The 261,690-nt window shown below is 44.2% G+C and overlaps 1 protein-coding gene across 1 annotated transcript; it reads right to left on the reverse strand.

Annotated features, from left to right (window-relative positions):
* Positions 1-131,851: 131,851 nt before the first annotated feature.
* On the reverse strand, positions 131,852-241,235 carry IDS (iduronate 2-sulfatase). Its single transcript, XM_085608003.1, has 9 exons — positions 240,981-241,235; positions 214,687-214,823; positions 211,312-211,489; positions 201,708-201,796; positions 180,791-180,991; positions 165,300-165,470; positions 152,535-152,661; positions 134,546-134,716; positions 131,852-132,394 (listed from the first exon to the last, which is right to left on the reverse strand). The coding sequence occupies exons 1-9, from the start codon at positions 241,102-241,104 to the stop codon at positions 131,925-131,927; spliced, it is 1,668 nt and encodes a 555-aa protein (XP_085464129.1). The 5' UTR covers positions 241,105-241,235; the 3' UTR covers positions 131,852-131,924.
* Positions 241,236-261,690: the final 20,455 nt, after the last annotated feature.

The following is a 261,690-nucleotide window of genomic DNA, read 5'->3' on the forward strand; positions in this document are numbered from 1 at the left end:
CGAAAATGCTAAAAATCTCCGCAAACACGCCGGAAATATCGCGAAGACGCAGAAGTTTTTTCCCGCCTGTTCGCGGTATTTTTTGCGTGATCGCGGGTCGCAAACTTACCCATGCGGTTGCTCAAGGGTGCGGCCATCTTGTTTTCACTTGTCCCGCCCTCTCGCGATGCTTACTTCCTGTTCCGGGTCGCGCAATGCATGTTCGCGCCCGTTCGCGGTCAAAATTTCCTGTTCGCGACCGCTTTTACTTGATCGCGTTGCTTTTTGCTTGCTCGGGGAGAAAATATCGCGCGAACTTGCCCACGTGGTCGCAATGGGCGCGGCCATCTTGTTTTTCACTCTATTACATGGTTCTGGGGCCTGATTTTCAATCCTCCCAAAATCCTTTCAATCCTTTGTTTATAGCCACTTTTTTTGGATCTTTATTACTTATTATTTGTCTAACTATTTTCCTGCTTCTATATTTTTGTTTTTGGTCTACTTTTTTTTGTTTTTTAGCTACTTTTTCTCTTTCTATTGCCTGCTATTTATTTCCTTTACTACTTTATTTATTTTACCTTTTCTTTCCCGCCCCGTCCCAGAACCATGTCCAAGGGTAGGGCTGTTCGCCGGCGCAGCCAGAGCCGCGACCGCCTTCCTTGCGGAAGGCGGCACCCACAAGGGGTGCAGGCACGGGCCTTATTTGGGGAGGAGGAGTTGGCTGCACTAATTTTCTTTGTGCAGCGCCACTTCCCCTCAACACTGGCAGCAGGTGGCAGGCCTGGGTCCGGGTACGGCCTCCGGGAGCGTCGGCAGCAGTGGGGGATGGTGCACCGGGCAGTGTTGCGCATCTTTGGGGTCCGGCGCACCCAGGCACAGATGACGCACCGGTGGTCCAACATCCTGGACCGTGAGCAGGACCTGCTAGGAGTGGAGGTCCCGGGGCTTGGTGAGTACATATTTAATTATTACAACTTTGTGTGTTCTTCTGCTCTGTGTTATATATTGCGAATATTTTTTTTCCTTCCAACCAGCTAGAATGTTGCTGCTTACAATACATTCCAGGTTAATAACGTTTAAAAGTCTTCTGTGATTATGGTGCTCTTCTGCGCTACTACTAATCTTACTTGTTTGCAGCTTTGCGTTTGCGCTTGCTTAGCGTGATTCTTTACGAGTTTATTTTAGAGAAATTAAGTTACGTAATGCTACAGTGACTCTAGTCCACTCCTTACTTTGTCCCGTCACTAATAGATAGGGGCGGATTGATGTTTAGGTACACTACTTTGTATGAGCTTCTAATTTGTTAGTGGTATGTGTGATGCCCCCTCACTCAGTTACGTGACGTGCTGCTAGTACGGCAGTCTTTAGAACCTTTTCTAGTTTGTTCAATGAGTGGTGGTAGGCTTAGCAGTTACTTAGCAGTAGCAGATCAGCATCAATCAAACCAAAATTTGGTGTATACAAAAAATTTAGTCATGTTCATGTGTCCTCCATGATTTGACCATACGCATTGTTGAGGAATACAGCGGAAATGCATACTTAATGTACAATTGGCATGCCTGGAATAGGTGGGCTAGGTTGGGTGGTACGTTGTACTTAGGCTTAGTTGCAACTTAGTTTTCTGGAATCAGAATGGAAGACTGGATTACTGTTGATAAATAGTAACTTAAGTAGTCGAAATGCGAATCCCCCGATATTACATGTTGACCAGATGAGATCGGTCAATGTAGTTATTGCAATTGTTGTTTACATAAGTGTTTTTTGACCGTTGTTGAAAAATATTGTATTTGTTTGATACCATCCATCAATGTTTGTCTCTTTCTTATATCTTTCCTGTTCATCAGCACCCAGGGGCAGACCGACAGGGACTGGGCAGTCGGCGGGACAGGAACAACACCACCAGGAGGACACCGCTGAGGGCTCCTCTGCTGGCCCCAGTAAGTCTTCTTGTTTTTAATAATATTTCTTATTCCATAACTTTTACTGCCCCATATTTTTCCTGAACTATTGTTGGTTTCCAAATGCTATGTTTTTACCACCAATTATCCTTCGATCTGTACGGTTTCAAAAATCTTATCCCTGCCTCCGCTATGATGACTCTGAGTACTACTACTACTACATACTATCAGTCTGTCTGTACTGTAGTAGCTAGTCTTGCCCAGTTGGCCAGTTCCACACTTGGTGAAAGGTTGTAATATAAAACTCATATTCACCAGTAGCTCGAGCCATTGAGTCCAATCCGTTGGGTCGTCGTCTTGTACTACTTTTACTCTTATTGATCTTGAGGCTTTGAAAATTCACAGCAACAACAGCCCTACCAGATTTATTACTATTTTGATATGATACCCTATAGGACATACTACTGTTGTAGGGATCTTGCACATACATTTGCACCAGAAAATAGGATGTTGGTGATGGTAGGTTGGACCTTCCTTGCACACCTCAGTCAGAAATTCCGCACCCACCTTAATTCCACTGCTTGACTATAGTACTGTCTTGTCATAACTATTAGGTCTCGGAACCCTCCCCCCAAGATACCCAACACGTAGACAACCCAGAACATAACACACCCAACCTCTCAGTCGTGGAAGCAATTCACATGCACACCCTTACTTTAATTTGCTCACTCGTGTAAGTTAGTCCACACCAAAATACCACCAAGTCTATGTAAGTTCAAAATGTTTATTTCAATTTGAGAAGGTCTGTACACTGTTTTCTTAGCAGCACCAACCGGAAAATCAATAACATTAAAACAATATACATTGTTGTTACACTTATACAGTTGGGAATTAAATCATGATAACTGAACAGTGGTGGAAGGCAGCACCACCATCCCATAGCAATTTAGTTTATATAAATTTATAAAAGATGTGAGTGAAGGGACCCCAAACCTAAGAAGAACCTAGTACTGGTAGTTGTTGCATCATTCAGAAGCTCTGGTTCGTAGAAGGGAATCTTGCGTCCAATGCGAAAAAAGAAATGGTGTGCGTTAGTATATTGCAACTTGCAAGCATTTCTCAGCCGTGCCAAAAAGTGTAGCATCTATGGATAAGCAATATGGACTAACAGTAACAGTAGTACACCAGTACTTCCTAAAAAAGTGGCTTTTTATTGTTTGTGGACCGCTTGTACGCAGCACGTAGACTAGACAGTAGCAGTGTGAGGCAGGTCATGTGGGCTCAAAGGTGTCTTAAGAAGCTGCAAGGTAAAGGTAACGTCACATGTGCAAAAATAAAAGCCACAAAGGTAAAATGGTAGCATGGCTAGGGCTAATTAAGCAAAGGCTACAATGATCATATATAACTATTAGTGTCTATTCTACTACTACCTGATTTGTACTAGTGATGTATGTTAGTATTAACTCATTTTTCAACCTTGCAACTGATCAATAGGGGGGATGTGTATATGACGCCTAATAAATGTGTAATGTTTTCTAGGCGCACTACCGACCACCAGCGCCGGGGCCAGTGAACCAGGCGACGCGGAGGGAGAGGATGCGGCAGTTGCTGCAGATACCGACGATGGAGCGGTAGGGGGAGTGGCAGCACCAGTGGCAGGCGGTGGTAAGTTAGATTCATAATCCTTAACTATTGTTGAACTTGACAGCACACTCACTGCAAGGGTGTACTGTATGTATATGTATACTGTACAGTTGTGACTTATGGCTCCATTAGGATGGTGGGCGTATTGCCCCCGCCGGGCCGGCTGGAATTCACTGTCGACACCGCAGGGGCAAACCTCTCACCATCCCTGTAGAAAATATTCAGACATGTCGACCAGGCGGAAAAGGGTTCAATATGGCGGTGGTGTCTCTCTCACCACACCGCCAGCCATATAATCTGCATTTTGGAATGCCTTTGCGTGGCGACATTGCCGTCCGCCACGGAAAGGCATGCAGACATTGCAGAGTATGCTTGGGGGCCCCCATGGAGGGTACCTACCTATGCTATGGTACCCCCCCACCTTTCAAAGCAAAACGTGACAGGCTCCGTGCGGGGCCCGTCATGTTGTGCTTGGAAAAGCAGCACAACATTTTAGCATTGCTTTCAGCAAAGCCAACCAGAATGTAAAAAAAAAAAAAAACAGGGCGCCCACCACTGTGCCGGGCGCTTCATCCTAATTAATTGTCCCCACGGGACCCCCACCCTTTTTAGCAGTCAGATGGCGGGCGGACAAAGTCCGCCCGCTATCCGATGTCGTAAGTAAGTATGAGTTGTTGGGGACGTTTGAAGAGTGAAATAGAAGACTAGAATTCCGTTTAATTGGTATAGGACTAGGAGCCGGAGTATTGAGTAACCAATGGCCTCATCTATCTGATTTCAACTCCGCTTTGAAAGTTTTATGGAGAAGATCACCTGGTGCACTGTTCAATTAAAAAGTGTAAGACAGGTGGAAGGAAGAAGGACGGGCGACATTTAAAATGTTATGCACTACTGTGCTTTATTTTATAGTGCTACTCTACCATGCCACTATGTGTATAAATATTTACCTTGTCCTACTGTTTTATTAAGACTATATTTTACAATTGTCTTGTTTTTTTCTTTTTGATACACAGCTTCTCCGAAACTCAACCGGAAGGAGTTGGCCGCCAAGGCACGGCGCCGGAAGCTGGAGGCAAGCCAGCGGGAATACCTGCGGCTGGTGGTCCTAGCCGAGGAGGAGGAGGAGGAGACTGCGGCAGCAATTGTTCAAGCCTCCTCCAGTGCCCCGGGCCCCAGCCACTGCCCTCCAGAGGTACGGCGCCACCGTCTGGCGGCTGCCCGCCACCACCGTGCCATCTCCATGCCCCCCCCCACTGTGGCTGCAACTGCCGCGGCCTTAGACGCCGCATCGCCCGTTTAGAGGACGAGATGCGCCAGATGCGTGTCCTCCTCCAGTCCCGCCCCACCAGTTAGTCCCCGTCACTGCCCCTTTTTTAATTCTTGTTCTTAACTCGTTTGGGCGTTACAGACTTTTTTCTACTATGGACAGTGGTTGGGGTTAGGGAGGGGGGTGGGTCAGCTTTTGTGGGTTTAGTTTATTTTTGTTAGGGTAAATTAAATATATTTTTCTATGTTACATGCAATGTTGTTAATGTTTTGTAGGTGGGGTAACTGTTTTACATCACACTGTTTCCTTGCTGGTGCATGGCCGCCCATAGCCTGTGTTTGATTTCAATAATTTGCTGACTGTATAAGATACATACAGATAGATGCGACACACCTCAACTCATTGACTGGTCCTTCTAGTACTTTCAGTCTGTCCTCTAGTCTATGCATTCTTTGGAGTGGTGTGTGAAAATGAAATCATTGACAACATGTCCATTATTAATTCTGCCTCCCCCAAACTTCACTCTTACCGGTGCTTGATGTGTATGTCCAACTGTGGCACAGCACTGGCTGCATGGTGAAAATGGTTTCCTTTTTCATACATGCCATGATTAGGGTGGTGGTGGTGGTATAGTAGTAGTAGTAGTAGTAGTAGTAGACACTGGCAGGGCGGCAGCATTTCCAAAAAAAGAAAAGGAGACAGTCAATCGCCTTTAAGAGACTGTTAGAGGAGTAGTTGAATGAAGTACAGTACAGAACTTACCGAGCAACAATTATATGCTCAAATATTTGACAAAAAAACTGAATGGTGGTTAGGAGGATAGCCTACTAGACAGAGTTACAAACTATAGTTGTGTCGAGTCACTTGACTATGCCTACAGTCTAACAGTTAGTGCTGTATATGAGGAATGAGATTTAATGAGGGTCAAACCCAATATACCCTTGAGGGCTTGGGCAGATAAATGCGGAAGGGTAAATATGCCAACAAGGGATTTTGTTTAGAATGAATATATTATTTAGAAATTTCAGTGAACTAAATCAATAAACATGTTAAGATGAAATAACACCACTGTGAAATCAATCCACTGATCTGAACAACAATAATATATAATAACAACAACGCACAGGGGGGTTCTTTTTGTGATTTAAGCACAATGATTTTTATATTTTCATCAAAAGTAAAAGGAGTACAGAAGAGACATAAATTGGAGCAATATATCATGAAAACAGGGGACGAGATTAAGTCCTCATTTCATCAAACAAACACATCTATTCCTAATTGGTTTGAACAGAGACAGAACTCTTTGTTGAGCATATGGTCTACTGTACATAACAAATAAACTGGAAGTAGATGGTAAAGTCGACGTTTCGGTCTTGGGTGGTGTCAATCCGTCAGACCATCTTCAGGACAATAATTGCGTAAAAAAGACTCCTAAACAAACACAATGCAAATAGTTACATAGATGTAGACATATTTTGCGCTAAGAAACTAATGTACATGATCTAAAACATAAAATCCAACCCGTGTGCGAGAAATGGAACTGTCAATATTGTTATCAAACGAATCTGAGCTATATCCATCATCTGTTGTTGAACAAGCTGTTGCCAATAGTTTATATCAAAAAATTGCTTTTTTTAGAAACAAATAATTTAGGTAGGAGAACGTGCTTACTTTGAAGTCTCAATGGTGTTCTCACATGACTTTGATTAAAATCGTGAAGGTATTTATACTGCAAATGAAAAAAGACGGAAACTTAGCATTTATTTAAAAAGTTGTATTATTATATCAAGGAGATAGCGAATTCATATCCTACCAGGAAGTGCTTAGCACCTGCAACTGCCAATTCGTATTTATATGGGAGCCAATCCTGCAGTAATTTCACAGCTGTGTAATAAAGTAAACCGGAGGATATTATGTATTCATTAACCTGTATGTTTTATACATCATTCTTACTTTGTTTATAAATCAAAATCGCAGCAATAGTTCATTTGTTTTATCTCTCATAATAGGAACCTGATTAACTGCTAAGCGATATCAGGTTAGCAATGTATGTTATTATTTTAAAAAAATAGATTGCTGGATCCAGCATGGAATTGGATAAGCATAGGTGAGCTTTAATCATTAGACATACAGCGCAAAGATGTTGATGCTGCAATTTGAAGATTGGTTTAGGCATGAATGCATTGCTGGTCTACATCTAAATGGGACATTGGAAATTAAGACTAGTGAATCATGTCTGAAAGTAATCTACAATCCCAGGAATAGTTTACCGCATTGGTCGTTGGTGTATAAAGAACCTCGATTTAGATAAACGTGATGTGACTTATTAAATCGATTGGACTAAAAGGCCATATAAATACTTATTGTTTAAACGTGTACTACCAACAATGCGCGTCGCAGACTAGCCTGTGAGCAGTGCGTGGATTACATTCTACTTACATTTCTGACGTTAGTCTCCAGAATACAAATGGGGGTCCGCCTGAGTCGAAACAGCCTAATTTTACACTCGGCTATCATGTGCTTTTAAAGGCTGGCCGTAGCTACAATTCGGCACAGCTGAGAACTCAGGAAATAGACAAAGTCTGTGTTGAACTACGGCGGCCATCTTAGAGTATCCTGTATACACTAGATTACTGTATTATTGCTATGGCGTGCCGTTTAGTGTAACAATTCTAGATGTTAAAGTTAGATAACTGATAGTTGTGCATTTACTAAGAGAAAAAGTTCTCAAAGGCTGACCGATGTTGTAATTCGGCACAGCTGAAAGCTGAGACGCAGTGGGAGTCTCGGCATTGAACTGCGGCGGCCATCTTAGAGTGTCCAAAATACAACAGATAACTGTGTTATTACTACATCGTTATTCCTATTGCGTACCAGCTATTAAGACAATTCCTAAAGTTGGAACTGGATAAATAATAGTTGTGTATCACTATGAAAAAAGGGGGGCAGCAAATATAGAGATGGTATTTTCTATTTAACGCCTGCTGATGTTATTTTGAATTGCTATACATCTAAATGGTGACATTCGACATGATATATGCTTACACAATAAAAATTAAAGAATACTGAATGTATGTCAACATTTCCAGGAGACATTTGTCAACAAACGTATTAATCAAATCATATGTGCATTCCAAACAGATCGTGTATTTACATCAGTGAATAATGAACGAAGTTTCTTAAGCATTGCTTTAAATATCCTGCCTATATACATTCTATTTGTACAAGAATACTTAAACAACAAGTAGCTGTCTAGGTTTTTGATATAATGTACATTAAACATTGATATCAACATTTTAAAGAAAGTCTTTCTCGATCAAACATTAGTGCATCAGGCTAATATTGGTTGTACATCGCCATCATATGAAGGTCAAATCATGAGCAATATATATGTGAAGGAAAGGCCACATTGATATTATCTTCCTAAAACACATAATCAAATGAACATAGCCGACTTAATGCATATTACAACAGCACGGGTCTGTGAAATGTAAAACTAAAGAAACGTGTTTGAAACTTCACTAAACCGTACGAACCTAGATCAGAGGTCCTACAGATGAGAGAACATAGATGGACAACTACTCTTAAGTTAAGTATCTACAACGCAGTCTCAGTGTTATTCGGATATCAACGGCTAATACAAGCCAGAGAATGCCACTCAGTGGCTGAGTTCAGACCTTGTTTAATGTTGTCAGTGCGACAAATCCAACGGTTCTCCCTCAATGTCAGTATGTGCTCAACATTGGTCTGTCGTATCGTGGGTTTGACCACTTCGATGACCCACCAGAGCATTTCCTTCTCAGTATGTTTCAATTTAATATAGTGCTCCACTAGTGGTGCAGTCTCCACTTTGCATCTGATTCTAGATTGGTGTTGTAGGATCCGTTTTTTTACCATTTGTGTGGTCTTACCTATATACTTTAAGTTGCATGGACATTGTATACAGTAGACCACGTTACTGGTGTTGCAATTTGAGAAGGATTTGGCCGTATGATTCTCACCAAGGAATTCAAAAGATTTAGTAGTCCTTGTAGTGGGACATGCTGCACACTTGCCGCACTTGTAGTGACCAATTACTGGTGCTAGTTGACGCATGTCATTGACTATATTTTGATCTGCCGTATTGTAAGCATGTACAAGTCGGTCTTTGAGGTTAGTGCCTCTCTTGAATGCAAACAGTGGTTCCTTAGTGAACTCAGGTAGTGCGGCCAGGAGTGACCAATGTTTTTTTACGATTTTCTTAATTCTGTTAGTGGCCGTGCCAAATGTAGTGACACAGACGAGTTCAGGTTCGTTATTTTTGGCTTTCACTTCAAGCAAAGCGTTACGGTCATTGTACCATGCCCTCTTTAGTGATTTTTTCAGTAGTTTGTTCGGATAACCACGTTGGTGTAATTTTTCTTTGAGCTTCTTAGCCTCCAGAAAGTAGTCGTCTCTCCTGGAACAATTCCTCCGAAGACGGAGAAATTGACCAAAAGGTAAGCCATCCTTAAGTGACTGAGGGTGATGGCTTTCATACTTCAAAAGAGTGTTACGGGCTGTTGGTTTCGTAAATAGAGTGGTATAAAGTGTGTTTTCTGTGCCTACTTTGATCGAGATATCGAGAAAGTTCATCTGTTGATTATTGTAGTCAATAGTGAATTTCAAATTAGGGTTTTGAGAATTAATCCAAATATGGAACTCAAGCAGTAGTTCTACGGTGCCTTTCCAAATGAAGAACACGTCATCTATATACCGTAACCAGCATGAGATGTTCGCTGTGTACGGATTGGTAGAGTTTTGGACATGTTTTTTCTCAAAGTCGGATACATAGATGTTGGCTATATCCGGTGCGTAAACAGCACCCATTGCGACTCCCTTAAGTTGTTGAAAGAAAGTTTTTTCAAAAAGGAAAATTTTTTCGCATAGGGATATCCTGATGCATTCCACGATAAAATCTGTTGGTACCACATGTGGTCTGGGTCTACTTTCGAGTAGATGTTCAATGATCTCCAGAACTTCTATTTGTGGGATGTTAGTGTATAAACTCTCTATGTCCATAGAGACTAGAAGTTGTGTGAGTGGGTCGAATGAGTAGTTGTCAACCACATTGATAACTGCTGTGGTGTCTCTAATATAGGTGGGTGTTTCTGTAGCGAAAGGTCGAATGAAAAAGTCTGCATATTGAGCCAAAGGTTTCAAAATGGAATTGCAACCGGAGACTATTGGTCTCCCGGGAGGCATCTCAACATTCTTATGTACCTTGGGTAAAATATATATTACCGGTACTGTGGGAGATTTGTTGATAAGGAAAGATGCTTCTTTAGCGCTGAGCCAGCCACCATCAAAGCCTTGCTTGCTGAGCTCACTAATGGATTTCTCAATACGTGAAGTAGGATTCTGATTTAGCTTCTTGTAATGTGTCAGTACAGAGAGCTGTCTGGTCATTTCAGTATTGTAAGCTGTCAAATCCCAAAGAACGATACCCCCGCCTTTATCGGCTGGTTTGATGATTGTTTCTGATAGAGATTGAAGATTCCTTAGAGCCTGATGTTCCTCATGCGTGAGATTAAATCTTGTGTGTGTAGGTTTCTGGAACAAGTTGTCTATCTCTGTCAGGATAGCATTTTCAAAGGTGATAACCTCTTTTGCTATCATTGTATTAGCCGGAAAAAAGGTCGACGGTTGATGTAAACCTGTAGTATCAGACTCATGTGCAGTGTTTTTGTTTGCAAAAAAATTTCTTAGTCTGACGGAACGAAAGAACTTGTACAATTCCAATTTCGTTTGGAACAAATCGTTTCTATTGGTCGGCACAAAAGACAGCCCTGTAGAAAGCACCGATATCTCAGCTTCAGAAAGGTTGTGTTTGGATAAGTTAAAAATAGGAATGGTCTCATTGAGATTTACCATTCGTAATACTGGTTCCGGGTTTGTCGAAAACCCGGTGTGTAATGGTTGCGGGACCACCCTCTCCTTCAAAAGCACATGATAGCCGAGTGTAAAATTAGGCTGTTTCGACTCAGGCGGACCCCCATTTGTATTCTGGAGACTAACGTCAGAAATGTAAGTAGATTGTAATCCACGCACTGCTCACAGGCTAGTCTGCGACGTGCATTGTTGGTAGTACACGTTTAAACAATAAGTATTTATATGGCCTTTTAGTCCAATCGATTTAATAAGTCACATCACGTTTATCTAAATCGAGGTTCTTTATACACCAACGACCAATGCGGTAAACTATTCCTGGGATTGTAGATTACTTTCAGACATGATTCACTAGTCTTAATTTCCAATGTCCCATTTAGATGTAGACCAGCAATGCATTCACGCCTAAACCAATCTTCAAATTGCAGCATCAACATCTTTGCGCTGTATGTCTAATGATTAAAGCTCACCTATGCTTATCCAATTCCATGCTGGATCCAGCAATCTATTTTTTTAAACTAATAACATACATTGCTAACCTGATATCGCTTAGCAGTTAATCAGGTTCCTATGATGAGAGATAAAACAAATGAACTATTGCTGCGATTTTGATTTATAAACGAAGTAAGAATGATGTATAAAACATACAGGTTAATGAATACATAATATCCTCCGGTTTACTTTATTACACAGCTGTGAAATTACGGCAGTATTGGCTCCCATATAAATACGAATTGGCAGTTGCAGGTGCTAAGCACTTCCTGGTAGGATATGAATTCGCTATCTCCTTGATATAATAATACAACTTTTTAAATAAATGCTAAGTTTCCGTCTTTTTTCGTTTGCAGTATAAATACCTTCACGATTTTAATCAAAGTCACGTGAGAACACCATTGAGACTTCAAAGTAAGCACGTTCTCCTACCTAAATTATTTGTTTCTAAAAAAAGCAATTTTTTGATATAAACTATTGGCAACAGCTTGTTCAACAACAGATGATGGATATAGCTCAGATTCGTTTGATAACAATATTGACAGTTCCATTTCTCGCACACGGGTTGGATTTTATGTTTTAGATCATGTACATTAGTTTCTTAGCGCAAAATATGTCTACATCTATGTAACTATTTGCATTGTGTTTGTTTAGGAGTCTTTTTTACGCAATTATTGTCCTGAAGATGGTCTGACGGATTGACACCACCCAAGACCGAAACGTCGACTTTACCATCTACTTCCAGTTTATTTGTTATGTACAGTAGACCATATGCTCAACAAAGAGTTCTGTCTCTGTTCAAACCAATTAGGAATAGATGTGTTTGTTTGATGAAATGAGGACTTAATCTCGTCCCCTGTTTTCATGATATATTGCTCCAATTTATGTCTCTTCTGTACTCCTTTTACTTTTGATGAAAATATAAAAATCATTGTGCTTAAATCACAAAAAAAACCCTGTGTGCGTTGTTGTTATTATATATTATTGTTGTTCAGATCAGTGGATTGATTTCACAGTGGTGTTATTTCATCTTAACATGTTTATTGATTTAGTTCACTGAAATTTCTAAATAATATATTCATTCTAAACAAAATCCCTTGTTGGCATATTTACCCTTCCGTATATGAGGAATGACAACAAACAAATACAATCAATGCCGGCAATTCATGCTGAGGTATATGTTCCTTTGTTAAATAAAATAACCTCTGAAATATCCTACTCATGGGTGGCCAAGCAGAAGAAGAACATCGCTCTGCCTTCAAATTGAAGTAGTGTTGCTTACACCACATCCGCCCCAGCAAGTGTGTGATTAAGTATTGGTGTACATTTAATTTAGTTACACCTCGACAGTAAGTCACACAGCCCGGGGGAAGAGGGTTAGGGTTTGTTGAATGGATGGGAAGGGGGTTTTTGGGAAAGGTTTGACATAGAAAAACAGTATGCATACATAGACAAACAAACGACAATCATTGAAGACTACCATATCCATATGTTAAGGGAGAAAAAGGCAATGCATGCATGATGATGAGAGACCCGGATTACATACACTTCTATTTCTTGTTCTGTTGTTCCGGCCTTAATACTTTAACAGATAGCAAATAGAAATTTTAAATATTGGTAGGGAAGAATCGTAAACACAGAGCAAACATAATGATGATTGATAATAACAACTCCAAGAACACACTGTTGTAAAGATTGTATACAAGATATTAATCAAATTATTTAAATCAAATTATTTAAAAGAAGTTAAGTGGATACTGTTACTGTCTTATCCTGGTCAAAAATGTGGACTGGATTTTTGCATCTCGGCAGTCCTCTTGCTCCTCTCGTCTCGTCCATCAATCTTGGGTGTGTCGCCTCGCCACTCGCCACAACCCGGCTGGAAAAAAGAAGGTGATGGATTGGTAAGGTAATTTAATATGCATTGTAATGTTTTACAAAGTTTTGGGCAAGGCCCGGCCTGTAATTTTAGATGGAAAAGCAAAGGGTATATTGAGAAAGAAAGTGAAAACAAATGCACAAGTGATGGTGTAGTGCAACAAGAACACTTTCCGAGGTGGCATGTATGCATATGCATCATATCTACTCTAGTTTTTTTCCAAGCATTGACCTTCAACAGTAACAGGCGAGAGCAGGCCCACAGTGCTTAGCATTAGCACATCCTACGTTAACACTTTAGAGTCCTTTTTTTTTTCTCTCAAAGAGTTGGACAAACGCAAAGCACATTATCCATTCCAAACATAGCATTTTACAGTTTAAGTTAGTAAAATCAATGCACTGCAGTCATCCCACCGCTACACTCTACTCAACTTCTACACAGACATTTGGGTCTGCTGTGGTTGTTGACGTGTTTACCTCTAGGCTTTTCCGTTTTATGCCACTCCTGAAACATCCTCCTGACTTCATCATCATCTCTGATACTTTTACTGACTGACTGAAGATCGGCCTGCAGTAGAAGTATAATTTTTATGACACAGCAAGAGTAGAAATATAAATATTACTGACTTGAGTCATTCTTTATTGTGTACAGAAAGATAGATCACTACTAGTACACTTTGACATCACTTTGTGCACAACAAACAACGCAAACACAAAGACCAATAGCTCAGAGTCAGGTGTCCAATGCATGCCATTAATTGTCATAATTCATTACCTGTTCCTTCTCATCTTAAGTTAACGGGCCATCTCTTTCGCCATCATCATGATGGACGGTGCTGTTGTGTCACAGTCATTTGCATTGCGCAGATTGAGTGAGTCCCCTTCTTGTATTGAATTAAAAGCAATGTATCACCAAGATGCAGGAGAAGTACACATTTCTTATTTGCAAGAAGGGGAAAATTAGTGTGTTCTGTAGAAAGTTGATTAGTGGCAGTGCACAATTACATAAATTCATGCGCAACAAACACAACAAAATCTAAATCATTCAGTCTGCGACTCTGCGTCCAATGCATGGCATCAATCATTACCTGTTCCTTCTTATTTTCAGTTCATGGTCAGTCTCTCTCGGGTCTGAAAGGAGGATAGCTATAGTAGTCATCTGATTCATGGTCCACTTCTTTTGGAAGGACGAGGAAAGTTTGAATTTGTTGTTACCATCATCCAATCATCATTCAAGAGGGAAATGGAATTGAGCAGGAGATTCAGTATGATCGAGCGGAGGAGCTGGATTCGGAGGACTGTACTGTCAAATGGCAGACACCTGAAACTTGTATATTAAATTAGAAGAGTAGAAGACGGTGATAATGGATTTGTGGCGATTCACAAGTTTATAACCGGAACGACAGTCACATAAACAAAGGGGGAAAAAAGGGAGGAAGACAGTAAGTGCGAGCCTAATTGTCAGGGAAGTATAGCTCGTCCTCAAACTCTGGGGGTTCTTCCAGTAGTAGGTAATCATCTGACACAATACTTCTGTCACCTGAGCCGCTGTCCTCATCTTCCTCTGTTGATTCATGTATTGTGTAATTCGGTGGTATGGAGTGCAGATTCATTTTGATCATTGTTAACCTCTCCACGTTTTTTGGAGATAGACTGGTCCTTCTCAATGTTACAATGGAACCAGCAGCACTGAAAACACGTTCGGAAGAGACACTTGCGACAGGGCAAGCCAGATAGCTTATCGCCAGCCTGCTGAGCTGTGGCCATTCAGACCTTTTCCTATACCAATACTGCAATGGGTTTTGATCAACGTACACCTCTGTTGGGTCGTCCAGATAGGCCTGGACCATCCGCTCAATGTTCAGGGTTGCTGATGGTAAGCTTTTGTGCTGTTTTTTCTGTGCATCAGCACTGTGCTTACAATAGCCCATCTTTATATACCAATCCTGTAATGATGATGATTGTGCTCGGCCTAAATGATCCAGTTTTTGTTTCTGTAGTCGATAGTGATGGTGAGTGTTGTGATTGTGAGCCAACCGCACTGCCCTCAGCCGACGAAGTTGCACTTGATACTGCATGGCCTGCTTCAGTATCAGTACTTGTTGTGGGTTGATGTCGCGGGCTTTTAATTAGCAGCCCTTCGTTTTCAAACTTAATGGCTGCTTCAGCTATACAACTTTTGTACCGGGCAACATCATTGTCGGAAAAGCAAGGAATAGTCCTAATTTTGCACGTGGATCCAGAATTGTGGCACAAATGTAATGCTCTTGTGACAAAATTTTATTTTGTATCCTTACATTTTCAGATAAGCGCCTGGATAAGCTCCCCATCAAGTCATGGGCTTGCCTTCTGTCCTCTACACCTTTGTAGGATTCAGACACATTATTCAGCTCATGCTCTAGCATTTGCAACAATGGGATAGCTTGGCCCATTGTACAGTCCTCCTTGCTGACTTCACGTGTGAAGAACTCAAAAGGAGACAGCATCTCAGTCAGGCATTTAATTAGGGTCCATTGCTCCCTCTGAATGGTCATGCCTTTAACACTAGCATCACTGCTTCTGTACCAGACATATTCATGGAGGGACCTGTGCTGTTCGTACAGACGATCAAGCATGTAATACGTGGAGTTCCAACGTATTGCCACCTCCTGGATGAGTGCCTTGACTGGCATCCTAAATTCACGTTGGATGATCCTCAGCTGCTTCCGAGCTTTAAAAGAATGGCTGAAATGAGTGCATATTCTTCGGCAGATGGCCAGTAAATTACTGACTATGGGTTCTCTTTTCAGAAAGTCTTGCACTATAATGTTTATGCAGTGTGCCAAACACGGAACCCTGAAACACGGAACCCTGAAATAGGAACCAAGTTCCATGGCCTTAAGTACATTACTGCCATTGTCTGTGGCAACAAAACCAATACCAAGCCCTCTGGGCCGCAGCCATTCCAAAACCTTGGTGCAAAACTCTTCTAAAATGTTTTCAGCCGTATGAGATTTCTCCATGGCGAACATGGCTACAGTTGAATGTTTCCGAGTACCTTCAAAAATCGCAGCTGTGTCAACAACACCTCGTGCAGATAGTTTATCTCTAACCCCCACAAAAGAGATCCAGTGTGCAGTGATGCACATGTAATCTGTGGCTTGGCAACTGCTCCACATGTCTGTTGTCAGGTGGATATTGTGCACAGCACTCTGCTGCAAAGCTTGTCCAACCAATTCCAGCACATCATGATGTAGTGCCGGAACAGTAATTCTTGCGAAATAGGACCGGCTGGGAACTTTCCATTTCGGGCAGATGGCATACACAAATTCAAGGAAACCCACCCTTCCACAAATGAAAAAGGAAGAAGGTCCAGCGCCAACATTTTAGCCAGCTTCGCATTGTACAATCGTGCCGTTGGGTGGTTGCGTTGGAACTGCCCCTCCAACCTAAACATGCTCTCAATGGTAGGCTGGCTTACTTTCCTTAGTGGTGCTGTTTTCATTAACCCACTAAGGCTCAATGACACAGATTGTCTCATTGAGGTACTCGCCGGTCGCCTTGGTGTCTCACCCACACTCTGAGTATGGCTCTTACTGCGGTGCCACTCTGATGTTACTGAGGAGGATGTGGGCGTTACCACTGCAGTGACTGCACTACTGGAGACAGGGCTAGAAATGCCTCCCTGTTCTTCACCTGCCACCACAATAAAATCGCTCCCTGATTCTGAATCCTGAGCAACTTCAATGGGTTTAGTTTTTCTACTTTCTTTTAACTTAAGTAGGTGATCCTCCCACACGATAGTGTGGTGTACTCTGAGATGACTTGCTTGTCCTCCGGTACCATAGTTTGTACCAAGCTTACCACGCGAACACCTTGCCGACAAATTGAGCAAATAGCAACGTTCTCCTCCTTGGCGCTAACATAAAAGAAGTCCCAAACTGGGGAGGAGAACTTTCTGGCACTGCTGGATGTGCCACTTTCAACACCAGATGAACTTGAGGGGGTGCTTGAAAATATGTGACCCTGTCCACCTACACTGACTTTTACTACCACTTCCTACTGAGATGGTTGAGCTGGATGTAGGTCCCTGCCGGGACTTGGAAAATATGGCAGCTGGAGGTAGTGGTGGTGTAACCTGTGTTGGTGAGATCCGTGCTACATCCCGCTCAGTAGCAGCCTTTCTGGATAGAGTGAGCATGTCGGTCTCCAATCCCTTTGGGGCGGGAGTAATGTGCGTGATGACTGGCTCGTCTTCATCAACATCATCACCACCCTCTTCTACATCTACCTCCATAACTAAGTTTTTCTGGGACCTTCCTTTTCAGAAGCATTGTCTTGTGGCGTATATCACTCTCAGACCGAGCTGGTGGGACCCAAGTGTCATCACGATCATCAGAAGCGAGGCTTGAAGAAGATGGACTAAGCCTCCTTTTCCTTGCTGGTGGTCTGAAAAACAATAGATCTTCTGAAACAGTGGTTTGACTTTGCTCCACTTTGTCTGCAGGAAGCTCGATTTCCTGAAATGCCCCTACGTCAGGAGCAACAACTACTATGGTGGGCTGTTGCGGCGGCTGCTGCTGTTCTTGTTGCGGCGGCTGCTGCTGTTCTTGTTGCGGCGGCTGCTGCTGTTCTTGTTGCGGCGGCGGCTGCTACTGCTGTTCTTGTTGCGGCGGCTGCTGCTGCTGTTCTTGTTGCAGCGGCTGCTGCTGCTGTTCTTGTTGCGGCAGCTGCACACTGATCTGCTGAGTTTGCGCCTGCGTTGAACTTGATTGTGTACTACTTTGCGGTAATGACATTTCTTCAACATCGCTGCTAGTTAGTAGACTGGCTACCTCTGCGACACTAAAGCCCTTGGGCCTAGGTTGGTGGGGTTGGACTGCTGTGCTGCTCCCAGCTTGGTTCCCGGACAACGCTTTGGTGCCAAAAAAAACATTGGCCGGCACACCACCAGTCGTGGTTAATGGCACTTCCATTTTCTGTTCCTTCTTCTCACCGCCAACTTTCTTGGTACTGGACCTGGTACCTTTCTTTGGGGCCATCTTCTTCAGACGTCAGGCAGGATGCAGATGCACAACAAGTTCTGGTCACACGTGGACCTGATGCGCAGCAGGACTTCTGTCTGGCTGGCAGTACAACAGGTAGCCGGGTGATGCTGAGGACACCTCCTACTCTGTCTTTTGTGCACCTAAAAGCAAATAAGACAGGAGAAGAACATCAGTGAAATGTTGCAGTTGTTGTTGTGGTTCAGTTACTTAGTACTGTACTAGTGCAAACAAAAGATAGTCTAGCCATTTATGACTTTTTTTTTTTTAACTAGAGCTATGTTATACTACTGTGTACAGCCACACACTACACTCTCAGGAAGGATAGGAAAGTTAATAATAATAACCACCAAAATAAAAATGTAATGAAAGTGGGGTGGACTATTAAATTATTTGAGCATCTTAGCATCCATGGAGCTGCTGCTGGCAAAGGCGGAGGATGGATGGAAGCAGTAAGCCAAATAGCCAATAGGAAAACCATGCAGGCCTATGGCAAAAGCAGGACACTAATAACTCACAGTCCAAACACCAAAAAAGGCCACCACCCACATGGACACACAAATCACAAACAAGCCGGGGGCCTGGGAAACACCAGGAGCTGACAAAAGGCCTATAAAAGCCAGGTAAAGGATGCCTGCTAAAGCACACTGCTCTACCTTTTTAATGCAACAAAATGTAAATAGGAACATTCACAGGCCCCAAAAAGCTCTGCAGGGTGCATGCATTGCACACCAACACACCAGACACATACAACAAAAGCATGTCTTTAAGACAACCAACATCAGAAAGGCCGCCCCAAAAAACACACTTCCTCAACTCGATCCAATGCCATCCATGCCCTAAATGATGTCTAAATTCAGCAGATCACACAGAAAACACTTGATTAATAAAGCTGTGGCTACCTGCTCTGATCCTAGTGGATGAAAAAGCAGGCCTGTTGGCAGACAAGGCCAGGCAACCTTGCAGGCCTTGGTTTCAAAATGGCCACCAGCCACATGGTCAGGCCCAACAACATCACAAAGACCACCCCAAAAAACACACTTCCCCCAACTCAATCCAATGCCATCCGTGCCCTAAATGTGCTTGAAAATGAAATACATTCAAAAAACAACAAAAGGAACAGTTGCTTCATCATGCACACACACACCCATGAGGCCATGCCCATGGCTAGCTCGGGCCTACTACTACTACCCACAAAATAAAAAAAATAAAAAAAGGAATGATGATAATTATCAAAAATAAATTGTAGTTACAACAACTGCAATGCCCACAATCAAACAAACACAACAACCACTTACTTGTAAAATATCCTATTCCAAAAATCCTGAAATCCAATTGCAATGATGCAGCAGACAAAAAGAGTGATCTTTCCAGCTCCAAATCCAAAGGCAGAATGAGCAGGAGATGGACAAAGCACTGGGAGGAGCCTGCTAGACAGGAACAGGAAGTTGGAGATTCTGTGTCACTTCCTCCCTCTCTCCACCTTTTAAAAAAATGACTCCTTCCACAAAAAAGGAAAGCCAAATGTCAATGTAAGGAGTTCTTTTCATCCAAAATCAGCATTTGCAGATGGTTTCATGCTGCTAGAGCCGATATTCCTCTCCAAATTGAAAATTTTACGTTGTTGAGTTCTCGAGCTTCACATTACGACCGCCGGCGTGTCGAAAACGACATGATCGCGTTCTCTTCTTTGTCCCTGTCGCGTTGGATATGACGTGTTCGGGGTCTTTTTCTCCTGTTCGCGTTCGATTAGACGTGCCCGGGTCCTCATCCTCTGGCTCGCGATGTAGAATGACATGTTCGAGATCTCAATCTTCTCATACTCGCGCGGTGCATGATCGCGAGAAGAAAGACGTGATCGCGCGAAGAAAGACGTGATCGCGTGACAAATGACATTAATGCGGCCGCGAACTGTCGCGAGACAGCGCAAAATGGCTACCAAAATCCAACATCTCGTGGAGAACGCGACCGGGTCAAGAAAACTTGTCGGCGAACGCGGGGTTTCAGGTAAGGCGATCGCGAGAATGTATTTTTTTACAGCGCGAGCAAAAACAAATTATCGCTAAGCTGCGGAATGTTGAAATTGACATTTTCGCGCTTTCCGCGGAACGTGAAAATGCCAAAATATCGCAATTTCCGCAAACGGAACGGAATTTTGGCCCAGGCCTACTGTAGGGCATCCTTCTGTAGTATCTACAGGTCCAGTGGTGTACGAAAGAGTAGGTCTGAGGATCCCCTTTTTAGGTCTCGCGTTAGCAGTGCATGCACTGCATGCGCTGTCTCAGCGAGACTAAAGTAATCTGTATGTTGGCTGAAAGTCTGTGGAATTTGTCCTGCCCCTTGCGATTTGTCTAAGTCTGGGATTGCTGTTGTTATCTTTGTTTCTGTTGGCTGTTGAACCGATGCATCACTTCCGTTTTTATCGGAAGCAGCACCGACCAACTACTGTTTTATTGCGCTGTCTGGCTTTCTTAGATTGGTTTAGGGACTACTTGATTTTTAAATTACTTGCTAGGGCGCCTGCTTCACGTACATCATGTGTTTCATCATGTGTTTATGCAATGCTTTTTTTCCTTTTGATGCCTCGCGTCCGCTTTACTGGGACGCGTTTTACGAGCATGAGAGGCATGCAAGTGACTCACCGCCATCCCCCACTCCTGCCAGGCTCGAGAACAACAAGACTCACCCATACCGTGTCCAGGCAGGGGGCGGGTGAGCAACGATCCACTCCCTGGCGCACGTCAGGAACAACCCTCAATCTCCGGCTTCTCTACTCTGTTCCTCTGCACCAGTCTCTTCGTGCCCCTGCTCCTCGCTGCTGTGGACATCGTCCGTCTGTGTTTGGACTGTCACTGGGGTGCCCCAGCTGGGTCACCGCTTGTTTTTAGAAGTGAACGGCTATTGGCAGATTTATGTGTGTGGTTATGTAGATGCATGAGTGGGTGAATGCGATAATAAATCATTGGTTGAATAAATAGCATAGGAAGGCACAGTGAAAACCAAAGGTATGGGGTTGGCAAGGCAGGATACGGACAGTTGTAACGAAGCGAATGGGCACAGAATGCCATCGAGAACATACCCTCGCGCACAGCTTTGAATTGTAGACCACGGTGTGCACGTTCAGCAGCTCGGGTTTTCTAAAGGATATGACCCTTACCAGTCTGTGTGCTTTCACAGTTGCAGCTGATACACTGCGGTTTGAATGGATGCCGCTCAGCTTTGCTCTGGCACGGCTAAGCCGTCCCCGCAGCACATAGGAGAGTGAAAGCCTTCTAGGCCGGGGTCTCTCGAACTACAAACTACATTGTGGACAGAGAGATATTTTTAAGACAAACTGTCTTTTGGTCCCAAGGTTCAGTGCGGCTGCTTCTAAAGTCTGGGCATTGTGAATGAAAAAGTGCTGCGCCTCGACTGGGGAAGTAAGCGTTTAGAAATGCAATTACAATGATGTACACTGCCTTTTATCAGCGTCTCCCGCCTCCGGTAACAACATGGTTAGCTCTGTTGGAGCTGCAAATATTTGCCCTACCAATGCAGGAGCTAGTCCTCCCACACGTGCGTGTACACAATTGCCCCTTTTATGTCCTTGTCACCACCTTTCTCCTAGATATCTGGTGCACTTCCTGAGAGGCTGGTGACTCTAGTCTAGACCCTAACCTCACAGTGGCTAGCATGGCAGCATTGTGTTGATATGACGCTGTGTACGGCGGTTGGTTAAATACCGCTGATTCATGTTCGAAATTTGACATAACACTTAAATTAATAGATTTTCCTAAAGCGCGCAAGGGAACAGTGTATATCTTTAGTGGGAAGACATCTCGTAGAAAATGGAAGGATGTCTCTGAGCAGCAGCACCGTGCACAGCCCTTTCAGTCTGGAGCTCTTTCAAGTTTCTGTAAGGTGTACTTGACATAAGCTTCTAACTCTGACCTTACCAGTCTGCGCGCCATATATTCGTTCCTGTTTGCAACCCTATCATGAGTAACATTGATCAACGTAAAATAAATAAGCTAAGTGTATTGATGAGTTATTGCACCCTCTTTTGCGGTCTTTGTGTAACTTCTAAGAACCAGGTCTGTGTGTAACCTGCAAGTTTGATCCTAGAATCCCAGTACCTACATACACTTGGCCCTTGTGTCTTAATCCCATAACGTGAGTCCCGTTAATTATGTAAAAGCAACACTCGTTATTTACAGCAGCGTGGACCTCTTAGACTGCAGCAGGAAAAGCAGCATAAAATCACCACAATTAAGTGATTTATAAAAAGTACACACTTAAAAAAGAGCAGCTTAGCGTGATTTTTAACACTGTAAATATACTAGGAGAGCGGGTGGGTAAAAGAACCTGCTACAGGTAAATAACTCTGTCTGATGTCTGGATGCAGCAATCTGCCTTGTTTATCTGTCCCTGGTTGATAAAATGAGTGGGCAACAGAAACCCACGTTACTTGTAGTTCTGTTATGATATTGCAAGACATGGGAGAAACTTAAACATTAAAGCACATTCTGAGTGAAGTGATGGTATATGATTTAAAACACACCATGACTTCTTCAGAGTGGCAGATGCTGGCATGCGGGTCTCAGTACAGAACAAGCATTTGCAATGCAATAGGTCTCGCATTTGCGAGAGGTTGAGCTATTGGCATTGTAAATAGCAATGCCTTTTATTTATGTGTTTTGAAAGCCTGCAAGCGGTGCGTAAACACGCACTACTTCTAGTTGTTGCTTACAACAAGCAAGGCTGGCAGTAAAAGAGGCACAGTTACTGCCAGCCTTGCTTCTCGTAAGCAACGACTAAGTACAAAGTGCGTGTTTACGCACCTCTTGCAGGTTTTCTAACCACATAAATAAAAAGGCATCGTCATTTACACTGCCAATAGCTCAAACTCTCGTAAATGCGAGACCTATTGCATTGCAAATGCTTGTTATACTTGGTGCCCACTTTGATGTGGGAGAAGATTTGGAGTTTTCACCTGCAGCAGTGTCTAGAATTTCCTGCCTCCCTGTCCTAGTCCCAGTCTGTCTGGGTGTACAATAGGCTACTGTGAAGTCTTTTGTGTGTGATCTGGGCCAGTGCCTTTCATGTGCAAGTGCAGTAGGTGGCAGCTCTACCACCCCTGCACCAATTAAGCCAGGATGGCCCATCCTGCCAACACCCATACCTTCAATTGTAATTTTTTTCTGCACGGAATATACAAAAGAAAACTGCCAACTACACCGAGTCACGTGGCCCAGGATCAGGCAGCAAATGGTTAGGACAAGAAAATAGCACTTTCCAAAAGTGTCATTTTCAGAATTATGTTTTAAAATCTGACTGTAGCATTAAATAGGGTTTTAAATTACAATTTGTTTGAGTGTAAACATGATATTCTTACCTGTTCCCAATCAAAAGGTATCGTGTATTAAATGTTTTAAGGTAACTCAATGTTATCCAATGGGAAATGTAGGTCTTGTAGTACTGAAAAATGGATTTAGGAGATTTTCACAACCACGACTACATGTAAAACTATAGAGTACATGTCCATCTTTTTAAATACAATGAACCCTGCCCCATGGGCTGTTTGGGGCCTAATGATGTGTCCAATAAACGCGTGACACAAGCAGGCTTGGGGAAAGAAGTATTTATTCCTGTAAGCAGACTCCATCCACAACTCCAGCTCCTGCTCCTCCAAGTCTCCAGGAGCAACTGACTCCTTAACATTCTACAATACAACTATAAACACCAGGAAAACTCACCACCATACATTCTACTGTATTCCCTTGCTAAGGCAGAATGCTACACATCTCCTCTCCTTCACCAAACACTTACAATACCAAACTAAAGGAGAAGCAACATTTTACTAAACAGTAAATTATCTATACATTAATAGTCCTTGAATCTTCTAGGTTGCTTGATTTCCCAGTTTCACCACTCCCCTGCCACTAACACTTCCACAAATGTCCTTGTTGTCACAAATGTTTTCATGCCCCAATTGTTCTTCTCCTGCAGCTCCATCCACCACCTCTTTTTAACAATCCTATTAAGATTCCAAATGTGTCCATCTTCCAGTTTGACCGCATTGTAGAAAACCTTGATGATCTTCTTGGGGTGACTGATTTTCAAGAGCTTTCCATGCACGACAGGAGCTTTTACCCTGACCACTTCTCTCCCCTTAGCAGCAGTGAACAAATCCAAGGTAGAGCTCTTATAAAACAGTGCAAAGCCATTCAAATATGCATCCTGGGATTCTGAGCCCCAGTAGAGATAGAGGATCTTAAGACAGTGTGACACCTAGGTTGTCAGCACTGCAGACTTCCCGCTTAAATACCAAAGATTCAGCAGGAAAGAGAGCAGCACAGTGGGCGGTTTACGCTGAAATGATCCACTTAGAACAACGTGAATTAGTAACTACAGCCGAGGTCAAGGAGAGTACTTACTGTATTGGTGCAAGGTTCCACTTCTTTGCACAACTCAACCTAGTTACCCTGAGGTATAGGAAAGATCTACAGACAAGCCCAGATTCCCCTTAAGTTTGAGGCAGCCCTACAGTTACCAATAGAATTGAGGTTTTGGAATGAAGAAAAGAAATACATGCTTGCGAACCCAGAGGCTTACTGAGAATATCTTTAATTAAAAAGGAGATTATCCTGCAACCAGAGAAGCCACCTGATAGGTGGAGAACGTTAGTACATTTCTGAGCCGAGTCGAAATCCATTTCTCTACAATACTGGAGAGGTGAGCTGCTGCACTGTAGTGGTGAAGTTAGACTTGGGTTTTTTGCTTGGCATACTGTGTTAACATGGCCTTTACCCACAAGACATTCTTTTTTTTCCAGATTGTCATATTGGAATGACTGGTACATGTTAGATATTGATGTTGAGGAATGAAAGTAGAAAATATGACATAATTTCACCCAGGTTTTTCAAGCAGGCTGTTTTGGACTTTATTGTTAGTCATGTTGTACATGCGATGGACTGCTCTATCTCCTATAATTAATAAAAAACAATTACAACTAAAAAAAAGCATTGGCATAGCCAATAGGTCTTGCCTTTTTGGATGAAAATGCAGACATGCTACTTTTGTGTGATGCTGTACATGCGTTCACATGTGATTATAAGCTGAGGTGGTGGAAGAAACCTGGAACGAGGAAATGCAGCACACAAGTGAGAAAGCAGGAAAACACATACTTCCATGAAGTGGTGGTGTCAGAATATGCAACAGAGTATGGACATCTCATGAAGCAGCTAAGAGCGAGTGCACGAGAAAAGCACATGGTTGGCAGCAATAACCTTGGACTCGCATATACGAGGTATGTAATCTGATGTGGGGCACGCATGACAACGTATTACAAATGACGCACAAATCATTATAAAAATCGCCCATTGGGCGTCTTTTATAATGGTACTAATCAGATGACGTGGGAGGCTTTTGTGATACAATTTGAAACACAGAGCCGTGACCTCTGGCTACGTTTTTGGCAGATTTCATGCTTCCTCCGGGCTAACTTCAGAGGAATCAGTGAGAGTACAAGAGTAATTGTAAAAGCAGCCTTTAAATCAAACCTATCAGGCATTGGCAACTGGTACAAGGTACTACGCCAGGAGAAGAACAAGGACCTCATTGAATTAATGCTCCCAAAAATCGCTCCGGAAACTAACTGCAGGTTTTGTAGACCAGAATGGCTACGAGTCTGTGAGCTTGGCCACAGGGCATTGAGAGCGGCCAACTTTCCAAGAATGTCCTTCATTTCTAGATGAGTGGCCTATTACACTCCCTCCAGGCTCCATAAATGGTTCCCTACGCTACCTAATGACTGTTTTAGATGTAATCTGCCTGAGGCAGGGGACCGGACACATATTTTTCACTTGTCTGAAATTACAACACTTTTGGGAAGCGGTTTTTAGGTTTATCAGTAAACGCGTTTCATTAGTTATCCTTCCATGTGCATCGCTGGCACTATTTGGCTTCGCCTACGTAATTGAGCAGCTCTCATTATACGAACAATTCTTTGTGTCCCTTGCCATAGCAGTAGCCAATTTTACAAAATTAGAGATCTCAGAAATTACCTACATTGACCCTGTGACTACAAAAGATGGAGAGGACGTACAAATTTGAGGAGCCCTACGCAAAGAGGATAGGGGCTGTGCGGAGATTTGGGATGACATGGAAGGGCCTTGTTGCAATCACACACATAAATGATACTATGTGATTTATTAATGTGGAATTTTCAGGAGAAGAGTGTAACTATATGGGTTATTAAGCTAGGGGTCACACGCTATCATTTGACGTTTAGAATGCTGGTTTTAAACATCATATAAAAGAGTATGAATTGATGTCTTTTTTTACCATGGATTTTAAATGTGAGACTTAATATGCAATAGGTTTTATCTTCTCGGTCTCTTAGTATATTTTGTGTATCACATTTATTATGTACTAATGGATTTTGAAATTTGTTAAACTTATTGTCTATTTATTATATGTAATTGGAGAGTCTGCAAATTGGTCTGTACTACGTTTGTTTCCTACGCTCATTTAAAAAAAAAAGAAAAATTAAATGACGCACAAACAACTAAAAAAACAGATATTAAAAAACATACATGCAGAGGGCTGAGATGCTCTTAATACTTTACGTCTCAATCCCATGCTGAGGACACAAGAGCTCCATCTGGTTGCACCATGCCTGTGCACAGAATGCACAGTAGCATAGGGTCTGCAAAAAGGAAGAGGTGTTGAGCCTGTAGTTCAGGTTCTGATGATGTTAGAGCCCCTATTGAAGGAGTGTTGGAACGATTTCGAGTTTACCATTTACCAATCAAGTGTTTAAACCATGAGCATCACATTACACACATATCTCCCAAGCAGCAGGTCTTCAAACCAACTAAGGAATTTTACCAGCTAAGGCGAGAGAGAAACATAATCAGGAGATGGTGCGACTTTAAGGAAAAGGGAAAGAAGGAAACGAACGGTGGAAGATATTGAAATGTAAAATGTTAAAATAACCATTGGCATAGGTGAAGATTATGAATGACTAATGAAAGACAATGCCAGACAATGAAGAAGGGATATCAGTAACTCCTAGACTTTCAAGCTAACTGTACAATATATTTAATTTACAGCCTCACTGCCCTGACTGAGCCTGTAGCTTACTGCACTTAGGCTTCGCTGGTGCCGCGGCGGGCAGGGCAGCATGAGTGAGCTTGTGTGTGTGACTCTGAAGTGTACAAACACATGGCAAGCTTCTTATCAGCAAACGAGATACTTTTTCTAGTATGAGAAATATTTTCACAATACGTGAAGCCTTTTGTCTCCTACCTAAAAATACACTGCCCCTTACTTACTGTTTATAGCTGCGACTTAGACTCCCTGGTGGCACGAAGACAGGTGTTAATGTTCCTGAGGGGCGAAAGAGGACACACCAGCCAAGCACACTGCTTATGGACATAGCATTGATAGCATTCTTGAGCAAAGTCATCATCACTTTTTTTTTTAATAAAGAGTTTTATATAGTGCGAACTCGACCGCAAGGTATCGGAGCGCTTTACGTGAGCATTAGTTATGTTACAGACAGACACATTCATTTTTGTTAGGCACGGGGAGATTAAGTAACTTGCCCAAAATCACAGGATGTTGAGAGTCTCCCCCCCCCGAACTCGAACCCGGTTTCCCAGATTCAGGGTCAACCACTCTAGTGGTTAGGGCACATCCTCTTCATTGAAGATCAATGGTACACAGGCGTGCATACAGATCTTCAGTGCACATAACTACATCATGGTTAGTCACCTTCTCCTCATTTTGTGGAAGTTTCCTTCTGTTTTATAACTGCTAGACCCAATGCTGTCATTTCTCAATGTTCTCACTAATAAAAATCCATATAATCAACTGCTCTTGGTCAATGGTACATTCAAAAAAATCTTCTCGGGTTCCCTTTTATCTCACCTGCAGGAGCTGCCAAGGGCTGGTCAGCATACATGTTGGGGAGGGCTGATGATATGGAAAATATGCATTTGTAGCAGAACCCTTTGTGCGGATTTGAGTGGTCAAAGTCCCTGCTCTGGAAAGGGGGAATATACGAAAGGGGGAAAATGTACCTTATTGATTAACATTTAGAAGCACTTGATATATATCCTAATCCAGATTTCTGATAGGATAGATTAAACAGTATGCTGCAACTGGACCCTGAAAAGGCGGCACATTACGAACATAAGAATGTGTAGTATCCTAGAATGTAGTAGTGATGATGCCATTAGGAATGTTGGGACTCTGTGAGCAAATGTGACAGTTTAGAGAGGGCTGAGCAGCATGCTGGCTGCTCCTGGTGGGGTCTGTACCAGCTGATCTATATATTCTGTATCCATCTACAATAAATCATCATGAACTGTAACTACTCGTGTGGACCTTGATTATTACAGAATGTCACAGAAAAGTTGCATTTTTATGGTACTCCATATTATGTACATAATGCTTCTTGATGAGGTGCCAAAGGCTTCCAGGAGGTCTAGTAAGGTGCTATTCGTTTTGTTGACTAAGGGTAACAAAGTATATAGGGCCCGATTCACAGAACTAACTTAAGACAAAATCCTAAACTTGCTACCATTTTGGTATTCACAGAAGACACTTACTCACTTTGGTATTCACAGAAGTTAGGAGTCCTAACTTTAGGACTCCTAAATGCCTTCTGTGAATACCGAAAGCCTTAAAACTAGGATTTTTCTCAGTTTAGTAGTAGTAAAGTTAGGAGTCCTAACTTTAGGACTCCTAAACTGAGAAAAATCCTAATTTTAAGACTTTCGGTATTCACAGAAGGCATTTAGGAGTCCTAAAGTTAGGACTCCTAACTTCTGTGAATACCAAAGTGAGAAAGTGTCTTCTGTGAATACCAAAATGAGTAAGTGCCTTCTGTGAATAAGAAAACGGTAGTAAATTGAGGATTTTGTGTTAAGTTAGATCTGTGAATCGGGCCCATAGATTTTAGAGTGACCTATGCGGTAATTGCATTAGCTCTTTCCTGGGGTAGGAATGACAACTTAATTTGTGTTGGTCTGGTCTCCAGGGTGACCGGAGGCTATCACTCCATCTAATTCAATCTATCCGGCTGCTTCCCTTGCACATGAAGGTACATATTACGCAAATTAAGGCCGACAACTAAACATGCACACACAGCCATGCTTCTGAATGTGTCAATAATTGGATTTGTGTGCAAGAAGCCAAAAAACAACAAAGTGCTAAGGTGTAATACTAACGTGCTATGCAAATGTCAGATCACTACATAAAGTGCTATAGTTCCAGGGGAGTAGCTGGCTCGACCTAAACAACTGCACACAGAACTCCACTGCCTTCCATGCTCTAAAGCAAGAATGTTGACATTGCAGTACATACAGCCGTGGCACACATCCAGTTTCACAGTTCCTGCAACCTATCTTATGCACAAATCAAGTCTTCCACAAAGAAAATGATGCAAGCAGCGCAAGTGTAAGGGAAACGGAAATAACCTGTGACTCCCGTAGCCTAATATTCGGGGTTCTGAGAATCTGTCATGTACTAAATAAAACGTACACACAAAGTACAAGAACACCACTATATATATATATATATATATATATATATATATATATATATATATATTATCTACTGGCGGTCGCCAGTAGATAGTTATAGTTAGGACCGTGTTTCCATAGGAAATCCGCAACATTCTATTTGGAATAACTTTTGCGTCTATTGACAAATCCTCGTGAAATTTTCAAAATAGGTGGGGCGCTCCGCTCCTTCTCTGAAAGTCTCGGGGGGATTAGTCAAGCGGGGGCTGAGAAAAAGGGGGGGTCCCAAAACGCGTTTTCCCCATGCATTTTCCCATAGGACCTTTAGTCCGCACTACAGCCCGAACGGCTGAACAGAATTACTTGAAATTTGGCAGAGAGGTAGTCCTCAGGTCAGAGATGTGCCTTTTGCAGGTCTGGTGTAAATCTGTTCAGTAGGTCCTGAGAAAATAGCATTTAAATCAATATATATATCTGTAAGCGCGCTCCGTGCGCTTACGGTAAGCTTACCGTACGCGTACGGTGCCGTGCGCGAGCTCAATTCTGATTGGTGGTTACATGACTGTAAACATTCGAATCGGTCGAAATCAGAAAGTGTCGGCCGCCATTTTCTGTCTCTCGCACTGAAAAACAAAGGTGGATAACGTGAAAAGGGGGCAACGGAGAGAGTTGCAGACCCCCTAGCGTTTGTCAGGGGGTCCACGAAGGACCAAAAAGTACGAAAAATACATTTAATAATTTTTAAAAAAAATCGCGGAGTGCGCGTACGGTAAGCTTACCGTACGCGCACGGCAAAAAAAACAAAAACGAAATAATCACATTTATTAAATAAATTGAAGGACCCGCAAGGGAAAAAAAAAATGTGTTACTGTGTAAAAAAAAGGCGAGGCGCGCACGGTATGAACTGCGCAACGTGGGTGATCGGTGCGCAAAGTGCACCGAGTGCCCACAGCGAAAAACCAGAAAAAAAATAAATAAATAAATACATAACTTAGCATTTAAAAAAACGTACAAATTCACTGAAAAAACCATAGGTTTCACACATGTTATAGTTAGTTGTACATTTCACTCGTAAAAAACCAATGAAATTCCACGTTATAGTTAGATCAGGTAACTATAACTTGCGCGACCGCAATCCACAATGTGTCATTTCAGATGTCATCATTGATGTGATGAGTGATGTCACTGACCTTGTCATGAGTGATGTAATATGTGACGTCATCAGCAGTTTATTGTGGGCGCGCAAGTTATAATACCTGATCTAACTATAACGTGGAATTTCATTGTTTTTTTACGAGTGAAATGTACAGCTAACTATAACATGTGTGAAACCTATGGTTTTTTAAGTGAATTTATATATATATCACAATTCCTACCGCAGCTACCCATGGATGCCATCGACGTGTTTGCTGAGGCAGTTAACAAAGATCTTTTGGCCTTGAGAGGGAAGTTACAACACTCTAATATCAAGCAAAACATAACGAAAGAGCAATGCGCAGCGATTAGCGACTTGGGCAATGATCATATGGTGATCTGTAAACCATCGGACAAAGGGGGTAACGTGGTTTTACAAACAAGGGAGAATTACGAAACGGAGGCGATGAGACAACTATCTGATGCGGAGAACTATCAAAAGATTCCCAAAGATACCTATTTGGACAGTATCCGAAGGTATCATGATATGATCAAAACATGGCTTGATAAATCAATGCTAAGCATGGAAGAATATCTGTTCCTCCGTTGCCTGAATCCAGTTGTCCCCACGTTTTACCACATACCCAAAATCCATAAGGATAAGGACCATCCCCCTGGAAGACCCATTGTTTCCTCCCAAGGGGGATTAACAGAACATTTATCTATTTTTGTTGACTCTTTTCTTTTTCCATTGGTCCAAACCTTACCTGCGTACATTAAGGACTCGCAAGACTTCTTAAAGCGCATTGAAAAACAACAATGGAATCCTGAGTATAAACTCATTGTGCTAGATATCACCAGCCTGTATACCAGGATAAGACATGAACATGGCTTGGAGGCGGTAGCCCATTTTCTCAAGAAGTAGCCCCTTAAATTCACGGAACATAACACTATGATTCTTCAATTTACCGAATTTTGCTTAAAAAACAATATTTTTGTTTTTGGTGAAGACTTTTACCACCAGAGATCTGGCACTGCGATGGGCACCTGCTTCGCCCCCAGTTACGGGAACTTGTTCGTGGGCTGGTGGGAGGAGCAGGTGTCCAATACACCTGGCATGATTGATTCCAACAGGGTCATAAGTTGGTATAGATATATCGACGATCTCTGTATTATTTGGGATGGCTCCTTCGAAACAGCCTCTTCCTTGATTGACAGCTTGAATAGGAATACTGTTAATCTAGAATTTAGTGGGGAGGTAAGCTCTGAAACTGTCAATTTCCTTGATTTGAAGATAAGAGTAATCAATAACCAACTGTCGGTATCCTTATATCGGAAACCCACAGCTGGGAATTCGACTCTTCATACCAGGAGTAACCATCTTCCTGGTTTAGTTAGGAATATCCCTTATGGTGAGTTCTTACGGTTGAAGAGAAACAGTACAAGAGTAGATGATTTCGAAGATGCAGCAAGAGAAAGTATCTGCAGATTTATTGCAAGAGGATACGGTAAATCATTTCTTGAGACAACACTGCAAAAAGTCAGGAACATACCGAGAACCACCCTGTTGGATGGTGATCCGAATAGGGATATACAGCAGAAGAAAGAGGGTAGAAAGAAAAACAGGATGGATGAGTCAGGTACTAACAAATTCAGGATGGTTACAACTTATTCGAACGATGCCAACCAAGTAAAGAAGATTCTGAGGAAAAATTGGCATATCCTGAAAACGGATCATACCATTGGTCCGGACATCCCTCCTGCCCCTTTAGTAACTTTCAGAAAAGCCAGATCATTAGGGACAGTTTGGTACAAAGTCACCTATCTACTAGACCCAAGGCGATGGGAACACTAAGGGATCTTAGAGGTTTCTTCCCTTGTGCCAAGTGTAAAGCTTGCGTTGGCAGCAAGAGAACACTGACCTATAGGGTCACTGGTCTAAAGAGCCCTCGGCCCATCAAAAAGTTCCTCACCTGCAATACCAACTATGTGGTTTATTGCCTGGAATGCCCATGTGGGTTACGCTACGTGGGCAGCACGATTCATTGTGCTAAGATTCGCATTTTAGAACATATGCGAGCGATAGCCAAGAATGATGTTACCTATCCCGTGGCAAGGCATTTCGCTGAGAAGCATAGTGGCAATAGGGAATTGCTACGCTATTATGTTTTAGACCAGGTCCCCGCCAACATCAGGGGAGGGGACAGGATTAAACAACTTCGCAGGCTTGAATCGCGATACATCATCGATTTAGGAACTAAGAATCCGTTGGGGATGAATGTGGGGGAGGAACTGTCAGTTCATCTTGGAGATTAAAGAGTAGCAAGAATTTATACACTATAGGTTAGATAGGCTATTGGAGAATGTAATCTACAACATGGTGTGACCATAAGGTATTCTGTGATCGAATTTGTGGGATTGGTTATACACGTTAGCTTTTGGACATTTTGTGAAAAAATCTTTTTTTAAATGGTGTTATTATAAATGTGGATCATCATACTTTTCAATGTCAGCAACAATGTTGAGGTCTTAGCCAATACATGGCGTGATTTTCTTAAGTTTTCTTAAGTTTTACTTGAATGTAGGACGAAAGACAGGTGATAGGATGTTATTGTAACATACTTATTGTTATTTAACGTATTGAGTAATTTAAATGACCCTTGTGCTGCTTTGATATTTATCATGTGACATTGTTTTGCCGATACACGGCTTTATTTTTGTTATTTTTGAGGGACACCACATGCCCATACAGGGCGATATGTTGAAGTTTTTAACCTTACTTCTAATTTGGAATTGATTTTGATAGCCGATACACGGCGAAATAAGCAATATTATCTAATTGTTTTCACATTCCAAAATGGCGATGAATTACCAACAGTGATTCTTTCAATGTGTTTGTCCTTCTATGATGTCTATGAATAGTGATGTCATGTGATCCACGTAACGTTTCATTGAAATATGCTGCTTCTTTGGCGCGAAATTTGTAAAACATCAGACTAAGGCATAGCCGAAACGCGTCATGTTTTCCATGCTCGCTATGCAATAAACGACCTAAGAACTGCAGAAGTGTCCCGTGAGTGCTTTCCCGAGTTCTGATGTGACTGGGACTGAGCGCGTATATATATATATATATATATATATATATATATATATATTACCTACTGGCAGTCACCAGTAGGTAGTTATACTTAGGACCTAGTTTCCATAGGAAAAGCGTTTTTTGTTTTCCCAATAACTTTGGCATCATTTGAAGAATCTTCGTGAAATTTTCAAAACAAGTGGGGTGCTCCGGTCAGCTCCTGTTTTAAAAGTTTTGGGGTGATTCGAAAAGCGGGAGTTGAGAAAAAAGGGGGGTCCAATGTTAATTTCCATAGGAAACTTTAGACAAAGCTGCAGGCCGAACTGCTGAACGGAATTACACCAAATTTGGCAAAAAGGTAGGTCTTGGTTGAAAAAGAGTCATTTTTGTTAAATGGTGTAAATCCATTCAGTAGTTCCCGAGAAATTAGAAAAAGAAAACATATCGATATCTGAGCACAGAGGAGGGTTCGCGAACCCTTCCGGGCACGAGCTTCACTCTGACTGGCTGCCAACACCCCAAACCAGGAAGTTTTGGCAGCCATCTTGTGACTCGGTAACCGAATCACAAGAAAAGTGTGGAAAAAAGGTTGAAAAACAAGAAAAGGGGGCAGCGTACAAACACCCTGACCCCCCCGAGGCCTGCTCAGGGGGTCCCACAAGGACACCCAGGGCCCAAAAAACATTTTTTTATTTTTTAAAAACAGCGGTGTTCGCATTAGGGTCGTGAATCCGGCCGAGAAAATTATTTTAAAAAATGCCACCCTACACTTCTTGCCTCTTCACCTCACTGTTACCGGTTCTTCTTTCTCCCTCCCATCATCACTTTTTTCCTATCTTCTCCTTCCTCCCCTCTTCTCTCCCTTTCTTTGCCCCCTCTGGTTTAAATCCGATGAAAGATGAGCCCGTCCGCCCACACCTTAGAGCCGGCACCACCAGCTCCCTGCCTGTCTCTCCCCCGCCGAACTGAAGTTGTCCCCTTCTCGCCCTGTGAGTAAGCAAAAGAACATCCCAGCAAGACTTTTCCTCATTCGCAATCAGCAACATCAAATTGCCGATCGCGAGCGTGGAAAATAAATCTCCCGGCAAGATTCAACGCTGGGAGGTCTGGTTTCTCATTGCGAGTGGTCGCGTATGCTCGCGACCGCTCGCGATGAGAAACAACCAGTCTGCGTTGAGAAAGCTCCCGCTTGAGTACAAATCTACTCGAGTGGCAGAAAACGACCACTTGCACTGTGCAAGATGCGGTTTGCAATGATTGCACAGTGCGAACACCATTTTGCACAGTTCACAGTGCACTGTGTAGCTCGTGTAGTGCGAAGTGCACTTCGCGTAGCCACGCAAAGTGCACTTCGTGTAGCTACGCGTAGCGCTACTACGCAAACTACGCCCAGGGTTATATTTTACCCGCCGGCTCGAAGCTACCACTGCGTAAACACAGGAGAACGCCGATTTGCAGTGCCATCAAACAGGCAACACAGTGCACCCGTGACAGTACGTCCTCACGCCATGATTACGCTGCCTGTAAGGGATTGTGTGAGACACTACAGAACGAGATTTTATGGGATTTTAATAAACCTTGGGTGAGCGCAGGTATCAACAGCGGTGAATGCCATCGTAAACCGAGAGGGGGTGCAGGAGGAGGGGGCTACGGCTTCCTTTCCACTGCTGCAGGCCACCCAAAACCATCACAGCCACAGCGTTAGACACCAACACTCCTTCATAGAGTGCCTTGCATATAGCTCCTGTCCCTACTCTAGGACCTCCTCGGTATGGACCAAGCATCCTTGATGTTATGAGCCCCCGTGTTATAAGGAAAGCTTTATTTGTGCTGCACAGGTTACAACAAGCCCTCCCACCCACCTTCTATTGAGCCTAGGTGTCAACTCCGCCCCCCCATTGCATTTGTTGGACTATCTCATTGCCCCCACCTTTAGAAGGACTACATGAAATGCCCTCTCATCCAGCAGTGTGTATAAACATCTCAGCCCGGTTATAATAAAACAATGAGTGCCCCAAGTGTAGCGCTGCTATAAATACCCCTTTCCTGGCCCTTCTAAGCAGCTGTAAATGTTTCCAGTTTAGCGCTGTTATAAATACTGCACGCACATTATTATAGCTCCACTTTGGAACGGTCCCTGCGTAGCACTGGTTACAGATGTAAATTTAACCATTCACCGCCCCTTCAATAAAACCCCAGCTATGAATGCCCTATATATAGAGCTAGTTACACATACTCACTTTGACTACTATTAAGAATGCCCCAGTACTGATCTGTCATCTGTACCCAGTGCTTGAAATGGAAGGTACTCTCCCTCTCAAAATAAACAGGTGCAAGTACTCAGTACCAGACAGTACCGGCACATTTAAAGCACTGGAGTACCCCTCACACAGCTCCAGATACACGTACCCCCGGTTAGCAATTCTGCGAAATAACACCTTCTAACCCGCCCCACCCACCCGTCCAGAGCTCCATAATATAACTTGGGCTGTAAATGTTTCCAGTATAGATCTGACAGAAGTACACCCCCCCCCCTGCCTTTTCTTAGATGTCCAGCTACAAATGCCCTCTATGTAGCACTGGTGAGAAATATTCTATTCCTTCGCACCCCCGTTCTAGATCCAGCTACTTCCCGAACTCTGAATGGAACTAGTTAAAAATACCCTCAACTCCCTCGCCCATTATACCTCCATCTGAGTGTCTTCTGTACAGCTGATTCCAATACCCCCTCCTGCGCACTTACAGCCCCCACTATAAATGCCCCAGTCTAGCGCTGTAAGTAACTCACCCTCTCCGAGTTGTGGAAGTGATGTGTACCACGCAGTTAGTAATAGCGCCTCTGCCGCTCTGTCTCCCCACTCCACCCCAATCACAAGAGTAGCTGTGACACCCCAGTGCGCCCTGCTACAAGGCTACAAAAGCAGGGGAATGAACACTAAGGGATTTTAAAGGCCCTGGAGGCAGACAGTGCAATCCCTAGGCCCAGGGCAGCGTTCAGCATTCTGAACAGCGGCAGCACAGCCCAGATGATGGATCCAGCGAAAGCTAATTCTAGTCCACCCGTCCCCCACACTTCCTTCCGGAATATAGAGTCCCACTACTGTTGTCCGCCGCACCCACCCCGTGCACCCCAGTTTCTGCATGTTCCCACAACAACCAACTGCATGGAGTGAGAGGGTGATTACTCCTCTGTCTGGCCCAAAGGCCCCTTGTGGTACATTTTAATGTATTGGCAACGGTAGGTTGTGCTCCTTTAACCCTTTCGCTGCCAGGCCTTTTCCCCCTCCTAAACCAAGCCTTTTTTTGGCTATTTGGGGTAGTGTGCGCTTAGGCCCCTGTAACTTTTTGACCACATTAGGTATCCACGCCAAATTTACGTCCTTTTCTTCCAACATCAGGGGATTCTAAAGGTACTCCGGGGTTGTGGATTCTCCTAGAGGGGTTATGGAAATGAGCCAAAATACAGCAAAATTTTGTTTTGTTTTTCGGAAAAATGGGAAAAACGGGTTGCAAATGAAAGCATCTGGGGTTTTTCCCTGCAAATGTTATCAAAAAAGAGTTTGTGGGGTTGAAATCAACATTTTCCCAGCTTTTCGAGGATACCAGACTTTTGTCAGAAACCCAACATTTTTTACACAGTTTTGGCATTTTTCTGGGACATAGCCTATTTTTGCTATTTTTTGTGCTTTTGACCTCCTTCCAGTAAATGGCAGAAATGGGTACAAAAGCAATAATGGATCCTGAAAAGCTATACATTTTCAAAAAGAAGACACAATTCTGAGTTCAGCAAGGGGTCATTTGTGTAGATCCATCAAGGTTTTCTTATAGAAACTAACAGTTAAATATAGGATAAATTGAAAATTAGTTGAAAAAAACAGCATTTTGTGTCAACGTTTCACCTGTAACTTCGTCTAATTAGGACAGCTCTTTGAAAGCAATATACCATTATATCCGCTGGACATTACTGGTTGTGGGGATATATAGGACTTGTAGGTTCACCAAGAACCCGACGAACCCAGAGCCAAAAACTGAGCAGCAACTTGCAATGGTTTTTTTATTATGTACCGGGTATATAGTAATTATTCTGTAAAAATGTGTACATGGAAAAATCGGTATGAAAGACACCTATGTATTTCTGAAATGGGAACAAAATATAGAGTTTAGAAATAATAGATATTTGCACATTTCAGAAATTGGGAATACTCATACTAGCATGAGAATTATCAGTCATTTTTTAGAATGACTTCTTTTTTACACAATATCTTTCATTTGGAAGGCAGAAATGCATCGAAAGTCAATAGGGTAATTCAGATTTGTAAAGGAACTGTTATTATCTAAGTCTCCCGATAAAATTGGTACCTCACTTGTGTGGGTAGGCATAGTGCCCGCGACAGGAAACGGCGCAAAACGCAACGTGGTCACAACTCAATATCGCAGTGAAAATGTACCCTTTTTTGGCAAAGTGCCTAGCTCTAGTTTTTGAACCCTAGCTCTGCGGGCACCTTGGGAAACCTAGCAAACCTATACATTTTTGAAAACTAGACACCCAGGGGAATCCAGAATGGGGTGACTTGACTGCCTCCCACCAGGGTCTGTTACCCAGAATCCCTTGCAAACCTAAAAAATTGTCAAAAAAAACCACATTTTCCCCTTATTTCTGTGGTGGAAAGTTCCGGAATCTGCGTGGATCCACAAATTTCCACCCACCCCGCGTTCCCCAAAGCCTTACGAGAAAAATGGTACCTCACTTGTGTGGGTAGGCCTAGTGTCTGCGTCAGGCAAGGGCCCAAAACCAATTGAGGAGACATCAAAATTACCCATCACAAAACAACCTGGTTTTGCAAAGGGGGTCCCATGAGTTTTTGGCCCCGGGCTTGGCGGCTATCTAGGGAAACCTACCAAACCCACACATTTCTGAAAACTAGACACCCGGGGGATTCCAGGGAGGTATGGCTTGCGTGGATCCCCCAACGTTTCCTTACCCAGAATGCCCTGCAAACCTCAAATTTAGCTGCAAAAATCATTTCACACATTTTTGTGTGGGAAAGTTGTGCCATCACCAGGCTGACACAAATTTCCTACCACCCAGCGTTCCCCCGGGTCTTCCAATATAAACGGTGCCTCACTCGTGTGGGATGCCCAAGTACCCGCGACAGGCAAGGGCCCAAAAGAAAGTGAGGTGACATGAAAATTGCCTATCTCCAAACAACCTGGTTTTGCAAGGGGGGGGGTCACTTGGGTTTTTGGCCTGGTGCTCGGCAGCCACCTAGGGAAACCTACCAAACCCTCACATTTCTGAAAACTAGACACCCGGGGGATTCCAGGGAGGTATGGCTTGCGTGGATCCCCCAACGTTTCCTTACCCAGAGAGCCCTGCAAACCTCAAATTTAGCTGAAAAAAAATCACCTTTTTCACACATTTGTGTGTGGGGAAGTTGTGGCATCACCGGGCTGACACAAATTTCCTACCACCCAGCGTTCCCCCGGGTCTCCCGATAAAAACGGTGCCTCACTCGTGTGGGAGGCCTAAGGACCCGCCACAGGCAAGGGTCCAAAACGTAGTGAGGCGCACTACGTTTAGGACCCTTGCCTGTTGAGGCGCACTACGTTTTGGACCCTTGCCTGTGGCGAGTACTTGGGCCTCCCACACAAGTGAGGCACCATTTTTACCGGGAGACCCAGGGGAACGCTGGGAGGTGGGAAATTTGAGTGAGCCCAGTGATGCCACAACTTTCCCACACAAAAAGGTGTGAAAAAAGTGATTTTTTCAGCTAAAATTGAGGTTTGCAGGGGATTCTAGTTAAGGAAACTTTGGGGGGGTCCACGCAAGCCATACCTCCCTGGAAGCCCCCGGGTGTCTAGTTTTCAGAAATGTATGGGTTTGGTAGGTTTCCCTAGATGGCCGCCGAGCACCGGGCCAAAAACACAGGTGACCCCCCTTGCAAAATCAGGTGGTTTTGAGATAGGCAATTTTGATGTCGCCTCACTACATTTTGGGCCCTTGCCTGTCGCGGGTACTTGGGCCTCCCACACAAGTGAGGCACCATTTTTACCGGGAGACCAAGGGGAACGCTGGGAGGTGGGAAATTTGAGATGGACTTCAGTATGGATTGTGGTGGACAGGCCTTCAAGGTTAACCCACAATTGACACCACTAGGGTACACCTGCTTGTGCTAAGACATCAAGCCTTCTAAGGTCTAGTGGGGCCTTCTACGGTCTAGCATGGGAATGTGCTCCCTCAGTACAGTGGTGTGGTGGACTGGTCATGAATGCAGAACCCGGTTCCCCAGTTCCAAATTCCACAGCTCTGGCCATAGTGCCACATCCCCACTGAACACCATACTTGCCCACTGAAACTCGCACTGCCTTCAGCTGTAACCTAATTGTGCCCGCTATAAACACTTGGATGTGGCTCAATTCAAATTATGCACTTGATAAGAGTAATATGCTGCCTAAAAAAAGCAACCACTCATAGGGAATGAAAAGCATGTGAAATGTAAGCAGAAACAACATGGTTACCTAAACGATCTCTCACTAACTATTCAGAAATCAGCGAGTGGTTTCACCTGAAAAGTTATGGACATGACTAGAGGGCCCTGAAGGGAACCGTTTCACTGTCCATTGCTTACATCCTTACAAAACATAAGCAGTATGGTAGACCACATCCATAAACACAGAGCCATGGTGCACATTGTGTTTTCCAATTCACCCATCAAGCAGGTATTGCAGTACCTCCAGGAATGGTACACTCTCCCACCCTGTAAACAACAATGCTGTTCAAAGAAAGAAGAGAAAACGAATGTAGCACTTCACTGGCAAACTCTGTGATGCTGGTGTATTTGGATGCAAATAAAATCAATCTGGGCACTTTGCAACCCCTCTGTCTTACTTTATTTCGCCCCCCACACTAGCAGCACCCACCGATTGCTAAAATCCCCCCTCCCCAGCCCCAAAACTCACCTTTACTCTCCGCCGCGCAGGAAGCAAATGGCTTCCTGCGCCTCGGAGAGCAAAGGGGACACCTCCAATGACGTCAGCGCGCCTCGCGCACTGACGTCATTGATGACGCGGGGGAGGGGGGCGGGGGGAGGCAGGGGAAGGTCTTCCCCTGCCTTCCCAGTTAAAAAAAAAAAAAAAAAAAAAAATGATCGACCACTCACGTGGGTGGGTGTCATGACGATATGGTCTCGTCATGGGCACAGCACGACTGTGCTCCATGACGAGACCATCTCGTCATGGGCACAGAAGGGGTTAAGTCAGGCCAAAAAAACACTTTTCCTCACAGTATCCCATAGAAATCTAACTCGAGGTGTGAGGCCTATAACTTTTTGGAAAACATACATCACCAGATTCCAACTAACAAGGTGGTACACACTGCACTTGTTCTGCGAAGTATGTATACATGTGCATAAGCTACATGGGAGGGGGCAGAAGTAGATGGGAGACTTAAACACCTGTAGGGTTCTTCCTGACAGGAACGCATGTGCAGCTTTGTGTGTCTATTTTAATAGCGTGAATCTAGCAGGAAAGCAGCTTGGAACTACTTGTCAATAGGTCCAGGAAAGTGGGGGAGTGATACAAGATCACTTGCAATGAGGAAAGGAGTTTGGTTGATGGGACAACATCTTTTGCCGTCTATGAGGATCCTCTCTTCGTGCTTTTCTAGGGTTCAGTTTGAGTAACATACAACACAACACAGCATCTCTCAAATATAAAAAAAACTAAGCACTGATGTACACCCACACCTACCTTCTCCAGATTCGCATTGAAAACTTCATCTTCCCCTGAAATCTACCATACTCCCCACACATCAACACCAGCCAGCCTTGTGCACTGGCCTTAGCATCTGCTTGTTCAATCAACCACCTCACCATCACCCCTACAACTATTGATGTGCCACTTTCTTGGAGACTTCTCATCAACAAGAAGCCTAAGTCCACTGCTTCCATTGTGTCCAGTGCACTTCACCTCGCATTGCCTAGATACATCTCTGTCCTAGTTCTAACATAACAATACATTGATGGTGATCTACCTCAAATCCTGAACCCAGACCTGAAACTTAGAATTATCAACCCCGGCTCAGGACCAAGCCTTCCCATGACATGAATGACCTCCGGCCTGAATATCACCGCCACTTATTCAGCCACCTGGAGACTAGGCTCAGGAGCAGTGCAATAGCCACCCTCAAAGGCCTTCTCTCCTTGGGCCTCAAAATCACTCTAGTGGAAATAGGGCCTGGTGAGGGAGGCAGAGCTAGAATACACACCGATTTTCCTGCAATATGCACATCCTTCGAATATATAGAGGCTCACTGAACCATGAACCCGAACAGCACCTTCACTGCAGCAGTAGGCTAACTTTCGTCCCGGGAAACAACTTATCCTTTTCAGATGCATTACTTATATGTGCCCACCATCCGCAGACCAAACCAAATAAATCTGTGAACAAGTAATACTTTATCCAGGTAGATTGATAGGCCAGGCTCCAACGTGCCAAAGAACTCCTCGTCAACATGCAGGTTCTGATCTCAAACGAGTGGTGCAAAGACCAATGTACTCAGGTTTGCACACAAATGTACTAGTAATCGTGAAAGATGGGATATGTCTCTATAAGCGCAGGTCTGGTCACGTCTTTGTCACCACTAGCCTCAGAGACCTTATCTAAACCAAGCAAGCAAATCAGACACCTCCTCTCCCAATCCCACAAAACACTTCAGAAACCTAAAGCCAGCAGTCTTTGAGGTTGCCTATGTTGCTGCCACAGCCTATGGATGTCCCGCAGTCATTCCCGAAACATTACTCAATAAACATTAAGTCCTCCTAACAAGGATTGAGGTGACAACTCTAGTTGTTGTACTTTTATTTTTTGTAACTGCCACATGGCATGCTCCCCTAAGAGCAACCAGCAGCAGGATTATAAAAATCAGGAATCTTCCGCAGTGGGGTATCAAACGCATTGTGAGCCACTTCAAAGGGACACCAATGAAAGAGACAGTTTTAATCAAGGCAGAGCCCCCTGACACCTAACATGATTGGTCAGCATTTAGAACTGAATTGTCACATAAGAGGTGCTCCTGGCCCAAGGCAGGGCAGATTGACATCCATGTTGGTACCTCAGCAGCTAGATCTGCATGGGTAGACGGAGGCTGCGCTTTCTCCAAGGAGGAGCCACTGACAGCTAGCTGGTCTCTAGGAATTCCTTGGAATTAAAAGGGTTTTTCCAGGGGGTTGTTCACCCCTACAAGATCTCTGGACTCCCATTCTCAAATCGAACCTTCTGAATGATCACGCTATGCTGTACATTTTGAAAGAATAGGTGAGCTGTGCCGCTGGACCATGGTCAAGGATTCATTTTAATGTTCTTCCTTGCCAAAAGGAAATGGCCTTAAGATGGCCCAGAGGGAAATACATTGCATTGGCCATCTTACTTTCTTAGAAGGTAACTGTGTAAATGACTTCCTGGGGGTGGTGATGATGCCTAGTAGCTAGTGCTGCTGACTTTGGGACCGGGTTTGAATTCCAGCTTCAATTTAACATAGTTATTCTGGGGGAAAAAAATCACTTCTTATCCCAGTGCCTAATGCCTTATTGACCTATTGGCTTCGCCAATATTTTTTGCTGATGTTGTGTAGCAGCAAAATGCATGTCACTGCCGCTGCATCTGGAGGCAGTGTCCTTCCCTAGAAGCATGCAAACACAATGTGGTAGGAACATGCATGCATTACCATACAATTCATGCGTGCCTAGATAATGACTCAAGTGTCAATTATTTTTTTAATTTACCAATCCAAGATTAAGGATCATGCTTGGACTGGTAAATAATCAACAAAAATAATTTCAGTGGCTTCAAAGGACTTTTAGCATTGAAGAGCGGCTTGGAAGCAAATGACAGATACCTGATCCTCCCCAAAAACTATTATATATATATTCACTGAAAAAAACATAGGTTTCAGGGGCGTTATAGTTAGAAATTAGCATTTAAAAAACCTTAGAAATTCACTGAAAAAACCACAGGTTTCAGGGACATTAAAGGTTTTTTAATTGCTAGTTTCTAACTATAACGTCCCTGAAACCTATGGTTTTTTCAGTGAATATATATTACCTACTAGCAGTAGCGTTATTTCTTTTGCCAATATCACCGGTTGATGAATCTTCGCGAGATTTTCAAAACTAATGGCTTGCTATGGTGAGCTCTGGTCTTAAAAGTTTCGGGGTGATTCGTCAAGCGGGCGCTGAGAAAAGAGGGGGGTCCCAAAACGCGTTTTCCCCATGCCCATGGTAATTTCCATAGGAAACTTTAGACAAGGCTACAGCCCGAACTGCTGAGCAGAATTCCACCAAACTTGGCAAAAAGATAGCCCTTGGTTCAGAAAGAGGTATGGTGTAAATCCGTTCAGTAGTTCCTGAGAAATTAAAGAAAGAAAAATATCTGAGCACCGAGGAGGGTACGCAAACCCTCTCGGGCACAAGCTTCACTCTGATTGGTTGCCAACACTCCAAACCAGGAAGTGTTGCCAGCCATCTTATGACTCAGTAGAACCGAGTCGCAAGAAAACAGTGAAATAAAGGTTAAAAACCAAGAAAAGGGGTCAGGGTAGAAACACCCTGACCCCCTAGGCCTGCTCGGGGGGTCCTAGAAGGACCCCCAGGCCAAAACACCCCCTTTTAAAAAAAAAAAAAAAAAACAGCTGAATTGGCACTGGATTCGCAAATCCAGACCGAAAAATACTACATTTCCTGTAAGCCCCGGGTGGGCCAGGTCCCGGGGGCAATCAGTAATTAATTTGTGGGGGCACGGAGGGGCCCCAACAGCCCCGGGGACCGCCACCTCCCTGGGGCTTAGCTAATTGAATGCAGGGGGCACGCGGCCCCCCACAGCAGCTGGGACCATCACCTACCCGGCGCTTCTTTATTAGATGTATGGGGATGTTCCCAATACCCCCACGCTGCCCCGGGGACGGCCACCTCCCCGGGGCTTATAATAATTATAAGGGGGGTCCTCGCAAGCCCCGCAAGCCCTGGGGGACACCACCTCCTCGGAGCTATGCAAATTGAGGGAAGGGGGCCGCACAGCCCCCCTTCAGGAGCCCTTGATGGCCCTGGGGACCACCACACCCCAGGGTCAGCTCCTGCAATGTACCAGGGTGCAAATCACCTGGGACATTGCTGTTTGCTATGGCAGGGCAGGAGCACGGCTTCTGCCCTGCCATAGCTAACCCTGCTATGTTTCATTGAAGCGGGAGCAGGAAAACCTGCTCTCGCTTCAATGAAACAAAGCAGGATTTGAGCAAGGGGACCCGCGGGGTCATTGGGGGCTCCCTCCACGGTCCTCAACGCAAAGGGCCAGCCCCAGGGGATGGGGTCCCCGGGGCCAGGAGTGGCCCGGGAGGGGGGCCGCATGGCCCTCCTCTGCGTTAATTTAAAACAAAAATGGCCAGGCCCGGGGGATGGGGTCCCCGGGTCCAGAAATGGCCCAGGTGAGGGGGGCCACACGGCCTCCCTCCCCACAAATATATATATAAGAAAAAAAACAGGCCAGGCCCCTGGGCATGGGGTCCAAGGTGCCAATAGTGGCCCAGGGAAGGGCGGCGAACTTGTAGCAGCATAATTATTGGCAGTTTGAGCCTCTCCCCACAGGTGCTTACTTCATAGTGCAAGGTGCAAAGGTAATAAAGTGTCAGGTGCCTAATTAATAGGACATTCGATCCTCCCATTTCTATCCTAGTTAATCTGCGTCCTCCCGATCTCTTTAATACTTTGGAGCAGAAAAAAGATTATGCTACATTCATTATACAATTTAACAGGTTTAAAGTGCCAGATACTAGAATCCAATAAACAGTATATTGGTGCTTTCAGCTACAGACCTCCTTAGGTTAGCAGCATATATATTAGCATTTTGACCATGTCTCTGCGAATACTCATTTCAAAGTGCAAAGTGCAATAGTATTAAAGTGCCAGGTGCCTAGTAAAAAGCAGCAAACAGTTCTCCCATTCCAGTCCTACCTTAAATACATCCTCATCCCTTGCTTAATAAATGGAACATGGGGAAATTACACATTGCTTCATTTAAAGTGCTTAATGCCAGTATCATCTAAGGTATCAGGGAATGTATACATTATTCTATCCAATTTGAAACGACTTCCATATTTCCAGGGCCTTCTTTTTTGCCCTTCCTTCCTTGTGTCTATATATAGCCTTTTCTAGGTTGCATATAGCCAGCAGCCGTGCCACCCATTGCTGAATTGAGGGGGGGATAGGTCCAGCAATGATGATGCACTACACAACCTGTACACCGCCATTGCTATGATTAAAATCGCACCTCCTTCTCTTTCTATTAGGCTGGTGATTCCCAGCAGAATTGCTGGAGTGTTCAGCTATAACTATAGCAATAATTTCTCCTTTAAAAACCTCTATATCCTTAATCAGGGTGGCCAACTTATCGCAAGTTGCAAACATATGTATACGATCTGCATTGTAATGGGAACAGCGCGGGCAATAGGCTCCCTTTCCATCACTCCATTTTGCTATTCTATTTGGAGAGCAATAAAGCCCAAAGCATGTCTTATAAAATTGGACTTGGAGTTTGGCTGGTATTAAAATTGTCTGAGTGTTTTGGAATATCTTTTGGAACATGGCCCACGTAATTTCTAATCTTTTTTGCCATTTAACAGAGCATATTTCCATGTCATCTTTAGCTTGCTCATTCAGACGCTTACAGATGGTCCCAATTCTAGGGGGCTGGGCACAATAATGCTGTTCATTAGTTCCCTCAGGTTGGTCCATTTTATCCACATTTTTTGTAAAAAGTACCTAATCTGTAAATATAAAAAAAAAATACATTATTGTAAGGCCAAATTCAGTTACTAATTCCGTATATGATCAGATACCCTCCTGAGAGTAAAAATAGCCTAAATGTTTAATACCCAGTTCAACCCAGATCTTAAAAGTTGTATCATTAAAAATATCTGGTAGATTCCCATTCTGCTCTAATGGAGTATGGTAATTGAGCCTTCCTATCCGAGTTAGACGTCTTACTGACCCCCAGATTTTAAAGGCCATAAGTAGTGTCTTGAACCGGACCCTTTTGTAGTAACCATAGCTTAGCTGATGCCATAGGCATCCACACGCCTCTCGGCCCAACACCTGTTCCCATATAGTGAGGGATTTAGATTCTCTTGCGCTATAATCAGTATTTAAAAGAGTAGAAAAATGCGTAAGTGAAGTTGCCCACCAATATAGCTTCAGATTGGGGAGGGCTAAGCCTCCACGCACCCTGGGCAGCGATAAACATTTATACGCTCTTCTTGCCCGGGAATAAGAGCAAACAAATTGCGAAAATATATTTTCAAATTTTTTAAACCAAATATTTGTAAAGACAAGTGGTATTGCTTTAAAAAAAAAATATATAACAGTTTTGGAAAATAGATAATTTTTATTACGCTGGTTCTACCGATAAGGGTCAGATGTAAGTGGTCCAATTTTTTTAGTGCTTTCTTAGTATCCTCCGCGCAGTTCCCCAGATTTTCATTGACCACCTGATCCAGATCCAAACTAATTTTAACCCCCAAATAGTTGGCTTTTTTAACCACCCATTTATCATTAAACGTGCTAAATTCATTAACTACTATTTGGGCTTTCTCTCGATTTAGGGCATAACCTGAGAGTAAGCCATATTCTCATGCGTCCTCTTCTATAGCCCCCATAGCCAGTTATGGGTAGGGAGTTGCAATGGCTATATCGTCTGCATGGGCTAAAACTTTACTCTCATGGCCATTTCTCACTATTGGAGGAATATTATGGGTACAGCAAATTTTTGAAGAAAAGGGTCTATATTCAAAGCAAATAAAAGTGGCTAACAGGGACACCCCCCATCTCGTACCCCTTGTAACTTTCAGTGGTTGTGTCATCTCACTATTAAGTACCCTAGCTTCCGGATCATTATACAAGGCGTGAACTGCTCTTATAAAAATATTGCCGATCCCTTTTTTAGAATTGTCAGCCATGAAAAAAGGTCAGGAGACCCTATCAATGACCTTTTCGGAATCTAAACAAATGGCCGCCATAGGGTCTCCTGTCACTTGGTTTAGATCGAATAGGGTGATGACTCTCCGAACATGTTCAATAGTTTCCTTTCCGGGTATAAAACCATGCTGTCCCTCAAATACCATTTTACCAATAACCTGTGAAAGTCGTGTAGCCATTACTTTAGAATAGATCTTAACATCCACATTAATTAGAGTTATAGTACGATAAGAGCCCAGCCTCTGCACAGGCTTGTCTTTTTTTGGGGAAGACCATGATTTTAGCTAATGGCCAGGTTTTTGGTGGGGTACCCCCTTTTGATATTTCAAGAAACATAGCTGTCAAGATTTCTTTAAGATTTGATAGAATTCTGTAAGGATTAGGTCCGGCCCTGCTGCCTTCCCCCTGAGAAGATTTAACTTTGCCTCCTCTATTTCCCTCCAGATGACCGGAGATTCTAGTGCCTCCCTCTCATCTTGCGCCAAAAACTCCATCTCACAAGAGTCCAAGTATCTACCTATTCAGTCTACCATATCCCCACCCATTCTACCCAGGTCCTCCATATAAAGTGATTGGTAAAATCTAAAGAAGGCTGCCCGTATATCCTTAGACTCCCTTACTTGCCCCATTACTGGATCATTTATTGACAAGATCTCACTACATGTCACCTCCGTTCTTGTTCTGATAGCCAATAAGTGGCCCCCCTCTCCCCACATTCATAGACTTCCTCCCTATGAACTGTTGCTTTGTCGAGAGCTTTCCTTAGTTGTTCTTGAATTTCTGCCTTTGCTAGGGCCACCTCCTCTTGTGCTTTATCTATCTCCAGATTTTTACTTAAGGCTTCGACTACTCTTTCCTCTGCTTGGGCTAGTTTTTGCAGTCTGATGTTGCTAAGATTTGTTTCCTCTTTCCTTTTCCTGCTTGAATACTGTATTGTCTCGCCCCTCACTCCTGCCTTTAGAGTGTCCCATACTACTCCCAGTGATGCGGACCCCAAATTTCTCTAGGAAACCCGGTATCCAATGCTTCATGTGCCCTACGTAGCCTTTGTTTAAAAGTAGTTTCCTTTTAAAGGTCCATGCCAAGGCTTTCTCGGTTTGCCTTCCCTGCTCCAGCACCAGCGGAGTATGATTGGATAATACTCTAGGGTGTCAATTAATTCTGCTTCTTCCCACCAGTGTAGAGGATGCAAAAAAATATTCCAGCCGAACATGCTTCATGTGCGGGGCAGATTAGTAAGCGAACCCATGCTCCTCATGTCTCTGTAAAGACCATACATCCACCAGGCCATGCACCTGGCATAGATTACAGAGCGCTTGATAAACCTTTGGCTTCCTACCCCTATACCTTTGATCCTGTCCCCATTTGGAGTCTAGATTAATATTAAAATCCCCACACACGATTATTGGCAGTGGCTAGTGTGCCAATTAATTAGTTAGCCATTCCAATAGGGATGGATCATCCACAATACTGCCGTAAATCGAGCATAGGGTGAAGTCTTGGTGCTCTGAGGTCTTCCCATTTGTAATGACCCATCGGCCTAGCCCATCTGAGCATGTTTTCCTAAACTGAATTGATCTCTTCTTAAATAATATTGCGACCCCCTAGTGTGAGTTCCCTGCGTCGGGACCCCAACCACAGTGTACCCAAGATATTTCAGTAAATCTTTGTGACCCATCAAGGTGGGTCTCTTGCAAGCAGACAATGTCTGCCTGCAACAATTGAAGACCATGCGCCACTACTTGTCTTTTTTTTTTGCATCATTTAAACCACAAATGTTCAGTGTTGCTATGCTTATTTTCCCCATCTGCCTAATTGTATTTGGTCGCCCCCTTTTTCAGCCTCTCTACATATAGAGGATAAAATCCTTGCTGCCACCTGTTTCAATTCTGCTACCCATCCAGTGACTTATGTTGTGCACCTACTCCGCCCTCCGTGTGAGTCACCCCACAGCCTCCCGCCCTCCCATCCCCACCCTCCCCTAACAAAAAAGGCAATCAGACATAGCCTGATCGATGTACGGCTGAACAGCTGCCCCCCACCTCCCTCAAACTGTGAATTCTCCATTTTCCCCCATTTTTTTCCTTCCCTTTTTCCCTAGACTACGTCATATCTATTTTTCACAATATTATCCATATTGTTTGTCTACACCATCTTTTTCCCCTTTTCTCGTTATTTTTTTTTGCCCCTGATTTCTTCTAAATATTCCTGTGCTTGTACTTGAGGTGAAACTGCGTATTGTGCCTCCAAAAATGATCTTTAATCTGGCCGGGTTTTGCAGGAAGACCTCTGCCCCAAGTTTCTGAAAAGGAGAGAAGAGTTGCCTTAGACGCCAGCGTCTTTCAACTGTTGCTTGTGCAAAGTCTGGGCGTACAAAAAAGGAGAGCCCGTTGCTCATCTTTGGGGCGTTGCGGCGGGCTTCATCAAAGATCATTTGTCGCAACAGAAAGTTGCTGATGTAAACCAGCATTGCTCTGGGTTTCTCGTCATGGCTCTGGGTTTGTCTTCTCCTGAACAACGGGAAGCGATGGGCCCTTTGTATTTCCATATCCCAATTCCAGCTTACTTGCTCAGGAAATGCTTCTTTTAGGAGTTTTACCATGTAGCTTCTGGGGTCGTTCCCTTCAAGATCTTCTGGTATCCCCAGAAACCGCAGGTTATTTCTCCTCTGCTGGTTTTTATAATCTTCCAGCTCAGTCATGACTCAACCACAGCGGTGTCCTGTTCCATACTAGGGGTGGGCGGAATTTGCGTAGTTGCGCTACGCAAAGCTCCGCAAAACGAGAAGAAATCTCCGCGAGCACGCAGAAATTGCGCAAACACGCGGAATTGCTTGTTCGCGATGCTTTTTTCCTGTTCGCAAACGCTATTTGCGTGCTCGGGGGGGAAATATCTTCTGAACACTTATTTTGAGAACGTGAACAAGCAAAAAATTACCCAAATCCCGCAAATTCAGCGAGCGGAACGGAATTTACCGCCCAGGCCTATTCCATACCTTGCATCTTAACCAATTCCATGTCCGCTTCCAGTGTCTCAGTCCACATCTCATCCGAGGTTATTCGATCCGTGATCTCCCCGCATGTTTTATTTAACTTGCGGATTCCGGTTTGAACTTGTTTTGCGGCAATCCTTGCTCTACATTCCTCTTTTCGGTTCTCTTCCTACATTTGCTGAATTGAATTTAAAATAGTTGCTAGGGAAGGTTCTTCCGTTCCGGCCAGGTTGCCTCCTTTCTCAGTTTGAGGTGCAATCTTTATATCGGAGTAATCCCATTTAAGTTGCTTCTTTGTGCTTTTTTTTTATGCTTCCTTTCGTGTTTTTCTTTTTATCCCTTAACTTTTTCTTTGCGTCATTTGGGGGGGGGGGGGGTAAAGAGCTGAAGCTATCTTCAGATAAAGATTCTACCCTTGATGAGCTATCCTCCAGCTTTGATACCTCAGACTCTTCAGTCAATTAATAGAATTTTTCCACACCGTGGCTTTCTGGTGACAGGATGCCGGCCTCTGCCAATAATTTTCTAGACATTCCCATGCCCAGTGGCGTTGGCCGGGTCTTTTCTTTCATGGCTTCTGCCACCAGGCTGGTCTTTTTGGCATAGGTCTCATCCACCTTAGGTGTTAGTTGGGTTAGCTCCTCTCTTTCTTCTGAGTTTTTTCCCCCTCAGTTGATTCCTGCCTTATATTAATTGAGAGGGGGTTGTTCCCAGTTTGATCCCCTACTTTATCAGTCGAGGAGCTCCTGGCTTCTTCCTCCACTCCCGCAACTTCCTTCCATTGCTCCGATAAAGTCCTGTCCCCGTCCTCCTGCATATTGCATTTCTCAAATGAAGTCATTTTAAATTTGCGAACATTGAGGCGGCAGTTGGTTGGCCCGGCTCCTTCTCAGCTTGTGCCTGTGCTTGTGCTCCCAGGCTCGAAGTGATTTTCTTCGTAGCACTGTCGCGCTGCTTATTACCAGCTCCACCACGCTGCTTTGGTTCCAAAGAAGTAAAGCTTTTGCCATCTGGACAGCCGCCTCCTGTGTGCATTCTGTTGTTGCCAGGGGGGGCAAAACTCACCCTCTCACCGTTCTCCCTCCTCTTATAGCCAACTGGTGAGTCAGCGCTCTCCTCGCTACTTTGCTTGACCTGAAGGAGGTATTCCCCCAGCGTGGCTGCGGTAATCCTTAGTATAAATTCCATAACATCTCGCCACTAGCCGCGTTCTGCTCTTCTCGTCGGCTCACTCAGGTCAAGCAGTCATTTGTCAATCGTTCGGTCCATCGAGGGAGATAGAGGAAACGGCGGCTGCAGCTACCCTCCTGCCACCTTTGCCTTGAGATCCTTCCAATTCCCCAAACAAGGAGTAACCAAGCACAGATTTCAGGTGATAGCAATTCACCAGGAGCTCTAAAGGAGTATTTCGGTGGTCTTCAGAACTTCTCCTCTGCTCAGCAAGGCGTGTCCCCTCCCTGGAAGATCCTCAACTTACGAGACTGACTCGAGCAGTGGTCACTGAGAGACCTGCAGTGTGCCTGCCTCTCACCTCAGAACAAGCAGCCCTGCGGCAGAGGCAGAGTAAAGAAGCAAGGAGGCATGGATTGGACACCAGGGGAGAGATTACACACCGCCTCAAGCATAGGCAGACCACAACTACTCCAAATAAGCAACGGAACGGGTGGTGTGGGATGGATGGCAGCAACAACAGGGGGAGGGCGGGAGGGAAGATGCAATACAATATGGGCATCAAAGCTAAACACACACCCACAGTGTAATATGTGCAGGAAAGAAATACAAAATAGTCCCCCAAACAAACATATAAACAACCAAAACGTAAAGATACAGTACTCGGTCACTGCTCTGTGGGACACAACGAAAGAAGGAAGGACTGACCACAGGCAAGCAAGGATTTTTAAAGGACACTGAAACAAATCAATTAAAAACAGTACGTGGGCTGAAAGCCCACAAAGAAGTATATACAAAGTATATACAACAGGTCTCGAAGGCTCTACCTAAAGATATGATGAATGGGAATTCTTATCATATTATTAATTACATGAATACCAAATGCAGGATTCTGCAAGAGGGTCTAAATTACAAATTTCAAATATTTAAATAACTTTAGCTAAGGAAGGGTAGCTTAGTAGATGTTTAGAATGGATGCAGTGTGCCACCTTAGAAATACCACCTCCTCTATGTGTAGGACAACTAAAATAGGAAAGAAAAATAATCACCATTTGACACTACACAAGGTGGTTACGTAACACTGTTCCAGCTCTTCAACTGAAAACCAGGAAATAGATAATATCTTAAATTAAAGTATTGCACACTCACTTTATTTGACCCAAATCCCATATGGACTACTGCAACTTTGTCTACACTGGCCTTACCAAAACTTATTTCAATAGATTGCAAAGGGGTGCAAACAGGCAGGGCAGTTGTGTTTGCACGTACACAGATGAGTTGACGCTCAGTCAAAGCTGAAGGCTCTCCACCGGATCCAGTCCAACCAAATTCATTCGCTGGACTCCAACATTCCTGGAATCTGTTTCTATTCTAATGCATGGATGGGGCATTTGTGACCTTTAGCACTTTAAAAACTCCAAAGTAATGCTATGTTTTACATAATAACCTGGAAATCTAAGAAAGTCCTACGGTAAACAGCACCCTCTGCTATATATTCTAAGGTGACCGCAAGTCACAGAGACGTCTTTTCAATCAATTGAGAAATAAAGAGCCAAGTCCAAATGTGGAGTATCTTTATAAGCTCGCTAAATGCAGTGGTGATTAGCCACAAAATTCTCCTGCTAGATGGCCTAACACGCACCATACAAGGACCAATATGCAATAAAGCATTCTATCACTAAACTGTGATCAGCACTTCCCCTAAATCAGCATCACACTCAGTGCTTCCACACAGGATATACATTTAACTCTACCTGAAGAGCGAATTTGTCCTTAGGCAGAAGACTTGGAATCCTCATGTTCACAAAACTGCATCAAGGCCATATAGGCAGGTAAGCATTGTCATGAGATGAGCACACCGCTTTCCAACACAGAAAGACACCGCACAACCAACCAGAGCGGATTAGCTTTGACGTACGTACCCTGTATGTGCACAGTAATGTATTGGAGCAATAATTTATTTCCTTGATGGGGTAGAATAAAAAAAACTGCTTCAGCTGTCCAAATGCTCCCAGAACCAACAAACACTAAAGATAAACACCCTGTGTTCCAGCAAAACACAGCAGAAAGGTGCTCTTACATGCACAACACACTGCTCTGGTTTAACATAAAGCGAGCTATCAGTGAGCTCCCAACAGCACTCATAAATCAACAATACAAGAATGAATTACCAGACAGTGTGGGGTTGCATCTTAGAAGGCTGACAGAAATGAAAGACCTATGAGCCACTTTGCATCACTCTTGCACCGCGTAAAGTGGTACATGCATGAAGCAGGGCTCTGAATCAGATTTGTAAAGCCACAAAAAGCCACCCTGCGTGGCTTTGAGTGGCCTCAAATCTTGAGTAAGGTGACGCAGCACAAATCGCTACGTCACCTTACTCTAATGTGTGCAGGCAGATAGCTGGCAAAGCGTTTCTACCTCAACAAGGAAACTTGTATCTCCAAACATTAGTGCGCCCCTTAACAATCCAGAATAGATTAGCCAAAGCATACCACACGTACACTGCCCAATTCCCTCAGAGAAGGCAACAGACAACTGTGAGCCCTGATGGCCCTTAACTAACATTACAGCCCTTCTGCACAAGCGTCAATGCACAGGATTCCACTGAGATCCCTTGTAGGATTAGAGTCAACGAGGTCCTCCCAGTAACCAACAAAATCATTTAGCTAACAATTGCGTGGAAATGTCATTAATCATAATTGAGCAAGAACACCTATTCTGAGCCTTATGTTACATAGCTGCACATGAAGGCCCCTATCCGCATATGAATCAGAGGTCCCAGCTCCCTTCAATGAAAGGCAGCTCGAATATGACAGCATTTCTTTTTTAATAGAGAATAGATCAATGGAATGTTGGAAGCTCCATTGACAACAATGTAGTGCTACGGGCTTGTAATGGCCGTTAGAAGCCGGGAGCTCCAACATTCCAATGGCTGTTGCTGTGAACAAAAGGCCTCACAAAGCCCGAGGGGATTTCTATCCCCTTGGACTCCGTGAGGCCTTTGTTTTACAAATTAGAACATTCTGCCCTCTAGGAGCAGAATGTTCTAATAGCCTTAGAGCCCTCCCTAGCGGGAGCTACCGACCATCAAAGGCTCCCTCCCTTGTTATAGGCCCGAGGCGAAACGCTGGAGCAGGCCTTAATGCTAGAGCGGGTCTTTAATGCTAGAGCAGGTCTTTAATGCTAGAGCCAGTCTTTAATGCCCGGTAAGGCTATATTAGACATTGGAATGTTGGGATCCCCATTGAAAACAATGGAGTGCCCCAAGCTTCTGATGGCTGGAAGAAGCCCGATGAACAAAGGCCTCAGGAAGCCAGGGGGTTGGGGGGGGGGGGGAGGGGAGGGGGTTTCAATCCCCTTGGCTTGTGAGGCCTTTGTTTTATTTGTCTGAACATTCTGCCCTCCAGTGGCAACATTTTCCAATAGCCTTATAGCCCTCCGTAGCAGGACTATACCAGCATTAAAGTCACACTGCCTTGTTAATGGCAATCGTCTTCGGCTTGTGCCTTTAATGGCTGGTATAGCCCGCTACGTCAGGCTATAATAGATCTACGGCTGGAGGAATGGCTGAAAAATATTAGGAATAAAGTCTATAACTAAAGATATACACCAATATCATGTAAAATATTGGTCAATCTTCTTCATGACAAGGAATTGCAAAAGGCGGTGGGAGTGGAGCTGAAGGACTGCTTCGCCACTAACGCGGGTTCGGTTCCATCCCCGGGTACTCTGTGGGAGGCGGGTAAGGCCACTATCCAGGGCTTTGCCATGGGTCATGTCCCAAGACGGCATCGGGCCCAACTGTTGCAGATCACTTCATGGCATTGCGTACCTGTCAGATTCCAACATTCGACGGGGGCATGGGGATGACGCATTTATACCTCTACTACCTGGCAACGAGTCCGTTGTGTATTCATGACTGGTTCAATGGGACGTGGTCAGACCCAGCCTATAGGCTTGAGCTAAGTGAACTCGGCATGCCCCAAATACAATCCTTAATGTATGGAGCATCCTTCTCGTCCACCTTGCCTGACGTCACACGCTCCGTGCTTTTGGCCTGGTGGGCTGCTTTACGGCATACCAAATGGACACGCAAACTCACTCAGCACACGCCTCTATGGCACGGTACCTGGCTCCGGGAGGTCAGTGGGCTGCAGGGGTTCTGACAGTGGGATCTTATCGGGATCTCTCAGCTTGGTGATGTGTGGGCGAACGGTCATATGCGCTCCTTTAAGGACCTCCAATCCAAATATTCCCTCCATTCATCACAATTTTACAAATATTTACAAATGAGGCATGCCCTCCACGTACACTTGCCCGAGGAAACTAGGATCCCTGAATATAGTCCCACCGAAGCACATACCATGTCGGGCGACCTGGGGAGGGGGGGGTATTTCCCATATTTACAAGACGCTGATCAGCAACACCCCGACTTCGCTCGACCGACTTCGGGACCAATGGGTGGGGGTGGGTCCCCTGGACGAGGTGGACTGGTGTGATGCTCTCATGTCGCCCAGGACAGTCATCGCATCCGCCAAACGCTGTCTGATTCAATTATACTACATACACACTGCCTACCTAACCCCACAGCGCCTGCACCGAGCCGGCCACTCCCCATCCACCTCATGCACAAGATGCGGCCAAGACCCGGCCGACTTCTTCCACATGGTATGGGCATGCCCCCGACTGGCGCAGTTCTGGGGAGAGATTGAAACTGAGCTGTCCGAGGTCCTGGGGTGGGAGGTTCCCCACGATCCACACCACTCCATTTTAGGGATTACAGATGGACTTGACGGGTCCAGGAACGAGAAATTATTCTATAATACAGCCATTGTAGTGGCAAAACGGGATATAGCCGCCTCCTGGAAACGTCCTACACCTCCAAGTTCTGATGGATGGAGAAGGGGGTGGATTGGTGTGCGGCACAAGAGAATCTCATGTACGAGGCACGGGGGCGTCCTAAGAAATACCGGAGGGTGTGGGGCAAATGGCTGGGTGCCGTGGAGTAGTGCTTGTTCCATCTATACAATGTATTGTACTCACTGCAGGAGGGTGGGGCCTGATTGCAATGTATGTGCTCTTCCAAATGTATTGCGTCATTATTGGTATTATGCAATGTTGAATCAATGGTGGTTGCATTCTGTTAAAACAATAAAAATGTGTATATCAAAAAAAATATATTGGCCAATCTTGCTGGTTGCAGATGCGAACACTGAATGGGGACTATGTTCTCAAAGTTTTTTTTAAAACCGGATCTGTTGCAAAAACGCATTTTTTTAATGCATTTGATGCTGTCAGTATGTAAGTGATCTCTTGTTTGAGTGGATGCATGTAGAGAGCTCGCTGCACACAACTCCAGCAGTGTATAAAGAAACATACTTAAATGCCTTTTTAGCGTCTAAACACTAATTTACAAGGAAAGGAAGCTGGAAACAAGTCTTTACTTTCTTAATTAAAATATCGGTTGGCACTGCACACAGGACGCAGATTTTAACATCGTCTGCTGGCTTGGCGGACTCCATTGTGAAGTCACTGAGCAATTATTATAAATTATTAACGTACAGAAGTGATGGCATTTTCGGACTTATGGTGAATAACGACCTCATCTCAAGACTAATAAAATTAGACACGGTTCTTATAAAGGAATATAGAAGAGGACGAGTACAAGGCGTTTTACACTTCAAAACAATTCAGCAATATTCGTAAACTACTGCATTTAAGAGCGTTACCAGATTATTAGATAATCATATTACACGGCTGCTTTGCGACCATCGTGCGGATTGCCCGCAAAAGTCACTTTAGTTTAAAGCCCAAGTTAAGTGGATTAATATAATTAATATTTTTGTTAGAAAAAAAGTAACCCTAGTATTGGCAGAAGGGGAAAACATCGTTTTCGGCATAAAACTTTTGTAATCTATATCCACGAAACTTAAAAAAAACAAAAAAAAAAACGCAGCCTTATTTCCGACATGCCTCCTGTTCGTACCCTATCCATCATTGGTTCTTTGCTGCCCTCCAGTGGCACAGCCCATGTAGTGTACCAGTGATAAATGACAAAAGAAAACGTTAAGCTCACAAATAAATGCACATTGTATTTTAAGGTTTCCTGCGTTCATCTGCATCTAGAAAACAGAGTATTAATCAGAACATCCATATTTTTTGTTAAGTTTAAAAGGAGTCCGAACAGGCATTCAACTATTTCTCATTCCATCAACTACCCAATATCGCTATACACATTTGCTGGGTTCATGAGATTTTCATTCATACTTTAGCCCCCCCCCCTTGGTCGGCAGATTAATCACCGTCACCATGGCAAAGTATTTACTACCACTATGGCGAGGGTACTCTACCCAACAAATTTAGAGAGGTCTGCTGGCCCAGCCGTCATGGTTCCTATAAAAGCATTGTAAAGTTTGACAGACGGCTTCTTCAACATGACTGAGTCCTCGAACTTTCAACTCTTTTTTTTTTTTTTGCACAAAAACAAAATCCCAAGGCATAATTGCTTTTGAAAATAAAAATGGCACCCCCTACCCTCCTCACCATGGAACTTTTCTCCCAAGCTATGGAGGTAATTTCGAAGATTTCCCTGCTCATTATCGCCAGGTGTTGTCTGTTGGTGATGGACAATGAAAAACTACCATTTGTCCACCAACCCAAAATAGGGTGGACGGACAAGTGGGGAAACCTCCACTGGCCATAACTCTTTGGGGCGGTTGAAGGTGTAGGTCAGCGGGGGAGACAGATGTCTCCGTCGCCAGACATACTGAAGGTCCGCCCCACTCCAAATAAGGTGGGTAGACATTCAGTTTGGTGGAGAGGGTACTCAGTCTCTGTTGCGATATACTACTCTCTCTGCACAAACTCTCAAGCGGCCCTTTGTTTTCAAGGACATCAACTCTCTGGAGCAAGAAATGGAGATGTTAGATCACTTGCGTGTGAATGTTTACTATTGGGTTCTCTGTACCAATGCTTAAACCATACAATGTAAAAATGAACAAATAAATGAGGCTTATAGGCTTGAAATCAAGATTAATTACAAATAATTCCAAAGCAACATGATCGTTCATTCTGGCTCAATATGTCTAGCTTTAGCAAGTAGACGTGAAGGTTAGTTTTTTATTTTATAGTTAGTAGACAAAAAAAAAACGAACACAAATACATTGTCAACTAAACGTGCTGTATATATGCTTGCTGGTACAAATGGGGGTCTCTAGTTGGCAATGGCTGGCCACTGTACAAGTAGGGACCCTTCTTCCTAAGTCAGAGTAAGAGGGCTAAAACCTTTGATAACCCCTGCTCAACCCTGTGGTAACGTAGCACGAGCAGCTAGGCTTATCTCAGAGGCAGTGTGTGAAGCATTTATGACCATACACAGTAACACAGTGAAGAACACTACAAAGGGACGCCACACAAGTAGTTATAAAAAATAAGTATCTTTATATATAGACTTAACACAAGATCAATAACGGTAAAAAGCCACAGTACTGTAAAATAGGATTACTCTTGAAATGCTGCCAAAATAGTTCAAAGTGTGCAAAGAGGAGTTCAGTTCAAGGCAGTGGTCTCTGCGACCCTTTCTCACAAAGCACCTGGATTTCGTAGCAAAACAACCAAAGTGTCGCAAAGGAGCTGTAGCGATGATTTTCTGCATGCGAGCCCTGCGATGCGATGAATCCTTGCCGCGAGGGAGGATGATGCGCCGATCTGCTGATGCGTGCGGAGACGATGCGACAAGCTTCTTCACACTAGGCCGTTGATGCGATGACTCCTTGCCGCGAGGGAGGAGACGATAAGACGATCCTGTTGCGTGTGCGATCAGGCTGCGATGCGAAGAAATGGCGTTCCGCGAGGGAACGACGATCCTGATGCGCTGCGATGTCGTGAAGCGATGATCTCGATGCGATGATTTCTTGGAGTTAGAGAGCACTTGGAAGCCCGCAATCGTGAGATGCGTTGATCTTTGATTGAGAGCACTCAGCGACAGCAGCACAATGATTTTCCGGTGCGCTTTCAGCTGCAGCAGCTCACAAACGTGTGTTAGTGACAATTTCAGCACGCTCTTCTATGTAGTAGAACTAGAGGCCCTGGAACTCACAGGACCCTCACCTGCAGATAGAAATCCTCACTGGGAGGAATGAGGAGGCTGGTGGTGAAGTCTGATGTGCCTGAGACTACAGCAAGAGGCTAGCTCTCTCCTAGCCCTTGGGTGATTGCTTTAGCAAGATTAATAAAAGGTCTATCAAAGTCCTTTTCCCTCTTCTTCCAAGTCCAATGGTAACCACTGCAGGGAAATCCAAGAAACAGCACACAAGCACAAGGATAGTCACCTCCTGCAGATTCCTTCAGTTACATGGACAGAGGTTCGTCTTGATGTCCAGGAGCAATACAAATTGTAGGGGTTTGGGTACAGGTATTTATACCCCAAAAGTCTTTGTTCTAAAGAGTCACAAGTCACTGAACCCAGCCAGAACCAGCTCTGCTCAGTCCTGGAGCACTTTGTTTACCAGGCTGCATCCTTCTTTTCAGAGAGAGGGGGTCTGCCATGAAACTAAGGGTGGGCGTAGTTCGCGAAGTAGCACTTCGCGAAGCTACGCAAAGTGAAGTTCGCACTACGCGAGCTACGCGTAGCACTTCGCGAACTGCGAAGTAACATGTTCGCACTGTGCAAGATGTTGTTTTCAATGATTGCACAGTGCGGACAAGCAACCGGCACTGTGCAATCATTGAAAATGGCATCTTGCACAGTGCGAGCTGTAGTTTTCTGCTGCTCGAGTAGATTTTTCCTCGAGCTGCAGCTTTCTCAACGCGAACTGGTAGTTTCTCATCGCGAGCGGTCGCGAGCATACGCGACCCCTCGCAATGAGAAACCTGACCTTCTCGCGTTGTGTATCTCGCCGGGAGGTTTATTTTCCATGCTCGCGATCAAGGAAAAATTCTCGCCAGGATGTCATTTTGCTTGCTCGCGGTCGCCAACTTGACGTTGAGGACCGCGAGCAAGCAAAAAATGACCGCAGCACTACGCAACACTACGCTACGCGTGTTCGCACTGTGCTACGTGCAGTTCGCGTAGTGCGAAGTAGCGCGAACTTCGCAAACTACGCGAGCGTAGCGTAGTGCTTCGCCCAGGCCTACATGAAACGCACAGTAGGAGGTGGAGCCAGCTTTCACCTTGACAGGCACAGCCCTATTCAGGTCAAGGAGCTACCCCTCCCATACTCCAAATGCAGATCTCTCTATTCTACCCAGGTCTGACACAACCTGCCCTGTCCCTCCAAAACTAAACAGCCAATACACATAACAGCAGAGCACACTGGAAGGCTTAGGCAAGACAATACCTACTTTCTAAAAGTGGTATTTTCAAACACAGAATAGAAACATAAACTTTACTAAAGGATGTATTTTAATATTCTGAGCCCAGGCATACTAAATTCGTTTTTCTACACTGTTCCTTGGGTCAGTTAGGATTATAGAATGTAATAATCAAAACTGCCCATTCTGGCCTATGGGGAATAGGTAGCCTTGCAGTAGTGAAAAACGAAATTGGGTGTAATTCACTACCAGGACATGCTACACACACCAAGGCATGTCCTACCTTACACATACAATGCACCCTACCGTAGGGGTGACTTATATGATACCAAGGGAAGGTTCAAAGGCTGGGAAGTGGGTGCACTTCACAGCCAAGATGGCAGTTCTGAACTGCACACAGACTCTGCAGTGGCAGGTCTGAGACCCACTTTACAAGCTGCTTCTGTGGGTGGCACAAATCAGCGCTGCAGGCCCACCAGCAGCATTTGGTCTACCAGCCCTGGGCACACACAGTGCACTATACTAGGGATTAACAGGTGAACCAAATGAGCCAATCACGGATATACCAATTCACATAGTCATATTTACAAAGGGAGAGCATATGCCCTTTAGCACTGATCAGCAGTGGTAAACGGCCCAGAGTCATAACACCAACACAAACAGGTCAGAAAAAATACAGGAGGAAGGCAAAAAGTTTAGGGATGATCCTGCAAGAAGGGCCATATCCAACACTTGCAACGAAAATGTGCATTTAAAAAAAAAAAAGTAACCATTGCACAACGTTTTAATACAACATTATGGGTGCTCCCTAGCAGGCAGATGTCCTTAGAATAGGTACAGAAACCTTTTTTAGTTTTCATGCATGTAGAAGAAAAAATAGGATTCTCGTCATTGCAAAGTAAAGGTACGAATCTCTGTGAATTTCCCTAACTGAAAAACCTTTTTAAACTTACCAGAATTATTTAAAAAAGACAATTACAAGAAAAAGCACCGACAACATATTCGTCCATCACCCTTAGCACAGAAGTGCATTTTTTTTTAATGCTTATGTGAGTTTTATCAGGCAGTGTCTTGACTCACAGTGTAAAACAGTTAAGGGACTTTCCCATTAGCCTATGATTTATTGCATGCTGCGGTGGGTAGAAGCGGAATGCGATTGACAGCCGAACATTTGATTGAAGACCATGGACCCACAACAGATGTCTATGCATATACAGCTGTTCCCTGTCAGAGCGAGAGCTTCCAGAGGTTCTCACATGCATCAATGTAAACCAAACTCCTTCCTGTTTAGAACCAAAACAAAGGGATGAGCCACTGCCAGGCACACTAACGTGTTGTGGGACTCATTCACCATCATGTGAATGAGAGCAATCTATTTGAGTGCATTGCACACACAAAATTAAACAGAAAACAAATAATTGATTTAGAAAAAAAGACTATAGCATATCTTAGTTATTCCATAAAGGACTTCCATTAAAGTAAGGTTCTTACAATGAAATAATTAAGTACATTCTTACTTTTTATAATGCAATGACCAAATATAGGAAAAAAGGAAGCCACCACACCGGGCAACTTCATGAAATCCATGATTACAAAATCATTTTTATCATATTGCTGACCGTTAAAAGCTTAAGTGGGCAAAATAAATCCTATGGATAGAATGCATCTATTTCATGAGTACTATGGACTGATCCTATTTATTTCGAATTAGTTGATAACAATGAGTCAGTCCTTTCCATCTTGGTGTAAAGGGGAACTGTAGGAAAGAGGATGAAAATAAGCATACAACAACCTCACAGCTAATGTCGAGAAGGAACCCAAGTATTAGAAATAGAAACAAGCTACTATCCACTCATTAATTATGGATGAATGGTTAGTTCCCCATTCCGATTTCCTACTTTCGAATACAGCAGCATTCAAAGGCAAAGATATATTTGCATTCAAAATGTCCCAGCTTTTTCATTCTATCTTCACCTCTAGGGTTCTTCAGGATCTATGCCGTATTACCTCAGAAAGCCCACTTGAAAATTATAGTCCACGTGATAAATTAGTGCATCTTCTCACACCCTAATATAACCTTTGATACACCGACTCAAAATTTCAGAGTTCCATTCTCAAAACCATACATACTCCAATACCAATAACTACATACCCACTTATTAACTGTTAGGTCCACATACACCTTCACTCATTCACCTGTACAGTCACTCATACTTACAGTCACTCCGTACAAGACTATCATATGCATTTATACACCTATATAGACACGCACACACCGCCAATCATCCATTGAGGTACTGACACACCTAGTCAGTCGTGCAAGTAATTAAACACAGTCCAATTTACTCACCTATACAGTTAAACACACTCAAGTTCACTTACTCATAAAAATAGTATCACATTCTTACACTCTTATAGAATTGATACAAGCACACAATCATCCATACAGTCACTGTCACAATAACACACTCTCACATCTACCCACTTATATACTCTTACACGCATATATACACTGTCTTTCACATAGGTAGTTAGTCACAAATATACCACTGAGATATACATTCAATCCCTAACACACCCATACATACACTCAAACATACAGTCCATCACAGATGCACTCTTAAAACCATGCACCCATAGAATCACCCACTCACATCTATATATAGTCACACACCCCCTACCCACACAAACTCAGGAACCCATACAGATACTCAGACAAGCAATCAATAACTCATATAGCTATTCACAAAACCATGCAGCCACTTATACACCAACATACAGACACATACAGACATTTACACAGTTTAGTCAGTAGTGTGCAGTAAGATACATTTAATGACTCACTTATAGAGTCAGTTACGCACCACAGAAAATCATCCATTTACACACTTGTACACCCACTTATTCTTCAACAGGCCTTTCCCTATATAATATATATATATATATATATATATATATATATATATATATATATATATATATCCTTCGATTCCGCTTTTCAGTAGGAACTGCCTGCTCGTTGCTCCTGCTCCTGAAAGTACAGACACGGACCAGTTCCTTGAGTGCAAATGTTTATTAGCTGTTTCGCTGGTTAGTCGCCATAACGTTTCGGCTCCAGTTGAGCCTTGTTCACATGACAACATGACCTTTCACATTACTACCTTAAATAGGATACCTTGATACTCAGCACGTGATACTGGAGACAGAGACATGGACATAGTGGACAGACTGCATATGACGGATCTTAATGCAATTAACCTCGTAGGGCAGGCGCCCTTATGGTTATAATATTAAACTATATTTATGTCAGTTGGGCCCAAGAAATGCTTATGAATAAGCATGTAGGTGTTGTTATATTGATACGGGGAGCCAGATATTCCTAAAATTTAATTACGTATATCCTGGCAAATAATACCCCTGATTATTCAAGTATTCGAATGCTTGCATGGATATCAGTATATACTGATAAATTTGGAGCCCATCTTGATATATATAAGTCCATCAGCCATCTATTCCATTTACACATCTCGGGATAAATCCCCATAAGGTCCTATGTCTTGTCATAAATGCCTGATTTTTCAATGCTACAGATCCCTGTAGCTGTGCAAAATACGCGAGTGAATAAATTACAGTGCAAAAAGTGCCAATAAATAGTCATTTTGTAAAACGTTTCAATACACATACGATATTGATAAAAACAATTGCGTTAAAAAAATATATGTAAACAACATGTGATTTTTTGACAGTGCAAAAACGTTCGAAAAAGTTACAAAGTGCAGGTAGAAAAAGCTGACTAAGGCCAATCATATAGGAAAATTTTGATTTACATCTATCATTTTTTGAAACACAAGTATCTAAAAATACGGATGGCTGGATACTAAGATAGACCTGGTGTAACCAATCCAATGGACGGGAATTTGGACAGAACACAGTGCTAGAGTTATCTGGGGTGTGAGATATTGGATACCATCTAGTCATATATTATCAACTGGTACTGATACCTTCAGATGATATGAACACTACATACCAATCAAAAACATCATCTTTAACATTTCATCAGATGTGATATATCTAAAACAATAAATAGTATATCAATTGGTTAAAATTGCCTTCCACAATAATAAGAACTCATTGATAAAATCAATTGTATAAAACAAGTAATATAAAATTGAGATAGGTAAGTATGTCCAAAGTGAGATATATTCGAGTGTTGTATCCAGTTCCACACCCACTAAAAATATGCAAGGTAATATGGTATGTGCTCCTAACCCAAAATAGTATGCAGATCCTCAGTGACATTAAGTCCGCCAGGGAATTTGGAATCAAGTAAGAGTATATATTTCGTCTCCATCTGTCTCAACCTGGCTTCCCTGTTTCCTCCACGTCTACTAGCTGGTATTGAATCAATAACAAAGAACGTCATTTCCTTGTTATTGCTATGATGTATCTCCTTAAAATGACGGGCAACAGGATAAGTATTGTCCTGATTTGTGATTGCTCTTAGGTGTTGTAGGATTCGTTTATGCACCTCTAATTTGGTGCTTCCTACGTATCTGAGTGCACATGGGCACTGGAGCACATACACCGCATACTCTGTCTTGCAAGTTAAAAGTTTCTCAATCTTGTGTTTCCTGTCACTAAAACCATCCTTGAAAAATTTGGTGTTAATGCCATGCGTGCAAGCCTTACATACTTTGCATTTATAGAAGCCACCATTGGTTTGTAGCCAACTGGTTTTTTCCATTATTTCAGGATTGGTATTCACAAGGCAGTCCCTCATAGAGGGCGCTCGACTAAAGGTTAGGGTTGCTCTACGTGGTAGGGTAGGGCCTAATATACTGTCACTAGTTAAAATGGGCCAATTGCGATTAAAAATGCGATACAATTCTCGATGTTGTCTATTGTACCCAGTGATAATGCGAAATTCTTTTTGTGGTTTGGGAATTTCTTGGGTTCCTGGATTGTCGCTAATCACATTTTCATATTTCTTCAATAGTTCCTGTCTGGTTTTAGACCTAGATTTATTAATGGCTCCATCGATAGTTGCTTCCGAGTATCCTCTTTGTAAAAATCTACGCTTGCTAGAGATTTGGGCCACCGTTAATTCAGCCTCATTGCTACATACTCGGCGTAGCCGCAACATCTCTCCATATGGGATACTAGTAATTAGATGTTGTGGATGGGCACTGGCCGCGTGTAAGATGGTATTGCCGGCCGTTTCTTTTCTAAATAATCTCGTTTCAATGGAGCCATTGGAAATATAAACCTCCGTGTCTAAAAAACTGACATGAGACTGGCTCATGGTTACTGTAAACCTCAAATTTAGATCATTGACATTGATGGCCCTGACAAATTCTTCCGCTTCCTCCTTACTACCCTCCCAGACGACAAACAAATCATCGATGTATCGATACCACGCGATTACATGTGACTTCATTGTGTGGATATGTTCGGTTCTGAGGACCAGTTCTTCCCAAGCTCCCATGTGTAAACATGCGTAGCTTGGAGAAAAACTGGCCCCCATAGCCACTCCTTGTAACTGACGATACACCAGATTGTTATACATAAAGACATTGTTCTGTAGGCATATTTTTAACATTTCCATGAGCATGGTTGTATGTTCTGTAAACTCTTCTTCTCTCCTGGATAAATAAAGTTCAACAGCTGCCATGCCATCCTTATGTAGTATGCTGGTGTATAATGATGATACATCTAATGCTAACATCCAATATCCATCTTTCCATTCAATTCTTTGTAACTTTAACAAAAAATCCCCTGTGTCCTGGATATATGATTCCAATGCCCTTACAGCGCCCTGTAGGAAATAATCTATATATACTGATGTTTTTTCCAGGAGACCGCCTCTGGCTGAAATGATAGGTCTGCCAGGGGGGTTCATATATATATATTAAACATATTAAAATTGTTCAGAAACACATACTCAATGGATGATGTCGTCAGTGATGTCATGAGTGATGTCACTGACCATGTCATGAGTGATGTAATATGTGACATCATCAGCAGTGGATTGCGGACGCGCGAGTTATAGTTAGATGAACTAACTATAACGGGGGAATTTCGATGGTTTTGTACGAGTGAAATGTCCAGCTAACTATAACATGTGTGAAACCTATGGTTTTTTCAGTGAATTTGCAAGGTTTTTTAAATGCTAATTCCTAACTATAACGTGTGTGAAACCTATGGATTTTTCAGTGAATATATATATATATATATATATATATATATATACATATATATTATCTACTGGCGGTCGCCAGTAGATAGTTATAGTTACAACCTAGTTTTCATAGGAAATCTCAAAATTCTATTTTGAATAACTTGGGCGCCGGTTGACGAATCCTCCCGAAATTTTCCAAACAAATGGGGCGCTCCGTTCAGCTCCTATCCTGAAAATCTCGGGGTTATTCGTCAAGCGGGGGCCGAGAAAAAGGGGGGGTCCCAAAACGCATTTTCCCCATGCATTTTTCCATAGGACCTTTAGTCGCAGCTACAGCCCGAATGGCTGAACAGAATTACGTGAAATTTGGCAGAGAGATAGCCATAAGGTCAGGGAAGTGCCTTTTGCAGGTCTGGTGTAAATCTGTTCAGTATTTCTTGAGAAAATAGCACATCAATATCTATACGCGCGCACCGTGCGCGCACCCTGCCGTGCGCAATTCTGATTGGTTGTTAGATGTCAGTAAACATTCGAATCGGTCGAAACCAGGAAGTGTCGGCCGCCATTTTGTCGCTCGCAGTCTGAGGGGGTGAAAAAAAAAAGGTGGAGAACGTGAAAAGGGGGCAGAGTGGACAGTTCCTGACCCCCTAGCCTTGGTCAGGGGGTCACAGAAGGACCCCCAAGGGTGAAAAAAACAATATTTTTTTAATTTTAAAATCGCTAGGTGCGCACACTGCGAACCATGAGTGCTTGGTGCGCAAAGTGCACCGAGCGCCCACAGCGCGTGCGAAGCGCACCCTGCGCACACGGTGCGCGCATGGTGAAAAACCTGAAAAAAAAAAAATTATTAAATACATAACTTCGCATTTAAAAAACTGTACAAATTCACTGAAAAAAACCATAGGTTTCACACACATTATAGTTACGAATTCGCATTTAAAACACCTTGCAAATTCACTTAAAAAACCATAGGTTTCACACATGTTATAGTTAGCTGGACATTTCACTTAGTTAGTGCAGGCAACTATAACTCACGCGACCGCAATCCTCTGCTGATGACGTCAGATATTACATCACTGATGACATATGTGTCTTTATGAAAAATAAATATTTGTAAGATATGTATAGCTAAAGATTAATGGAAGAAGACATGGGTAAATAAGTGTCTAAATACAGTGATGTAATATCGGACGTCATCAGCAGAGGATTGCGGTCGCGTGAGTTATAGTTGCCTGCACTAACTATAACGGGGAAATTTCATTGGGTTTTTACGAGTGAAATGTCCAGCTAACTATACCATGTGTGAAACCTATGGTTTTTTAAGTGAATATATATATATATATATATATATACACACATACATCTGATGATTACTTTGGATGTGCACCTCAACTCACTCCTACATCACTGGCCAAACATCACAATGGCAATAACCAAAACTCAATACATCACCTGGTGCAAAACACTGCGTCTCAAACTGGGGAAGTAAACAGCCATGACTGAGAGCCTCAGCAACCAGGGTCCACTCTGAGGTCGACGCTAGGGGTGGGCGGAATTTGCGAAATACACTTTCGCAAATTGTCGCGAAAAAGCTAAAAATCTCCGCAAACACGCCGGAAATATCGCGAAGACGCGGAAGTTTTTCCCTCCTGTTCGCGGTATTTTTTGCGTGATCGCGGGCCGCCAACTTACCCATGCGGTTGCTCAAGGGCGCGGCCATCTGGTTTTCACTTGTCCCGCCCTCTCGCGATGCTTACTTCCTGTTCCGGGTCGCGCAATGCATGTTCGCGGTCGAAATTCCTGTTCGCGACCACTTTTACTTGATCGCGTTGCTTTTTGCTTGCTCGGGGAGAAAATATCGTGCGAACTTGCGCACGTGGTCGCAATGGGCGCGGCCATCTTGTTTTTCACTCTATTGCATGGTTCTGGGGCCTGATTTTCAATCCTCCCAAAATCCTTTCAATCCTTTGTTTATAGCCCCTTTTTTTGGATCTTTATTACTTATTATTTCTCTAACTATTTTCCTGCTTCTATATTTTTGGTTTTTGTCTACTTTTTTTTTTGTTTTTTAGCTACTTTTTCTCTTTCTATTGCCTGCTATTTATTTCCTTTATTTATTTTACCTTTTCTTTCCCGCCCCGTCCCCAGAACCATGTCCAAGGGTAAGGCTGTTCGCCGGCGCAGCCAGAGCCGCGACCCCCACAAGGGGTGCAGGCACGGGCCTTATTTGGGGAGGAGGAGTTGGCTGCACTAATTTTCTTTGTGCAGCGCCACCTCCCCTCAACCCTGGCAGCAGGTGGCAGGCCTGGGTCCGGGTACGGCCTCCGGGAGCGTCGGCAGCGGTGGGGGAAGGTGCGCCGGGCAGTGTCGCGCATCTCTGTGGTCCGGCGCACCCAGGCACAGCTGACGCACCGGTGGTCCGACATCCTGGACCGTGAGCAGGACCTGCTAGGAGTGGAGGTCCCGGGGATTGGTGAGTACATATTTAATTACTACAACTTTGTGTCTGTTCTTCTGCTCTGTGTTAAATATTGCGAATATTTTTTTTCCTTCCAACCAGCTAGAATGTTGCTGCTTACAATACATTCTAGGTTAATAACGTTTAAAAGTCTTCTGTGATTATGGTGCTCTTCTGCTCGACTACTAATCTTACTTGTTTGCAGCTTTGCGTTTGCGCTTGCTTAGCGTGATTCTTTACGAGTTTATTTTAGAGAAATTAAGTTACGTAATGCTACAGTGACTCTAGTCCACTCCTTACTTTGTCCCGTCACTAATAGGGGCGGATTGATGTTTAGGTACACTACTTTGTATGAGCTTCTAATTTGTTAGTGGTATGCGTGATGCCCCCTCACTCAGTTACGTGACGTGCTGCTAGTACGGCAGTCTTTAGAACCTTTTCTAGTTTGTTCAATGAGTGGTGGTAGGCTTAGCAGTTACTTAGCAGCAGCAGATCAGCATCAATCAAACCAAAATTTGGTGTATACAAAAAATTTAGTCATGTTCATGTGTCCTCCATGATTTGACCATACGCATTGTTGAGGAATACAGCGGAAATGCATACTTAATGTACAATTGGCATGCCTGGAATAGGTGGGCTAGGTTGGGTGGTACGTTGTACTTAGGCTTAGTTGTAACTTAGTTTTCTGGAATCAGAATGGAAGACTGGATTACTGTTGATAAATAGTAACTTAAGTAGTCGAACTGCGAATCCCCCGATATTACATGTTGACCAGATGAGATCGGTCAATGTAGTTATTGCAATTGTTGTTTACGTAAGTGTTTTTTGACCGTTGTTGAAAAATATTGTATTTGTTTGACACCATCCATCAATGTTTGTCTCTTTCTTATATCTTTCCTGTTCATCAGCACCCAGGGGCAGACCGACAGGGACTGGGCAGTCGGCGGGACAGGAACAACACCACCAGGAGGACACCGCTGAGGGCTCCTCTGCTGGCCCCAGTAAGTCTTCTTGTTTTTAATAATATTTCTTATTCCATAACTTTTACTGCCCCATATTTTTCCTGAACCATTGTTGGTTTCCAAATGCTATTTTTTTACCACCAATTATCCTTCGATCTGTACGGTTTCAAAAATCTTATCCCTGCCTCCGCTATGATGACTGAGTACTACTACTACTACATACTCAGTCTGTCTGTACTGTAGTAGCTAGTCTTGCCCAGTGCCACTCTTTGTGAAAGGTTGTAATATAAAACTCATATTCACCAGTAGCTCGAGCCATTGAGTCCAATCCGTAGGGTCATCGTCTTGTACTACTTTTACGCTTATTGATCTTGAGGCTTTGAAAATTCACAGCAACAACAGCCCTACCAGATTTATTACTATTTTGATATGATACCCTATAGGACATACTACTGTTGTAGGGATCTTGCACATACATTTGCACCAGAAAATAGGATTTTGGTTATGGTAGGTTGGACCTTCCTTGCACACCTCAATCAGAAATTCCGCACCCACCACAATTCCACTGCTTGAGTACTGTCTTGTCATAACTATTAGGTCTCGGAACCCTCCCCCCCAAGATACCCAACAAGTAGACAACCCAGAACATAACACACCCAACCTCTCAGTCGTGGAAGCAATTCACATGCACACCCTTACTTTAATTTGTTCACTCATGTAAGTTAGTCCACACCAAATACCACCAAGTCTATGTAAGTTCAAAATGTTTATTTCAATTTGAGAAGGTCTGTACACTGTTTTCTTAGCAGCACAAACCGGAAAATCAATAACATTAAAACAATATACATTGTTACACTTATACTGTTGGGAATTAAATCATGATAACTGAACAGTGGTGGAAGGCAGCACCACCATCCCACAGCAATTTAGTTTATATACATTTATAAAAGAAGATGTGAGTGAAGGGACCCCTCACCTTAGAAGAACCTAGTACTGGTAGTTGTTGCATCATTCAGAAGCTCTGGTTCGAAGAAGGGAATCTTGCATCTGTAATGCGAAAAAAGAAATGGTGTGCGTTAGTATATTGCAACTTGCAAGCATTTCTCAGCCGTGCCAAAAAGTGTAGCATCTATGGATAAGCAATATGGACTAACAGTAACAGTAGTACACCAGTACTTCCTAAAAAAGTGGCTTTTTATTGTTTGTGGACCGCTTGTACGCAGCGCGTAGACTAGACAGTAGCAGTGTGAGGCAGGTCATGTGGGCTCAAAGGTGTCTTAAGAAGCTGCAAGGTAAAGGTAACGTCACATGTGCAAAAATAAAAGCCACAAAGGTAAAATGGTAGCATGGCTAGGGCTAATTAAGCAAAGGCTACAATGATCATATATAACTATTAGTGTCTACTCTACTACTACCTGATTTGTACTAGTGATGTATGTTAGTATGAACTCATTTTTCAACCTTGCAACTGATCAATAGGGGGGAGGTGTATATGACGCCTAATAAATGTGTAATGTTTTCTAGGTGCACTCCCGACCACCAGTGCCAGGGCCAGCGAACAAGGCGACGCGGAGGGAGAGGATGCGGCAGTTGCTGCCGATACCGATGATGGAGTGGTAGGGGGAGTGGCAGCACCAGTGGCAGGCGGTGGTAAGTTAGATTCATAATCCTTAACTATTGTTGAACTTGACAGCACACTCACTGCAAGGGTGTACTGTATGTATATGTATACTGTACAGTTGTGACTTAGGGCCCCATTAGGATGGTGGGCGTATTGCCCCCGCCGGGCCGGCTGGAATTCACTGCCGACACCGCAGGGGCAAACCTCCGCCATCCCTGTAGAAATTATTCAGACCCCCCACATGTCGACCAGGCGGAAAAGGGTTCAATATGCCGGTGGTGTCTCTCTGAACACACCGCCAGCCATATAATCTGCATTTTGGAATGCCTTTGCGTGGCGGCATTGCCGTCCGCCACGGAAAGGCATGCAGACATTGCAGAGTATGCTTGGGTGCCCCCATGGAGGATACCTACCTATGCTATGGTACCTCCCCGCCTTTCCAAGCAAAACGTGACAGGCTCCTTGCGGGGCCCATCATGTTGTGCTTGGAAAAGCAGCACAACATGTATTTTTAGCATTTCTTTCGGCACCGCCAACCAGAATGTAAAAAAAAAAAACTGATGCGCCAGCCACTGTGCCGGGCGCATCATCCTAATTAATTGTCCCCACGGGACCCCCACCCTTTTTAGCATGAATCCGCCCGCCATACAATGTCGTAAGTAGTAAGTATGAGTTGTTGTGAACGTTTGAAGTGTGAACTATAAGACTAGAATCCCTTTAATTGGCATAGGAGCGGGAGTATTGAGTAACCAATGGCCTCATCCATCTAATTTCAACTCCGCTTTGAAAGTTTTATGGAGAAGAGCACCTGGTGCACTGTTCAACTAAAAAGTGAAAGACAGGTGGAAGGAAGAAGGACGGACGCGATTTAAAATGTTATGTACTACTGTGCTTTATAGTGCTACTCTACCATGCCACTATGTGTATAAATAATTAACTTGTCTTACTGTTTTTCTAATAGTATATTTTACAATTGTCTTGTTTTTTTCTTTTTGATACACAGCTACTCCTAAACTAAATCGAAGGGAGTTGGCCGCCAAGGCACGGCGCCGGAAGCAATCCAGCGAGAATACCGGCGGCTGGTGGTCTTAGCCGAGGAGGAGACTGCGGCTGCAATTGGGGAAGCCTCCTCCCGTGGCCCGGGCCTCAGCCACCACCCTCCAGCGGTACGGCGCCACAGTCTGGCGGCTGCCCACCACCACCATGCCATCTCCGGTGCCCCCCCACTGTGGCTGCAACTGCCGCACCCTTAGACGCCGCATCGCCCGTTTAGAGGGCGAGATGCCCAGATGCGTGTCCTCCTCGAGTCCCGCCCCGCCAGTTAGTCCCGGTCATCCTGTTCTGCCCCTTTTTTAATTCTGGTTCTTAACTAGTTTTGGCGTTAGACTTTTTTCTATGGACAGTGGTTGGGGTTAGGGAGGGAGATAGGTCAGCTTTTGTGGGTTTAGTTTATTTTTGTTAGGGTAAATTAAATATATTTTTCTATGTTACATGCAATGTTGTTAATGTTTTGTAGGTGGGATAACTGTTTAACATCACACTGTTTCCTTGCTGGTGCATGGCCGCCCATAGCCTGCGTTTGATTTCAATAATTGGCTGACTGTATAAGACACAAACAGATAGATGAGACACACCTCACTCATTGACTGGTCCTTCTAGTACTTTGTCTGTCCTCTAGTCTATGCATTCTTTGTACTGGTGAGTGAAACCAAAATCATTGACATGTCCATTATTAATTCTGCCTCCCCCAAACTTGTCTCTTACCGGTGCTTGATGTTTATGTCCAACTGTGTCACAGCACTGGCTGGATGGTGAAGATGGTTTCCTTTTTCATACATGCCATGATTGGGGTGGTGGTGGTGGTGGTATAGTAGTAGTAGTAGTAGACACTGGCAGGGCGGCAGCATTTCCAAAAAAAGAAAAGGAGACAGTCAATCGCCTTTGAGACTGTTAGAGGAGTAGTTGAATGAAGTACAGTACAGAACTTACCGAGCAACAATAATATGCTCAAATATTTCACAAAAAAACTGAATGTTGGTTAGAAGGATAGCCTACTAGACAGAGTTACAAACTATAGTTGTGTCGAGTCACTTGACTATGCCTACAGTCTAACAGTTAGTGCTGTATATGAGGAATGACAACAAACAAATACAATCAATGCCGGCAATTCATGCTGAGGTATATGTTCCTTTGTTAAATAAAATAACCTCTGAAATATCCTACTCATGGGTGGCCAAGCAGAAGATCATCGCTCTGCCTTGAAATTGAAGTAGTGTTGCTTTCACTACATCCGCCCCAGCAAGTGTGTGATTAAGTATTGGTGTACATTTAATTTAGTTACACCTCGACAATAAGTCACACAGCCCGGGGGAAGAGGGTTAGGGTTTGTTGAATGGATGGGAAGGGGGTTTTTGGGAAAGGTTTGACATAGAAAAACAGTATGCATACATAGACAAACAAACGACAATCATTGAAGACTACCATATCCATATGTTAAGGAAGAAAAAGGCAATGCATGCATGATGATGAGAGACCCGGATTACATACACTTCTAGTTCTTGTTCTGTTGTTCCGGCCTGAATACTTTAACACATAGCAAATAGAAATTTTAAATATTGGTAGGGAAGAAACGTAAACACAGAGCAAACCTAATGATGATAACAACTCCAAAAACACACTGTTGTAAAGATTGTATACAAGATATTAATCAAATTATTTAAAAGAAGTTAAGTGGATACTGTTACTGTCTTATCCCGGTCAAAAATGTGGACTGGATTTGCATCTCGGCATTCCTCTTGCTCCTCTCGTCCATCAATCTTGGGTGTGTCGCCTCGCCACTGCCTGGCTGGAAAAAAAAAGGTGATGGATTGGTAAGGTAATTAATATGCATTGTAATGTTTTACAAAGTTTAGGGCAAGGCCCGGCCTGTAATTGTAGATGGAAAACCAAAGGGGATATTGAGAAAGAAATTTAAAACAAATGCACAAGTGATGGTGTAGTGCAACAAGAACACTTTCCGAGGTGGCATGTATGCATCATCTCTACTCTAGTCTGTTTCCAGCATTGACCTTCTACAGTAACAGGAGAGAGCAGGCCCACAGTGCTTAGCATTAGCACATCCTACGTTAACACTTTAGAGTCCTTTTTTTCTCTCTCAAAGAGTTGGACAAATGCAAAGCACATTATCCATTCCAAACATAGCATTTTACAGTTTAAGTTAGTAAAATCAATGCACTGCAGTCATCCCACCGCTACACTCTACTCAACTTCTACACAGACATTTGGGTCTGCTGTGGTTGTTGTTGACGTGTTTACCTTTAGGCTTATCCGTTTTATGCCACTCCTGAAACATCCTCCTGACTTCATCATCATCTCTGATACTTTTACTGACTGACTGTGAAGATCGGCCTGCAGTACAAGTAAAATTTTTATGACACAACAAGAGTAGAAATATAAATATTACTGACTTCAGTCATTCTTTATTGTGTACAGAAAGATAGATTACTACTAGTACACTTTGACATCACTTTGTGCACAACAAACAACGCAAACACAAAGACCAATAGCTCAGAGTCAGGTGTCCAATGCATGCCATTAATTGTCATCATTCATTACCTGTTCCTTCTCATCTTAAGTTAACGGGCCATCTCTTTCGCCATCATCATGATGGACGGTGCTGTTGTGTCACAGTCATTTGCATTGCGCAGATTGAGTGAGTCCCCTTCCTGTATTGAATTAAAAGCAATGTATCACCAAGATGCAGGAGAAGTACACATTTCTTATTTGCAAGAAGGGGAAAATTAGTGTGTTCTGTAGAAAGTTGATTAGTGGCAGTGCACAATTACATAAATTTGTGCGCAACAAACAACAAAATCTACATCATTCAGTCTTCGACTCTGCGGCCAATGCATAGCATCAATCATTACCTGTTCCATCTCATCTTGTTAACGGGCCGTCTATTTCGCCATCATCATGGACGGTGCTGTTCTGTCACAGTCCTACGCATTGCGCAGATTGAGTGAATCCCCTTCCTGTATCGAATTAAAAGCAATGCATCACAAAGCTGCAGGAGAAGTACACATTTCTTATTTGCAAGAAGGGGAAAAATAGTGTGTTCTGTAGGAAGTTGATTAGTGGCAGTGCACAATTACATACATTCATGCACAACAAACACAACAAAATCAGTCTGCGACTCTGCGTCCAATGCATGGCATCAATCATTACCTGTTCCATCTTATTTTCAGTTAATGGCCAGTCTCTCTCGGCTCTGAAAGGAGGATAGCTATAGTAGTCATCCGATTCATGGTCCACTTGTTTTGGAAGGACGAGGAAAGTTTGAATTTGTTGTTACCATCATCCAATCATCATTCATGAGGGAAATGGAATTGAGCAGGAGATTCAGTATGATCGAGCGGAGGTGCTGGATTCGGAGGACTGTACTGTCAAATGGCAGACACCTGAAACTTGTATATTAAATTAGAAGAGTAGAAGACGGGGATAATGGATTTGTTGCGATTCACAAGTTTATAACCGGAACGACAGACAAACAAAGGGGGAAAAAAGGGAGGAAGACAGTAAGTGCGAGCCTAATTGTCAGGGAAGTATAGCTCGTCCTCAAACTCTGGGGGTTCTTCCAGTAGTAGGTAATCATCTGACACAATACTTCCGTCACCTGAGCCGCTGTCCTCATCTTCCTCTGTTGATTCATGTATTGTGTAATTCGGTGGTATGAAGTGCTGATTCATTTTGATCATTGTTAACCTCTCCACGTTTTTTGGAGATAGACTGGTCCTTCTCAATGTTACAATGGAACCAGCAGCACTGAAAACACGTTCGGAAGAGACACTTGCGACAGGGCAAGCCAGATAGCTTATCGCCAGCCTGCTGAGCTGTGGCCATTCAGACCTTTTCCTATACCAATACTGCAATGGGTTTTGATCAACGTACACCTCTGTTGGGTCGTCCAGATAGGCCTGGACCATCCGCTCAATGTTCAGGGTTGCTGACAGTAAGCTTTTGTGCTGTTTTTTCTGTGCATCAGCACTGTGCTTACAATAGCCCATCTTTACATACCAATCCTGTAATGATAATGATTGTACTCGGCCTAATGATCCAGTTTTTGTTTCTGTAGTCGATAGTGATGGAGAGTGTTGTGATTGTGAGCCAACCGCACTGCCCTCAGCCGACGAAGTTGCACTTGATTCTGCATGGCCTGCTTCAGTATCAGTACTTGTTGTGGGTTGATGTGGCGGGCTTTTAATTAGCAGCCCTTCGTTTTCAAACTTAATGGCTGCTTCAGCTATACAACTTTTGTAGCGGGCAACATCATTGTCGGAAAAAGCAAGGAATGTCTTCACTAGTCCTAATTTTGCACGTGGATCCAGAATTGTGGCACAAATGTAATGTTCTTGTGACAAAATGTTATTTTGTATCCTTACATTTTCAGTTAAGCGCCTGGATAAGCTCTCCACCAAGTCATGGTCTTGCCTCCTGTCCTCTACACCTTTGTAGGATTCAGACATTATTCAGCTCATGCTCTAGCATTTGCAACAATGGGATAGCTTGGCCCATTGTACAGTCCTCCTTGCTGACTTCACGTGTGAAGACCTCAAAAGGAGACAGCATCTCAGTCAGGCATTTAATTAGGGTCCATTGCTCCCTCTGAAGGGTCATGCCTTTAACACTAGCATCACTGCTTCTGTACCAGACATTCATGGAGTGACCTGTGCTGTTCGTACAGACGATCAAGCATGTAATACGTTGAGTTCCAACGTGTTGCCACCTCCTGGATGAGTGCCTTGACTGGCATCCTAAATTCACGTTGCATGATCCTCAGCTGCTTCCGAGCTTTAAAAGAATGGCTGAAATGAGTGCATATTCTTCGGCAGATGGCCAGTAAATTGCTGACTATGGGTTCTTTTTTCAGAAAGTCTTGCACTATAATGTTTATGCAGTGTGCCAAACACGGAACCCTGAAATAGGAACCAAGTTCCATGGCCTTAAGTACATTACTGCCATTGTCTGTGGCAACAAAACCAATACCAAGCCCTCTGGGCCGCAGCCATTCCAAAACCTTGGTGCAAAACTCTTCTAAAATGTTTTCAGCCGTATGAGATTTCTCCATGGCGAACATGGCTACAGTTGCATGTTTCCGAGTACCTTCAAAAATCGCAGCTGTGTCAACAACACCTCGTGCAGATAGTTTCTCTAACCCCCACAAAAGAGATCCAGTGTGCAGTGATGCACATGTAATCTGTGGCTTGGCAACTGCTCCACATGTCTGTTGTCAGGTGGATATTGTGCACAGCACTCTGCTGCAAACCGTGACCAACCAATTCCAGCACATCATGATGTAGTGCCGGAACAGCAATTCTTGCAAAATAGGACCGGCTGGGAACTTTCCATTTCGGGCAGATGGCAGACACACATTCAAGGAAACCCACCCCTTCCACAAATGAAAAAGGAAGAAGGTCCAGCGCTAACATTTTAGCCAGCTTCGCATTGTACAATCGTACCGTTGGGTGGTTGCGTTGGAACTGCCCCTCCAACCTAAACATGCTCTCAATGGTAGGCTGGCTTACTTTCCTTAGTGGTGCTGTTTTCATTAACCCACTAAGGCTCAACGACACAGATTGTCTCATTGTGGTACTCGCCGGTCGCCTTGGTGTCTCACCCACACTCTGAGTATGGCTCTTACTGCGGTGCCACTCTGATGTTACTGAGGAGGATGTGGGCGTTACCACTGCAGTGACTGCACTACTGGAGACAGGGCTAGAAATGCCTCCCTGTTCACCTGCCACCACAATAATATCGCTCCCCGATTCTGAATCCTGACCAGCTTCAATGGGTTTAGTTTTTCTACTTTCTTTTAACTTAAGCAGGTGATCCTCCCACACGATAGTGTGGTGTATTCTGAGATGACTTGCTTGTCCTCTGGTACCATACTTTGTACCAAGCTTACCACGCCGAACACCTTGCCGACAAATTGAGCATATAGCAACGTTCTCCTCCTTGGCGCTAACAGAAAAGAAGTCCCAAACTGGGGAGGAGAACTTTCTGGCACTGCTGGATGTGCCACTTTCAACACCTGATGAACTTGAGGGGGTGCTTGAAAATATGTGACCCTGACTTTTACTACCACTTCCTACTGAGATGGTTGAGCTGGATGTAGGTCACTGCCGGGCCTTGGAAAATATGGCAGCTGGAGGTAGTGGTGGTGTAACCTGTGTTGGTGAGATCCGTGCTACATCCCGCTCAGTAGCAGCCTTTCTGGATAGGATGAGAATGTCGGTCTCCAATCCCTTTGGGGCGGGAGTAATGTGCGTGATGACTGGCTCGTCTTCATCAACATCATCACCCCCCTCTTCTATCTCCATAACTAAGTTTTTCTGGGACCTTCCTTTTCAGAAGCAATGTCTTGTGGCGTATATCACTCTCAGACCGAGCTGGTGGGACCCAAGTGTCATCACGATCATCAGAAAAGGGACTTTAAGAAGATGGACTAAGCCTCCTTTTCCTTACTGGTGGTCTGGAAGACAATAGATCTTCTGAAACAGTGGTTTGACTTTGCTCCACTTTGTCTGCAGGAAGCTCGATTTCCTGAAATGCCCCTACGTCAGGAGCAACAACTACTATGGTGGGCTGTTGCGGCGGCTGCTGCTGTTCTTGTTGCGGCGGCTGCTGCCGTTCTTGTTGCGGCGGCTGCTGCTGTTCTTGTTGCGGCGGCTTGACACTGATCTGCTGAGTTTGCGCCTGCGTTGAACTTGATTGAGTACTACTTTGCGGTAATGACATTTCTTCAACATCGCTGCTCGTTAGTAGACTGGCTACCTCTGCGACACTAAAGCCCTTGGGCCTAGGTTGGTGGGGTTGGACCGCTGTGCTGCTCCCAGCTTGGTTCCCGGACAACGCTTTGGTGCCAAAAAAAACATTGGCCGGCACACCACCAGTCGTGGTTAATGGCACTTCCATTTTCTGTTCCTTCTTCTCACCGGCAACTTTGGTACTGGACCTGGTACCTTTCTTTGGGGCCATCTTCTTCAGATGTCAGGCAGGATGCAGATGCACAACAAGTTCTGGTCTCACGTGGACGTGATGCGCAGCAGGACTTCTGTCTGGCTGGCAGTACAACGGGTAGCCGGGTGATGCTGATGACTCCTCCTACTCTGTCTTTTGTGAACCTAAAAGCAAATAAGACAGGAGAAGAACATCAGTGAAATGTTTCATTTGTTGTTGTGGTTCAGTTACTTAGTACTGTACTAGTGCAAACAAAAGATAGTCTAGCCATTTATGACTTTTTTTTTTTTTTAACTAGAGCTGAGTTATACTACTGTGTACAGCCACACACTACACTCTCAGGAAGGATAGGAAAGTTAATAATAACCACCAAAATAAAAATGTAATGAAAGTGGGGTGGACCATTAAATTATTTGAGCATCCATGGAGATGCTACTGGCAAAGGGGGTGGATGGATGGAAGCAGTAAGCCAAATAGCCAATAGGAAAACCATGCAGGCCTATGGCAAAAGCAGGACACTAATAACTCACAGTCCAAACACCAAAAAAGGCCACCACCCACATGGACATTCACAAATCACAAACAAGCCGGGGGCCTGGGAAACACCAGGAGCTGACCAAAGGCCTATAAAAGCCAGGTAAAGGATGCATGCTAAAGCACACTGCTCTGCCTTTTTAATGCAACAAAATGGAAATACGAACATTCACAGGCCCCAAAAAGGTCTGCAGGGTGCATGCATTGCACACCAACACACCAGACACATACAACAAAAGCATGTCTTTAAGACAACCAACATCAGAAAGGCCACCCCAAAAAACACACTTCCCCAACTCAATCCATTGCCATCCATGCCCTAAATGATGTCTAAATTCAACAGATCACACAGAAAACACTTGATTAATAAAGCTGTGGCTACCTGCTCTGATCCTAGTGGATGAAAAAGCAGGCCTGTTGGCCGACAAGGCCAGGCAAGCTTGCAGGCCTAGGCTTCAAAATGGCCACCAGCCACATGGCCAGGCCCAACAACATCACAAAGGCCACCCCAAAAAACACACTTCCCCAACTCAATCCATTGCCATCCATGCCCTAAATGATGTCTAAATTCAACAGATCACACAGAAAACACTTGATTAATAAAGCTATGGCTACCTGCTCTGATCCTAGTGGATGAAAAAGCAGGCCTGTTGGCAGACAAGGCCAGGCAACCTTGCAGGCCTTGGTTTCAAAATGGCCACCAGCCACATGGTCAGGCCCAACAACATCACAAAGACCACCCCAAAAAACACACTTCCCCCAACTCAATCCAATGCCATCCATGCCCTAAATGTGCTTGAAAATGAAATACATTCAAAAAACAACAAAAGGAACAGTTGCTTCATCATGCACACACACACACACCCATGAGGCCATGCCCATGGCTAGCTCGGGCCTACTACTACTACTACCCACAAAATAAAAAAATAAACAAAAAGGAATGATGATAATTAATTATCAAAAATAAATTGTAGTTACAACAACTGCAATGCCCACAATCAAACACACACAACAACCACTATTACAAAAATCCTCAAATCCAATTGCAGTGATGCAGCAGACAAAAAGAGTGATCTTTCCAGCTCCAAATCCAAAGGCAGAATGAGCAGGAGATGGACAAAGCACTGGGAGGAGCCTGCTGGACAGGAACAGGAAGTTGGAGATTCTGTGTCACTTCCTCCCTCTCTCCACCTTTTAAAAAAATGACTCCTTGCACAAAAAAGGAAAGCCAAATGTCAATGTAAGGAGTTGTTTTCATCCAAAATCAGCATTTGCAGAAGGTTTCATGCTGCTAGAGCTGATATTCCTCTCCAAATTGAAAATTTTATGTTGTTGAGTTAGAGCTTCACATTACTTCTGCCGGCGTCTCGAAAACGACATGATCACGTTCTCTTCTTTGTCCCGGTCGCGTTGAATATGACGTGTTCGGGGTCTCTTTCTCCTGTTCGCGTTCGATTAGACGTGCCCGCGTCCTCATCCTCTGGCTCGCGATGTAGAATGACGTGTTCGAGATCTCAATATTCTCATACTCGCGCGGTGCATGATCGCAAGAAGAAAGACGTGATCACGCGACAAATGACGTTAATGCGGCCGCGAACTGTCGCGAGACAGCGCAAAATGGCTACCAACAATCCAACATCTCGTGGAGAACGCGACCGGGTCGGGAAAACTTGTCGGCGAACGCGGGGATTCAGGTAAGGCGCGCGAGAATGTATTTTTTTACAGCGCGAGCAAGAAACAAATTATCGCTAAGCTGCGGAATGCGGAAATTTTGACATTTTCGCGGAACGCGAAGATGCCAAAATATCGCAATTTCCGCAAACAGAACGGAATTATCGCCCAGGCCTAGTTGACGCGTCCGCCCCCACTCAGATTCCAAACTCCCGGTTTCCAAGTCCACAACCCTCAGCTTTAAACACACTAGAAGGTTCGAGAAAGACCTCCCCCTGGGCCAGTTGAATCCTACCAGAACTGGCCAAGTTCCAGGCAAGCATTCCCATGGCAGGAAGGAGTTCTCATGTCCCCTTCTCCAAATCTCACATGTTCCAGTCTTTATCTTGACGAAGCTCACAAAGCTTTTCAGAGTACATAAACAATCCCTCACAAAAAGAGAAAGACCTTGAACATGAATAACCCAAGCAACTTGCAAGCGCTGCTGTGCACACAAAAAAGCTGAAGCAAAGCAAAGCCAGGAAAAAAGGATGACATGAGGCCATGTCAAAGCCAATAGTAAGAGCTTCATAATTCTCATTAATGTACAACACAATGCACAACTGTTTATAGATTGACATACTAAATCTCTCAATGTCCTATAGCATCACATACGTTATCTCTCAATGTACAACACCGAGCACATATGGGCATCACTGCCCACAACACTACACTTCGAAACCAAGGAGTACATTCCACATCTCTCTCCCTTTCATGCTTTCAAATGCACATCCCACACGCTCCGCTCTTGGCAAGGCTGTTCTACTCCGTGACAGCAAGATTACTAGAAAGAGAAGCAAGGCATGTGCAGGACCGTAGTACATTCAGGCTAGGATGAAATAAAACTAAAGTCAGTTAAAATAATTGTAGTCAAAGGTCATCACTGGGTGTCAAACCACAAGAGTGCCTCTAGCACTACAAAGTCAGACCTACGGAGCTTTTCAGCAGGACGAACCTGGACGGCAGGCCGACTCGCGGCTGAAGGCAGGCGGCTTTGCTGGCCAGGTTGAGTTGGTCCACTTATGGAGCTTTTTCCCCAAAGTTGCTCCAATCTTCTGGAACTTCTTCTTGAAGTTCCCTAAAGGGTCCTAAAGTGTCTCAAACTTACTCCAAGGGTATGGAAGCTCCAAGATGTTCCTTGAAATTGGAAGACTTCAGTTCCCACAATCCACTTTGACAAAACCCTTACAAATCCATTGGTAGTGCTCCAGATTGAGGATTCTTTGCGGTGGTGTTCCAGGTGATCTCTCTTAACCTGTAGCTTGCAGGGAGTCCACTCTTTAGTCCTTTTACAGCAAGGTAGTCCACAGGGCTGTAGTTGCAGATGGTGCAGAAGGCACAATCTTCAGAGCGCAGGCCTTAATGATTGCAAATCAAACTCCTCAGCATGGCTCTTCTTGCGCTCTTAGTTTTCAAGCAGCAGATCAGAGAGGCTCTGCCCCTCTCAGATACGTATTCAAAGTTCTCTGGGTCAAGCAGGAGGGAACTCCTGTCCAATGGAGGGCAGGGTAATACCCCAAGGTATGACCTCACCCTTCAGAGGGTGGCACTATTTTGTCCCAGAGTGCACCAATTCTTCAAAATTCATCATGGCTGATTTTCCAGCAGGAAGAGAAGAGCTGGCTAAACACAGCCCTAGCATCGCTACTCTCCATAGTTTCTCCCCCTTGTATTTGCCCATTCCTTCCTTAAGCCTAGCATCTGGCTTGGTTCAAAAGAGTAGAGTTGTAAATGACACTGGTATCTTCCCCTTCTATTTAAGTCCATTGTTTACGACTTCTCCTCCTGCTCTGGCATTCCCGTGCAACAGAACGCTGCCCTTCCAGTAGAGCTGGTTAACCCCAGGGGCACTTTATCACCCCTTCAAAGGAGCCTGGCTAATCCATTTAACTCTGACCAATCAGGACAGACCACTGGAAGGCTGAATCTGAGCTTATAGACAAGAAAGTCTTATAACTTCTTGTCCGTACATTTTAGGAGAAATTCAACAATATCATATTGTTGGATTTATCAATGCCATTCTGGGAAGTCCTTGAATGCTATTTCTATCAGTCTCCTAGCAGGATTTATTAGTTATTAACTTCTTCCATGTTAACCTGTGTGGAGGGGGATTTGCAATGGGAAAAATGACTTTTTTCCAGCACCAGGACTAATAAAAACATATCTTATAAGTACTCAGCCTATATCTACAGTACGCAACCCCTAGAATACTTGGGGGAGACTTTAGGGGTTCCAAATATGTAAACATATTGCAGATCCTCCCGCCACAGTGCTCCTAGCACCAAAGTTGATTTTGTGCTGCGCTTTATAACAATGTGGGGAGTAAAATGTGCAATTTCACTTAACCCAGGGCATATAACACTCATTTTATAAGGGTCCTCCTTATAAATACCTGACCCCCCATGCCCAAACATTGTAAGTTATCCATTTGTAAGTGCCCCAAACACCAAAGTCGAGCTTGGGCACAATTTACTTTTTAAAAGCAGTCCTGCAACACAGAGCTACTTTTAAACTGACCTCAGGCTTCAGCAGTGCACACATTCCAGTGCAGAAAGGGCTGCGGACCTCTAAACTGCCATGCCGCATTATATAATAGGTGTCTTAGAGGTAGTTTCAACCCCCCTGCCCTCTTATGGACTAGGGCCTTATAGGTTAGGTCATGCCAATCACAGAGGTACCCCAACCCATAGTATACCCTAGTGTATGTAGGTGTTTGCCCTGTATTCTAAGAACAGTCATACCACTGGCCCTGGGCTGGTTAGGCAGAGCCCAGGGTCAGTCAGAGTTATTTACCACCAATACCAGTCAGCAAAAAGTTGGGAGGTACCCAGAGCACAGGATGACTTTGCAACAACAAATAAGATAAAAAAAAAGATCAGATGAATATAACTGGGTGTTGTGGAAAGCTACACCTTTTCAAAATGTAATCACTAATCTGAGTTTGGTGATAGGGTCATTTGAACCACTTTCAATCTTGAAAAATACATGACAGGTAATAGTAACAGGATTTGTTTAAAGTGCTTTTTATTCACACCTCCTTAGACCTATCCGCCTTTGGTGTGGTCCTTTCCTAAACCTTTTGCCCTACTGATTAGTGAAATTAGTTTGTTGGCTTTCCAATACACAGGACTCTGCACTTTACCACAGCTAACCAGCGCTAAGGTGCTTGCACTCTCGCCTTTAAACATGGTAAAATTTGCACACACCCAATTGGCACATTTAATCTACTAGTAAGTCCCTAGTAAAGTGGTACTACATGTACCCAGGGCCTGCATATTAAATGCACCCACACTCCTTGTGCCACCCACTACAGTAGTCTTTCAAGACAGGTCTCAGGCCTGCCACTGCAGCTGGTCTGAAGTTTTAAAGTGCCAATTCAACTTGCCAAATTAACCCCTATGACAAGCATAAACCTTCCTTTTTAATACACGTCACCCCCAAGGTAGGCCCTCAACAACCCCACCCCATCCCCCCAAGGCAGGATGCAGTGTATTTAAAAAGCTGGACATGTACTTTTAATTTTTACGTTTGGTAGGTAAAAACTGCTAATTTTGTTGTTCACTACAGCAAGGCCTACCCGGTGAAACTAGATGTTAAGTCACAGTTCTGAAAATGGCACATTTAGAAAGTTGGTATTTTCTTGACCTAACCATTTGGCACCTGTATTCTGGATCAAATGACTGGGTGCAGTAGACAGTTGTCCTTTGTGTATACTTATTAGACAAAAGTGCAAAGGAGAATTACGTGTTTGCAGAATGTGCCACCCTGCCACAATGGGAGAGACAAAGCTGTTCACTGCCCCAATTACATTTCAAAGGGTCTACCTCCAGCACACTCAAAGAATCAGACTCCAACCTATTGTCACCCCAGACTCCCTGGAACCTGGGCAGGGGAGAGAAAAAATATTCCAGAACTAGATGTGTGGTGTGGAGTACAGATGTTTCACTGCGAAGCTGGTACCAGTTATAAATATTGGATCCTCAGACCAACTCTTCAGTACACTCCTGGATCTCTGGACATTACAGAAGGACTTCCCTACTGCCAGAGACTGCCCTGCTGCTTGAGGCATGCCCAGTTGTCTGAGCAGAAACACTAAACCTTCTTGCTTCATCCCAGGCTAACCTGAGTGACTCCAAGGGTCAGGTGGCTGACCTCCTGTTTTGAGCTACAGGAACAAAATAAGCTCCAGAGGCCTCCCTGCAACTGCCGAGCCAACCTGCTGAACCTGAACTTGCCTGACCCCTGTTGGTCTCTGCTAGAGTCACGGAGCCCCAATAGGTGCCTCCCCAGGTTTTGGACCCATGGCTGGCATTAGAAAGCACTCCTATGAAAAAAAGTGAGAAATCCTAACATTTTGGCCTCTCCTCCAACAGAGAACAGGCTGTTTTGCACCGAGCTGTTGTCTTCCAAGACGACCACCAACGCAAAGCTCCAGTGACCCAGACTCTTCAGGATACAGCAACAACCGGCAACATGAGATCTGCACTTAATCGACAGTTAGCAGTGACCACCAATGTAAAGATCAAGCAACAACCATCCATAATGCCAGACAGGAACTTCAAGCTTCAGGTATGAAAGTCCGCAACACCTGTACTGCTTTTTTGCGCTACAGCAGTGACCATCCATGGCACTCTACCTGCTCTTCACGGCCTCCTCCACTGCAAACTGGAACCTTCATGCCAGACTTTGAGAAGGTAACTTTATTAGTGCAACTAACCTGGTTCCAGTATCCAAACCACACTCAATCATAGTTGGCTTGAACTTGTGACTTTCCCCTGCTCTAGCATGACCAGATAACCACAAGTGGCAATTTGTCCTTTTAGGTGCCATTTTCACCTAAATCTTTCAAATTCCATATCTCCAATTCTACTGATTGGATGGTTATCGTTTTGGTCTCACTTTATTTATTTTACTCGGTTTCTAAATTGGTGCAGGAATTTAATTGTGTTGTGTTTTCACTTTATGATGTGCTGCATTAACACTTTACACATTGCTTAACAGATTAAGTCTGACGTTTTTTGAGCCAAGGAACCAGAGGGTGAAAAGTAATTTAGTGACATAATTCACCTAGACAAGGATTGCGGTTGTTGCTTGAGAAGGATATTTACACCCCTCAACCAATAACCAAATTTCTCACACACCTTAAACAGAGGTTCTATCACCCAACGGGTAGTTTCTGTAACTTCATAAACAGAGGCTGCCTAGCAACAGGGTTTTGCTCCCTTCTCTTCCAGACTTTTCTGCATTCAAGGTCATGGAAAACCACAAAAACCTACTTATCTGCTTGAAGGTATGGTGTCAATATCCAGAATAAATGTAGTGAACCCTTTCTCAGCAACTATATCCAGAAGACAAGGGTAAGTTAAGCCCATTTTTAAGAGTCAAAGTGGTAAACTACCACAATTAATTATTAGAACGCTATATGCATACACTTTGATACGAAATTATTTGCAATTTTAAATCCACAGATTCAAAGCAACCGAGTAACCTGCATTATCTGGGCATTACGGAATGAGCATTTCATTCTAACGAGGAGACATTGAGAAGTTGATTGATCAACCAGGAAACTATCATTCACTTGCTACCATTAACTATGCTATAAACTACTCTGCTAGAAAAACCAGTAAGAAAGATATTGTTCCCAACCTAGGCAACCTGGATGGTTCCCTTCAACTAGAATCTGAGCCCGGTCTGCCTGGCCCAGCACGTTCAGAGCAGGACTATTTTTCCTTCTCACACAGAGTCCCCCCTGCTATACTCTGGAGAGAAGGCGGTTTACAAGACAATAGCTGCACGAAAGGAGTCTGAATTCCTACTGCATACACTTTCGCCTCCCAAATTGAAAGCATTCTGGCTACCAAAGCTCCAAAGTCCGGTGTCCACTTTCAGTAGTTTGTTAAGGTCTGTGGGACGCTCCTGTCAAAGTGGAATCTTATTTTTTATTCCTAGCTGGTATGCAACGTCTGGCACTCTGCATCTGCAAGCGTCATTTATCCTCCAGCCTCCTTCCGAACCCTCAGATGTCTGCAGATTGTCATTATTAAATGTCTCGCTACCAGAGTCATTTCTTGGACTATTCTCATATGAGAAGCATGCAAAGAAGGCACATTATGCAAACTTGTTTGCTCCAATCGCCCTAATCCAAGATGTCGTTTAGATTAGTCACTAAACAGACATCTATTTAACAGTCCATTTTCTTGTGGCACTAAAATAGGTCCTTTTTGCATTAAATTCGCCCATAGATTCGACATTGTAACACTTCCTAGACAGAGGAATCCTGAAATCTCGGACACAGTAAGTTTATCAAGTGCAAACAGTGGCTCAGATGTCTCGCCTATAGAGGATGTAGGCCCAAGTGGCCCTAGTGAAAAAGGAGTGAGTTCTAATACCTCCTCCTCGTCTTCCTTTTTTTTTTTTTTAGAAAGTCTTGTGCTACAGAATTGGGAACAAGCAGCAAAAACGTATCTTAAGACAAGGAGAAGGCAAGAACAGAGGGGTGTCCTAACCAGAAATCAGAAGAAACAAGCATTGGCATAGCCAATAGGTCTCACCTTTGGGACCTTCTAAGTGTTTAGCCAAGCAACAGTTGCATAACTAAATACTTATAAGGTCCCAAAAGCGAGACCTATTGGCTATGCCAAGCGGCCGTGCAAGTGATCGCGATCAGTCATCAAAGTGGCCGTGCGGCCGTGAAAGTAATCGCGGTTAAGCGCGGCGCATGCGCCCGCGCACTGTAGCTCTAGGCTGGCCTGGTAGCACTTTAGGAACCCTCTCAAAAAGTCTTGCCAGACCAGCGCATGTGCTGGGTCAGGCAAGACCTAAAAAACTAAACAAATAATGATGGCAACACATACCAATGGTGACCTGTTTGATCGAACATGCCCTATGTATGACAACCTTGTTATCAACCGATCAGACGGTGTACTCAATGACTTTGAAATTTCTGCTCTAAACAAAGGTCTCAGTTTTTGTCCAGTAAGCAATAGCTGTTTTTCTGATTTACATGTAGAGGTCTTTAGATTTGTAAGGCATTTAAATGCCATTTCCATTTGAATATGTATAATAAAATCGCAAGCAGACCACAACTGTCGGAGTTATCTGTTGCAGAGCTAAAAGATATTACTTTATTGATGTCACTGAGTAATGATACAAACTGTACGATTGATTACATTGAGAATGATCTATGCATTGAACAAGACTTTTCATGTGATAGTGACCTACAGGTTCGCAGTAAATTTGTCCCTCAAGATTTACACTTAATTGGTGAAACACATCAATACTAGTTAATTACTAAAGATCTTCGATGTTTAGAGGACAAGCTTTGTATGTCCCCAAGGAAATATGTCTCGGACAACTTGACTAAAAATGAAAGTCAGGCCTTGTGAACAATGAATCATTGATTATATGCGAGGCAGATAGAGGGGGTAACATAGTGCTGATGAATAGAGAGGACTATAACAGTGAAGTACACAGACAACTAGGTTATACTACATGTTATAGAGGATTAGATCATAATCCGTATATCTCAGCAACCCTCCTCATTAATTACAAACTATCACATTGGAAAGAAGTTGATTTACTGTCAGATACAGAGTATAACTTCCTACTGATCACATGCCCTAGATTCACCTGCCTATATCTGGGGAGAGGAGTTGGCCTTACGGCTAGGGCGGTCCACCTCAAATCTTGGGAACCAGGTTCAAGTCTCGGCAATGACACTGAACATCCTGGGATTCTGGGCAAATCACTTTCTCCCCGTGCCTAACAAAATTGAATGTGTCTTCATGTAACGCAACTGGTGCTATGTAAAGCGCTCTGATACCCAATACCTACGGGTCAAGTTCGCGCTATATAAAAAACTCAGTAAAAGAAAAGAAATGATACATAGATATCTCTTACAGAATGTCCACAAAAAGAGAGCGTTCCCTCCGGGTCATTCCATTATTTCTGGGATTCGATCACTAACAGAATATCTTTCACAGTACGTAGATTCATTTCATGTCATGGCAATAGGAATTTGTAGAGCGCATGTACACCGGGGAGGTTTCATGGCACTTGTTCGGGAGAAGTCCATGTCCCTGAGAAAGAATTAGAAAGCCTGTTGAAAGACATGTTTTTAAAAGACTTCTGAAGCCAAGAAGATTGGTGGAGAGACGGATTTCAGATGGCAGGGAGTAGATCTTCCATCATATATTAGAGATACAACTGACTTACTTAATACATTTGAGAACTTGGCATGGGATGAAACCATGTGGCTAATCACCCTGGATGTGGAGTCGTTATATACATGTATCAAAATGGAATATAGATCTAAAGCAATTGATTTCTTGCTTTCCAAACGCAGGGCGAACTACTAACAAAATGATGTTAGAAATAGTAACATTGATTCTTGCAAAAAACTACTTTCTCTATGATGACAAATGGTTTCAGCAGTTACAGGGGACAGCGATGGGGTCTAAATTTCCCCCATCATATGCAAACCTTTTCATGGGCTGGGTGTTGTCTGGACTGGCACAGAAGAGACTTATTTAAGTGTCTGAACAATAACTTCTAGAATGTGAAATAGACCATGACTATGTCACAAACTAGAATACAGTTCCTGGATGTGGAAATCTACATCAAAGGGACCTCTGTACAAAGCACTTTATTCCGTAAAAAAACATCGGTTAACAGCATCTTACATTATCAAAGTGCACATCACCATGCTCAAAACGGGCTATCCCTTATGGAGAACTAGTTTGCATGCGCAAGAACTGCAGTGAGGACTCACACTTTGAGGAACAAACTGGTCAGGTTGCCACAAGGTTAAGAACTAGAGGCTACAGAGTGCGATCTTAAACTGGCAGTGTCAAGAACACGCAAGATCAATCGTTGTGAAATATTGAAAATTAGAGAAAAAAGGGAACGCTTGTCTCTAATCACAACAAATTCCAGCATGAACCATGAAGAATTAAAAATAATGAGTAGACATTGGGCACTTATTAAAGGCATATCAGGTGTAGGACAGCTGATAAGTGACAAACAAAGCATAACCTTCAGAAGTAGGACCATAAGAGATGATTTGCCCCAGCTACACTAAACGTATGAATACAACTAAGGAAACTTGGCTACAACGTTCATTGGGATTCTTTCCCTGTGGCAACTGCAAGGTTTGCCATATGGGACACAAATCTTTAGGCTTTCAGTACAACTCAAAAAAGTAGTATACAATAAAGCACTACATCAACTCTCAATCCTGCTTTGTAGTCTATGTGATCAAGTGTGTGTGCGCGAAAATCTACGTAGGCAGTAGCATTCGCCCACTAAAGTGCATTATGGAACATCGTAGAGCCAGTATTATTGATGAGCAGACACTCTCTGGCATCACATGACTGCATCATAGGAAACAACAGAGTCAACTTAAGATTTCATGGCATTGATGTAGTGCTCCCACATCACAGATGAGGTGATAGGGAATTGTCTTCACATAAACTAGAGGCTAAGTGGATTTGTAATTTACGTGCTGTGTCTGATGGTCTTCATCAGGATCACGAGTTATCATTTCCTATAAGGAATAAAAACTAAATGTGAATCTTAGGTTATATCAGGTCAGGTTGTTAATGTACTGTATAAGAATGTATTACTTAGTTTGTTTACATGCCTATCATGTTCAATATGGGAGTTCGTCTCATATGAACTAAATTGTTCAGGCATATAAAGAAAAAGCCAGTGGTGTACTACCTTGGTTTCAAACTAACTGTGGAAATTGTGTCAGAGTTCCAGTCACATTGCGATTAATAATATCCCTTCATCTTGTTTTACTACTACGTTTCCCCATTGTAGTTTTTTTAATACATATTTTTCTTTTTCTATTCTGTTTTGTTCACTGCACTATTTGTATTATTGACTTATTTTACTATTTTGATTTAGTCATTCTTGTGTCGGTGTGCCGAATATGCCAAATGTGCTCCTAAAGCTGCTTTTTAGTGGTTAAATAGAATACTAGAAAGATCTTTGCAACCAATGGTAGTTGCCATTTTGACAGACGTATTTTAAATATACTTCCGAATATGTCTTACTTATTGAGTCACATATATTTGGCCTTTACGAACAATAATACTACTGTGGCGTTCTTTTAGAAAATGTTATATATATATATATATATATATATATATGATTCAGTCTGGCCCAAGTTCGGAGGCTCCCGGGTTCTCTATGGCGGTGCACGCGAGGCGCAGCAGGACCCGCTGCGAATAGAAGAATTCAGCTTTTCCCGTGGGGAAGTTTTTTCCTCGTGCACTCCCGTGTAACGAAATCAAAGAAACCAACACCGGGTTTAAGATCGAATTACCATGTGTTTATTTCAGCATCCAGCAAAATCGGACGCGTTTCGGTCTCTACGGAGACCTTGCTCACAGGTAATATGTTAAGCAGAAATTGTGCTTTTTAAATCAAAAAACAAGCGGAAAAACCATTAGGGTTACATCACTTCCTGTAAGTTATACAGGTATTATGGGACATGTAGTTTGTTCAACAAATTGCGAAACCGTTGATTTTATATCTTAAGATATAAACTCGACGGTTTCGCAATTTGTTGAACAAACTACATGTCCCATAATACCTGTATAACTTACAGGAAGTGATGTAACCCTAATGGTTTTTCCGCTTGTTTTTTGATTTAAAAAGCACAATTTCTGCTTAACATATTACCTGTGAGCAAGGTCTCCGTAGAGACCGAAACGCGTCAGATTTTGCTGGATGCTGAAATAAACACATGGTAATTCGATCTTAAACCCGGTGTTGGTTTCTTTGATTTCGTTACACGGGAGTGCACGAGGAAAAAACTTCCCCACGGGAAAAGCTGAATTTATATATATATATATTCACAGAAAGAACCATAGGTTTCAGGCACGTTATAGTTCTGAATTAGCATTTAAAAAACCTCAGAAATTCACTGAAAAAACCATAGGTTTCAGGGGTTCTATAGTTAGCTGGACTTTTCACTTGTACAAAACCATTGAAATTCCCCCGTTATAGTTAGTTCATCTAACTATAACTCGCGCGCCCGCAATGCACTGCTGATGACGTCAAATATTACATCACTCATGACATGGTCAGTGACATCACTCATGACATCACTGATGACATCATCCAGCGAATGTGTGTTTTTCTGAAAATTAAATATGTTTTATATATGTATAACTCAAGGTCGATGGAAGAATAAATGGGTATATAAGTGTCTAAATGGATGATTTGTATTTGAAAAATTGATTGTGTAACTGACTGATTAAGTGTATCATGGTGAATACATGGCTTAGTGAGTAATGTTTAAATATGTAAATATCTGTATCAGTCTCTCACTTTGTGTATAAGTGGCTGCATGGGTTGGTGAGTAGCTACATGGGTGTCTATAAAGGTTATTAGTTGTTTTTTTGAGTATCAGTCGGAGTGTCTGCATGGTTCGGTGGGGGGTATTACGTAGTGCATAGGTGCATGAATGAGTGACTCACTGTTTGTATGTGTTGAAGACAGCATGTGTGCAGGACTGTATGGGTGGATGAGTGTGTGTATGGGTGTGTTAGTGAGTGAATGACTGTCTCAATAGTGTCTTTATGAGTAACTACATATGCTTTAAACTAGTACATGTGACTATTGGTGTATATAAGTGAGTATATGTGAAACTACCTCTTAAAACAGGCCACAGGGCGTTTTTGCACACGTTAACTCAGGCCCCGTCCACTCCCTTCACCACTGTGTAAACTCGCCCTGTGTCCATTTTTAGTTGGGAGATTAAGTTCATTTGAATCCTGAGGGTCCCTAGGGTCCAACTAGGTACCTCCAGTAAGTGCCACAGAGCTGCGTTGCAGAGAGGTGTAAAAAGTGGCACGGCCTGGACCACCTCTCTGCAATGCAGCTCAGTGGCGCTTACTGGAAGCACTTGGTGGGCTAGTTAGCCCCCAGGGGCCCTCAGTATTGAAGGGAAATTGTATCCCCAATTTTAAAATTTAAAACGTGCCATAGTGCGTGTTTGCACATGTCACCTCAGGCCCAGTCCCCTCCCTTCACCACTGTGTAAACGGGCCCTGTGGCTGTTCTAAGTTGAGAGATTAAGTCCCCTTGAATCCTAAGGGTCCCTAGGGTCAAACTAGACCACTAGGTACCTCCAGTAAGCGCCACAGAGCTGCGTTGCAGAGAGGTGTAAAAAGGAGCTTGGCCTCAGAACACCTGTCTGCAGCGCAGCTCCCTGGCGCATACTGGAGATGCCTGTGGGGCTTGTTGGCCCTCAGGGACCCTCAGTATTGAAGAGGAATTAATTCCCCAACTTACAACTCGCCAGGGGGCGCGTTTGCAGAGTGCTGCAAGGAGGGGGCGTGGCCTCCGGCACGATGCCAGTCTTTTATTTATTTTAATTTTTTAAGAATGGGGGCTGTGTGGTTCCCCTTCTTATTCTAATTTATTGGCCCTGATGACCCCATCCCCCAGGGCCTGTCTCCTAATTATATTTTTTTGACCCCAATCCCCAGGGCCGGCCACTGTTTATTATTTTAAAAAAATATATATTTGACACCTAGGACATGCTGGACAAACCATACGTACCTATCACCATGACGATTTGCGTGATATTCATTAAAAGGCGACTATGCATACAATGAAGCCACGTGGAATGTATTTACACCACTAGTGAAGCTCTGACATGTCTGATGCCCTACCGTGCCTAATCCCGGTAGACACCCTTGTCGTTTATTTATACAAACATGGGTAGCTATTGACGGGCACATTTAATACACATGCACACCAAGCCATTCAAAGGGGATTCGACAAAAATTCGACCAAAACTATGCAAGAAACCCCCCTCACGGTTAATGAAACACATCCACTGCCGGATGTGTAATACTTTTTATTTTACTCTCTGGAAAGGGGACGAACATCACTTGAGAGTCACAGTGCGCTCCTGGCAGAGCCCAATGCTTTGTTACACCCACCATTGCCTGCTGAGTGCCACACACCTCTGTGTTGTATTCCACCAGCTAGTGCATATGCTATGACACTCTCTAGCCCATGTGCACTGTAACACCTGAAGTACTGGGAATTTTAAGCCCAGCGGTGCAGGGGAACACACCCTATGACTTCGGGTTCTTCCTGTTTCAGACCTACAGAAACACAGAGTCTTCTGGGTGAAGTCAAAGATCAGTTTATTGGCTGCAGACCAATTACAGGTATCCTAGAAGTACAACAGCGTGTATGTTCTCAGGAGATTGCTGAAAATCACAGAAACGGGCTTCTCCTTAAATACAAAATATCCTGCTTCAGGCATACATTCCTAGTTTTATGGCATGGTCATTTAGATGTATACATTTCAAACGAAAAGGCAGAGTCATGATGGCCATCCCACATTCCAGTTAAGCCAGCCCGCAATTATTTACCCAGCAAGGCTCAGATCCCAGATCAAATATCGATAGGCCCCAATAAACATGAGCATCTCCTGTTTGGAAAACAAGCCATAAAGCAGGAACAGTCAGATGAGAAAGAGATTAGCTGGAGGCTCGTGTTTAATGTAAAGGCTTTATGGTGTGTCAAGCCCTGATGCTAATCACAGGTGGCCAGAGGACGGGGAACTCGTGATACCGGACTGACCTGGGGCAGCGGAGCCAAGCTGCCCAGGTCACAGAAAAGTCAAAGAAAGGCACATGTGCTCTAAAAGGCCCGTATTTGCTTCATGCTATGTAGCCTATGTGAGGGCAACCATAAGATGGCCACTGCTCTAAAATGGAACCCACGTAGTGATGTATAATAGCGTATACACAGTGCATTCATAGCTAAAACGTTACACAAAGCACTTGTACATACCGCATTAACCATTCGCGGTTCACTAATACCGGGATAGACAGGGGTAGGGCCCTGCCTCCTACGTGGTCCCAAATTCTAAAGTACGACACACCACCCCGTGAATATGTCATGCCACACTTGTCTTTGCACGGGTTATATTGCCCCATCTAACGTGCCTTCCTCGATGCCTATGTTCTAACGCACAGTGCTATGCCATACATTTTACAATCTGGGATCCATATCTTTGTCACAGTGCATATGCAACGTTACACTCCCCAGCACATATTTTATATTACAACTTTAGAGACTAGTTAGGTTACACAACACTGCCCTGTGCATATTACACTCCAAGGCGCATATCGCATAGCACGCGCTAGTGCCTGTGCTACCTCGCGCTCTCCAATGAATCTGTCATTGCGCACAATGTATTGCATATTATATTTCACGCCCGGTTCATCTTATATCACACTTTTTGGTGCATAGTTTATACCATACACTATATCTAGTATTCAATTTCAATCGTGCTCTCAGGACTATGTTCTATATAACACTGTGTTCACCTACCCTTTTCACGGGCATTACATTTTGCAATAGGGGGTGGAGGGTCAGGGGGTGTTTCTGCCAAGTGAGCCCGGAGTCACAGTCACAAACGTCCTCTTCTTCCTGAATAAAAGTGAGATTATGCTGCATACTTGTTCATATTTTAAGTAGTTCGCACAGACACACGTTTTAAAAACAATAAAGTTCCTAATACCCGCCTTATCTGAACAGTTAGCTTGCTGCCCCATCCCCCTCCTCCCTATCCTCTGTTGTGTGAATCCATGGACTAGCCTCCTCCCTCCTGCCGTGCATGGTCTGATGTGCTGCCACTGCCCTCAATTTAGTATGATGTACCAGTCCACTCCTCCTGCCCTCCATTGCCAAATTCTATGCCCCATCATTGACCTCCTGCTTAAACTCTGTGCTTAGCTTGCTGCCCCTATTCTCCTTCCCCCCGATGTCTTTGTGCATGCCCCTGCTCCATCCTTTTTGCCCACCATGTTCCATGGACCTGCCGCTCCCATCTACTCCGAGTGTTCTGTTGAGCTGCCACTCCCCTCCCACCTGCCTAGCATTGTCAAATGACTGTAACCTGTCCCTGCCACCTCCACCCTGCCTGTCCACATGCCATGCCCCTATCCTCTTCCTCCTGTCCTACATGGTCCATTGTACTGCCACACCCTTCTGCCCTCCCTGGTCTGTTGTGCTGCAACTGCTCCTCCTGCCTGCCCCGTGCGGTCTGTTGTGAGGCCCCTTCCCCTGAACTTTCTGGTCTGTGCACAGGTCCTGACCCTCCCTTCTATCCTCCATCGTCCTTTGTGCATGCCCCTGCACCCTCCTTCTTGCCCATCATAGCCATTGTGCTGCCACTAACCCTCCCACTTGCCATGCATGGTCTTCTGTGCTGCCATGGCCCCTCCCACCTTCCCGGTGTGGTCAGTTAGCTGCCCCTGACCCCCTCCCACCTTCCCTCCATGGTCTGTGTATTCCATCACAGTCTCACTGTTGCTCTTCATGGTGTGTCTTGCTTCTAGTGCCCATCCTGCCTGACCTCCATGGCTATCTTGCTGCTCCTGCCCTGCCCCCTTGCCCCCAGCCTTCTGTTTACATGTGCAGACCCCTACTCCCTCCCGCCTGGCTTGTCTGTTCCATTGTAATGCCCCTGATCCGTCCCTCCTACCCTTTATGGTCTGTTATGCTGCAGCTTTCTCTCCTGTCTGTCCATTATGGTCAGCTAGCTACCATTGCCTCTTGCCCCTCGGTTCTCTGTCCCCTCCCTCTTGCTTTCTATGGATTGTTGTGCTGCACTCCCGTCCCGCATGCCCTGTGTGGTGTATTGTGCTGCTGCAAACCCTGATGCCTGCCCTGCAGGGTCAGTTTGGTGCACCTTTCCATGTCCCTCCTGTCCTCTGTTATCCAAGTCCCTACCCCATTTCCTTCCATGATCCCATGTACCATACTTGCGAACATTTTGAACTTGGTAAGAGGGATATTTTGAAAAAAAACTGGGGTATTGATATTCCCCTTTGAGTTACATTGAAAAAGAGGAGATTGTAGACAGGAGACAGATCAAATAAAGCCCATTTGAGCTTAAAAACATTGGACGTTTCCTGGCTGAATCGGGTCTGTTGGCATGTATGGTTGTACTACCATTGCCTTTTCCTTCTGCCCACAATGGTCTATTACATTACCACAGCCTCTCTTGCAAGTCCTGTATTGTTGGTTTGTTGCCCCTGCCCCCCTTTCCACTGCCGTCCATAGTCTGTTGTGCTGCCACAGCCCTTCCTGCCTGCTCAGTGTGGTTAAATTGTTGCCTTTGCACCCTCCTACCTGCCTTCAATTTTCAGAGTCCGTGCCCCTGGCCTCTGCCTCTAAACAGTATCCTAATGAACAACTAAATTGCTAACATTCTATATTTATTACAAAAGTGTGGAACGCCTGACGTCATCTTGATGTAATCAAAACTGTAATACCTAGAGCATTTCCTTTAGAAATTACATATATGAGAGCGTCTTATTGGCATCAAAATTATGGTTAGTGCTCTAAAAGACTAAAATAAGGACATATTTTCTGAGTGTTCAAATAGCGACAAAGCACTTTTAAATTATTTGTAATCTTTATGTTTTTTTATCCAGTTGACCACTTGATTATATGTTGCACTTAGGGGAGAGGATGTGGTGTTACGTCCAGAACTGCAGACTTTGCAACTGGGGAACTAGGTTGGAGTTTCTGCTTCAGCTCGACATTCTGTGATTCTGGTCAAATCACTTAATCTCCCCATGTCTACAACCAAAATGAATTTGTTCTTGTGTGATGTAACCAATGCTCATGTAAAGCACTCCAATACCGGACAAGTCTGCACTATATAACACTGCAAAAACACAAAATAAGTGTTTTGCATACTTCTGTCATTGGGCTATATTTTGGCTACATCTGGGTGATTTTGGGCTACATTTGGGGTGATTTTGGGCTACATTTGGGCTCTTTTGTCTCCGGTGGCCATCTTGGGAGATTTATTTGTTATGAAGTTTCCTAATTTCCTCATGTACTGCAGTCTCCTCAGTAGGAAATGCTTTCAGTTTTTTACTTTGATTCCATCATGAAGGTATTCAGATATGTCACACATTTGCCATACATTCTGAATGTTAGCACTCTAGTTGCTCATTAGATCACTGTAGTAAAACTACTGTTCACCAAGGAAGTCTGCTCCTGATATTAAAAGTGCATGTTTCAGTCTGCATGTCAGAATTTTTTAATGAAATAGAAGAGGATTTGAGAAGTCACTCAAAATGTGCCCTCATTTTCTTTCTTCAGCATTAATCATAATTTCTATGGCAAAATGAACCCCCTCATTGTGTTCCTTTTTAAATTACATGTTTTAAGAGTTACCACTTTATTCCAATCAAGATGGCTTCAGGTGTGCCATACTTTTGTCATAATGAAGACAGTAAGCGCTCTAGTTGTTTTTAAGAACACTCTGGGACATTCTGTCATTGGGCTATACTTGGGCTACATCTGGGTGATATGTGGGCTACAATTGGGCTCTTTTGTCTCTGGTGGCCATCTTGGGAGACTTATTTGTTATGAAGTTTCCTAATTTCCTCATTTACTGCAGTCTCCTCAGTAGGAAATACTTTCAGTTTTTTACTTTGATTCCATCAAGAAGGCATTCAGATGTGTCACACATTTGCCATAAATTCAGAATGTTGGCACTCTAGTTGCTTATTAGATCACTGTAGTAAAGCTACTGCTCACCAGGGAAAACTGCTGCCGGTCTTGAAAGTGCATGTTTGTCTGCATGTCAGAATTTTTTAATGAAATAGAAGAGGATTTGAGAAGTCACTCAAAATGTGCCCTAATTTTTCTTTCTGCAGCACTTATCATACTTTTTATGGAAAAATGAACCCCCTCATTTTGTTCCTTTTTAAATTAAATGTTTTAAGAGTTACCACTTTATTCCAATCAAGATGGCTTCAGGTGTGCCATACGTTTATCATAAGTAGGAGTGGTAGCGCTCTAGTTGTTCTTTGGAACACTCTGGGAAGCTGCAGTAGAACACAAAGGAATCAACTGACAGTCTCTGCCCTTGTTGGATGTACATGTTTTACTGAGAATGTCAGACTTCATTCTCACATGACTGAGAAAGATAATGTGAATTTACAGAAAATACGCTCTCAGGTCACCTTCCAAACCTCTGTGGGAAAAGCATGAGAAAATATTTTTCTCTCAATCATGATATCCCAGCAGAAGGCTTTTTCACATGGTGAAATCACCTTAGAATATACCACAATTCCTAAACTGAGTATGGTACCATCAACAAATGATTTATAATGTAACTAAAGTCTTAAAACCTTCTATTAACTGCAATGCTTTTTAATGAGATGCTATCATGTATATTGGTCCCAAGATGGCTGCCAACACTTCTTGGATGAAGTGCTGACAGCCAATCAGATCTCAGGATGAGATGTGTGGTAAGGCTCCGCCCACATATATATGATTTTACTTTTGATTTTCTCAGGAACTACTGAACAGATTGACACCAGACCTGCAAAAGGCACATCCCTGAGCTGAGGACTACCTCTCTGCCAAATTTCAAGTAATTCTGTTCAGCCGTTCGGGCTGTACCTTGGACTAAAGGTCCCTATGGAAAATTGCATGGGAAAAATGCGTTTTGGGACCCCCTTTTTTCTCAGCCCCCGCTTGACGAATCCCCCCCCGAGACTTTCAGGGTAGGAGCGGAGCGCCCCATTTATTTTGAAGATTTCGCAAGAATTTGTCAACCGGCGCCAAAGTTATTCCAAATAGAATGTTGTGGATTTCCTATGGAAACACGGTCCTAACTATAACTATCTACTGGCGACCGCCAGTAGATTATATATATATATATATATATATATATATATATATATTGTAACACAATCCCGATAATGACAGAGGCTGTCTATCCAGGCGGTCCGTGCTGGGGCAATCGGCAGCCCCAAATATGTAACGCCAGCCAATTTCAGATTCGAAATCAAAGCACGGACACCAAGGAGAATTGCAATGTGAGTCGGTTTAATCGCTGCAACCAAAGCAACGCGTTTCAGCTTTCGCCTTGTTCACGTCAAGCGTTCAGTGATTCGATTAAAGTTTAAGTATCTTACAAAATGATTGACACAGAGGAAGGGCTACTCATAACACAAAGGTCAGGCTTAGGAAAAGTGGCAGCCATCTTAACACTGTAAAGATTAAATAAACATTAAATAAACAATGCTGCTTCACAAACCATGTCAGAAGATTTGGACAGAAATAAAAGTCAAAATCCAAACCAGACAAACGAACAAATCAGCGCCCAAGTGGGCGTAATGTTACAATCAATAATGGATTAAATATATCACATAATGTCCTAGATCCGTAATGTCTGCTAACAAATCAAGTTGCAAATATAGCCCAAGTGGGCCAGAGCAGCACCTAATTGTCCATGGAAATAAAGTATATACATAACAACATAATTACTTGAAATCCACAATGACCTGTTCTGTGCTTCGTGGCCATTTCCTAGAAAAATACAATAAAATGTGTCAAAATCTAAAATTACAATTAACAGCAATCACAAACAATTACTAAATGCACAAGACAAAGTCATTCTATTTAGTCTGCAGGTGTACAGATAATTCCTCACTGGAATTAAGCCCTCTCGGAGACATTGTATCAAAGTTCACTATGTATCTGGATTCAAGTTGTCTGAGCTGGAGTAGTTTATTACCACCCCGTATATTGTCAAAAACTGCATCAATTACTACCATCCTAAGTACTCCCTCATCCTGTTGATGTTGCTCAAAAAAGTGTCGGGCCACAGGGTACTGCCTGTTATTGTGGCGAATGGCCCTGACATGCTCAAGTACTCTCTTCTTAGCACGGTGGATAGTACTGCCTATGTATGCTTTTTTGCATGGGCATGTCAGGGCATACACACAGTACATAGTATTGCATGTGAGGGCTTTCCTGATCTTAAATTCCTCACTCATGCTGGCAAATTGTACTCCAATGCAGTCCGAGCTGTTTTTACATGCTTTGCAGTTCTTGCAACATCGGAAACCCGGGCGGCCGCCCGTATTGGGTTTAGGAGAGTCAGTAATGATGTTAGGGCTAAGCTCATCTCTGAGCGATTTACTTTTCTGAAAAGTGACTTGAGGATGGCTATTAAGATGTTTCTGCAAGTTACTATCAGTGAGCAGTACATGCCAGTATTTATTAAGAATATGGCGTACGTCTTGTGCTTGTCCTGTATATTTCGTAATAAAATGCAAATTATCAGGTTCCACTGAGTGTTGACCAGGATGTAATAGGTCCCTACGTGCCATCTTATCCACTCTCTTACAGGCCTCATTGATGGTTCTATTTTGATACCCTCTGTCCTTGAAACGTTGAATCATTATGTCTTTTTCCTTGAGAAAACTGTCTTCGGAGCTACAGTTGCGTTTCGCACGCAAGAGTTCCCCATAGGGAATACTGTACACTAGCTTAGGAGGGTGTGCACTGGATGCATTCAATATACTGTTCCCTGCAGTTTTTTTGCGATACAGATGAGTATGCATATATTGATCTTTGATTTCTACCACAATGTCAAGAAATTCCACAGAGGTCTTGCTGATGTTCGCAGTAAACACCAGATTGTAAGAATTGTTGTTAAGCTTCTTGACAAATGTAGTAGCAGAGTCAGCATCACCTTTCCAAATAAGGAAAATATCGTCAATATATCGGAGCCACAGGACACAGTTGGTAAATTCCGCCATTTGCGAGACCACCTGCTCCTCCCACCAGCCCATGACTAAATTAGCATAGCTGGGGGCGAAGCAGGTGCCCATGGCCGTGCCCTGTGACTACCGATAAATGACGTCATCAAATAAGAAAAAGTTGTTCATTAGGCAGAACTCAATCATAGCCAAAATCATCTGGGAATGATTAAGTAGGGAAATGGATCGGGTTTTAAGAAAATGTTTCACTGCCTCTAGACCAAGCTGGTGTTTAATGCTGGTATAGAGACTGCCCACATCCAATGTCACCAGGGTATAATCAGCCTCCCAGTGTATACCATCAATTGTAGTAAGAAAGTGTGTTGTGTCTCGTAAATATGCTGGTAAGCTAACTACAAAGGGTCGTAAGTAATGGTCGATGAAATGGGATGTGTTTTCTAACAGGGAGCCAATAGATGAAACAATCGGTCTCCCTGGAGGGTTAGCAGGATCTTTATGTAACTTGGGAAGTAGGTAGGTAACAAATTCATTTTGTATATAGTTTTATACCTACTTCCCAAGTTACATAAAGATCCTGCTTTCTTACTACAATTGATGGTATACACTGGGAGGCTGATTATACCCTGGTGACATTGGATGTGGGCAGTCTCTATACCAGCATTAAACACCAGCTTGGTCTAGAGGCAGTGAAACATTTTCTTAAAACCTGATCCATTTCCCTACTTAATCACTCCCAGATGATTTTGGCTATGATTGAGTTCTGCCTAATGAACAACTTTTTCTTATTTGATGACGTCATTTATCGGCAGTCACAGGGCACGGCCATGGGCGCCTGCTTCGCCCCCAGCTATGCTAATTTAGTCATGGGCTGGTGGGAGGAGCAGGTGGTCTCGCAAATGGCGGAATTTACCAACTGTGTCCTGTGGCTCCGATATATTGACGATATTTTCCTTATTTGGAAAGGTGATGCTGACTCTGCTACTACATTTGTCAAGAAGCTTAACAACAATTCTTACAATCTGGTGTTTACTGCGAACATCAGCAAGACCTCTGTGGAATTTCTTGACATTGTGGTAGAAATCAAAGATCAATATATGCATACTCATCTGTATCGCAAAAAAACTGCAGGGAACAGTATATTGAATGCATCCAGTGCACACCCTCCTAAGCTAGTGTACAGTATTCCCTATGGGGAACTCTTGCGTGCGAAACGCAACTGTAGCTCCGAAGACAGTTTCCTCAAGGAAAAAGACATAATGATTCAACGTTTCAAGGACAGAGGGTATCAAAATAGAACCATCAATGAGGCCTGTAAGAGAGTGGATAAGATGGCACGTAGGGACCTATTACATCCTGGTCAACACTCAGTGGAACCTGATAATTTGCGTTTTATTACGAAATATTCAGGACAAGCACAAGACGTACGCCATATTCTTAATAAATACTGGCATGTACTGCTCACTGATAGTAACTTGCAGAAACATCTTAATAGCCATCCTCAAGTCACTTTTCAGAAAAGTAAATCGCTCAGAGATGAGCTTAGCCCTAACATCATTACCGACTCTCCTAAACCCAATACGGGCGGCCGCCCGGGTTTCCGATGTTGCAAGAACTGCAAAGCATGTAAAAACAGCTCGGACTGCATTGGAGTACAATTTGCCAGCATGAGTGAGGAATTTAAGATCAGGAAAGCCCTCACATGCAATACTATGTACTGTGTGTATGCCCTGACATGCCCATGCAAAAAAGCATACATAGGCAGTACTATCCACCGTGCTAAGAAGAGAGTACTTGAGCATGTCAGGGCCATTCGCCACAATAACAGGCAGTACCCTGTGGCCCGACACTTTTTTGAGCAACATCAACAGGATGAGGGAGTACTTAGGATGGTAGTAATTGATGCAGTTTTTGACAATATACGGGGTGGTAATAAACTACTCCAGCTCAGACAACTTGAATCCAGATACATAGTGAACTTTGATACAATGTCTCCGAGAGGGCTTAATTCCAGTGAGGAATTATCTGTACACCTGCAGACTAAATAGAATGACTTTGTCTTGTGCATTTAGTAATTGTTTGTGATTGCTGTTAATTGTAATTTTAGATTTTGACACATTTTATTGTATTTTTCTAGGAAGTGGCCACGAAGCACAGAACAGGTCATTGTGGATTTCAAGTAATTATGTTGTTATGTATATACTTTATTTCCATGGACAATTAGGTGCTGCTCTGGCCCACTTGGGCTATATTTGCAACTTGATTTGTTAGCAGACATTACGGATCTAGGACATTATGTTATATATTTAATCCATTATTGATTGTAACATTACGCCCACTTGGGCGCTGATTTGTTCGTTTGTCTGGTTTGGATTTTGACTTTTATTTCTGTCCAAATCTTCTGACATGGTTTGTGAAGCAGCATTGTTTATTTAATGTTTACAGTGTTAAGATGGCTGCCACTTTTCCTAAGCCTGACCTTTGTGTTATGAGTAGCCCTTCCTCTGTGTCAATCATTTTGTAAGATACTTAAACTTTATTCGAATCACTGAACGCTTGACGTGAACAAGGCGAAAGCTGAAACGCGTTGTTTTGGTTGCAGCGATTAAACCGACTCACATTGCAATTCTCCTTGGTGTCCGTGCTTTGATTTCGAATCTGAAATTGGCTGGCGTTACATATATATATATATATATATATATATATATATATATAAATAAATAACATCACAAGAGTAAAGGACTTGTGCCTAAATAGGATCAAACGATAGTGTAAGGTATCGATAGTGTTTGTGATATCTGTTCCACTGCAACAGAAAATAAAGGATAATATCTATATAAGCCACACAAGGCTGTTGACTGTAAAAACATAAGACAGCCTGCACACATTGACTGAATTTGAATGACGGCATTGGACGTCTGTACTTTCTCGTTTTTCCGCCTGCCTGTTCTCTCTCCTTCAATCAGTTTGTCTTGTTTTCATTTTTATTATTTCTCATACTGTTTACGTAATCTCTTTATTCCACTCGTCGTACTGTTCATAGCTCGCGGGGACACAGACTATCACAAACCCAAATAATAAGTGTGCAAAGTTATTACAGGTCACACAGGTATGTAGATCATTTATCAAATCTCACTACAGTGAGGATTCATGTAAAATGTGCCTTTTTAACTAGAAAGTCCATGAATTTCTCATATCAGATGAAATTATTCTGATAGCATGTAGAAACGCATTTTAGAAGTATACAGTACTGACAGCTATCTAGTCATCTAGTGTGGGCTAGATCATTCCTTCATTTTTTCTCGCGGCACTGCCTTAGATTAAATGGAGATATTGGAATTTGTTTGCTTCAAGTTTCACACCCCTCTCCTTCCCTCGCTTTCTATATGGGACACTAAAAAGTTTATGTACTGGCTGATATGACACTTGTTGTTTTTGCAGCTATTCATTAAACATACAACAAACCGATAACGGATCTTCTGTATTGGGAGTAACCAAGGAAACTACCCACAATTCTTTTTGGAGGGTAAATGAATGTCACTTACCAGAATGCCTGAAAAATTGAATGGCTGCTAAATTGTGAGAATTATTAGACTAGAATAAGAAAAAAGTTGATACGTTTCTGTGCTCGCATTAATTCCTTTGCGAGTTTTTAATAATGCTGAATTTTGGTTAGGCCATTGTATATAATCCACCTTCCATCTGTATCACCATTTTTCCCTGTGTTTTTTTTTTTTCTAAAGAGATATATATATATATATTCACTGAAAAAACCATAGGTTTCACACATGTTATAGTTAGCGGAAATTTTACTGATAAAAAACCAATGAAATTGCCCCGTTATAGTTAGTGCTGGCAACTATAACTCACGCGACCGCAATCCTCTGCTGATGCTAATACTGTATTTAGACACTTATTTGCCCATGTCTTCTTCCATACATTTTTAGCTATACATATATTACAAATATTTTTTTTTCATAAAGACACATATGTCATCAGCAGAAGATTGCGGTCGCGTGAGTTATAGTTGCCAGCACTAACTATAACGGGGCAATTTCATTGGTTTTTTTATCAGTAAAATTTCCGCTAACTATAACATGTGTGAAACCTATGGTTTTTTCAGTGAATTTGCAAGGTTTTTTAAATGCTAATTCCTAACTATAACGTGTGTGAAACCTATGGTTTTTTTCAGTGAATTTGTACGGTTTTTTAAATGCTAAGTGACTTTACGCCATTCGTGGCGTGCGCGCCCACTTAACGCAGTTCGTTCCGTGCGCGCACGGTGCGCTTCGCGCACCGTGCGCGCACAGTGAGCACGCGGTGCGCTTCGCGCACCGCGCACCCACTTTACGCAGTTAGTGCCGTGCCCACGTTACGCTAGATGGGCCATGTACGCACGATGCGCTTCGCGCACCGTGCGCACATGGAGGACATATTATGCGCTTCCTTGTGATAGGTAATCTGTTGAAATTTTTTGGGAAAATTTTCTGTGCTCTGATAAGCCATGCACAAATGGTGGCCTTCGGCCACCATTTGCACAAGGGGTGGAGAAAGTGTGGATAGTGTTTTTTTTATTTTTATTTTTTTACCGTACGCTTACGGTAAGCGTACGGTAAGCGTTCCCCGCGAAATTGCCGAAAAAAAAATAATGCCGTTTTTGCTCTTGGGGGATGTTTGGGGACTCCCTCAACATGACTATGTGAGAGGGAGTTGTCAAAACATCCCCGTAACATGTTTTTGGCCATCATGTTTGATACATAACACTCAGTGCGGTAGACAAAATGGCGGACGCCGCTTCCTGGTTTCTGCCGATTCGAATGTTTACTAAGATCTAAGAGCCAATCAGAATCGCGCTCGCGCACGCCACCGTACGCTTACCGTAAGCGTACGGTAAGCGTACCGTAAGCGGGCTCAGATATATATATTGATTTAAAGGCTATTTTCTCAGAATCTACTGAACAGATTTACACCAAACCTACAAAAGGCACTTCCTTGACCTAGGGACTACCTCTCTGCCAAATTTCTAGTAATTCTGTTCAGCCGTTCGGGCTGTAGCTCGTTCTAAAGGTCCTATGGAAAAATGCATGGGAACAACGCGTTTTGGGACCCCCCTTTTATCTCAGCCCCCGCTTGACGAATCCCCCCGAGACTTTCAGGGTAGGAGCGGAGCGTAGCGCCCCACCTATTTTGAGAAATTCGCGAGGATTCGTCGACCGGCGCCAAAGTTATTCAAAATAGAATGTTGAGGTTTTCCTATGGAAACGTGGTCCTAACTATAACTACCTACTGGCGACCGCCAGTAGGTAATATATATATATATAATTTGAAAGAGTTGCCGCTCCGGTGGAACGCACTCGCTGGAGGTCAGGCCAAGAACAGGACTGCTCACACATCTTCTCCCCACACGCAAACGCTGCCTACGCGTTTCGGGACACCTCCCTTCTTCTGGGCAGACTAAAACACAGTGCGAGGCAACAGCAGTTTTAAAAGGCAGTCCCTTCTTTATTTTGCATATTTCAAACCTCATGTAAAATCAGGTGAGTAACACTGCTGCATGATGGGACTGGAAGTCCTAATTATAATACACATGTGGGTGCTGGCCTTTAAGACGTGTTGCAATTTCCTCATGGGACAAAAAGTTCTGCAAAGCGTCCTGGAAATTCAAAGGGGCCCCTCCAGCTCCGCGGTGCATGGGCAGTCCTGTTCTTGGCCTGACCTCCAGCGAGTGCGTTCCACCGGAGCGGCAACTCTTTCAAATTATATATATATATATATATATATATATATAAATAAATAAATAAATAAATAAATAAATAAATAAAATGATGGATGTTTAGCTTCTATTGCTGCTAAACAAATTAGATGAATAGTACAAGATTTCCTATCAAACAATACATGTACAGAAAGGAATAGTTTTGTAAATATTCATGGTTTTTAACTTTTATTCATTTTTGTCTACTCTACTTCACCGTAAATTAATGTCTTGCATATAATTTTATTTTAAATGATATGACAACTTGCTAGAAATAAGTGAATAATGCAAGTCACATTTATGTATATTGTAGCCCTGAAGAAGCCCAGATACGGGCGAAATGCATTGGCTATACAGAAAGTCTTTGTCTAAATGTAAATTTAATAAAGGATAAAAGAATTCAAGAAAATTCTCTCGATTCATCGGTTTCCGTACTGCAATTTGATTGGAACCTATTACTTGTTTTGATAGTGGCCTCTCAGTTTATTTAATTGTTTTTATTTATTATTGGTTATTTAAATTGGTGGCAAACCATTTCTATAGGTGGGCAACTTGTAGTTGATGTATGGTCAAACATTTAATGACACGTGATTTGAGCGACAAACGGATCTCATAGCCACCTTAGTTTGTTTAGACAATTTTTAAATGCGAAAACAGAATTACCAGAAACAAACTAGAGAGCATACCATCCTAATTTTCCTTTGCAAATTCAGCAATGTAACCTCCTAACAAAAACAAAGGGAATGGAAAGTAATGGCCAGCCCTTCAACTGGGTGTAGAGTATTGGTGGACTTAGCCCTGGATGCAGGTTCATCCCCAGACTTTTTGCCTTCACCATCTGGCTTTCTGAACCCATTTGTGTTGGCTTCTAGGACTCTGCACACTTAATCACTGCTTAACAGTGCTTATGCTCTATCCATAAAACATGGTTGAATAGGCTTACAAAAGTAAGTATTTACCTGCAAGTCCCTAGTAATGCGTAAACTAAATGCTACTAGTGGGCCTGCAGCATTCCTTGTACCACCCACTTAAGTAGCCCTTTAAACAGGTCTCAGGCCTATAATTGCAGCCTGTGTGCAGTATTTAAACCACCATTTTTAATTGGCAAAATAAACCTTTTGTCAGGCCCAAATCTTCCTTTTTAATACATATGGATAACAAATCTACCTTTTAACTACATATGGATAACCACTAGGGTAGGCCCTACACAGCCCAGAGTGCATTGAAAGGTTGGGCATGCGCGTTTAGGTTTTACATATCCTTGTAATGAAAAATTCCTACATTTGCTTTGCTACTGCAAGGCCAACCTACCACACAAGGATAATATAGGAGTTACCTGATTACATTTACTAAGCTGTAACGTCTAGTTGGGTGCAGGTAGAGTTTGGTGTCTAAAGAATTGTAATTAAGAGCCCTCTTTAATGGTAAATTCAGATTTTTAGATTTACAGTGGCAACAAAGCATTGAATCTAAGGGTTGTTTTGGCATGATGCTGTTCTATTCCCTTTTCTTGGCCTGGTGTAGAGTTTGCAGATATTTTCAGTATCTGGGGAGAAAGACGTATACTATTCATTCACTCAAGTTTTTCTCCTTATATTGTGGTGTTGTGACTTATTTTGCACTTCTTCATGCTTTGGGTTTTGCTCATTGGTGAAGAATTTTGTTTTGAAGCAGGTCTCTTCATCGCCTTATCCACAATAAGTAAAAATAAAAAGTTTTACACTTGTTGCACCAAGAATCCATTAGGAAAGGTTTATTCTTGGTACCAAATAATGTTCTGTTTAAATGGGTCATGTCCTATCAAGGTGATAAGGCCATGGTCATAGGAGGGACCATCTATTCATTTCTAATGGGATTTGAAAGTATATGCCCTTGGAAATTCACAATACCATACAGATCTGATGTACACTGCTCACATTTGTGCCCTTATTGTACAATACATTGCTGGACAACTATTGGTCTTGTCATGCCCACAAATAATAGACATAAGGTGTTCATTGAGGAGTGATACTCGATGTTGAATGCACTTATTTATACCACACATGCAGTACAAAAGTTATCTTTGGGCTGCTGTGGGATAAGACGTGCACAAAGGGTAGGAGTTGTGACAAATTTCTCACCTTAGGCTTATATGTTTCAATTCACTTGTGACATTTACCCTTGGGGGCCAACAACCTATGATACCAACAAAAAGAGGACACTGTTCCAAGGCAGGGTCAAAAGTTACCCATATGCCTAGTAATAAAAAGAAAAAAGCATCATAAAAAGAAGTCCTAGGTTAGGTGGGCCCATAAAGTGAGGGGAAGAACAGGTCTTGCCTCTTGTTGCCCTCACACACCCCGAAAGGTGTCATGCTTCATCATCGGGCATGTGCTCCTCGTTGGGCCGGCGCTGCAATTCCCAACGGGTCCCCGAAGGGTCACTTTGTCGGAGATCTTTTGAGGCATGCCGGATGGTGCATGAGGGTGTGCAGGGTGGGTCCTATATAGGGGTAACAAAAATTGAGTGCATAGCGAGTTAAAACTGACAAGGGGTAACCTCCTAGAGGTTGTAGTGATCTGATGACCCTCTTGGCAGTATAAAAACTCTCAATAAGAGTATCATCCCAAATGGCACAATATGCCCAAGTATCATAAAAACGGCCAACATGTTTCGCGCCTCTGTCGCCGCTAAGGTCATTGGCGCTTCTTCAGGACCAGGATATAGGAAAAAATAGTGAAGTGCACGTGAAATAAAAATAATCAAAGATAAATACCCAGAATGCATTTCAGGGCGGGCCATTATGCTGCTCCTGATCAATACCTAGGACAAGAAAATAAAGGATAAAAAGAGTACATAGGACGAGCATTAGACTAGCTTAATGCAACGTAGTGTGCCACAATCGTGTGCACAACATACCAATGTTAGAGAAAAAGAAAGACACAGAAAGGAATAGGGAACTCCCTCATTAAACTAAGCACAGGAAGGTGTATAGTGGCGGATCTACTCATCATAAAGATTATATTGTAGGAAGGGTGTAATACACCCCTAATAGTAAAAATGCTACACAACCACGTGTGAGGAACCCCTGTACTCACTATAAATCAGAAGGATCAGGGTCCAACGTATTAAACGTAAAAGTAGATTTCCAGCGTGGTGTTCTTGCCTCCCGTGAAAGCGAGGGTAGCTCCAATGGTAATTAGTGTTAAACGTCCACACCTTATCGGGCTAATAGAGAAAACCACACAGACATTACCAAAGTGAACACAGTTAAAAGCTGGAAGCAGTCATTACATACAATGCAGAAAAGTCCGGTTACCTGCTCCCCATTATCCGTAAAGTACTCACTCTTAAAAGAGATGACAGTGCCCTTCCGCCCGCCGCCTCCAACTGCCAGGCCAGAGCCGAAATAGAGGCAGCGGGACGGCAGCTTAAAATAGACATGCTCGTAGGTGCCTGAGACAATCCTCCTTCCAGGGCGTGCCAAATGATAAAATGCAAACGCGCATGCGTGCAAGAACTGACCGCAAACGCGCATGCGCCAGTTTGGCGTCCACCAGTCATCATAGGGATGACATGTTCTGTTTGAAAGCGAGATCACTGATCTTCATCAAGAAATCCCTCTGTTGACAACTACATTTCAACTTCCAATGTCGAGCAATAGGAGCAGCACAAGTGTGGCTCGTGGATCACAATTGATGGACTTGGGTGCACACAGATCAGCACTGTGCTTGTGTTCAGAGAATAGAAGGAACATAAAAAGATTTGTGAAATGCACTGAGCAGTTCTGGATTGCTGTACAGCCATTTGTTTGAAAGAATGCAAAGAGTGACCAAACAGTCTACACAGTGTTGTTGAGACTGGCCTGTGCACACCTCAGACCATGTGTTTATTGCTCCACTTTCAGTGGCAGATACCTCATCAGGCAGAGCAGGCCCTTCCTGACTGAACATCAACTGGATTCGACATCCAACAAGGAGAATGGACCACTGCCAACGCCGACATCAGACACCACTGCCTCTCCAGCAGCCAAGTGTGAGGGGCAGACCTCCTGGACCCATGGTCCTCACACCAAAAAAGCATCAGGACCTGAACAAGAATATCAAGCATCAACTGCACCAACAGCAGATCCAGCTGCACCCTACAGGTACACCTTCCATTCCACCCAAGCAACAAATAGGCGCTAAAAAACAGTGTTCGTGCTGCATCACCAGGAGATCAGAGTATGCAAGTGGTACCTGAATATCAACAAGGAAAGGCCAGCCTGACACCCTGTCCACTGCAGCAGCAACAGGATACCACCATTGTAATTTGTCATGTTAACTGTTTTTGAATGGCCAAAGTGCAGGTAAACCTCCCAAGCCATAGGATCAGGTACCACCGACAGATTAACTTTTCATTGCATTTCGGCACCAGTTACTGATGCCTGCCCCAGTCAGAGGGTGGGACCTGCTAGGTAGTTGCAAGTACTCATCACCTTCATTGTCTGTGGTTCTGGCTGAAAGATTCTGCTCAAGTGTCCTTTCTAGAGCACCTCATATTCATTTTAAAGTTCCTATTGCTCAAGTACTGGTGACCTCATATCAATAAAAATAAAAAAAAATAAAAATGTAGAATAACTGCAAAAGAAACCTTTAAAATGATCAGTCATAAATGACTAACACCTCTGGAAGGCCGGCCAAGAAATGGCTGAGTACCAACATTTATTTGTGCTACTTTAGATGAAATCCACAGGCACCATGAGTGTTAAAGACCTATTAGGAACACTGGATGGCTGGGACTTGTCGTATTCCCAAATCAGTGGTAAAAGATCAATGAATAAAAAGTACAACATGCTTTGAGGGAAAATACTATTAAAATGTTTGATAAATGATAGTTACATGTATTGGGTCATCCAGTAGGTGTGTACACCTGCCCCAACAGTCCCTAGTAGATAATGACTTGCAGAGTAATAGGGTACATCACATTTTACCATGTACAACTATGGAGAAGATGCACCTACATTGAAGTTAAATTACTTATCTGATAAGAATGGATGTCAAAAAGAGTGTTTAAGACTTTCATGTATAGGAATAGAATTAGGAAAGGTTCATAGGACACATTTCCCAAAATCTAATTGATAGTGATATCAGGTGTGTAACTAATACTAACCAAAGGGCACTATTGATCATGCAACACAGTAATGAGGATGAGTTGCTGTTAGTGGATTTTGAAATAAGTCCAAGGGAACAGACCAAGCAGCTTGGCACTTACCCAGAGAGAACTTACCCAGAGAGAAGGGAGCAGAGGACCCAGGGGTACCAAGTCTGAGAGTAGAGGACACCATGACCACATCTTGGAGCATAAGGAGACCATAACTAGATACAAAACCCTGATTGCGAGGAGCCCCATTACCCTGTAAATTTCAGGAACTAATAAAGGGCAAGGAAGGTTGGGAAGACTGTAGGGAATGCCTATATTAACAGTGTCATGATATCCTGAGGGACAAGTGAGATGATAGTCTATGCCAACTTCCCAGGAACACCAAAGCCAAATATTTCTTAAGGTAATAGCAACTTTGCAGATTATGCCAATTTGGGTCAGAAAAAAAATTGGTCCCTACAACGGTCAGCGTTAGTGGGATACAATAGCCTGTCATCATACTTTTGCCTGCTAACCAGATGTTATGGCAGGTGCTACCTCTCCTCCGTATTGCCATAGATGGTGCACATCACCACCCTGTTAGGGATAGAATCCCAGGCCCTGCTTAACAGCCGAACGCAGATAAACAGCGTTGTGGGTGGATAACACGATGACAGGAATGGGAGTCAATTGCCCCCAGCAAGGGATGGCCTTTGCCACCTATGTGTGTATGCTGGATAGGTTGATTAAAGATCTGGCAGGCTCCAGAATAGCAGCCCTAGGAAACATAACTGAGAAGCTTGCTGCAGTGATACAGAATAGCATTTCTCCAACCATCCTCCAATACCACTCCCCTAAGAAAAGAGGCAAATTGCCAATGGGGGACATGTATGAGATGCATTTGATTATCAGAGGGCATAGTGTGGAATCATGTTGGTCATGCATTGAAGGACTGGGTTATTCTAAGACCCAGCGGTGCCAGGGGACAACACCTGAACCCTTCGTGGGTTACCTGTTCTGGCGTACAAAACACAGAGACACGGGACACTTCCAGCGACGTCAAAGATCAGCGTTTATTTACTGCAGGGATACAGAAATCGCAAGAAGTACACAACGTGTAGGTTCTCGGAGACTGCTTCGAATTGCAAAAGTGGATCGCTCCTTTTATACATATTTGTGCCATTGCACAACATGGCAAACAAAGGTTACAACTCAGTTCCCACAATAAACTTCAAAAGAGTCGCGTTCATGTTTCAGGGGGCCGGAACATAATTACAGCAGCATTGCCGGTTCCCAACTGTAAAAACATATCATCCCCACAGTTAAACACATTCCATTCTGACTGTAAACACATTAAGAGAAGGGACAGAAACAGATGCAAAGAAAGAACAAGGATGCACGACAGATTGGAAAAGAGTGTTGGGAGTAATAACGGGAACTTAATTACAGGATCAAAGACCTCGTGCCCAATGCATGCACGACTGAAACAATAGACTAGCACGGTAAGATGAGCCTCGAGCGGGGCCATCTGCCTTCGCCGTGTCATTTCCCCCATCATAAAAGTCACCCTCAAAGAAACACGTGTCCTTCGTGTAAGCTAGGGAGTCCCAGGGTCACAGAGCGGACAAAGTCCGTTCGCTGGCTACTTGAGGGCAAGAGACAAGATGGATGCTGCATCTAAAATGGAACCCGAGGGTTCGGACGGACAAATCCAAAAATGAGACGAACCATGCGTGGTTGCGTAGCGAAAACGCGTACACCCACTAAACTCGTCATATGCGGTTCGTAGATACCAAACTCATCCATATTCGACAACACCCAAAAAGTGTCGTTCCGTCTCGCACGGAACCTCAGACGCTCCTTTTGCCCTCATGTAGGCAAGCACTAGTCAATATCAGAATCGATTTCGATATTCATCAGATCGTTCAGCTGTTGCTGGAACATCATTCTATCCATCAATGTCTCCTTGGTAACGGATGGCCGTCTTATACACGTTGTAGCACATAGGCCACATAAGGCAGGACCACACTGTACACAAAGACAACACGTGAATAGAAACGTTACAACAACCCCTACAATCATCAGAATTTTCCAACCCCAAGTGGATATCAAGCCCCAAAACCATCCTAGAAGTGTCCAATTACCTTCGTCCACGTGTATGGACTCGGAAATCTTGTGCAACTTCGAGATGGCTTGGTAGACAGTTGGAGCGTTGTCAGGAATGAAAATGCAACAGCTCGAATGGATAACTTTACACACACCACATCTATCTGCGAGAACAACGTCTAGAACCATACGGTTCTGCAACGTCATGAGTCTATCCGCCTGAAGTTCAGCTGTTAAATTACCAAGGGCACTCGCAGTTATATTAGCAGTCGACTCGACTACACGGGTCAACTGTCTTAGGTTCCTACTATTAACCATAGGTCCCCAAAACGGCAAGAAACCCTTAAAGAAGTCTCCTGCTTCTTGACCGGCAGTGTCCTCTTTGCTAATAACGCCTCTCACAATTCTAGTCTTGTGATAGTCTGAGGCAACTGTAAAAGTCGGTGGTAAAAGATTCGCAATATAACAGGTACCCGAAAAATCACGGGGTAACCATGTATATGCACGTTCATAACATACGAAATAAGTGCCCTTAGCAGTCAGAAAAACAGGGGAAGAGAGCATCGGTAGGACATACGTGTCAGTACAAGCACTGTTCCCAAGTTGTGCTCTCGGATTTCGACCCAAACCCTTCAAGCAGAAATTACCGAGGTGGGGTACAATCCATATTGGGGACGAACTCTTGAGCTGTCTATCACCCACTGACGTACTATACTCAGCCTCACTCAGATCCTTATAGGCTTGCACCTCTTCATCTGGAATAAGCGATGCATCAAAGACATCTCTATCTAGATCAGCAATCGCTATCGCCAAAGGCTTGTGGTACGGACCAGGACCGAAGTTCGCAGAGCGTGGCTCTCGACTGGGGTAGGAATCTAGTGCACTACGAAACATAGTTTGAAATGCTCGAGCGGAACCTTGGGAGCTATAAGGAAGAACCAAATACGGAATACCCCTATCCATGGTATGTGGCATTAACCCACACACCCAACAGTTGGTAGCATTTATCACCAACTGATGCTGATGTAGGAGTTGAACGAAGGAGTTATTCATGAATTCCGCACGTCTAACCTGTTCGTGTTGAGGCAGGGGATGAAAAGAATGTGGAGAAACAGTGGTAATTGAGCTTAGTTTAGGAGAAAGAGTAGGTGAAACAGAAGGTAATAACGACTGTATTCCAAAATACACTCCGCCCACCAATAGCATAGACACAGTCAGAAACAGTAGGAATACCTGAAACAGAAAACATTTTGTTCGTACAATCTTATGCAATTTTGATCTTTGCGCCGACATCCTTTCTACTACAGCTTAGAGAATCCCATCCTCTAAAACCGTCCGTGACGTACTTGACGCACTTCGTTCTGAGTAGCGATTATCAATTCCCAGGAGTTCCCAGGAGTCGACAAAAGTAACCGACCTAGTGTCAGAAACCTGCTAAACAGAAAGGAGTACCCGCACGGCCCTACGGTTAACCCGGATGATAGGTTCTTAAAACACTCAGCTTTAATACAAATCTCTTAGCAGTAAAAAGCACATAAAAACTCAAAAAGAACGGATGTAATCGTTCATAATGTTCGTAGCACCAGTAAAGGAAAATATAAAACAAAATTGTATTAGTCCTTGCTACGTGGACGAAGAAAGTATCGATTTCTTCCAGGTCGAGTCTGTTCTACAAACAATTGTTCAGCTGGTGAAACAGTGTTCGGTGGAGTGGACGACGATTCAGACCTTGAGTTCTCTACGACTGATGACTCCACCGGTGTGTCTGGCAGCGACAAATTGTCTCCTACAGGTTGAGCATCACTAAACGGCACAAAGCATAAAGGGGTCTCAGTTTCCGTTGCCGCAATACCAGTTCTCACCCAACCATCTGTTGGTGAGGGGATCGGTACTTTTTTCGTGTGGCCAGCGTGTACCCAGTTCTTTCTGCCTCCCAACCGAACTGCAGTCCTCGTTGTTAATAAGACTTGAAAGGGTCCCACGAATCTTGGCTCCAAGTTACGTTTTCGGCCAAAATTTCGGGTAACGACCCAATCGCCTGGCCGGAGCTGATGTCCAGGACCCTCTGTCTGCGCCGGTAGAGCTTCAAAGACCTGTTGGTGAATTAACCTTAGTTTAGTGGTCAAATCATGAAGATAATCGATTAGCATTGGATACTCAAGACTATCAAAGGCCTCAGGTCTCGGGACTCCCCAAATGTTCGCAGGGCGGCCGAACACAATCTCATATGGGCTAAGCCCTACTCGAGAGTGTAGTCGCTCTGGTGGATAGGAGAGCCAGAGGCAAGGCATCAGGCCATGATAGACCAGTCGTAGCTTGTATCTTTGCAAGTTTCAGCTTCAGGGTACCATTGTACCCTTCAACTAAACCCGCTGCCTGAGGATGATTAGCGCTATGGAATTTCTGACGAATTCCAAGGCCCTTACATACACTCTGCATCACACTCCCCACGAACTCACTTCCATTATCCGACCACACAATCCGTGGCATTCCATACCGAGGAAAGTATTCCTTCAGTAGGATTTTCGCTGTGGACAGGGCAGTGTTATCCTTAAGAGGATAGGCCTCAATCCATCTGGAGAACGCACAAACCACAACCAAAACATACTTTAGATTATTGCATCTCTCCATATGGATGAAGTCCAGCTGGATAACCTCAAAGGGACAAACAGGGGGAGCAAAATGACCAGGTGGAGTGGGGGTGCCCTTGCCAGGATTATGCATCAAACACACCATGCAATTCTTAACCACTCTCTCAGCACATCTAGTAATACCATCATTCTTCCATACAGGGGACAAAAACTTGCATATACCTTTCGCACTAATTTGTGACAACCCATGAGCCATCGTCACGACAGCTAATACATACGCATCCGGTAACATCCACCTCTGACGTTCCGACAAGTCAACCCAACATCCATGCATATCCAACTTTCCCGTACTTTCTTTCCACTTGGTCTTTTCAGCTTCAGTGGCCTCGTTCTGAATTGCTTTTACACTCAGTGTCTTCACACATACCAGTTTCCGTCGACCATCTCGCTGAACCTGTCAGATACATTCGGGTAGCAAGATTCTTAGCCGTTTTCTTAGCAATCTCATCCGCAAATGCATTACCACGACCAACATCATCCGTCACTTTCCGATGTGCACTACATTTAACGATCGCCAACTGTTTAGGCAGTGTAAGTGCATCCAAAAGATCATTCACGAGCTGCCCGTGTTGGATCTTCGTACCATGCGATGACATAAATCCTCTCTCTCCACAATCGTCCAAAACTGTGCGCAACGCCGAATGCATACTGACTGTCGGTAAACACATTCACTCGCTTTCCCTTAGACAAAACACATGCTCTTATCAATGCAATCAACTCTGCCGCTTGCGCTGAATTCTGATTCAATCTCGCAGTTTCCACAACCGTGCTCAACGTCACTACGGCATACGCAGTCGTCACATCGCCATTCGGCAATTTAAAACAGGAACCATCAACATACAAAGTACCATCGGGATCTGTCAATGGAGTGTTTTTCAGGTCCACACGACCCTTTGTTTCTTCCTCAGTTCGTAAATAACAATCATGTGGTGGTACATCATCTGATTCCATATTAGTCGGCAACAATGTCGCTGGATTCAGTACATTACAACGCTTGATCTGTATAGGACTTGCCAAAAGGGTCAGCTCATACCCAGACAACCTTGCACTCGTCAGATGTTGAGTTTTTGTCCGATTCAAGAGAGTGTCAACTGCATGCGGAACCATCACAATGAGCATAATATCCATGACCAGACCTGCGGATTGTCGAATAGACGCCGCAGCTGCCGCCGTCGCCCTCAAGCAACTCGGCAACGCTCTAGCTACCGGGTCTAAGGTCGAGGAAAAATATGCACACGGACGCTGCTTGCCACCAAATTGTTGCGTTAAAACGCTCAACGCACAACCTTCCCTCTCGTGGACATATAGTGTAAATGGCTTACTGTAATCAGGAGTACCTAACACAGGAGCCGAACACAACGCATCACGCAGTTCAGAAAAACTTTTCTGACATTCTTCCGTCCATGGCAAAGGAGTCGAAACATCCTTGCACGTGAGAGCTATCAATGGCTTCGCTAACAGTGAAAAATTTGGAATCCACTGTCTGCAGTATGACGTGATACCTAGAAAGGCACGCACATCTCTGAGTTGTTGGCACAGTCATTTGAGCAATTGCTGCAATTCTTTCGGGGGTCAACCTTCTTCCCGCCTTTGACAATAAGTGACCTAGATAGGTTACTTCTTGACAACAATATTGCAGTTTAGAAGGTGACACTTTGTGATGTAAGTCACAAAGATGCTGTAACAGTGACACTGTAGCAGTCTTGCAAATCTGTTCAGTGTCTGCAGCTACCAACAGATCGTCAACGTACTGAATCAAGGCCGCACCAGTTGGCAGCACGAACGCATCAAGTTGACTCTTAAGAGCTTGGCTGTAGATCGATGGACTCTCACAGTAGCCCTGAGGTGCACGTTTGAACCTGAAGCTACGACCACCTAATGAGAAACCGAATAAATCTCTGCTTTCCTCAGCAATCGGAATGCTAAAGAACGCATTCTTCAGATCGATTACCGAGAACCATGATGCAGAGGCTGGAATCAGAGTCAGCAAAGCTGTAATGTCAGGTACCACAGGAAACTGTGGAACAACAATTTTATTTACCTCCCTTAAATCAATAACTAGACGGTACACAGGAGGCTTGGAGGGATCAGTTTGCTTCAAAATAGGCAACACAAGACTATTACACACGTTACCTCGCGTTTCCTCAATGACATCTTTATCGATCAAATCGTAAATGATCGCTAATAGTGCTCGTTCACCATCAAGGGAGATACGATACTGGGGTATGCGCGGCAGTCGCGCGTTGAATTTCAATTGAACAACATAAGGGGGTATATCCAACAGGCCCACATCTTTGGGACCTGTCGCCCACAAAGAAGCCGGAAGAGAACTCAATTCCGGTGGGAGCTTATCAATCGACAAATACATAGGGGAGATCACTCTCTGACCCAATGTAAGCTCCACTCCCGCGGGAGAGCAATACAAAGTCGCATGTAACCGTTTCAACAAATCCAAGCCCAAAAGATTCTCACCACAACCAGTAGTCAAAATCAACGGAGCTTCTAACTCAGAAGTCCCAATTGTAAGGGGCAAAGGGCTAGAAACTGGATTGCTAACGGGGGCGCCAGAGAATCCAACGGAAACATTCGTTAAGCCAGACAAAGGCGCGCCAGGGAGTTTTGAATGCATGATGGAACTTTTCGCTGCACCAGTGTCCAACAGAAAAGGCTCAACTACGCCCAATGTGGCAACTGTGACATAAGGCCCTCTCTGATCAACCGGAACTGATACTTCTCCCTTCCTCTGTCTACGGCTGTCCTAGTAGATACCATCCGCATCAACATCATGCTCGACATAATAGTCATCCACATGATACTGTGCAGATCTACCAGACGAGAGATCGCGTCGATCGAAACAATTTTGCGAGTCTGAGGAAACGGCCGGACGCTCGGTCTGATTCTGAGTAACACCGCGACCTCTACCACGTGAAGCTTGTTGAGGACCACTACGACCTTCGAGCCGAAACACCATTGTTCCTGTCACGTAAAACTGGACAATTAAACTTCAAATGGCCCTCACCCCGACAATATGCGCATTGATTATACCCCAACACAAAGCGAGGTGCAGAAGGGTCATTACGCAACTGTGATCTAGAAAACTGCGATTGCGATCGATTTGGCTGTTGCGAGTCATTGTAATTCGAGCGCGGAGGATACGCTTGCTGCAATAAGACCTTAGTTTTAAGATCCTTCGTTTTCTTGTCTGCGCGTTCGCTTTCTTCCTTCTGTTTTCGTAGTACTGGGCCGTGGCTAATATCTGAGCAGTGGTAGAAACAGCCCACGGACTTTCATAATTCTTCAGCTTGTTGCTGAGTTCAGGCAACAAATTCAATACGAATTTATCAACTAACAACCGCTGACCACCCTCAGAGCTCATGTCCTGACCGCTATGATCAATAAATGCCTCCTCAAATCTCGTAAAGAAATCGGAGACACTCTCATCCCTCTTTTGTTTGCACGCAGACAACTTGTCCCAATTAACGCGTATTGCTGGCATAAGTGTCTTCATAAGGGTAATGATCCTCTGGGGCAAATCCGCAATAAGCTGTTCAGGTTTAGCCCCACCAACTTGCTGGGCGTCTGCCGCCGCAAGAGCAGCCCAGTCACCGCCTAACTCTGCCGCGTAATTCTCATGACGAATTTTCGCCCAAATCGGCTGAGGCACTATATTGCCAAACAACATGTCAATATCGGCAAGGTTCATAACGGTAGCATCCACTAGTTGGGACAACTCCTCATAATAACCGGCAGGATTTTTACGGGGGTCGGGCAAGGTTTGCTTTACCTGCAAAACTTCCGATCGCTTCCAAGGGAGGTGTATCCAAACTCTCTGAAAACGTGCTGAAATAGCAGGATTAGCATTAGGATCACCTGGCATCCATACTGGGGGAACTTCCCGCATAGGATACTGACCAGGTTTTGCCATCCACTCTTCAGTCTCGTCCTTAAACAATGCTCGAGGCTGCACTATACATCGAAAAGATATCAGACGCTCTAGAGCACATCGAACATTATCACCTACAATCACACCAGTCGTAAATTGATTCTGGAGCTCAGAGACCTCGGGCGGTATATTATCAACCGCATCATGATCCCACTCTTCTCTCAAAGATTTACACATTTCCTCGAACACAAATCGCTGTGTGGGCGCATTAAACTGGGAAAATGTCTCAAACACTATACGCGAGGTGTACTTCACAGGATGGCGAATCCATTTACGCGCCATTTTTACCAACGACTCACGTTCCCTACCATCAGGAATCTGACTGCGCCTCTGAGCAACATCAGAAAGAGTTGATCCGAGTATTGGCCCAAAAATCGGAGAATAGAGAGTAGCAACAGCATTAAAGAGAAGGCTACGAACAGAAGGAGAAGGAGGTACAGGAGCAACAACAGTGGGAGTAGAGACGGTAGCAGTGGACGGGATAACAGGAGGAGTGGTAACAATAGGCTGATAAGGGACTGGCAAAGGAGCAGTAGGAAGAAGTGGTAAAGGAGGATGAACAATCTGCGGCACAAGAGGATTCGGGAGAGCAGGAGGAACGACGGGCTGACCAGCAGCTGCCAGAACAGCAGGTTGAGGAATAGGAAGAATCATAGGACCCACGGTATCTGGAGCATAGGGAGGTGGTGATTTCAATAGATAAGACAATAACGAATCTTCTATCACTTCCTCTCCTGTCTTGTCAGAATTAGACAGTAACGCCGGATAACACTTATCCACCGCCATGTGATGAAGTCGAGCACTGACTTCCTGCTCCTTCTCATCTTTGTCTCGCTGATACTGTTCTGCATTTCGCATCACCGTAATGACACCTTCTCTCTTATTTTTCTTAATCTGTTTGATTTATTTCTGCTTGGCCTCTTTGCGCCATAACTGGAAGGAATCAAACATGGCCGGCCTAGCCTTCTTTTTAAACAGTTTAGCTTCAAGATTATCTAACACGGCAGTTTCGAAACTACCATGTGATGGCCAACTAAGAACACCATCATTTTTAGTGTAACAAACCCAATATTCATTATATACGATAGGACCTACGCCATGGCGACTATAGAGCTCATAAATTGGAGTTCCAACCGGAGGTATCGGACATGAATCCTCCAGCCGGGAATCCGTGCTGCAACATTTAAGGAAACCAAACAAAGTACTACGGCCAAGCATCGTGCACACTAAGAGTTTACAAACTTCGAGGGCTATCGAATTATGATATCCTTGCACAACAAATGCAAGACCCTCGGTTTTTGGCAATTGCAATAGTCAAATAAAACCCAACAACTAAGAACCAACGACTAAGAACCACAAATGCAATGGAACCATGCAAACAACAAGGTAACTCTGGGAGCGACCCACAAATACTTAACTGAAAGAGCAATGGCGTCACCAGGAAGGCCAGTCTATCGTCTCGCCGTACAAAGGACTACGCCAGGCGCCAAAACAGGTCGACAGTCAGGGCATCAGTCCGTCGCAGCCGTCTGGAAGCGGGAATCTTCGCGGGAAGAGACTTCGGGCCACTTATTTCGACAACTGGATCGATGAAGTGGGGTGCACCTTCCCTCGGAGATTTCACACGAAGTTCCTCACGATCGTCGGGCTTTGGACCGGTACCGCTGATGTCGCCCCATGTTGGGCGCCAACTGAAGGACTGGGTTATTCTAAGACCCAGCGGTGCCAGGGGACAACACCTGAAACCTTCGTGGGTTACCTGTTCTGGCGTACAAAACACAGAGACACGGGACACTTCCAGCGACGTCAAAGATCAGCGTTTATTTACTGCAGGGATACAGAAATCGCAAGAAGTACACAACGCGTAGGTTCTCGGAGACTGCTTCGAATTGCAAAAGTGGATCGCTCCTTTTATACATATTTGTGCCATTGCACAACATGGCAAACAAAGGTTACAACTCAGTTCCCACAATAAACTTCAAAAGAGTCGCGTTCATGTTTCAGGGGGCCGGAACATAATTACAGCAGCATTGCCGGTTCCCAACTGTAAAAACATATCATCCCCACAGTTAAACACATTCCATTCTGACTGTAAACACATTAAGAGAAGGGACAGAAACAGATGCAAAGAAAGAACAAGGATGCACGACAGATTGGAAAAGTGTGTTGGGAGTAATAACGGGAACTTGATTACAGGATCAAAGACCTCGTGCCCAATGCATGCACGACTGAAACAATAGACTAGCACGGTAAGATGAGCCTCGAGCGGGGCCATCTGCCTTCGCCGTGTCATTTCCCCCATCATAAAAGTCACCCTCAAAGAAACACGTGTCCTTCGTGTAAGCTTGGGAGTCCCAGGGTCACAGAGCAGACAAAGTCCGTTCGCTGGCTACTTGAGGGCAAGAGACAAGATGGATGCCGCATCTAAAATGGAACCAGAGGGTTCGGACGGACAAACCCAAAAATGAGACGAACCATGCGTGGTTGCGTAGCGAAAACGCGTACACCCACTAAACTCATCATTTGCGGTTCGTAGATACCAAACTCATCCATATTCGACAACACCCAAAAAGTGTCGTTCCGTCTCGCACGGAGCCTCAGCATGAAATCCACTTATGTCTTGCTGAGTTCTGTGATAAATTCAGAACTTGCACAGCTTATATTTTGAACTTATGTAAGCTGATGTACTTTGCTGCAAGTAAACAGCTCCTAACACAAGGATTGCTTAAGGACATCACTTGCAATTACAGATAAGCCCAGCAACACCACCCTTAAGCACTGTTCTCATATGTGGAGGAGACAATGAGTCTACTGCTGGTTGGTTACTGCATTGCTTAAGCTTTGAAGAAACCCTACAGTCCCAATCTGGACATGTGGGAAGGATATGACCACCACCACCTTGTAACATGGAGGTAGCACATAATATTAGCTTAATCTGATTAGCTCTGTATCTAATAACTGTGTATCCTAAACTGTCTGTAGCATGGACACTTGATGTATTAGTCCATAGCTGCAGAGACTCTTATTCTTGTGACATAAGAAAACTCCTTTTGCGGTTTGAGGGCACAAAATACTGTTGAACTTTGCAACTCAGGCATTTGGTTTTCCATGCTATCTGTTCCCATATATACAAATAAAGGTGTGACTATTTTATTTAGCTTCCACACTGTCACATACCCCACTTGCACATCACAAATGTGCAACCTGAGCACACAAAGGGTTGTCACTAGTTTGTGGCCTCAGAGAAACTGGGGGTCAGGACAGGGAGGAAGGGGAATGACCGATACTTGAGGGGGGTGGAAACCTGCTTCCGACACTTCAAAGTGGGTACAAGGTATAAATGTTGGACCCTTAGTCCCAAAGTCTTAGTATACTTCTGGACCGGTAGACTGCCGGGAAGAACTGCTGTACTGATGAAAGGACTGCCACTCTGGATGACTGCTCTCCTGTTGTGCTGATCGGATGCCTTCTTGCCTGGGTGACAAGGACTGTACCTGCATCTGTTAAACCTAGGACCCTAGAGTAACTCCAGGGGCTAGTTGGCTGGCCTGGACTCAAGCCTCATTGACAGAAGGCTCCAAGAGCCTTGAACCCAGCACCTGGTCTCAGCCATCTGCGAGTCCTACCCTGAAAAGTGTGACTACCCCAGTCCTGAACCCTTGGAAGTGGGCTTGAAGGTGCTCTGTGAGCCTTTGTGGTTTCAGCACAACCAATGCATCTCCTCTGCTGCGCATCTCTGAGCACTACCAATGTATCCAATCTGCTGCGTGGATTTCCCCTACGCAGGCTTTGACATCACAAGCCTCTCATCAATGGCATCCTTAATGACGTACAACCTCTGAATGCTTTACCACCAGGATGTATGGTACTCTTTAATTGGGCCAAGCTGGGTCCCTGTAGCCAGCCCGCTCTCCATCATCGTCAGCATGAACTTGTGACTTTGTCCTGGTCTAATGTGACCAGATGTCCAAGGTTGGCGCTCAGTGCTTTTTGGAGCCATTTTCACTAAACTAATTAAAATTGCATACCTCCGGTTCCACAGACAGCATTTGTCATTTGGGTCTTTATTAAAATGCTCCATTTGTCTAAATTAGTGTGGGATTTTTCCTGGGATGCGTTTTCCATTTATTACGGTTTGAAGTGCTACATGAGTACTTTACACACTGCCTCAAAGTTAAGCCAGATTGCTCTGTGCCAAGCTACCAGATAATTTAGCACAAGTTAATTGGGGGCTTGCTTGTGCCTTTCCTGGACAATGACTGGTTCCTTGAGTAGGGATTCACCCTCAACCAGTAACCCAATTTCTTACATTGGTGATCAGCAGTGAGGATTTGGACTGGTTTGTGCAGTGCAATACAGTGATTGTGTTAAAACAGAAAATCCCAGATGAATGCAAGACCAATTTAAGTTTAACATTTCTCCTAGACTGGCCTTTCCTTTTTTAAAATACCCTCTTATTCTACTTGACTGCGATGCCTGAAACCAGACATGCAAGGATTGATTTCGAGCTGACTAACATGGAGGCCTACACTGTGGTCCATCTCAAGGAGTACTGCAAGGAGAGGATACTTCTAGCCAAGATCAACAGGAAAATGGAGTTGAAAAAGTTTGAGGGTGTAGTGTAGTTCCTATTTCCCTTATAGGCTCTGTGCATTGGAATAATATACACTATAGTTTTTGCATAGGACTAAAGTCAGTATGCCTCTATAGAGTACATTAAACTTAATTACTTGTGTACCTGCTAACTCAGAGGTCACTAGAAACTTCGAATAAACAAGGGAGTAGTTTCTGACAACCACATAAACATGACAACTTTGCTTCCCTTAGAATCAGAACGGTCTCAGAATTGTGGAAACAATAGAGAACAGTTTAACTCCGTTAATCGTGCATGCTTAGTTTTTCTTCAGAGTTACAAAGAAAAAGATAGACTGGCCTTTCAATAAAAAGGATTTATTGAAAAGTCTTGTTTCTCGTGTAAGAGATATGAGCGGTTACAATCATTAGACAGTAAGCAAGATATAATACCCACAGCGTAAGCAGTAAGAAGAAATAATACTGCAATAGCATTGTCTTTTAGCTATGACATTCATATATACATAAATAAATAACACAGGCTAAAAAGTCAATGCTCGTCTGATGCTTCTAAATAGTTCTACCTAAGTGTAGTACAAGGTAAGAAGTAGGTGCTGTTTTCTATAGTATGGTATATACTAAGTTTATATGCCAAGAGTCCCTCTAGGTTCTAGTCAGCTCCATACCTTAGAATGGGAGGTGGGAATCTCAAACTCCAAACACCCCGCGAAGGGAGTTAGAACACTGGAAGCTGGATTCTCTGCGAGCAGGGATGACAGCGTCTGATCAGTGCGTCAGGTGGGGACTCTAAATTCCTTCCGAACTTGCCGTGGTGAGCCATATCAAGATGAGCTGTGCCGTGGTTTGCCATGGTAAGAGAAGGTATATTTATACCTTGAAGGTACTTAGGAATGCTAGCATTGACGCAAAGTCGGGCAGAGGAAGACATCAGGAATGACCCCTAAGGAATAGTTCATGCCTAATAGATGAGTTCTTGGAGAACTCAATAATCCTAGCTAGGGAAAGTCCCGATGGCTTAAGGTTCTGGTTTCTAAGAACTTGTTGTGACGTTGGGATGGACGGATATAGGTGACCATGCCTGTATTTGGATAGCATGGCTAATGCCTAAATAAGGACTGGGATTCTATGCCTAAATAAGGGCAATGCGAATTGTGCCTATAGAAGGACATGATTCAGGGAAACCTATGTACGGGCATCTAAATCGAAACAAGGGCACTGGCAGAAGACCACCAGTCAATGGTTGCAGCAACAGAAGAAATGTGGAAAGGCAAGGTAGAGGACCTAGGCATCAGTTCTGAGCTGCAGCAGTCAGCTGAGGAGGAGGACTGGTCTCCAGAGTTAAAGCTCCCTGCATAAGCAGTAGGTTTTACCTAGGCCTGTCCCCAGAGAAGCTGGCAGACAGGAAAGCAGAAAGAGTATAGACTGGAGATGGCCAAACTCCAGATAAATAAAAAGGCTTAGAGAGCCTAAGAGAAGGAAAAACTGGCCATGGGAGCGAAAAATGTGGTTTGATCATGAACAGAGTCTTCAGGAGCTGGGCATGAAGGACAGGCATGCAGATTCCATCAATATAGGTGGCAGCAAACCTAGAGTGCCCCCTGGAGACAAGACGGTCCACATTCCTAAAGGTCCGGTGATTGATTTAGTTGTTAGTGAACACCATTGACTAGTGGTTTGAAGCTTTGCAGCGGATCCCTGTGGACAATGAGGGGGGGCTGCTAGACTCTGGAAGCATATCCCTAGTGAGGGGGGAGACGCACTACTGGCCCTAGAGAAGGACAGGATGAGGTATGCCCCCACCCCATGAAGGAAACCCTGGTCAGGAAATATGGCCTCAGCCCTGAAAAGCATAAAGGTTTAGGGACAGCCAGAAGCTGGCCCATCAGTTCTGGATAGATTGTGTAGTTTGCTTTTGCAAGGCACGAGATGGTTGGGTGAAGGGCAGTGATGTGAAAGATCAGCAAGGTTTGCACAATTTGGTTGCTAGGGATAACATGCCAAGTCTTTGTTTTAGAGCTCTGCGTCAACATCTCACTGAAAGTAAGCTCACTGGCCCAAGGGAGCATGCTAAGGAGGCAAACCACTGGCTCATTATCAGGGTGTGACCCCGAAAAGTAGTTCAGGTCCCCCAGCCTCCCCAGCAGAGTGCCGGAGGGGTTAAAAGAGGTCCAGACAAGTCAGAGAAAGGGGGTGGGAGGGGTAAGGGGAGTGAGAGGGTTCCCATGCCCCTTCTGAAACAGGGAGGTGGTTCTGGTGGGAGGTGGCCCCGGAAACCAATTTGCATCCCCACTGTTTTAATTGTTCTTAGCTAGGACACAAGCAGGGGGATGGTCCTAAGAAACCACCCACTGGTGGGACCCCTACTGGGTGGCCAATATGGCCTTTGGGATAAATAGTCCCCGGTGGCAGGTGATAGACCATGCCCCCTTTAATTGGGAGGTGGACCCACAGAGCTGGTGATCAGAGGGTGGGAGTCATCAAACCACCAGGTTAAAGGGAATGAGATCCCGGTCACCACTCTGAGGGACACCGGGGATAGCCAACCATTGTAATGGAAAGGCTGGTTTTTCCAGAGCGGTACACCGGCCAGGTGTGCAGGGTGACTCAGACGCAAGGGCAGGACTTTCAGCCCCATAACCTTGGTATCCCTGGGGTGGGTTGGGGACCCGGCTGAGTGCAGAGTCCTAGTCAGTGCCCGGATGCAAATAAAGTATATTCTGGGGAAAGAGTTGGCGGCTGACCCTCCCAGGTCTCCTGACAAGGGTGGCTTGACAGTACCACTCCAAAAAGGAGAATACACCCAGAAATCTTGAGGCCCAGATGGAGGGGCAGGAGGTGGAAACAGACCATAGTGGGAGGACCACTGGATCAGAGCTTGCTAGCTCGGATACCAGAGCACCCCAAGACTGACCCTGGTGAGGCCACTTCTGACCTGGAGGTGCTCCTGCATTCCGAGACAGAGGGCTGGGACCTACACCGGGATAAACCCTGCATGACACGGGCAGTGTCACCCTTGAGAGGGGGTGGTAGTTCCCCCCCCCAGGGTACAGAGCCTGGGCTGAGTGGCCAGTCTCAGGCTACCACACCTGAACTGGTGGGAAGGAAAGTGGATGAAGGGTGCCCAACACCTTGTGTTGTTGCCCCCACCACTCAGAAACCTCAAGAGGTCACAGAACACTAGATGGCCTGGCTATTGACGCCAACAGCTGCCAGTGGCCACTGTTGCTTACTGTCCTCATGGGCAGAGTTTTCTGTGATGGGAATTGGCTGATCCAAGTGGTGGATTGGGCCACATCACTTTCTTTGGCTAAGGTATTACTGCCTGCCTACTGTGACTTTGCAACTGGGATTTAAGGTAAGGGCTGAATTGGATCCGTGTAGCTGGCTTGCATTCCATCATGGTCAGACTGAACTGGTGTCTCTGTCCTGGGTCTAGCACGACGAGATATTCACAGTTGGCGCCCTGTGCTTTTTGGTGCTAATTTTACAAAAGTTTAAAATTGCACATCCCTGGTTCTACCAATAGGATTCTTGTCCTTAGTTTATTAAAATTTACTCTAGTTTTTAAATTGTGTGGGATTTTCCTTTTATTGCATCTACATTTAAGGTTTGAAGTTATGCATAAATAATTCACACAGCGACACGTTAATTTGGGGTTTGTTTGTACCTCACCCTGACAAGGAATGCAGTTCCTGCTCAAGTAGGTTTCCATCACCCTCAACCAGTGACCTACTTTCTTACAAATATCAAAAAAGCATTTCAGCGGATTCGTATCACAATTGCTGTGCTAAGCAACAATGATTTTAGATCAACTCAAGTTCGCAAAAGATTAAGGAAAAGGTGCAAAACATGGTGTTATACAATGTGCAGATTTGTTTAAAAGTACAGAGTCCAACAGAAAAGGAGGGAAGAATATAAGGGATACAAATGAAGTGATGCTTAGCGAAGTTAGCTAGTGAATACCAACATACCCCAATAAGAAAACAGAATGTTAAAGCCCCCCCAGGAGGAGAAAATATATATTCCATAAACTAGTGAGTAGTTGTCACCTCTGGGAAAAAGTCCCAATCCAATGAACATTTGTTGGAGCTTCACGATTCTACAAAGGGTTCATCCTATTGAATTTTAATTGGATCAATGAAAATACCTAGAAATAACTGTAAAATTGCACTGAAGTCGCTATAATTTAATCCTCTCAAACACAACTGCCACAATCTCCTTCTCGCTACATGCGTGTTAGACTCCTAGCTTCCCGTGACATCCATTATATCAACGGACGCCACAAAGAGAAATGCAGCAATTAACACAAGGTATAAAAAAAAAAGCCACTAACAATACAAAGAAAAAATGTATTTTAATACAAAAAGTAGCGTTTTGGAAATACACAAATATGACGGAAATGTACATTTCATGGTCTCATAAATCCAAGAAACTTTGCATAAACAGAATCCTGCATGGTTTGGTTATACAAATTATTATCTTGATTAGGGTCTTCCTCTACAAAGTATAGCTCTCCTGCATGAATATCCTGGAATGTAGGGCTAAAGTTACTTGGATTATAAGTGACCCATATAGTATACCTATAATCTATGGTTCGAATAGAATAACCCATGATTTTTATGTCATTGAGGTCTGGTCGATCAGAATTCCACTGAGGAATATCAGAAGGTCGTGGATACATACTGAAGGCAACAGACTCTATGAGATCATCGTCCTCATCATCCGAGACGTTGAAGTGTGGCACAAGGCTCGCAGCTTCAGTACACAGATCAATACTAAAAGATGAATCTGGGCAATCGGATGGTGCAGGCAATCCCACAAGTTCTGCTAGTGTTGAGAAGAGAGCAACAAGTTCAACAACAATACCTCTGGTCTGGCCTGTGCGGATAAGAAAAATACTGTGTTAAACATCAAATGCACAAAGGTGGTCTAAAGTTCACCTCAAAGTGACACACACACACACTGATGATTAAGCACTTCTTCCCTCATACAGTAGCTCTGCAGAATTGCATTGGAAAACAAAATCGTTTTTCATGGCAAATTTTCCAAGCACCCAATGTAGTGTGGAAAACACAAATTGAGGAGCTCCCACAGGCTGGAAGCAAAGATTTAAAGGGTGAAAGCAAAAGAAGCTCCCAACTCATGAGATAATGCACAAAGACCCAAACAAGAGTGCACCTGGAGAATAAACTCTTAGCAACTGAAAAAGCTGATCAAGCAGGCTATTTGTATATTGCCAAAGGCTCTAAATTAAGGGTATCAAATCATGGCCAAAGTAGTAAAAGGTTACCAAGCAAGTGCAATGCGTTTCCAAATGGGTGATCTTCCCTATATCAGTGCTTCAGGAAGACATTACAACTCAACATAACCAAACCAAGGGACCTACCTCCTGTCTTTTCCCCCTACAAAATAAGGGAGGAAAAGCAGATGATTTCCTGCCTAACAGAGTGCATCTAGTGTGAGGTTCAGTAAAATATGCCTTCGATATGTTTAAAAATGAACATAGAGGTTGGTGCGAGTCACAACTGCAAAAAGAAATAAAGGATCCAACAGGGAATCTGAGTAATTACCTCGAGAAGGTGATGTACGAGTTAACAAAAAGGTAAATCAGTAAGCCCAATGCAGGGTAGAGATCTACCATTAAGTGTTTGGGATAGGATGGTGTAATTTATAAAGACATACTTGGGTAGGTAGGCAACCTTATTGTACTTTTTGCTGTCATTGCATATGGAATCTTCTATACCAAAGAGGCTTGAAGTTGGCATAATGACAAGTTAAAATTTTACTAGAGATGCATCTATACCAAAGTGTTCTGAAAATCATCGTTTTTGATTGAATTAAAATTCTGACACAAGTTATGGCATGTTCGTCCTTTACATAAGGTTCCAGGTAACGTTACTGTAGAGTTTTTGCACAGAGGTACACATACCAGTTTAGATTGTCACCCCTAGACCTCAAGCACTGTTAATTTGCTTTCATCAATTACTGTAGGCCTTGGTCTTCATTTTACTGTTTTTTACAGTCGCAGTTTTTTTGAAAATGTTGATGCTGTGTCACTCAGGTGTTTTTCAAGTTTTTTTTAAACAAACATACGTCCTTTGGGCCTACCAGGCAATTGACTAATTCCCTTCTGGGTTTGGGAGATTTTAAGGAAGCTGTTCATCGCCAATGTGCAACCACCAAAAATCATAATTTGGGAAGGAGGACTAGGATGGAATCAAATAAACAAATGTTCTGCGCCAAAGAAATATCATCCAATTTATCCTACAACATAAATTTTAATGTAGGTCATGCACTGTATGAAATTTCTTCATTTGGCACACATCAGCTACATTTCAAGAACACTGCAAGGTTCATCATTCTGCCTTGATTCACACACTGCATTTTGTACCACAAAATAAACAGTAGCGTACGCATCCTGGTTCCAATCAAAGTTGGCTAACCCTGCTATTCATTGGTGAACCTCCGAAATACAAGCCAATAAATTTGTATTTTAACCTTGTAAACGAGAATTTCCATAATGCACGTTACCAATTTCACAGCTGAGATTTCTCCTAAATGGACCTTCATTGCTTTTTCTTGTCTGCACAATTCAACACTTATCTAACTATTGAGAATATGCTATGGAAACTTGTGTTCAGTAGTCATCAGAAATCTATAATACAGTTTAAGACATACTTCACTTTTAACTACAATTGATACTCTTCACCTGCTTTGGACATATGGGACTAGGCTCTGGGCAGTTATATCAATGTTAAACAAGATGTTTTAATGCTTCAGCACGGAGATGGCCAGCCAGCTTAGACGTTCTTAGGACTTCACTCCACCACTTCAACAAAAGTAAAGTAAGATTGGTGAAGTGCGTAAAACTAGTTTCTTTGGAGGAATTAAAATGCATCCATACTGAAGCACGATAGGTCGCACTAGCCGGATTAAAAAACCGATACAAAAACAAAACCGTAAAATAAAAATCTTACATTACAAATTCAGCTTTACACATAGCAGAACTCACTAAAATCTAAATTTTACCTGGAGGAGGGATGCTGCTTGGATTGTAAGTAAAGGGGTTAATGAATGGAAACACTGGACTACTAACTGACATGGCAGTTATTCCAGGAACATAGAACAGCAAAGGCACATGTGTGGCCACATCAAAATTGCTATATTTGGCCCATTCTCCATGTTCTCCCAAGGACCACCCTAGAGAAAACAAAATCTAGGTTAGTTAGCATCCAAGTTACCAGACACAGGAAATAAAATGTAGCAAACTAATGGAGCAAGGTTTTAGGTCCGTTAGTCGGTCTTCTAATGTAGGACAAAATATATATATTTAGTTAAACCCTAGTCCTGCCACAAACGTCAAGTACAAGAAATGAACAAATCCTAAATAAGCACTCATTAAAATCCTCCAGAGCATAGGCAAGTAAGAATTCACACACAAGGTAAAATTCAGATATCCGGAACAGAAATAACACATTCAAACAGTTTTACTGAATCAGCTGCTTGGATAGGAGACGCTGTGCAAAATGGAATCTCTTACTAGAAGGATGGGGTTCAAAATATACGCCTGGGCAATTAAAGCAAAAAGTTAATGAGGAAACCTTAGTTACACCAAACATTCTTGAACGCCAGGCTCCTTGACATGTCTGAGGACTTCAAAATTCTTCTAGTAAAAAAGGTTTTATTTAAATAGTTTGTAAACTAGCTACATAACCATCACATCGGCAACATTAACTAAAAGACAGATAATACTAAAATTAGTGCAAAGTTATATTTTTAGTACAAGTACATTTATTTGAAATGTATAGATTATACCATATACAGGGGCAGATTACGATGGCGGATAGACTTCAGTCCGACCACCATAAATTTGGGGGACTGTGACCTTGTGCAAGGCGGCGGTCCCGCACATGGGATTACAATGCGACCAGCACTGTGGTGGTCGCATTGTGCATTTTTACCATTGCGACAGGTGCTGCTGACTGCAGCACCCGCCGCAATGGTAACCTGCAAGTTGTGCATTTACCTGCACTACATGGCAGGCACCATGGTGCAGGGAAATGTTTGAGCAACCCTAGGTGCCCCCCAGTACGAAACTTTAGTGACCCTACAGAAGGGGGTGGGGGGTGGGAGCCCGCTACAGGACCCCAAAGCACATCCACCAGCCTGTGAATGGCGGCTGAACCACCATACACAAGCTGGAGGGGAGGCAGCATCCTAATCTGGAAAACGGTGCCTGCTAGTCACCACCACTATTTTGTGGATGCAGAGTGGGTCCTACAGGCAACCGGAATGATTGCCGGTATAAGACAACTGGCGGACAGACATCCCATCCACCGGCAGTCCGCCCATCATCCTGATCTGGGGGTGGTAATTGGCTTACCGATGGCGGGGAACCCGCCACCGGCAGCCTGCCGGTGGCTAGTTTACAGTCATCGTAATCCGGCCCAGTGTCAGCAATTCTGTTTGGCAGCTAACTCAAACTTTAACCTACAATGCATGCTCACAAGGCTTCTGAATCTCAAACACTTGCCAAGAAGCATGGCTTTATCCTATATACAGGAAAGCATGCCCCTGTATACAGGTATGCTGGTTGAAAAACTGGAGAGCATGCATCTTTCTGTAAAATAAATGAAGACTGCGGATTAGACTAAAATCAAGGGTAAGAAAGGGGGATGGTGAAGGGGGCGAGGGTGAAGGAATGGGAAACAGTAACTAAGGAGAGCAATCAATTTGGTAGAAAATGTGTGGTTAAACGTAGGTAGGAAGATCAAGGCATACTCAAAAACAAGAAAATGCTACATCGTGAAAATACTAGGGTGGGGGAATGAGTAAAACTACAAGTTAAGAAACCAATATCAATTGGATGTGGGAGTGCAAGGTGCCTGGGAGACAAAGAAGAACCAGGAGAAGGGCTTGCCTACATGATTTTCCATTGTGTCCTCGTCCTGTTGGGTACACCTATGGTTCTAAATTGACAATCTAGTCATTGAGCATGCTTGCCTTAGGCTGTAAATTGCCTGCTTATTGGTCTCCAGCCAAAGGTCCATACACAGTTGTATGATAGAGGCATGCATGGCAAAACCACATGCCTCTACCAAGCTGCCCGAACCACGCATTCCTTTACCATGAAATTGCGTGGTAAAGGCATGCGTGGTAAAGGGGTATGCGTGGCTAAAGTAGCCACTTCTTGGACCTCCCTCCTCCACCCTAGTCTTCAAACCCCCTACCTGCCTCTCACTGAGAGGCCCAAAACTTTCCCACCAACCCCCTCCCATCGCAGACTATGTCCCTAAAACTACCCAAACCCTTTCTACTACCCTTAAACCCTAACCCCCAATTTAAAAAAAACAAAAAAAAAAAAAAACAAGCCTTAACTACCCCCTCCTCCAAGCCCTAAAAACTACTCCAGCTACCCATTACCCTCCCTGTACCCAGAGGCCTAAAACACTGTCCCTTTACATATACTACCCGGACCACCCCTCCTCCCAGTGCTGTCCGTAAAACAGCCCCAACCCCTTCCACTGCCCTTAAGCCGAACACCCTAGCAGGTGCGCCAAAGGCAAGCTGATCTGTGTCCAGCGTCAATACTGCTGGCCGTTTAGGAACTGGTCTACAAACTGTTTACTACCCAAGAGATCAGCTGCTCGCATTGGATCCAGGTAGGGATGCAGGCTACCGTGCCATGGACTGCTCAATTCTGGGGCCGATGTCTCCACCACCTGTCAGGACTGTTGCACTCATGTAAGATTCACAATAACTTCCCACTCCTTAGACCTGCCTACTGAGGTAACAGAACCCACTCAACCAGCTGAAAGTTTCAGAACCAGTGTTTCTACACAAAATGTTTCCCTGCCCTGTGCTCTAATAAATGCTGGATCGCTGGCTAAACACAGCGCTGAGCTCTGGCTGTTCTTGGAAACCCAGAGATCTTCTCTAGCATTTATTACAGAAATCTGGGCAGATCTGGCAAGTAATCCAGATACAATAGCGGCCCTCCCCATGAACTTTGCTATATACAGACTAGATCGGCCACTGAAAAAAAGGGGGAGGCATAGCCATAGTCCATAAGGCAGACTTTCTTGTAATATGCCGATCGCCTCCAAGCACTGTGAAGCAGACTCTTAATATAGGGCTCACTCCTAGACAAGCTCTCAATAAATCTGTAATCTTCTCGAGGCTCACATTCTAACTATGGACTATACGGTGCTGTGACAAATATTCACCTAGATGCCTCTCAAGAGGGGCTGGAACCTTTCTGCAGACAATGACAAGAGCTTGGCCTCTCTCAGATGGTAACATCCCCACCCACCAGGCAGGACATACTTTGGACGGAATCTGTACTAATAACCCAGCCCTCATTAATGTTAGAACTCTACCTTTAGTCGGGTCAGACCACAATGCTGTTTTGTTTGACATTCGGATATATACGCCTACTTCCCCCAACTAAAGACCGCCCAACCAGCTCCTCAATTTGGGCTTGGAATAAATTTCAACCAATCCCCTTTTCCAACACGTTATCTAGTTCACTTACTGAACCGTCAGACAATGTGGACATTGCGGTCTCTAGAAATACAAGCAAAATTAATTGAAACAAAAATAATTAGTTTTCAGCTTATGGAGTACATCCAACGCAGTAATCTGGATCCCACTCAATTTGTTTTCTGTGCTAGTCACAGCACAGAGTCGGCAGTGATCAAGGCCATCGAATGGCAGTAGACGAGGGAAAAGGGGCAGCCCTGGTCTGGTCTCTCGGCAGCCTTGGATACCGTTAATCACGGATTGTTGTTGGACTGGCTCACAAATTAGGGATTAATGGCAGAACCTGGACAGTACTGAAATATTTTCTCCAGGACAGAGCAGTTGGTCAGTATGAACCGTTTTTCCTCCCACCCTTTCATGCAGGGTCCCACAAGGATCGCCGCTCAGCCCAACGCTTTTTAACATACAAGTCTCCCCACTGGCAGACCTATAAAAAAAAAAAATGATTCTCCCCAACTTCATATGCAGAGGACACCCAGATTGTCGTCTGTGTCTAAAGATAAAGACACTGGCCCGAGGTTTAGCAGCTGTGTGCAATTTGCAGAGTTTAGCTTTAGACAGTTTGTCCATCCACAGTTTAACAAAGACGGAAGCCTTGCTGTTTGGAGCTCATACCTCATATCTGTCCTTCACAGTTAACATTAATGCATTGACCTCTGCCTTTTTTTACCTTGAGGACTATTAAAAAGATACTACCTTTCATTCCAATTCATCTCCATAAAACTCTAGAGACATCTTTGATCATGACTAAATTGGACTATTACAAAGGACTATTCTTCCCTAACCAGTTTGTAATTAACAAATTACAAATCTTATAAAATGCAGCTGTGAGGCTTCTATACAAGATCCCCAAACATCATTCGCCCTCCAATGCTACACGACAATTGCACTGGCTCCCCATTAGACAGATCTTTCAAAAGGTACGCTGCATCGCCTATAAAGCAGTGTGTGGACAAGGCCCACTCTTTAGGAGTTTTATATGGTATACTCCAGGTAAGACCCTAAGCATAGCCTCACCTAAAATTGTGTTGCCTTACAGGTTTATGGAGGCAACCTGGGGAGGAAAGAGTGTTGTACTGGGAGCCACAAAAGCCTGGAATGCACTCCCACTACTTATCAAGGATGCCCCAAACGTATTAGTCTTCAGGAAATTGCTAAAGACCTGACTAAGTCTAGATAACTTCTTTCTCTTGGTCTACGTTAGACTGCTAGTATTTAAGCCAGCACCAATATGCCTCCAGGAATTAGAGAGCTATAGAAAAGTATATAAACAGGACATCCGGAGTGAGCCCGCCCACCAGACAGGGTGCTTTCAGCTGAGCCGTACGATATAGATGGGAGATAAAGTGTCCCGGATTTACGGGCTAGAGCAGTGGGTAGTAGGTAAAGTATTGGGGGTTGCCTCAGAAAACTAAGGGTGACAGCCTTAACACTGTTGCAATCAGTTATGGAGAAAAATATATACAAAGGAGTCTGAGCTTCGATCGCCTAACGAGGAAACCCCAATGTTTCTCCAAGCTGCTTCATGAGTGACTGGAAAGGAGGCACAGAAAGGCAATGGATCAATGGAGTATAGTAGTGGCTTGGCAAGTCTCTTAACCAATATATCATGCTGCTGTTGTACAGCTAACCGTGGAGTCTGGTGATGGGGCCTGAGGTCTCCCATGAACCCAGGTATGAGGGTGGTGAACAGGGGCCATGGATCCCTGTTCCATGGCCAGATGTGGCATGAAGGGGATGGGTCAGTACCAATGCAATGCATAGTGTGCCTAAGAACAAAAAATAAAGTTCCCTAGGGAATGAAGGGAATGACTATACTCCCAGAACACATCCCCCATTGAGTAATATAACTAGAGAAAAACTTAAAGCTCTTCTTATTAACGCTAGATCCATGAATAAGCATGAATTTCATTTATATGACCTTCTCGTCGAGGCCAAGCCGGATCTTTTATTTATTACCGAAACCTGGCTCCACGAAGGATCTAATCCCACTCTTGCGAACGCTATACCACCCGACTACAAAATTATTAGGAAAGACAGAATCGGAAATAGAGGCGGGGGGGGGTAGCTATTATTTACAAGAAATCCCTTCGGTGTTCAGCTATTCCCGTGAACAATCTTGAAGGAGCAGAGGGATTAGGGTTGTATCTCCCCATCTCTGCCCACCAGTCTGTCGCAGGAATGGTCATATACAGACTGCCGGGACGTTTTTTTAGAGTCCATCGGCCAGGCTACAGCATCTATTGCCACTAGATATAATCATTGCATGGTCCTAGGTGATTTTAACTTGCATTTTGACCAAACAGAAAATTCTGAGGTCTGTGTATGTGTATCTTTAAATATTTTTAGTATGGCTCTGCATGGGTTTACACAAACTCATGACAAAGGCCATATCTTAGACCACATCTTTTCCACACACATTGATTTAGAAAACCCTTGACCGATTGCTTGGTCTGACCATTTCCTGCTCACCTTCTGGTTAAACAAAAAGTGTTACAAGTCTTGGTCTCAGAGCACCAAACAAAAGAAGGAAGTCAGATCTTTAAGGCTATTACTCCTGACTCCCTAGCAGAAATAATAACTCATCATCCGATCCCTGTGGAAGGGCCTTTAGAGGATGCAGCATCTGCGTTAGAAAGCTGGCTTCACAAATGGACATTATACCTTGCCCCCCCTAAGGTTCATAGGTTCGCTCGGGGAAATCCCTCGGCTCCTTGGTTTTCCGAGGCGCTGAAGAGCAAAAGGGCTTGCAAATGCCTTGAGCGCTCATGGAGAAAAACCTATGACACTCGGAGCAAACTGAATTACAAACAGGCACTTAAAACACATTATGCGAAGGTCCGCAACGATAAAAAGCTTTCTGGCTAAAAAATTGACTCTGCCAGTGTTGGAAACCCACTCCCACACTAGAAGGGGTGGTGGTGGTCTTCCGGACACACTGTGGTAGCTTGGCTCGAGTGGTCAGGAATCAGGCTCCGTGCTAAGCATACAACATACCCAAACAATAACCATGCGTGCATCCGTTCCAAAAACGACTACACCGTAAAAATTATGAAAATAACTTTCTTTATCTGCTTTTTCTCTTAGTTGCTGATTGAAGAAAATAAATAACAATCACAATATACAAACTTTTTAGAAAGTGCAGGACAAATAAATACTGGCTTAATGATTCAATAAATAGGGGTGATCATAAATACTGAAGGCATAAATAAAAGTGCAATACAGACAGGCAATTAAATATTCTGAGGCAATAAATACTGTAACCAATAAATATTGTGCATCAATAAATACTGTGGACCAATAAATACAGTGGAACAATAAATAGGTTAAATACAATAAATACAGTGCCCCTAATAAATACTTAAAAGCTGACAGTGACACTCATGGAATCAGATCACTTTTGATTCCTAAGGGCTGATTTGGCCCAGGCACAGCTTGTGGGGATGTGGAAGGCTTGGGGGTGTCTACTCCCTGGCTTGGTCAAGGCTGAGGCAGATAAAGGGGGAAAATACCAGAGACCTGGCTCTCTCTCTCCACACAACTTCTCTAGATTAGTCCCCGTTCACCCCTGGCACAGTCAGGTTGGTTCCAGCACCTCCCTAGCCCCTTAGAGCAGTCTCTCAGGTCTCCACAGGGCCTTAGGCGCCCTCTACTCCACTTACTGCCCTTTTTCTGATGCTCCGACGCCGCTGGAGTCGGGTCGATGCCGTGAGGCGGTTCCAGCTCGATGTCGGCGGCCTCGGCACAATGTCAGTTCTTTGACGACGCCGGCAGGCGGCTCCAGTCTCGATGTCAGCGGCCTCGGTTCGATCTCGGCCTCCGATTCGATGGCGTCGGGCAGTCTTACTCGATGTCGACTTCGGGCGGCTCCGGTCCGATGGCGACCTCGGCTTCGATGACGTCGGCCGGCCTGGCCTCGATGTCGACTTCCGGCGGCTCCGGAGTGCGATCCTCACTCCCGACCTCCGGTGCTCCTCACAGGTTTCCGGCGACTCCGGAGTGCGATCCTCACTCCCGACCTCCGTTACCCTTCACCTCGGTCTCCGACGACTCCGGAGGGTGGACTTCACTCCTCCGATGACGCCGCTCACTCGACCTCGGGTGACTTCCTCCTCGACCTCTGGTATTCCTCACGACCTCTGACGGCGCCCTCTCTCGACCTCTGGCGGCTCCGGGTACGACGTCTGCTTTTCCAGTCAGTGCCGCTTCTCCACCTCGGGCTCCAGGTCTTAGGCTACTCGACGTCGGACTTCAGGGAAACCAGCTTCCAGGTCAGGATCTTGCTGTTCTCTTGTCTTTAAGGCCTGTTCCTGCTGTCCAGGTCCTCAGGATGGTTTTTCTGACTTCTTCCCACACAGGGCTCTAGGCTGGGCTCCGTCAGTAGGGACTAGTATCAAGGGTGGGTTTATGGACCCCACTCCAGGCACAAGTTTCCACCCCTGCTGCTTCACTCCTTCCTCCTTCACGTTTTTGCTGCTCACTCCTCACCAGTCAGGTGCCAACTGCCAGCTCCAACTGCCAACTCTCTCTCTTAGCTTCCCAACATTCTAAACCGCCTCCAACTGTCACAGGGTTCTGGAATGTTCTGGAAGGTGCTGGTAGGTTCCAGTGGATGCTGGTGATGTCACAGGTGGCCACCATTTTGTGCTTCAGGCCCTCAGACAGAAGTTTCAGGGGTAGGTAAAATGGCTCCCTGAATCTGCAGCAACACTAAAAAGTCTGGTGGTTCCCAAAAAGGAAAAATTCAAACAGGGTTTGAGGCAAAAGTGGGACAAAATAAATAATGATGAGGAGGGACCACCCAAAGGGCTGACAGGTCTAACAGCCAGTAACTGTAGCAAAGAACTATTTAAGATAGTGAAAGATGGGGTCTCCCCTAATGCTACCCAGAGTCTTTTCACACCCACTCTAGAATGGACTGTTTGCGTTGCAAAGTTCTTTTATGACAAGATTAAGTCCATTCAGGATTCTTTTGATGTATCCACATGTCCTAATCTGGCTGACGTTCCGGACTCTATAGATTTTTACAGGGCGGACGCTCTTGGAGTTTCTACCTATCTCTTTGGATACTTCACTTACCATCTTGAGTGCGCTTAAATCCGGGTCGCCTTCAGATCCTTGCCCTGCTAAAATAGTAGCATCTGTCGCGGAGTTTTTAAATCCCGCTGCCAACCAAGTTGTGACTCTTTAGTCACTGGCAAAGTTCCAGTAAGAGGGAAACAGGGTAAAATCCTCCCTCTGCTGAATAAACCCTCTGCTGACCCAGCCGTTGTTAGCAACTATAGGCCCATAACACCGCTTCCTTTTCTTGGTAAGGCACTAGAAAAATATGTGAACGCAGTCATTACCAACTATATAGAAGCTACAAATGCCCTCCATCCCAGTCAATCGGGTTTTAGAGCCAATTATAGCACCGAAACAGCCTTACTGGAAATTACAGAAAGCTTTAAAGACACCCTTGATAGGGGAGGAAAAGCAGTTTAAATACTGCTCGATCTCTCGGCTCCTTTTGATACTGTGCCCCACGACTGTCTCCTTCAGAGACTTGGGGAATGTGGTCTTGGGGGCATGGTTCTCAGCTGGTCTGCCTCCTTCCTGAACGATCGTCAACAATCTGTCTGGTCCCCACCGTTTTCAGTGGATATTCCCCAACTGAATGTTGGAGTGCCTCAGGGCTCAGTGCTGAGCCCGACTCTTTAATATCTATATGGCTCCTCTGGCCTCACTCGCTGAAAAATGTGGCGCTAAGATTATAACCTACACAGACGATTCACAACTCCTGTTCACATACGGAAAGGATGAACCTTTTAATGAAAGTGAAATTAATCAATGTCTGTCCAACATCTTTGATTGGTTTCACCGGAATCAACTTTCTTGTAATTCTGCTAAAACCGAAATTATCTTCTTTGGACATACACCGGTGGTGAATGGAAGAACAGGTGGCCCCAGGACCAACCGTCTCCCCCTAGCCCTGTCACCACTGTGAAAAATCTTGGAGTCTTATTAGACTCGTATCTTTCTATAAAGTCGCAGGTAAAATATGTGACTGGCATGGGATTCTGGCTCCTAAAAATGCAGAGAAATCCTCACTTCTGCCTCTGCCTCACAGGCAGATGGTAGTTCAAGCCTTGATCACCTCTAGACTGGACTATGCGAATGTCCTGTACTTGGGTATTCCGAAATACTTAGTAAATCTCCTCCAGTTGGTGCAAAACGCGGTGGCTAGGGCCATGATGGTCGGGCCTAGGACCCATCTGGCAAGTCACCTAAAAACTCTACACTGGTTACAAATGAAAAACAATTAACTTCAAGGCATTGGTACTAGCTTTCAAGGCCTTGCATGACAGCGGGGCCCTGTATCTCAGAAAGAGAATCACCCCCTATTGTCCGGGTAGGACGCTAAGATCCGACCCAACACCTGTTAACGGTGCCAAAATTTCTTCTAGTAAGGAAGGGAGGACGTTCCTTCCAGGTGATCGCAAGCAGATTATGGAACTCGCTACCTCCCTCCCTCCCTCAGAAGTGAACCTGAACTCCTTAGTTTCAGATGCCAACTCAAGACCTGGATGTTCCATCAATAATTTGACTGTAGGAATGAAAGCTTGTTGGATCTCTCTCTCCGAGGTATTACTTTAGTGTCGGGACACTCTTTGAGTAGCCGTGCACTCTACAAATCCCCCAGAACATATCATATCCAGCACCTCAAAGCCTTCCCTTGAGAAAGGTTATCCCACTGGAGACACTTGTTCCCTGCCCAGGCCAGTCGAATCAACGGAGATTGCAACACCTTAAAAAAAAAAAAAGTCTCAACCAGGTGAGTGGCGAGTAAGCTATTACAAAATAGTTCATAAAGTTCCGTCAGGACAACTACCTTCGTGAGTGATAGACGACCAGTCATTGAGATGGACAAAGATCAATCGGGTTATGCGGTCTGTAATAGAGAGGGTTGTGCGTTCATCTAGATTTGCTCATCCCCATCCCTAGTCGCCACTAGCCCCCAAATAGCGCAGCTCAGAATCGAACCATTCAATGGAAAAATCAGAAATGAACTGTATTGTGGACGGGGTGACATCCACATACTATGATACGAACAAATGTCTATTGGGTTAATCAAGAGCATAGTTGAAGTGAGGTTGCCAACCCTTGGCAGCCAGCAGTTCCGCCACAAAAAAAAAGCAGTAAAAGGGACACCCCCACGTAGTGTCCAGAGTGATTGAGAATAGGTCGGAGCCAACACCATTATTCCCATACAGCTGCTAGGGTGAAGATTAAAGGAAGACAATCTATGATAAAAAGAAGGATCGTACGCTGCAGTATAATCACCAAATATCCCCACTCCAGCGAGTCAAAGGCTGTGGTGGGGTCAAGAAACACCTACTGCGGCAGAGATCCCATCTATGTCCTGCAATAGCGTAAACAGGGTACGCAAATTGTGGGATGTTGCTCTCACAGGAATAAAAGAAATAAGGGATAGAAAGCGGTAAGATTCACAATTGTCCAAGGGTTTACAATGCTTGAGTAGAGTAATGATCACTGCTTCCCTCATGGAGTGGTGGATGAAACTGGCAGTCTTTGTCTCCTGATATACAGATTTAAAAATTAGGTAGTAACGTACAATATAGGTCTCATAGAAATCTGCAGACAGTCTGGTCGAGGGGCTCTACCGGACTGCATCTGCATAATTGCCTCCCGATTATAGTCTATGTCAGCAGCTAGAAATTCCCTGTGCAAGTCACTCAACGAGCCTAGCGCTACATCCTCAAGGTAGGCCTCCATCCCTGCACCTCCCGTTCCATGAAACGCACACAGGTTACTATAGAAGGAGGCTAAATCCCATAGCACGTCTGCCGTATCCTGGAATACTGTTCTGTCTGCGTCCCTAATCTCTAGTAGATCATTCATGAAATGAGGTTTGTGTCTCATTTTCACGAAAGTGTGTCCCAGCGTTACTCCCTCTCCAAAACTCACGCCATGACATACTTGCCGTGGTACAGACTCCCATCGAATGAAAATCTGTCTGGGCCAACCCTAAATCTACCAGCTACCTCAGGGTCATCAGAGCTGGCCAAATGTGTCTCCAGGGTTTTAATGTCTCTCTCTAGCCCTTTCAAATTATCTCTAATAGAGTGCATAAACCCCCGTTTCCCGACCTTGGCTATGAACATGCTACACACAGCGGCCTTGAAGGCCTCAAAGATTGTGCCCTTTTTGGAGAGATTTCTTATTTCGGTCAAAGAAATCTACAATCTCCTCTCTAAATTCCTTGTGGAAAGGAGCGCCAAATAAAATGGAGGGAGCATCCAGGAGGCGTATGAGGAATGGTAGGTCAGTGGGACGGGGCGGGGGAATAGGGGAGGGGATGGATCAGAGTAAGAGCATGCCAGATGTACAGCCCCCTTCACCATTGTACCAAAACCCGAAGTTGTGAGCCAGCAGTCCAGCCTAGCACAGCTGTTATGTACACCAGAGTAAAAAGGTACCCTCCTAAACCAAAGGGTGGCTGGCCCACCATGCATCTTGCATGTCACTCATCCATTATGCACTGCATGGGACGGGCTGCAATGCTATGGTGGGAGTATGGTTTCTATTAGGAGCTGCATTTAGAGCAACATTAAAATCCCCCGCTCCACAGAGCATGGGTGGAACCAATGTCCACAATTTGCCCCCACAGCCTATCAAAGAAGTTGGCATAGTCATTATTTGGTCAGTAACAATTACCTATGGTGAAGAACACTCAAGTGAACCTGACCCATATCAGTGTAAAGCACATCTGGGGAAAACGGAAGCAACCCTGTAAAACATGTGTACCTGCGTAAGTAAGTGTCATAGTTCTCCATGTACATGTGGAATACGTGGAGAAAAGTCTGAGGCCCAGCGAGCAGCAAAAATGGTGTGGTGTTCCAAGTTACTCTTGGAGTACAGCAACTGATGTTATGCCTATTCAGATACACTAAAATGTGTCTCCGCTTCCACTGGTTACCCACACTTCTGAACGTTCCATGTTAAGAAGTTGTAGCAAGTGCGTCTATTGCGGTTTACACTGTTTCAGGGTTTAATGTCTTATGGTGGGTTTCGGGGTGCAGGGGCAACCAAGATCCATAATGTCATATGTAGCAGGGATGGCCAATCCGGCATAGACAAAAAAATAGCGTGCACAAATAAAACAGCATATAGAGCATTTCCCAACCCACCCTCCACCCCCACTGGCAGCCCAATCCCACCAGGAATGTATTTCCCTCCCCAACAACCCAAGCTAATAAAAATACAACAATGGCAGCCATTGGGATTCTGCAGGTGGAATGCAGCCAATCTGACAGCGTAAAATAATGGTTAGGAAGTGAGCCGGGGGGGGGGGGGGGGGGAAATAGAGTAGAGATAAACAAAAACTAGGAATAGAAGAAAGGGGAAACCGGGAGGATGCAAGTGGGGGGTAGAAAAAACTGCAGTAAAGTGAGGGGTAGCCTCAATTAGGCAAGTGAAAATGAGGAGAACGAAATGAAAAAAACAACCAAGCTAGAGCTTTAGGCATAGACTGTCAGTGATCAACGAGAGAGCTGGACAGAGTCTCCCTTGAGTGAATGAGAGCACCGAGGAGAATAATTGGGTACCTCAGGTTACCCCATCATTTCAATCTGAGGGTTCAGTTGTCAGTAAAGGAAGCCTAATCAGAATAAGTTCTAGAGTCCCAATTAGCTGCCAATCCCCATCAGCATACAATGGTGGGGCGCAGTTATCCATCAGACATGGCATCTTGGGGTGACATAGGTGGGACCAATGAAGTCCAGGTGTAGAAAGTGGGACTATGTCACCATCTACTACAAAGAGCTTGTCTTTTTCCAACAGTGGCAACACAGACTGGGACAGGCCAGCTGCTTCACTCGCCAAGGATGCATCTGCAGAGGCAGGTCGCAGGAAGGAACTCGCCAGCTGTGGAGTGGTGAATGTGGTCCTTACCCTGATGGGAACATAAGTGATATTGGCATGTTGCAATTTCCGGATGATCGGCATTAATTTTTTTTAGAAAGCCTCTTGTACTGCAACAGTGAAGTCTGGGTGAATGGCCCCAGCATTACCCTTTAATTGTAGAGCGAGTTTCTCCTGTGCTACGCGTAGAGCTGTAGCTCTTTGCTAGAATTCTAAAGTATTGCAATGATCAGTCTTGACTAGGCTGGACATCAGTGAGCCCTTTCAACTATTACCAATTTGGAAAATACTGTTCACCAAAGAGCGTAGCGAGTAAGCGTTCCACTAAGGGCTACATTCTACCTGTGTTGGCAGACTTCGGGATCCCCATAATACTGGACTTGGAAGCGAGGTCCATGTTGACCATCTATTCACCGACAAAAGACAGTGTCCTCACCAATCGTGATACTTTATTCAGTTATGCGGCCATCTTGTTTTTCCAACTTGCGCATAATGGAGTCTATCCTGGCACACATGGTGTTCATTTTGGATAAATGGAAGTGAGACGGTTTCATGGCAATGAGCAAATTCTTCATGCCAAATTATCCAGCAGATTTACCCATAGTTTGCTCCTCTGCACCCCGCACACCCCCCTCCTATGCTTTGCAAGGTCACTCAGATCTATGAGCCTCAAACTGCAGCTTTTACTATATAGAACAATTGGATCTCCTATCCTGCCAACATGGGAAAGACTGACGGACGACAATGTGGTGCAGAGAGTAGTCCCCATGATAGACCATGTTAAAAAAAAAAAAACAAAAAAAACACATAATCCCACAGATAGGCAGCACCACCACACTGGTCTGGGGATTTCCGGTCCCAATAAAGCGCACAGGGCCGGAGGGTTTGTGCTCCCAAAACAATGTTAGATGCCACACCCTAGACTAGGAACACTCAAACAGGACACAGCGATCACACGCTCCCCATGCCAGACATCTGGCATGGTTACCCCATGATGAGAAAGACCCACCTGCATTTATCAGGTGGGAGTAATTTGAGACTACACGACAAGGCCCACATTCCTCTTCCTAAACATATCTATAAACTGTTTTATGATACTTCAAGAAATTTATCTAATTGCGTTCAAATAGACTGTACTTTGAGACAGTGCTCAGACCTGCTTCTGTAACTGTTCCCAGCCGAAGCGTTTAATTAAACCAACTGTTCCTGCTTTGCCAAATGCCTCGTCCCTTTTCCAAATTAAAAATCACATTTGATCAACAAAGCCAATATTGATTTTTATAAGCTGAACGACAACTCTGACAGTCTGCCAGACTGAGAAGCAATTAAAGCATATACTATGGTAGTCTGCATTCCTAAAAGCTTGGGGATCGATGATGCCCCACCTCACCCCTGCCCTGTTCATCCCGCCTTCCCTCCCTATGCACCTCCCCCGTAGCTTCTCCCCTCCTCGCGATCCTAGACTCCCTCCCTAGCCTCTCCTACGCCCTTTCCTCCCACTTTGCCAACCATTTTCCTCATAGTTATTCTCGTTCTCCCACCCCCCTTCTTTACCCATCCCTTTCCCTCCCTTCTTCCCCGACACGTTGGCTCACAGGGTGGCAGGACTCCCTCCTTCAAGGGTAACTGACATTGCCCCCGTTCCACCTTTCGCCCAGACCCCACACATCCCACACGCAATGGACGTGGGAACCACTTGAACAAACAGTGAAGGGCTCTCTTCACTCTTGTCGTGATCCATGCTCCCCTTCAGCCAGCTGTCTGCAACACTCAGTCCCTGGAGACGCAACCCTCCACCCCCATTCAAGGAACTCCCTCCAGCAACTCCGCCTTGCACTTCTCCACTCACTACATAGGAATTTTGAGGGACAGACTGGTACTGATGAGGTGGGTTATTACTGGATATCAGTTTCTCTTGGATCTTGCCTATTTTCATGTATCCATATACCTCACTTCCCTTTTCAGTAAATTGTATTGCACCAGCCAGTCCAACATTGTTCAGACTTTTTACACTTAGATATCATACATTTCAAAATTCCGATGTTCGCTTCGCCTTCTGGTGAGTGCATATACAGCAGACTTTCTGGCACCTAGAGGATCAGATCTTTTCAACACACCCATTACTAGGGGAATTTAGCCACCTTCCATGACAGAGGCAACATTAATAGTCTTGCTGAAGCCTGGGAGATGTGCAACTTCTTGCTCTTCCTAAGGCCACTCGCACTACTAAATATATAGACAAAATATTAGCAAACACTGGTGCAAAAACAGCCTGGTATAATACACCCAGAGGTCAACTGCCTTTAACTTGCTCACTGGCACTTTGTCTGGGATTTTCGCTCTACCCGAGGTCTGCAGTGGAGGGTAAATGTATTGTATTTTCCTATATGCGCATAACATCTTATACCTTAAATAGCCACAAGAAAATGTGCCCCTTGTAATCAGGGAAGTTATGCGATTTAGAGGCCAATCTGGTTTACAAATAAACTGGAACAAGTCTAAAGTTTTCCCACTTGCAGACTTCCCTACCGAGCTAGTGATGGACTATCTACTCAGAGGGTGCCCAGATAGAATCAAATACTTGGATGATTGTTACTTGTGATGTCCTTGAGGCAAGAGTAAATTTTGGGGTGACTTTACCAGCTTAAAGGTCGCATAGACAGTTGGTTAGGTCTCCAAATCTCTAGGTTGTGGAAAATCTCTCATTAAAATTATTGTATTACCGCATTTACTGGACCCATTTGCTGATGTAACAGTGCAACTCCCCATCTGGTAGTTTTGGCAACTGCAACAGGCGCTCCTTAAGCTGATCTGGAGTTGCAAGCAGCCATGGTTGAAATGGTAGGTGCTAATGCGCCCTATGAAAAATTGAGGCCTCACTGTACCAGATCTGTGCCTATTACTTCCCTCGCCCCCTACCAAAATGAAATTGTCCTTTTTTTAGCCCCCAGACTAAGTAAAAGAGGTCCTTTGGCATTAGTCAAACGCAGCCTGCTAAGGCTGCATTTAGGGATTTACCCCCTCCCCCCTGACCACTACTGAGAGCATACTGTCTATATACAGTGTGAGGATGCAGGCTTCCCCTTCCTATGTTCTTGTTTGACTTCCAACATACCTACCTTACCCTTTAAAGTAAAGTAAAAATGGTAAGTCAACAGGGGGCAACAGATTTGCAATAAGAGGTGGGCTTAATGCTGTGTGCAGGTCAAGGAGACCCTATTTGATTACAAACACAAATTGATACATTTTAAATTACTTGTTCGATATTACCACACAAAAAAAAAAAAAAAAAACAAAAAAAAAGTTAAAGAATCAGAACCCAGTTGTATGTAGGCAGTGTGGTCTCCCTAATGCACCCTTTTTTCCACTCAGCATATGAATATCCTAAGGTCATACGGTGGAATTGCAATTGCCTCCATCACCCCAGCTAGCGCTACTAGTGGACTATCCCTGGGACTGCTTGCCAATTTGTCCTCTGTATGGCACTTGAGCTAGCTAAGAGGTGAGTGGTACTAGTATGGATGCTGAAATCGGCTTCTTCAATGGCTGGAGGGCATGATCTATTGTAGTGAACAGGCGGAAACGTGTGCTGAAGAGATGCATCTCACAGCCCTCCCTAGAGGTTTTTGGGGCCCAATTAGGTCCCATCTGCTGCAAAAATTACTGATAATGCTGACCTATAACATCTGATGTTGTACTGTGCAATTTGGTGATGTAAGTACTAGCCGTCACTCAATCAGTTTTGCACTGGAGAGCTACTGAATGCATAACAGATGTGCATTTATCCTTGTGATTACTATGGCAGCTTCATTGACAAGATCTGTGAAATGCATTTTGCTGCGCTTTTCATTCAAAGTGTAATTATAATTTAAAAAAACCAGTTAAATCCATCTTTGGTGAGCAGAAATACAATGGGATCCATAAATGAGTTCTTTCCATTTTAAATGCAACAGGAATAATCATTTTATGGTACAGCAAAATGTTGAGAACAGGACAACACCAACCATGACATGAAACTAGAACATTTCTAGTATTTAAGGAATTAACGTTATTTAAAAAATGACAGGTGGGATTTGAAGGTTTAATTACAGAGAACTTCTGAGAATCTGAAGGGGATCTATTAATCCAAGAGAAAGACACACAAGCTTTTGTTCATCTACTGTGGAGGCAAAGTAAGGATTGAAACGGATTCTGGGTCTTCGCTAAACAAATTTCTTTAAAAAAAGAAAGAAAAAAAAAATCCATAAACAAGGGGTGTTCCTTCGGGATTAAAGTGCCCAAGCGGTTTGTAGAATACACTTCCCAGTAAGGAGTGCAAGGGAGAGGAGAATTCAGGACTACACACATGGGAGAAAAACTGCGAATAACAAAAGCACATTTAAATGCAATGAACGGAGGTACGAGCCTTGGGAAAAGGGTGTAAGGGTGAGGTAAAAAAGACCTCTTATAACAGCTGGAAACTTGTAGCATTTTTTGGAATTTTAACTTGTATAAGGCAAGGACTTGCAAGTACTGTTTTTAATATATAGCAAATGTTGAAGTGTGCACCTACCATGATCAGAAGTAAATACAACAACTGTATTATTAGCAAGTTCATGTTTGTCTAAAGCACTCAGCAACTGACCAACTTGTGCATCCATGTAGGAAACTGAGGCAAAGTAGCTCTGACGGATCATTAGCTGAGAAGAAAAGAAGGCAGATAACATAGGTTAGGATTTGAATTTTTAATAACCAAATTATGGAACAGCAGTTTTTAAACAAATTAGCGTTCAAGTGATAAACTTTCAAATAGTATTTATTAGGAGAATAACCGGGGACCCCTACATATCCCACCTCTCTAGGTAAGATGCCACTTTACATGCATCACGTGGCATGAAGGAACGCTTCCTCATTTGTACATCCTACAACCTTGCTGTAGATACAAGTAAACGGTTGTCTAAAAAACCCATGATGCTTATCACACTGCTTGCACCACCTAGGTTTAGTGGAGTCTGGGTCAAACCTCATGCTTTATGAGTATCCACTGGCAATCGCTCGGGGTAGATTCCCCACACATTGTTCTTTTGCTCACCATGGCGCCTCAGTTTGGATCCAGCAGTATGCAAATCAGTCTTGACCCTGCTCCTCACAGAAACAGTCCGTATGCAAATCAGTCTTGACCCTGCTCCTCACAGAAACAGTCCAGTTCGAACTGCCAGGACCTTAATGAACTGCAACACAGGACTGGTTATGCCCTGGTTATGGGCTCATCAGCTGGGTACAGTTAGGTTCCAGATGGCAATGAGCACTGTAATGCTCAGACGTATTTTTTGCAAATGCATTGAAAGTTAGATTTTTTTTTTTTTTATTTAAGGCCCTCTGGAGGTAACCAGGAAAGGGGGAGGGAAAAAAAAAAAAAAAAAAACCCACACTCACGACACTACATTTGGTAGTCTGGAAATGAAGGTAAAATTTTTTTATTTTTTTTTAATATAAAAATAAAATCATTAGAGAGAGTAATTGTGTTCTAAAGTTAACTTGGGTGAGTAATCAGCAACTAGGTGTTCACTGCCTAAGATGGTTGAATGAAAACCGCTCAGCTGGCATAATCGGAAGCAATCTCAAAATTGCTTTGCATGATTAGGTTGTATATATATGAGCTCTTTCAGGACAGCATAGCACTGAATCCATTTGAAAAGCTTTCCCTTTTGAGCAAATCAGTAATGAGCGACACTAAGGTATAGAAATTTTGTGAATGTCATCTAGTAGTTCACCAATCAAAGGAATCACTAAATTTCTGCAATGGAAATTCAACAGGACAATTCTTTATATTGCGATTATCCACTTCTATTTCTTTGAAGAACAGTGCATACATAAGTATCCGCTTGAAGATTTGTGGAAGCACCTTACAGGTTGAACTTCAAGGAGGTTAAGTCAATTGAGAACTACTTTCACATGCTCATTAGGTGATTTTGAAAATCTATCTAAAATGATAGTATGATAGATGAAAGCAGAGATCATTGCTTCCGTAATTAGTTTTTTTTGTTTTTAAATGTCCAGGGGTGAAACAAAAGCCTAATTGGTATTACATGGTTCTGACAATTCCTTAAAGGAGCTTGAAATGCCATCTTGCATTTCTCACTTGTTTCAAGAGTAACAATGGTACACCCCAACAAGATACAACTCAGTAAACATGTTGGCACTGTATACAGCTCCAAAGATGTCCAATATTACTCTATTGAAACGTCTAATCTCCACAGGCACAGTGAAGGATCCTATTTCAGTAACATCACATCCAAAGGCCCGTGGGATTATAACTGCTTTTATTTAGATTCAGGAAAGCATTCATGTACTCCGATATTCTTAAGGAATTTTTGATAACTTAGCCACTACAGACAATTATTGGTTTTTAGAGGAAGTTGTTGCACATATATCAAGACCAAATCCTTCACTGCAACTGTTTATAATGAACTCGACGCAAGAAGTAGGATTCTAGCAGTACAATTTATACAGGAATTAAGAAAGCCACGAGGTTCCAAGACTGATTTGATATTGAAGAGTGGCAATCAAATTAAAAAAAATAATTAATCATCTCTTCAAATAAAAAGTATGTACTATGCCTGCTAAATTACCAATTTTGATGAAAAATATAGTTCCATCTACCTCAAGAAGTGAATCTTTATTTACTAGGACATTGTTCTGAGCCAACTTAATATCCTCATAAGGACTGGAGACTCCACAGTATCAATACAGGAATATCTTAAGATTTATTTAGAATAACTAGTCTCACAAAAATCAAAACTAACGATTGGACAAACTTTGAGGCAGGGTTACTAGTTTGCAACTAGTCCACTCCCTGGATCAGGAACAAGGTTTGTAGTTTCCCTAATACTGCTTTGTGGAATAAAGAGACATCTCCTTGGCACATGTCCTATTCAACTAGTGTAAAGATATACCCAGCATAACATTTATCACCCAACGGTCCTCTAGTTTTGGTTCTTCCTCACTTTCAGCTCCTTTGATAAAAAGACTTAAATCTTTGAATAAAGGAAACAAATTAAATAACGGCTTTAATTCTGGTTTTCTGTTGTGGGTTCGACTACAGATCTGGATTGACCGGGTAAGTCAATCTTTAAAAGGAAGCTGGTCTTCATACCCTTGCAGATTCAGTCTATATTCCCACGATTTAAACTCCCAAAATAAGATAAAGCTTAATCAGACCAATAAGAATCCCTGACCAAGGGAACAAAATTACTAACATAGAATTGCAAGATTTATTTTAAGCTGGGAATCTCCTCCTGAGCAGAGTATTCAGCATGCCAGTCAAAGTGGTTCTTGAATTTAAGAATTTAAGAACAAGTTTGAGTAAAGGACTTCCTTGAGAAATCAGAATAGGCTGCATAATAGAAGGCATGTCCCGTACTATTAGTTATCTTTGCTTTATCATTGGTGTAATTAAGCGGCTTAAACTTGAAATTAATCGGACCAACCAAGAATCTTCACAATTGGGTGTATTTTGATCACTTTTTGGTCTGCAAGACCGGCCAAGGAAGGAATCCAAAGTTCCTTGTTGTAATAGCCTTATGAAAACCCTAAATAGTCATCTTAAAGTAAATAATCATAATTTACCAACTTCTTTACTGATTTAATATGGCAAGGCATCCTGACAGGCCAATGAACCTTCCCTGATCAGAAATCAACACAAGTAAACAAGCAATGTTTCCAAATATAAAGAAAACAAAATGAAACTTAGCTAAACAAATGTGGAATGGCAGTAATGTACAAGTTCAGCTATATTTACAAAATATCACCACTTTTATGGCATGCTTTGCAGGTGCACCATCAACCGTAAACCATCATATGACCAAATGGACTAGTGACCCATTACCTTGCACCTACCTGTAAGGTCAGTGTGGGCAAGAAAAGTATAGTTCACAAGAACAGATTAATGCTGATGCTTTGAGTGGCACAACCATATTTCTGTACAGATCTCCGGTAAACACCATATGCACTATGTTGAAATGTAGAAAAATAAAAAAGGGACACACTGGTGTAGTTTGTGCCAGAGATGAGAGGATTTCAGCAAGCCGATTGCCATCAAAGGAGATAGACTAGGGTAGGTCTATGTAAGGTGAGAGCATGGTTTGTAAATAGTGTTCCTGTGTTAATGCAGATCAACACACTAAGAAATGCTCCCTTCCCACTTGTGGTGGTCATCTCTCCTTACAACAGGCTCTTAAGCACTTGGCAGAAATGACACACGTGGTAGCCATTTGCCACAATAATTTCAAACCACGTTATGAAGAGACGGCTGCAGACAGATTACTCATGCAGTGAAGTTCGGCTTAAAAAAAAAGCACACCTGCGAAATAAAATTCATAAAATTCTCATAACTCATGAAAACAAAGTATGTTCTTTTAAATGAAGAAAAAAAATAAAGATACACACTTGATTTTGTTTGCATGTTTTATACTTTAACTCTGTTTAGTTGGAGCAAGCACTATAGAATTACTCACCTACAACCATCATTCAGAAGGTTCAGGTCAACAGGTTGAAGACTCCAGTAGTATGAGTTATCAAATTGCAAGCTCATTTTTCAAACAATGGACTGCAATCATAAGGGTCTTTCACTAATACTTGGTTTCAGTCTCAGACAATTCAGTACTTAATTTATGCCAAAGCATTGGCATGCAGTAATCGATCACTGCCATTTTTTTAAAAATCATTTTAAAAACCATGCATACACTGGTATAAGTGGCACATGCCGTTTCAGAATTACAAACCGCCAATTGATGGGAATTCATTAGACTCCAATAGAAACAAATCCATTTTCCTTAATCCTCAGGGTGCATGAGAACAGGAAATATTTGAACAACTCACTCCCATTGATTCTTGTAGAGAAGTGACCACCAGAGATCAGGCTTCATTTAATGCATTTGACGGATATAGTTCAGGACGTACCGAGTTTTAACATTTACACTCCAAATTAAATGATCGAGGAGGCTATAACTCCATGTGGCTGGACTCATTGTAGTCATCTGCAACTCTGGAAACCCTATGTACTTCTGACCAACTAATATAAAAGGTATTCCTACAAGATTTAAGGATGCTTTCTTAAACATCAGAATCCAACACTTGAGGTAACAATTGATATAGACAGGAGTATGTAAAATCCTATTTCCTTTATTTAAAGCACTTCATGTAGCCTTTGTTTAAATTGGAAATAGTTAACAAGTCACTTGGGGGGTAAATCAAAATAAGAATGATTTAAATAGAAGTATTCATTTGACCAGTAAACCTTTTCCAGGAAGTTATGTTCTGTGTGGTTCAACCTAGACCTACAAGATGATCATGGCTTGCTGTAAGCAGGTAATGTTTTAACTATGGTAGGGGTTAAAAATTAAAAGCAACAGTCAATATATTATACAAGATAGGCTAAATCCTACAGAAGGCAAATGTCAAAATGAATTTGTGTTCACAGAATTCAGAAGGAGAATATAAAGTTACAAATGTAATCTGTTCTTAAGAATGACAAATCGTGTAATGATTAGAGAACAATGGCAAAAGAATAGTTACAAGAAGAGTCCTAGCAAGAATGCAAATGATGGAAAACTAGTACTCACCACTAACATGTAAAATAGATAGTGATGGGATATCAGTGGAAGTTCAGCAGATCACCTTTACCCAGTCACTTTATTTTTACCTGCCAGCACTCCCGACAATTTCACCCATCCTGCCTTACAACCTGGCCACATTGCACCCGGGATGATCGGCCTGGCTCCACCAAAGCACCTGCTCAACTCTGAGCCATTGAGGCTCCCGGATGCCCGACATCCGAGTCCTCCAGGATTGCGGGGAGTGGGCAGGCGTAGTGAGCAGGGCGCAGCTGAGATCAGGTCACGCCAACCGAGGAGATGCGAAGCAGCTTCCAGCGGCCGCACCCATCAAGGAGCGGAGGGGATGTGCCCCCCTCACCTGAGGTGAGCTCGGTCTGTTTGCGAACCCCCAGTTCATATTAACTCAAACCCACGACGGAAGCTAGAGACCAGTCCGATTCGCTGCCTGAGGCCCCTCGGTGAGCGGGACCAAGGGTGAGTCTGGGGACCAGCCATACGGCTGTTTGGGCCAGCGGGTGGGGCCGTGGGGAGGGGGGAAAACACTGAGCGGACGAGTGATGGCTGCTATTGCCGTGCACAGCCGAGCATAGCGAAGTGAAACACTTGTGTGAGATTCCGGCTTGATGGCGCAGGGGGTGGGCACAGCTCCTGAGCTTTCCACATGGTTATATACGTCCTGGGCCCGAGCTGCTGGGGAAGGTACACTCCTGTCTGAGGGCTGCCTTGGGCCCACAGTGCCCTGCTTTGTCTGAGTGGGCGCTTGGCATTCCCCTGCATCGTGTGGCCAAATCGGAGACTTGGTGTGGTAATCTGGGCCCCGTAGGAATAGGCCTTCATTTCCTTTTGAGCATTGCTTGGGCCCTGAGAACGGCTGGTGGCCATTGAACAGTGCTGGGAGGCAATAGGGCTCAAAGACCCCAGGCAGTGTCTACTACAGTTTGGAAGGCCCACCGAGCAATCTGCTGAGTCCAGCGGCAAGAAAGCATGGGGGTGGTGGTGGGGGGTCCAGATGACAGGCCTTAGCAATCCCACTAAAGTGCCCGGGAACACTACTCCTGGAAATACGGGCGGGTTTCAGGGCGCTTGATGGCCGATTTGACACCTTGGAAAAACGCTTGGAAATTATGGGTGCCAAATTAGACATGCACAAGAAGCTCCTGATACTGTAGAGGGCAGGTTTTGGATCTGGAAGATGGTGTGGCGCAATCTACAAAGCACCTAGACAAAATGGGAAAGTTCCAGGAGGAAGCCATTAAAAAAAAAAAAAAAAAAAAAGAGCCTGGAGGCGCGCAGTAGGCGCAATGTTCGCATTTTGGGCATCCCAGAGTCCGCCAACACGGGGTGTATGGACCAATTTGTGGAGACCCTGCCCACGGACGTCTTTGGTAAAGCTTCCTTTACTTCTACCTTTCTCGTAGAAAGAACGCATAGCTCGCTTGGCCCCCCGCCCCAACGATAGAGAGATAGAGATAATCTGCTGTCTAGGTTCAACATTAGTCTTGTTTCCGGATTTTACCACGATGGTGCAGGAGGCAAGGCGCAAATGTAATGGAGTGAAGGCAACTCGAGAAATTTGGGATTGCGATATGGCAGGTTATATCCAGCGCACCTCTATGTGGACATGGAGGGCTGGCCTCTCATTTTTGACAATTCCACTGCGGTGCAAGAATTTTGCAGAGACTACAAAGGGGGCAGCAGCGGCCATAAAAACGAGGAATCTTCCAGGTCATCCCCCTCCCTCCCCAGTGGCTCAGCAGCCAGCATTTACTTGTTTTCCATTGAGTAAATTAGTGCTCACCTAACCGACAAGCAGCGGCTGACTCTTGCGTGACCTTTTCTTTATGTGAATTCCGCATTTTCATTGTACCTTCATGTTGGTTACCTGGCGTGGCATTGCCACTCCCCAAGTGTGTATCACTTTGTGTTGCTTTAACTTACAGGTAATGCATCTAGTATTGCTCCTGCTTTGTATACGTGGGTGTTTACATGATGCAAGTATACAATTGTTCAGTTGGGAGACTCCCTTCCGTAAGGGGCACAGGGATGAGGGGGGGGGGGGGGGAAGGAACGTTAGCTTTGTTGGGTTTTCTATTGAGTTAACTTCACTTTTTCACTGCAGCATGGTTTGGTTTAATTACAATGCACAAGTAAAGTCATGGTCCATATGTTGGGATGGCGGGACAGGGTAGGCTGGCACCAATTTCTGATCCAACATTGATCACCTGGAACGTCCCTGGGCTCAACAACCCCAGGAAAGGGAAGCAGGTCCTTCACCATTTACAATGCCTTGCGGCAAACCTTGTGCTCGTGCAAGAGACCCACCTTCCCAAACTTGACACCACCACTTTTCCTACGAGCTGAGGCCCACATCGCTACTTTGCGGGATACAGCACATATGCGCAGGGTACAGCTGTCATGATCTATAAGCGTTTGCCTTTTCAATTTGCAAAAGCATTTAATGACAGTGAGGGGCAGTTCACTATAATAGAGGGAAGCTTGATGGGGCATCGTGTTGCGTTCATCAGCATGTATGCACCTAATTTTGACAGCCCGGAGTTCTTCCAAAGACTTCCCACACAACTCCTCCAATTAGACGCCGACTAAATATTATGGGTGGAGATTTTGAATCTCCTCTTGCACCCAGCGTGCGATAGCACATCCAAGTTTTCAGACACTAAACCCAGCGCAAGCAATGTTTTGTTAGACATATGAGAGTCGGTTGGCCTTGTGGATGTATGGCGTCTGCGCAACCCGGCAGACGCCGCATACACTCATGCTTCCCAATATGGTACTTGGAACAGGTTGGACTTTTGGCTTGTCTCCCCAATTTGGCAACATGCTACAGGGCGGCCCGGCATCTCCCAAGTACATATTCCGAACATTTTTTGGTGGTGTTGCAGTTACACGTTCCTAGGCTTAAGGGAGGTGGAGAATCGCCGGGTCGGCTCTGTCCGATGCAGTGTTTCTTCCGGAGCTTCGGGAGGATATAGTTGAATAAAGGTTCAGTAGACTTATGGGCCACACTCTGGGAGGCATTTAAAGCCTTTATACGTGGGGTGTGCATCTCTAAGCACTCTGGGATTCTCAAAGATTTGCGGAATACGATTGCACGAATTGAGAAGCCGCTTGAAACACTAGATGGTGAGCAGATTATAAAACCTGACCCCTCACATCAGAACAATCTACTAACTCTGAATTCAGAGAGGCAGTTGAGCGTGAAAGTAGTTAGGTATGCCATTGAGCGGCATTACGGGAATGGTGACCGACCTGGCTGCACGTTGGCACGGTTGCAGAGACCCGTGGCTGGGCGCTCACATTACTTGCATATGCTCCACATCTGGCCAGACCGTCAGCGACACAGCTGAGTTCTGGGATGAATTCTTAGCATATTATTCCACTTTGTACGCTACTCGTGTGTCGCACAGCAAGGAAGACCACAACCGCCATCTCGCCAAGATCGCCATAGTATGACGCGAGCGGTTTATGCAGCAATTCCTTGCGAAGCCACTCTCATTTGAGGAAATTAGTAGTGCCATAGATGGCTCGACGGCTCCTGGCCTCGATGGTTTTACTGGGATATTCTATAAGACCTATAAAGATCTTCTGTCGCCCTATTTATTAGAGGTGTATAATGAGGTGCTTGGATGCGGTTAGCTTCCCCCTACTTTGCGTGAGGCCGTAATAATTCTTCTCCAAAAAGCAGGAGAAGATCCACTGCTGTGCAGCTCCTGTAGGCCGCTGTCACTTTTAAACCTAGACTATAAAATCATGGCTAATATAATAATGCGATCTAATAGCAATGCCAGTCTCAGCGCTATCTCCCCAGCCCAGTCGAGCTTTGTCCCCATAGGTCAACTGCGTTAAACCTGTGCATAATATTTGCAGGGATACACAGAATTGCCCCAGAGGTCCCTGCGGCTGCAGTCCTACTGGACACCAAAAAAGCATTAGACTCCCTGGAGTGGCCCTTTTTCTTGGCGGTGATGAGGAAGTTGGGTCTCCAAGGGATTCATTGAACTCACTGCGCTACTATACACCCAGCCAACAGCTACATTACGCTTTAACGGCACACTGTCCTCGTCGTTCGCCCTTACTTGAGGCACCAAACAGGGCTGTCCGCTCTCCCAGTTGCTCTTCATACTGGCATTAGACCCACTGGTTCACCACTTCCAGCTTATGCACAGAGGCCTTCAGTTCAAAACCGGGCTGCTTTTAATCCTATCTGCAGAAGACATCATCCTTTACGTCTGTAACCCTCCAAAGAATTTAGAACCGCTCATCCGTGAGAATATTAGATTTGGCGTTTTCAGGGTTGGGTATAAATTGGGGTAAATCTAAGATTGTTACCTTGACCCCGAGCACTGCACGTTGGGAGAGTACGTTCCCACTTGGGTGGTGTGAGTCGTCAACTAAATTTGTAGGCATTCGGGTCCCCAGAGAGACTGAGCAAATTGTCATACTAAATTATGGCCCGGCGGTGCACAATTTGGAACAGCAGGTCAGGCTCTGGCTGAAACTCGCTCTCCCTGGCAGGTTGGGTAGCACTCGTCCACTCAAAATTTTTACATCTATTCCATAACATCCCTAATCCTCGCTCACATTACTTTTTTCTCAAGTTGCGGCCTCACCTGATGAGGTTGGTCGAAGGGGGGGGGGGGGGGGGGGGAGAGAGAGAGAGAAAGAAGACCTTGCGTTAGCTAAGGCACCATATCATTGCCATATGAGGGGTGGTTTTGGGGTCCCCGATTGTCAGGATTACTACTTTGTTTGTGCAGTGTTGCTCATTCTTGGTACCACCCAGATGCACGGATTCCCTATTCTGGACCAGAAGCGGATCTGGTGCTCCCTGCGCCAATTTGCACAGTATTGCAGCCGGGGTTCCCGAGAGATTACCAGGATATTCAGACAGTTTCCACCACTAGCTTGGCCTGGTGAAAGTTGGCAAGAGCGACGGGAAAGGGCGCTCTATACTCACCTAAGATCCCAGTTATTAATAACCCTTGGCTCCCCATCAGAGGAGAAGCTGGTGCAGCGCACACTCACTGCATACTCTATGAACAAGATAGGGGATTGGTTTCTAGGGGGACACGTTTTCTCTAGTACGCAGAGAGGGAAGGTCAGGGACGCAACATTTATGGATCAATTAGTCTTCAGTAGGATTCGGAGTGCGCTCAGAGCTAAGAGCGAGATATCCATTGGAGCCAGAGCCCTTCCCTCCGCTTATGCTACTAATGGAGTCCTGGTGGAGAACACCCGATCTTGAAACTATATGAATCATGTATGTCCCTAGTCCCCAGCAGAGACGCCAAGATACGGGAGGCATGGGAGCAGGATCTTGGGCACCCAATACAGAACTCACATTGGTCCTTTTGTTGTGCACAAACTAAAGAGGACTCTTAAACAGCAGACATAAGCTTATACATTTTAAGTATTTGTGGAAGTTGTATATGACCCCAGCTAGAATTCAGGCGATTGATTCAAATTGACCGCACTTGTGTCTTAAGTGTGGCAGCCCACAGGCTGACTTTATCCATCTGACGTGGAACTGCACTAAAATTGGGATCTTCGGGAGATCCAGCACAAATGACACATCTTGAGTTGGACCCAACGCCTGAAGCCGCCTTGTTGGGATATGTAGGAGGGCTCCCAAAGAAGCTGCATAAATTTACTACCATCGCACTGCTGCTCGCTAAGAGAGAAATAGCTCTCAAATGGGGTAGCTGTGCCTCCCCACAGCGAAAGACTGGCTCTTCAGTCTCACAAATGCAACACTAACTGAATTCTATGCCACGACACAACCCCTGACATCTTGCCTAAAGGATATTTGGGAACCACTTAAAAATTATCTACGAGAGACCAGTTCTTCCCCCACTTCACAACAGCTTGCTGGGATTGTCCTTGTGGGCATGGGGTAATTTTTTGTCCTAGGGTATCAAATAGGGTAGTGCATTGGAAAGAGGTTTGAGATGAGTCAGAGGTGAGGTAGAGGATATATGGAGTGCTACAGGGTGAGAAAGAGGGTAATGCATTGGATATGCTGAATTAGAAGAAGTGTAATAAATATATAGATCCATAAGTACATCCACACAGCGCTGACTGTACAGCCTTTAAAGGAATTAGCTATACATTGAGAAGAAAAAAAAACGTAACTGTATAGGTCAATTACATGAATTCTTTCCATGCCAGAAGCATGCGTCACACTAGATGCACGTTTTTATAAATGTGTAAAGAGGTTCTGAATGGGAGTGGTAGCTGGTGGGTTGGATGAATGATAGTCCGAGTAATGTAGTGGTTTTAGAGCAATACATTTACTATGTGATCAGCAGATTCACTATATATTGTACTATAGTTTTGAGATACAGGGTGCAATGCTTGGTTATACATTGTAATAGGATTGGAGGTAAATTGTACAAAACTTTGATATATAGAATGATTTTGGAAAAGAATATTAAATGAAACCCATATGTAAAGAATGAGCTTTTCTGAATATACAAACCTGCTTGACTTAAATGCATGAGTATATTATGGGAAGACAGGAGGTTTTCCTTTAGTGCAATGGATTTGTCGGCGCCATTTGTAGGATGAACTCTAGACAAGGTTTTTCCCTAATTCCGAAATGTTATTTCTCTACATGGGCAGAGCTAAAAAGCTTTACAATGGACACTTACAAGCGCTGATAATAAAGTGAAATTCATCTAAAGAAAAAAAAGCTGCAAGGATATGGCATCTAATAAAAGCGTACTTCGTAATATTAATAGGTCGGATGAGAAATTAAATAAGTGGATTCTTGAAGGAGTGCAAATGTCTTTGAAGTCTGAACTAGAAGATCTTCAACAAAGCGGTAATTGGTTATGGGCTCATCATAGTACCCTGTACAATACTACCGGGATTTCACCATTGGGGTTGCCAAAAAAGACAAATTTATATCCTGTATGGAAATGTGGACAGAGTAAATCCATGTCAAGGAAATGTACAAGGCCAGACACAACAAGTGTGAAATTAAACAGCCAGGATCAAGTGGATAACAAACGATCCCATACAGTTGATGCTAGCAACTTAATACACAATTTGTAAGGAAGGGTGAATCTACATTTAATAAAGAACAAAACAAAAAGCGTGTGCTTGAGGAGACTTCTGCTCAAAACAAATGGAGAGATTTACGTTCAACTGTCAAGTACAGGGGTGACTGAGGAAGAGCAACACAATTTTCAGATACATCAAATGTGGCGCACCTTCTGATGCTAACGTGTAAAGTTAGGCATGCAGGGTATTTGTCAAAAGATAATTCTTCAGAAGGTTGTTCCGATGTGAATTGGAGATTCGGCAGGTGATTACATGTTTTGAAAATTGACTATCAAAGAAACATTTAAAAAAAATAATAATGTTGACATAATTGATGTATAATTTGCTCACATTTCTATTCTCTACTTTGCAGGAAAGTAAGTGTATTACGCAAGTGGACTTTAGTTAGATTTATTACTGGCCAAGAATAAGGTTTAAAATGTTGAACGATGGTGTGAAGCACAGGCCAGTACAAAAAACAAAAACAAAAAAAAAAAAAAAACAGTTGACAAGACCAATGTTTAAGTTGCTATTGCTTAGAAAGTAGCAAACATCTTGTACATGTACTTCCCATCAGGGAAATATACCATCCAAAAGGAACTTCAATATCAACAAAACAAGTAGTACAACATAGCTAACATTTCATATAGCCAACATACCTGAAAGTGTTTCGGAAGGGGTCCATAAGGAAAGCTGACATTCAACGCCTGTACATCCTCACGCTCTCTAATGTCCATCCAGGGATTGTAGGCAACAGGTGGCAACCCTTTTGGTATTTGAGGGTCCGGAGCCAATGTGATGTTTTCCAGAGGGTACAGCTTTTTATACTCCTTAAAAAAAAAAGAAAAAGAAGAGTGTAGCAATAACAAAAAGATTGACCCAAGAGAAGATCTGAAAAATGAATTGCCAGAACTGGTCCAGTGACTGAAAAGTACTGGGACACCTTGGATAGACTAGGTCAAAATTCTTATCTGTTTAGCCTCATCCTGCATCATTTCAAATAAACAAAACCTCAAAAACGTGTCTTGGTTATGGATTGAAATACCACATCTCAATGCGGTCAAGGAGTCGGCCATGATCTACATGTCAAAACTAAAAATGCACTGTGTTTGGTCTTAACCAAAGCCTTCAAGGACTGTTTCCCCTGCAGGTGTGTTGCCCTTGATGATACCAATCAAAGAGCATTTAAAATCAAAGTGATACTACACATCCGTATAACTTTATACAAATACTAAAAGTAATCACCCCCTTGCCCTCAAATCCAGTTGCAGAACTTTTTTTTAGAAGTTTAAATTTAGCCAGCTTGGAGGTTAGTTTTCCAATATTACCAATAAAAGCAATTCATAGGTCTTGTGAAAATTTGGGTATAGGGTACACTAAAGGAGGCCATTACAAGTGAATTTGGATATATATTTTAGTTTGTTTAAAAAAAAAAAAAGAGTTCGTATTTTTCCTTAAGGTTTTTTTTTTTTTTTTTTTACAAGAGGCAAATCGATATGAAATAGACCTGTTGCATTCCAATAGAATACTAGCCTATGAACCAATGCATTTCAAAACACCAGAGTTGCTTAGCACTAGTTTTACTTTTAAATGTGTTATTTTAGATAAAGGAACAGCATGTGTCCTTGCCCTTTCCCACCAACACTTGGACCAAAAAGGAGGACTAACCACCCTGCTTCACAAGTTTAAAAACGATTGCCTAGCATTACACTGAGATACTACTTTACTTATTCCATATAGATTGGTAACTAAAGTTTACAAACTTTACTTGTCAGTTGAGCCCTAATGCAGATCCAGGTTACAGGCTAGATGTTCAGGAAAAATACTAATTTCTAAGGTTAGGTTCAGACACAGTGGGCCATATGTACAAGGACTGGCGAAAACTATCGCCAACGTTAGTTTTCAGCGGTAAGACAACTGCTGCTAACTATCACCATGTATTTACAAGCCATCACTACATGGCGATAGCTTCAGGGATCGGCGGCGAACATTGCCGCTAACATTAGCGAGATGGTGATAGGATTTCCAGCATTAGCAGACGAAATACAAGGAAAGGCCCATTAGCATAAAAATAGCCTATCAGTCGCCGCATGGAGAACATGCCCACCCATCCAACCCGTGGCTTAGGGGAGGGAGCCTCAGGATACTCAGGAGTGCAGGAGCAACAAAGACATGGGACCCGGCCTCGAGGTTAAGATTTCCCTCATTTAAATATTTACAAAACCCGCGCACACACACGTCCACGCCCCATCCAGTGTCCTTTACGGAGTTTCCCACCGCCCAGCTGCCCAGTCCCCTGGCAGCACTTCTCAATGGTGGCCACTGTGCGGCCATACCACTGGTGTTCCAAAGGTATATATGAAGTTACGACGCATACCATTACATCGCACTTCATTACAATGCATACTAATACTAGGCATACTGCAACAGTAGGGAAGGTGTTGGATAGCGGAGATGTAAATATTACTATTCCCACATCAGTGAGTGCAACCATAAAACTAACCCATGCACCCCAAAGCAAACCCTGAACCCTAAAAGTCACCTTTGAGCCCCTAAAACACACACTAAGGAGCAATGCTATGGGAATGAAGCACTGCAGGTAATTAACTGGCTACTGGGATGAGAATTGTATACTAGGCAAGTTTATAAATCTTAACAGTGTGATCAGGATAATATAGGCATAAGTACCTTAAAATCCAGACAATGGAGGATGGGACCTGGAAAAACGCATGGGACAAGAAAGTTCTGAAAATACAGCAGAAAAGCCATCCTAGAGAGACAAGCAAGGATTCTGCAGTCTGGTGATTTACACGAACATAACAGTCTCTGGGATATCACAACATCTTTAGCAGATGTAATCTATTGAGGGTCCTACACTCTACTCCAAAGAAGAGGGAAATCTATAATACCATGGGGGGCAAATAAGATATGGCGGACGAAATTCTTGGAAAATAGCAACATATTGGCCAACTGGGGGAACACTAGTCCATGAATGAACTCCAGAACATCTTCAAACAGTATCTGAAACTGTACAGAGGCTCAGCAAGCCGTCAGCATTCACAACCTCAAAAAAATGTGTATGGGCATCAACCTGGGTCCCTCTAGTCAAGTCTGAGGCGGAAGAAAGATGTTTGGAGGTTAACAGACAGTCGTCTAATGCAAGTTCTAATCAGCAAAGTCAAAGGAACATCCAAAACTATGCCGATATGAATTATAGATTATCTGAATGAACATACAATGGGTACAAATAACCCTCAAACAGAAATCTACAAGGATTGCTGGTTTATGTTCCTCATCCACTGGAGTTGGGTACTAGCCTAAAGTCATACGATTAGGCCAAAAGTGCTTATTTGGAATCTCGTTGGCCTGAAATCGAAGTTACTCAGATTGGTTCAAATTTCCACAAAACGAAGGCTCTGTATAAGGTTGCTGCAGAAGGATTTGCTGTATATACTACAAAAGCTGCAAAGAAACACGGGAACCGGGAGGTGGTCTAACTGTCTGGGTATCTACCCATACAGATACAGTTGCCCAAGTGTTCTCAAAATTAACACGCACTTCAAGTGTTGTCAATTTCAGGGAGCAAATCCCAATGGATATTTACTCTTTGCCCGCTTGCAATCAGAGATGCTAGGCAACTGAATGAGCTGGAGAAGCAAACTGATGCTCCATGCCTTCAGACTTGGCAGTTTGCCACACCTTGTGATGGGGAGGTGAGTGGGATGCTGGTAACTGAGAGTACATAAATGTGATTGGTTAGAAACTATCTGGACTCATGGCAGCTGGTTGTGTCGTACTTTAGAATTTGGGACCGCGTAGGAGGCAGGGCCCTACCCCTGTCTATCTCGGTAATAGTGTACCGCGAATGGTTAATGCGGTATGTACAAGTGCTTTTTGTAACGTTTTAGCTATGAATGCACTGTGTATACGCTATTTCACATCACTACGTGGGTTCCATTTTGTATCGGTGGCCATCTTATGGTTGCCCTCACATAGGCTATATAGTATGAAGCAAAAACGGGCCTTTCAGAGCAAATGTGGCTTTCTTTGACTTTTCTGTGACCTGGGCAGCTTGGCTCCGCCGCCCCAGGTCAAACTGGTCTCACGAGTTCCCCGTCCTCTGGCCACCTGTGATTAGCATCAGGGCTTGACACCATACACACCATAAAGTCTTTTCATCCTACACAAGCCTCCAGCTAATCTCTTTCACACCTGACTGTTCCTGCTTTATGGCTTGTTTCCCAAAACAGGAGATGCTCACGTTTATTGGGGCCTATCGATATCTGATGTGGGATCTGAGCCTTGCTGGGTAAATAATTACGGGCTTGTTTAACTGGAATGTGGGATGGTCATCATGACTCTGCCTTTTCGTTTTGTAATGTCTACTTTAAATGACCATACCATAAACCTAGGAATGTATGCCTGAGGGAGGAAATTCTGTATTTAAGGAGAAGCCCGTTTCTGTGATTTTTAGCAGTCTCCTGAGAACATACACGCGGTTGTACTTCTAGGACGCCTGTAATTGGTCTGCAGCCAATAAACTGATATTTGACTTCACCCAGAAGACTGTTTCTGTAGGTCTGAAACAGGAAGAACCCCGAAGTCATAGGGTGTATTCCCCTGCACCGCTGGGCTTAAAATACCCAGTACTTCAGTTGACCCCATAAGTGAGCAAAGAATTAAAAGTGATCATGACCCGCTGATCGCATGTCTAAGTGTGCCAGCAATGACAAATCCAAATGTTACTCCTGTCCCAGAGCTGCAGAAAAGTGCACCACAGTTAAACAAGAAGTCTGTTATATGGCATAAGCACAACAGGCTAAAACAGGGCTTTGAAATCAAAAAGTACTCAATGACTACTAGGAGTCAAGAGATTCAATGACCCACAGATCATTCCTAGATTTCAAACTCTAGTAAACCTGCCTCCGAGGCAAGGTGGCTGGCAAACCGACCAGGATTGTAGGAACACCAGTAAACGCAATCCCATGTACATAGAATGGTTCAACCAGTAATTGCAACCCCCTGTACATAGAAGGGTTGAACCAGTAGAGTAGCAAGATCAAATCTGCACTTTAATAGGTGCTGAAAAAAAAAGGCACAATACTCCTGATGGGGAAAACCATTTCAATGAGCTAAGGAAAAAGTGCAAGCATTTTGTTAAATATACCAATAAAACTAAAACAAAACCAGTCACAAGTAAAGGGCTGGCTGGCAGGCAATCATGGGAGCCCTCAGAAGCAGAATCGCCAGTTGCTTCTGGGAGCAAATAAGGTGTTTCACAAACTATCCCTAGACAGTTGCAGTTTACTGTTATGCCTGCCTCCTTGTTCAACTATTTTCCAGCATTATACAGTCATCCTAGCCTAAAAAAAAAAAACAAGCATTGAGAAAATACTGGGGAATGAAGGACTGAATAAAGAATATCTTATGGAGGAGATCCGAAGCGTTATACCCCTGAAAGCAAAGACATTAGAAAGCAAATTCATAATTATGGAATTCTGAGAGCAAATTTCGCCTAGCAATTCTTAGCCAGAAACAAAACAAGGTCCCAGTTCCCAACCGTATCCCAGCTCTCTTTAAGGGAACCCATTTTAACTGCAGTTTTTAATGGGATAGTTCCAGAAGAGGGTACCAGCATCATGGAGATCTGCAATAATTGTCCCCCTACACAAGGAACCTCGGGATGATCCCCTCCAATTATCAACCAATCTCCCTACTCGATGCAAAAGGGAAAATATATGCCAAGCTTCTGTATACCCGCCTAGATGATTGGCTATGTGACAGTGGGATCAACACATCGCAGGCAGGCTTCCAGAAGGGGCAAGGAACAATTGGCAAAGCAAGGTGTATCGGTTTGAAGTAAACCAGCATATAAAAGTCAAAACTATATTAGACTTTTATAGATTTAAAAATAGCTTTTGATACGGTTAGCGGCAAGCTTCTTTGACAAACATAACTAGACCTGGGCTGCCCAGCAAAACTGGTGTCAGCTATCATTCAATGATATAGTCATACCCAATTGGCAAGGTATGGCTCAAGTGGCTAAATTACTGAAAGCTTCAAATATCGGAACCAGACAAGGTTTCATCTTGGCACCAGCCTTGCTTAATATATTTATTAATGAGGTAGCCAACTACCTCAGGACACAAAATCTTGTTTGTGGGGGCCAAAATTGGCAATCCTGCTCTTTGCGGATGATGCAGTGCTTCGGTCATGTACAGAACTAGCTATGCACAAGCTCTTGAATGCATTTGAAAACTATTGCAAAAAAAAAAAAAACAAAAAAAAAAACAAAAGCTGAACCCCGTTGGATCCCGTCACCTATATGATTACCTAGGCGTAAGGTTTGATTCAATGTTGGCTTGGTCAGCTCAACCTTACAGATGAGACATTGGGTTAGTACGCGGGCGGTGTGCTCAGCTTTGCCAAAAGTCAGAGGAACCAATTTCATATAGAGTGCAAGCATGGCGCAGAGCAGTGGTGCTATAAAAATGTGAAAGGGTTGGCTAAGGCAGAGAACAGTTTTTTTACGCCGCTTACTTTGGGTTGGTCCTGTGGCTCTCCTGGATGCATGAGCTGGGTATTGAATGCGCTGGACAGTTTGCAGCGTTACGTCCCATCCAAAATTGGGTACGAATTTGAACCATCCCAGAGCAGAAACCTAATCTGGACAACATCCAAGAGGTATGAGTGCAAGCTAAACAAGTTAAATTATCCTGGTTTAGTCATGTGGCTAACGTTTTCCAAACCATAGGATGTGAAGATGGCTGGTTTAAACCAGAAGAAAAAGACATGACAAAGGATACTGGAAAGAAAATGTTTTGGCAATATATATATTCATTACTCTATCGGGCAGAAGATAGACCAGCTCTGGACACTAGAACCCTCTTCCATCTGAACCATACATGGACAAAATGAATGCTTCTTTCAAGTCATCGTAGGTTAATTTCAGACCCTTCACACATGTAGCTTGGAGTAAAAAGACAACTGCATGAACACTGTTTTTAGGGGGTTCTTACTTTATCTGCACATATCGTTGATTGGTTTATAGCTGCCTATATTTGTTGTGGAATGCTGAGGGCTCATTTGATTGATGCAATTTATTTTGAATGATTAAAATTTGTGATTTTCCAACCAGATGCCCTTTTGACGAGGTCAACGAATAAGATTGCACTTTAATAGTGAACCTCTTTTTTTACCTATGCGGCCCAGCAACTGATGTCTTTCTGGATACCTGGAATAGTGGGTCTTTAAAAGAACCAACGTTCCCGAGCTGGTCACTGGCCAGACACTAGCACTTTTATAGTAACAGGGCCATCTCGAAAAGCCCTTTAGTGATTTAACCCAATTTGTTGATTTGTAATTACCTATGCAGCTCCACACTATCACTATGATTAGCCTCAATGAATGAATTTTTTAAAGTATTAGTGTGAATGCTACGTTTAAGAAAATCATTGAAGTAGGTTACTAAATCGAAGAAGTGTGTGCGTTTTGATATGTATATTGTATGGCCTCTATGGCAAGCTAACAAATAAATCATTGAACAGAGGCCAGTCCCTGACCAATCAATTTGTATCCTCCAACTATCCTATGCATTTTGGACCCTTGTCCTTTAATGGCATAACAATTCATCCTTTAGACCTCATCATTGCGACATCAAAATTAAAAAAATTCTACACCCACCCAGGTTTTTGGTGAGGCGGAGTCCTAATGGACCACTGCAATCAAGTAACCGTCAGATCCAGCAATTTATTGGTCAACAACTCATGGTACGCAGTGTGCCATACACATCCATATTAAGTGGAAGAGAACTGCGTTCAATGCTGCAGGTAAAGTTGCGTGAAAATCATCATGATACACATTTTAAATCCTCCCATTTCACAATAATGTATTTGTTACAATTAATGAGGTACTCTATTTCTCATGTAGAAGCTTCCTTCTAGGCAAGTTACTAACTCTCCATCGTAACAGTCTATACAGTTAAGGTATCAGTTCAATAATTCTACTGATCAAATTTGTAGGAGAGTAGGGTCTGCTATCCTATGGTCACCCCAAATTTTTGCTTTTTGCTTCACTGGTTTTTGACATATTGAGGCTGTGGGCCTGCCAATCAGACCCACAGCCTGCTGTTCTCTCTACTAAATTAAAACTATGCACCCTAGGTGCATAACCAATTGGAAGTGGATCACCCTGTCAGCCCCTGTACCAGTGTACACTAGGTACCCAGGGCATTGGTGTACCCAAGGCCTGCCAGGGGCTGAAGCATGTATTATGCCACCCCAGGCTTGGCCTAACAATTTGACACAACTGGCTGTTCACTCAGCTGGGGTAAGTTGGTGTAATCACCTCTTACTTAGGTGTAGTATACCTAACCTTAAATGGGACACCTGGTAACCTATAAGTCACTCCTATGGCAGGCCTTAACAATCCTGAAGGCAGAGTGCTTGGTTCCGTGTGAGATGGTGCTCTGGCATGAGCTGAGCCTGTCTGCAGTGGTCGGAACAACTTCCTTCAACTGTTTCCAGATATCGTCATACCATACTCTTAAGTGCATTATGAACCTCGCGGTTACATGCTATCTTAGGTTTGGCTTTATCAAAACATGTCGAGTAAGGTGTCATACGAATTGGAATACTAACCCCTCGCCAATTCTGGCGACGGGGTTAGAATTCCACCCTTCTAGAGGGACACGACATGTACAGTACCTGAAACCCGGGTAAAATCAGACATAGCCTCAGCTCCACAAAATGGATGCTGCCACCACAGACACAAGTCTGCCCTCCTGCTGCTGGGAGTCCTTCCAGCTTGGGAGGTGTGGACAAAGGGTTTCCTGCCAGGGGAGGTGCATGCACCACCCCAGACAGGATTTTGTGTATTGGTCAGGTAGGGCTTGAAAGAAACCAGACATGCCTGTGGCTCACAAGGAGCCTCGGTGCATATGCCAGTTCAAACCGGTCCTGGGGCACACCAGTCCCGGGCCTGGGGCGAGCTGGACAAAGGATTGGGGTGTAACCACCCCCCTTCCTGGTCCCACCCATAGGGAGGGACCTAGCAGGTAGTCCGGCCCCTAGAATCCGCTTAAAGGTAGGAGCTGTGTCCTAAGACTTCAGACATCCTGGAATCAACTTGAAACTAAGAAGAAGACGGGAACTTCGACATTCTGCTGCACAGAAGACTGAATAAAATCTCCCCTGTGGTCAGGGAGTGACCACCTTGCTAACGCAAGCACCATCCAGCGAATCAACGTCTGCTTTGCCGCCGCCTCCCGCCGGAGCCCGAGACCAGAGACTGACAAGACCTGGACCTCCAGACCTCTCACCGCCCGATCCACAGTCCCTGAAAAGAGGAGACCCGTGGAGGCACCGAGACACGTGGAGCCAGCCATCTTGAAACGACCACGACAAGCTGACAAGTGCAACAACCGAGGCTCCCTCCAAGTTGTGCTTTGGGAACTGAGAAGCTCAACACCCGAGCAGCATCTGCACCAAAAGGTGAGCCCTCCAGCATCTCCACGATCTGCGTGGGGCCCTTCTGCATTTTGCCACTCGACGCGCCTAACCGGTTGCTGGCCCGCTGGCTAGTAGCCATCTTGTCGACGAACTTCACGAAATACACCGCTGGTCTGGTTGCTCCAGACTGGCCCTTGCTCCCCTCCAAAGGAGCAGTCCCTCTGACCTTGCTGGTCAGAACCATCAGCTTATTTCATCTCCTACAACAATTGCTTTCGCCAAGGCTTGTTTGCTTCGATCAAGTCGCCGACAGCGAGAGCCTGCATGGGACAGCTCGTGAACAGACTCCTGGACGTCGACCTCCCGGGACCACGTGGCTGCAGAGACAAGCTACACCTTTCTTCCTGTTTGCACCCGACATTGCCTGGTACCCACCTGGTGCCACGCCGGTCACTGGCTAGTGACTGAACACTGTCCCCTCTGCTTACAGGTCTTCAACATCTCCGATCCACTCTTGGATCCACCGCATCTCTCCCGGACCGACCGCCTGCAGCATCTTTGTCTTCAGGCTCCACGGAACAGATAGAAGAAACCCGACGCACTTCGAGGCCTATGCACCCGCTTCCTGTGGGGGAGGTAAAGCTGGCACTCCTGTGCCCAAGTGTAGTATTACATCTCTAGTGCCTGTGTTCCAAATCTTGAGTTCCTAGTCCATCCGGAAGATCCTCTTTGCAGTAACTTTGTACTTTTTACGCACCCATTGAAACCTATGGGAGCACGCGTGTGACTATTTGCTCTGCACACGCCACCTGTGGACCTCCTGGTCACTAACTGAAGTTAGCTCCTTGTAGGCCCAGCGATTCTAGAGGCCCTAGGCCTTTTCCCCTTTTCTGTTCGTGGTACTTATACCACTATTTTAGTATATGGTTCGAGCGGCCACCAGGGCCTATCCATATAAAGTGCAACTTCTGTGTATTCTACTGTAATCTTGTTTGACGATTTGTGCTCATAAAGAGACTAGGGGTTACTTTGAGAAATAAATACATATATATTTTGAATATCTGTGTGGTGTCCTTTCATTGGTATAAAAGGGGGTTGCATTTGGTAAAACAGCTGGCTTAACACGCTTCACGAGTTTAGCCTCAAAGACTGCTTAGCCTACGCTACCACTAGGGCAGCTAGTCCGAAAAGGTTGACTTACAACCACACCATAAGGGTTTCTTGGCATGGTACAAGGTTATCACTTTAACTAGTGAGCATCATATACCAGGCCAACTTCTCACAAAATTATTTTAGTATTCATTAGGGTCACCTTGACTTCTACCAGGAAAAGACATTGATCACTTTGCAGAAATGGCGGATCAATATGGTCTGCCAGTGGGCCAGTTCCTGCAGTACGACGCCCTAGTCTGCACTTTGAGAATTATGGGGAAGAGGGAGAGAAGAACCGGAAACACATCCCCACTCCAGCAACGTGGCTCATCCACATGCCAGCTTCTAACTTATCCATGGCCGTCCTAGTGGGCTACAAGATCATACGCCAAGATGCCTTGACAAACCAGGAAAAGACCGAATCTCAAGGAAGTCAAATGTGCCACATCCATGGACACGGACAGCCCCTACATGGAACAGATCCACTTTCCCTACAAACAATAGCTTCACCCTGAAAAGAAAAGAAGAAAAAAAAACACAAACCAATTTAACCCATCCCATTACATACTTCATTGATCCCTTTGCTATCAATTCCAAAGACCTCATACTACTCGGTGACTTCAATTTCCGCCTAGAGTACCCCACGGACCACTGCTCCACAACCTACGCGAAGGTCGCAACATCGGACTCACCCAGCTCGTCACACCTTCCACACATCGCAGGACATGCTCTGGATCCACACTTTACCACCAACAAGATCATGTACAATGCCACCTCACCACCAATATGGACCAACCACTCCATAATACACTTCCAAATCACCATGCCACAAGTAAACTGACCCACCAGCATCAACCTACCCAGCCGAAGCTGGAACAAAGTATCAGAGGCAGACTCTGACCCTCAGATGGACCAACCCAGCACCACAGAGAAAAGGGCAAAAGAAACTTCAATTAATGAAATATGAACTGTGCAGACTCACTCGTGCCCATCAAATAGACAAAGAATCTACAAACCACCTTCAAGAATCTAAATGCCAATGCAGATAGCTGGAAAGAAAAATGGAGATCCAACCACAAAGCAGACACCAGAACCACCGATAAGACCTGCCTGGCGCTAACACCAACTCCTGTGAGAAACCAAAAGAAGGGCACTAACTGAATGCATAGAAGCAAGCTCCAGCAGCTGCAAAGAGATCATCTCGATCACTAAAGAACATACTACCCAGGGCTGCCGCCAACACATTAACATGAACGTTGAAACAAGTGGTTGAGCTTCTTCTACAGCAAGCTAGAAAAAAACCTACAGCTACATTTAACAATCTGATACCCAAAGACCTCATCACCAACCAAGACAATCACCTGACTGAATAGAAAACGCTGACCGAAGAAGATACCACAGGAATCGTTAACAGATAATTCAGGGGCCCCAGTGGACCCATGCCCCCAAACATAAGTACAACATGGGAGGACCACCGATCAGAAACATCCTCACCCACATCAACACCTAATAAATGCTCCACACTCCAAGTAGATTGAAACAAGCAGCCATCAATCCGCTCCTTAAAAAAACCCTATGGCCGAACCCAGCAAGCTGTACAACTTCTGACCCATCTCCCTGCTCCAATTCCCAGCCAAAATGATAGAGAAGGCCATCAAACAACTTCCCAGCCACCTCAAACTCCACCCAATCAGGTTTTTGGAGCAACCAAAGCACAAAAATAGCTCTCATCACAGCCACTGACAAAATCTGCACACTACTGGACAGTGGAGAAACCACAGTTCTTCTGGACGGCTCATGTGTCTGATACAGTCTACCACCACACACTCAAAAGATTGAACAACAAAATGCATCCAACAACTGGATTTGCTCCTTCCTCACAGAAAGAACACAGCAAATTAGACTACTATCCTACACATCAGAAACTAGGAATCGGATCTGCAGACTGCCCCAGGGTTCATTGCTAAGCCCAGCGTTTTTAAACATCTACAGGACAAAAAACTCTCCAAACCGGCATCTCCATTATAACATAAGCCACCAAAGTCATCTTCACTGACTGCTTGGTCAGCATAGCAGACTTAAGAGCCAACTGCCAGAAAGTCAACTCCGATAAGACGGAAGTGTGGATTGTCAGGACAAGAACTCTCCTTGGGACTCCCCCTGGGGGCCATCAGAGCTCAGATACAAACCAACCAACACCACAAGACACCTGGAATTCATTCTACACAATAATCACAACAGGACAGCACAGGTTAACGCAGTCAGCTCCTCCTGCTTCCATATACATTATGCATGCTCCACAAGATCTTCTAGGGCTGTTCTTGCCTTGTGCCCCATATATTAGGGCATGCACAGAGTTGTCAGGCTTTAAAAGACATCAAGCCAGGGTAGCAGATGAGTCGGGAAACCTCCATTAGAACAGACCAAACACCGAGATGCCCCTTTGGGGGGGTGAGTTGCAGCACTATATTAAGTTTCAATAACATACTCCAGAACACACCACACTTATCACGCAAGCTCTTATAATAATCAGATTAGGCTACAGGAAATAACTCTACACCGGTATCTAAACTATTTCCTCCACACCATTCAGAATGGTGCATCGAGACTCCTCCTCGACCTCCCACGACACCACATCTCAGTTTTGTGGCTCGTCATACAAAAAACGCTACCAATGCAAACTCCTCCTGAACGCATACAGGACACTGCACAACATCGGACCAACATACCTTAACTGCTGCCACTTACTCCAACCCAGACACCTATGCTTAGCCCCTCACACCCCCCGAATCTGCCAATGCAGAACAGACAGTCTAGTTTCTTCCTACATCTCACTCAAGACCTGAACAATCTGTCCTAATCAGGGCCTTCTCACTTGAATTCAAGAATCTGAAGACCTGGCTCTTCAACTAATTCCTCATGGCGGACTCCCAATGCTAAGCCTCCAGCACCTGGATACCCTACCAGGTGAATAGCCACGCTAGCCAAACATAACAAAAATGTATGAGCAGTGCTAAAGCAGTACATTTGCAGCACTTCATCTACTTTCATTAATTGGGTCAATGGTATGAATCTCTTTACGACGAGTAGCACACAAATCCAGAACCGAAGGTTAGCGGTATGGTTGGTTAGTTACTGAAATTAGTCATGTGTTTTCAAAAAACATTCCATGCATTTACTCTAGTTTGTGTAAATTAAGATTAATACTAGTTATGTGGTATTTCTAGTGGGGGCAGAGTGGTTTCAGGCAAATAGTTGCTGAGATAAGTAGGCTTGCAGTGGTTTGATCTTGATAGGTTGCAAGAATAGGGTTTAAAAATAAAAAAGGGGGGGGATATGTGATTTAAGACATGAGGCATCAGCCATTTGAAGAATTACAATAAGAATGACTAAGGCAGACAGGAACGAAAACGAGAGGCTATACTCAGAAGGCACACAGAGGATGGAAGGTATTGTTGTGCTGTCTTCGCTCTCAGTCCTGACATTGTGTAGCTACTACCCCTCTGCCCGCAATCAGCTGGGGATGTAGTATATCCTGTAATTGATTATTTTTTTGGTGTATTGGTTGCTGCTTTCCAAACTCCTGTAAAGCACTGTGATTCCCGTTTCCGCTATATAAAAACGTTCAAATAAATAAGGTCACTCTGAAGAAAGTGATTGAACAATTGGTATCATGTGAAAACCTGCAGATTAGGTGCAAATTCTCATTATAACATTTCCCCACATTGGGAAAATATTTAACCCATAGTAGCACTGCTTTCATTACACCAACATCTTCATATTAGGAGAATGTGGGTCCAAGCCCACCCTGGAAAACATTTTACTACTGCCTATGCTGGAGTATATTTCCAACACTCAACGGAGAAGAACGTGTTAGAATTTGGTGAAGGTCCTTAAACATTAAACGCACAAGGAAGTCATGGAACTACAACTTCCCACCCATTTCAGCCCACGAGTAGATTAGCTCAAAATAAAATCTTGATGTAGCTAATCTTTTAAGGAGTCCACAAATCCGCTTTTGCACACGCAAATCAAGTTTACGTACGTAAATAGCTTTGATAATCTGACTCCTAACATTTCCAAAGTACATCTAGATGTAAAGTGTAAGACAACCATTAATCCAGCACTTGGTAGATGTTCACGATTATGGCAAACAACTGAAGCACAGGGACAAGGAAGTGTCCCAAGAATTAAACAAGGTGCTCAACTAGAGAATGTCAGACACAGGACTGCAAATATAATAGTTTCTACAGCAATACTGAATTAGAGTGAATGCTCTAAAGGTATATCTGGAAAAGTAATTCAGAAGACGCTTCTTCATAACGTAAACCAAGAAAAGAACAATGATAAGAATGATAGGTCCTAAACTCTGCTATAATCACAACACTGACATAACATATGTGCTGGCATAGTCAGAGCCCTACTTTGATTTGGTATTGTGAACAGAGCTCATTAATAAACAGAGCGTCTGAATACAAATGGCCTGTCAATAATCAAATATTTATCAATAAAAGAAAGTCAGCATAATCAAAGCCTTGCTACAACTCAACCCTGACATGACCAGAGCCCAAGCATAATCAGAAGATATCACACCTCTGATTGAATAAGAAGGCAGTCATAATTTGCATATTCCATTGGTCCAAGTGGATTTGTATACAGGACCGGTAGATTTAAGCACTGCACCCCTTTGACAATCAAATATTTTATAAAATCCCAAACCTTTCCGATACGACATAAATGCAGTAGTGTTAGTCATAAAATGCTGCCATTGGTACAACCTTATGCGATTCGCCCATCATGTGTGGCAAACTCCAGATAGACTTCACTACTCGTCAATACTAGCCCAACAGTCATTGAACAGTCATTCAACAGTTAAAGACACAGCAACTTCTAATCTGCATTACCCTGGTTGCCCTTCTTTAAAGGAATTAAGCACTCTGCAACATCCGTCTGATTCGCATGGTTGCTTCAACGCCAGTGGTATCCAACCAACACGAGCCCGCAGTACTAACAAGACTTGCCTCCCAAGGAGGATACAAAATAGAAACTTCCCGAAATAAAAAGCTTCAACCTGGTGAAAGAAATTCCAATGCAGGTGAAACTACAGCCTCCATAACTGCCAAGATTGAAATGTGAGGATACAGAGCATGTGAATGTTCAAACCACACAGATTCAGGAGGGCGTAAGAGCAGGAGAATGGGCACTGTATGCTGGTGTCACAGATGGGGCTCATCTGTGGGGCAATGCCCCCAGAAACAAATGTGCTATGGATTGCAATTCAAAATAAATTAACCACGTTGTATGTGGTTCCTTCTACTGCAGTATAATAGGTATGGCAGGCATGGAAGGAGGTTCACAAAAGGCCGTTTGTGGGTATATTAAAATTTAGGCCTAGAGGAAAAAAAAGAAAAAAAAAAAAAAAAAGCACAGAGCAATTAAATGAAACCAATTAAAATTAGGTTACTCTAGCACACATATCCTGCAAGGATGGAGAGTCCACTTATTGTTCTGGAACCTATAAAGACAGTTATAAAAAGGCAGCCACTCACCTTTGGGTACCTGAAAGGGATGTGAGGTTTGTGATACCCAACTGCAAGAAAGAATGGCTTGCTCTGTTTTTTAGCAGCTTGCAGTAACCGTATGGCCTCTTCTGTACTCTGAATGTCAGGCAAAGTTCTTTCAGGGACTTCTTCCACATCAACAGGACATACCAGATTTGCATGAAGCTTGCCATCTTTACCTTTACAGGTCTAGGAAAGAAAGTAAATGACTTGAATTAAGAATTATCCTCTATAGGTCTTGCCTACCAGACAGGGCAACCTGTCTGGTTGCCGATTAGGCCTATTGTCAGTTTACAGTGGGCTTCGAGCCCACCCACTGCATACCATGGTTTGGCTGTGCCACTCCTTTGCTTACTTTTAAATCATTAGCTTTCGACCTTCCACTGCTTAAGTTTTGAGCACCATTGGTTTCTTTTTGGGTAAGCACTTAAGTGTGCATGTGCTTTACAGCTGTCTCCCTTGTGTACTTCTCTCCTCCCCACTACGCTCTGTGGCCCTCACTACTATGTGCTTCTCCCTTACCCTCTTCCTGGTTTGCTTGCTCTTCTATGCATCTCCTTCCCACATTGCCTTCTTGCTCCTCAATCTAGTGCTGCTTCCACCCACTTGTCTCCCTCAAGTTCTGCTTAAACAGCCCATTGCTGCCCCTCATCGCTGTCCCACCCGTACACTATTTTTGTTTGGGGAGGGGAGGGTAGCAGAGGCCCAGGCATCAAACTTGCCTGCTCACCCACCTTAAAAGCAGTTGTGATACTTCCATGTCTTTCCACACCCCTCCCATTTACCAATCCATCGCACATTGGTAAATAAAAAAAATGGCACATGTGCAATTTTGCAGCCATGCATTCATAGTACAGCATGCGCCTGCCCCTATGAAACTACTGCATCATGCTGTAATTTATGGCTAGGCGGCATTGGCAAAGCAATAAGTTCCAAAGGCAAGAGCTACTGGCTTTGCCAATGCTGGTTCTTAGTTGGAGACTGACAAATAAGCCCCCAATAAGTCTAAAGTAAGTCTTGGACACATTAAAAACATTTTAACAAGTGATAAGTTTATCAAAGATATTTGGAGCTGCACAATTTCCTGCCTTAAAGCACAAGGCCACAACGAAAGTAGAAATGTAGGACAAGCAGAGGAGTTGGAAAACAAGAATACGCAGACTCTGGGCACCATTGTGGAGGGACATACTGAAAAAAAAGCATTGGCATAGCCAATAGGTCTCGCCTTTGGGACCTTATAAGTGTTTAGACATGCAACAGTTGTTTTTGCACCTAGGATATTGTGCTGCATAACTAAATACTTATAAGGTCCCAAAAGGGAGACCCATTAGCTATGCCAATGCTGGTTTACTGCTGTTGCTCTTCTGGATACATCTTGGTTAACAAGACCAAACTCAACGGATCTGTGCGGGAGAAGGCTTCTGTAGGTTAAATAATCACCAAAATGCTTTTATCTCTATCCTATCCAGCATTTGGCATTCTCGGTGAGCATAGAAAGAAAAGTAGTCTAGCAAAGGTGCAATGGGCTGTAATGCAAGCAATGAAAGTGTCCTTTGAACTGTTGGTAACAATAGTAAAAAATATTAATCAGGGGTTCATGGGCCCCCAGACCTCTGGTGCCACTGCACAGGCTGCACCATTGAGAGGGCAGTTTGTGAGTGCAGAGGGGCAGGAGCAGAGATATGGCAATATGATTAGCAGCAAACAAGCTAAACATGGATAAAACTGTCCACATTTGGCAAGAACCTGCCATTTAGCAATCCTACAATACTTTCCGATGTATACACAGAATTGGGTCATGTGACCCAGGCGTCACCAGTAATAGTGTTAACTTGGCTCCCCTCATCCTGTGGTAGTCTGAGTCTGCAATCTCGGTGGCTGCCATTGGCTGCTCTGGCTTCTACCCAGGCAGTAGAATTGGGTACACAATGGCCCTTCTTTGGACGCCAGTAATACTGTATGACAGAAATTCTCTCATCCCATTTATTCCCTGCTCCTACACCTCGGTGGTACTGTGGGGACAGCCTCACCACGGTGATATCCTCGGCCGGCCCAACCCATTGATACTCCAGGGCACTGGTGAGATGTACATGAATAGTAGAAGATTATATGTATGAGTCAGGCGCTCCTCTTCCAATGGTCTACCATCAAGATCAAATTATTCCAAATATATGAAGATTTGTAGGAAGGAGCGTCAAATTCAAATGATCTTATCAATCCAATACTGAAGTCCAAGTTTATTTTCAAGACGATATTTTTTAACAAAATTCAAGTTTCAACAAGATCAATATAGGCATATGTTTCATCCAAATTCAATACTTTCTTGAAAGTGAATAATCACAACTCAGAAACAGCCTACGCGTTTCTTCCTCCTAGGACTTCTTCAGGGCTGTAAGGTAATAAATAGAAAATCACAATCTAGTTCTAAGTATACAGTATCTATTTTTGCACATTCATGTTATAGATACATAAATCTAATCAATACTAATGACAAAATAACAATCATTTTCTGACAGGCAAAAATAAAAATAATTGGATTCTGTCAGAACTTAAAATTTTGAGAAACTCCTTTTGGAAAATATTGGATTCTGTTGAAACTTGAATTGTGTGAAAAAAATCTTCTTGAAAATAAACAAACTTTGACTTCAGTATTGGATTGATAAAATCATTTGTGAACTTGACGCTTCTTCCTACGAATCTTCATGTCTAGAAGTAACTGAATCACCAAGGACTGATTACAACTATAAACGACTCAGCAAAAGGAATTAAATGACTTTTCTACAGAAATAAAAGAATCACTAATACAATAAAAAGACTCCTCTCCAAAAAAGACTGCTCTCCAAGAATAAACGACTCGGCTAGGAGAAGGAAGCACTCGGTCCGACGATAGACGTTACTGTGTTGAATATTAGAGGCATTCAGGATGCAAAAGACAAGCCCGGGAGTTGTGCGCGCACTGCAAAGAATGTGAGGTATGCAGCTGGCACCCAGCCGCGCTGCTGCTCGCTCCCGAGCTCCTTAGGCCAGGGGAGAGAGAAAGCGGGACATGAACCCGCCTTTGGCCAATTGCATGCGGTCTTTCTTAGAAAGCGGTACAAAAGGGGGTGGTGATGGACGGAGCATCAGAACCAATCAAACACTCACACCCAGTCAACAGATCTGGGTTTGATCCATCACCGTTCTTTAGCCCACTCTGCCACCCCAGTTCAGACATGGCCATAGGCTAAAGAACGGTGATGGATCAAACCCAGATCTGTTGACTGGGTGTGAGTGTTTGATTGGTTCTGATGCTCCGTCCATCACCACCCACTTTTGTACCGCTTTGTTCGCCATAAGTTGGCAGGGTATGCTCAGACGTGAGTCCCTTGCTCACTTTGCCACTGGATTCAAGCAAGCCTGGCTGAAGACGGCTGAAATGCCAGAAACCGGTCCTAAGAAGCTTGTTTCCGGTCCAGGGAAGGCATGGCTTGGCAGTTCGGGCTGGACTGTTCCCATGAGGCACAGGGTCAGACTGATTTGCATATGGCCATGTCTGAACTGGGGTGGCAGAGTGGGCTAAAGAACGGTGATGGATCAAACCCAGATCTGTTGACTGGGTGTGAGTGTTTGATTGGTTCTGATGCTCCGTCCCATCACCACCCACTTTTGTACGTCTTTCTTAGAAAGACGCCCGCAAAGGCCAATAGCCTGTGAGCAAAAAAAAAAGCACGAGCTTGTGGTCAGAGTTGAAAGTCCTTACTAGAAGCTTTGCAGAGCAATGCATGCGTGCCGGCTCAGGCGAGACCTACAAATGAAGTAAATGCTGTTCAATGTAGCAGGTCCAGAAATAAAATGGTTGGGTGGAAGGAAGCAAAAAGGGATTAATATGTGAACATCACCACAATGAACAGCAGGTCTGTTCAGAGAGGGCTATGCTTGAGTAGAGAAGGGCATGCATAATGTTACAGGGATGAAAAGAGCAGTAGAGTGCAGAAATCGAAGGGAAAAAAAATCTATCTCTTGGCACAGTGGGACATCAGAGAGGCAAACATTAATAAAAAAATCTCAGGTAAATATTTGCGTGAATACACTTTTGGATTGAAGCTGCTGTTTTGTGGACTTCGTGCTGGAACCCGGTTAACCAATTCTCTAAATCCACAACCCCATTCTCGCAACAGCACTTGGAGGACACCAATTTATTGGATTAAAACTATCCTGCAATTTCTCATCGGGAGAAACTCCTAGCTACCCTCTCCAAATATACCTTGCCACCCACCTCAAAAAACAAGGTTTTACTCTCCAACGCTAACTACACTAAAACATTTTCTTTGCCATCAGCAAATTTGCATGAGGATTCCCTCTTACCCCCAAGTGCTATGCATTTAGTCAAAAGCCCCTTAGATTGTTCCAGCTCTTACTGCAATATGTAGCTCTGCTTGAAATTTAGGAAAAAGACATCTTGACTGGAAGAAAGCAGTAGTAGTTCCAATCTTCAAGAAGCCCAGCACAGATCTTGCAATCTAATTTCTTTGCTTTCATTTACCTCAAACTACTGAACATATGGTTATTCAACAAATGTGACTTTCCTTCAAATCTAACCATGTTTACTGCTACCCCTTCCCCAATTATGAAAACTTGGCTACTGCTTACAACAGTTTATTTTGGCTACAAATGACATTCAACTAACAGGACACCAACAGCAACACCATACTTATTTTTAGACCTCAGGTGCTTTAAGTGTCCCACTCCATCCTTATTAATCGCTTAGCCTACTGTGGCCTTAAAGATTCAGCTTTCTCATTGTGCTCTCCCTGTTGATAAGGAAGTCTGCAGGTAGTCAGAACACCCCTTTCCAACACTCATTCAAGGCCACAGAATTTGGTGTCCTACAAGTTTCTAACATTCATGTAACTCCTTTAGCAGCCTGAGTCGACTGAGTTGCTAATCTTAAGCCAATGTCACAGCAGCATCTGGTTTAACTATCAGTATTTTTTAATGAAATGGGTCTTATTTCAGGACTCTTTGAGTTTAATGGAGTAAGGTGGATCCCATCCGAACTAAAAAGGGGGATACACTGTATGGATATCTTCCCGACAGGTTGATTATATAAACATATGTCAGATGTCACTAACAGAGATAGGAGTGTGATGGAGGGATAAGATGCCGCCATGTGATAGTATGTATTGCTTCGTTATAATGTCTTGCTAACAAAATGCCATGAACAATGTAGAGATAGGACCTTTAATTAAAATGTTTACGGATTCCACCACAATGCCATGGATACTGTCTCTATGCTCCCTCTAAATCCAGATAACAGCTTTTTATGTACATGGATTATTGAAGAAGCCAGAGTAGTATTTGAGATTGTTTTAGCTATGTGAATAATGCACCAACAGTAATGTACACAGAATCAGGACTTAATTTGATGGGTTTTTTTTGTAAATTAAATTGTAGAAAACCTTGTCCTGAAGGGGACTAATCCGAAATTCACCGAAACGCTACGTCGACTTTTCTATTCATAAAATGTTTTGGTTTTAACCTTTTTATTGTAATATTTACTGTACAAGCTTTGAATGTACTGTTTAAATATTGATTGATAATTAAAAAATAACTTCTGCATGTTGCACCATTTAAGACTTACATTATAAATAAAAATTGATTTTGTACATTTAATATTGTGGTAACATTACTGTTGAGAGTTTAAGAGGGCTATTGTGATTACTAAGATTCATTGAATGTAGCTATAGAATTTGTTAAAAGCACGATAGATAGTTTATTAGAATATGCGGTTGGATGATAGCATTTGATCCACATATTTTGTAAGGGACTTGTAGTTTCCTGGACTCCTCTTAGGCTCATGACTACACTTGGCTCTCCACCTAAACCCAAAAATTCAGCACTTCCACCCCTCCATTCCCAACTGTCCTTTCCACTACACAGTCCACAGTACCAGTTTCCTTCTTTTAAAAACAATCAAATACTCCTGCTGCTTCTTCCAGCGCACTAACATTAGATTATTATTTAAACATTTCAGATTAGGGATTTCCTCCTTGGGGTCTCTGCTTACTCTTGGCAAGCTTCAATATATTCATAATGTTGCTGCTTGCATAATATCACGCACATACATTGGCACCATAACATAACAGTACCCACCCCCCCCCCGCCCCGCCATTAGGAAGAATTCTAAGTCTTCATTAAAGTTCTTGTATCTCTGAGAGTCCACTTTCAAAGCTCCTGGCCTTTGTCAAAGCGATCCTCGTGTCAGTTCTCACATGTCATTTCTTCACTAACCACATCCCTACAGGGCTCTACATGATAGGAAGATTTACTGCTGGTCCTCAGATTTAAGAAAACATAGGTGGAAGACTTCCAGCTGTTGCATCCAAAGCCTGGAAGGGTCTTCCAGCTGCTACCCGTGAAATAACCCACCTCATCACTTGCCAGACAAACCTCAAAACACAACTATTTTTAAAGTAATCCTAGGGGATCTCTGTGTTTCTTGGTCAGTCACAGGACACCCTAGTCCTGAGTAACAATGTGCTTTACAAAGATTTTACAGCCTACTATAGGATCTCTTTTGGACAGGGAGCAACAATCGTGTTTCTTCTCTATGAACGGAGACAGAAAACTTAGATAGAATATAAGCAATGGTCTCATAAGAAGAGAAATTTCAATAAGTGGACTGAGAATTTGACGCATGTGCCCAACTGAAGCAATTAGAAAGTAATCCTCAGAAGCGCAGCACAGCTGTTCCATAGTTTTAACTTAGACCTATCCATATACCCCAAAACTTAATCAAATACATGCACATTACAGATGAAGTACGACAGATGCAAATATAAGCCAGGTTTAAAATGCAGCTAGTTTTATTTCCATTCACAACTATCAGATGAAGTGTAACGCCCAATGACTGAACGTTGTCCAAGGACACCCTTGCATATTACAGATTTCATGATCAACCAAGAAAATATAGATTGCATAAACCATAGCAGATTCACCATTAAAGGAGGTATTTTGAAGACAGACTATTCTGGGTTTTTTTGTAGCTCACTAAGGAAAGAGGAAACGAGGCGGAGGAGCGAAGGTGGTAAAGGCAAAAATTACTATGGCCAGGGCCTGCACCCAGCCCACCATGGGTGTCCTTTCCCCGCTAATCAGGACTGGCCTTAAGCAACAGGAGTTGGGTACAACTTTCACCAGGCGTTGTGCCAGGCCCATGCAGCTAACAGAATTTCGCTATGAGCAACCCAACACGGGCAGCTAGCCACAGATCACAGCATTCATGCATTTTACAGTGGACGGGGCTGTAGGCCCTGAAATATAGTTCCAGATCAGTGATCCCAGCCACTAGGCCAGGATGGGCATTTGAAGCTTGTTGTGGATTCGCAGTCCCATACCTAGGAAACTTACTTTGGGTTCTTGGTACCCAACCAGTATTCACACTTTAAAAACATAAAATTAATTCAACACAGGAGTTTCCTTTATGGTCCCACTTACATTGGCATCTGTGCCATCATTTGCATTTGATGCCTATGATGGAGCAGGGTTTTTACTTTAAAACCAAATACCTGTTTCATTTTCGCATGTTATAATTAAAAGTACTAAAGATTTGTCAAGTCTTGTCTAATCAACCTTATTAACAGAAGAATTACACGTGGGAATGCTATTGCATGGCTAAAACAATAAGTGAACTAAGTTGGTAAGCAAACTGACAGAAATAGATGTTGCTTATGTGATGTTATTGTGTTTTGCGCTTATAATTAATATGCATGAATGGCTTTTGATGTCGCAAATGGCTAGATAAATACATACGCATAAGGGTATTAGTGGGGGAATAACACTGTATAATCATTTCCGTGCAGTAATTTTGTTTTGTTTCATTTTACTTAAGTTGACCAATGTGGCCTACTAAAAGATGGCTACCACCCGCAGCCTGCATTCGAGTTGATGGAAATTTTGCAAGGAGGCTTCGCGCTGCCTGTGACCTTGCCCTCTTGACGAACTGAAAAGCCATGATCATGACGACAAATCCAGGAGTGATGCCAATCATGAAATTTGTTTCTAAACAAAATACTGACTTTATGAACTTGTGATGATCCCATGAATGGGATACAAATTATCCAAAAGAGACATCCGTAGAAGTAACGAATTAGTTGTGGACCCCTTAGTTTCTATTCATTATTTGAGACGATCAATGTGTGAAATAGTACTGATGTATCGCAATGTACCAAGACAACAATTTCCGCCATTCATCCGTTTTGTACGATATGATTGCAACATTTTGGAATGTAATTTTAGTATAAATATTAGTAGACTACCATTTTGGAATGTAATTTTAGTATAAATATTAGTAGACTAGAGAGGTCTAGCGCCACTTCTTCCCGAACGGATGATCCAAGGTCCCGATGCTGACGGAGAGGACGGTGACTCTACATGATGGCTAGAAACTGTTTTGGACCGGTTCTGACTTTTAGCCAGAATAGGTAAATATAAGAGAAATGAATTTGCATTTTATTGGCTTTTCATACAATTTTAGATAAACAAATATTCTGTTTGAATCACTGTGTCGGGTGGTTATTTTATTGTCATGTTATTGAATTTATTTACGTATCTGAAATGTTTACCCCAGATCTATAGCAACTAGTTGATGCCATTGACCTCAGAGTACATGCAGATTGGTTAGGTATCAGAAAGGGTTTCCCCTTATACATGGCACGGATAGAGTGGTAAGATGAATGTTGGTGTAATGGGCCACACCAGCGTGTGATGTGTGTGTGTGACTGTGAAATCACTCCGTCCGTGGAAGTAGAGGGGATTCGGAAGCTCCGATCTGCACCAGTTTCTTGGTAGCAGAATGATGGTTAACTATGGTCTTGATCTGGTGAATTTGCGTGTATATAGGCTTGTTGATTATTGATGTTTGTACTAACACTATGTCGAAGTTGTATAGAGTTTTATATAGTGCGTACGGCTTCTGGGACGTAGGAAGTCGGTGACAGTTCCGTAGTAGGGCAGAGGGAGTGCTGCTCTCGGAAAAAGGCAGGATTGTTGGCCCTGTATGTAGACAAGGGAAAACGTGTGACAATTGAAGTTGCGCGTCGCATTGTCTGGGTTTGGTGAGGTAGCATCGCCGTGTGTTGCCATTAGAAGCGTATTTTCTGTGTGAGAGAGGTGTATATGATAGCGAAGGTTCTGTGAAGTTCTGGTCTTGGGTATCAGGGATCCTTATGGCATTCCGTTAACGCTTATCACTGGGAAGGTAATAGGTATTCTCTGAGCTTGTTAGAAGGACAGAGCAGAGGTAAGCGCTGCTGTGTTAACGTGTGATATACTTCTGTAGTAGGACAGACTGTTAGCTGTTCTCGGGAAAGACAGACTTCTGTGTGAATGTACTACAATTTCTGGTGTGAAAGTGCGTGAATGAGAAGGCATTCTGAGGAGCATTCGAGAAAACAGTTAATTGGTGCTTGTTAAAAGGGTAGAGTAGAGGGTTGTGCTACTTTATCCACGGAAGTAACGATTCCGTAGTAGGGCAGAGGTAAGCGCTGCTCTCGGGAAAGGCGGAATTATCGTGGGAAAAGTCTTTTGCTGTTCTGTGGCTAGCGAAGCAGACAATGGAGATGTTTGTATGTTGTAACTAACAGACTCGTAGAAGTTGAAACAAAGTCTACCAAGTAGTCTTGTAAAGGAGGGGTAGACGAGAGAGACAGGAGACAGGAGCAGCTGCAGCGACTGCTGACGTCAGGAAGACCGCGCTGTGATTGGACAGTGGATTAGAACGGTGGAAGCACGGTGATTGGTGCGCTAGTGTACGCCGCGCAAGGATTGGGAGACATACAGGGTGACATAGACGCTCCAGGATTGGTGCGTTGGTGTGAGTCGCGCTGCAATTGGACAGGAGATCGCACAGTTGTAGAAAGACAAAAAGGGTGGCGGAAAAATAAGAAAATGTATTACCACGCTGAGAAAAAGAAAAAAAAAAATCCTTGTTTAGTAAGGTTAAGAACTGGTTTGACAAGGATAAGGATATTGTGACTAGGGAAGGACAATTACTTCCTCCGATAAGAATCCCCGCATCCTTCATCGTTGCAAAGTATGGGTATCATACCTGTATTTGGTTAGATAACTGGGTTAAGTATACAAAAGAGGATGGGGGTTTCAGCTTTCCCGGAACATGGCACATTTAATCTGGCCATACTGAGGAACTTACGGGAACGGATGTGTCTAGTGCCTCGGCCAACGCAATTCGAGGCATTGACTGAATGGGAAGATGAAATGCATGAGTGAGAAAAGCAGAGGAGTGGAGGGAATTACCGGTATATGTTTGGGCGAAAGTATGATCGTGAAACCCATCATGACCGGATGAGAAGATGGCGAGATGCCAGTATGACTGAGGGATTATATCCTATGAGAACCGCAGAGGAGACAGAAGGGAGAAAGTGTACAGAGAAAGAACATAATGTAGAAACAAGGAGGTATGGGGCGAATGAGTCGGATGATGAGGTCTTAAAGGACATGCTCTACAAAAGACCACCCCCGTATAGACGAGAACCAGAGGTAGGAACAGCAGTGACCCCAATGAGAGACACCCTGCGGATTAAGACAGAGGGTACCACCCCTGGGTTGAAAAGCAGTTCTCTGGCGGAAAGAGAGAAAGAGCGAAAGCGAGAGAGAAAGGGAGAATGAAGTGGAGGACGAAAAGACCAGAGAACTAGCAAGGACTACCTTTGAATTGACAGAAAATCAGGGAGCTGACTAAAAATCTTGAGGCACTTACAGTGCCGGTGACAATAGGTCCGGTTATGCCGATTTTCAATAAGCAGAGGACGGGCGAAAGTGGTTTGACAGTTCCATATGTGGGAAATAGATTGATTGTTCCTCCGGAGAAGGTAGAAATGAGAGCAGGAGAAACACAGTGGAGAACGGGAGAAAATCAGTGGAGACATACCATATGTGGAGGAGAATTGAGTGTGCAGACTAACTCAAGTTTGAATTCTGGATGTGTGGAAGGGAACAGAGGATCAATCTTAGAACCACAAAGTGTCAGAACCAGGGGGAGCAGAAAAATCTGTGGGAATAACTGCTGAGGATTTGAATGATTAGCTGAAGGCTTTGCAGAGGAAAGAAAAAGAATCCCAGGGAATTGATGTAGCCAGGCTACGTATGGAAATGGAGGAGATTATTGTAGGAACAATCCCTACAGAAACATTGAAAAATTATCAGGAAGGAGAGATTTTGTTTTTATGCAAAAGTATCACATGGAGAGCAAAGAACATACATGACAGATTGAAAGGAATAGCCAGTGAAATGGGGGTTGACATGGATAAGGTAAAAGCTTTACAGAAGCCTTACCGAGTGGATTTCACAGATAAGGACATTGAGAATCTGAACAATGCAGGCCGAACAGGACAGATTAAGGAGAGGATTGCTTTGCTGAGAAAATGGGGAGATGTGGAGAGATGGAAAGACAGATGGTATAGAAAACGAGAGGATGCAGTAGACAGAACTTACTCAACATTCCCCCTGAAAGAAAAGGAAAAAGCAGTGACAGCCTACCCCATGAGGGAGATTCCAGGAGGTGGGTACGTACATGTCCCATGGACCAGACAGGATCATTTACAAATTATTTTCCCCGACTAAGGGAAAAGCCTGTCGAGTGGTATAGACAGGTCGACAGATTTGTGAAGTTGTCAAAAGTGCTGTGGATCGACCTGAATCGTCTGTTTGATACAATTGTACCAGCAGACCTGTGGGCTGAAAGTAAAATAGTCATAGACTGGCCCACTAAGGAATACCCAAGAGATCCAAAGAAAGGAGCTCCAGATCCGGAGGTTATGAAAAAGTATGAACAGGTTATGGCTTTCTTGAAAAATAAAGTACCCCCCCAAGGAAACAGGCTGGGTTAAAATAGATCGAACACATCAAGAATTGAAAGAATCAGTCCATGCATATTATGAAAGACTATCTGGGTGACAAGGACCCGAGCCATTTTGTATATGGCTTGCGGCCTGAAATCAGTGAAATCATAAGGCAGCATACCGTAGATTGGCAGAGCAAAAAGATTGATGAGATCCTGAGACATGCAAAATACTTCAGTGATGAGATTGAGGCAAAGCAAAGGAAACTGAAAGAAAAGGCAATGTGGGCACAAGTGAAAGTTACAGAAAGACAGGAAGCTCAGTTGGTTGAACAAGCAAATAACCCAGGAAATAAACCCAGGTTTGGTCCAGGAAAAGGGAAAGGAAATATTGAGGAAGCAAAGAAGAAATTCCCTTGCCACAACTGTGGAAAATTAGGGCACTGGAAATCCGAGTGTAAGAATCCACCGTCTACTAATGATGACAATCCATCATTGAATTCACAGGTGCAGAGTGAGGGGTGTGGTCAGCATCAGCAACAGCAGAAGGCTGTTAAGCAGCAGAATCAGGTGCCAAAACCACCCTTGCCACAAAGAAGAGAATCCCAGAAGTACAGCCAAGATTCGGGGTTCTACGATGAAGAGCAGGTAAACAAGCCAAAACGCGCAAGCGCTGTATCTCAATATTGGCTGAAAAATGAGGGAAGTGATTCTGAGGGAGACTTCTGACGGTGCCGAAGAGAGGAGGAGGAGGAGTGCGTACTTGGCGCAACCCTAGAAATAGACCAGGCAGGACCTTTTGTAGATGGGAAAATTAATGGTGAAAGTGTTACTTTCCTAGTTGACACAGGAGCTACGAGATCAACTGTCAGGTCAGCTGATAAAGAATCTTCCTCTCTCGGATGAAGCAATCCAAGTAGTTGGTGTGTCCAACACACAGATTAAAACTTCGTACTGAACCAGTAAGGGTTAAAATAGGGAAATTCTCAGACATGCCCTGATTTGTGGTGTGTGGCACTAGTCCTGTGAACTTGCTAGGCAGGGACCTGCTGTGCAAGATGAATTGCACTATTTTCTGTACTCCAGATGGAATAACCTTTGAAACACCAGATGAGGATGTTCTATATAGAATGACCATGGATAACAGGGAATGTGAGGCTTTGGGGACATATGCTGTATTTAATCCAGATGCATTACCCCCAGAATTGAAACAGACAGTAAAAGCAGCAGCTTGGGATTTTACTGGAGAAGATGTGGGCCTGATGAGAAATGTAGATCCAGTAAAGATTACTGTAAAAGGGGGAGTGGCTTACCCAAACATTCCACAATACAGACGGACACCTGAAATAATTGAAGGAATAACACCCATAATTGAGAAAATGATTCAGCAGAGGGTGTTAAGAGAAATATTGAACAGCCCATGTAATTCGCCAATAATGGGACTGAAGAAACCGAATGGAAAGTTCAGAATAGTACAGGATTTGAGAAAAATTAACACGATTGTTGTGTCATGCTGTCCCATATCCATCAGTGATTTTGTATCAGATTCCCCATGAGGTAGAATGGTATACCGTAATTGATTTGTGTCATGCTTTCTTTTCAATCCCGTTGCATCATGACAGCCAGCCAATATTTTCTTTTAGATTTGGAGAGCGGATTTTGGCATGGTGCCGAATTCCACAGGGTTATACAGAGAGCCCTTCAATATTTAATCAATTGCTGAAGAAATCTCTGGAAAGTCTAACAATGCCTGAAAAATTCAGTTTTGGTCCAGTATATTGATGACCTCCTTGTGGCATCAAAAACACGTGAAGCCTGTGAAGTAGACACCATTGCTCTACTGAATCACTTGGCAGATGGAGGATTAAAAGTATCTCCAGCCAAATTGCAATTCTGCAAAAAAGTCCAGTATCTGGGACATAACATTGAGAAAGGCCTGAGAAAAGGGACCATTGACAGGATTAAAATCATCAGGGGAATGAGGGCCCCAATGACACAAAGAGAAGTGAGAATATTTCTGGGAATGGTGGGTTACTGTCGTCAGTGGATAAGTAACTTTTCCTTGATTGCCATGCCATTGATTAAATTGACCAAAAGTGAGGTAAAAGACCCATTGGAACTAAACCCAGAAGAAATGGCTGCATTTAAAGAGTTAAAGAACAGACTATGTGAAGCTCCTGCCCTAGGAATGCCAGATTACGAAAAAGAATGAGCTGTACTGTAGTGAGAGAAATGGATGTGCACTTTCAGTGTTAATCCAGAAACATGGACGTCTGAGAAGGCCAATTGCCTACTTCTCATCAACACTTGACCCAGTAGCTGTGGGTTTACCAGGTTGACTAAAAGCAGTAGCTGCTACCTGTAGAAGTCTGGAACAAAGTGAGGGAATCATAATGGGATATCCTGTACGGGTATTTGTACCTCATGATGTGGCAATCCTTTTAACAAGGAGCCGGACACAGTTTATGTCTCATAGTCGGCTGACTAAATATGAGAAAGTCATTCTTGGTGCAACAAATGTGAGCCTGGAGAGATGTGTGAATGTGAATCCAGCGACACCGTTGCCTGATGCTGAATGTGTGGGAGTGAGAAATGAAGTTGATCATGACTGCCTGGATGTGCTTGATTATTGTACAAAACCAAGGCCAGATATAAGAGATCTGCCACTGCCTGAAAGTGATCATGTGTTTGTGGATGGATTTTGCTTGAGAACGGAGGAAGGAACACCGAGTGCTGCATATGCTGTGTGTACAGTTTCAGGAGTTGTGGAAGCATCACCTTTGAAAGGAGTTAAATCCGCTCAGGTGGCAGAATTGGTGGCACCAACAAAAGCCTGCAAGATTGGAAGGAATGTGAGCGTGACTGTGATGACTGATAGCCAGTATGGCTTCGGAGTTGTCCATGATTTTGGCCAGCTATGGCTACAAAGAGGTTTCCTGACCTCAAGTGGAACTCCAATAAAGAATGCTGAAGTGGTTGGAAAATTGCTAGAGGCGATACAGCTGCCTAAAGAACTAGCAGTTGTAAAATGTGCTGCTCATGGTCAAGGTGATTGTCACTGTTGGGAACAAATTTGCCAATGACATAGCACAATACTGTGCAAGAAATAATCATTCCATTAATCGGAGTAAAGAAAGAGAAATGTCTTCTTGTTCCTTAATGTTTACTAATGAGGTGGGAACATGGGAGGAAGTGAAACAGCTGCAGGATGAGGCAGGAGATGAGGAAATGAAAGATTGGGTGAAAGCAGGTTGTGCACCAAGGGAAAAAGATCATGTGTGGGTCTATAGGGATGGAAGACCAGTCATGCCAAATAGCATGCTATCAACAATGGCAAGGATGTATCATGGCCAAGGACACCTGGGGAGGGATGCAATGATAAGGGCCTTTAAGCAGACCTGGTATAGTCCAAAATTCAGGCTGATAGCAGAGAGTCTGTCAGAGATGTCGGATATGTCAGCAATTCAATCCTGGAAAGAAAACAGTGGTGAGCCTAGGAATAGGCAAAGAGGGAGGACCCTTCACAAGAATGCAGATAGACTTCATTGAAATGCCCCAAGTCAACAGATTGAGGTATGTCCTGGTGGTTGTCTGTTTGTTCTCCAGGTGGGTGGAGGCATATCCAACAAGAAGGAATGATGGGATAACAGTGGCCAAGCTACTGTTAAGAGAGTTCATCAAGGTACGGGTTCCCAGTAACCATTGAATCAGACAGGAGGATATTTTTATAATGAAATCATGGGTCTGAAGCATTGAGTGTACAGCAGAAGCTACATTGTGCTTACCGACCAGAGGCTTCTGGTGTGGTTGAACAAATGAATGGTACCATCAAAAACAGAATTGGCAAAATGTGCCTAGCCACAGGAATGAAATGGCCTGATGTCTTGCCTCTAGTCCTGATGACCATTAGGTCTACTCCAGACAGAACAGGTTTGAGTCCACATGAAATCATGGGACGTGCTATGAGACATGCATTTGTACCAGTCAACAAGCTGATGACTATAACTGATGACATGATTTTGGATTACTGTAAAGGCCTGGCTGACGCAGTCCATTCTGTGTTTCACCAGGTTGGAGAAGACGCCACCACACTTGAAAAGAAACCAGCCCATGATCTGAGCCCAGGGGACTGGGTAAGGATGAAAGTCCACAGAAGGAGGAATTGTCTGGTTCCAAGGTGGGGAAGGCCAAGACAAGTCATTCTGACCACAACGACTGCTGTGAAGTGTGCTGGAGTGAAAAATTGGATACATGCAAGTCACACATTGAGAGTTCCAAATCCAAGAGACGGCACTGGAAAAGAATACTTTGAAGAATCAGATTCCAGTGATGATGCAGACAGTGAGAAAGTAAGAAGGAAAAAGAATCCTGAAAGTGGGGAAAGTGAGTCAAGAGAAATTTTCATCCCACCAGAAGAGGTTCTGAAGAGAACAGTGCAAACCGCAGAGACAAGTTCAGATTCTGAAGAAGTACCTGATGTTTCAACAAACAGTGACCAACACAAAAAGAAAGAAAGAAAAGAACACTCCAACAGAAGTGACACCTGAATCAAATGAGGAAATTGGACAAGTTCCACCTGAGAATTTTTGAAGAAGAAGGGACAGGAAAAGAAAGAGAGGGACAGATTGCGGAAAACCCCCGTGGAGGTGTAGGGAACAACAAGCTAGGTGAAGGGACAAGTAGACAGCAAGAAGATTGCATGTCGGAGACCCGAGGAGGGACAGAAGTAGGGAAATCTCAATTGGTGGAAAAAGACTGTTGGAGAAAAAGAAGTTGTTGGAGAAAAGAAAACTGTTGATGAACAAGAGGCAACTGAGACAGTCTGATGAAAGTGACAATGAGATACATGGAGGACGAGTTGAGAAAGAACTTGGATTGGAGAAAGAAACAATAAAGAAGGAAGACAAAAGAGAAATGCTAAAGGAGATCTTTGGCCCAATAAGATAAAGAGACTGAGGTATAGACTGACACGAGTTAACTCTTCGAAAGCTGAACAAGTGAACGAAGTGTCAAGTCAAAATTCAACTAAAGCAGAAGAAACTAAGATACCCGAGAGAACTAAAAGAACAAGAAAACCAAACCAGAGGTACAAGTCACCGGAATGGACGTATGTGGCACTGCCTGAACAAGAAGAGGCAGACAGTCAAGGAAGTCCAGAGGAGGCTTTGCTGAAAGTGGTTGCTGAAGAAGAAGCTGTGGGAATCCTGAGAGTTATCTTGTCCGACATTGGAGAAGAGACGGATGTTCAGGACCTGATAGTTTGATGATGATGAACAGTGATGAAAATCCAAATTGAATGAACCCAAAGAAATCATTGGAGAAGAAAAGAAAGTAATACTAAAAATAGTAGATTGTAATAATCTGTTGGGTACGTGCTACCCTAAAGTTCGGTAGTGGAGTAGAAGAGGCTAAGTCAAAAGACACGGTCAAATTAACAAAATGGCTAGCACTGAGAATAATCAAAGTAGATGTACCTTTCTGAAAAGATGGTGCAAGATGTGCTGCTGCTGTACAGGATTATTAATGTTGCTTTGGAGCGTGCTTGCTCTCATTTCTTTTAGAGTCACTATAGAAGGACATACTGAGAACAGGACTAATATAGGGAAAAGTTCGCAGAAGATAGTACCAACTAGAACTAGCAATGTACATATACATAAGGATAGGTCAATTAATGATTTTTCTAGCAATGTTTTTTCAAAATTGTTGTATGAATACGTAAAGACAATGGAAGTAAGGGATTGCTACGTTTGCATGCAATTACCTGCCTCTGTTTCAGAAGGAGTGACTTATCTTCCGGCTAAGTATGGAATTTCATGTAGTGTGTTGATTAGTATATTTTATCAGTTAGGGAAATTACAATATGTCTAATGTAGATAATATTCTTGGGCAATTGCCTATGAATAAAGAACTGAATCCTGCAAAAGAAGCTAACACTTTAGGTGAGATTTTTTTTAGAAACTAAAGAATTAACCTTCGAATATGTTTTTAGAAACAATTTAACTTGCAGTTTGAAGGGAGAAGAGAAGAATTTTCTAGACATGGTTGAGAGAAGGTTGAATATGCACAAGAAAGCAGAAGGGCATAAAATGAGTGAAACCATGTGGGATATTGAGAAAGAAAAAGAATTGAAAAATGGAGCCAGTCCAACTATGGCTATAGATGCACCACAGAAAGGCAAACTAAGCATTACCAGGAAGAGATCCCAGTATGATGATTATTTCATAGGGACTAGCGAGTGCCATGATACATACTTTATTGCAACCGGATGGGGATTTAGAGGAGGAGACGATCCAGTTTTTCCGGGAGTGTATTATATTTGCGGGAACAAGGCTTATTACCGTTTGCCTGACCATTGGTTTGGCACATGTTATGTTGGCCTGGTCTTTCCAAAGATTTTTCATATGGATAGAGTAGACAATGCTGAACAAATTAATCCATTAACACTCTATAGAAGAGAAACATGGACAGAAATTGTAGGAGATATCTTTGGAGCTTTAATACCAGCAGTGCGAATTTCTTTGAATGCCTTTGGCATTCGGAAGCTGTCAACAGTGGTGGATCGCTTGTCAACAAGCACCGCTGGAGGCTTTCTTTTGGTAAATACTGAAATGGTTGCTTTACGCGCTATGGCGATGCAAAATCGACTTGCCCTTGACATTCTATTGGCAAAAGAGGGTGGAGTCTGTGGAATGCTGAAAGTTCAACATTGTTGCACTTACATTCCTGAAGAAAGCAAAGATCTAAAAGTTTATATCAAAAATATTACTGATTTGCATGAAGAATTAGTACCACTGGAAGCTGAAAGTATCTGGACTAAAATGGCTAATAAAGTGATTGCTATTAAGAATTTTGTAGCTAAAATAGGTAGTACCATTTTTGGTAAGATATTATTTCCATTAACATGTGTAATTGTTGCATTATTGATTCTTAGACTAGGGTGTATGTGTTGTAGATATAGAAGAAAATTACAAAAGAAAATGTTAAAAGGAGACCAAAGAAACCAGAAAGAGATCCACAAGAAATAGAATTAGAAGAGCTAAGAGAAAGCATGTATATAGAAACTAAGAAAGAAGATGAGATGGAAACAAGGGTTTGACAAAAAAAAAAAAAAAAAAAAAAAATTTTGAATTCCTTCAAAACGGGAAATTAAATCGATTTTTGGGTTTTGATTTTTGTGGTGATAAGATATCACCAAAGGGGGGGGGATTAATGGAGCAGGGTTTTTACTTTAAAACCAAATACCTGTTTCATTTTCGCATGTTATAATTAAAAAGTACTACTGATTAATTAATAACTACTAAAGATTTGTCAAGTCTTGTCTAATCAACCTTGTTAACAGAAGAATTACACGTGGGAATGCTATTGCATGGCTAAAATAATAAGTGAACTAAGTTGGTAAGCAAACTGACAGAAATAGATGTTGCTTATGTGAGGTTATTGGGTTTTGCGCTTATAATTAATATGCATGAATGGCTTTTGATGTCGCAAATGGCTAGATAAATACATACACATAAGGGTATTAGTGGGGGAATAACACTGTATAATCATTTCCGTGCAGTAATTTTGTTTTGTGTTTCATTTTACTTAAGTTGACCAATGCGGCCTACTAAAAGATGCAGCCTGCCTTCGAGTTGATGGAAATTTTGCAAGAAGGGTTCGCGCTGCCTGTGACCTTGCCCTCTTGACGAACTGAAAAGCCATGATCATGACAAATCCAGGAGTGATGCCAAGTGCCCCTGAACATGAAATTTGTTTCTAAACAAAATACTGACTTTATGAACTTGTGATGATCCCACGAATGGGATACAAATTATCCAAAAGAGACATCCGTAGAAGTAACAAATTAGTTGTGGACCCCTTAGTTTCTATTCATTATTTGAGACGATCAATGTGTGTGAAATAGTACTGATGTATCGCAATGTACCAAGACGACATAATTTCCGCCATTCATCCGTTTTGTACGATATGATTGCAACATTTTGGAATGGAATGTAATTTTAGTATAAATATTAGTAGACTAGACAGGTCTAGCGCCACTTCTTCCCGAACGGATGATCCGAGGTCCCGATGCTGACGGAGAGGACAGTGACTCTACATGAGGGCAAGAAACTTTGTTTTGCTGAGGACCGTTCTGACTTTTAGCCAGAATAGTCAAATATGAATTTGCATTTAATTGGCTTTTCATACAATTTTGGAAAAACAAATATTCTGTTTGAATCACTGTGTCAGGTGGTTATTTTATGGTCATGTTATTGAATTTATTTACGTATCTGAAATGTTTTCACCAGATCTATAGCAACTAGTTGATGCCATTGACCTCAGAGTACATGCAGATTGGTTAGGTATCAGAAAGGGTTTCCCCTTATACATGGCACGGATAGAGTGGTAAGATGAATGTTAGTGTAATGGGCCCCACCAGCGTGTGATGTGTGTGTGCGTGTATGACTGTGAAATCACTCTGTCCGTGGAAGTAGAGGGGATTCGGAAGCTCCGATCTGCACCACCTACTTATGTGCCCTTTAAAATTATTTTCCAGAGGGGGGAAAAACAGCCTCCTTGTGCTGTTAAGGCGGCCGCACCATTAATCTCAGATCTGTAATAACCAATCAGATTGTTTCACAGATCCGCAAACTAGAAAATAGATGCCAAAAAAACAAAGGTTGTATCCAACCGGATGAGAGTATTTTTACATCTGTGAAACTGGGTTCGTGGAACTCTGAAAAATGGCCCAGATGTCTATAATGTAACCTTCATTCCCAGTCTCAATTGCGTTCAGCTGCTTTTTCTGTATTGAAGAGCAAGGAACCCTTTGTGAGTTTGACACGTCCTCTCATGGATTCACGGCAGACAATTTGAATCTCACCGTCACAAACACCACATGGTACCACGAATCAACACAATTAATTCTTCATGTGCTCAGTATGTGATCCTCAATATCCTGCTGAAATGTGCCAACTGATTCACCAGGTCAGGCACTTAGATTCAGCATTGTTAAGTTAGTTTTAGCATCCTAATGACAAGTGGACATTCACAAACTAGACAGTACTACTAGCTCCAATACTAGCTTACCTTTGTGTTTTCAAATTTTTCTGAGGAGGGGTGGAACGGCGGGATGGACCAACTGTACGGATAGTCATCACTGTGATTGCCTGCAATTCCTGTGGAAAAACAAATCTAGGAGTGTTGTGCTAAATAGCTAGGAAAGGAAATTAGTGCTTGCAACAAACCACTATCCTTAAAAATAGGGCCCAAAATTTTTTAAAAGAAAAAACACTTTTGAAAACGTACAAGCTAAGATGTCATTTGTCTGAATCCTGAGAACACAAAAAAAAAAAAAAGTATTGGAGGTGTTGAACTCTATTAAGGAAATGAATTACAGATGTTACTACACTCACTTAACATTTTTTAAATTCAGTATTCCTCACTGCTAAAGTTACTTCAGTAAATCATTATGATCTTGAGCATTTCCTTTCTTATAACTTTAATGCATATGCATGCTCCCTCCAAATGACAGAAGAACAACAGTGGGTGGCAACAGGGGGTAAGAAACAAAATCACAATGTTGTGCATTTTCCTTTAGTAGCGCTAGAAGCCCTCCAAGCCCCCACTCCAACCACGTGCTACCATCAGATTCTCAGTACAGTATTCTGAAGAAACATACACTCTTCTTCAGATTGGACTTCTTTTTATACAGAGCAGGGCAGTCCCCAGTCACGAAAGGAATGGTGTTGCTTTTTCAAGGGTCCTCAGTGCAAACATAGCACGGTCACATTCATCCAACACCCAAAATCATGCCAAACAGGTCCAAACTGGACCAAAATATCAAACATTGTACTCACTGTGTGTGCCTCCCCCTCAGAGAAAAACAAATCAGTGATGTTTGACTTGCTTGAACTCATCTCAGCCACTGTAATTGGTCTGAGCTGCAATCACAGCGATGGGTTTTTGGCCCACCAAACAGAGGAACCAGCCATATGCAAATCTGTTTTCTTTCTACTCCAGTGGGATAGTACTACCCTGCTAACAGGCCCGGTCACCCCTCAGTTGAAACAAGCAACCCCAAACCAGTATAAGTGTATCAGGAACTCCTTAATAGAGAGCAGCGTGAGCCCTATAGCAGCAAGAATTTTTTGCCTAGGACAGGTCTCCAGCTAGAGTTGCATAGTGGGTGAAAAAATATGGTATTGAACAAGACTCCAATCAAATGCCGTGGGAAAGATTAAAAAGCAATTCTATCGTTTAGCTGTTTGCTGATGTGGAACTTCATCATATTTCAAAGGGGACTCATCCCTATGAATACCCTAACAAACTTGAGAACACTTTGCTTTGTAAGTTATGCAGGCCAGTGAATCTCGGGTATGTTAAGCAGGAGCCATAACGCCAGGCGGGAGTGAGATCTTATGGACAGCTTTCCTCTGCCCCCATATCTAGTGTTTTGGCTGGTTTGGCCATGGTTAGCAAACCGTTCTCTTCTGAATTCTGTTTCTACCGTAGGCATTAGTAGTGTCTCAAAACGGTTTCTCATCTGACCACAATTTAAGTATCCAGGAAGTGTTCTATGTGTGCACTTGTTTGTTAACTTTGGTGTTTCTCAGTGTTTGCATAGTCCTTTACTCTTTCCTGGTCACACCAATTCATTTTTCTCCCATCATATCCTCCTTTGGGTTAGAGTCACTTATGCAGATAAATCAGGCACTGCTTCCCTGCGGTCTTGATGTCCACTCATCTTCCCAAACTTTATGCAAAAATAAAAAATAAAAACAAAAGAGTGGGTAAAAGTCAAAAGTAAGGCCGACCACAATGAATTGCTGCTATGACAGGGACCAGGTTAATCCCGGTGTTAAAGTTCACCTTTGGGCTTAGAAACTTATGGTGAAAAAGTAACGGATTAGTCATCAGTAGGGCAACCTGTGTTTGAAGTGGGTCTCAACAATGGCAAATTGCTCAAGAGCAGGGTCCTAGTGTTTTAGTCAATAAGGGGGGCTCAGACTAGCCAAAATTCAAAGTCCATTCCCAGGAGTGCCTCAACATCGATCGGCTGCGGCTTGGCATTGGTCCCAATTAAACCCCTCTGCATACAGAGTTAGAAAGTTTTCTGGAAGTCCAATTTCCTTCAGTTGGGCAAACCAGCAAGCGGAGGCCAAACTGCAATTCAAGGTCAACAGCTGCGGCTTTGATGGCCATCTGTTTTCCAGGACGAAAGTTGGCAAAAAGTTTTTAAGTTCGACTTCTTCCAGTTTGGGGGCAGTAGTAGTACACTCCAACATCAGCACTGCATCTGGCAGCTGTGTACTCGCGGATCATTTAGTTTTTAAAACCACATGGCCCCTATGCGGAGTAGGTCTCATAGTGTCAGGTAAAGAGGTAACACATATTTGCAGTTAACACTAACTATAGGTCATCAAAATATCCTTAGTCAGGTGATTTGATACCTGAAACACTGCACAGAATTGTTTTCCAAAGGGTATTCGATGCACTATGTATTTGACACAAAAAGTCATCAGAATAGTTCCCAGTTGTTTCCTGGTTCACATTGCAGGGTTTGCATTTTCAGGGAAGATCTGTGTATTTAGCGCCATCTTCCAAAGCGGGCCCGCTATTAGTGACCTCTTTGGTCCCTGCGTCTGGAACATGCATCTTGAGCAGGTCATGTCTCGGTATTGCGGTCACCTTCCAGGTGCATTTCCATGGTAGTAGGCATCTGGTCTGCATCTTCCCAATACTCTTTCCTGTTCTTCAGGATCTGTGAATGCCACAGTTTTAACAGCAACATTATAGCCGGTCCAGAAAACTTTACTGGACGTTTGTTCTATGAAAATAGGATGGAACGAATGTTCTTTTTTGAAGTCGGTTAGCTTCCTGCTAAAGAATCTGCTGCAAAGGATATTTCGTGGCTCGTATATTTGTATGGCCAATATTCTTTAACTGCTTAGAAGATGAGCCCTCTGTTAATGTTGGCTTATGCAGGCTATAGTTAATCTTGGTGTAGTGGACTCCTTTCATCGTCTTGCCCTTATTCTATACACCCTCTGTACAGCAAGGAAAAGGGGTCACTTCCTGTAATGTAGGTACATTTTCACTTCTGATGGCCATAATTCTAATACTAGATTTCCTACAGCGAGCTTCTAGATCGGTTATTCTTTTTTGTAGATTTCATACTTCATTACATAGGTCAGGGGTTTTCAGAATTTAAGGGTTAAATACCTCTGTATGCGTTTCTAGTGTTGCCTGTTCAGTGATTAGAAAGGTTTTGACACTCTCCGGTCATCATGGAATCCAACATCACTTGAGCTCCTCCTCCTGCACACTCAGTTTCCCATTTCTTACAGCTTCGGAGAATAAAAGTGTCGATATGATTTAGTAGTAAACACGGATAGATGAGTAATAAGTCAGACGTTTCAGATGATGTAAACTTATAAAATTATCTTGGAGACCATGCAGTCCAATGCCATTAATATCTACCAGCCGTCCCAGATCTGCTGTTGAGAAGGTCCAGCGAGTACAGAAAGGGATCGTTCATTTTTAGCTTCTTTCCTACTTCTTTTTCAGCCATCAAATGAGATTTGATCTACTCGTTCACTATGTGCTGAAGTGTGTGGATATAAGTGATGTTTGTTAGCAGATGGGAGTCATGTACTATGCGTCACTGTCAGTATAATGGCCACTTAGGTTAGTCTGAAGTTGTTAAGGGGCGTTCACCCCAATCCAAGATAGCAGCTGGTCTTTGAACAGGTATGGCCTCTTTCTACTGGCTGACATGATCTGCGTTGGTCACTAGACACCAGCAGGTCTTCCGTTGCTTCTATATACTGCTGAGACCTATGCCAGCAACGTGAGCGGGAGCAACTTACTGGTAACTTTACTGAGTCTGTAGCACCAGGATCCCATCCAGGCCATAGCTGTACGCATGCAGCAGCTAAACTGGGCATCGTTTAGTTACCTTCAATGCCTCGGATGCGAGGATTCTGAACGTTTTAGCCCAGAGACTAATAAAACAGCCTAACGCTATACAATTTTTGTATTTGAAAATTTCCTCTGCAAAACAGGCCTTGCTATTTAATTGAAGATAAAGCTCTGTTGTTCAAACAGGTATGTAAGCTTGTACCATCTCTGAAACTCGTTTTATTTCTGCTGTTGGCAGGATGACAGAGTCCTTCGCGCCTGGGTGGTCTCAAAACAGACCTGTCTCTAGCAACTCTAGAGAACTTCCCACAAACGTCAACCACAGAGGCACCACAGCGCACATAAGCAGGCACCCCAGTACTGACTCCCAACAAGCAACTTGTCAACTGACCCCCGCCCCCAGGTACTACCTACAAATTGACAAATTCCCTGTAAGCGCAAAGGCACCCAGTGCATGTACACATATGCACACCACTCCCCCTTGCTCACACTGCACACAGGCATTTCTCCCTCCATATTTCCATCCCATGCTCCTGCACTCACCCAGGAAAATCCTGAACACAGAAAGGCACCCTCTGCACTCTCCCTAGTTGCACCCTTTCACTCCTTTCCAGATACCATACTATGTGCATCCTGCGCTCACTGCCTACAGGAACCTTCGTACTCGCCCGGCTACTGGGCCCGCTGCACTCACTACATACAGGTATAACATGAACAAACCAACATTGCACCCCCCCTTAGCACGTGATCATGACTCGCCCTGCAAAGATGTCCTACACTCACATGCACTTAACCCCTATAGGCATGCAAGGCGCTCAACTCCTACACTCGTGGGAACTCTATTCAACAGCACACTTTTCACACACAGTCACATCCTACTCACCCTCCTACAGACACAAACTGCAGTCACCAGGAACTCCATGCACACAAGACTTCTGCACAGGCAGCCCCTGCGCACATATAATCGCAAGCTGCACTCATACGTGCAGCCCTTTCACCTACCACCTACAGCCAGCCCTTGCACTCACCTCCAAGAGGCACTCAGTCTATGCTCACCAGCTACAAGCACTCTCCACAGTCTTCTTCTGCACTGACGGACATCCTCTATCATCACCTCCTAGACACCCTTTAGATCACCACCACATCAGCACCTGCTGCACCCACTCACACAAAGAGGCACCAGACTTACCCTGCACACGAACAGGCATACCAATCCACTAGCACCCACACAGCATGCAAGTGTTTCTAGATGTGAGGATCAAACATGAACCCTCACATCCGCTCCCTATGGAGCATTGCAGCACCCGCTCCCTATGGGAAACTCCACACTTATGCCGAGGCACCCCTTTTACTCCCCCTCTTGGAGGCACCTACTGTATGCATATTTTTCACTAACCTAGACGTATGCCTGCACACGGAGACAGGCACCCCCTGCAACCAATCACAAGCACTCCCTGCAATAACCCAGATAGCATACACTGTGCTTGCCTCAAAGGGACCCCCTGCACGCAACACATAGGTACCACCCTGCTCTTACTCCCTGCACTAACAGACAACCATGCACTCATCTCTGCACTCTAGCACTCACCACTCGCACCACCTACACTCACCAGATAAAAGAACCGCCCTGCATTGCGCCACCTATAGACACACCCTATTTCCACACTGGCACCCCAGCATCATACACTACAAATACCCCCTTCAAGCACTCACCCATTCTTTCAGAGATACCCCAGCACATAACAGACACCATGCACATACAGTGATCATTGCATTGTTTACACAGAAACTACCTGCAACAACTTACGGCTCACTCTACACTCGCACCATTATGACCTTCCTTAGGCAGCCCTTTGCACAGGTGAGCATCTTGCACGCACACAAATGCACCCCCTTCACCAACAGGCATCTCCTTGATTCCTTAGTTCATGCCCTCCTGTTCTGATCACTAACATGAACCACCTGTTGCATGCATGCCCTGCACTTATCCCCTACAGGCAGATCTTGCACTCACAACTGGCATGCACACCCTGCGCTCAGATTCTACAGACATCCCCAGCATCCATGCACTCAGACTTTCCTCAGCACACATCATGAAGCATGAAGCTCACTTCACACAGAAGCTCTCCTGCCAAATGGCCCTCTTCTCCTGGTGAATAGGAATGCTGGGATAGCCAGGTAAGGGACTGCATCTTTGTCTAGGCCTGGGAAGGCTGCTTATTCCAGGGTGAGCGGCTCTGGTGGGGCAAAGAGAAGTAGCTTTAGCACAGTTACCATCTACTGAATAGTGTGGAAAGATGAAACCTTTAGGAAAGTGCCTCTTTTTACATGGTTAGCCCCCACTTTACCTGGTGCATGATGAGATTTTGAATTGGAAGTGCCCGGGGTCCCTGCTAACTAGGTTTCCAGGGCGAGATATCTTTCCTAAAACGGTACTACGATTGACACAACTTCAACAACTCCTGCAAGTCCCTAGTAAATGATAACTCCTGGTACCTAGGGAATCGGGACTGAAGAGGGTTCACTAGGGCCGCAGCTCAAATTGCGCCCCAGAGACTCCTAGCAAAGACTATGCAAACTGCCATTGCAGCGGAGTGTCTTGGTGCAGAGAAAAAAAAAAAAAAAATGGAGTTGACATGGCACACAGCCGCCATACCTCCATACAATGCATGAGGTATAGGTAAGTCACCCCTACTGCAGGCCTTACAGTCCTAAGGCAGAGTACACTACATCACATGTGTGGTCCTATATGCCTGAGCAGATAGGACCCTACAATCTCAGTCTTTTCTTGGATAGTGCAAGTGCACAGGGAAGCCAGTGAGAATACATGGGCTGGATACTTGTCCTCACAAGTTTCCTAGCTCAAAGATGGCTTCACTGCACCCCAAGATGTTTGATACCAAACAGTCTTAATAAATCATCACTTATGCCAGTATTGGATTTATAAATAGACGAACACATAAGACACCTTAAAGGGTCTCCTAAAACCCGACCTAGCACTGGTGGTCTCAAGCCAATCTTAGCCAGCCAGCCTGCTCCCACTAGACCGGTTTCTAACCTCACGGGTGGCGAGCCAGCGCTCAGAGGCAAGGAACAAAGCTTGCTCTGGGAAGAGTTGTTTCACACCTGCCTTCCAGGGCAGGAAGCTTTTAAGAAAATGCAACCCTGGCATCTCCTGCTAGTTGAGGATGCAAAACCTTCTCTCCCCCTCCCACCCCCCCTTCCTGATCCACATTTCGCAGGAGGACGGGTGGGGAAAATGTGTTAGATTGTGTGCCCACATTCAGCCAGCACCACCCTTAAGGTGGGGCATGTGATTTGAGCACGACTTAGGTTAATTCCTGCCATCCCAAGATGGAGGAATTGGCAATCAGAGGTAGGTTAGTGCCCTTTCCTACATGAACTGGTCATTTAGAGGGTGTAGACACCCTAATGCTACGTAGCTCATTGGCTACTACCGATCACCCCCCTCTAAACACCCCTAAATGTAGTATCTACTTGGTATCCCTGGACCCTGAACTTTAGATACGATAGACAAAGAGTGGTGTACAGCCCCGTCCTGCTGCTGTGAGGGCTCCAAGAACCCAGAAGCACCCCCAGCTCTTCGCTAATTGCCAGAGAACACCCTTGGGGGGGGGGAAACTCCCCTGCAGACCACAGGCACCGAAACCACAGAGTCCTTTTACTGACTTGCTACTCTCCAGCAACTTCGATGCAGCACCCCAGCAAGAGGAGGTACATCCACTCCACACTTGGTGGGAGACAGATCTCACCCTCTGAAGACATCAGGACCTACCAGAGCAGTGTCGGACCTGGTACTGGAACCCCCCTCCCCCCCCCCCCCCCCCCTGCAACCTACATGGGGACAGTCTATTCTGGACACAAACTGCCTAGGAAGCAAGCTCCCGTTGAGTGATGTTGAGACCAGAGACTCACTGAGAGACCCAGCGGTCCCAGAATTGTCCCTGCAACCTGCCTTCCCCGGACCACAAAGACATTTTGATGCATGTCGCCCAGCTGACCCATCTCCTCTGCACCCAGCCTGCCCAAGGCACCGGTGAACCAGCTGTGATCCTGGCAACCTGCTCCCTCAAGTAGAGACCCTCTGGACTTGCCTTTAAGTCCGCTTGAGCAGTGTTTTCAGGTGGCCCTTCTTCATAGAGCACCAGCTACCAACGACCTTAGCACCCTGCTCCTGGCGTAATCTGGCACTCTTCAGAGAACCCGCTGGTGGAACATTGGATCTGGCCGTGCTACGTACCTAAATCCAGAACGTGAACCTCAAAAATCCAGCTGTATGATTTTATATGCATTTTTCTATTTTCTCCAACAGACTTCAATGGCCCGTAATTGCACACAAGAGGGATTTATTTTGAGAACTTGAAAAATTCATATCTTGAAAAGTACTTACTGCTGATCAAAGTTCTTGGTCTTAAAAACTATAAGAAAAAAAGATTATATTTTGGCAAATTGGCATCCGATTTATTAGTGTGTGGATCATTTATTGTCTCCAAGTACAACAAATGTTTAGCACTACCCTCTTATAAGCCCAACTGCTCGTCCACACTACCACAAATAGAGCGTTAATCTACTTTTGCCTCTGCATACCAACCAGGGTGATCCTGGACTCTGTACAGTGAACTTAGTTTTAGTGCACTATACAGAGACAGCTTCCTACAAACCTCTACATTACTGCAGTAGTTCCAGGGACCGGCGCCTCGATCAGGCCCAAGGTGCAGTGGGCCGGCAGAGTGATCGAGGGTGCTGGGCAGGCTTCTGCCTTTATTGCAATCCATTAACCGCCCTCTGCCCTTAGAACATCTTTTTACATAGTGCAAGCAAGGGGTGAAGAAAGACTACTCCTTGATCTACACCACAACATTTAATATTGGCACAGATAAGATGATTGTTGCAAGATGAAGCAAGCTGCTTCGTTATTATGTTTGAACGCACGGTCCATGCTAGATCATGGCAAACCACTTTGATCCAAAAAGGAGTGCAACAAGAGGTCTTTTACACAGCAAATGCACATCTTGCACTCACACTACTCAAGAGAATCAACGTGTAGGCGGAACCAAAACCCCTTCCTTAGTAGGGATTCAAGCGCTTGTTCCACCTGGATCACATCAGGTAAACAGCAGCACGTCAAGCCAGACCCCAATGAACTGAACTCAGGAAAAAATAAAAAAAGGGTACGTGAACATTGCTCAAGATAGGAATTCGTCAGCACACAAAAAAAAGTGCAGTCAAGAAATGCACCACTATATATTCATAGGTTCCCGTGCTTCGTTCTTGAATGTACATTTGCGACGCCATTAGCATATTTCCGAGTGGTTTACTCAGAAAACGGCACATTGCTTCTTAAGATGAATCACTGATCTTCAAAATCTGTGCATATGATACAATAAAGAAATGAAGGGCTGTTGTTGGGCTCCTGCCATTTACCACAAACGGTCTAATGTACATTCAGTTGGATTAAAAGATTAAACGGTTGAGATATTCAATTAAATATTGGCTGTGGTTCGAATAAGAAATAGCGTATGTCAGTTTTAGTCAAGTGGATAGATTTGAAGTTATTTATTATTTTTTTATTAAGGTGGATAGTCCACGCACTCAAAGTCATGAGCACTGCGGGGGGAAGGAGTAGCACCTCATCACTACGACTTCAGGCGCGGCCCGAGTTTGTGGATCATCAAGAGCCTTCTTTCAGAATGGTAGTGTGAATTTCAATTAATTCTGTGCAGTTAATAGAAAATAATCTTTAGCATACCTGGATGAAAGACTTTGCCAACAGACATGGTCACATAGCCGTTCTCCTTGAAATACTGGGGCATCGTCGTGTAGTTTCCTGCATGCACGCGCCAGTAGGAGTTGAAGTCAAAAAGCCTAGTTGTGTCGGGTCTGCGCCCAGTTAAAAAGGACACTCTGCTGGGGGCACACACGGCTTGCTGAAAAAGACAAAGGGGAAGATTTAGATCAAGTAGGGGAGAGAGAAGATCAAAAGACCAAAGAAAAAAGGTCTGTCTAGTTCTGTAGTGCACCATTGTTTTTGTGAGAACTGGCGATTGCAAAAATCACTTCAAAAAGGGGAGTCTGAGCACATGGGTATGACGCCCCCCCCACCCCCGGCTCTATCCCACTGTAAGCTTTACCATCTCTCGGCCCCCACACTTTAAGGGATCTGGATAAAGAAAGCTGAAGTGCTCTTCTGGAGTAAGGAAGAGAACCAAGGCCTACCTGAACACGAGTCCATGCTTTGAATGGTGTGCACTTATTGTTACATGCATTCATCCTTCTATCATGCTCAAATTATGATAAGAAAAAAAGGAATGTAGGCGCTTTACGAATCCTCAAACTGAAGATTTTCCCCAGCATATTTGGCCAAGAGACCACCTGCTCTGGACAACATACATAAAAAAAAATTCCAAATGTATAAGCAGTACCCCATACATGGTTATCCTATTAATGATATCTGAAAAGACAGAATAAATATTGTAGGAGACCAGTTAGGTGAAGTAAGAGGTGTGCCATGAATGGCCTTGAAACCCAATGTCCATTTCTACTGTGCCTAGCTATTGGCAGATAGCCAACCGGTTTAATGTCAGTGGAACGAGCAAGAAGAAGTTCCTGGCAAGTTAAATCGAGCATGGGCAGCAAGATTTATAACGGTGTCATATGAGAAAATACATAATGGGAGTCTCACGGATAAACCATTGCAGTAATCCGGTTGATTACCAATGAGTTGACCACAAAGATGAGGAGTCCTCCTCTCCAAAGGGACAGGACACCAAATACACTTCTGTCAAAAAACAATTCCCCTTGGGTTTATTTTAAGCATCCAGAGCCACACCATCATGCATACACCTTAATATCACCCATATACTAATTGCGTCACTAACCTTACAAGGAAACCAAAAAAAATTATGAAAAATACAATATTTATTTTTGTTTGCATTCTTTATCCAAATTAGTAAGATAAAGACATTGTTTTACACATATATAAAAAAAAGAAAAAAAAAAAAAGTGCATTTTAGAAGAATGCATATTTGATTTAAAAAGTGAATTTTAGAAGAATGCATATTTGATTTACTACACTTTAAATGTCAACATTGGTTAAAAACAGGATTTAAAAACGACCATATATGAAAACTATTACAATATAGTACTAAGCATCACATAAATGGAGATTCAAACTGCGCACACCAAGTGTATGACACTTACTTTATAACCCTGGTTCAGCACTATTCCAAAAATGTCTCTCTCGTAGAACCAAGTAGTCTCTTGGATACACTTCTCAAAGCAAAGCGAAACGTTTCGGTGGCATAAACTGATGCCAACCTTCTTCAGGCTTAGAACAACTATAAACGAACTCCCAACATAACCTGACATGAGTTAACCAGATTGTGCTCTTCTACGCATTAGGTGGATATCATTGCACACGCCTGTAACTCATGTCATTAGGTCATTCGCCCCCCACACCTCAATCGGATGACACATTTTACCCACTAGCGAGGAATGCGTGTCTATAATCGACAGACGATAGTTTCACACTGGTTCAGTGTCTGTTCTGAATCACGTTTCATTCGAGAGTCTGTTCTCACTTCTCCCAGTTTGACTAAACTGAGGTCGAACCGTTTCAACTCTACCATTTCTAAGGGCAAGGAAGCAGCATGCTTTTGTCTTCTACTCCTGGCATTACAGTAAACCAATGTTTTTACATTGGTCATTGCCTCAAAACACAGTAAAGTAATTTTATGCTTGGTCACTGTCATACATTATAAATAACTACTGTAAAGCACCAGCACTTTGTCAATTTTACAACGTCTCTCACTTACCTGCCTAGTGACTATTAAAAGCGTGACTATGATCAAGGCCACAGGTCGGCGGCTGAAACGAGTTATGTGGACCATTTTTGGGATGTAATAAACACTGGATTTCACCTGCTATTGTGGTCTGTGCCAGTGTGTTCCTTGCTGGTTGCAGTTACGGGACTTTGTGTAATATATATATATATATATATATTCAAGCTCCAAAGTTGCCTGCAGGCAAGGCCGCACTCCCCAGCAGCTTGTTACGAGCATATTTCTCGAAGCAATTTTCAGGGTAAAGTCAACACTGCGTCCTTCTGTGATTACAGTTCTCGTGTCAACGATAGTAGAGCCTGACGCGTTTCTGGGCTTCCGCCCTCTTCAGAGGCTCGACATGAGATTGTTGCGGTGGACACGCCCACACCTTTTGTAATTAAATGAATATTAGGCGGCGGCCCAGTCGCCGAGTTTGCACCACCCCTAGAACGGAGGGGGCCACGCGTACGGATATATGCCGAATCGCCTTGTGGGACATTGGCTTGGGATTAGCGCTGACACTGCTGGTTGGGGGCCCATTTGAGGGCGCGGACTGTGTTTTCCCCAGTAACAAGTGCGTCCATCTATGGATTTTATTTCAGGACCATGTAGACCACAATGCCATGCTCTGGTTATGGAACCCGCCCATCTGGGGGCGTGTCAAGTAGCATTGAAGAAGCAACATGGTTCGGTGAGCACTAATCTTACCTGCAACATCTCATAGCCTCAGAAGAAGGAAGCAAATTTCCGAAACGCGTCAGGCATGCTGCGGGAGAGACTGGATTGAAAAGCAGCAGGCAGTTGTCAGCACGTACTGTAAATAAAGGCTTGCCACCTTTCGCCGGTGTCCGAGTGCAACTCAATCGTGGGGGCAATCAGAGCTTGAATATATATATATATATATATATATATATATATATATAAAAAAAAAAGCTGAAGACACATTGTCAACGAGCACTATCCCCGATGTGACAGTCTACATTTGACCCTCTACAATAATCATAACTTCCAAAGCCATTTTCAGCACTTTGCTGCTCTTTAGCTATGTTCATGCTCTACAAATAACACATACATACACACAAAGGTGCTCTGAGACATACCACATTGTGGAAAGGGCAAGCCAGTTAAAAGGTATCAAGTCAACTGCTGTCAAGCTTCCCTTACAGTGGCATCCAAGTCTGAACACAGTACTCCAGAGACAGAACATTTTTGTAAGTGTTGACAGACCTCAAGACACCTCTGCCACTCACAAATACATTCTAGCACAATAGACACCAATTGCATACTGAAATAGGTCTTACCTGTGCATATGCATTTCGGAAGACAACGCTCTGGGATGAAAGTTGATCAATGTTTGGAGTTTTAACAACTTTATCTCCGTAACAACCCAAAGAAGTGCGCAAATCATCTACTACTATGAAGAGAACATTAAGCTGATCTGTAGAGAGAAAACATTAAATGTCAGACCGAACATTAAGTCAGATAGCAAATTAGATGGATTTTTCTTTTCTACCTTTAATATTGGTGGTCATCATTGCTGCAGCTGAACACCCGAGAACAGTGCTTCAAAGGTGCAAGAAGAACCAGACAGCACAACACCCACTTCAGTAATCCAGATCAAGACTTTCTACTCAAGGAATAACTACATTGCTAAAATACATCTTTAAATTTTAGTTAACCTATCTATGAGCGCACACATTCAGCACATCTCAGTCGCATACTACTACTACTAAAATGGTCGACACAGAGCAACAGATAAAACAGCATTTATCTAGTAGTTACTACCCCTAATGAGGCACTTAATTGCTTTACGGTGAGTAGCATGCTAGGTTTGTGGTTAATCCAATGGGTTATTGTGGATGTTTAGTCATGTGCTCTCCAGCAAAAAATTGCATGCTTCTATTGGAGTTACTTTGTGATAGATTATATATTACCAGGTTGGTGTGATAATTAGTGGGGCTATGGTTTCGTGTGAATGGATGGTGAGCTAGAAAGGCTAGTGAGATTAGGCAGTGTTATGCTACAGATCTAGAGTTTTAAAGAGGAGAGGTTGCAAACTGAAATGAGGCAGCCAACTGCAGAATTTCCATTTAAGAATCAATAAATAGGACAAACATGAGCCAGAGGAGGCTATACTCAAAAATGAAGGTATGCAGATGGACTATATGGAGGGGACCACTCTGAAGAAAGGAAGGAGAGGACTCAAGCTGGAGTTAAGTCAAGGGCTGTCACTCAGGGTTTTAGGATTAGAGAGAAATGCTTTGAGAGATATTAACCAATTACACTTTAGAAAGAAACATAATACAAAGTGCTCCATATCCAGGTCAGACAGCTTGACCATGTGACTCAGAGACTACATTTAATTTAAACATTAAGAGCCCTAGCCTGCGGTGTGTGAACGAAGCCTAGGAAGGTCCTGTTCAACATAGCCTTGAGTATCCAAACCTTGCTATGGGTCTGCATGCTGCACAAGAGAAGAAAAGGACCAGTTTTAAAGATATCCCACCCCAGATTGTGTAATGGTCAATGGTTTATTGAGTAGTGACATTCATACAAACTACTCATAACAAAAATACACAGTACTGAACTGAAAAAAAAAATGAAAAAACCCACACACAAAACTAGTCAAGCTGGAAACAAATGGCAATAACGATAAAGAAAAGCCAACCATCAACGAGCTGCAACACACCGACCTAAGCATATTCTATTCACTCATGTGCATGGCACTGCTAAAGAACATCTGTGTAAGCATTATACATGGAGTTTTATGCAAATCATTGCTTTGCCTTTTCAATCCCTACTTGTATAGTGCAGCTGTCCACCCATGAAGGTGTGCTGGGTTGAGAGTCTCAGTCCAAGAGCCAGGTCTAGAGTCCCTTCTTGAAGTCTCTCAACAAGGGTGATTGGCAGGGGATTGGGGGGGGGGGGGGGGGGCAGAGGAAATGTTAGGGAGTTTTTAAAAGGTGTTCTAGGATTTGGCAGGGAGGTGGGAGAAGGATTGTCCTTCAGTGCGGCAGAGGTGGATGCGCAGTGTCTTTGCAAGGGCAAGATGAGTGGAGGTTGCTGGAAGTTCAGGCGGTGGTTCATGTACGTCGGTCCGGGAAGGGTTTTGCAAGCGTGGGTCAGCAGCTTGAATGGACATTTTCTGGATAGGGAGCCAGTGGAGGTTCAGGTGGTGGGTGATGTGGGCATTTTTGGACAGGTTGAGGATCAGTCTGGCTGCTGAGTTCTGGACCATCTCGAGTCTTCAAGAGTTCACTGGTGGTGCCTGCATAGAGGGCGTTGCCTTAGTCCAGAGGGCTGGTGATGAGGGCCTGCGTCGCTGTTTTCATGATGTGAAGTCATTTCAAGATTCTGTGGCGCATGCAGAGTGTAGAAGCAAGCTAAATGAGACTGTTTATCTTCCGTTTCATGGAGAAGGTTTGGAAAATACCACTTTTAGAAAGTAGGTATTTTCTTGCTTAGACATTCGGTTTGCCTCTGCTGGGTTTGTGGATTGACTGTCTGGCTTTGAAGTGACCAGAGCTGGGGGAAGAGCATTCCCTGTAGGAGGGGGTCAGGGCAGAACTGGTTTTTGCTGGGCACAGACTGCCACAAGAGAACAAAGGAATTTGGAGTTTAAATATTGGGGCACAGAACTCGCTGGAATCAAGGAACCTGCCAAGTAGAGCTGGAAGAGCTGCCAGGAGGAGTACTGCTCCTTTGCAGTGTTGTCGCTTTGTTGGGTTGGCCTGCACTTGCTGCTTCTGCCTTGGGCAGTGAAAGGACTGGACTGGTTGCGGAGTATCTCCAAGGGCTTGTAACCAGGCGTGCCTCCTGTTTACGAAGTCTCAGGGACAACAGACTTCATTCACCTCTGGGCACTGTCTCTGGAACCGTGGGTTTCAGTTGCCACAGAGGGGGAGAAAAAGCCACTGGCTCCTTGTCTTGAAGGCACAGCATGTGGCACCACTGCAACTCGCACTGCAACCCTGGTTTCACCGACAACTGCCACCGTGCCCACCGAACCACTGCTTGCACCGTGACCTGTGGACACCGCATTCCCTCGCTTCAACTCGCCGTCCTGGTCTCGCCAGCAGTTGCTGCTTTTTCAACTGGCTCGGTCGCCTGCACTGCGATCTGTCAGCATCGCATCCAGCACAGCACCACACTGCACCACAGCCCTGGTCTCACCGACGCTGCTGGACGACTGTCAGATGGTTGCCACATCTGGCCTCAACGAAAAAGGTACTGTCTACGAGTGTCGACAATACCGCCGGCCCACTCAGACGCAGTCAGTAGGAACTGTTGGATTCAGTTCTCAGTATCATAGCTACCGACTTCAAGGAGCTGCATTTGTAAAGTTATTCTTGCAACGTGCATACTTAAAGTACTGTATGTTGGATTTTTGCTGTTTTGTATATATAAAAATATTTTTCTAAACTGGTACTGGTTCCAAAGAAAGGGTACCTAAATTTCACAGTAGTTTAGCAAAACACTTTAGGGCGAGCCTGTAACAGCGCATGCGCCGTTCTGGTGAAGACTTTATGTAAGGGCTTTCAGAAATCGCACCAGACGTCGCTCGCGTGCTTTTAGTTTTGCCCCACACTATTGGCCTTTGCATGCATCTTTTTAACAAAGACAGAACACAATTGGTCAAAGGTGGGTGCATTGCTCCGCCCACGGCCTATTGGTGTCGGTTACCCGCATGGCCGCCATTTGGTTTCAATAATCGTGCCCAAACACAGGCGCGATAATTAAAAACACTTCGCTCGCGGGCTTGTTGAATTAGGAAGGAAGGCACTGTTCTTTCCTTTTGCTGGAACAGCTAGTTGATGGTAGACTGAAGAAAAAAAAAAAAAACACGTTATCAGAACAGATTGTTGACTCAGTGTCTGTTAAGGAGTAGAAACAAATATTTTATTTTCGAGTCCATATCCCACTACAATCCCTCTTTGAGGAATGCAGCCGGACGACAATACAATGGTAAATAAGCGAAGAACAACTTGGTGGGTTTTTTTGTCCTTTATTTTGGCTGTGCTCCTAATAATTACTTCTTACAAGTTAGGAATATTGTAATCTGCGTCCATTTTAAACTTGTTTTTAGTTTTTTAGAAGGTCCCCAGACAGCCCTTTTAATGCTACCATTGTTTAGGTCTAGCACTTTTGGAGTGAGTGTGTGTAGAAGACAGCTGTTGGTGCGCTGTCTGGGGCAGTTTTTTCGTTCATTCGAGGCACATATAAGCTGATTCACTTGTCCTTTGTCAGACACAAACTCGGTGTTCCATCACACAAATATTCCATATATGTGCGTGCACAGAGTGTAATCCAATGGCTGCGCTGCCACCTCCGGCAGAGAAGAGGTGAATCTCTAGGTCCATCACCTTGCAGCAGTCCATAGAGAAGACTGTAAGACGACGTACTCTGGATTCAATATTTATGACGTCCTGTGTGAGGGTTTTAGCTTTTCTATTGTAATGTATACATTATTGTGTTAACATTAAGGGACTGTGTTAAAAGTGCGGTGATGTGCTTGTGCACTTTTAATTCATTTACTGCCAGCCTGCGATATATGAATGTTATTTCACGCTCTTAAAATCGATATTTTTCCTTACTGCCACGTAAATAGCTACTTGGCTCTTGAGTGGAGGGTGGCTTTGCACTTCAGCCGAATCGCATGTGGCCCGGACCGTTCCGCATTAAGGCCTCTACAGGCAACTGTCTTACAGTGCCAACAAAAATTGCCACAAAAAAGCACCAGAATGCATCACATTCTCTAAAACTAATTTTTTTATAGAAGATAACCAGCTGCTTTTTAGGTCTCGCGCCTAGCATTGCAGTGCGCAGGACTACTCGTGCAGCAAGAGACCTTTTAGGGGGTTTCAAAAGTAACCTAGGAATCGCACACGCTAGAGCTTTTAGTTTTGCCCCACACTATTGGCCTTTGCCTGCGTCTTTTTAACAAAGACAGCACGCAATTGGCCAAAGGCGGGCGCATCGCTCCGCCCACAGCCTATTGGTGTTGGTTACCCGCAGGCCCGACATCGGTTTTGCATTATCGTGCCCGATAATGCAAAACAGATGTCTCGCTGTGGCACGCGCACGCACCACTTGCGTTCTTGTTCTGCTTACAAAGGCTGCACGACGTGCGCAGCCGGGACAGGGACTTTATTAATGAAGGCGTGTGTTTATTTTTTTGCATCCCGCTTTTACTCAAACTGAAAGCGCGATGCAAAACATAAACTCAGACACGCTTTTACCTCCTGTTCTGTAGAAGTGGACCTAAGCTAGGCCTACCAGTGCAAGGGGTTCGCCCTTCTCTGCACAGAGTCCTCAGACCAATAGGAAGAAGTTGGTACAGAAAATACAAAGTTTAATAAACCTCATGAGGTGGAACTACATTCACACAGCACCCTTCGGTATTGAATGAAGTAGCACACCAAACAGAAGGAGCATGGTCCTTTTATACCCACACAGGGGCTTGAAAGAGGGCGGTACAAGTACAGCAGAAGATTTTATGTACATATAAGGTCATATAGAAATGCAGTCGACAAGTAGGAGTTAACAGTTTGCCAATGCTAGTAAACACATCCTGACAGTTACATACTACTAACAGCTGCAAGGACAGTTGAAACCTCACTGGGCATGTGCAAAGGTGGAAGATGCTAAATATAGTTCGTTTCTAGGCAGATTACAAGAGCAGTCAACACTGAGGGAGGACAAAGCACATGGCAAACAAAATGGATTCTGCAAAATGGACAAGATAGCCTCTAAATACAAGATGGATTCCGCTAATGCTAAGCCAATCGCTGCCAATTTACAACAGTACCACTTGCAATAAATTTTCCTGCTGCTTGAAGGGTGAAGAAATTCCTTTGGCTGGGGCTTTGAGGTACACGACTCGCGTGCTATTTTTATTTTGTGCAGTTTTGTTATAGCACAAATTATAGCGCTTTACATTAACACCCATTATGTTACACAAGGACACAGTAATTTTTGGTAGGCAGCACGGGGAAGATTACGTGATTTGCCCAGAATCACACTATGTTGAGAAAACGCCGATGCTCGAGCCTGTTTTCCCAAAGTCGGCAGCTCCGGCCATTAAGCAGTCATTAAAACCTTTCTTGAATCTGACTGTCTCATACCAGTTAAGGACGACATGGCATTGTTCTGATCATTGTACGAGAACGTAAACTGCACCCTTTCGAATATGCTATAAACTCGCATATCTTTCCATTCGTGATTTTGTCAACATGTCTATTTGTCGCATACCGTCTACTGGTGAAACTGCATGTCCCAGAAGTAAACGTAATGTTGGCTACAAACACAGGACAAGTTGAGGATGCCACACATGACGTGGATCATCTTAGCAGCTGTGCATCTCAGAACACCATTAAAATACAGTCACAAATTGCATGAACACGTTAAAACCTAAAAGAAAGTTAAACTTAAAATCGTTCAGTAGATGCTACTGCAGGTTCATTAAGACAAACTTATTCTTCACCCCCTTGTGGGGCTTGAATGCAAGACTCCCAACAAGCAACACGTCATTTTTCATTGATAGTAATTGTAGTTCCACATAACTTAAGCAGGGCCTACTACTGTGAGGCTGTTCCCAACCTCCTGAGGATCACAAAGGACAATTGTAACAGTGTCCAAAGCAGCCCTGGAATGGTCTTCTCTAGTGAGGGAAAAAGCTCGCCTGAAGCAAGATTGCCTGTAAGAGCAGGCAACACACAGAAGCTGCATCTCTCTCGCACTCCCTCCCTCCCTCTCTTCCAGTCGTGGAAAGCAGGCTTGGCATTTAGTTCCTGGGTCAGAAAAAGTGCGCATGGGCGTTTTGAATTAACTAGTTGTGTGCCCTATTTCTTAAACAGGAGTGTGGTCCCCGTGTGAGGATTGGGACCCCTCTCACAGCCAGATTGCTGTAGCTAGTTACAAAAACAGTTCGGTCTCCAGAGCAAGTACGAACTCTACAAATTCCCTCTTGCACAGGAGAGGGTGCAGCAGCGTAAGAGGCAGTTTTAAAGTGCTGCTGATGGATTGTCCTACATTTGGAGGGAGCAGAGATCCCCTCGAGGGAGAGTTCAGGGAGGTCAGAGCAGCACCCAGGGAGTGATATTTGGTGGGCTGCTCCTAAGAGTCTCTGTGCTCCAAAGCCAGCATTAGTAATATCCTATGGGTGCAAAATCTATGCCTTGCCTCAATTGAATGGGCCCACACACAGCTGCAAATGAGGGAACGCTCCCTTGATATGTGAATCTTTTTGATCAGCTGTAAAAAATTAAATAAAAAAGTTGCATTGGACTTTCTCAGCACATTTGCAACCATTAGAAGATCTATGACATTACACAGTTCAAATCAAATGCAAAACTGACAGTCAAAACTCAGTTTCATGCTGAGGATATACTGTAACACAGACACGTAGGCGAACGTGTCGGACAGTTAGAAGAGAACCTTTGGTTGCTGAATGTATGTGTTCAGTTTACTGTACGCTATATTTGTACATTTTGCCAGGCAATAAGCCAGTGCCATGTCTGCTGTGCTGTGTTAAAGCAAGCTTTTACAGCAGCAGCACATGTTCTGATCACAAGCCGGCGAAAGGCTGGGAGCAATAGTCCGTTTCTTTCTGCATGAAGACAACAGCATCGAATGTGAGCCAAAGATGCCTTCTATGGAGCACGCAGTCTTCAGGCAGCTGATGATCTTTGATATTTCCAATATTGACGGATCTCTCCAGTGTCAAAGTGAACAGTCTTGGCATAACGTTTTTTTTTAGATTTCATTGAAGAGCTTTCTGCCAGGTAAGTCTGCAGTGTGTTTTTGGGGAGATCGTAATATGCAGATGTGTTTTAGCGATTGGACGAATTTTAAGTCTGGTTTCAATGGAATCGCACAAGTTTCATAACTTAGTATTACTTTGAACAGTTGCTGTAAAGAGTTGGTTTCCCAGACGTTGTGCACGTTTAAATTGTTTAGCACTCGGTGAAGCTTGACAGAGTAGTCGGATTCTTTTTCGATCTGCTTTTCTCAAGCTGGAGACATAATTTAGTGAGCCAGGTTTTGCAATCTTGCATTCATGCCAAAAGCCGCAAATACATGATTCTTGCAAAAATTGGCATTTGGTCAAGCAGAATTCCAGACGTAGCTTTGCCTGAGATGTGGAGGTTGGACAAGAAAATCATTTACAATGCAACACGTCTCGCATTTACACACGTTTACGCTATTGGCATTGTAAATGACACTGCCTTTTATTTAGGTTTTAAAAACCAAAACATAAATAAAAGGTATTGTCATTTACAATGCCAATAGCTCAAACTTGCGTAAATGCGAGACCTATTCCATTGCGAGACCTATGCATTGCAAATGCTAGCTTTAAATTGTTCCTATCGCAGCTGCTTCTGAAACTGCAGGCACAAAATGCCCATAGATTTGGGCATGCACTTTTGTACACGAATTTTAAAATGGTGTGCTTTTAATGTACGATTGCGTTCTTTGGAGATGGTAAACAGCAACACTGGGAAAGGTATTAGGTCCATACACATACTGTCGATCAGAAGCACTGGGCTCAGTGAACAAGCAGTTGAAGTGGGCACTGTACTCTGTGCTGGCATTCTAGTCAGAACCCTGTTGTTGAACCTTTACCTGAACATTTCTAAGCCAGCTCAAAGTTCAATGCATGGCATTATTGGAGCTGCTGATGCTGGTTGCTGCCAAAGAAGTTCCTTTCTGACATCTCCAATAGAATGCTGTTCCTAAGCCAGCGTTATCTTCTTTTGCTTTAGGCAATGGTTGCACTTTTAGAACATGTTGAACTCTGGTATTGCCTTCAGGGTGTTGGCGACTAGCATCATGTAGTATCGGGCCCACGTTCATATAAATCTAGTGTCTTTTGGCGCTTATGTGCTCTTTGTAGGGAAAAGCCTCTGATGACTGAAACTCACACCTCCAATGTTTTGGCATGTGTTAACCATACCACGAAAAGGCATCTGACCTCCCTTCTGTGGCCCATCCATCCACGTCCCCAATTTTTCATCGATTTCTTTCAGTTCCGACACTTGAAAGCAGCAGCACTTGAAGGTTTCTTGAGTTGCTACAATTGCAGGACTCTCTAGGATATTTGTAGCAGTTGTAGAGATTTGCTTCCACCAGAATTGCTGCCTACATTTCTCCGGGGGGGGAAAAAAAAAAAAAAAAAAAAAAATCCAGTTTGCTGCCACTTCTAAGGTCTCAAAGGCGAGACCTATTGGCTATGCCTATGCTGGTTTCCTGGTTGGACTTTGTTGTGAACATTTAATTGTGAATGGAAAGAATAAATTTTGCTTTCAAGCTTCTGCAAATATTTGCATATAATAAGAGCATTCTGAGAGCCTTATAGGTAACCTTGTATTGTTAAACTCCGCAAACTGGTGTAAACATTTTAATACTGAAGCCACCGTCAGTAGTGCAGTTAAAGTGCACAACATTTCCTTAGAGCTATTAATAAAGGCTCTGCATTAATGAATCATAAATACAAGTTTGAACAACATTAACTTATGGATACAAATATTACCATAACTGCAGACAATGCCCTTCTCTAATCCAGAATGTAGTACTGTAAACTGGCAGCCAAAGGGTTTGTGCTGCAGGGGGTTGGGCCTACTTATCCCAAGGACAAAATAACATAACGGCTGGTTGTCCTGGAGCCCAAACAATATGTTCAGGGCATCAGGATATAGGAATTCCACACCCCTGAAAAAGTAACCTACCATACCCAAGTTAACAGCTCTAACTTACCTACTATACCTTAGCCATACCAGCACACCATACTTTAGCTCCCAATCTGGAAATGCCAGAAGGGCTGGTTTATATGGGGTTTGGGTTGAGGGCAACTGTATGTGGGCCTGTTTTATGGGCTGGGTATTACGGTTGATTTCTTAATCTTATAAAAAGTGTTGCCCTCAGCAAGCACAAATGCATATAGTCGCTCATATTACAAAAAACTTACAGCCCATCTTTTTGGAAGACCAAAACTGTCTAGATTTCCAAATGTCAGTCTTTTTAGCAGTCTAATTCGCTAATGGTGGGTACTTTTATTTTGATGCTCAGGAATATTTTCTGACTTAGTCGAAACCCATGTGAGTGATTAAAATGTTCAGATGTTAAGACTCCTCAGTGTTTGGAATCTCAGCAGGGTGATTGTGTACAGACGCAGGTAGCTGGTGAATGACCAAGAGGACATGTAGAATGGGGATAAAGATTCTGAAATGTGCAGTGATAAAGGCAAAGCCAAGATCAGTGGTGAAAATCTTGGCAAAACTGGGAAATCTGATAACATTAGTTAAAACATGAGCAAGTTCTCTACCCCAAAGGAAATGTTTTAGGAAGACTCAAAGTCCTGGTTATCTAGAGGACCATGTAGTTTAGCCTGCCCAACTTTTCACTCTAATTTATTTTGTTTCATAATATCCTTTTGCATATAGATTTGATACTTTCTGTATTGTTATAAGTGGGGGGCGGTGCACGTTAATGTGCATTAGCACCAGCACATTCGAGAATGTAAGGTCTGAAAAGGTTTGGAAAGGGAAACTGGAGGCAGAGCCTCATGGGCCGGCTGGGCTGTTTTTCCCGCTTAGAAGAAACAAATCAACGTCGATATGTTTACCCATCGATTGTATTTCATATTTAACAGAGTCAAGATATATCTACCTTTTGAGCGGCTTTTAAGAGCAAATAATTATGGTGCGATAGCTAGAAACCTTGGGAGAGAGAGATCTCTTTTGAAGGATGAAAATGGTTTAAATAGCCCTCAAGCCCGCCAAAGCAGCCTTTACCGGCCATTAAATTGCTTCTCCATTACCAGTCTCCTTCCGCTCAGGCCAATAACGCCAGAGAGGGCTTTGGATGCTGGTACAGTCCGCTATGACAGGCTTTAAGGCTGCACCAGAACAATGGGAGGTTGTTGACAGCCCCAGTGATTAGAATTGCGTCAGATGGCCAGTTCACAATCGGCTTTGCAGAACAGAAATCTATAGATACCCCAGAACTGGGAAATTGGTTTACATAACGTATTTGCAAAGTGCACTTTCACCCAACATAGTATATTGGCACTGAAACAGTGTTATTGTTACCCTGGAAACCAGATATATTGTTCCTCTGGAAAACATTAGCAAGATTAGCTACTGGTTGTCAGAAGAGTTCCAATGGAAAGGTTAAAACTGACCCAAATTGTCAGACTTCTATATTGACACCCATGCAAGATGATCCTACTGCAAACTTTACATTGCCTCAAAGCCAGAAGTTTACCATCTGTCACAGCTGGCGTAAGCATGCCATGAAAGACCACCCGGTATGAGCTTAGTGAGGGTCACACTTCGAGTTTCTGAAGAACTACGGCTTTACTGAACTAAATGCAACTTCTACGGAAAAACAAAAAAAAAAAAAGACAAATATCTACTATTCCTCGTGCCGAGCAACCTACTTGGACACGTGCACCACCTGGCACTTGCAAAAATGTCACTGACACAGACTAAGCAATGCAAGAACTGCATATTGCGTCAGTCTGTCCATGGAAAAAACATCAATAAATTGCAGTCGCAGTATGGCCAATTCACTTCCCCATTACAAATGCTACAGGCCTCCTGACCATTAGTAATGTTTAGCGCCAGTCTGCTTGTTGGCACCACCAGTGAAGGGGGGGGAAAAAAAAATGCTTAAACAGTATAACACCAGATTTATATCAGAGGGCTTGGGTGTTCAAAATATTAACGAGACTATAAGCAATCGAATTATGGGTGCATCTAGACTCGAAGTGGGTGAATAGGTCAACCACTGGAAGTGAAGCCAACACTTCAAACGATGGATCGGAGCTATCCTTAGATCCACTACAAGAACTTCTTAATAAACGGTGCACCTGGATAGACAAATTATATAGACTGGCTTAACATTGCTGAACCATCTCTTAATCTACAAATCAAGTACCAGACACCAGAGTTATTCCTCTGGCAACAATGCTTCAGAGGACAAGCAAACATTTTGGCACGATTTCTTCTAAAATTGGCTCGGAGACTAATGTTTCCTCCAATTTCATTTCTTCATGTGCAGAAGGAGACTAGGTGTGGGTATGTCTCATCCATGTGCAAAACGAAATCTTATGAGCCTGTCAGCAACCTACTCCTCTCAGGCTACTCTTGGTGTGGGGTTACGCGCAAGAGGTGTCAAGTCATTTTCTTTGCAAAATGGTGACATTTTAAAATACTTTTATCCAAATTGGGCGTGGTCAAGATGGCGACCGAGTAAGACGTACTTCCCTGTCCCTGCAGCACCGCCACCGAATTTCACCACCATTTCGTGCTAACCTGCATAATCATGGTCTCACCACAACCATTAGGGACCAGCACACCAAGCCCTGGCCGGTATCCCAAGCACAGACAGGCATGCCTGATTAATGGTGGGGACACGCGTGAGCTGGAGGCCAGCAGTATTGGAGGGGCCCAGACCTGCAGGACTGGCCACGTTGCAGTAGCAGCGCTTGCTCACGACCGCTGGAATGCCACAGATGTGGATACTGGCCAGGGCTTAACACTGTTAGGACACTGTTGTCAAGGTGAGTAATCGCTCCAGTGGAGACGCCTGGGTCAGCAAGGAGGAGGTTTGGCATCGGAGGACCCAGAGCGGTGCCGCCGGAAGGCCTTGCGGAGCAGATCTGACGCAATTCCAGAGAAGGAGCAGCAGACCTGGGAGGTTCCTCCTGTGAGACCAGCATCAGTCAGAAGAGGCTCCGAGGTGGCGCCGGAGTAGAGTACACACAGCCCTAATCATGAGATGAGGCCAACACATAACCGGGGCCCCTCCGGTGCCACCACGAGAGAGCCTGAGCATATGCCAGCGGCAGACTGGACATTCCATATTGGGGCCTATACGCTCCTGGGCTCATCTCCAGTTCCTGGAGGCATAGAGGATTCTGCTGGGCCCCATAGAAAAGGGGCACACAGGTTAAGCTCTGGTGATGAGTGTGAGAAGGTCAGATACCCAATCCCATGCAGGCAAAGTGAAGAACCCCAACAACAGCTATCAGCACTGGCCTAACAGCATGTGGCAAACCGGACTTCGGTAACAGAGCATGTTTGCGGCTAGGCCCAGCACCCACCCCTGAAAACTAGTTAGCACCAGCTTTTTCACCTCGGGCACGCACGTGAATCAGAGGCCTATTTGCATAGAGTCGGCGGAAGTGGAGGAGACAGGACACCTCACTTTCAGCAGCTTTTACGAAGGTCCCCCACTAAAGGCAATAAGCACCAGCCCACGCTGGTCCTAGACGCCTGGTCGTGCTCCCATGGAGAATTCAACTGAGTGTTGGGTACGAACCCTGAAACCAAGGCAAGCAGAGGCTTCCATACTGGACATGGAGGCCTAAGGGCAGTAGTACCCCCAGAGAAGACGGGGCATCCGAGAACAGACAACTCACACTCCCCCCCCCCCCCCCCCCCCTCCACAAGCAGCCTGGAAATCCCTTTGTTAGGACCTTGAGAGAACCCCCACAAAGCACCGCCCTGTTGAACATCTCCACTAACCCTCCAAGATAAGTCGCCAGAGAAGAGGGAAGAAAAAAAAAAAAAAAAAAAAAAAAAAAACACGCAACCTGAAAGAAATGCTTTCTAGGCTGACAGTGAGCTCATCTGGGGATCAGCCCCATGCAAAAGGACGATGGACCGGAAGAGCCGATGACCAACTCGTTTGAGTCCCTATTCCCAGCCCTCAAAGAATCTGCAAGAAGTTAAGAAAGCCCTCTCTACCAACATACAGGAACTCAAGAGAGATATGGACTCACTGAGAGACAGTCTCCATGCTCGATGATCAGGGCAATGGCAACACGTAGGACGTCAAGGCACTGCAGGGGGAAATCCTACGGCTCCATGATCAGCAACTAGACCATGCTGAAGATTTTGAAAACAGGTCTCATTGCAATAATGTCCAGATCAAAGGAGCGCTATCCAAGTCACAGATCTCAAGGGCTTTGTCACAGACTTTTCCGTTTTGTACTAGATGCCCCAACGCGAGACAAAAATGGACCGCGCACACAGAGTTGGACCCCAGGGGCAGACAATGCTCCACCAGCAGACATTTTGGTTTGCCTGCACAGCTTCCAGTTAAAGAGGACATACAACCCAAGGCCCAAGAGAAACACCCCATCATCTTTCAAGATCAAGCAATCACTCTACCAAGACCCGCCTGCATCCACCCTGCAAAAGCAAAGCACCGTCATACCGGGGACATCCCACCCCCACAGCATGGGGGATGCCATATTCCTGGGGGCATCTTTTCCGCTTGATCTTTCGCTTGGATGGCAAGCTTCTCCAACTCTGCTCTTTCAAAGAAACGTGCAAGGTGTGGAGCATGGATCTGGAAACAGACAGCTGGCGAACCTGTGATCGCCAGCCAGATCCAGACACCATTGCGAAAGGCCAGCAAGCAGCCCTGGAGGCACTCCCAGGTGCATTAGAGAAAACCGACCCCTCTTAAGGCAGATAGGCAAGTAACTCACTGAGCTGCATAGCTGGTGGTTGGGTGGCAGGCAGGGGGGGGGGGGGGGGGGGGGAAGGGAGGGGTTGGACGAATGGCCACAAATTCACCCCCTTATCGGATACCTGGAACATAGAACTGTAAGTTCCTTATACTTTATCATTCATGTTTCTATTACAATCCTTGCTTGTTCAACTGTTGGGGTTGGTTTTATATAGGGATACACTCAAGCTAAAAGCACTCAAAATACCATATGCCTGCAATAACCGCAAGCCCTTGGGGTGACTGGTCATCCTCCGGCCGTGCACAGATTCTCATGCCAGGAAGTGTACAGCGGTGTCAAGAATACTAATGAAGGCTAACCCCTTAAGGTTATTACCCTAAACGTCAAGGGCCTCAACAACCATATCAAATGCAAAGCAGTCTTGTCATATCTGGAAAGCACTTGGGCATTCATATGCTTACTCCAAGAGACATCTCCTTCCACAAGTTGATCACGGGCTTCGATCTCACATTTTCCCCACACCAATTCTGCTCATCCATGCACACCAAGACAGTTGGAGTGGCACTCCTCTTTTCACATACCTTTAAAGGGAATATAAGCTCTAAAGTGGCAGAGGTAAAGGGCAGTCTCCTTGTATTCCTCCTGACCCTAGGTTGTGGCATCTATCTATGCCCTGAATGAGGGTTAGGAGGCATTCATACAGACCGCGCTCAGAGGCTCTGTCTTCCCAAGAACGACGGGTTCCTATAGTTTGGGGGGGGGGGGGGGTACTAGACAAGGACTACGACAGGTCCACATCCAAATATGGGCAGGTGGGATAATCAAGCGAGGGACACCAGGGACTTGAGATATGGGCTACCAAGACATCTGGAGAACACTTCACCCTCAGGCCTACGAATACTCTTACTTTTCACACACCCATAAGACATATGCTCAACAGGATCTCTTTTTAGGTACAAAAGATATCTTCAACCTCACTTCATAGTCCGATACTCCCGGCCGCAATGCTGCATCATTCAGCAGGCTTACAGACACAGCCTCCCGTCCAGACAATGTGCTACATGGACTTGGCAGTTATGGGACACACTACTGCAGTGCCCTGAAGTGATGATTCAGGTAGGGTAGGCCTTCTCCGACTATCTGGCCCTGAATGACACCACCAAAAGTCTCTGCTACACCCTGGGAGGCTTTAAAGGTGGTCATTCGCAGGGAATTTATTGCCATCTCAGCAGCAGACAATATGGCTTGCAAAGAAAAGAGGGACCTCATTCAACAATGCACAGAAGCACCAAGGATGTGGCACCAGCTGCACACGCAGTTAGCAAGCATGAGCCCTGACACAGCGGAGCATGCAGCGCTTCGGTAGCGCCATGCTTTTTACGGGGGAGATTAGGGAGGCAGTCTCCTGGCCAATAATCCGCGTGTGAGGCAACAAAACCTGGGAGCGCACTCACACCAGAACACTAATGGGGCGAATATTACGGACGATGACTTCACCGCTGATTCATTTAGAGACTTATGCAGACCTTTATACTAACCAGCAGCTAGATTCCGAGGCTAGTTTGTCCTACCTAGAAGGGGCCCACATATCACCTCTCAACCCAGACCAGTCAGGGGCTTTGGAGAAAGACATTAGGATTGAGGTCATTGCAGTGATCTCTCAACAAACGCAGTCGAAATCCCCGTGATCCGACAGGTTCTCATCTAGAAGACAGTCTGCTCTAGGTTTGCACCAATCTGGACACGATTATACAAATCATTCTCAGCCTAAACCCCCCCCCCCCCCCCCCGATGTGGACCGCTCTAGTAGCAGTTATTCCCAAGCCTGGTAAAGACAATCAGCAGTGCAGCTCATACCGTCCAGTATCTTTCAAATGTGGACTTATAGCTTTTCACTAGTATTTTAGCAGCCAGTCTGGGCCCACACATGCCATCTATTGTAGAGTCGGACCAAACTGGCTTTAAGCCCCAGCACCAAATGAGTGATAATACAAAGTGGGTTCTGCACAGAATAGTAAAGGCTTCTCGTACATCGGGCGAGTTCATGCTCTTAGCCATCAATGCAGAGAAAGCCTACAACAGGGTCCACTGGACTTTAAGACCAAGAGTTGACCCATTTCGGGGTGTCCAAGAGATTTCGCACTTGGGTATTAAACTGCTATCACCTTCCCTCAGCATAGGTAAGGGTGAATGGTCATGTATTCACTGCCTTTCCCCCCCATTAATGAGGCACACGGCAGGGGTGCCCATTCTCACCACTGCTGTTTGCTTTATATATGAAGCGCTTAGCCCAGAGAGTACGGAACAATTCAGAGAACACTGGCACCATGCTCGGCAGAAAACAATTGATTAGCGGACAATGTACTTTGGACTAACCAACATCTGCCCCACCAGATTTATTTCTCCGAGATAGTTTTGCCTCGCCTCGGGCTTCTGAATGAATGCCGCTAAATCCCAGGCCAGGAGTCTACTCCTAGAGTTTCCCAACTTGCAACTAGATACCCAATACAATGGGCGAAGGACAGTCCCTTATCTGGGGATTAGTTTGGCATCCTTCATAACAGAAAACTGCCATCAATTACAGAAACATATACAGGCATGTCAGACTAGAACTGGCGCAGTGGGGGCACTTCCAGATATCGTGGCTTGGAAGAGTTGCTGCCATCAAAATGACTTCTACCCAAAATTCTCTACCCATTTTAAACGCTTCCCCTGATGCCTCAGACAGGGATGATAACTAGGTTACAAACCAAACTTCCTCACTTTGTGTGGGTCGGTAAGAAACCTCAAATGCAGAGAAAATAAGCCCTCTCCCTCAAACGCTGGGGGACTGGGTGCCCCACACCTCCAACTATACTTCCAGGCTGCCCAATTATATCTGGTCGAATGAAACAAAGAAGAATCAGAGCGAAATTGGCTCTTTCGAGACCGAGCAGTAGCAGGAACCTCTCTATGGAAGATAGCCTTCCTGAAGAGATCACATAGACCCCCCCCCCCCAGCTTATACTTCTAACCTATTACCAAGGAGAATATGGACGCCTGCGAACGCTGTACTAGTCGCTGCGGTCTGTCATCCTTTCCATCCCCACTGACCTGTATTCGACAATCTGGACTTTACACCCAGAAACTACCCCGCAAAGTTCCCAAAGTGGTTCCAGTCTAAATGTCGCTCTATGGGAAATAGAATAGGTGAGGGGGGGGGGGGGGGGGTAATCCCATTTCAGGGCTCTAAAAATCCACTAGTCCGCTCGCATTTGCGAGCCAGATTTAATTAGGGCAAGCTATTTTTAGGTCCTACTTGCCCTTTCTGGCGAGTAGGAAATAAACTGACTTTTGACCTCAGTCTCTGAAAGCAGAGGAAATGTGACGAGAGCAAGATTTAAAGTAATCTTTGTTGCTCACAAAGTAAATGAGCAATACAAATGCCTTTAAATCTTGCTAACTTGTAACATTTGCTTGCTTTCACAGACAGAGGTAAAACGCATTTCAGTTAGGTCGAGTAGATTTGGTAGGTTACTAGACCTGAAGTTCAAGTAAAACAATTAAGTGATTTTTCAAGCCCTGCATTTCCACAACTAGGGGTGGATTTTGATCTTCCCGAGATGGAACGCTTATAGTAGTTGCAAATCCGCCACTAGCTACTTCTCACCCAGACAATAAGGCCACCCAGATATCACTTCCTATGAAAAATGCCTAATCGTGAAAATTTCTAACAAAAGACTGATCTGACCTGTACACCTTCTTGATTCAGCCCATGAGACATGCACATAAACCTAACCAAGCACAGTGGGAGAAGGAACAGGGGAGGCAACTGTCTCCCACAGGATTGGAAGAATGTCAACTATTGGGCTCACCACACGGTCCTCACTGAAACACTTAAAGTGGTGACATATTGGTACCTCACCACAGACAGCCTACACATGATGGATTCAAACAAAAGTCCAGATTGCTGGAGGGGGTGTAGAATGGCCAGGTCTTTATTGCACCTGCTGTGGGAATGTGCAGTTCCAAACATATTGGACACAAACACTAGACTACATCGACCGCCATCCAGGCACACCGATTCCCCTCGAATACTGCATTAGACCTACCTAATCCTCTCACTTTTCCCCGAAAATCATTATACGGGTCATCAAATTGGAATTGCCTTGGGGCAGCTATACAAAAAACACTTCTTCACTTGGGGGGGGGGGGGGGTGAAGAGAAACACACCTACTCATCTGAGATGGCTCCGCCTGTGGTATGTTCCTCGGAATAGAAAAGATTACACTTTAAACTACGGATAATGGGGGGGGGGGGGGGGGGGGGGATCATATGGGGTCCTCTGGAAGCCATCTGTATCTCTGTCCCAAGAATTGAGAGAACGGACATGTCCTAAATACACTGGCTCTCTGAACTAATTGCCGCCTCCGGCTAAGGGACACTCATGAAATGAACTTAGCTGGCTTCAGGACTATATTTCTCCAACTGAGTGTTTGGGAGTGAGGTGTGGGGGTGTTTTCATAGTTTTATTATTTACAGACGCCGCATCTTGTAGATTTGATGAACTCTGTATACTAAATAGCATTTACCGAGCAAATGGCGTAAATGAATAAAAATATTTAAACCACAAAAACAGGATCTTTTAGACAACCTGACACTTGGTAAACAGTGCACATTTTAAATGGCCTTCCTGGAGTCTTAAACATTTTTTAAATCCCCACCCCAGAAAAGCAATTAGAGTTGCCCAGTAAGTGGTCCAGATTTTCCCCATCCCAGAGTGACCAATAATGGGGTACCAGAAATTCTGGGAATGATGACTAAGCATCCCATTATGTATCACATACTGCGAATTCTATATATTTAACATCAGCAGGAGACTCCTGAAGATTATGATGCCCTTAGCCAAATACAAACAATAGAGAGGAGAAAGAAAAAAAAAATAAAAAAAAAAAAAAAAAAAAAAAACACGCCACAACTTACCTGCTGGTCGTTGCCTCTCCAACGCAGGAAGCACACAGGCTACCATACTCCCTTAGCCAATCACAGCTGTGGTTCAGCGGTCAACGAGGGACTGAGGCTGTGCATGTTCTCCACCCAGGCTGTGCAGTACAGCCGGTGGAGAACATGCATAGTGAGCATCACAATTTGGCCCTCAAACAGTCATGCGCACTTAAGGTGCGACAACCATTCCTCCTCCCCTCTGGGTCATGGGAGTCCAGCCCCACCCTAACCTGGCTGCAGTGCAACTACAAGCTCAATACTAAAAGTAAAATGATAATGTTCCGCTATGATAAAAAAAAATATAGATCCTTTGCACGGATTTTAAAAGCAGTGGGGCGACGCTCCTCTGCCTTAGCGAAGGAGCCGCCTCTGGCAGTTGGACCCTGAGCGGGTGCGGAGGTCTTGGCTCACTGCCCTTTACTTCCTTTGATCAGATTATAGTTCTTCGAAGTGAGTTAATGTGGTTTTGCATCTTTTGAGTTAGAGCTGATCTGCCCAACTGATTTTTTCTTTCATAAGATCAGTCACTAATGAACCCTTTTGCTGCTAGGCCTCCCTCCCCACCCCACCCCCGTGCTAAGCCTTTTTGGGGTAGTTCGCACTATGGCCTTTGTAACTTTTTGTCCACATAAGGTATCAACGCCAAATATGCATCCTTTTCTTCCAACATCATAGGGATTTTAAATGTACCCAGGGTTTGTAGATTGCCCTGGAGGGGACCCTGAAATTAGCCAAAATACAGCTAAATTGGAGGGGCGGGGGCAATTGGGTAAAAGTGCTGCGGAAGAAAGTCTTTTTTTTTTTTTTATCTCCTGCAAATGGTATCAAAGGGTTTGTGGTGCTGAAATCACTATTTCACCAGCTTTCAGGGACAAGCAGACTTGCCAGGAAACCAAAAAAATATATAAATAAAAGTTTCAGGCATTTTACTGGGACGGCCTATTTTCGCTACTTTTTGCGCTTTCAACCTCCTAGTTAGTGGTAGGAATGGGTCTAAAAGGAATAATGGATCCCAGAAAGCTTAACATTTCTGAAAAGGAGACAAATCAAATTCTGAATTCAGCAAGGGATTATTAGTGTAGATCCTTCAAGGTTTTTTTTTTTTTTTTTTTTTTTTTAATATAGAAACAATAAGAAAAATTTAAAATTAGATGGGGGAAGAAAAAAAAAAAAAAGCCATTTGTGCCAACGTTTTCACCTGTAACTTCTAAGTATGACAGATTTTTTAAAGCAATACAACGTTACAGCCGCTGGACACTTCTGGGTGTGGGGATATATAGTACTTGTAGGTTCATCAATAACTGAACATTGTCTTGCAATGGTTTTTCATTGTGTACCGGGTATATAGAAATTTATTTGAACACACACAAAGACACCTATGTATTTCAGACATGGGAACAGAATGTAGAGTTTAGAAACAGTAGCTATTTGCACATCTCCGAAACTGTGGGTACCCATACTAGCACACATTGTCTTACATTTGGAAGGCAAATATGAATAGAAAGTCAATAGGTAATAGCAGTTGCTCTACAATTCTAGGTCCCCCCCCACCCACCCCAAGTCTCCTGATAAGAACAGTACCTAACTTGTGTGGTTAGGCCTTGTGCCCACGACAGGAAACGGGCCAAAACAGTGACACCACAGTTATTACAGTGAAAACAGACCATTTTTTGCAAAGTGCCTAGCTGTAGATTTTTAGCCCAGGATCTGCCGGCAACTAGGGAAACCTAGCAAACCTATACATTTTTTTAAAACTAGACATCCGGAATCCAGGGGGGCGACTTGTCTGGCTCTCACCAGGTTCTGTTATACATAATACCTTGCAAACCTCAAACTTTGTCCCAAAAAAAACATTTTCCCAACATTTCTGGAATCTGCGTGAGCCTACAAACTTCCACATACCCCGCATTTTCCAAAGTCTCCAGATAAAAATGGTACCACACTTGTGTAGGTGGGCCAAGTGCCAACGGCAGGGAAGGGCCCAAAACTTATTTTGGAGACATCGACATTACCCATCACAAAACAACCTGGCTTGCAAGGGGTCACCTCCGTTTTCGGCCCTGGGCTTGGCAGTCATCTAGGGAAAACTACCAAACCCATACATTTTGGAAAGCTAGACATCCGGGGGGAGTCCAGAAAGGTGTGGCTTGGGTTGATCCCCAAACATTTTTCTTACAACAATGACAAACCCCATCCCTGCACACCGCCAGCCAAGCAGGGCCAGACTGCTAACAGCAACCAGCCCTGGCAGATTGCTACTCGACCTGCCCTGGGTTTTGGGTACTAGTAAAAATCACCGCTCACTTTTGTTACTGGGGCCCGATATTGCAACACTGCTGCAAAACCAGCCACTAGTGACAAAACTACCCTCCCCCCCCCCCCCCACAGGAAGAAAACTGTCCCCCACCCCTCTGACCCACTGGGGAAATACCCGGTGCCCGCTACGGGCAGTCCGGCCCTGCAGCCAAGCACGATCCATGCACACAGCCTGCCAAGAACCAGTCCACATACACCACCAGCCAAGTACCACACCACGAGGCAAGAGCCAATCTACATACTCCGTCAAACGATAGTCAACCCACATCATTAGCCAACTGCAGGTCCACACACACCACCAGCAAAATGCAAGCCAAAAGTCAGTACATGCAGACCGTCAGTCAAACTCCAGTTCACACACACAAACTCACTCTCCCTGGTTTCTAGTGGTTTTCTGCCCCCGCTCGGGAGTAGATGAGAATAAAAAGGTCAAGATGTGGGCCTAAAAAAAAAAAAAAAAAAAAATAAAGTTTAAAAAAGGGGAGCGTCCCTTGCCTACTGGGCTTCTCACTGGTAGAAAGACTGGAATTTTGCAGGGGTGGGGGCATTGGCATGCCCATCTTGGACAGCCCCCACCCCTAATTGCAATGAAAAAAAAATCCCTGGCATCTTGTGGGTTTTCTGAGGGGTGGGCAAAATGGGGGCTACTGCCCCCATCTGAACGACTGGTTAGTGCTTTTTGCAATGAGGGTAGCATAGGCCCCCCCTCCCTGGTGCCTAGTGGGTGGATTCCTGCTTGGGGGATTGCCCTCCTGGGGCAATGCCCAAGCAGGGATCCACTAGGGTGTGGTACCATTGGAAAGGGAAGATTCTCCCCTTTCCAACGATACCTCGGACTTTCTAGGTGCCAGAGTTAATCCCCCCCGAGCACATTGACAGTGAAACAGAAATTAGCCCATCGGCTCAATTTAGTTTTGGTTTCACTGAAGTTACGTCAGCGCGACATACGCGCTGATAGTCATTTCAGGGAAACCATCTACACAGCCTCAGGAGCTGGGGAAACGCTACCCCAGCTCCCAAGGCTGTTGAGCAGGGAGGAGGGGGGGGGGGGGGGGGAGAAGAGAAATATATATATATATATATAGTGATCAAGGCTCTGCTGAGCCGAAACGTTAGGACGACAACCTTACAAAATAAATAAGCACTTAAACGAAGGTCCGTGTCCGCGAGTGTTTTGGAGTAACTGATGCCAAGTACGTCTTCTATGCACCAGCGGCAATTGGATATATATAGATCCTCTGGTGCCCGCACCACCGGGATTTCAGTTACCATGTGCGAGGACGGCTGGGAGCCATCCTGCGCACAAGCCCACCGTGGCTCAGGACTGCTCCCAGCCGTCCAGAGCACTCAAGGGGTTAAATCGTCATATGGTATGAAAAAAGTACTTGCAAGGCTTGTATAATGTGGTGTATACAATATTTATTCAAAAACTAAAATGATTTTCTAAATAAATATGAGATACATATGCTCATAGGGGAAGTTAATTGTGGATGGTATCTGGTACATTATATTTCATGTCATTTATTTATTCGTTCCGACCCCAAAAAAGGTAATGCATGGCATTTTTACAAACTTTAAAGGATAAATGTTTGCCAATTCAATGCCTTATTGCTGTATTTAGATTTCAGACTAGCTCGAATAATGAGAAATATATAACCACACATTAACATGTAAAAAAGACAAAATAATAAAGTAATACTATCATAAGATGCTTTTTGCTGCCACATTATTTGGTCCACCCCTGCCGCATAATTTAGTGCCCCTGTATAGAACATAAAACCAGCAGTATAGTCACTTAGATCTACAGTTCTACCTAACTAAGATTTGTTAGTCCACACCAAAGACTGTCTGGCCACACTTCAGTCGGCAGCCTCAAGGGTGCAGTTGTGAACAGTGTTAAGAGTTGCAGTGGCATTGGCTGTAGGGGCATTATGCCTCCCAACTGGGGTGTTTAATAGATGCAAGGAGGTGGTAGAGGGGGCATATTTTCCTTGTTTGAACTAGGGCAGATGGCAACCTTGCTATGCCACTGGATGGCCACCACAAGCTTATATTCAATCACACTCACTTGCAAGTTAAGAACAATTTTTTACACCCCACCACTTTCAAATTGTATCAGTTGCCTTTGCGTGTCTGGGCCTTTGAAGAATCTTAAAGCGTGAACAGGTGGCTGGTATTTCTCACTGGGAAAGGGGGCAAACGCAACCTCCAACCCTTTTCGGATTAAATGGAAGTAAAATGAGACCCAGAAATGTGTGAAGACAGACACACACACACAGCCACTTTGGAAACCAAACTTTGTTGCTTTCCTTTACCCACTTTCCTTTCCAGCCTCCCAAAAGCAGAGTATACATTTAAACAAGCGCTCATCTGTATTCAGTGTAGAAGGTGAAAAGCACTGAAGGTCTTGTCTGCAGTGGATGATGAGAGCCATCAATCAGAAAGACTGTTAATGGTGTCCTTTGTTATCCCATGCCCTCCTGCTAAACCAGAGATAGGGTAAGTCTCGCGAACAGGCTTATTTAAATTAGAGGAGTGTGCATGCTCAATTAATTGAAATGTGCGGCATTTGAATAGGAGCTGCGCGGACGCCTAGGCGCGCAATTTACATGGGACTGAGACTATGTTTAGTGGTGGAAGGAACACTAAATATAAAAACCTGTACATGCAAGATATGTTATGTGCATTTATGAAGCACACCATCACCCGCAAGGGTACCATTGCGCCGAGGAGTTGTGTGCCTAGCCCTGCTTTGGAATGTTTGAAAAGCCAGGTCTTCAGCTTCTTGCAGAGTTCAGAAGAGGAGCCTCTGACGCGGACCGGGAGTTCGTTCCATGATTTAGGAGCAATGAAAGAGCGCCAGTCCGGCTCTGGTTCGGTTTATGCCTGGGATGTGTGCAAGAAAGTTCAGCTGCAGAATCGGGGCGGTTGGTGGAGGAGATTAGACTTTAGGCGGGTGTGACCTCCGCTGTGCAAGATATGCGTTAAGTTGTTACTTATAAAAGTGCAAAGAACACTCCAAGGTTGAACTGACAGAATCTGGAGAAGAAGAGGAAAAAAAAAAAAAAATAAAAAAAAAAAAAAAATAAAGTCCCTCTATTTTGAAAGGGCAAAGAAGAGTGCATTCCAAATAGAGGAAGCAACAAAAGAGGAGGTACACAAGATACAAACATCTGTGTTTTGTGCAAACAGACTTAAACTCCCAGTTTATTTTTGAAATACAAAGACGTATGCCAAGTATGCACTTTAAAATTGGTTCCTGCTCTTCAAGTCTGCAGTGCTCTGAAGGGGGAGCCGCCCTGGTGCCCCCCTCCCCAATAACTCTGGGCAAGCAGGTGGGGGCATCTAAATAGGGTGGATGACCCCCAACCTCAGTGGCAGAGGCCATGGGCTTACCCACCGTGGCAGATATGCTGACTGTCCACAGGTTCTAAGTAGCCCATTAAGCAGGTCCTACACAATTATACTGGACAGGAAATGTGACACATCAGGCATGTATGGTGGTGTTTATGCGCCATCAATACCATGTATGATCTCGAGCATGGTTTACCTATACTCTATAATTTTACCATCATGCAAGAGTGAAGACCGGGCTGGTGACTGAAACAAAAATTAACAGGATAGTTAGGTCCCATCACTCTCCACACACATTCAGTCCCCCTTCTCCGTTAATAAATAATACATAATTGATTGTAAGGGCAAAAACAGGGGTGGTATGGATTTATTTAAGGCTAGTACATTGTAAGATGGTCAAACTAGGAGGGCTTGGTGAACCCAAAATTAGACTTACATTTGATGCTCCGTACCTGTATGGATATCGTCATGTTAGAAGCACAAAAGGACATTTGTAGACTAAGGTCATGGCTTCAATTTGTGTTGAGTTAGGGTGATCATAGGAGCACACAGTAATAACTGCTACCGTGGCATGGGGTACTTCATGGGTGACATAATCAACTTATCCCGGGTGCCTCACCTCACAAAACACAACAAAAAGAATCAATATTGTAGGCATTGATTACTCCATCATTTGCATGCATGTCTTTTTTTAATTTACATTTCTGACACAGATATGGTTTAAGTATAACACATATTACAGTAGTCACAATAGTGTGCATAGTTTTTGGATACATAAAGAAGCAATTGCGGAATGATTTGCATTTGTCTCTTGCATTTTATCCAGATTGATTTCTTCAGCCTTTTTCTGGAAAAGTGTCAGGAGAAAACGGAGTGTGGGTAACTGGTGCACAAATTAGAATTCCGACCATGTGCAAACACGCATTTGCCCATGAATCGTAATGTAAAATACAACTTTGAATCAGGGTCTAAGCAATGTCTGCGCGTTTAGCCAAGGCAGGGGCTGGTTTAGGTCTGCCATGCTATTATGGCCTCGCAGCACTGTAGGTTTCGTATCCATTGTATTTTACATGTCTTTATTCAATAATTTATCGACTATACATAGCGCAATCCATAAAGGATAGGAGGTTAGCAACTGTTTTTTCAAGACAGAACAAGCATCAAAGACAATATAAGCTTGAAAGTTTACATTAAGCTGAAAACTACAAGGAACATATGGGAAATAATACACACACACACACACACATTCAGCATGCAGGGCCACGTCTTGCAGCGGTAAATCCCTCGAACGCCCCTAGACACCTACACAATGCACCGATGGCTTGAGGAGTACCACTGGCAATAAGTGCACCTCAGTTAAAAAAACTTCTCATTAAAGTAAGCAACAACTCATTACAATTTTACAGGTTCACATGACAGGCAATGAAATTAAATACAAAAAAACTAAGATGACAACACCTGTACTGTTCAGCAATCGCTGCTGTCTGTTTACTTGGGTCTCCGCGCTTGCAGCAACAGCACTAAACACAAACCACGAAAGCATATAAATCCACATAGCTGCCGCTTCCGGTTCCCAGCCCATGCTTTAACACGGTAGCCAAAAGGAAACTACAGCAACACAGCCTCTCAGCTCTCCCTCCATGCGTCTAAAAACACCGCTGCGTGCATGACTCCCATGTCCGTGTTTATATACATTGGTTCCTGAAATCAAAATGAGATCCGGTAAGTCATTGGCTCAATCCACCCACCGCCCCATTAGGCACTGCTAGTCTGCTTCTGATTGGCCAGCACAATTTGGTGCATATTTACTTAAATCTTTGTAGTATAAAGTAATTTCTACCGGCCGAAGAGGGGGGAGTGAAATCAGTACATTGAAATGCACTAAACAGAATTCATTTTATAGTGACATGAAGTGCCCCTTAAGAAAATAGTTCTTGGATGTGAAATTGGACTTGGCTGATTTCCAATCCCCCACTTCCCTGAAATTGAGTACATTTTATGAGTACCTTTGAGGAAAGGTTTTGTTTTTCGGAAGGCAGTCATAATAATATGACCTGATAGGTGAGCAAAGGACATTTTAACAACACTACTGCACCTCATTCCGCTGAGAAGCTTTTTTTTTTTTTTTTTTAATTTGCACAGTGTGCATATGTAGAGGAGCGCCTGGAATGAGTAACGCTAAATGATTACAAATAGTACACTTGACCTCGAGGCCATAATGTATGCCCAAACAAGACAAAAAAAATACATTAAACCTGAGCCGCTCATCATTGCTTCCCAGTGAAGCACAAAATAACATGTAAGGTTCAAGGATGCCAAATTTCCAGCCTGCTTCTGTGTCATTTTCATGCTCGCAGAGTACCAAAGTGCCATTCCGAGGTCTCATGTGTAACATTTGGATTGACACATTTTTGAAAACTCAGTAATTTAGGTTTGCATAAACATTCACATCGAAACATTATAACTACATTATGACCTCAGACAACATCAGGACTTCCCTTCTAGAAATAATTCGCTGAAAGGTATTCGCCACAATCACCTGCTTAAAAAAAACATTTGTACAGCTCCCAGGCCCTTCCTGCGTTAGTGCCACTGACAATCTCGACAACCGTGAGGGAGAACCCCTATTTTAAACACCAGAAAAATGAAATAACTAATGCGGCTGTACATTCGTGCACTGTGAGAGCTGCCAGTATGAAATGGCATGTATAACGGACACATTGCAGGAGACAGACCGCGTATCACTAATGTGCCAAAGAAATCCCTCATTAGACCTTTATAGTTAGACCTCATATTGTTCTGTGAGAGTGTGTATGTCATTTATGCATTGCATTATGGTACTTATAGTCCTGCATCTGTACCGGAACAACAAAACTACGAGTACACAATGCAAAGACTAACACCACACATTAGACTTCTTGAGGATCTTTCTGTGAAGCAAAAATATTTTGCTATGTTCATTTAACATTATTTTTGGGGAACAACAATGGAGTGCTTCCAAAGAATTAAGTAAATAAAGCTGCTCACGAGACACTCAAGTGCTTATTTTATTGGCACATATGTTCAGAAGTTTTTTTCATAGTAATTTCACTTGCCTGCTGACAAATGTTCATTTATCTAGAGGATGTCAGCGTGAAATGAAAGCCTTCATGGTACTGTGGTTGTCGAAAATGGTTTACATGCATTACACTCAACAGCAGCCAATCAATTTGCAGTCTCTTGCTGCTCCCTTTCCTCGTCTATAGTTCCCTTACAGAACCACTTAAGTTGGATTGAGCACGTTAAAGAACGCTTAGCTGCCCAGAGGCATCTTATTGGTCCTGACCCCTTCTGCCAGTGCTTGGGTTTTTCCAGATGTTATGTTATGTTATAGATTTTATAGAGCGCACGGCTGCCCCAGCAAAGGGGCGTCCCGGTGCTGAGAGCAGAAAACTGCATAGCAAGTCACAGAACGAGACAGCTTGTAACGGAGGGAAGAGGTATGTTTTCACAGCTTTCCAAAAAGGCAGGTAGGACTTTATACTGCAAATGGAGATGGGGAGCGCATTCTAGCGCTTCGAGGCCAACACATGAAAGGATAGCCCACCAACACAAGCCCTCCTGACACTGGTGACAGCCACATTTTGCCGCTTCTCATTCCTTCCTTTCTACATCTCTCAACTTCTTTAGATCTCTTCTCCCTCCTCTGTTTCTCCTCTCTTCCCCTTCCTCCCTCTATTCATCTATCTCTTTACCTCTCTCCCTCCTTTGTCTTTCACTTATCACATTACACGAATCTCTATCCTTTTGTATTTCTTTTCTCCTCTCACCCATCTCCCTCTTCCTTTTCTCTTTTTCTCTCTTCCTACTGCCAACTTTCCCTGCCTTCCTCTCTAAGTCTCTTCCCCTCCATGCTACTTTTATTTCTCCCTTTCTCCTCGCATTTCCTTCTTCTCCTTTTCTTTTCCTCCCCTTTCGCCAACCTTGGAATCTCTTATCTCCTCAGTTCTCCTCTTCTCTCTCTCTCCCCCCCCAATGCCTCTTTCTCCTCCCCAACTCCTCTACTACTTTTTCTTCTCACCCCTCTTTCATCACTCTTCCTCCTCACTTTGTCTGTCCTGCTTTCTCGTCTCCTTTCTCCCTCCTCTTTTGGCAGCTAACTTCATTTGACAAGAGTAAACTACGTTTGGACAAAGCCTTACTCATTTCTGGTATTTAATTTGTGCTCATTCAGTCCAAAAATATAACTTATTTGCCACAATTATAAGAATATACGAAAGCAATACTTGTTTCATAGAAATAAACGTGGTTGTGTTTGAAACAAACAAGAGCACTGCTCTGGCCAAGAACGTTGCTAGTTTAGGACAAGAATAGTTTGGGCTACAAGTGTCTTTTTATTTTGGTGCAAAATGTGGGCACGCGTTGCTGCTCAAGCTGCTCGGGCCAGTGACAAATACACAACAACGCTCGGCAAGCCTCCAGCAGTGGAGCCGCAGAGGAGGTTTAATTGAGTGACTAATGCCTTTTCTCGAAGGGATGCAAGGACAATCATTGAAATGCGTTACTGTAACCCTTAAGTGTGGCACTTGCAAGGTCTGAGCAAGGGCTGTGATGCAGCCTGCCTGATGCACTACAGCCATCATTGTGAGTTCCTAAAGTGTAGCTTAAATCCAATGGCAATTACATTAATTCCACTGATGCGAGGAAATTGCCTAATTTGAGTTACTCTGATCCCTAATGGGAGACACTTGGCAGGGCATTAAATACAAGCAGGGACAGGACAAGTGCAAAAACAAACGCTTCCTATACACTATCAAGAAATATATGATGGATCACACTTGCATATATGCCAACATTTTTGAGCAGATAAGAGGAACATTTTGGAAGTTATTTTAAACAGGAGAAAGAAAAAAAGAAGACCATTTTGACTCTAGTAGTTTCTCACTTGAATTAAGAGCGTTGACATGCATATACATACTTGTCAACTCGCCCACATTTGGCAGCCGTCACCTGCTTTTTACTTTTATTCATTCGCTGGCCAACAAATGCCTCCCTAGTCTTTAATGGGGTCACTCACTTTTCAAACCCTTATCAATTTCTCCCAAAAAATGCATTCTTCATTCATCTTAATGGTATCACGCTCTTAAATGCCTGACTTCAGTCACATGTTTGAGTCAGGACGTTGACAGGAATGTGTTCTCTTGACCAGGTGGGCAACCACATTTCAGGTGGAAAAAGCAAAGAGGAAGATGTCTGGGAATGCAGTTCCCAGAATCTGGAACACTTAGTCCTCATAAGAGTCCATAGCAAAACTTCAAAAAGACTTGCCCAAGGTCGCTATGATTCGGAAGTTACAGTGTTAATGTAATGTCAAACATAGCATAAATGCCAATTTTCTACCCCAAAATGGCTTTATTAAGTGCCTTACTCTCAGAATGCATTCAGAGGCGATAGGACAAGCAGAGGTTACTGTACTTTTACCACTTATGTCCCAGGGCCTGACATACAACGGCACTGCAAACTGTGTGCCAACTGCACCCTTTCTGCACTTGACTCACGGGTAGCAAGCTCAGTCAGCTAAAGGATTTCAAGGGAGATCGAATCCTACTACTAAAACGTTTTCTCAGGGCTTCAATTATTAAAGAACAAACTACCTTGTCAAATTAATTGTAGAGGCACAATCAATGTTTGAATGCACTTTGTTGGTTTACTTCAAGTATTTAGGTGCTCAGGAATCTTGAGCGTGACTCCCAAAAAACCATAGCAGCACAAACGGTCCTGCTCATGGTTCACAGCAGCTGTGGAGATCAGAGCCTGCCTCTTTTTCCCAGTTTCGTTCAAGGAATGTCATGGCTCCAGCAAAAAGCAGCACATACCCAGGTGGCCACCAGACCCAATCAACAATGAGCCACACAACTGTCGATAGTCACAGACCCTCAGCCCAAGAAGGTTCACTCCTGCTGGTGGATTGCAACATCGCAGTGGCTCTCATGTTCGTGTCTTAGGCTGATGGTTGTGCAGGCATACGAAGCTTGGCCAAGAAACTTATGGAAAGACCCACTCATAAATGCTAGAATGTGCCAGTTACACTTCCTGGATTCAGTCCACTATTCTCAGCTGTCCCACATTCCTGTCACAGTGGCTATGCTCCCCCCCCCCCTTGGGCAGTCGTCTCCAGGAGGGTTCAGGCACTCCTCTCTGCCAGCAGGCCTGTCAGTCTGCATGCACCTGGCTGAGCTAAAGCTCTTGCAGCAATATAGCACAGTTGTGCCCTCATCTCTGGGAGAAATGCTGTCAAAAACATCTGTCTGGAATCTCATTATTTCTTCAAGTGCTCCGTGGAGTGTTCTCTCCCGTGGTCATGGAGGAACTGGAATGCACTGGGTACTCTCACTCTTGTAGTCCTTCCAGCCAGGGGATTTTAATCCCACTGTTGGTGTTCTGAAACCATTCTGGAGCAGTTCCCTTCCAAAAAAGCCTTCTCCTCCTACAGAGCAGACACAGCCTTTATTGAAGGCAATGGCTCTCAAAGCAGGCAGTGGCAATACTGTCTCCAAACGTGAACACCTAAAACATAAGCACAAGGAAGTGTGAAGATTCTGCACCCTAAAAAGGATTAAATTGAACAGAACATTGAACAAAAGGTGTGCGGGTTGCTAACTAACTGAGTCAAGATTCTGCACATGGCTGTCACCAGCCTTCTGGGGTAGTACTCGGTGGGGCAACAAAGCAGCAGGCCCTGCTTGGAAGATTCACTCTGCACAACAAAAGAAAGGCCCCTTCTCCTCTATCCACACACACCATCAGCCAAAGGCCAGTGCTCTAGCTGGGATGGTCAGCAGACCATTGATAACAAAGATCACTGCTGCATTTCTAAAGCAGCCCTGCCCCTCTCATCCCACTCTTCAGTGTCTGAGGCTACATCCTACTCTGGAAAGCAAGCAATGCACTCTAGTTTAATGTATATCTCTGAGGACCACGGGCAGTACTCCCACGTCGGCTTGAGCGTGTGCTTGGTATGGCCCTCCAGACCTCAGGGCCAGGACTTTGGTGGAATAGTCAGCTACAAGCCCTTGGCCTTAGTGTGCACACAGGTTTATCGCCTGTGCTGGCCAAAAATATCAGGATACCAGAAACACACAGCTGTGGTCACTCAGGGCAGGGGAGCATGTCTGAACTTCCATACAGGGGGCATTATCGCCCCAACATTTACGCTTACAAAAAACATCCATTTCAATGCAAGTTAATGGAAGAAGTAAATGCCCTATTTTTCTAGTATCCCTCTTATCTGTTTCTCATAATGTTAACACGTGTAATATACACACAGTACCTACATCCAAACTATGGCATGTTTGTTTTGCATCCCTTGCTATCTACTAGTCTTTACAGTTACTTAGGATCCAAACTCTGACACAGTATACCCTAACTCCCAGCCACATGGACATGTGTGCCAATGGCTCGCTGCCACTGCATATGGTACTTACATTATTCAGTATGCTTTCCCTCTACACTACACATATGGAATCACTAACCCCATGTATAATGTTACAAATTCGGTTGGTTTCAAATATATGTTTGATCTACATTTATAAAGTGAAATAAGTAATCACTTGAAATGCAATGCATGCCTTTGTTGACTATATTGTGTGAAAGCCACTGATGTGCCCTTGTAGCTCCATCATGTTGTTGAGTGACAATCGAATCAATGTATGTATGTATGTAGAGGTGCAGTCGTGCAAAGTATCCTATATGTGAAGAAGGGTGTCATGTGTGAGGTCTAGATATGTCTTCTAACCATGGTGCATTGAACTAGATAATGAAACTAAGCGCCTTTGTCACTGAAAAGTGGAAGGAAGATGGCTGCTAGGGTTCTATAACGGAAGGCTTTGGCGTAATATGCGAGGGACAGAAATGTGCTCTGATTGTGTTGCATTTATCTTGACTCTGCAGCTGCACTTGCTGGGTCTACAGAAATATGTACTATAGGTTCACAAAGAGGGCACAAAGAAGTGATTGTGATAACTGGTGGCGTGCTGATGGGGAGAGGCATCTAGGCCAAGTGGAATGTGATAACTGTACCCAGAAGGGAATGCTCTGGGGAAGGCTAATCAGCAGCCCTTGAAGGCAAAAGGCCATATTGCATTTCTAAAGGAATCTCTTTTCTCTCCACTTCAGTGTCTAGATCTCCCCCATCCAGCTTCAGGAATGTGAGCAATATACTTCCACTGTGTTGGTAAGCAACCTCTATATATATATATTGTGCATAAAGGCGTGCCAGGGACATTCCAAATGGACCCCACAGAACCCCGTTACACTGGCTCACTCATACACACAATGCATGTACCACACAGATCACATATACAAACATGCACAACATACACTTGGGATCTTAGCGCTATGATTTTGGCTCCTGCATACAAGTGGAACTTTACACAAGTGGAACAGTAGGCCTTCTTTGCAGTGACACAGGAAGAGGCTGGTCACAACTACAGATGTACAAAGCGCAAAACACTGGCATCACCGCTCTGTGAGGTAATGACAGAAACAGTAGTCAAGTGTATGTACAATGAAGGCACAGTGGTCGAGGACCTCACTCACATTAAAGGACATGCTTACGCCTTTGAGCACACACTAGATTAGTGTGAGGCTAGGGCGAAAAACTAAAAAGCAGGATACTAAATACACACAATCATCCACATAGGACAGGGGCACATGAATTTACACTACGAGGTAAGATTTCTATCCCTACACCCTCGTAATATTGAGGATGCAATGTCATCTTGGTATATATGCTCAGAAACACATACATTTGGGAATGTGAAATTATTTCTTTATAATAATAATAATTTGAATATTGAAAACAAAGATTATCATTGTGAGACTGGTAGGCTATGAACAATTATAAATGATTTTTTTAAAATATATTATTATTGGGATTTTATGCATATCGACAAACAGGATATCCATAAAAAATAAAAATAAGCAGAGGACGTGATATCAGAGGTTTACACGTTGTGCAATGCAAGAGTATCGACAATAGCACACTGACCCCCTCAGCGATTCTCCTTATTTTTGGTACAATAACGCCTATACAGTAATCGCCTGGCGCCTCGCCCAACAGCCATTGCGCTAATCAGAGCAGTTTGAGATGCTGGTTACGTCACCATGTAATGATTACATTCATCAGTGCTTGCTCCACTATTACAGTAAGTTTACGCCTATGATATTGGTAGCTGTCCGAATTTAGTCCATCTTGCGGATATGATATTTAAGTTTGTGTTCGCATCACATTACAAACAGAGTTCAAGCCTTCGTAAAGAGAAAACAAAATTTAGAGAAAAAGAAGAAAGTAAAGGAACTCAAATAGTAAAAACATAAAGTAACTTGTGCAGGAGTAGTTCATACGCGTTACCTCAGTAAAATCCCAGGGAATTGACAGCAGGCATGACCCACAAGCAGGTCCGGAGGGGGAAGGGGGAAACCCCACCTACTTGGACTTCACATCCATATTCCTCCAACCAGCCCAGGGTAGGCTCTCTGGAAAGCCATAAATTGCAACAGGGAGCAGTAAGGGGTAGGCGTGGTCGGCAGCAGCAGCTTCGCCGTCACCAGATTAGGGTTAGACGTCAGGTCCGACAGACATGTATCTCCCTCATTTACACACTCCACCCACTGTGCTAACCACTGTAGCTGGGCAGCCAACATATAGTGTTTGATATTTGAGACCCCTAAGCTACCCTCCAGCATGGGGCGCTTCAAAATTGATAGGGACACCCTCGGAAGCCCGTCCCTCCACACCAGCTCACGCAAAAGGGCGTTTAAGGGGCGGAACCAACCCCTCGGCATCAAGACCGGTAGGTTTACAAAGAAGTACAACATAACCATTTTGAACAAGGTAATCCGCGCCATAAAGGGTAACTGTAATATGTACCAGAAATGTATGCAGGAATGAAGTGAACGCAGTGTCCCTCCCTGGTTCCCTTCTCTTAAGTCATCTAAATCGTGATAAATGTGGATGCCCAAATATTTAAAGGTGCTCTGAGCCCAGAGAATGTCGGTAGGCAGCGTCACTGGTCGGGGTGTTGGTCACGCTATCGGGAACAGTTATGTCTTGGATTTGTTAACCCTGAGGCCTGAGAGCCGAGGGAAGTCATCCAGGATAAGGAAAGCTACAGCAGCACCCTCAACCGCTTCCGACAAATATATCAGCAGATCATCTGTGTACAGAGAAAGGTGGTGTCACTGCCCTCCTAGGGATAGTCCCAGTCCTACCCTTCCCAAGCGACACCTTTCAGTTAGAGGTTTCAATGGCCAAGGCTAACAGTAGTGGGGGCAGAGGACACTCCGGCTGTCACACCTGGGATATCTTATAATGCAGAGAAATGGTTCTACCCATTCGAACTCTCGCTGTAGGTGAAGCATAAAGAAGCCACACTCACCACAATCAGTCCTCCCCCAGGCCCATTTGCAAAATCACCTCAAACAGATACTCCCAGCCCACTGTGTCAAAAGCCTTCTGCAAGTCCACCGAAAGGACTGCCGCCCGCCGGTGTGCTGGAGCATCCACATGATACAGTACAGAGTAGAGTCTACAGAGGTTGTAAGAGGTGCTGTGCGATGGGATAAACCCGTTTTGGCCCAGGTGGATCAGGGCCTCCATATGTGGGAGTAGTCTGCCTGCCAGCACCTTGCTCAGGATCTTAAAATCTAAATTAAGCATAGATAGAGGCCTGTAGTCCCTCACTCCAGCGCCTGGTTTATTGGACTTTAGGAGAGGGATCACAAGCGCGATTTGGGTGGAATTTGGCAAACCAACCCCCCCATACACCTCAAATAACGCAACTAAGTATGGGGCTAGCGTGTCAGCGAAACGCTGGTAGAATTCAGCCGGGAGGCCGTCAGCTCCCAGCGTCTTACCATTTGCAAGCACCGCGATGGCGGCCTTAACTTCCTGCAAGATGATCGGGTCTCCCAGTTCCTCCCGGGCCTCATCGTCTAGTGTGCGGAGCAGTAGAGGACCCAAGAAGTGTCGTATGTCCTGTAAGGGGGCCGCGGCCAGAGTCTCGTATAGCTTTTCATAGTGCATCAGGAATTAATCATTGATTATATCCAGGTCATGCACCACTTCTCCCGAGTCCAAGCCAAGTTGCGTACTGGGCGCACCCCCCAACTCAGGCTTAATCAGCCTCACCAATAGGCGGCCCGATCTCCCCTACTCCCTCTGCACCCTGTCCAAGTATTCTTTATAATAGTAACACCGTAGCCTGCCCAATGCGTCATTATAGCGTTACCGTGCTTCCTGTAGGGCCACCCGGGTTGCCTCATCACCCCCCTGTAAGTCATCAAGTCTGCAAATGTTACCCTCCAGTTCCAGGAGCTCCTGACGCAATTCCCTATGTGCCCAACTTGCTGCCTGACCCATACAATGGCCCAGAATGACCACTTTACATGCCTCCCATTCCATCTGGGGGAGGAGGCCGTGTTAGTGTTAATAGGGAAGTATGTTTCAATTAGTGTAAGCAATGAGGCCCGAAAGGGGGCATCGTCCAGTAACAACGGATTTAATTTCTATGTGGGGATCGGAGGGTGCCTCCCCGCTGGTTGATACAATATCAGTAATGGGCTATGGTCTGACAAGGTACGCCCCAGATATTCAGCATGGGAAACAGAACTATTAAAGGCCAGGGAACAAAGGAAGACATTGAGCCTAGAATGTACCCGGTGCACCAGTGAGAAAAAGGAATATTCCCTGTCCCTTGCATGCTGCAGTCTCCATGTACCCCCAAGACCCCAGTGGGACATCCAATTGCGGAAACCCATTGCCGTACTTTGGGGCAATGGGGGGTGGGAGCCATACAACGCGACATCTGCGACAAAATTAAAGTCGCCCCCTACAATAAGATGGACGCACATGTGGAGAGCCAATGGAGCAGAAAAAGACTCCAGGAATCCGACCTGATTTTGGTTAGGCGCATATATATTGCTTAGCATCACTTCTGGTCCCGCTAGTCTCCCCGTAAGTAGGACATATGGTCCCTCTGAATCAAGCCAGGAGTGTTCAAGGGCAAAGGGTATTCCGGGCTTCACCCAGATTAATACTCCCCTAGCAAAGGCTGAGAAGGTGCTTGCAAAGATCTGCCCCCTCCATCTCCACTTCAACCTCTCAGCCTCCACCCTGTTAAGGTGTGTCTCCTGGAGGAAAGCAATATACACGTCTCTACGCCGCAGATAAGAGTAAATGTTGTGGCGTTTGGCCATTGTACCCATTCCTCGGATGTTCCATGTAAGGAACCTTACAGTATGAAGTGTGCCTGCCATGGCCACTGATCTACACCCCTCATCCACTGGGGGTGAACCCCCGCCCACTCTCATGTACGACCTTCTTCTTCTGCAAACATCAAAACCATAGAATCCAACAGATGAACCCCCAATCTGAACAACTCCCAAACCCCAGGGCAGCCTGACAAGAGCCAGTCGCCCAAACAACACATGAAACATAGCCCGTGATGAGGCCCTAACCCAGGAAGGCCCTCAGTGGGGGTAAACAAGCAAAGACATATATCTGGCGAACAAACCATCTGAAGCGGGCCGGCTCCTCTAACTTCAGGTCAGCTCGAGACCAGGGTCCACTAATGCTAGTCCAGCCCGCAGCCTAGGAAGCAGGATCATCTTTAAACCCAGGCAGTCTCAGATGATTTTGTCAGCCGTATTCGGCGTTACCACAGGTAGCTTTAAGCTGTCACTGAGGGATGTGTCAGAGTCGTTGTCCCCCGTGTCCCGAAGTGCGATCTCTCCCCTCTTGGGACGCACTCCTGTCTTACATGAGTGCCGCTTCCGCCTGGATGGCTTCAACTTTCTCCTTCTCTGTTTGCGAGACAGTCAGGTTTTTAGAGGCTTCCCTGCTAGAATGCCTTCCGACGCGCTTCCCAAGTTCCAATTTTCTCCTCATCTGAGATCCAGGGCCTGCGGGCCGGGAGGCTTCAGCCCTGTAGGACTCCAACCACTCCCAGGCTTCTTTCGTGCTGCCCCAAAAATGAGTTTCACTCTCCAGAATGATCCGAAATCAGGCTGGAAACATTAAGGAATTTTGGAGGCCCTGTTCCCTCAATGCTTTCTTGACCTCCAAAAACGAGGTCCGCTTTCTCTGCACCTCCAGGGTATAGTCCGAGAAGAGAGAAACTTTGCAGTTATTAACAGTGTAGGGGCCTTCTGTACGTGCTTTCTGTAGGAGTGTACCCCTGTCCCGGAAGTGAAGCAACTGGCTACCACTGGCCGCGAAGGACACCCCGGCGCTTGTGGCCTGTCCGGGACTCTATGGGCCCTTTCAAGAGTGTAAAAGGTTGACAGGCCCTCAAGTGCCACCACCGTGCTCAGCCATTGTTCCAAGTAGGACACCATGTCGCCGCCCTCAACACCCTCCGGCAATGCCAGGACTCGGACGTTGTTCTGCCAGTTGCACCCCTCCGTGTCCTCAGCTGTCACTCCAACACACTCACCCTGTCTGTGAGGGCCCCCATCTGCTGCTTTAGGGCCTTTCGGGTGGGGGCAATAGCGGTGAGGCTGGATTCTGTCTCGCTTCCAGAACTTTACTCAGCTGTAGCTGCACTGGGTCCTCCAGGACAGTTTGCGCCTGTTCTGGAGCGCTATTGTCTGGGTCCTGTGGGGCCCCAGTTTGTCGGCCCAAGGTTTTCCCATTGCGTTAGATAGGCCGCCTGGCTGAGGATACACACCGGGGAAGGAAGGGCCGCTCTGCAGCCTGCTCTGAGGCCCACTGGACACCCCACGGGCAGGGACTGTGGCACTCTGAGGGGTCCCAACATCGCTACTTTCCAAGGTGCCTTCTCAATAGGGGTTGCATTGATCCATGAGCCATGATCCAGACCTAGGGGCCAATTCTTTGCTCATGCCCCACCCCCACAGGTGCCCAAGGTGCTCTTCAACCTCCTTTGCTAATAATCCTCCTCCTCCCTTGTCTCCAGGGGGTCCAGGGAGGCCCCTTCACCGCGCGGCCTCTATCTCCCTCAGGAGGGCTCACCAAGGTCCAGAGCCGCTGACCGAATCCGGGCAAAACTGGTCTGCTTTGCACCCCTCCTACAGCTCAGCTGCGGGCCATCACAGTCTCAATGTCCACTGGGCCTCTATATCAGCCCCCAAAGGCGCCCGACCTTTCCCAAACAGTCCCAAAGGGAACAGGTATGATGTGCTCTCGTATCTTCAGTACCCCATTCCCAGATTATCTTCTTGGTCGTCAGCGGCCCACAACCCGCGGGTCGGGTCCCAGCCTCAGTTGGCCCGTCCCCGCAGGATGAAGACTGCAACCCGGAGAAACCCCCAGGTAACTCTCAGGCTCAATGGAGATCACAGTCCACAGCAGTCCCTCCACTACTGCTCACAGGTCCCGGCTCCGGGCACCACCGCAGCAGTAGGGCTGATGGCCCAGGCCACGCCTTAGTCTTTGAGCCCCGGCCGGGCTCAAATGACTTGCCTTGCCCCGCATTCAGCCTCCGACTGCCACAGCGCAGTGTGTTGGTCTCCGTACCTCTACACCGTCGCTGCCTCCATGTTCAAGCCATCCCTCACAGAACTCTGTAAGTCATAATAGGCCACCGCCTGCGAGCTCTGCACCGCAGCCCAAGCTGCGGCGAGACCCAAACTCTGCTCTACTTCTCCTGCGTGAGTCAGCTCCGGGCCGCCGAAGGCCTGGGCTCCCCACAGCCTCTCAGGAGGTGACTCGATCCCCAGGACCAGCTTTCCGACGTCTCGGCACCAAGCAGACAGGTTTGGAACCTCCCCGATCTCTGGCTCTGCAGGAATACACTAATAAATGTCGGGCTGGCGCAGAGCTCCGAGCTCACGCATCCGCCATTCTCATGCACAATTATAAATGATTACTTTTTTGTATGGTATTTGTTATTGCCATAACAACTACATTGTTCTCTTCATTGCATAAAAACACTTTGTTTTGTATCTACTTTTATTATTTATTGTATATTATCTGAATAAAATACAAATAAATTAAAATGATTTTTTTTACCCTCTTTGGGGAGTCTAAAATACACTTACATAAGCATCAGGACTGTCAGCTGTATGGGCTTCTATGTAGGTTCTCAGTATAAGAATAGAGAAAAAGCAATTGCATAACATTTCATTTTCACATATCTGTGATCTTTTTTAGGTTAACGTAACAGATTACAATACCGGTTGTAATTTACGCTACTTGTAAATTGTAACAATAATCATGACTTTCTTACTACCCTTTATGCTGAATACTACCCCTTGAATCCCAGTTCCATGCCAAAGTCAACATTCCTCTTTTACCTGACTTGACAGTGGTTTCAACAGTTTCTCTGCCTTTTTAGTGCCCCATGAAGGCTGTGGCTTATTCTTGCGCCACTGTGCTTGAGAACAGTGTGGCCTGGGCCCAGCAGTCATTCTTAAAGGAGTTAGCCTTCTGAGAAGCTTTGTTGCCCCAAACGTTGGCATGTGCATGGCTGAAGTAAGGTTGTGTGTGCCTGCAAGATTGGACAGTGTGAAGCCACCATGACCACAAAACACCTGCCCGCCTGCTCCTGGATTGCTCTGACATCAACCAGGACCAACATTCTTGCTCTCAGTGCCTCCGTCCGCCAGTGGCAACCTCATTGAAGATGAGACCAAGTGCGGGTCTTTACACATCTAGCTTTGCATAACAATATCATGATGCCTCGAAAATCAATGTACAAATGTCGTTCTATCTTCATCCACGGGTGACAGAACTATCTACAAATCCATAACATTGCAAATCTATATACACATCACAAGGATGCTTTCTATTATAAATAATGAGCATCCCAAAAGATGAGCAGAAGAGGCACTTTATCTGACACAGAAGATCCCTGCATGCTGAGACTTCACCATGCAGTGGTCTGACATCTCGTGAGGGATGTCCAATTTGTGACCAAAACAGGGTCCTTCATTCTCTTCCACCAGGTAATGTGTTTGGATCATACCTTGGGTGGATTCTTGGCTTCACACCTACACACACTCTTGGTACACAAAGAGTAGGGTTTGCACAGTAGGAGTAGGCCTGATCACTGCCTTGTATCATATGCCTGGAGATATACACTGTTTAAGCACCATGATAGAACTGTATCTACTGTTTACTCTTTTGGTGCTTGTAATCACTTTCATCTGCTTCTGTCTACTGATTATCTCAGCACATGTATTCTATAAAAGACTAACATTGGTTCAATAAATATATTGAAAACGTCTCAGTGTGTATTCCCTGTATACTTCTCTGAGAGCAAGTAAGCACGAGTGATTGAACGAAAGGTTCTGATCTGTTACCATGATCCCTGAGAGGTTATGGTTGTCATATTCAGTGGTTGCCAGAAACTATTCGCTCCCTCGTAAGGTTAAGGGAGCTTATGGTGGCACTGTGAGCTAGATGGTCTCTATGCCGACATATCCTTAGGGGGTGCTTGGAATCAGTCTGAGAAGTCTGAGTTTATGTTGTCCAACAAATGCGCAGATCCTACGGATTAGTGGGAACTACACGACATGGCATCACCAACGTTGGTTGGGTTCTTATTTAACGGTCTAGCTTAGTAGTTCAGGTGTGCTTTCTCAGAGACCCCTACTCACATACAAACCGTAAATGTCCATGGTGGTAGGAAAATCGGCCTCAGCTGAGTAGGTATTCCCTATGCATTAGCTGTATGTTATTCAAGCGTGTAGGAAAATCTTTTCCCACGTTGTACACACCCTATCTCCATAAACTAATTTACTAAATATTTGTTCTTTCTTCACACAATGTCGGTAAACAGAGAAGTTGGTGATGAACAAGTAGTTACTCAAAATATTACAGAAAATTGAAGACATGCAGTTACTGTGAAATCAATATAATACGATCTCCCGGCAACAGGTGAAGCCATTACTTTCATAGTTGAGGCACAGGAAGCATTCTGAACAGAGGATTTATAACCGGGGTTACATTCCCGGCTGCGGACAAAAATTGTTTCACACTTACATTGAAGATGAAACACCAGATGAATACTTTCCATATGTGGACATAGAAATTCCATTGACTTCCCAAGAATACATAAATTGGTTTAAAGGCGCCCTCCCACACTCCATAGAAAACATGAGACTCGGTCCACTCAGTAAGGAAGAAGTGACTTGACTGGTGTTAGCTGCTTATTCACTGCATCCTAATATTGCTAATTTAGAAGCAGCAGAATTAAGCACACTATGCTAAGATCTAGTAAAAATGTACAGAAATCTTACACAGTTAAAAATATGAACACTCACAATTAACCCTGTGTGGACTGCTCAGGCTGCACAGCCACAATTGACTACCACAGGTATCAGCTCGCAAACGCTGAATGACGTAATGGGAAAGATTCCCATCAGTTGGGAGCAAAATATTGGATGTTACAGAAAACAAGTCAGCTTGAAGCGCCTTTTCCCCATTCGGGCCTGCAGAAAAAACACAGACACAGACACAGCAATTTTGTCGCGGTATCAGCCATTATGTTAAGTAACATTAAAGGAAGGATGCAGCAGCATTGGCTATACTCCTGCACAACAGGAGCGGGAATTACCTACAATTATTGATGAAACCTATACTATGCTAGGTAGAGATAATTTGGGAGCCAAACCTGAAAACCACAGGTTAAGAATAAATCTGAGAAGGATAACTGTAAGCAAGCACCCGATTCTTCTAATAGGAAATGGGACAATACAAAATAAATTAAAAACAAGACACAATTACAGAGTGGGTCGCCTCAACAGGAAGCCACTCAAAAGAAATATAATCTTAGAAACTGTGATAATATGAGAAAGCCTGACTGGTATCAAGATACTGAAACATGTTCCTCTTCAGGATTCATTTTTACATGTTCCGAGAGAGGCGGATGGTCAGAGCGCAGATCAGAAGAGCGTGTGAACTTGAAAAGGGAAACACATCCCACTTCAGACTACATCCTTTAAAAAGAGGACAAAGAAAAGACTCCAAAACCTCAATTCAAAATGAAGAAGGTAGCTGGGATTAAAATAAGACATGCTCAGACTACTGCTTCTGAACGGGGAATGGGCAGTGACAATGCTAGACAACACAGCAGAAGTCACAATAGCTCGCTGGAACCTGATGGTTTATCTGGCAGTAGTAGTGCTGAGTGAGCATATCACGGTGGAAACACCTGATACAAGATACTATATAGCACTCCAATTGGAGGGGGACATACCAAGGCACATCAAGGCTCTCTTTTGGGAGTACCTGGCATATGATTACGATATTCTTTTGGCTGAAAATGATTGGCCACCTGAGTTTGTAATGGAGTGCCCAATGGGGGAAACTATAATTTTACCAGCTTTCTCTGACCTCGTTCCAGAATCTATTCAACATTTTTATGCCAAGGAGTGGGGGTTAGTGCTAGCTGTGCACTATACTGCAGTTAAGTTGAGTGGGATGATGAGTCAACTCATCACGAGATCCCATTAAAATCAGTTCCTCAACCCTAGAGACAGTACCCAATTAAACATGAAGCTAAAAGACAAGTTAGGGAAATCCTAGAACAAATTGAATACCAGGGTGTTCTGGAAAATTGCACCACATCAATGAATAATCCCTTGTTTCCCGTAATGAATCCGTACTATCTAGTCTTAGACTATAGACATTTTTTATTATAATCAATTTTATTGGGTTTTAAAGAAACAACGAAAGGACAATTCAGCACATTTGAGCACATGCAGTTAAAGACAGTGATAGATTGTTATTTCTGCTATGCACAGACATACATTGTGACACACATCTTACCACATTATCATATACAGGTTTAGTCCAAGAAAGGATAAGAAACTCCATAACCCAATTTGGCCCAACCACTTGCCCCACATCCTTTGGTGCTTGGCCGGACAACCCCTGGCTTCATATAGTGGTTTGTCGGGAACCACTCTCCTCAGGCCCCGATGCAAGGTCCGACTCATCCCCGCAAATAGGCTCTCTCTCTTTTGCCCAGTTACTGGACGCTGAATTCAGTCTGGGAGACCAGACGCGCCAGTTCATCTCCCCGGACTGGCCCTTTAATTACACCACGGAGGACGAAGGCCACGCCCCAAAGGGGGAGGACGCCTACAGACCCTGGCAGCTTAAGGAGGAAGGCCCTGGCGAGAAGGACGTCATCGACCGGAAAGAGGAAGTCGAAGGAGCCCGGACGACCGAAGACGTGAGCGGAGCTGTTACCCAAGAAACCGGAAGAGCGAGAGGACGCTGCACCCAGCCACGGCCCCGGAGGGACGTGGCTTCAACAGGTGCATGCACGATTTCGGAGATTCCGGAGCGGGGAGGGAACGAGTGGTTATACCGGCGGGGCTGGGAGTCGAACAGGGTTAGGCTAAGCTGTTCTGTTAGGGCCTTCCCCTGATTCACACGCCCCTCTTTCCTGGTGCTGGTTCTTCCCATCCCTCCCTCACTCTACGTTAAAACCAGATGCGTGTCCCTCACTTTCCCGTTCCCTAACCCAGCAAACATACAGAGCACTAACACTGGTTCCTTTCCTTTTGTTTACCGGTCCTGGGGAGGATCTCGAGGAACCACTGAACCACGAGCGCCAAGGAGAAGAGCTACATCCCCTGAAGAAGATGCTAATGGACTGGTGAAAGAGCTAAATTCCCTGAGTAATATCCTGTAATCCAAATAAATGCCTTTAAAGCAGTAACAATATTGTGGTATTGCCTGAGTGATCCTGTCCTGCCTCTAACACGTGGTGGAGAATGCGGGCATAAGGTAACCATTGTGAACCCAAAATGGAGGCCCTGATCCAGCACATTGTGGAGGGCCAGAAAAAGCTTGAACGGGCAGTTGAGAGGAAGATGACCTCTGCCCAGACAGAGAGGAGATGATGAAAGGTCAACTGGATGTCTTACAGAAAGTGGGCGAGGAACCAGGTCAGTGGACACAAGCTCGCTAGGAGTTTCTCCTCCACCTCCACAGTTTCTCTGCAGAAGTACATCCCAGGAGAGGACCCGGATGCTTTCCTCTTAAACTTTGGGAGCGCCACAAGAGCATTCGGGTGGCCTGTGGCTAAATGGCCTTTCTTTCTTGCCCCTCTGCTGACAGGAGAGGCCCCGGCCGCCTACCAAAATGCCAATTCAGGGGGCGTAACCCCCTATGAGGAGGTAAAGGCGATCATCCTAGACCATCTGGGGATGGATGCCGAAACCTACCGAATGCGGTTTAGGAAGGAGAAGGGGGCTCCTGGGGATAACCCAAAGACATTATGTTTCAAGCTGAAAATGGCCCCCGTCAAATGGCTGAGACCATTGGATAGGACTATGGAAGAGATAATGAACTCTATATATCTCGAGCAGTTCATCGAGGCTCTCCCCTACCCCACCCAACGGTGGCTTAGGCAACATGTGAACCTGACACCCGAGCAAGCAGTAGACATGGCTGCATCCTTTGCACATGCCCAACCTCGTGGATCCTATTGGGAGCCTGAGAAACCATCAAGGAGTATACCAACCCCGAGAAGACTCGTACTCCCCATAAAAGAACCAGAGAAGGCACGGTTGATGAAACCCGATACAGCGACTCCGAGGGGACTGCAATGCTTCGACTGCAGTGATTGGGGTCACATTGCTCGGAGCATGCCTTACTTACGTCTGCAGCTTAACGTGTTGCAGGGATTCTGCTCATGCACAGAACTATGCGCAGGAAACCAGGACCTGAGTACCCAGAACCCCTATCCGACCAGCATCAGTGTCCCATTCGTTATCCGTATTATCTCGGAGGTCCCAATGAATAGACAACCCAGAACAAGCGACTTAGAGTATTCTCAGGAATGGTGGGAATCAGAAATACCTGTTTGCTATTATTCATATATCAATCCACAACAGAAGTAATCAGAGACACGGTAAAGTTTAAAAGGTTTATTTTATAGACTACGTGTCCTAAGATGCAGTACTTTAGCTAACATAAGCAGACAAATGATTATAATTAAAACCATTTGCATTGTTACAATACCATAGAAAATGAAAGGAGAAATCACAGTATAAATGACAGTGGAATACAGCCACCTTCCTTTCGCTAGTAAACTAATATTATTAGACTAGTAGAAGGTCTCTAGGCTTGAATGGGGAACCCCATACCGTAAAGATCAGCTTAGGTGGATCACATCACAGGATCAGCTTTGCTCTGCGCCTGGAAATGTTCTTCTCCAGAATGTGTTTCAAACGCATGCAAACTGTAATATTAAAGGCTCTCGACATTCAGGTATTTGCAGCTGTGTGCATATTATGACTAGAGAATGGACCGATCAGGGGGCGGAGCTTGCCCGGCGAGAATATGGCCGCGCTCAGTTAGAGCTCCGCACATCACCGCCACCATCCGCCAGGTATCCGGCCATATTCCCGCCGCAACCAAGACACAGACGCCAGCGCCGGCTACCTGGGTGCCCGCGGACTTCGGGGGGCACTCCCGATCACCGGCGGCATTGTTTTCCTCCCGCGCTGCGGGCTCCCGGCGGCCGCGACGAGGTGCGGCCTAGAATCCCCGCCCTCGAGTTTGGTGCCGGCCGGCCCTCCAGTCATCCGGACCGGCCGCTTCTGGAGCGAAGCCTGCTGCTCCGATCCTGTTTTCTGGCTGCCGCTCCTGCTACCGGTGAGGGGGCTTGAGACCACGACGTGCTGGGTGCCTGATTCGCCCTCCCCAGGGGCTGCCTGCTTGGCCCTCTGCCATCTGACACTGCTGCCCCGTGGACATGCGCTGCAGTTGGCGACTATCCTTCCCCTTGGGCATAGGGGTGGCGCATGTGGGTGCGCTGTGCCTGGACATTACTGGGGTGTGCTGCCTTCTGCTGCTCACCTCACTGGGTCTCTCTGCCTGCCTGACTTCCTCGGCCTGACACGTCCGTCTGGGGTTCCTGACGGTGAGCGCCATATTTCTTGCTGCTTTGGGCTGCGCCCTCCTGTCTTCGGGGGCCCGTCTCCTCGCCTGGCTCTGGGTCTTCCGTTCCTCTTGCTGCAACGAAGCTGACTGACTAGAGCTGGTGAGTTTGGTTCCCTTGGCCCTGAGATTCAGCACCTCCCTCTTCTGCTTTGTGCCTGCCTGCTCCTTCCGGCGCCATTATGGGGAAGGTTGATCGTAATCAACCCAAACTACAATTTGAACACCGTAAATCCCGTCGCAATGAGGAGGGGGCGGAGGGTG

The sequence above is a fragment of the Triturus cristatus genome, chromosome 5_2, assembly GCF_964204655.1.
Source record: "Triturus cristatus chromosome 5_2, aTriCri1.1, whole genome shotgun sequence".
Classification (NCBI taxonomy): domain Eukaryota; kingdom Metazoa; phylum Chordata; class Amphibia; order Caudata; family Salamandridae; genus Triturus; species Triturus cristatus.

What these genes read in the sequence shown, in the direction of transcription:
- IDS (XM_085608003.1), bottom strand. Translation starts at nt 241,104, where the DNA reads ATGGGCTGGGAACCGGAAGCGGCAGCTATGTGGATTTATATGCTTTCG. An exon ending in GCGATTGCTGAACAGTACAG is followed by an intron (nt 214,824 to 240,980) that starts GTGTTGTCATCT and finishes TTCTCTCTACAG; the next exon opens with ATCAGCTTAATGTTCTCTTC. An exon ending in TGGCAAAGTCTTTCATCCAG is followed by an intron (nt 201,797 to 211,311) that starts GTATGCTAAAGA and finishes GTTTTTCCACAG; the next exon opens with GAATTGCAGGCAATCACAGT.